Source organism: Antedon bifida, chromosome 7 (genome assembly GCF_963402885.1).
Source record: "Antedon bifida chromosome 7, ecAntBifi1.1, whole genome shotgun sequence".
In the NCBI taxonomy this organism is placed as follows: domain Eukaryota; kingdom Metazoa; phylum Echinodermata; class Crinoidea; order Comatulida; family Antedonidae; genus Antedon; species Antedon bifida.
In genome coordinates this window covers 19,913,147-20,120,891 of record NC_136232.1, presented here as the reverse complement: position 1 = coordinate 20,120,891, position 207,745 = coordinate 19,913,147, and the positions used below count along the sequence as shown (strand labels likewise).

The following is a 207,745-nucleotide window of genomic DNA, read 5'->3' as shown; positions in this document are numbered from 1 at the left end:
ATAAGATACCTAAGGAGCTTACAAAACAGAGAATTAACAGACACAGGCCGATAGTTTAAACAAGAAATATTTCTTACAAAAAACGCTACTCGCTTATTGACGTAACAGTTTTAAAGATATATTGTCCCTTTGAAAAATATTTTTTATTTCAAATTTGTTTTTGAATTTGTCATTTTATTGTCACATAATAGTTATTTTACCTGAAAAAATGTAATTAAAAGCAAAAAATACTTCAATTGTCTGTCAGACAATGGTTTTTGAGTTATAATTAAACGAATAACTTTGATATGAAACAGACTCAATTTAGTTTATTTTATTGCTAAGGTCAAGTCTGGAGGTCACTTCATCAGACCTTTAGATACTTCAAGTGTGAAGTATCATATTACAAACAAAAACTTTCCTGGACTGTTTTGATAATAATTCAATGATTATCTGACAGCAAAATACAGTATTGTCATGGGACTCATAAATACCAGAAATTCAGTTGGTACCTATAAATTATAGTCGAGTTTCAATTTTAACAAAAATGTCAAAGTGTAGTACGTAACTGCTGCTTGATTTCATCTAATAAATGAGTCATCTCCTGTGACGTAGCGGGCTAGAAGAGAAATAGTAAAGAATTTGGAAAGAAAAGTGACACACTCAGGAATAAAAAATGTAATAATAAAATTACTTAAAGAATCTGGGCCAGGGGTTTTGGAGTTACTAAGATTCTTGGAAGCAGAAAGAACATCATTAATGTAAATATCTATAAAGCCATGCAAAGGAGGAGGCACAGAAGACTGAAGGATAGAAAAAGAAGAATCAGACTAACATTGGGTAGCAAACATCAAATTAAAATGGGCAGAAATTACATGAGGGGAAATAATGAGAGTGCCGTTGGTGGAATTAAATATGGAAGACACTTTTTTATTGGACGGGAAAAGGTAGAATCGGATTATTCTATTTCTTTCTAAGGTATAGTTTTCAGTAAACAATTTTAGATTTTCTGGTGGTATATATAGGCCATTGTTGTCTACACATAATATCATACACACAATTACAGTATAAAGAAATGGCAATTCATCCAGTTGATTTTACAACCAGACCATTTTAGTAATTATATTTATTATTAAATATTTTCAGTGATTTATATAATAAATTGCTTGCTTCTTGTACTTATCTAGCATATTACATCCATGTAATAAAAAAATAAATTTAATTTCAAATTACTTAGTATTAATTTATTTGTGATAGTGGTGATAAAAACATTTGCAAATTTGAACAAAAACAATTACTATTAAATATAGGTCTGTAGCTCTTACTTAATAAACCTGGTATAATAATAATTATTATAGTGTGTGTTGTGAATGTAAAGTACAAATAACTCATTAAAACAAAAATAACTTTTTTTTGTAAAGTGACCATCACCTGTCTCTGTTTTCCCATATGTCATCACCCTGTTGTGAGAATGGCCCTACTACCACAAGGACACCACCATGTAAGTGTACTGTAATGCCAAGCATCTCCCGTCTGTATTTACATTATTTTATGATAGTTAAAATGTTTGTTATACATTTTACAACCATGTTAATATTATTAATAATATTTATTAATAATTATTATTAGTTTACATATGGTAGTTTCGAAAAAGCAATATCAAATTGTATTTTTACATGGCTAAACAATAGGAACAGCGACATTATATTTATCCAAATGATCATATTGTAGTAAAATTGATACGAAAGCATGGGGAAAAGAATGGGGGGGAACGCTTTATGGGTCACACGGGACTAATCATAGTTGTGAAGGTTATAATAGGCATTAAAAACCGATTATCAGAACTCAAACATAAACTAATTTATGACGATAATGTAGGTAGAATTGTAGGCGTTAGCATAATTATAAATAAATTAACGTATTACTTATGGAACGTTTACGCTCCTAATAATAATACTGAACGAAACAAATTCTTTGAAAACATAGCGGATATAATTTTAAAACACTCTACCAATGGTAAAATTCTGTTAGGTGGTGATATGAACATTGTGCTTAACAACTCCCTTGACAAAATTGGTGGAAGTAACACCCAACCTACAAGTGTAAACACTTTAAAGTCGTTACTAGAAATGTTCGACCTCTCTGATATATGGAGAGCCAAACATGCAAGTGAAAAAAGATTCACATAGAAACAAAACAACCCTTTAATATATTGTACTCTTGATTACTGGTTTTTATCGTCTGATATGGATACATTGGTTAAGTCAATTAAAATTGCAAGCCCCAAATCCGACCATATGGCAGTACACTTAACTCTACAATTTGAAGATGAAAATCGCGGAAAAGGTTACTGGAAAATTAATAACGAGCTACTTAATGACGATAAATTCTGCATTGGAATTAGCGAATTAATTGATAATTGTATAGAAACCTACCAGAATCAACTTACAGATGCCGAATTTTGGGCTGTATGCAAAAACAAAATCCGGACATTTAGTATTACGTACTCACAATTATACAAAAAATCAGACAAATTTAAATTAAATAAGATAGAGAAAAAATTACAAGAAGCTCAAAACAATTTATTAAAAAATCCAGAAAGTAACTTGTTCAAACTTAAATATAACAGTTTAAAACTCCAATACGAGACGACTTTCGAGAACTATGTACGAGGTATCCAAATCAGATCACGTATACAATGGATTGAAAAAGGTAAAAAATCTTCAAAATTTTTCATCAATCTAGAGAAAACTAACGGTTCAAGAAAAAATATTACATGCTTACGAGACAAAGATAATAATGATATCCTAGCAAAATGTGAAATCCTAAAAGTACAAGTAGAATACTTTTCAAACATTTATAAATCGGATAAGACTAAAGACCCAACATCATTCCTTAAAAACGTAACCTTACCAACATTAACTGAAGTCCAAAAACTAGCATGCGAAGGCCCAATTACAAACATTGAATGCCAAGATATTTTGTAACACTACAAAACAATAAAAGCCCTGGATACGATGTACTCTCGCCCGAGTTCTACAAAAAATTCTGGCCAATAATTGGAAATTTAGTCATAAAAGCTTTTAATGATTCATACAACCGCGGAGAACTAACAACCTTTCAAAACAGAGGAGCTATAACACTTATTCATAAAGGCAAGGAATTACCCCGGTATAGTCTTGATAACTGGCGACCCATAAGTCTCCTTAACGTTGATTACAAACTAATTACCAAATGTTTAGCAGCTAGACTTAAATTGCTTCTCCCTTCTTTGATAAACAATGATCAAAACGGCTTTGTTAAGAGTAGAACCATTCATAACAATTTAAGGATATATTAAGATATACGCAAACGAATAAGCTTCCCGGAATAATGCTATGTGTTGACTTTAAAAAAGCATTCGACTCGATTGAAAAAGATTATCTTATTGATTTACTACCCAAATTCAATTTTGGAAAATCCTTTATCAAATGGTGTTCAGCGATATTAAAAAACTGTTGTAATTGTATTATAAATAATGGACATCTATCGGAATTTTTTGAAGTAGAGCGAGGAGTGCGCCAAGGATGCCCTATTTCAGCATTCCTTTTTGTACTAGCAATTGAACCCCTCGCATGTAAGATTAGACAATCCAATGACATTACCGGAATTAAGCTTCCGATAAATGTGTGTAATAAAAACGAAGTAAAAATATCATCATTTGCTGATGATACAACAATATTTATCGACTCTATTCAATCCCTTGACCAGGCGCTTGATACCCTTGACAATTTTGCTTGCATTTCAGGACTAAAAATCAATGCCCAAAAAAGCGACGCTCTTTGGATAGGCTCACTCGCGTTCTGCTCGGAAGAAACAGAACGAATAAAATGGAAATTACACCCTGATAATTATATTAAAATATTAGGCCTAGTATTCAACCCGAACGTTCCTATCGAAAAAATCAAAATTAACTGGGAAAATAAAATGCAACAATCAGAGCATGGAAAGGTAGACACCTATCGATGATTGGCAGAAATATTATAGCATGGAGAATTATTTCTCCATGATTATAGTAAAAATGTTATTGGCTTCAAAATTAACATACCTAGCTTCTACAGTTATTCTACCGAACGAAATCGTAAAACAATTAAACACAACTTTTTTTTAACTTCATATGGAATAGAGCCGAATGTGTTAAAAGAGGAGTAATTACATCAACATTATACCGCGGCGGACTGAACATATTTCACCTGCCAAAAAAACTGTTAATTGATAACGCAGGTATAAAGAAAGGTATATAAGATTATAAAATAAAGATAAAAACGCAGTTAAGTTGTATTTATTTTCAAGAATTAAAAAGATAAAAATTGTTAAAAAGAGAAAAAAAGTTTGTTAATTGATAATGTATGTACCAAGAATATAAGTATAATTAGATTTTAAAAGAAATGAAATGCATTGATGATGACATGTATAAAAAATAGAAGATAACTATGGTGAATAATGATAATTGGTATAGAAACAAATACAAAAATCATTAGTAATCAAACAGATAACAAAATTGCAATTGCATAAATATATATTACTGTTTTTATATGATGTTTGTTTGAAATAAAAGTGGGATGATCCCACAAAAAGAAAAAAAAATATATCAAATTGAAAAGAATACCAGAAACATGTTTTCAGACACAATATTTTCTTCCACACAACTCAATAAGAACATACAGCCTGGTATATTTATTTATTTGATATTAACATTTGTTTCCACTAATTTGCATTTAGATATTATATAGGCCCCTAAGGGTATATTCAAGAGAAGTAGCAACATTTTTATTCAATGAGTTTTTTGTAATCCTGTCTGGTTTTTTTTTAAAGATTTTATTAACACCATTAAATTATACTGCAGATTAATAAAGATCAAATTAAATATACGCCATAAAGCATCCAAGTATTGTGGGGAATAGTTATATAGAATTACATGGATACGACCTTTTGTTTGAAATCGAGTGAAACCCCCATAGCCGAGTTAAGACCCTGGGATACTTCTGCCCATGTTGCAAGCCGTCTAAAGCTCCAGTAGTCCCACTTTCGGGGTTTTTTCTTCTGTCTTCCAAAGGGACACTGTATTGATTGATGGAAAGTGCCTGTTTCCAGTCACCTTTAGGGTCAAATCTATTATTTTAACTGTTCCCTTGTATATAAAAGTTCTACTGGATGTCCTATTATTAATGAAACTGACGCCGTTTTTACACCAGTAGCCAATCCGATGGGCAGGAATTTGGCTTGGTGGGGATCAACGTCTGAATATTATAGCAGTATAGTTCACTATATATCTTTTGATTATAGATACCTGAAACAACTTTAGTTCGGAGTTGAATGGAATACAAAGATTATAAAGTGTTTTTAAAGTCATAATCAATCATATAAATTATATATTAAAATTATAGATAAACAGGTTGTTTATTAATCCCATTGGGGCTACTAGTGACCTATGGGGGTACTGTACAGTACAGTCACAGGACAATTAACATTCTTGGTTTGGTGACCAGTGATACACTTGCTTGCTTTTAGCACAGTTCAGTTGAAATCAGAATGCCAAAATTAAAATTCTATGTCCTCTACTTCCAGTTCCTTTATTAGATCATGGTATGCTCCATGGGATTTTCGCCGCTGTATCCATGCTTTTACTCACACAATGCGTTTATTTTGCAATCGTTTTTTCTTCTGCTTGCGTTTATTTAGTTCTCTTACCATATACAAAATAATCAAAACTTTCGAAAGTAACACTAAATCAATTTTAATTTAATATCACAATTGAATTCTAAATGATAAATGAACAGTTATTTACAATTTATCAAGCATTTTTTACCACTTTTCATATCAATTAGAGGATTTTTTTTATTTTAAATGTTACCATATGATAAAAAAAAAAAAAAATAAACGTATCCCTCGAATAAACACCTCCCTCAAATGAACTCCGCCTCTCCACCTCCGGAGAGGGCCCTACCGGACATTAAACACTATACTTTAAAATGTTATTAATCATCTAAGACACGTCTCTGAAACAGAGTAGGTTTAGTTTTACGAATATCAAGCATTTCAATAATGGTAACCGACAGAAAACATTCAAGCCATAACGTCCTTCTAAAACCCTTTTTACCCGAGTCATTATCATTCCGAGAACCATCGTCTACACTTCCAAGAAGAGGGGAGGGGGGGGGGGGCGGCGACCTCACCCTCTAGTATTAAGTAATTTGAAATTAAAGATGTATTGTACCCCAAAAACATGAAAAAATAAAGATTAATAAAATTAGAATTTGAATAGAATATTTTGTAGTTTTAATAAAGTTTATCACTTTAAATGAAAAAAAATTAATGTTTTCACTTATAAAATGACAAAATAATTGGTTAAATTCAACCAAAAACCAATTTGACAATTTTTTGCTTTAAATTACAGTTCTTTAGGTAAAAACATTTTTTCCGATCCAACTTTTGGTGACATAAAATGGCATATTAAAAAAAAGAAGAATTATGTTTTCAGGGGGACAATATATCTATAAATTAATCTGGCCAATTAAAAAAAATAAATAAATAAAAAAAGAAATTGTATTTTACCTTGATTTTAAATGCATTTGTGAGAAAATAAATGGAGGATATAAATACCCTTTTTCATAAATAGCTTATTGTTTAAGCAAAATACATTTATTTGTTTATTACATAATGTAATATGCTAAATAAGTACAAGAAGCAATCAAATTATTTAAAAAATCACTGAAAATATTTAATAATAAATAATACTAAATGGTCTGGTTGTAAAATCAACTAGAAATCACCAGAAAATTCTAAAATTTTTTGAAATAAACCCCCTTTAGTGGTAATAGAATAATCTAATTCTAACCATTAAAAAGTCACTAAACATAAATTACCCTTGATATAATGGTACAACCAACCATTAAAAAAAATCTTAGTTTTGTAGATATTAGTTTTCTAGACACCCTTCCATGAGGGCGTATGAAAGAAATAAAACTACTATACATTATCACAGTTTATCAAACTGATGAAAAAACAAGAAAATTATACATTGAAAAAGAAAAAAAGGTATATAAAATGTATATTAATGGATTAATAGATTTAAAGTTAGTAGATAAAATTAAAATAGAAAAGCTAACAATTATAAAACTCACTACAACAAAACAGGCTTAAAGTAAGAAGAAATTAATCTTTTGAAATTGTTTATTTAGGGAAAGAGCTTTTTTGTGTTTACATTTCAATGAACTTTAAAACCCCTAATTACTTGACAAATATGTGAAATTGGCAGGGAATGCCAAAAAATCTATATTGTATTGTAGTTACTAGCAATTTATTTAAAAAGAAGTCTTCTCATTAGTTTGCAAAGTATAGAAAAATTTTCAAATTTCCACAATGTTCACAACATTCATATGGTGCCTCTCCTGTGTGCATTCTCATTCTCATTTTTTTTCTCATTTGAGAATACACACAGGAGAGGCACCATATGAATGCATATTGAAAAGTTTGACGGCACCCATTTCCTTAGCGGAAGCTCGAATATGGTGGAAAATCAGGAACTTTTGAACTAGTGGGTCGAGGCAGACGGATACGAATATTAGGTGAAAGAAAAGTGTATTCCTTATGGAGGGGGTGGTCTGTTTGGGAGAGTATACGTTTTACCAAGGAGAGAACACCTACATCATAGTTGAAATTAAGTACGGATACATCAACTCCAATAACCCGCCTGGCCCTTCTGGTAATTTTATTTAATAGTTCCTTATCTTTTTCATATAAACAAGCCTCCAAGATAATTCTACAAAAAGATACTAAAACACTTTTGTATGAAAGAAGCCAATCACAGTAAGTATTGAAGTTTAAATTTCTTTCTATGGTCACATTCATATGGCGTCTCTCCTGTGTGCACTTTCAAGTGGTTTTTCAAACTCCCACTTTCTTTAAATTTCTTCCCACAATCATATGGTGTCTCTCCTGTGTGTGTTCTCAAATGTTTTTTCAAATCCCCTCTATGGTTAAATTTCTTTCCACAATGTTTACATTCATATGTCGTCTTCTCAAGTGCACTGTTAAATTCCTACTTTCTTTAAATTTCTTTCCACAATGTTCACATTCATATGTGTCTCTCCTGTGTGTGTTCTCAAATGCGTTTTCAAATTCCCAATTCGGTTAAATTTTTTTCCACAATGTTCACATACATATGGTGTCTCTCTTGTGTGTATACGCACATGTTTTTTCAAAGTTCCACCGTCTTTGAATTTCTTTCCACAATGTTCACATTCATACGGTGTTTCTCCTGTGTGTATTCTCAAATGTGTTTTGAAATTCCCACTTGTTTTAAATTTCTTCCCACAATGTTCACATTCATATGGTGCCTCTCCTGTATGTATTCTCAAATGCATGTTCAAATTCCCACTTGTTTTAAATTTCTTCCCACAATGTTCACATTCATATGGTGCCTCTCCTGTGTGTATTCTCAAATGCATGTTCAAATTCCCACTTCGGTTAAATTTCTTCCCACAATGTTCACATTCATATGGTGTCTCTCCTGTATGTATTCTCAAATGCGTTTTCAAACTACAACTTTGTTTAAATTTCTTCCCACAATGTTCACATTCATATGGTGTCTCTCCTGTGTGTACTCTATAATGCATGTTCAAATTCCCATTTTGGTTAAATTTCATCCCACAATGTTCACATTCATATGGTGTCTCTCCTGTGTGTACTCTCAAATGCGTTTTCAAACTACAACTTTGTTTAAATTTCTTCCCACAATGTTCACATTCATATGGTGTCTCTCCTGTGTGTACTCTCAAGTGCTTTTTCAATTGCCCACTCTGTTTAAATTTCTTCCCACAATGTTCACATTCATATGGTGTCTCTCCTGTGTGTACTCTCAAGTGCATTGTTAAATTCCTACTTTCTTTAAATTTCTTCCCACAATGTTCACATTCATATGGTGTCTCTTCTGTGTGTGTTCTCAAATGCGTTTTCAAATTCCAATTTCTTTTAAATTTCTTCCCACAATTTTCACATTCATATGGTGTCTCTCCTGTGTGTACTCTCAAATGCACGTTCAAATTCCCACTTAGGTTAAATTTCATTCCACAATGTTCACATTCATATGGTGTCTCTCCTGTGTGCACTCTCAAATGCGTTTTCAAACTACAACTTTGTTTAAATTTCTTCCCACAATGTTTACATTCATATGGTGTCTCTCCTGTGTGTACTCTCAAGTGCATTGTTAAATGCCCACTTTCTTTAAATTTCTTCCCACAATGTTCACATTCATATGGTGTCTCTCCTGTGTGTACTCTCAAGTGCTTTTTCAAATTCCCACTCTGTTTAAATTTCTTCCCACAATGTTCACATTCATATGGTGTCTCTCCCGTGTGTACTCTCAAGTGCACTGTTAAATTCCTACTTTCTTTAAATTTCTTCTCACAATGTTCACATTCATATGGTGTCTCTCCCGTGTGTACTCTCAAGTGCACTGTTAAATTCCTACTTTCTTTAAATTTCTTCTCACAATGTTCACATTCATATGGTGTCTCTCCTGTGTGTATTCTCAAATGCGTTTTCAAATTCCCACTTTGTTTAAATTTCTTTCCACAATATTCACATTCATATGGTGTCTCTCCTGTGTGTGTTCTCAAATGTTTTTTCAAATCCCCTCTATGGTTAAATTTATTCCCACAATGTTCACATTCATATGGTGTCTCTCCTGTGTGTATTCTCAAATGCGTTTTCAAATTCCCACTTGTTTTAAATTTCTTTCCACAATGTTCACATTCATATGGTGCCTCTCCTGTGTGTACTCTCAAGTGCATTTTCAAACTCCCACTTTGTTTAAATTTCTTTCCACAATATTCACATTCATATGGTGTCTCTCCTGTGTGTGTTCTCAAATGTTTTTTCAAATCCCCTCTATGGTTAAATTTCTTCCCACAATGTTCACATTCATATGGTGTCTCTCCTGTGTGTGTTCTCAAATGTTTTTTCAAATCCCCTCTATGGTTAAATTTCTTTCCACAATATTCACATTCATATGGTGTCTCTTCTGTGTGTGTTCTCAAATGTTTTTTCAAATCCCCTCTATGGTTAAATTTCTTTCCACAATGTTCACATTCATATGGTGTCTCTCCTGTGTGTATTCTCAAATGCGTTTTCAAATGCCAATTTGTTTTAAATTTCTTGCCACAATGTTCACATTCACATGGTGCCTCTTCTGTATGTATTCTCACATTCTTCCCACAATGTTCAGTTTCGTCTTCGTCTATATCTACATCACTCAGTTGTGTTTTAAAATCATCTTCATATAATGGTGTCTCCTGGTAGTGTTCACATTTTAATTTGTCTGTCCGTGTATGTATTCCTAAATGTACCTTCAAATCACTGAACTCAAATTTATCTCCACAATGTTCACATTTCATGATGTTGGTTTTTCGTTTATTCCTACAAATTGTGACAATGTAATAACTAGAATTATAATGTATTTACAGATTTTCATACTGTATTATTATTATTTTGCATAACAAGCACGCACACAATGTAAACAGTTGACAATAAAAATAACAAATCAACCAACAACAAAACAATGAGATATAGTATAACGTGTGGCTGGTTGATCCTCTCGTGTCCGCTATTTGTATTGACGCGTTCCGACTTCAATTGCAACTTGACGAAGTATAAACAACTATAAACACTGAAGTATAAACACTGTTCAGCCTGTTACTTTGCTGGCGAGATGTTTTTGATCTTGTGGCCTCCTCCCCACCTCCTCCTTCCCTTTTTCGCACCTTTCTTGTATTGCGACTCCTAATTTGTTAACCTACTTGGATCGATCCATTAACTTTCTCCTAAATACTACACCTTAGAATAAGTTTTTACAGACGTGTTTCTATGTCGCACATAACATTCTACACAACTTACTATTAATTACTTCTAAGGCCTTCTCGCGAATTTCGCCAAAGAACTTATAACACAAGAATCTTCTGTTAAATAGTTCGATCCCCGAAAACACGGTATCGGAAGTACTGGGTTAAAAGGTCAAAACTGGGCTACGCCATTTCACAGCATGGAGCAGCGCCCTCTCCAAACTAGGAAGTCAAAACAAAGATCTTAGAAAAGTAAAGATGGAACACTCTACGCGAAATGCGTGACAGCGTCAGACGCTTAGACAAGTTTCGAACTTTCACAGCGTGACGATCACTTATTCATTTGAATGGAGGAAGAAATTAAGTCTACATAAATTATTAATAAATAGTTATTAATTATGAAGGATAAAATATAAAAAGTAGAGGCAGATACTGTGCAGCAATTAATTGCAAAAGCAATGCAAAGAGTAATCCAGAACTTAATTTTTTTCAATTTTCCTAAAGATAAAAACAGGTAAAATGTTAGCTAACAAGTTGACTAGCCTATGTATGGCTTACCTAGGCCTATTCTAGGCCTAGATGAGGCTTAAATCAATTCTTTGGGCTTTAAAGTAACTTACTGATTTTAATATTTTATATATACATTTTATGCCTAGGCCTATTGATAACCTCTGCATATGACCTGGCGGTTTATAATTTATTCTGTGCCTACCTAGGCCATAGTAGGGTAGGCTAGGCCTATATTTATATTATATATACTTAAGCCTATATAGGATAGGCCTAATTATTTATGTAGTCTATGCCTTTAACATTATCAATTTGATCAAGTTATTATTAGTAAAAAATAGGCCTATGAGTATCATTCATTGAGTCATTTTATCATTATTATACCCATTATACCGTATATCAATAATTCAGGTGTGCTAGATGGGCCGTAAACACAAAACGTTCAGAAAATTGATTAAAAAAAACAAGTTCCTACATTCACCGCCGCAATTGCCATTTATGTAGCCTTCATTTTGAAAATTCACAAGTTTTGGAGTTTACGGGACGATTGGTGTGGAATGCGGTGCCCACATTATTTAACATTCCGAACCCACCACGCCCTTTGACAATTCTGTTGGAATAATAGTTAAGTACAAATCAACAATGTCATAAATAATTTTTTTATGTATTTTTACAATATTTATTCTGGATGGACACTTTTTGTTGTTGCAGAACGTGTTCGTTCTCATTGCAATCACACATACGCATCATCAATATCTTTTAACTCCTACTTCAGCACATTGTGTAGGTGAAGGATGTACAACAAGTAAGTAGACCTCCTTATATCATCATATCATATATTCATTGTTTTGTAACAAAAGAACTGTTTAATAGTTATGTATAATCAGTGTTTATAATTAAAAAATATACGTCCAATTATTTTTATTTAGGTACATTATCATTGCCATCTACTACTACTACACATGGTTGATGATATCATCGGTAAGGCTAAGTGTATGCCAAAGAGAACTTGATTTTTGTTCCGATCAATTGAAAACATTTAAAAGAAAACCAAAGGGGCGTATGTATACCACATCACACAAACTGTTTGCAATGGCATTGCGCTATCAAGGGGCCAGAGTCTACAAGTTTTGTAGAAAAAAATTCAACCTACCGCATCCAAAATCCCTCAAAAGGTGGCTACGTAATATAAAGATAAGGCCAGGTTTCAATGATGTCACATTTTCATCGTTGGCAATCGACGAAATGCCTATAAAATCAGCCATACATTTCGATAAGAACAACGATCGTATTGAAGGTCTGGAAGACTTCGGCAGCATTGGCATAACGAAAAAGATTGCAACACAGGCCCTCGTTTTTATGTTACGAGGGTTGACTTCAAATTGGAAGCAATCACTCGGCTATTTTTGGCGAATGGGGCAACACCCAGGGATACATTGGCTTGCCTTCTGAAAGAATGCGTTCGTCGTTTATTTGAGGCTGGTTTAACTGTAAAGGCAGTTATAGTTGACCAAGGGTCTAACAATAGACGAATGTACAATATCATGGGTGCATGTGATACTAAGCCTTACTTTTATTATCACCAACACAAGGTGTACGATCCTCCACATTTGATAAAGAGTGTCTCCGCAACAACCTGAAGAACCACGAACTGATTGTGGATGGAAATGTCATAAAATGGGACCACATTGTTTTTTATTTTTATTTAATTTGGATTTATAGCGCTTTTCCAAGTGACCAAAGCGCTGTACAATTGATAATATTATATACTCAACTAATACTTACAAAAACAAATATAGAAAATGGAATGAAAATACAAATATATATATATATATATATAAACTATGAGGGTCTATACAAAGGTTACCGTAATTTCATTAACATTATTTGGGAAAGAGATAGGTTTTTAACATTTTCTTGAAATATTGCACATTTGGGGCTTCACGAATATAAGAATGGTGTTTGTTAACGGTGTAAGTTAACGTTTTCGCCAATGAGGCCTGTGTTTGGCAACGTAACTGCTAAGTAACAGCGTAGCGTCAGGTATAAAGACGTATGCATCGCTGGGAATACTTCCACCAGATGCAATGCGCACAGCAGACTTCATTAGTAAGATGTACAAGCTCTTTGACTCATGCAATGCTCGACATACAAAGAATGCGAACATCTACAAGCGGGATGCTACGAAAGATTTCATGTAACGTTTTGGTAAGAATGTTTCGAATGGATCTCGTCGTGGTCAGTGAATGACGGCTCAACAAAAAAAGTAGCTTGTATCAACGGATGGCTAGTAACACTAAAAACAATGATAGGGTTACATCGTGATTTAGCCTACTAGTATAGATCATGGGTTCAAGTTCATTTTAACGGGAAGGTTAAACCAAGATTTCCTCGAGAATCTGTTTTCAATTGTTAGAGGAAGAGGTGGTTACAGATACAATCCGATGGCGTATGAGTTTCGAGCATCTTTAAAAGAAATGATGTGTAACAAACTAATCATTCCTTTGGGTAATTCAAATTGTATGCCGAATTCCGATCAGCAACTTGTTCATATTGACCAAGCAACACTCCGACTGGTGCCACAGACAACAGCGGGCATACGCAAAACCACCACAGATGTAATTGAACACGATGGCTCCATTAGAGCAGATGATTGTCTAAGTTGTTTAGATGATGAATTAACATAACAGAACTTAACACACTTGTATACGTGGCTGGTTATATGTTGTGAGAAATGTACTATCAAAGCACACCAACTGCAAGCATTGCGAAAGCTCTATGAACGATTGTAATCGGCAACTAGAAAGTCCGAAACAGTTTTTGACGCATTTCAAAGCATACGTGCCTATGACAGAGACGCATTTGGTTGCTTAGTAATGCCAAGTGAAAATGTCATTACCTTAGTATCGGTCTGTGAAAAGATTTTTGTCACAAACAAATACTTACATACATCAAACATATGTAAAAATATTCACCTCCGAGTTTCTGCTACATTAGACAGATTTAACATGAAATTAAATGTATGTAAACCTGACATCGAAACAATGTTTATTGCAACATACATTAACCTTACAATATTCTATTCTGTAAAATGTTTTACACATGTAATTTTGTGATTGTGAATTTCGTGAAGACCTTTTTGAGCATGTTAAACAATGGTAACGATACATAACTTTCTAAGATCTTTGGTCAAAACTATTAATTACTATAGAGGCCTCAGGTCTCTGTATATGAATATTACATATTAATACAAAATATAGTAAAATTCAGTCTTTCGAAAGTAAAAATATGTGATTTCTCTATGATGATCAACTACAAAGTAGTTTTGCATAATTGTGTTTTGGTTATAAAAACCAATGTTGTCAAAAACCAAACTGAAAGTTGGAAAATTTCATAAGATCACATAAGATACCTAAGGAGCTTACAAAACAGAGAATTAACAGACACAGGCCGATAGTTTAAACAAGAAATATTTCTTACAAAAAACGCTACTCACTTATTGACGTAACAGTTTTAAAGATATATTGTCCCTTTGAAAAATAATTTTTATTTCAAATTTGTTTTTGAATTTGTCATTTTATTGTCACATAATAGTTATTTTACCTGAAAAAATGTAATTAAAAGCAAAAAATACTTCAATTGTCTGTCAGACAATGGTTTTTGAGTTATAATTAAACGAATAACTTTGATATGAAACAGACTCAATTTAGTTTATTTTATTGCTAAGGTCAAGTCTGGAGGTCACTTCATCAGACCTTTAGATACTTCAAGTGTGAAGTATCATATTACAAACAAAAACTTTCCTGGACTGTTTTGATAATAATTCAATGATTATCTGACAGCAAAATACAGTATTGTCATGGGACTCATAAATACCAGAAATTCAGTTGGTACCTATAAATTATAGTCGAGTTTCAATTTTAACAAAAATGTCAAAGTGTAGTACGTAACTGCTGCTTGATTTCATCTAATAAATGAGTCATCTCCTGTGACGTAGCGGGCTAGAAGAGAAATAGTAAAGAATTTGGAAAGAAAAGTGACACACTCAGGAATAAAAAATGTAATAATAAAATTACTTAAAGAATCTGGGCCAGGGGTTTTGGAGTTACTAAGATTCTTGGAAGCAGAAAGAACATCATTAATGTAAATATCTATAAAGCCATGAAAAGGAGGAGGCACAGAAGACTGAAGGATAGAAAAAGAAGAATCAGACGAACATTGGGTAGCAAACATCAAATTAAAATGGGCAGAAATTACATGAGGGGAAATAATGAGAGTGCCGTTGGTGGATTTAAATATGGAAGACACTTTTTTATTGGACGGGAAAGGGTAGAATCGGATTATTCTATTATTACCACTAAAGGTGGTTTATTTCTTTCTAAGGTATAGTTTTCAGTAAACAATTTTAGATTTTCTGGTGGTATATAAAGGCCATTGTTGTCTACACATAATATCATACACACAATTACAGTATAAAGAAATGGCAATTCATCCAGTTGATTTTACAATCAGACCATTTTAGTAATTATATTTATTATTAAATATTTTCAGTGATTTATATAATAAATTGCTTGCTTCTTGTACTTATCTAGCATATTACATCCATGTAATAAAAAAATAAATTTAATTTCAAATTACTTAATGTTACTTTATTTGTGATAGTGTTGATAAAACATTTGCAAATTTGAAAAAAAACAAAACAAAAACAATTACTATTAAATATAGGTCTGTAGCTCTTACTTAATAAACCTGGTATAATAATAATTATTATAGTGTGTGTTGTGAATGTAAAGTACAAATAACTCATTAAAACAAAAATAACTTTTTTTTGTAAAGTGACCATCACCTGTCTCTGTTTTCCCATATGTCATCATCCTGAGAATGGCCCTACTACCACAAGGACACCACCATGTAAGTGTACTGTAATGCCAAGCATCTCCTGTCTGTATTTACATTATTTTATGATAGTTAAAATGTTTGTTATACATTTTACAACAATGTTAATATTATTAATAATATTTATTAATAATTATTATTAGTTTACATATGGTAGTTTCGAAAAAGCAATATCAAATTGTATTTTTACATGGCTAAACCATAGGAACAGCGACATTATATTTATCCAAATGATCATATTGTAGTAAAATTGATACGAAAGCATGGGGAAAAGAATGGGGGGAACACTTTATGGGTCACACGGGACTAATCATAGTTGTGGGGTTATAATAGGCATTAAAACCGGTTATCAGAACTCAAACATAATCTAATTTATGAAGATAATGTAGGTAGAATTGTAGGCGTTAGCATAATTATAAATAAATTAACGTATTACTTATGGAACGTTTACGCTCCTAATAATAATACTGAACGAAACAAAATCTTTGAAAACATAGCGGATTTAATTTTAAAACACTCTACCAATGGTAAAATTCTGTTAGGTGGTGATATGAACATTGTGCTTAACAACTCCCTTGACAAAATTGGTGGAAGTAACACCCAACCTACAAGTGTAAACACTTTAAAGTCGTTACTAGAAATGTTCGACCTCTCTGATATATGGAGAGCCAAACATGCAAGTGAAAAAAGATTCACATGGAAACAAAACAACCCTTTAATATATTGTACTCTTGATTACTGGTTTTTATCGTCTGATATGGATACATTGGTTAAGTCAATTAAAATTGCAAGCCCCAAATCCGACCATATGGCAGTACACTTAACTCTACAATTTGAAGATGAAAATCGCGGAAAAGGTTACTGGAAAATTAATAACGAGCTACTTAATGACGATAAATTCTGCATTGGAATTAGCGAATTAATTGATAATTGTATAGAAACCTACCAGAATCAACTTACAGATGCCGAATTTTGGGCTGTATGCAAAAACAAAATCCGGACATTTAGTATTACGTACTCACAATTATACAAAAAATCAGACAAATTTAAATTAAATAAGATAGAGAAAAAATTACAAGAAGCTCAACAATTTATTAAAAAATCCAGAAAGTAACTTGTTCAAACTTAAATATAACAGTTTAAAACTCCAATACGAGACGACTTTCGAGAACTATGTACGAGGTATCCAAATCAGATCACGTATACAATGGATTGAAAAAGGTAAAAAATCTTCAAAATTTTTCCTCAATCTAAAGAAAACTAACGGTTCAAGAAAAAATATTACATGCTTATGAGACAAAGATAATAATGATATCCTAGCAAAATGTGAAATCCTAAAAGCACAAGTAGAATACTTTTCAAACATTTATAAATCGGATAAGACTAAAGACCCAACATCATTCCTTAAAAACGTAACCTTACCAACATTAACTGAAGTCCAAAAACTAGCATGCGAAGGCCCAATTACAAACATTGAATGCCAAGATATTTTGAAAACACTACAAAACATAAAAGCCCTGGATACGATGTACTCTCGCCCGAGTTCTACAAAAAATTCTGGCCAATAATTGGAAATTTAGTCATAAAAGCTTTTAATGATTCATACAACCGCGGAGAACTAACAACCTTTCAAAACAGAGGAGCTATAACACTTATTCATAAAGGCAAGGAATTACCCCGGTATAGTCTTGATAACTGGCGACCCATAAGTCTCCTTAACGTTGATTACAAACTAATTACCAAATGTTTAGCAGCTAGACTTAAATTGCTTCTCCCTTCTTTGATAAACAATGATCAAAACGGCTTTGTTAAGAGTAGAACCATTCATAACAATTTAAGGATATATTAAGATATACGCAAACGAATAAGCTTCCCGGAATAATGCTATGTGTTGACTTTAAAAAAGCATTCGACTCGATTGAAAAAGATTATCTTATTGATTTACTACCCAAATTCAATTTTGGAAAATCCTTTATCAAATGGTGTTCAGCGATATTAAAAAACTGTTGTAATTGTATTATAAATAATGGACATCTATCGGAATTTTTTGAAGTAGAGCGAGGAGTGCGCCAAGGATGCCCTATTTCAGCATTCCTTTTTGTACTAGCAATTGAACCCCTCGCATGTAAGATTAGACAATCCAATGACATTACCGGAATTAAGCTTCCGATAAATGTGTGTAATAAAAACGAAGTAAAAATATCATCATTTGCTGATGATACAACAATATTTATCGACTCTATTCAATCCCTTGACCAGGCGCTTGATACCCATGACAATTTTGCTTGCATTTCAGGACTAAAAATCAATGCCCAAAAAAGCGACGCTCTTTGGATAGGCTCACTCGCGTTCTGCTCGGAAGAAACAGAACGAATAAAATGGAAATTACACCCTGATAATTATATTAAAATATTAGGCCTAGTATTCAACCCGAACGTTCCTATCGAAAAAATCAAAATAAACTGGGAAAATAAAATGCAACAATCAGAGCATGGAAAGGTAGACACCTATCGATGATTGGCAGGAATATTATAGCATGGAGAATTATTTTTCCATGATTATAGTAAAAACGTTATTGGCTTCAAAATTAACATACCTAGCTTCTACAGTTATTCTACCGAACGAAATCGTAAAACAATTAAACACAACTTTTTTTTAACTTCATATGGAATAGAGCCGAATGTGTTAAAAGAGGAGTAATTACATCAAACATTATACCGCGGCGGACTGAACATATTTCACCTGCCAAAAAAACTGTTAATTGATAACGCAGGTATAAAGAAAGGTATATAAGATTATAAAATAAAGATAAAAACGCAGTTAAGTTGTATTTATTTTCAAGAATTAAAATGATAAAAATTGTTAAAAAGAGAAAAAAAGTTTGTTAATTGATAATGTATGTACCAAGAATATAAGTATAATTAGATTTTAAAAGAAATGAAATGCATTGATGATGACATGTATAAAAAATAGAAAATAACTATGATGAATAATGATAATTGGTATAGAAACAAATACAAAAATCATTAGTAATCAAACAGATAACAAAATTGCAATTGCATAAATATATATTACTGTTTTTATATGATGTTTGTTTGAAATAAAAGTGGGATGATCCCACAAAAAGAAAAAAAAATATATCAAATTGAAAAGAATACCAGAAACATGTTTTCAGACACAATATTTTCTTCCACACACACTGGTATATTTATTTATTTTGATATTAACATTTGTTTCCACTAATTTGCATTTAGATATTATAGCCTATAGGCCCCTAAGGGTATATTCAAGAGAAGTAGCAACATTTTTATTCAATGAGTTTTTTGTAATCCTGTCTGGTTTTTTTTTTCAGATTTTATTAACACCATTAAATTATACTGCAGATTAATAAAGATCAAATTAAATATACGCCATAAAGCATCCAAGTATTGTGGGGAATAGTTATATAGAATTACATGGATACGACCTTTTGTTTGAAATCGAGTGAAACCCCCATAGCCGAGTTAAGACCCTGGGATACTTCTGCCCATGTTGCAAGCTCCAGTAGTCCCACTTTCGGGTTTTTTCTTCTGTCTTCCAAAGGGACACTGTATTGATTGATGGAAAGTGCCTGTTTCCAGTCACCTTTAGGGTCAAATCTATTATTTTAACTGCTCCCTTGTGTATAAAAGTTCTACTGGATGTCCTATTATTAATGAAACTGACGCCGTTTTTTACACCAGTAGCAATCAGATGGGCAGGAATTTGGCTTGGTAGGGATCAACATCTGAATATTGTAGCAGAGAGATATATCACTATATTTCTTTTGATTATAGATACCTGAAACAACTTTAGTTCGGAGTTGAATGGAATACAAAGATTATAAAGTGTTATTAAAAGTCATAATCAATCAAATAAATTATATATTAATTATAGATAAACAGGTTGTTTATTAATCCCATTGGGGCTACTAGTGACCTATGGGGGTACTGTACAGTACAGTCACAGGACAATTAACATTCTTGGTTTGGTGACCAGTGATACACTTGCTTTTAGCACAGTTCAGTTGAAATCAGAATGGCAAAATTAAAATTCTATGTCCTCTACTTCCAGTTCCATTATTAGATCATGGTATGCTCCATGGGATTTTTGCCGCTGTATCCATGCTTTTACTCACACACTGCGTTTCTTTTGCAATCGCTTTTTCTTCTGCTTGCGTTTATTTAGTTCTTTTTATACAAAATAATCAAAACTTTCGAAAGTAACACTAAATCCATTTTAATTTAATATCACAATTGAATTCTAAATGATAAATGAACAGTTATTTACAATTTATCAAGCATTTTTTACCACTTTTCATATCAATTAGAGGATTTTATTTGATTATAAATGTTACCATGTGGTAAAAAAAAAAAAAATAAACGTATCCCTCGAATAAACACCTCCCTCAAATGAACTCCGCCTCCCCACCTCCGGAGAGGGCCCTACCGGACATTAAACACTATACTTTAAAATGTTATTAATCATCTAAGACACGTCTCTGAAACAGAGTAGGTTTAGTTTTACGAATATCAAGCATTTCAATAATGGTAACCGACAGAAAACATTCAAGCCATAACGTCCTTCTAAAACCCTTTTTACCCGAGTCATTATCATTCCGAGAACCATCGTCTACACTTCCAAGAAGAGGGGAGGGGGGGGGGGGGGGGGCGGCGACCTCACCCTCTAGTATTAAGTAATTTGAAATTAAAGATGTATTGTCCCCCAAAAACATGAAAAAATAAAGATTAATAAAATTAGAATTTGAATAGAATATTTTGTAGTTTTAATAAAGTTTATCACTTTAAATGAAAAAAAAATTAATGTTTTCACTTATAAAATGACAAAATAATTGGTTAAATTCAACCAAAAACCAATTGGCTGGCAGCCAATTTGACAATTTTTTGCTTTAAATTACAGTTCTTTAGGTAAAAACATTTTTTCCGATCCAACTTTTGGTGACATAAAATGGCATATTAAAAAAAAGAAGAATTATGTTTTCAGGGGGACAATATATCTATAAATTAATCTGGCCAATTAAAAAAAATAAATAAATAAAAAAAGAAATTGTATTTTACCTTGATTTTAAATGCATTTGTGAGAAAATAAATGGAGGATATAAATACCCTTTTTCATAAATAGCTTATTGTTTAAGCAAAATACATTTATTTGTTTATTACATAATGTAATATGCTAAATAAGTACAAGAAGCAATCAAATTATTTAAAAAATCACTGAAAATATTTAATAATAAATAATACTAAATGGTCTGGTTGTAAAATCAACTAGAAATCACCAGAAAATTCTAAAATTTTTAGAAATAAACCCCCTTTAGTGGTAATAGAATAATCTAATTCTAACCATTAAAAAGTCACTAAACATAAATTACCCTTGATATAATGGTACAACCAACCATTAAAAAAAATCTTAGTTTTGTAGATCTTAGTTTTCTAGACACCCTTCCATGAGGGCGTATGAAAGAAATAAAAGTACTATACATTATCACAGTTTATCAAACTGATGAAAAAACAAGAAAATTATACATTGAAAAGGAAAAAAAAGGTATATAAAATGTATATTAATGGATTAATAGATTTAAAGTTAGTTGATAAAATTAAAATAGAAAAGCTAACAATTATAAAACTCACTACAACAAAACAGGCTTAAATTAAGAAGAAATTAATCTTTTGAAATTGTTTATTTGGGGAAAGCTAAACTAACTTTTGTGTTTATCAATTTCGTTCCAAATTTTGGCTCCACGGTAAGAAAAACACATTATGTGTATGATTGCCAATGAACTTTAAAACCCCTAATTACTTGACAAATGTGAAATTGGCAGGGAATGTCTAAAAATCTATATTGTATTGTAGTTACTAGCAATTTATTTGAAAAGAAGTCTTCTCATTAGTTTGCAAAGTATAGAAAAATCTTCAAATTTCCACAATGCCACAACATTCATATGGTGCCTCTCCTGTGTGCATTCTCATTCTTTTCAAAATTCCACTTGTCACAAGTGGGAATTTGAAAACGCATTTGAGAATACACACAGGAGAGGCACCATATGAATGCATATTGAAAAGTTTGACGGCACCCATTTCCTTAGCGGAAGCTCGAATATGGTGGAAAATCAGGAACTTTTGAACTAGTGGGTCGAGGCAGACGGATACGAATATTAGGCGAAAGAAAAGTGGATTCCTTATGGAGGGGGTGGTCTGTTTGGGAGAGTATACGTTTTACCAAGGAGAGAACACCTACATCATAGTTGAAATTAAGTACGGATACATCAACTCCAATAACCCGCCTGGCCCTTCTGGTAATTTTATTTAATAGTTCCTTATCTTTTTCATATAAACAAGCCTCTAAGATAATTCTACAAAAAGACACTTTTGTATCAAAGAAGCCAATCACAGTAAGTATTCAAGTTTAAATTTCTTTCCATGTTCACATTCATATGGCGTCTCTCCTGTGTGTACTCTCAAGTGCTTTTTCGAATGCCCACTTTCTTTAAATTTCTTCCCACAATGTTCACATTCATATGGTGTCTCTCCTGTGTGTACTCTCAAGTGCACTGTTAAATTCCTACTTTCTTAAATTTCTTCCCACAATATTAACATTCATATGGTGTCTCTTGTGTGTGTTCTCAAATGTTTTTTCAAATCTCCTCTATGGTTAAATTTCTTTCCACAATGTTCACATTCATATGGCGTCTCTCCTGTGTGTACTTTTAAGTGGTTTTTCAAACTCCCACTTTCTTTAAATTTCTTCCCACAATGTTCACATTCATATGGTGTCTCTCCTGTGTGTACTCTCAAGTGCTTTTTCAAATTACAACTTTGTTTAAATTTCTTCCCACAATGTTCACATTCATATGGTGTCTCTTCTGTGTGTGTTCTCAAATGCGTTTTCAAATTCCCACTTGTTTTAAATTTCTTTCCACAATGTTCACATTCATATGGTGTCTCTCCTGTGTGTACTCTCAAATGCGTTTTCAAATTCCCACTTGTTTTAAATTTCTTTCCACAATGTTCACATTCATATGGTGTCTCTTCTGTGTGTGTTCTCAAATGCGTTTTCAAATTCCCACTTGTTTTAAATTTCTTTCCACAATGTTCACATTCATATGGTGTCTCTCCTGTGTGCACTCTCAAATGCATTTTCAAACTACAACTTTGTTTAAATTTCTTTCCACAATGTTCACATTCATATGGTGTCTCTCCTGTGTGCACTCTCAAATGCGTTTTCAAACTACAACTTTGTTTATATTTCTTTCCACAATGTTCACATTCATATGGCGTCTCTCCTGTGTGTACTCTCAAGTGCATTGTTAAATGCCTACTTTCTTTAAATTTCTTCCCACAATGTTCACATTCATATGGTGTCTCTCCTGTGTGCACTCTCAAGTGCATTGTTAAATTCCTACTTTCTTTAAATTTCTTCCCACAATGTTCACATTCATATGGTGTCTCTCCTGTGTGTACTCTCAAGAAGTGCTTTTTCAAATTCCCACTCTGTTTAAATTTCTTCCCACAATGTTCACATTCATATGTCATCTCTCCCGTGTGTACTCTCAAGTGCTTTTTCAAATTCCCACTCTGTTTAAATTTCTTCCCACAATGTTCACATTCATATGGTGTCTCTCCCGTGTGTACTCTCAAGAAGTGCTTTTTCAAATTCCCACTCTGTTTAAATTTCTTTCCACAATGTTCACATTCATATGGTGTCTCTTCTGTGTGTGTTCTCAAATGCGTTTTCAAATTCCAATTTGTTTTAAATTTCTTTCCACAATGTTCACATTCATATGGTGTCTCTTCTGTGTGTGTTCTCAAATGCGTTTTCAAATTCTCACTTGTTTTAAATTTCTTTCCACAATGTTCACATTCATATGGTGTCTCTCCCGTGTGTACTCTCAAGTGCTTTTTCAAATCTCCACTCTGTTTAAATTTCTTTCCACAATGTTCACATTCATATGGTGTCTCTTCTGTGTGTGTTCTCAAATGCGTTTTCAAATTCTCACTTGTTTTAAATTTCTTTCCACAATGTTCACATTCATATGGTGTCTCTCCTGTGTGTATTCTCAAGTGCTTTTTCAAATCTCCACTCTGTTTAAATTTCTTTCCACAATGTTCACATTCATATGGTGTCTCTTCTGTGTGTGTTCTCAAATGCGTTTTTAAATTCCCACTTGTTTTAAATTTCTTTCCACAATGTTCACATTCATATGGTGTCTCTCCCGTGTGTACTCTCAAGTGCTTTTTCAAATTCCCACTCTGTTTAAATTTCTTTCCACAATGTTCACATTCATATGGTGTCTCTTCTGTGTGTGTTCTCAAATGCGTTTTCAAATTCCCACTTGTTTTAAATTTCTTTCCACAATGTTCACATTCATATGGTGTCTCTCCCGTGTGTACTCTCAAGTGGTTTTTCAAATCTCCACTCTGTTTAAATTTCTTTCCACAATGTTCACATTCATATGGTGTCTCTCCTGTGTGTGTTCTCAAATGCGTTTTCAAATTCCACTTTGTTTTAAATTTCTTGCCACAATGTTCACATTCATATGGTGTCTCTCCTGTGTGTGTTCTCAAGTGCTTTTTCAAATTCCACTTTGTTTTAAATTTCTTGCCACAATGTTCACATTCACATGGTGCCTCTTCTGTGTTTATTCTCAAATTATTCCCACAATGTTCAGTTTCGTCTTCATCTATATCTACATCACTCAGTTGTGTTTTAAAATCATCTTCATATAATGGTGTCTCCTGGTAGCGTTCACATTTTAACTTGTCTGTCTGTGTATGTATTCCTAAATGTTCCTTCAAATCACTGAACTCAAATTTATCTCCACAATGTTCACATTTATATTTCATGATGTTGGTTTTTCGTTTATTCCTACAAATTGTGACAATCAATGTAATAACTATATAATGTATTTACAGATTTTCATACTGTATTATTATTATTTTGCATAACAAGCACGCACACAATGTAAACAGTTGACAATAAAAATAACAAATCAACCAACAACAAAACAATGAGATATAGTATAACGTGTGGCTGGTTGATCCTCTCGGGTCCGCTATTTGTATTGACGCGTTCCGACTTCAATTGCAACTTGACGAAGTATAAACAACTATAAACACTGAAGTATAAAGACTGTTCAGCCTGTTACTTTGCTGGCGAGATGTTTTTGATCTTGTGGCCTCCTCCCCACCTCCTCCTTCCCTTTTTCGCACCTTTCGTGTATTGCGACTCCAAATTTGTTAACCTACTTGGATCGATCCATTAACTTTCTCCTAAATACTACACCTTAGAATAAGTTTTTACAGACGTGTTTCTATGTCGCACATAACATTCTACACAACTTACTATTAATTACTTCTAAGGCCTTCTCGCGAATTTCGCCAAAGAACTTATAACACAAGAATCTTCTGTTAAAATAGTTCGTACTACTAGTAAGTACTGGGTTAAAAGGTCAAAACTGGGCTACGCCATTTCACAGCATGGAGCAGCGCCCTCTCCAAACTAGGAAGTCAAAACAAATATCTTAGAAAAGTAAAGATGGAACACTCTACGCGAAATGCGTGACAGCGTCAGACGCTTAGACAAGTTTCGAACTTTCACAGCGTGACGATCACTTATTCATTTGAATGGAGGAAGAAATTAAGTCTACATAAATTATTAATAAATAGTTATTAATTATGAAGGATAAAAATATAAAAAGTAGAGGCAGATACTGTGCAGCAATTAATTGCAAAAGCAATGCAAAGAGTAATCCAGAACTTAATTTTTTTCAATTTTCCTAAAGATAAAAACAGGGCTTTAAAGTAACTTACTGATTTTAATATTTTATATATACATTTTATGCCTAGGCCTATTGATAACCCTGCATATGACCTGGCGGTTTATAATTTATTCTGTGCCTACCTAGGCCATAGTAGGGTAGGCTAGGCCTATATTTATATTATATATACTTAAGCCTATATAGGATAGGCCTAATTATTTATGTAGTCTATATGCCTTTAACATTATCAATTTGATCAAGTTATTATTAGTAAAAAATAGGCCTATGAGTATCATTCATTGAGTCATTTTATCATTATTATACCCATTATACCGTATATCAATAATTCAGGTGTGCTAGATGGGCCGTAAACACAAAACGTTTAGAAAATTGATTTAAAAAAACAAGTTCCTACATTCACCGCCGCAATTGCCATTTATGTAGCCTTCATTTTGAAAATTCACAAGTTTTGGAGTTTACGGGACGATTGGTGTGGAATGCGGTGCCCACATTATTTAACATTCCGAACCCACCACGCACTTTGACAATTAGTCGAAAACTACCAACAAAGACCGTCGAAGATGTATTTCAATCTGTTAACTGTTGGAATAATAGTTAAGTACAAATCAACAATGTCATAAATAATTTTTTATGTATTTTTACAATATTTATTCTGGATGGACACTTTTTGTTGTTGCAGAACGTGTTCGTTCTCATTGCTATCACACATACGCATCATCAATATCTTTTAACTCCTACTTCAGCACATTGTGTAGGTGAAGGATGTACAACAAGTAAGTAGACCTCCTTATATCATCATATCATATATTCATTGTTTTGTAACAAAAGAACTGTTTAATAGTTATGTATAATCAGTGTTTATAATTAACAAATATACGTCCAATGTTTCGATAGCGATTATCAATCTTTTTTATTTTTATTTAGGTACATTATCATTGCCATCTACTACTACTACACATGGTTGATGATATCATCGGTAAGGCTAAGTGTATGCCAAAGAGAACTTTAGATTTTTGTTCCGATCAATTGAAAACATTTAAAAGAAAACCAAAGGGGCGTATGTATACCACATCACACAAACTGTTTGCAATGGCATTGCGCTATCAAGGGGCCAGAGTCTACAAGTTTTGTAGAAAAAAATTCAACCTACCGCATCCAAAATCCCTCAAAAGGTGGCTACGTAATATAAAGATAAGGCCAGGTTTCAATGATGTCACATTTTCATCGTTGGCAATCGACGAAATGCCTATAAAATCAGCCATACATTTCGATAAGAACAACGATCGTATTGAAGGTCTGGAAGACTTTGGCAGCATTGGCATAACGAAAAAGGTTGCAACACAGGCCCTCGTTTTTATGTTACGAGGGTTGACTTCAAATTGGAAGCAATCACTCGGCTATTTTTGGCGAATGGGGCAACACCCAGGGATACATTGGCTTGCCTTCTGAAAGAATGCGTTCGTCGTTTATTTGAGGCTGGTTTAACTGTAAAGGCAGTTATAGTTGACCAAGGGTCTAACAATAGACGAATGTACAGAATCATGGGTGCATGTGATACTAAGCCTTACTTTTATTATCACCAACACAAGGTGTACGATCCTCCACATTTGATAAAGAGTGTCTCCGCAACAACCTGTAGAACCACGAACTGATTGTGGATGGAAATGTCATAAAATGGGACCACATTGTTTTTTATTTTTATTTAATTTGGATTTATATAGCGCTTTTCCAAGTGACCAAATCGCTGTACAATTGATAATATTATATACTAAACTAATACTTACAAAAACAAATATAGAAAATGGAATGAAAATACAAATAATATATATATATATATATATATAAACTATTAGGGTCTATACAAAGGTTACCGTAATTTCATTAACATTATTTGGGAGATAGGTTTTTAACATTTTCTTGAAATATTGCACATTTGGGGCTTCACGAATATAAGAATTGTGTTTGTTAACGGTGTAAGTTAACGTTTTCGCCAATGAGGCCTGTGTTTGGCAACGTAACTGCTAAGTAACAGCGTAGCGTCAGGTATAAAGACGTATGCATCGCTGGGAATACTTCCACCAGATGCAATGCGCACAGCAGACTTCATTAGTAAGATGGACAAGCTCTTTGATTCATGCAATGCTCGACATACAAAGAATGCGAACATCTACAAGCGGGATGCTACGAAAGATTTCATGTAACGTTTTGGTAAGAATGTTTCGAATGGATCTCGTCGTGGTCAGTGAATGACGGCTCAACAAAAAAAGTGTCTTGTATCAACGGATGGCTAGTAACACTAAAAACAATGATAGGGTTACATCGTGATTTAGCCTACTAGTATAGATCATGGGTTCAAGTTCATTTTAACGGGAAGGTTAAACCAAGAATTCCTCGAGAATCTGTTTTCAATTGTTAGAGGAAGAGGTGGTTACAGATACAATCCGATGGCGTATGAGTTTCGAGCATCTTTAAAAGAAATAATGTGTAACAAACTAATCATTCCTTTGGGTAATTCAAATTGTATGCCGAATTCCGATCAGCAACTTGTTCATATTGACCAAGCAACACTCCGACTGGTGCCACAGACAACAGCGGGCATACGCAAAACCACCACAGATGTAATTGAACACGATGGCTCCATTAGAGCAGATGATTGTCTAAGTTGTTTAGATGATGAATTAACATAACAGAACTTAACACACTTGTATACGTGGCTGGTTATATGTTGTGAGAAATGTACTATCAAAGCACACCAACTGCAAGCATTGCGAAAGCTCTATGAACGATTGTAATCGGCAACTAGAAAGTCCGAAACAGTTTTTGACGCATTTCAAAGCATACGTGCCTATGACAGAGACGCATTTGGTGGCTTAGTAATGCCAAGTGAAAATGTGATTACCTTCGTGTCGGTCTGTGAAAAGATTTTTGTCACAAACTTTAACAAATACTTACATACATCAAACATATGTAAAAAGATTCACCTCCGAGCTTCTGCTACATTAGACAGATTTAACATGAAATTAAATGTATGTAAACCTGACATCGAAACAATGTTTATTGCAACATACATTTATAACCTTAGAATATTCTACTGTAAAATTTTTCAACAGAGAAATTGTAAGTGATAAGAAAAAAAACCAGAAAATTAATGTTATATATATAATATTTCCCTTAAAGATGTATTGTCCCTTTGTCAAATTCCAAAAAAATAAAAAATAAAAGATTTCGAAAAAAAGTGGGTCATTTTGAAGTAGGCCTATCATAATAGTTATTAACTTTCACCAAAAATTAGTCGAAAAAAAAAATCATTTAACTGAAATACAGACGTTTTTTTGTTCAAAAAATAACTTTGACTTCCAGTCAAAGTTTTCGATCAAAACATATCTCATAATGCAACACGCTTATTTGGCTACTCTGTATGCATACTCATAAAAATTCTTCGCCATCTGTGTGAAAACACCTTCTCAACCGTGAAGAGTTGTAAACAATCCTAATTAGCATCATGCATAATGTATACTCATGGTTTAAAATCTTTGTTTACTTTCGCTCACGACGATTTTCCAGACGAAATGTAATCAAATTAATTTAGCTTTTAATTACGTAAAATTGTTGTTTTTGACTCAAATTTTCGACTTAAAGTGAATAACATTAATATTACTTTGATATGGCCAATTTAAATTTAGAATATTTTGACCTTCATTTTTTTGTGTTTAAAGGGACAATACATCTTTAAATCCTAAGTAAGTATTATGAATACTGATGAGAAGCAGAGCAGGTAGTATTGAGGCATATGAATGCTAGGCTGGTTATTGGGCAAATCAACACAGGAGACTAGGCTAGCTTCTCTACCTAGCCTAGGCCTAGCTAGCCTACCCTACCTAAAGACCGTGGGGCTAAACCTATATTTCTATTACAAAGAAATAAGCAGTCAAAAACAAAAAAAAAACAAACAAATTCACAAATGAGTTAAGGGATTCACTTACCTAAGTGTTTCCCTTTGTTAAGAGAATTCTTAAATTTTAAGGGTAAGTATTTCCCTTAGCCTAAGTGTGATTGGTGAATACGGCCACGATCCCTATGTATTTTCGTGTGCAGATCATGGGGAAAGTGTAAAAATTGTGTTTTATGAATATTTGAATCGAATCATACTGGTTATAAAAACCAATGTTGTCAAATTTTTAAAATTCAGCTTTGACCTCTGACTTCAATTTGAATGTTTGACCCATTGGAAACAAAGTGGTCATATCTTTGTAACGCTTAGATTAAATGAAACAAGGCCAACAGCCATAAGTCGCGTGCTAAAACGCATAGTGATACCAGACCGACCGACCGACCGACCGACATAGTGAACTATAGAGTCGCGTACACGCGACTAAAAATGTTAGTGTCAAAATTATTTGGGAGATGCATATTAATATTCGTTCTAATGGAAAAGTTTGTCAAAAAATGGCCGGAAGTATGATTTTTGGCATATTTGACCTTTGACCTACATATCATATAACTCCGTAACTAACAGTTGGACAAACTTTAAATAGGGCTCAAATTAATCTGAAGGTATATTTTTCTATTCAGTCTAATAAGAACTCTTTCACGAAAATGACCAAAAATCTTCTTATTGACCTTTGACCTGTACTGGTAGTACACATTCCTATATTAATCTCAAAAACTATTGGCCGTAAAAGGTTTTTTTTTAAGTGAAATAAAATAAAAATTTACATTTATATGTTGTATAATAACAACATTTTATAGAAATGTAAAAGAATTCTATTTATGATCACTAACTTTGTAATTTATTAACATCACTAGCATTTGTTATAATATTAAAATGTGTTATATTTGTTGATTTTAAGCACATCACATGAATTTATCAGAATTATGTGTATTTAATATAAAGTTTTTTTATTTGATATAAAGAAAATTTAATTATCTATCAAAAATAAGACCATTTTCAAATTATTATGGCTAAAACCTAATTAGATACAGGCAAAAATGTGTATTTTTACTTGTGTGAACAGCGCCCTCAATCTTCAGTTTTTCCCTCCAAAAATACCACATTTGTATGTGGTTTCATAAACTTAACTGGTTATAACTTTATTTTAAAGATTTTTTACATTAACCTGTAATTTACATACCTACGGTGGCTGATAAATAAAAAAATTTAAAAAAGTTAGTTTTCTAGATCTTAGTTTTCTAGACACCCGTTTTAGAAGAAGCCTCTAAAATTCATTAGAAAAGTTATAAATAAGTACAATATTATGAGGGCGCCCCATCAAATTGATTTTTCAACCAAGCATGGCGTCTGGCGGTAACAGTGAGTTTTATCTTCGATATTACGTTGGTCATAAAGGAAAATTTGGCCACGAATTTCTTGAATTTGAGTTTAGACCAGATGGTAAGAATGTTTGTTACATAAGGAATAAATCTATTGTATATAAAAAGAAAATTATTGCTTTTAAACTTGTGATTAAGGGTGTTTTCCACAGGCTACAGTACCAAGCCGTACAACGCGAGGCGTACATAAAAAGTATCCTATTCACCTAAGCTACCTGATCCCGTACGTGGCTTGCCGAAGTGTTTGTTGGAGGCGTCTCTCTCATCACTAGGCCTAGGCCAAACCTAACATTTCGTATTATTTTTTCCCTCTTTTCATTGGAATTTATAACATTTTTCATGAATTACATTTCTTCCACAACAGGAAAACTTCGATATGCAAATAATTCCAATTACAAAAACGATGTTATGATCAGAAAAGAGGTAAGTTTAGACCTAGCCTACTCTACAATAATAAATATGCCTAGGCCCTAATAGCCTACATTTACATCATAAAAATGTAAATTTGTGTGTTTTTAAGACCAAAATAACTTGGCATACTTGTCTGGATCCTACTTGTCTTTACATACACTGTCACACACCCACCCACACCAGTCTCTAATGGGTTAAGATTGAGATCAGGGATAATACTAATAGTCTAGCCACAATGTGTGTGGGTACATGTTACGGGAATCTCATAACTATGTCATTGTCAGCATTAGTAAGCCAGCTAATAAAGTGTAATGTAACTTGGAAATTGTATTTATTATAGGCATTTGTACACAAAGCCGTAACGCAGGAACTAAAGAGGCTGGTAGAAGACAGTGAGGTGATGCAAGAAGACGATGGACTGTGGCCACCTCCAGACAGAGTTGGAAGGCAAGAGTTAGAAATTGTCATGGGTGATGAACATATCTCATTTACAACAAGCAAAATTGGATCTTTAATTGATGTAAATAATAGCAAGTAAGTAGTGGATATACTTCCTTCAATTGTTTAATAAGTTTTGACCTATTTTCTAATCTTTTTCATTTTGTGAGCCATATTTGTTAAATTGTTTTCATACGCATCAAATAGTAACTCGCCAATTACAGGATGGATAAACTATTTTATAATTTATCGTGCTTATAAACCAAGTCGTGAGTTACAACCCTGGTACTACAGTAGGTCGGGATTGAACCCTGTACCTTAGGCAAGAAGACAAGCTACAGCTCCACTACATATATAACATTTGTATTTTCTGTTTAATTTTAGGGATGCAGAGGGGCTAAGAACATTCTACTATCTGGTACAGGACCTAAAGTGCTTTGTTTTCTCTCTCATTGGTCTACACTTTAAGATCAAGCCTATATAAACTAATTCTAAACTTTTTTGTTTAGTTAATTCCTTTTTTTTTAAACCTTAAAATAATGAGTGCAAGTATCAATGTTGTGAAAACATTCAATGAAGTAAAATAATCTAATATCCGTATATATAAAGCAGTGGAAATGAATTGTCTCAACACAAGATACAGTAGTACAGTACTGTAAAACTAAAGATGGATAATAACAGTGTACAGTGCCATGGTCGCCAGCTCGGTACTATGTAATGACTAAACCTCAATAGTTGAGTTGATTCACAATAGGTGAACATTTTATACAATTTATTCTTGTCATTTCACCATAGTTTTGTCGTACAGTTTTGAATAAAATCTTTGTAAAATGTTACGTTAAGAATTTTTATTTTTCTGTCAAAAGCTGCAATAATCAACATAGTCTTGCAAATTGCACAATCCTAAATAGAAGACTTAGATTATAATTCCTACAAGAGTTCTTAATAACTGTGCATGAACATTAATTTACTGTACGAATAAAGGCCAACTCGGACAGTGTTGAAGATGAGACCTAACAAGTCATCTCAGGATAAAATTAACCATGTCCTCCCGACAACCTAAAGACTATGCCCGACGCTATCTCAAAACTTGTCTTGTCCAGACAAGAATTTTCATTGAGCGGCAAGTGTATTTTATTTGAGGAAGTAATAATATGAATAGAGGTGCTCTTTACCAAAAAGTCTCATAGCGCTTACAATCGAAAAGATTAAAACTGTTTCAACTTACCGAATTACGTATAAAATAAGGTAATGGATTCCAAGGTGCAGCGGCAGAAAATGCCCTGTCAGAAGTGGAATTTGCCAAGTTTGTTTAGGGAACTTGGATGGTAAGTTTATCAGTGGATGATAAATGGATATAAGGCCTTGAATATAGAACGGGGCAGGGTTGTGGAAACAGTAAAATATTGAATACTGTTCTTGCTGTGAATGATATACGGTATATTTTTATGGCAGCATTCATAAAATAGGCGCAACGAATAGATCTGTAAGGGCGTGTGGCGCAGTGTGTTGGACGTTCGACTACTGATCGTGAGATCGAGGTTCGAATCCAACTCTCGCCGCATTGCTTGTATCCTTAGGCAAGATACTTTAATTATGTTTGCCTCTCTCCACCCAGGTGTATAAATGGGAACCCGGTTAGATCAAGACACAACTTTGCGCTGATTACGAACTGCATTATGGGAGTATGTTTCCATACGTGTTTGATTAGGAAAAAATGACTGGGGTAATAATGTTCAGCGCTTAGAGGTTTCACAACATTAGGCGCTATATAAATCCAGATTATTATTATATATACCAAATATTTATCTTGATCTTTTGTGGATATTATACGGTATATTCCAAAATAGTATATACCGTCTATTTTTAGGGAGAATCTGATGCAAAAGAATTGAGGAACTTGAAACAAAAATTGCATCTTAGTGATTATAATACAACAAAAGAAGCGACAACAAATTCTCTTTAAATCTCTTTGTTGACATAAATGCAGTCCCAGCAGGACAAATTCCACATGTTTTATTTCTACTGTTTTTCATTTGAATCTTTGCTTTTATACCTTTTTTTGTACATGACAACATCACTACAGAAAGCTGTAAGACAACATCAAATGTTATTACGCACTTCGCTGGAGCAGGCCAGCTTTTGCTAAGTTGATTTTTAACAGTACTATGCTATTTGAATTCAGTAACATCTTTTAAATCTTTAGTTATGAAATCAAATTGGTGCTAATTTACACCAAGCTTAGTTACCAACAGAAATGAAACGAGAAATTACATTATTAAACTTATAAGCCAGACTTTATAAACACCAAAAAATGTATTTAAAACTAATTAAAGAACAATTTACATACATGAAGAAATAAATATATCGCTAATTTTTAACTGATTAGTTATCTTACATAAAGTTGGTTACATTTCTGTTGGATTGTATTATTTTCATAGATTTTATTTAAGCATGATAATGGCCCACTGACAATAACCCAAGAATTCTGCATCTTAACACGATCCAACACAAAATAAACCACTTTAAAAATTCTTATATATAACATACTAGTCCATATGATTGCAGTACACTCCTTGGCTGTATACAGTCTCCCTCATTAATATACAGTCCCTCATTAATATTCATAAGGGTCATGCAACCTTTGCCCCTTAATTAATATTCATATAATTACGCTTCATGATCAGCTTGAACATGATAATAAATATTGCAACAGAGTATTTGTATAATAATTATTGGCTAGACATTTATTTCTTTGCTTCTAATCTAGTACACTCATTTTTAATAGTACACTAAATTAAATGATTTTTTTAATTAGTGTTTGTATACGACACAGTATAGTCATTATAATATTCAACGGGCCTTGTATATTTAAACATTTTTTTTAAACACCAATGGAAAAAATTGAAACACGGTAAATTCATTGTAAACCTAGTATACTTAACACACAATACACAAGCTTTATCAGTTGCTTACATTTGCTGTTCATACCATTGTTTAATTAAGATGAGCTTTATTTTAACGAACAGACTTGCTCAGCTAAACAAAGGGACTTTGATCCTAACACAGATTCCACAGCCTTACTATTGTATAATCTATTCACAGGGTTTTTTCGCAAAATTATCTCTAGTCTTACATAGAAGTGATGTATGTTTTGTCGATTCTGACGGCAGTCAATCACTGCACTTGGCAAGATCCTTCTCAAAAGCCACCAGAACAACAAAATAAAGTAAAACTTTAAAATCATCACAGGTTGAAGTCCTCCGTGAAGTTATTCTCCTTTGTCACAGAAATACACATCATTAAAATGCATTTTTATTTTACAATACACAATACATCAATGGAATATAACCTTATGGTTAGTTTTTATTGTAAAATAAAAAAAAATACTCATGCAAACAACCATGGAGTCATAATGTGTAATAATATAATATCACACCTTTTCAAGTATTTCGTCGACACATTTACACTGCTTCTTCCGTCTGTACATGTCATCAATATATTTATAAGGAAGAAGTCAAACAAATTCCACATAAAAACACAAAAAAAATGTGCATGGGCAGTCAAGCATGACGACCTCTTGATCATATATGGCTTGGCCATTCATATGATGCTGATGAACAGTTTATTAGATTTATTTGATATGGTATTCAGTAATCCATTGAAAGATGGTGTCTCTTTGATCACTGATGGTCTTTTGGTTGTTGTCAGAGGTTACCCATCGTGACTAGTGGATTACTGCTCATATGACTTCGATCTTTCTCACACAGCATCTGTAAACAATAAAAAATATCAAATATAAACTAGTATGTCAATATTTAAATATATTTTTATTAATATTATGTTAAAGCCAACTAAATAATTTGTAAATTGGTAAAGGGAAATACAGTAGAACTCCTCCTTTGGGACATTGGGGGACACCGCTATTGAGAGGACAACACTATTCAGGGGGGAGGGGGGAACATCCTTATTCAGGGGACATACCTATTCAGGGGACACCACTATTCAGAGGACACCGCTATTCAGAGGACACCGCTATTGTGGGGACACCGCTATTGTGGGGACACCGCTATTCAGAGGACACCGCTATTGTGGGGACACCGCTATTGAGAGGACACCGCTATTCAGAGGACAACACTATTCAGGGGGGAGGGGGGAACATCCTTATTCAGGGGACATACCTATTCAGGGGACACCACTATTCAGAGGACACCGCTATTCAGGGGACACCGCTATTGTGGGGACACCGCTATTGTGGGGACACCGCTATTCAGAGGACACTACTATTTAGAGGACACCATTATTCAGGGCGGAGGGGGGAACATCCTTATTTAGGGCACATACCTATTCAGGAAACACCACTATTCAGGGGACATCCTTATTCAGGAGACATCCCTATTATTCAGGGGACATCCTTATTCAGGGGACACCGCTATTCCGGAGACACCGCTATTCAGGGGACATCCTTATTCAGGGGACATCCCTATTGTTGGGTCTCAAAGATGTTTCCCTTAAAAGGGGTTCTACTGTACTATTTTACACATTTCTATAGTAAAAATAATATTTATTATATTATTATTTAAAATTTATATAATATGTTGTTAGTAGCACACAAACCATTAAACTCTTTCCATCACAAGACAACACATATAATAGGGCGTAAGTTAGAAGGGGAAGGGTGGAGGGTAAATGTTTATGTAAGCATTGATTTACATACACCAAAACCACTACAAGCAAACCATACTCAATACCAACACACCGTGAAGACACATACTACAGTGAAAAAAGTCAGCAATTCAGATGAATTAATAAAACATCATGCAAAAAGAAATATTGTTGCAGTGCAAAGCAAAACAAATTATATTAATGTTATCAAAAGTTGTTTGATAAATCATTTTTAGAATCATGAAATGCATTAATATTGATTAATTATGGTTACAACTTGTAAAATGGATGATCAATTTACAAGATAAAGTTAGTAAATAACTTTAATAAATTTAATTTTAAATGAACAATCGAATTTGTTGTCCAAGATAATAATCCATAACATCAAATTTTTTCCATGATTATCTAACACTATTATGTTCAAACCAATAATTAAAGCAAACAAGTAAATAAATTAAAAGAAAACAAATTTATAAGTGATATACTATCTATGAAAGCTGGACATGCAACCTATAAGAAGTCTTCATTGCATCCTAGAGGACTCAGAATCATGTCATTGTTGTTAAGAATGATAACAAAATATCTACCAAACAAAATAATGTGTTCACTTTCAAATGTTTAAAAATGAATTGTAAATATGCCCCAACATTAAACCTCACATGAAATGAGCTGAATGGATGAAAGTGCTAGTAAGAAAGTTACTTTTTGAGTGGGCCTTTAACCAACGAACTCAAAATTACAAAACATATTAAATACTTAATGACTTGTGTTAAGAATCGAACCAAACCAATGAGTATAATATGCAAAATTCTACCACAGTATTAATCTATGATTAGCTTACTAAAATGATAAATACTAAATCTCAAATATCTCTAATCTGTAAGTGGAAAAATAAACTAATGCAAATAAAATATGCAATACTTTGATGTTATGTACAGCCAAAAGGTTAAAGGTTAAAGGAGTAATACATGCATACCATGCAAAAATTAAGTAGAGTTCTGAGGGCGGGCTTTTTATCACATGATCATTGTTTAGTGTTATGTATGACATGAACATGTTAGTATGTACTGAATGTATGGAATGTTCAATGTGGCATCAGGATTGAAATAACAGGAGTAAGTGGACACAGCTTTGGAGAACAACATCACTTGGCTCGGATGGAATTTAAGAGAAAACTATATGAAAGAAAAAAGAGAAACCTACAAAATGAAGTATAAAAATAAATAAATAAGTAAAAATAAAGAAAATCTATTTAAAAATAAACTAATGACAATGCAAACATAATGAAAATTATATTTAACGACGACAGTTACGTTAATCTATTGATGTTCTTGGTAACATAAAAGTAAAATGTAAATACAAGGTACAAAACTAGAACTACAGGTATCACAAACGAACACTGTTTCTTGATTTCTCTTAATTTGACACTTATTGAGCAGGATTCATTATGATTATTAGAATTAATTATAATTAAACGAACTAAATTTAAAAAATTAAATAAAGGGAATGAATTGGAATGGAATTTTAAAACATTAAAAAAATAAAATTTGGTACATTGAGAAAGTTTAGTTTGACAGTAAAATTTGTCAAATTCGGTTTTTGATTAATAAAAGTGAAAGCGTGATGCACGAAATGGCAAATTCACTCACAAAACTGCAACGTGTTCTAAATGTACAATGCAACGACAGAAGAATGAAACGTCACTAAATAACACTGTGAACAAACTAATACAGACACACAGGGATAGATTAAAAATAAAGAAAAAGAACTGAAAATCTACTATAACCAGTTGATCAAGCAAAAGAAGTAAAATAAAAAAGGGCAGTGTTGAGGCTACATGGAAGTACCTGATGCGTATGGCAATGGCGTTCACAATTCAGTGCTGACTGACACTTCTTCCTCATTGTCGTCAGCCTGTGCTGATCGGCCATTCAAGCCATCATCGTCGACCTCCATGACTGCATCCAAGCCCTTGGCAGGGAAATGATCCTGATCGGCTCCAATGTGTTTGGCAGGATGTTGTTGAAATGTATTTGGTAAATCATTGACATGTGTTAAATCATCATTTTTATGATATTCTACAGGATTAGCAGTGTAGCTGCCCTCAGAAGATGAGGTGGAGTTAGTTGATGGAGATGAAGTTAGTTGCCGCCCACCCATACCATTCTCCCCTCTGTCAACATGCTCTTCTACCTCTTTGACACTATCTACATCATCGTCATCCTCATCACTATAATTCCCATTGTGGTCTTCTCCAGAGGGGAATTGGTTTTTTACAAGGATTTCTGAAGGTGTTTGCCCAAAAACCTTTACATCCTCTGAACCACCATCAACCTTTTCAACACCTTCACGGTCAGACGAACTCTCATCATCGTACGACAACTGTTCTTCTTCATCTGGGGTTTCCTCATCTTCAAACTGGGGCCTAACATCAGCAAGACTACTATCAGTATCCAATAAATCTCCACTACTACTAGGCTCACCACTCTCACATCCCTCACCTTCTACCTCTTCACCTACATCCACTTCAGGAGTCTCTTCTACATCATCAACAACTCTATCACTTTCTTGATCAACAATGTCTTCAGACTGGACACTGATATCAACTATTGGACTACCCCTGGTTGCATTAAGACTTGATACTTCAGGGAAGGAATCAGCAGCTTCTTCCGTCTCTGAAGCACTACTATTAAAATCCAACTTTTCATCATCATCAACTCTAGGGCTACGAGATGCAATGTCAGGACTACTACTCTGAGCACGCTCCTCATCTGCAAGATATCCTAGGCTAGCATCAGCCTGAAAAGTATGACCCTGACCATCTTTTTTAAATTTCATTCTATGCTCATTTTCACTATCAGAACTACTAGATGAATCATCTTTTAGTTTTTCAGAACTTTGGTCAAACAATCTATCACGGTAATCTACATTTCCCTGATCTCCCTCAAAAAAGGCAGATTTCTGAACATTAGGGGATTCAATTTGACTATCATCTGAACTAGAATGTGAATCAACATCATCTTCATCAACACCTTCTGCAATATTAGATTCAACAGGTTTAGTATCATCCTCATTATTATCATCATCATCATATTGTTCAAGAGCATCTACTCTGGGAATAGGTTCTTTAGATTCCTCCTCAGAAATTTCTGCCTCATTAGATTCAAAGTTTTCTATAGCTGCATCATCTAAATTTGAAACTACTTGTTCAGGTTCAACCTGATCTATTGTTTGATCAGAGATTTCACTTTCTAATTTATCTTCATTCTCATCAATGGCAGAAACTTTCTCTTGACCAACTACATCTTCCTCCTTAACCTCTTGTTCCTCCTTCTCTTCTTCAATTTCATCCTCTTCTTCTATTTCATCTCCAACTATCTTCTCTTCTTCATCATCCTCTTCCAGCACTTCTTTCTCCTGAGCAACTTGGTCCTCATATGCAGCAGCTTCCAAGCCACTATCACCCATGCCCTCATCCTCACTATCACCAGTACGTTGTACCTCAACTGGTTCATCTTCTTTACCTACTTCATCATCAGAACTATTTTGATGGACATATTCTACTTCATCTAAGGTAATTTCTGGAATAGTGCCAACATCTTTAGGTGCCTCAACAACCTCTTCATCATCATGATCACTCTGTTCTATTTCATCCTCTGGAATATTTTCACTATGATCACTTATGGGAAGTAATTGGTTACTATCTTCTGGGATTTCCTCGCCTTTGAAAGACCCATCATCAGAATTCTCATCACCTTTTTCTAAAGATTTTTCATCAATGACAACAAACCTTTCAGATGAGTTTGATTGCAATAACTCATTCTCTTCCTCCTCCTCCTCTTCATCATCTTCATCTCCTATATTTTCATGTGCAGTTTCTTTCACTTCATCCTTAATATCTTCATCCTCTTCTGGAGATTCTTCATTGATGTCTTGCAAACCTTGTGGATCATATGTCATTTCAACTCTATCCTCATCATCATTCGGGTTAGACCAAGTATTAAAATCAGAACCTGTTGGGTCAAGATCACATGGGTGTCTGATGTCAGCATCACCAGCTGAAGGGTTTAACTCTACTGGGGAGATATCAATCTCACCAGTTGAGGTGTCAACATCTCCTGCTTGTGCAGCAGTGGAATCATCATCTTCAGTGGCATCACTTTCTTGACGACAAACTGCAAGATTGAAAGCTTTCTTCACATCATATTGATGTAAATCCTGTACTACATCATCATCATCAACACTGCTACCTTCATACTTACCACCTAGGCCATTATCTACATCGGTACCTAAAGGATCAAACTCAACATCACTTTCAGGTTTTGGTGTAGAGAACACAGCACCATCTGCACTATCATTCTCACCAAGCAGATCTACATCCTCCTTATTGGCAGATAACTCACTCTCAACACCAACGGCCTCAAAAACTGGGATCTCGCCATTTTCTGGGGTGTCATCAGCAGCAACAATCTCAGCGAACCTTACCGGTTGTTGAACCTCACCTACTAATGCTTCCTCCTGGTCTTCCCACTCACAACTATCATCCCTAACTTTTGATGTCTCAATGTCTTTATTCTCTACCAACAAAGCATCTTTTTCTTTCTCACCAACTTCCTCTGTCACAGCTTTCTCAAAGAACAGATCATCAGATCCCCGATCACTTTGTACCTCTTCCTCTTCTTTCCCATCTTCTTTCTTATCCCTTCCTTCATCCTCTTGGTCACCCACTGCTTCACTCTCTTTCTGATCATCTTCTTCACTCTCTTTCTGATCATCTTCTTCACTCTCTTTCTCCTCTGTCTCCTCATTCTCTTTCAACTCTTCACTTTCATACTCTTTCACACCTTCAGAAGATTCCTCAAGGTAACCCCCCTCTGGTGCCACTTCTTCCCCTTCCCCAGAAGTGGTGTCATCCTCTACCATCACCCTCTCGTCCATCTCACCTGACAGAGCTTCATGACTGGCTACCGCTGATCCATTCTCAATGTAATTTCTATATTTATCATTGTCATTGTTATATATATTTCCTTCTATTCCATTCTCGTTTTCTGCTTGTGTATCGATATCTTTATCTTCATCTCTATTGTCACGTTCATCCTGAAAGAATGGATGAATGATTGTTAATACTACATCTTATCTTCTTCCAGCTAATCTAAAATTCCACCAAATTTAATTTCATGTAACACTAACAACAACAAAACAAAAAGATAACGAGAAGATATGCAACATGTCCATATAAACACTTACATCATTTTTTGCTACTGGTGTGGTTCTTCTTGCTCTTTTCATAATTTCATCTACACGCTGTAATAACAGAAAATAAACATGTTTTACCAAATGCTTAAAATATTAAGGCCACGGTGCTATAATTAAGCATTGATATCTCGCTGATGGTGCCAAAGACATACGCTTACTACATAAACAACACTAAACAACAAACTAATTTAAAAGAACTCAATAAATGATAGTACCTTCTTCCTTGCATCTCGTGCTTCTTCTTCCTTCTTTAATTTTTCTGTTAATTCTTCTTCCCTTCTTTTCTTTTCTTCTGCCTTGACTCGTTCTTCCTCTTCCTTCTAAAAATATAAAAATTAAATGTCAAAAAAATAAAATTACAGTGACTAAAGAATTCCAACACTAATGAGAAGGTACATTGAAATTATAGATTTGTCATATCCACAACTGCGATAAGCCTGCATTATGGGATTATGTTTCCATTCGTATTTGATTAAAATAATAACCGGGGTAATAATGTGAAGCGCCATATAAGAATGACATATTATTATACATCATATGTATAGTAAGACAAATAGATGATAACAATTTTATTATGTAAAATTGCAGTATATAAACTTACTCTTTTCTCATCTTCTTCTTGCTGTAATTTTTCTTCTTCTTCCCTTTTTTCTTGTTCTTCTATTGCCTTTTGTAACCGTTCTTCCTCTGCCTTTCTGTATTCCTCTGCTAATCTTTGTTGCTCCTCTTCTTCTCTTATTCTTTCCTCTTCCTCTCTCTTTAGTCGTTCTTCCTCATCTTTTCTAAGAGGTTTAAATATTAATGTGTTAATAACTGCAAATTGAATTCAATGAAATACAATATACAGTAAATCCCCTCCTTTGGGACACCCCTATTCAGGGGACACCCCTATTCAGGGGACACCCCTATTCAGGGGACACCCCACGCTATCCTTGTGTTTGGATCCCAAAAAGTGCTGTATCTTAATTAATAATAGACTAATCGACACACACACCTTAGTATTTTAAACACATTTGCCAACAACGATAATAATAAAATGCATGCAAGACTTACTTTTCTTGTTCTATACGTTGTCGTTCTAGTTCTGCCTCCCTTTCAGCTTTCTCTCTCATTTGTCGCCTCTTCTCTGCCAAAGCCTGTTTTGCCCTTTCCTCAGCTGTTAATTCAGGTGGTGGGCTACTTGTTTCAGAAACAGGACCTACAAAATAGTTTTACAACCGTTGTTAAATATTATACAACACACAATAAATACAAGAGGTACCCACTTCTGTTAATAAATAAATACAGTGTCGTGTTAAGCTGTGGGACAGGGATTATACCATTTTTTGCCAATACTTTGGGACATATTTGTCATCTACCTACTTTTTCTATCCTGTTCTACAGGTTGTGGAGCGTCAAATTTAGGAAGTGCCTCCTCTTTTGGTGTTGTTGCTTTTGGAGGCTCTTTGTTTTCTTGAACTTTAGGTGCAGTAGCTGTCGCTTTGGGTGCTGTCGCTGCTTTGGGGGGAGCTGTTGCTGTTTTGGGTGGTGCTGTGGTTTTGGGCGTTGTTGCAGTTTTGGGCGTTGTTGCAGTTTTGGGCGTTGTTGCCGTTTTGGGTGTAGCTGCTGGTTTAGGCGTTGATTTGTTGGCGGCTGGTGTTTTTGTAGTCGACGTCCTCAGGCTTGTTGGGGTTTTAGCGCCCGATGTTCGAGTAGTTGGTGTTTTACTGGATACTGGAGTTTTATTAGTACTTGGAGTTCTAGGGGTTCGTGTTGGAGATGATTTTGCTGGTGTCAATGCCTTTTTAATTGGAGGAGGCTGACTTGATTTGGATACTGTAAAATATAGGAAATAATACACTAATAATACAATAAATACATAACATTAACAGGATCTAGTTGTTTAACAACTGTAATTTCTTTGTTTCAGTGTGAACTAATAGGCCTGGTTTGGCCTGGTTAGCACTAATGACCAATTATCTTTGCTACATTATATTGACCCAACTTAGTACTTGTTTAGCATTACTAGTTGTATCATAAAGTCATTCTCAAACTGTTTTGGAAACACATAGTATACACAGCAAAGCTAACTTTACTAAAGCTCTATCTAAACTATCAAACTAGTGTGATGTGACAAAATATGGTAGTGATGGCATCATCATGTCCATACATTTTGATAGTGTAGATTTAGATGGTTACAGTAACAGCATAGGCAAATGCAATATCTGGAAAGTAAATATAAATACTGATGTGAACTGACCTGGTGTTTTACTATTTTTATCAGCTGGACTCTTGCTGTCTACCGTTGTTGCGTTCTTCTTTAATCTTAGCGATGGTTGTCTTACATGCATACTGGAATTACTAGAACTAGTTGGTGTACCCGCTGAGGGTTTAGGAGAGGGTGCTCGGATACCTTTAGGTGAAGCCGGTCTTTGAGTCTGTAAGGAAAAATTGTATTAATTTATAATGGCACAAGAAAAAAAATTGGTGGATTTTATCCCAAGTAGACTTTGATATAGTTACTTTAAATACAGTATATGGCCATACTGCGTTGAAACACCGGATGGCCTGGTTGTGTTCTGGATGTATACACTGAGAGTGATGGTGTAATGATAATATCAAACTAGCTCAGTTTCCAGTTAAGCTTGAGGACCAGAATGAATACCGTTACCTTTAAGAGTTCTTATATTTACCTTGTTAGCTGTTTCTTCAGGTGGTGAAGCTTTAGCTGCTGACTGTGCCGGAGAAGGCGTCTTTCTTTCTGTACTGCGCCCACGACTACCGCTTGGAGTCCTTCGTATAGGTGTGCCTGGTGATGACTTATTCTGGGAAGTTGCAGCTATAAAATGATACAAGACAGTTGTATATGTTAATTTTGAGAAGTAAATCAAAAAAGTAGCAAGAAAAGAAAAAATAATTTTAGATAATAAGAAGCAAAGAGAAGGAAAATGTAATGAGAAAAACAAAATTTAAATTTCAGAATATTTTAAATATTCATGATTTCACCCGCATGCTGACAAAACAATCCCAATGTATATAAAAAAAATGTAGGTCATTAAAAATATTAGATTTTGAAATCTTCTGTTCAAAATTATCAGGTTATTATCAGAAATAATAGTAAAATTTATGATTTGAAAGCAAATAAAATTCATTCATTATGCAAAGTAATAATGATTTTGCTGTATATATTTTTTCAACCAATTATTATTATTATTAAAAAGTATTTTGAGGCATTCCTAAATTAATATTTAAAAATAGATTTATGTGTACATGAATCTACAATGTAATTGGTTAACTTTTATGTTATGCAGATCATTAAAATTATATTTATGTGATAAACTTTACCCTATTAAAGTTAGGTTTATGTTATAAAATTTAATGTAAAGTATACTGTTCCAAATTGTAAGAAAAAAACACAATAATTTATGTTTATTTATATATATTTAGGTTTCTAAAGAAAATGTATATAAAAAGAAATAACAAACATAGTTTATTTAAATATTATTATTTTTATATAAATACATATGTCTGTCTTTTGTCTTTTAGAATGACAATATACATATAACTATGATGAAATACTACAAGGTAGATAAGAATGACATACTACAAGGCAGAATGACAAAACTGTAAAACTATCAAGAAAAATCTACAAAAACCCATCCAATAAAGAACCATTAAATACAGTAAGTACAAAACACAGCACTGTGATAATAATCTCGTAAACATAGAAAAAAAAACCAAGACAATACAGTCATGTGATCGGGGTATGATGATGGTAATGAGATAGACTCACCACGATATCGCCTCCTAGTGGCATCTAAAATTGATCAAAACAAATAATTAAAGTTAATTTAAAATTAAAAGTTTGAAATAATATTTTAATAATAATAATATTGTATTGAATGTGGATATAGAATGATGTAGGAATAGGATTGATTATATACGAGTTATTGTGTTGTGAAATTTGAATGATAAAAATGTTTTTAATGGGACCTTTATATTCGTACTACTACTACATAGCATCAAAACATATAACATAACAAACACATTTGTACTCTAACAAACTAATTTGCGTTGTGATAGCTATCACAACCAACAGCAAATTCATGAATTTTGGGTATTTGTGGAAGCTATCACAGTGCTACTTGGTTTGTAAGTCAGCATGTTTGTTACGCTGTTGTTTCGTAGTATGTAGCTTAAGTGGAAAGCTGATGATTTCTAAACTATGTTTGTGATGTCAATATTTAAATGATGCAGGCCTGAATTAGATAATTTTAAAAATTAATATGATCAACTGATTGGTTGATAAACTATCTCTAAATCATTTTTCTAAAATTTGAATGAAAAGTAAATTTCACATTGTTAAGGTTGTTGTTAAGCAGGGTATTGTTATGTCGGTGGAATGGAAAGAGGGGGGGGGGGAGGGTTTATGTCAAATTATGTTGACAGTTGCTAAATCTGTAATCTACTATTAATGTTAAAAAACTAATATAACAGTTCTTCACATACACATCAAAGCATGCAAATCAGTTTGACTGTATTGAGTTAGAGAAATAGGAACTGACCACAATTTGAAAGGAAAATGTTACTGAAATTTAATCTGGTATTCAAGAAAAGTAGGGCGCATTATTGTTGTTATATTCTATATTAAATTTAAAGCTTTGTAACTACTTAGACGCAACACAAGAACACAAGCCCTGCACAAGTGAGTTGACCAATGTCCAGTGGCAGCTTGGATGATCCGCGATTGGTCAATTTACTTGCGGCACACTTACATCTTTGCGTTGCGTCCAAGTGTTACCAAAATGTGTTGTCAACATTTTAATAAAAGCAATCTACATAAAATACTTGAAGATAAATTTATAAAAAAAGTAGTTTTTAGAGGGTAATAATTATTTTTAAAATGTATTAATGTAAATATGAAAATAGGTTTCTTTCTTTCAGTGTTTATGTTAAAATACAGTGTTATAAAATCTAATGTTTACAATTAACGGAAACAATACAAAACATACACCCCTCGGCTCGATACAATATAGCCATGCAGAACACTGTAAAGCATTCAACCATATCATAGCAATCTTCGTACAAGCAAAGCATCCCATTGGTTGGCTATTTAGGCCCAAATATCTAAGAATAGAACCTCAAAAATAGGTCGCCAAAACTAATGTGTTATATAAAAAAATTTGGATGGTCTACTATAAATAACAAAGGTACAAAATACAAGGAACACTGTCCATCACCTAAAGAACACCCACTATTATTATCAGGCACAGTACAGATATATTTAATGAAAAAGGTTCCAAATTCGACGAACAAGTTCGGAGAAAATACAAAGGAGTAAAAGAAGAGACAGAATTAAAAATGAGAACCGCCACCAAACAAAGTTGTCATTTGGAAACCTAATAAGAAAAGCCCTCAAGATACATCACTTGTAATCAGAACAGGATGATTAACATGGGACACAATACTATAAACAAAATGTACACTGCTAACTAAACAACTGGAAACTAGCTATTGCGACTTGAGTACCCAAAACCAAATAAGGGAAGAGCCAAAAAGAATTAGAAAGAACAAAACTTGTAATACATACTCATGTATGAGCATTTTTTTGATTCATAGAAACCAAGTTGAATAGTATTTATTTAAATGTAATAATTAAATTGTTTTACAAAAAGAAAGACTAAAACAGAGATGTTAGTATAAATCTAGATAAATTTAGTGTCAATTAAAGAAAAACTGGTGTTTTCACAAAAATCGTTTAAGGTGTAAAGGAAAAAATTTAGCATTTTTTAAAGCACAGTCTAGAATGTGCACTCACTGTCTATGATGGCACACAACAAACATGATTTTTAATAAGTAAAGCAAGGATCATGAGAAGAGATAGTTGTTAAGAGGATCAGAATTACAAGAGACCCAACGGCAAAGTAGAAGACAGAACAGGTTGAGAGATTACAAGAGGAAAGGACACTTCAAATCATAAAATCCATCAAAGTTACATATTCGGCTACGACTGCTTGCCGTGCTGCATGCGTATCTGTGTTTTTGTGGAAATGTCTCGCCGACGTGTTCCTCCTCTAAAATGTCCTCAAAATCTTCCAAGTATTCAACACCCTCGAAAACTGTTAATTACAGGGTGAAATTTTTCAGTCAAAGAAATTATTACAATAAATTGGAGTGTAATAGAATTTCAGTTTTCATTCCAGAATTTACTAAAGATATTTGTTTGTTTACTGAAGAAATTTAAAATAAGAAAATTGAATAAATAAATAGTGGTGACATATAAATATTAAATTACCAATTATAAATGTTTTAGAATTTAAAATAGATTTAGTATAGTAATTTATACTTGACTTCTAAATATCTTTTGTTATTTTTCGTTGAAAAAAGTTTGTAGGGCATTATTTTTAAATCGATTGCAGCAACTAATAATATTTTTGTTTTTAATGTATCACAAAATAAATCTATAAGAACTAAGCTAATTGAGTCATTCAAAAAAATGGACAGCATCAATTAAAAAAGGAGCGATTATTAGTTTCTATAAATCATTTTAAAATGGGAAAATCTGCTTTGCTTTTGATGGTATGATTATGAGCAATACAAAACTGACACAATCACAATCTAAATGTATTTGTTCAAACGTAAAAAAAACAATCAAAGGTTAGGTTGCAACATAAAATGAATCTAAATAAAATAAACAAAGATATAAAAATATATATCAAACATCAATGTAAATACATATTGGTTAAATATGCATGCTATATAATATATATATTTCAAAACAATATTATTAAATGTTATATAGAGAAATAAAACATTAAATTAAGCGGTAGACTTACAGTTAAGCTGATCAAACTATCAATTTTTTATACTAAAGTAATAAGGGTAATGATTTTTATATTATACATACTATTATTATCTAAAATAAAAATATCTAAAAGTATCTAAAATACTAATACCCTACGCTGTTAATGATGATGTTGATATTAATGATGATGTTAAAAATGATTATGAAGATTGCAATGATGATGATGATGATGATGATGATGATGATGATGATGATGATGATAATGATGATTTGATGATGAATGCAATATTGCAAATGATGATGATGATGATGATGATGATGATGATGATGATGATGATGATGATGATGATGATGATGATGATGATGATGATGATGATGATGATAATGATGATGATGTGATGATGATCATAGCAAGAATGATGGTGAAAATTCTATATTAACTTTAAAATTAATTCTACTATAAATCAATATCCTATCAATATTTGACTAGCTTATAAAAACAATTTTTCCAGAAAAAAATACTTCTAAAAATTTGGCAAACCAAATGTGTTGACTGACTACTATAGCAGCTGAAATGCATATTTCAAGTCTAGAGGGAATCCTATATTAATAAGAGCATTAACTAAACTAAATAACTATTTAGGATTTGTAACAAAATACACTAGTTTAAAAACAGTGAACATAAAATCCCAAGACTTAAACTAATCTCATTTTACTAGAAATATGACAGTAATTTTAAAATTGCGCTAGCTATCCTTTGATTCTGCACCGCCACTATTATCACTGACAAACTAACATAAGAGAATTAAAATATATAAAACAATAACAGAAAGATGTAGCAACATAAAAAAAAGATGGATGAGAATGGTACGAAGCAATTGTTTGAAGATGTTTGCAAAATAATATTGAAGATAAAAATTGAAAATAAAAAGATGTACGGAATAGTAAAAAGCAAAAGAAAATAGAAGTGAACTTGAAATGAAAATTTAAAGCGGAACTTAGGATGAACCTTGAACGTGTGGAGGGAGTTCGATTAAGGCTTCTAGGGTACTTCGCACCCAAGTTGTATTTACTAGAAGTAGAGAAAAATCAAGTATAAAAATAATAGTGATATTTTGAACAAAAATAAGATGGAATAGATGAGTTTGGTAAGAATTAACTAAAAACAAATTTGACCTGATAGTGGAAGACTAATACCTACACTCTATCTACTAAAATAACCTATTTCAGCAAAGGAAGAAAAAATAAAATAAAAAAAAGGTCAAACTTATAATGCTAAACATTGGAAACAGACTTAAACAATTATGATTATAAACTTTCTTTACTGCAATAGGTTACTTAAACTCTAAACTGAACAAAAATAAATATTTTTTAAATTAAAAAAAAAATTCTAAAAAATAAAAACTATAAATAAATAATTTAAGTTATCTTTTCACAAGCTTTATAGTGCCAAAAGCAATGCTTGAAAGCTAGCAACTTCAATAAGCAAATACTGTAAATGTAAATATACCTATTCAAGCTAAGTTTTGTGAGGTAACCCTTTGAAGTCATAGGTTAAAATCACCTAGGTAAGATTAAACTATCACAGGTCACATGCTCATGTTGTTTTTAGTTAATAGTGGTATAGCCCAACAAAATGATTTCAAACAAATGGAATAACCACCAACTTTGTTGTCTTGTTTGTATTTTTTAAACTTTTATAAAGATGAAAAAATCAGACAAGGAAAGTTGACCTCAAAGGATTATCAAATCTATTATATTTTACCTAACAATCTTATTTACAAAGTTCTAAAAAGAAGAGTATTATTAAAGCACTACTTTATGAATGTTAGTTTAGTTAACGCTTACATGCAAGATTAGGGGATGACGAGTGATGGCGAGGGGTGTACGTGCTATTGGAATCATCAATGCCTGGTGAAGGGCTCCTTAGTTCCTTTGGTCGTGGTGTGTGTACTTCAAACCAGTCGTTTTCGTTAGGTCCAAGTCGCACAAGCTGCACAGGATTCCATAGTGTTGAAACGGAAGATGATAGTCTTTTGTTGACACTTCCACCGGCTGGTACAACCTCGGGTGTGTCGTTTAATCGTTCCATACTGCGACCTCTAGGTGGCGCACTCACAGGAACCTCTTTTGTCGGGTCCCACGATCGCCTTTTCTCGCGGCTACCTGCACTCTGCGATCGTTCTATTGACCGACGTACTATAGATTCACGATGAACCTACGATAAAAAACAATTATTTTTCATGATTATCAGTGGTTTAATATTTTAAATGAGCTTCAAAATAATTTATATATTTTAAACTATGCAGAACAAAATACAAACAATTGACCAGGTTAGGGATAGTTCAGAATGAGTCACCTACTGCTAGCAATAATAGACAATGCATCAGTTATGATTCACTCTCCCTGTCTGGTTTTATATCTTTTAGTTTAGTGAGTTTAACATGTTTCTAGTATAGTTAATGCAGTTATTAAATAAAGTAGAACTCCTCCTTTGGAAAACCCACCCCTATTAAGAGGACATTTAAATGAACAAGGGGGAAATAAATGTTTTAACACTATAATGCCTTTGTAACAAGTTTTAACCAGGTTTGCATTGTGTTGACAATTTTGTGGAAAATCTCCCAAGATTTCACAAGAAAACACACCGATGAGAGGCTTGTTTTTTTTTTGTTCTGAGATGTTACTACGCGTGCATGTCTTGGCCTGGTATTAAACTGACCAATCATAGTAATCAAATTTCTCCCGAGATTTGTAACGGTTTGCATGCGCTTATGGAAACGTGTAATAAATCGGGAGATCAAACCTGGTTACCACTTATGAAGATGTGAAAAGGGTATAAGGCAATTAAGGGGAGACTTTGTTGTGTCTCAAAGGTGCATCATTGCTATTAATCAGGAAATGTTACTGTAAAGTACCCATCTCACTCTCACAGGTAGTGAAACAGAACAAGAACCATAATGGACAAAATAATTTTTTATACTGTATGTTCCATTAATATTTGACTCATTATTGCGTGCCTATTCAGAAACATTTCAATGATCAAAACCAGCAAGACAATCACTACCAAATACCTTCTTTTCTTCTTCTTGTTTCTTTCTACGTTCTTCAACTGCTTGTCGTTTTTGTTCCTTAGTTTGTTTTTGTTGGTCTATCGCCTGCTTTTGTAGTTGTAATTGTTTGCTTCTATATTTCTGTTGACGATCAGATTTGTCCTTTAATTTAGAGGCATCTATAACTGTAAAATAAATCAACTTATTATAGTACTATTTATACTTTAAAAAGATACAGTTTATAATATAATTGTATTTACAAAAAAAAATTCAAATCATCATTCAACAGACATGGAAACGATTAGAGAACACCATATCTAAGAAAATGAACCTTTTCTTCAAAAGGGGAATTAGATGCATGTACCTTTCAACACTATTATATTCTTTAATAAACTGAGGCTATACAAAAGGACACATCAAACTCCATCATACTGTACATTTTTGTTTTATTTTCCCTCAGGATGTTTTGATAAAAAATGTTGAAACATACATTAATAGATGAAATAGATATGTGTGTAAAGCTGTTCATGTGTGTCATCACAGGCACTCTACTACTATCTAACGCTTTTCCTGTTGAAATATTGATGGTACCCAATTATCACATCCCACCTATCTATTTCTCACCTTTCTGTCCCATCCTACATTTGAATATTATTAGTATTCACTGTGTAACTTCCTGTTTTCTATGTACAGCATGTATAACCACACCTACTTATCAAATGTCTAAACAGTTCCATATTATGACTAAGATTTGAAGAGGTATAAATGGTTTCAATGTAATCCTTATTTAGCTACTGTAGGTAGGTAGTCAAAAAGTTTGCATAAAATTAATGAAATACACAGTTAGAACCTCTCATTGGGGCCATCCCTACTAACTTAAGGGGGAAATTTTACCTGAAACAAACAAGGGAAAATATGTTTTTTAAATAATGCCTCTCATTTGGGAAACCAGTTTCCCTGAAATTAACATTAGAAAGGCTGATACTTTTAAGCTTTAACCCCTATTCAGATGGCACTATAATATAAAGGGGAAATGTTTTAACACTAAGGCAAACCTCTATTAAGGGAACACTACAAAGGGGACAATTTTCTCTGAAACAAACCAGGGAAAATGTTTTAACATTATCATAAAGCCAACACCTATTCAGAGGGAACGCTTGTTAGTTAAAGGTGTCGCTTTAATAGGGTTCTATAATTTTTTGTTTTATTTAAATTCAAATCTATTCCTTACATCAATCAATCAATCCACTTCCACCTGCCCTTATTTTATTTTTAAATTTTTCAACATGACTCATAATATTGTCTATTGAACACGACATAATTTTTTTTTTTTTTTAAATACATGAGAAACTAGAATACAAAGAAATGAATCTCATAACCTAATTCTTAATCTAAAAATACAATTCTGAAATAGTAAATTAATGAAAAATAGAACCATCTAAAAAAATGTCTTTAAAAGTAATTTAATTGCAAACTGTGATTGAGGATATACATTTGACAGAATCAGGGCGTTTCTCTCTTGTAGTAAGTACATACTGCTTTCAATTCTAATGAAAAACAGATCAAGGAATTGCGTTTTTTTTTTTCAATCTGGGCGTTTCTCAATAATAGCCTTTATTCTTTGATTACTATACTGAAATATTGTAATAGTTTTAAGCAATTTTTTTCTACTCTAAATTGATTTCTAGTTTTTACAGCATTATTGTTTCATCAGTAATTTCTTTCTTTTGATTTTATTTTGTAAAAAGATTGAAAGTAATACTAAATACAACTGTCAATGTCATGGAACAAAAAAAAGATTAAAAAAACTGAACATTTGTCGCAATTATCACGGGTCAAATGTGATCATGTGATAAAGCGATTTTCTTAAACTGTTCTCTCAAGACGCACTTCAAACTATTAACACACACAACATTTCCGTCAAAACATATACTTTTTTCAAGATTCGTTGAAAATCTTATCTGACATACAATCCGATTTACTTTTCCCAAGTTAGAGGCAATGTGATTTAAAGATTTAACGACTTAATAGAAAGAAGATTGTTACTAAAGATTTCTAATAATATACTCCGAAATAAAAAAAAAATGAAATAAAAAAAAATTTTGAATAGAGTACATAACTTTAGAATCATGTCAAAAGTATTCTCCCGCAGTTAACTGCAATAAACTATATTTCTTTACTGTAGTAACATACAGTATGATTTTAGTGTGTTTATATGTACTGTAGAAGCTTATGAGGCAGTCAAAATCATCCACAAAAGGTTTTTAATAATATTGCCTAACAGGTTAATTAAAGAGTACACAAAAGTTGTTGGTCCCTTATAAAATTACTTTTTAATATACAGTAGATAGATTTATAATCATTTGGCCAAACAACAATATAACATTTAATTTATCCAATGTGCTTTTTTATATCTATTTAATTGAACATGCTTGTGGACAAATGCATAAGATTTTTGTTTACTGTAAATCTAGGTCGCCGGATTCATCTAAACTGATTTTGATGGAAAGGTCACAGTGTCAAATAGCCAGTTTGTAGGAATTATTAATCAATTTAATAGTGGTATTTGAGGTTTGATGTGAGGCAATACAGAGGGCATGATTCACGACCATTCATGTGTATTCCAGGAATACCAATTTACTATCAATGGAAGTACATCAAAATTTAATTAACAAAATAGAAAAAAAGGTTGATACCACTTTTAAACTAAAGATTATTTTTAGGTACCGACTTTAAAAATTTAAATAAATATAGTTGAATTTCAGTGGTCATTACACAAAACATTAAAATTAATCAAAAATATTGCTGAGGAAAAGCAATTCATGATTTTATCACAATTGTCCTACCAAGCTACTTGTAACAATTTGGAAAAATTTAATAACAATATTTTTAGCAGTGCAAAATAAACTATGTTGTTCACATTATTAAAGCATTAAAAGGCTGCAGATTTATACTTTATAACTATCATTAGTATTATGTCAGTTTTAATAAACAGAAAATTAATGACAACTTGTTATAAATTGACAATTCTCTATTGTAAGGTGATAAATTACCGACATTACCTAGACAAAGCTATGTGTTATAAGTACCAATCTCAGATCTCTTTTAAACAACAAAACAATACAACGAAAAAATGTTAAGATACTTTAATAGTCAAAGTATTAATTTGGCTTCATTAACTTGTCCATTTATCTTTATAATTATTTGGAATTTGACATGTCGATACTAAAATAAGCAGTTGCTAGTTTTAATCATGATGATGATGATGCATTTGTACTAATTTTAGGTGGGGCCAAACATTCTAAAGTGTCTGATAGTCTATACAGTATACTACATTTAGTAACTGGCCAACAAGCCTTTTTTAGCACAGTGCCGTAGCTATGAGAATTAAAGTGGCGAGGTGGTCGGGAAAAAAAGGGAATAATCCCCTGACCAGGCCATGTAGTTGTCTAAGTTTCTGTTAAAAAGAGGTCAGGTTAAAACCTAACCAACCGTATTGGTGGCTATCAAAGGCCCTGTTGTAATTGTTACCTCCTACAATGGTAGCCTCACCAACTAGCCTCTTCAATACAATTTGTCACGTCACTTCAATAGTAGCCTCACCAACAATCCTCATATATTATATATTCATCCTAAAAACATCACAACACCCACCCTAGATCCACATAATTATTACTACAATGATGAATTACAACCCACTCTATACATAAGCTTCCAACATTTTACATCATTATTTTGTCGTCGTGCCTCACATCATTAATTTTACATACATGCTTGCTAATGTAATGTACTACACAAGTATTCACACAGCTCAGATTATTACCATGTAAGCTCTAGTGATCCCTAGCATCATCCGACACAACCTCAAACATCAACGAATGACTGTTCATGCTACCAACGCGAAAGCATCAGTTCAACAACACATTTGGAGTATTTTTCCTGTCATTCTCTGTCTACACTAACAAATTGACAAAAAAGTGTGATGTGCCCAAATATGGTAGTGATATGACATCATCATGTCCATGGGCACATTACATTTTTTTGCCCCATAAAGTTTGATAGTGTATACAGAGCTTAAGCAAAACTGACTACTGAAGCCATCTACTCATTGAGGCTGAAAGATGGCGGGAAGGGGAGGGATGTTTTAGGGAGTTTTATACACAATTTAAAAAAATATTTATGTTGGTTATCAGATAAACCAGAGCATGGTAGTGCATAAGTAGTAGCTGCAACATTATGAGAGTATGTTTGTAGACGCATTTGATCCAAACATGACCGGGATAATAGTATGGCCTTGTGCATTATAAGCACTATAAGAATGACGTATTATTATTACAAGTACCTGGGGTTAAAAATTCAAGTTTCAAGTTTATTGTTTCACAGAATATAATATAAAAAAAATATAAAGATTTGATAAATTAATAAATATGTTCACAATAAACAAAGTAGATTTAATAGGGGTGGAGGATGGGGTGTCTGGATTCCACGTACACCATCCCCCTGGATCCATTGTAAGGGATGGGGTTAGGCAATACTTACCAGGTAGGGATGGGGTGTCTGAATTCCATGTACACCACCCCCTGGATCCATTGTAAGGGATGGGGTTAGGCAATACTTACCAGGTAGGGATGGGGTGTCTGGGTTCCATGTACACTACCACCCCTGGATCCATTGTAAGGGATGGAGTTAGGCAATACTTACCAGGTAGGGATTGGGTGTTTGGATTCCACGGACACCACCCCACTGGATCCATTGTAAGGGATGGGGTTAGGCAATACTTACCAGGTCGTCTATGCTTTGCTTGATTGTCACTATCAGTGGTTTTGTCTTTATCTTCTTCTTTTTTGTCGTCAGTATCTGGAAAAGGAAAACAACGAGCAATGTAAAAAAGTCTTTTTGTACAGTGAACAGGTTCATACAGTGACATGTAAATGACATCATACTGTACTAGGTTGTTGCATAGGTATTTGTAAAAACACAATGATATACTGTACATACACAATGAGTTTAAAAATTAAAAAACACCATCATCAGCTTAATACAAAAAGCAATTTATGATAATTACTATAAAAATTCATTTTTTTAAATAGTATACCAACTTTTTAGAATACAAATATCTCGCGAATATCTAGGCACCGTTAACAACAAATGGCCAGGCTTTTCCAAATATAAGACCAGGCTTCCCAAATATAGGACCAGGCTTCCTAAATATAGGACCAGGCTTCCTAAATATAGGACCAGGCTTCCTAAATATAGGACCAGGCTTCCCAAATATAGGACCAGGCTTCCCAAATATAGGACCAGGCTTCCCAAATATAGGACCAGGCTTCCCAAATATAGGACAAGTCTTCCCAAATATAGGACCAGGCTTCCCAAATATAGGACCAGGCTTCCTAAATATAGGACCAGGCTTCCTAATAGGACCAGCCTTCCCAAATATAGGACCTGTCAGGCTTGTCTGCATATCGCAATATTAAAGAACTACAATGTATATAACCAGTGCCTGGATATTGCTACAGCTGCCTATGATCAGCTTTATTTATATCATGGTTCGTAATAATCAGGAACAGACAAGAAGGCATGTTAATGGATCATTACACAGCCTACGTTAGGTACAAGCTTGCATGATAAGCAATGGATTCTACACATTGTTATAAAGCCAATTTATTTTATAGCACATTTTTGACAAACGAGTAATAAAATTATGCAAGTTAAACAGCAATGAACAGAACACAATTTCTTTAAATTATTTCCGAAGCAAGCAAAAAGGTAATACACAGTTACTATGTTGTCATACACTGAATGCAATACCCTATTTACAATAGGATTTGCCCTTTTACTAATAGTGAAATGACATAGTTTGATCATTTATTTCATCAAGAGTGATTTTACAATAACTATTATTATTATTAAATAATAACAATTATATTATTAATTTGTTTGCGTCACTAAATAAATTCATTCATTTCAATCCTTTAAATTTGAGATTGTCTGAAAACTCATTTAGTACAGTACATACTAAAATAAAAAATAACTAAATATTTTGATATTTTTGAAACAAAGTCAAAGGACAGAGTTCAATTCTTGTGATAACAAATATGACAGCTGTTTAATGGGATATTGAATGACAGAAATTATCATATTCATTAGACCTTGTCTACGCAATAAAGTCAGATGTATTAATGAGTTGTGTATGTCTTTGTATTAATCTGCAGAACATGCGCCGGTAGTGTGGCAGTGTGTCGGACTACTGAGTATGGGTTCAAATCCAACTCTGGTCACATTGCTTGTATCCTTTAGGCAAAATATTCTACTTTACGTTTGCCTCGCTCTACCCAGGTGTACAAATGTACCCGGTTAGATCAAGACACAACCTTGAGCTGATTACTAGCTGCATCATGGGTATATGTTCTATATGTGGCTAATTCCAAAATGACCGGGGTAATAATATGTAGAGTGCTTACAGGTTTCACATTAGGTACTTTATAAATCCAGGATATTATAAATTACTTAAATTTGACTAAAACAAGCCTGTAGCCAGGATATAGGGTGGGTCTTTTTTCCACAAAAAAGGGACAAACATCAACATTACGCAGGCTAGTTCAGCATATTTACCATCACTTCCACTGTTACTAGTCTCTAGTTTGATAAAGGGCACTTGGGCAAAAAGAACCCCTGTAAAAATCCTGGCTAGCTACTAATTGGTAACTGAAAGCTGTTGATGAATTCAATACATTTGGTTGTACTAGTAAAATACATCATTAGATAGACTTCATGTGAAGTGTATTAAATGTATGCGAGATTACCACTTGCAGAGGGACATAGCACTTGTATCAAGGATACATTATGATAATGTCATTATACATAACTATAATATATAGAGCCATAGTGAATGTAGGTTTCGGTAAACTAAGCTATGACTGTAAGCACAGATAATACCTACCCTTGAATATCATAAAAGTATGAGAAAGTATGTTATGGTCTCAGATCTTTCGATTAATTGCCTACAATGGTTATTTTATATTGTAAATAAATTTTAATTTAACAATTGACTTCTGACCTTGAGACATATAGATTATGTAGTATAAAAAAAATGACAATTAAGTATGGATAGTCATAATGTTTTAATGTTTGTATAATAATGCACAAATAAAATAAGTGCCTCAATTGAATTTGTCGGTTATAGTCCCAGTATAGACCTTTGTTCTCTCTAGCCAGTTCAGATGAGTTTTTACAAGAAATGCTTACCAATAAATTTTTTTCCCTGAACCAAGCTTTCGAGTATAGTCCCACCTTAATTTCATGCTCTAGGGGGTGGGATTATATTAGAGGACAGTATATTGCATATATTTTGCTTTACTTCATTATGATATATATTATGGTATACTGTAGATGTAAAAAATGAGAATAACCTTGAGATTATAGATTTTACTCTTACTCCATTTCCCGTTCGTCTTTCACAATCAGTCTGTTGCAGTATATATTAATCTATTACTATTTATTAAGGCGTATACTATGGCTTACAGGATACCCAATGCCCTGCAGGTATTATAATGCAGTGATTATTATAAACATTAGCGTTGCAAAGATGCATATTATAATATCTGTTTGTTACAATTGAACCTCCTGTTAAAATTAATACAAAATATACTTAATATATTCTTTTCAAAAACACACCTACAATCATCATCACGTTGGTATCTAGAAATTGATATTAACACGCATTGTGGAAAATATTGAACAATCAAAAAAAAAAATTAAATCTAATGAATATACAATGTTATTTAAAAAGGGAAAGTGTTAGGATTGGTATATAAAAAAAGGAATTGGTGTGGATAGGAATTTTAATAATATTTAATAGGAATAAAACAAAATTAATCTTTAGTCAACTTTCCCAAAAATAGACACAATATAAGGGCTTTCCAAATTGTGTCTTGGGTTTAACAGTTGCATTGTATTTAAGATTTGATTTGCTTTGGTTAGGGATTTTGCTATAGGAAGATTGGTTTGGGAAAGTTGACCGTATTATCTTTCAATTTAAGAAACCTATTAATTAAAAAAAATGTTATAATCAATTGATAAAATTCAGAATATAGTGCTTTGTAAAGAAATCCTGACCTTAGAGTGAATATTAAAGGATCAAGTGAAGATAAACCTTTAGAATGACTGACCACTTGTAATGGTCAAGCAGTTAATGGTCAGCAGGTTGACCACAGTAGTACCATAGAGGGTGCCAATAATAAGACTGTGATATTGCCCAATAAAACAGTCCGTCTGATTAAAAAATGACAAAGGTTCCCACAGAAAATCTTTCCCACGCAACTCCCAAAGGTTTACAAGAGCTATTTTCATATTCGGAGTTGATCATGATGAAATTAAACAATGTGAACGTGCCAAGTGACTGATAGTGACAGCTAATAAAACCAGACAACAGAAAGACAACAAAGCGAAATAAGTATCACCAAAAAAAAAACACATACTGAACATTATGCACAAAATTCATACTTGTACACTCTGCATGTAATAAATGTTTAAGTTCTTGTTTTGAAATTACTGCAGCAATGGTTGATTACTGTAGTAAAAGTATTGGTGTGGCACCCCTTTTGACGAAAGAAGTTCTACAACCTCTTTTGCCACTCTTCACAAAATTTAAATGTTGCCAAAATCAATAAAATAAAATACCATAGGTTTTTACAGCATTTAATTGATAACAGTTATTTAAACTGAAAGAAAAGACCAAAAAAAATCATTTTTTAAAAAGGGCTGAGTTCAATAAAATTTTTATGGGTACATGCAAAGTATTGTTAAATGTTAAAAGTGACGACAGAGTACAAAATGATCCAACAAAAGGTGCCAGTAAGGCTCACCATTCGCAAAATGAACGTGGCGCGTTTTCAGTCCAGTTACTAAAAATAAAGCAGGTGAAAAGAAAAGTTTTAATGTTCGTTTTTTAAAGAAATGCGTGAAAAAGAAATGATTATTAGTTTAATGATGTATTAATAAGAAATAAATATGTAAAAACACATGCAATTGCGTAAATTGGCAAATGATATTTGGTTATTACAGTGCTTATTTAAATGACATAAAATGTATAATTCCATCACATTACAACAATACATTTATTGGATTGGATAATGAAAGAAAAACATCAATAAAAGCATTTTATTCAAACTTTACAAAGAGAACATAATTTCTCAGATATTAAGTACACAACTTGAGACTATTATTTGCAATATTTGTTTAAAAAAATTGAACGATATACTGTTAAAAAAAACAATATAATTATTTAAACAACATATTGTAAAATACAATACAAATAATAAAACACAGTAAATATTAATATGAAATGAGGTCTGTTTGAAAATAAAAGATCATAAAAAGATGTTGTTTGTTTATTGAATACATTATCAAACTTTGTGACAAAAAATAGGGATACAAACAGTATATGGTAGTGATATACCTAAATACGATAGTTATATGACATCATCATGTCCATATATGGGCACATCACATTTTTTGTCACATAAATTTGACAGTGTACTAGACAGAACTTTACTTCAGCCTGATATTACACTGGACTAAACTGAATTTGGTTAAAACAGGAAGTCTCCAATTAAACTGACCAAGCTAACAACCACTATCTGTTTAGTATAACTTACAACATAAGGTACTAGATGTTTACTATTAAAAGTTAAATCAAGGCAAAACCATAATAAAACTAAACATGTGAATAATCCAAGTGCAAAGTACCCATGACTTACTTCAACTATTCAAGTCAGTGCGAACAAGGCCTTAATCTTCAAATTTAAACTTTAAGTAAAATGAGGTTAATTGACAAAAATAACAGGTATAGAACGTTCTGTTAATTTAAACTTAATTAATAATTACAATTAGTGGCTAGCCAGTTTAATTACAAAACGATGTCATTTGGATTTGGAGAATAATTGTGTAAGACAGCGTTAACATCATTTTAATTAAAGAGGACAGGAAAGTGTCTAATCCATGTTGTAATTAGCTAATAGCCTGCAAGGATGATAAACCAACTAGAGTAGAATGTGTACATCACTGTGTATATTACAAATTTTGTACCTAAGAAGCAGTGAAACAGCATGTTATTAAATAGGCTACAGTAGGTAGTGCCCAAAGGTGCACGTGCAATACATAAGGTGTTTTAATTTTACATAGAAAAGAGTTATTTACATGTCATGTCTAAAGCTACACTATTAAACTGTTTGAAAAAAAAAGTGTGATGTGCCAAAATATGGTAGTGATATGCCCAAATATAGTAGTGATATGACATCATCTGACATCATGTCCATACATGGGCACATTACATGTTTTTCCACATAAAAGTGTAGAGCTTTAGTTTGCTGGCACCTGCATAGTGAAAATTCAGGGGGCATGCTTTTGATCAGACTTCAGAAGACCCACTAATAAGATCAAAGTACTTGCACTGGTATACACAAATTATACAGTGGCAGTATGTACAGTTGAAAGACTACACAGCCCTCTACAAATTCTTCCCAGTATGACAATAGTAAGGAACGATATACCATGCTGTTAAATATGCCATTGTCAGTATATTACCTAAACGATGATCCTAACATGGTTGAAAAACACCATGGAACCTCTACAATATAGGCTAGTAGAAGTCACAATGGCAACATCGCCTTGTATTGACAACCCTGGAGAGACTGCTCATCAGTGTACAGGTACCATGAGAATACTGACTTGCTATGTAATAAAAGGTATGATCAATGACAACATAGCTTTCCAGTAAAACAGGTACCTGATGGAACGTTGGTCTAGAACCTTGACAACTAACTGTAATAACAAAAAAAGACTAAAGAGTGAGTGAGTGGCCGAGCGGTTAAGACAGTGGAACCGTAATCACGTAGCCATAACATCGGCAGGGGTTCGAGGCTCACTCACTCCATGGTTCTGGTGGTAGAACGAGTCTTCTCGGATAAGGACTATAAACCGTAGGTCCAGTGTACACAACTTGCTCGTGTGCACTTTAAAGAACCGAGTACATCTTTCGAGACGAGTAGGGGGTTACCCCGGTGTATTAGTACATCACAGCCACTGATCACCAACTGGGCCCTCTGGGAGATCAGTCTTTGACTGAAGAGGTCACCCAGTATAAAGATAAAACAAACAAACAAACAAACAAATAAATACTAACCTACCTAAAGGTACAGTATCATGACAACACAGCTTTTAATGCGGACAAACGTAAAAAATAATGTTTCAACCTACAATGCTGACAACACTACTGTATGAACCGAAGATGTCACACTAATCAGGCCACTATCAACTATACAGAAAAATCTATGAAGATACCGACTCTCTTGTAAACGTTAATCTACGGATTGTAATTTGATCTTGTGACATAGGTGTCATACCTGGATCACATTTCATAATTTACTGTTTTAGGGAAGTTTTTGATGAGCATCACTGACGGAATTAAGTAGTGAAATGTGAAAGGTTTAAAAGAAAATAGACTTGAACTACTTAAAAAAATCAATAAACTGAATCTGTCTTGAATCAATACTCTAGTTTTTAAGTAAGTATAGAATTCCGAATTCTTGAATTATGAAATATATCAATATAACTTTGATTCAAATTTTAAACAACATAGCATCATTGTAATTGTGCTGGGCTGACATGGGCAAAGATACCACCTTTGGAGTCCTCCACCCAATCTAAAGCTTACAGTATTTCGAAGTCTTCCACACAGCTTAATTTTACCACAGGACCTACCCCCTCTCTCAGTTTTCAAAAAACTGGATCCCCACTGCACTGCACTCAAAACAATGTTGGCTACCTATTCAGTACTGTTTTCTACACAAATCCCTAGACATCTCTACCTATATCCCTGGACATAGTACAAACGTGAAAATAATACTGCATACTGCAAGCTAGTAATGGGTTGAATTTAACACAGTTATTACACTATGACATAGGCTCTATTGGGTATTGCAACATCAACTAAGCATAGCACACATAAATTAAAGTATCTAATGGTTATATTTTCATTGTAAAATATTCTTATAGTGGTATTTAATATTAATGTTCAATTGACTACAGTAGTTGAAACGCCATGCAGGCACCAATAGATGTGATATTTCATCATTATAGGATTTGAATAGACATCCCTATTAAGGGGACACTTACCTTTGAATTCAAATAAGGGGCATCTGTAACACTATGGTAAACCCCTATACAGGGAACATCCCTAAGGGGACATTTTCTCTTGAATTCAAATAAGAGGAATATCTGTAACACTATGTCAACCCCTATACAGGGAACACCCCTATTGATGGAACACATTCCTTTGAAACAAATAAGGGACATATCAGTAACACTAATGGTAAACCCCTATACAGGGAACACTCCTATTAAGGGGACATTTTCCCTTGAAACAAATAAAGGACATATCTGTAAGTGTAACACTATGGTAAACCCGTATATAGGAAACACCCCTTAAAATTATATTTTATTGGGTCCGGAAGGTGTCACCTTAATATTAGCAGTTTCACCTACATACCATAATAATTGATGAAAAGAGAACATACCTCTGATGTCCTACACCGAAAACAAAATGTTTACACATGCTCACGTTGTACGCATTGCTTACACATGTTCAATACATTCAATATGGTGGTACATGTGCTAAGAATCAAACTCCAATGATTAATTATCAACAATAGTTGGTTTAAAAAATACATCAAACAATGCTGTGAGTCACAACCAGTGTGTTCTAAATAATTTAAGCTACCCCTCTAAAACAATATTTGCTCACTTTATAACAGTAGTTGAGTCAGACATGAATTTTGGTTGGTTTGGAAGCCTGTGACTGGTCACGTTCGTGTAACATTAACATTTGGTGATATAAGTATTCGTAGTCTAAAGGTCTGTAGACTGTTGATCATACAGATATGATATGAACGGGAAGCTTAACAACATTATCAACGCTTCTTTGTTCTATTCTAATGCTACCAAATGTAATTAGTACTAGTGTTTAGGTTGTTACTGCAGTAATTCAATTTACTGCAGGATCTAGACCGATTGTTTACTTGTCGAATTTAAAATTCATTAAAAAAAGTGATAGCTTAAAATTACATTTGATACAGCTTAAACAATGTACTAATTCATTTAAAATACTATATATTTTTAAAGATGTATTGTCCCCAAAAACATAAAAAAAATTAAATTTAATAAAGTTAATCACTTCTGTAGAAAAACAACTTAAATGTTTTCACTTATAAAAAGACACAATAAACCGTAACTGTAAATTCAACCAAAAGCACATTTTTTCCATTAAATTACAATTTTTCATGTAAATAATTTTTTTCGACCTAATTTAATTTTATGACATTAAAATGGCATATTCAAAAAAAAAAAATTTACAATAAATTATTTTTTCGGGGGGACAATATATCTTTAATAATACATGGTATTAAAGTTCCATTTACATAATAAAATTCCCTTAACAGTACCTACAATCAACTGATAAAATTCTCATATTTTCTGTCAAAAGTATCACAATACACACTGAAAATAAATGTTATTTATAGATGTACATTATGTATTGCAAAGTCTCCTGAGGCTGAGACAGTCACTTAGTATTGCTGTTGATGAAATACTCTTTCAAACTCACAAAAACAAAACTATGAAATGAAATCTAGCAGCTGAAATCAGTGAATAATGTAGACAATAAATGACATGAAAAGCAGTAGTCACTGTAACATTAATGTATTCATTTATGATGTTCTAATGATTTCAGGAAATAAGACATTACTACAATATTAGAATATTTCATCATGGTTCCAGACATTGTTTAATCATAGTGTGACTCAATGTGCTGTAAATCAAATACAATGCTCACTTATGAAAATGAATTTGTAGGAATTTTAAAAATCATGGCGCTTCCACCAGGATATGTGTTTAAAATTAATATTTTTCTTATAATTTAAAAAAAGTTTTGTTTAAATATTAATGTGTTTTCTTGTAAGTAGAACCCTTATTGGGGATACAGTGTTCTCCCAATATAGAAATTCCAAACAATTAAGCGAAGTTATTGATATTCTTCTTTGGGAGAACAAGGGAGGGATACCTTCAATAAGGATGTCCCCTGAATATGTAGAAAAGGAGGATAATGCTCTGTCTACTACCAAACTAGTTTGACCAAAAAAAAGTTTGATGTGCCTAAATATGGTAGTGATATGCCCAAATATGGTAGTGATATAATGTCACCATGTACATATATGGGCACATCACACTTTTTGTCACATAAAGTTTGATTGTGTAGACAAAGTTTTACTGTATATTAAACAATCGTATTTGTATCTTCAATAGAGGTATCATTTTTAGAGCATTAATATCGATTTTATTCATGTCATAGTATTAGAGCATATTAAATAGCCATGTAGTTGTAATGGCTTTTGGTAGGCTAGGTTACCAACTATCAAAGTCTTCTATTCAACTTTCACCTACTGTACACCCAACCCAGTACTGTTAAAGACCAGGTGCAGGCAAACATTTTCTATTGATTATCCAATAATTATTGATCTATAGTTTCCTCTATGTTTCATAATTTTTGGGATTTTATTTGTGTTAACGAGCTTGTTAAAAATAAGCCAGTATCCATAACTTTAGAATACACCAGTAAACATCCAGGTATCGTATAGTTAAATTATATGGCTACTGGCCTGGTCACATGGGAAATCATGATGAGATGCGTTGGACTATTGATTGACTCCTTGCATACATTGGCTAGTCTAGTGACAGGCTACTTGAGTAATTAATTTATACTCAGCCAAAACTTGTCTTGCTAGACAACCATATTATAATCAGGTATATTGCAAAATGTGGAACCCTGTTTTCTATCTAAGAAATTCTAGAAACATGAAAGTAAAATGTAAAGCAACAAATACCTTTTCGCACTTTTTACAAATTGCAATCCATTAAAGGTAGCTTCTGTATATTAATCTACTGTACTTTCGCATAGGCATGAATGCTAGCAAAATGCCGGTATAGACTGCATTATTACCAGTAATGATTCACATCAACCTATATTGTGACTATTGCGGCTGGAATATAATAACTTTTATAGAAAGGGACTTTAAAGACAACACACCGAGTATATTAAATAGTACTGAACTATTGCTAAGGTGATCTACCTAAAAAAATGAAGTGTCTAACCAGGTGAGGATGGAAAACCATAGAGTGGAACAGACATACAGCATCCTATACCTGTACAAACAACACATCAATGTCAGGAAAGATTTATGTAAACTCTATCATAGTATAGAAATCATCATTTTGAACATGCGTAATCTGCGAGAGTACAGAAAATATCTTTATTCTTTTACATTAAATATTGTATTATAAGTAATTTTACTTTGTAGTGTATTTATTTCATATACTGAGTGACCACTCCGAACATATTGCATGAATAAAATCAAGTAGAAATCTATAATTTGCATAGTAGTAGATTCCACTGTTGATACGACTCCATTAAAACAATGAATTCAGAAAGTAGTTGTGAAATAATCCTGCACTGCGGCCGTGTGTCCTTTAATTCTTGCCCGGAGGCCAACTGCAAGATCTCCAATCCTCATCAATGCCAGCCATAATCATCACCAAGCAATCACAATTATCACACAAAACAAATTACCCGCTGATAGGGAATAATTTTGTAGATAGAAATGTACTGTTTAAAACACTGACGCAAATTGTAGTTTAAACATGTACTGTACAGGCACATACTCAAATACCCACTGCTCCAACAGTGAGAATTTTACACTTGCAGACTACATAACAAACGGAGCATGACTGTTGTGAACACATAGGACTAAAACCAAATATAAGCCCATGATCCTCAATATGCTAGTTTGTACACAGATGTTTCATACATTCTTTTGCTTTGTGGTAAAAGTCCAGTTAAATACAAAATAAGCAGTGATGTACAATATATGCCAAGAATGCACAGATCCATTTAAGTCAGGAGGGTTTTTAGGAGGGCGTTTATTTGAGGACAAATGGTATTGAATTAAATCCAAGTATTAAAAATATCTCCTGCAAATTTAGTAATAGTATGAATATTCTGGTTTAACTGAAAAGTTGAGATGGTTGCAGATGGCTATCATAGGCTATCCCAATCTGATTGTGACTAGTTGTCCAACAGTGAAAGGTTTAGCCAGTCTGAGGAAACCTTGTTACTGTACAGGTCTAGATCTAGATGGGCTAATAACACATAAAGCTAACTAAGTCTAGTAGTACAAAATCATTGTTATGGAAAGGTCTGGAAAGTGTTATTCTTATCAGTCATAACAAACACAAACACAATCGTCCAGTATGTAATTTAGTACTACTATACTGTACCTTAATTTATGCAAACAATTTGAGATTGCTCCTGTATTTCACGGACTCGTTTCATTTTTGGTAAGCTATAAAAACACTATCTACTATTGCAACTTAACATTAACAAATTCCAATCATATTGACTGATTCACGAGTCAACGAGAGGTCTAGCGTTTTAATCGCAAATATCACCAATCAATAACAATGATGAAAATATGAAATGAAATCAATGTGGAATTTCAAAAATTCAAACAAATATTAAACTTACACAGAAAAGGCATAATGCATTAATAATTATATAATATAATATTTACATAATTAATAATTGCTAGAATTAGCACTAGTGCATACAATATTTCAAATGACCTGTTAAAACCAATAATTTGAATAACAGTTGCAATTTAACGTAATAATAAACTTTTATATTCAACTTCTCACTAAGATGTACACATTATTAAAGGATGGGACTAACACTACACGTGGTAAAACATCCCTAAATCGGCCCAGTCCCAATTGCACAGTGGCTGTGTGTGACACATCAAAAGATGTACTAAGTTCAGATGAGCTAGATGTGTACACTGGACCTATGGTTTTTAGTCATTATCCGCGAAGACTTGTTCTACCACCAGAACCATGGAGCGAGTGAGACTCAAACCCTTGCCGATGTTAACCACTCGGCCACTTACTCACCTTAAAACATACAGTTTTTACCAATTATTTTATCAATTTCATTAACAATTCTTTATCACAAATACTCTAATAATGGTGGCAGTGTCTGTGATGAATTACAATTTTATTAATTGGTTTTTCTTGCCATTTCGTATAATTATAATATTATTAAATTTTAAATTATGCTGTTTTCAGGACACTTTTGATTGTATTATTGAAAACTATGGCAAAGAATAAATTAATTATAAATCATCAAGAATATTGATAATGAATTTTCCAAGTAAAACATCAACAGTATTGCCTCGTGGTAACAAATTAAATTTGTATTATTAAAATGCACACGGCATACAATAGTTTTACCTTTATAAATTTGTTAGTGCTACTTTGTCTGTCTATAGTTCTTCCATTCCAAAGTGTCCACAAAGTTCGGAACCCTATCTTTATAGCAAGCATGCAGCTACTTAAAATGTTTATAGACTTTATAGACTATACGTCCAGTATAAAGTAAATGATATCGCTAGAAATAAAGTTGGTTTGTGTTCTTGTGAAATCAAACATCTGCATTTGCTGACAAATATAAATACTAAAATATTTTGGGTTTTTATTATAACAGTATGTTTGTATAAATTAAATCCTTTAAGCATTGATTATTTGTGTTAATTACAAAACTGGTTTGTACTGTAGATTCAAAAGTCTGCCAGTATTTAGTGGTCTAACAGCTATAAGCTCTTACTGGCTAAACCCAGTAGCTCCCAGAGCTTAAGGAACACCAGAGCATGAGCCGCACAACTACCCTACCCAGCGTTGCAGGGCCCTTAGGAGTGCTAAACCAGGGGCTTTTGCTCCCTGCGTTACACCACTTCCGATACTGTAAGTTTTTCATTATGGTATTGTATGTTAAAACAACGTGTTGAAATGCCAGTTATCGTCATTGCATTGCGTAACTACAGTTCAGCTACTAATTATACATTAAGTCTTAACACGCAATGTAGCAGGAGGTAATAAAAATGTAAATCAATAACAATATTGTAAATAAAACAGAATGAATAATAAAATCCTATTGTTTACTTGTATGCAGAGTAACAACAACGATGAATTTATTACAATTTAACTATCTTTCCATTGTAAAATATCTGAAGTGCTATGTATGCATGGGAATTTGTATCGTGAGTGACTTGAACATAAGGCCTGTAGGGCAGGACAATGATTGAACTGTAAAACAAAATACAGTAGCTAACTTTGTAGTAGCTCTTCTTTGGGAGACCTCAAATAAGGGTACACTTTCCCATGAAAAGGTCGTTTTAACAATTTACAGTCAGCCTCTATTTAGATAACACCCCAGGCTATTTAAAGAAGGAGGAGGGAGGTACTCTGTTGAGTCACAAAGGTGTCCCCTTTATAGGGATTCTACTATAATAAAAATCTATGAATCTGTCAGAATGTTGTACACAGTGTATTAATTAAAATTTAGAATAATTAATATAGCGCAATTATTAAATTGTTCTCCACCTGCAGGTGTCGTGTGTTGTAAATTCTTTTGAGTTTGTAATGAAATGTTTATTTGTTATTGAAGTATTGCGCTCCATCATGTCTGCAATATATTGAATAGTTGTATTGCAGCAGCTGCTTTAGTCAGTTACTGTAGTATAGAATCATCACTTACAATACATAAATCTGTCAGAACTCATAAGACAACAGGACTATAAAACTGGGGCGTATGCTCGTAACTACCGACCTGACTTCACGAAATGGTTGGGCCTCAAGCAGGCCAAGTCTAAGAGTGCTTTCCTGGCAGTGAACTAAAGCAGGCCAGGAACAAGAGAGTCATGATTAAAGGCCATTTTTACACAGACGAGCGGTAAATGGTGAAAAAATATAGAATCTATGTTATTCCTTATGACCATTTACACACAACGCGGAGTGGACGGACGGTTTCTGCTCAGGATAGATACAGATTCTACATGGGACATGATACACTGTTTTCTGCTTACTGTTACCGTTACCATTCGTCTGTGTAAACTGGCCTTATGAGATTCAGGGAAGGATAGGGTACAGTACCACAGTGGTTCCACACTCTTTTCAGTCACAAACAAAATCTGAATTCAATTTAAATATAAATTATATAAAAAGTAGATAGTGATACATATGAATGACTTCACAATGAAAAAAAAGAACAAAACATTTGAAATATTCCTGAATCCTGGGCTCAGAGAAATTTGCTAATGTTAGTACAGTATGCAAATGAGAAGCAAGAACAGATCTTACCCAATGGACGTGAATGTTTTACAGTTGTAGTCTTTAAACCTTTACTTGGCATTGTCGCATTACGGTCCAATTCCTACTACTGCTACCTATCTAGCTTCACATTATACCAGACAATAGACTGATTTTCCTCCTCGTGATCACAGGGCTAACATTGATTGATCTATCTGTCGCATAATTCAAAGTCCCCTTATATTATTCCACTACTCTGCAGTTGGTAGACTTTCAATGAAATGTAAACAATATCGGAGTGTAAAGCAAACTCAAGTTCATTTTTAGACTGTACAAGTGTGAATCATATCAAATTAGCATTCAAAATAAAGATAATATTATTTATGTATGAATTGTGAATGTATGAAGGCAGCAAACTAGTATTGTGTTGTACAGAATATGAATATTGGAAAAGACCTATCTTTAGTTTCAGATAAAAATGTGGAGTATAAATTTTAAATTTTGTAAAAATTTTCCTTATAAGGTTGGTTCCTCCTAGAAAAAACAAAGCAATTTGACTATTACAAGTGATTGATCATTCGATTTGTAGTAAATTTACTTATGTCGCATAAAGTTTGCGTTGAATCTCACTGTTTACTTAGCTTTAAATGAAAATGAAATTCGGATTAGGCCCTCCACAGACCCACGGCAGCCAGCCAGGAGTGCAGCGTCTATCAGCACACCGGGAGACAATCCCCTACTCTTTTTGAATAGTGTACTGTACAAAGTTAACAGCTTTACATCCCATCCGAAGGAGAGTAAGGGGCCGTCCAAAAACTAATTTTCCGCGAGTTCCGCGATTTTACCTTCATAGTTCATTGAACCTCATTTCCGCGGAACGTGCGATACAAAAATATTCATTCGGAATGCTCGCGGAACGCAATTGATGAATATTCATATAAACAATCAAAATGTTGCCGCCCACATATCGCGAGTTCCGCGGGGAGCCTAATTAAATGTTTACAATTTACCAGGAACTACGACTAGGCTAAAACGGAAAAACATTACATTCAGAACTAATGAATCAACTAGGTCCTTTTACGACGATAATCTCGTATACAGTAGTATCCCTCCTAGGCCCAGCTAGCCGATATGTCAGCTAGCCCAGTCTAGTTAGTAGTACCCACGTCATACAGTAGTATAATAATAATTATTATTGTTTTGGCGGCCTACACTATAAATGATTTAATCCTACCTTTTGTTAGCGAATTATAAAAAACAACGACACCTAGGCTAGGACACCAACAATAAAATATGCAAAATAAATATATATTCCATGTTAAGATTTAAGATAGGCCTTTTAATAATTATTAAATACATGTGTAAAGAAAATGCCCGACTAGAATTTGGATGGAGGGAAAAAAACATGTGAATCGTGGGAACAGTTTAGAGCAGCTAAAAGAGTATTATATTACGTTTCATGTCATGTGACACAAAATCCAGGTACACGATCTTAATTAGTTACCCCTCCTACCGAGTTGAAAAAAAAACATGTGAGAGGTTGCGGTAAACAGAGAGTATCGTGTTTCATGCCATGTGACCAAAAAAAACTAGGTCTGTATAATTACGGTCTTCTGTCGGCAGTCCTTTTGAGCGACCGACTGAACGTTCTGATACTATATTTAGAATGAATTGTTTACGATCTTTTTTGTCGGGATCGTTTCTGGATCGACTGGACGTTCGCTATATTATTTTTATTAGTTGGCCTAGTTCATTGTGTTGGATCGTGTCTCTACGTTCATTTACAACGTGGGAAATTTATATTCGCCGTTGAGTAGGTATAACACGCACGAAGGAAACGAATACGATTACAAAATATTATATATTTTTATGATCAAAGTTGCTGCGACTGAGAGTGGATTCTGTGTATTGTGTACGATAGTTTATACCATGCATTGTACTTATATACTATATCGTTCTTAAAATAATTGTAACTACTGTAAAAATAAAAGATTATGCTTTAATACCTTCAAACTGTTTTGTTTTTTCTTTTGTCAAGAGTTCACAAAAATATTTTTGGTTTTTTTATTTTTTTTAAAACTTTTTATGGAGGTATATTTTTTGCGCGATGGACGTTTTGGCCCACTTTTTTTTAGGACGAAACGTCAAACTTTTAAAATGCGAAACAGAACAAAATTGACTATGTATGAAATATTATTGCCGATGACAAAATTGAGTTTTGTATTGTTTATATCCAGACGTAATTAAAACATTAAATTTAATTGCCACCGAGCGAAATTGTAGGCCCTAGGCTAACTAATCCGTCCAAGCTGCTACCCCCGCCTCACTCATCGGCCATGATCCGCCGTTTCTCGCTCGACTCATCTATCCAGGAAATTCCCTATTCTATCGCGAGAACCATGATGTTGGTCTCAATAATACTAAACAGTGGGCTGATTTATAGTTTGAAAACAGCTTACGGCATTTCTTAAGTGAATTTTTATTCAACGTATTCATTCTTCTTTGATGAATCCTTTGCCAATTGCTGTGTAAATCAGTATTTAAAGTTGTGATGCGAAAAGTGTGTGTAATTATTCCACAGGTAAACCAGGCTTAAGAAAACCCATCGCCCAACAGGACCTCGTGGTGTGCCGATCTCGAGATCATCGTAAACAAAATTGGTAGAGTCCATTATGTATGGGGTGTTTCCAATTTACGAACCTATAAAAAACGCGCTTCGACCACTGTGTAGGCAAACTATTTATTTCGTTAAATCCCTAAATTGATAATCGCGTATTCTGTAATCACGTGACTGATGATGTAATCTCAGCGACGTACTAAATGCACGTGATTTAATGTGTTGGGGGAAAAAGCTTGCTGTTTACCACATTACATGATTCACGGTGCTATTCGCGTTTTCTTGACGTAAATCGGCGGCGTGTAAATGAAACAATTGTTTTCACCAAATTGCCGTTGTCGACATAGAGCGATCGGCGGCTAGCGTAGCTAAGCTAAAAAGTACGTATTTTTCAAAAATTACACTAGCCCAGCAAACATATTTGCTAGTTTTGAAATTTCAACTAGCAATTATGAAGAATCTACTAGCAAAATGCTAGTTTGCTAGCGTGAATTTCGAGCCCTGCTCTGGAGCTGGGCCGGGCCGCTGAACTTTCCGTTGTATATGGGTAAAAAAAAATAAAAATAAAAAGAGAGGCGGCTGGATAATCAGGAGCGGGCGGTGACGCTTAACAAGTATGTTTTTTTATTTGGCCTAATTGTAAACAATATTGAAATACAATTATTTGTTCTTCCGTAAAAATCAAGCGTACAAACGAGTTAACACTATATTCTCCAGTATCGGCAATACTTCCGCGAGTTCCGCGATATTGCAAGGCTTCCGCGAGTCTCGCGATATTAATTAATATTCATGAGTTCCGCGAGAAAATCAAGCTTGAATGATTTTGCCTCATTACCGCAAGAGACGTTCACTTTCATGGTTGAGTAAGTAATAGGGTATATAATCGCGGAACTCGCGGAAAATTAGTTTTTGGACGGCCCCTAAATCATAAGGATGCAATCAGAATGGTACAGATAGGCTCATACCCATGTCTATAATATGCTACTCCGATTTATCATTACACCATCACTCTCTGGTATATATAGCAACCAGGGCCATTGTTGCTTAATTTCAGTGATCTGACGAGAACTGGTGTTTCAACACAGTATATTTAGTTAGCTGGAAACCAAGGACTAGGCCCTCTAAGACAGCACAGTGCCATGATCAACACACCAGAAAAATATTCCTTACCCTAGTTTTATAGGGTGCACAATATCATGGCCTTTCTACTCTATTTGAGGTACACACAGGACTATTTACCTACAGTAACATTAACTCTCTTGGATCATTAGACACACTCAACACCAATCAAGATGCACCCTTTTCTGCACCCCACCCTCCCTAAAATAAGTTACAAACCACCATCTTTTCACTAAATTCAAAATAGAAAATCTGCAGGTGGCTACAGTAGTACCACAATATCTTTTAATCAAAGCAAATATAGTATGCATTCTCGGACAATGATACCATTTGTATTGTCTACTATACTTTATCAAGAAGGAACTATCTATGAAATATGCTCATCTTGAAGGTAGGTGTAGTCATGAAATATGACAAACAATATTATTATAATAAGTGTGTGTATGTACATTGTTTGTTTGATAAAGCAGTGACTTACCCTCTTGTCAAGAATGTTTACTAATCCTTAAACCAGCTAATCCTAAAGATTAATAATAATAATATCATTGTTTTACTGAAAGACACAATGCTATGAACTTCCCATTATCAAAACTATGATCCAAAATATTTCTACAGCTTCATATTCCAAAAACAGATGATTGTTTAGATGACTCGATGTGATAACCCAACAACGAAAACGAGCAGCGAGTAATTATGCACTATACTGTAATCAATTCTTATCCACTTATACAGCTTCTTGCCTCAGCCTGGCTTGCCAGACTTGTGTGTTACCAATCTCTCCGCTTCTCATGCTGCTCACACAGCTAGTAAGGAATCTCCAATCACATTCCAACAACCCCAAGTCAGACACACTATTTAAAGCTTGACCTTTAGCTAGATAATAAACATAAATGTGAGGTCATAACCTTTAACCTTGTTGTATTGATAAATCTCTTAAACATAATCTGTCAAATTGCTACCCTGCTGGTAAAACAGTAATTGCCGACTTAGATGAGATCAAACCGGATACGATGCATTAATAAAAAATACTGTTTTTCCCTATTTAATGCATAATTATGTAAATGTTATGTTTATTGACAATATAATACGTATCAAATACTCTTAATACGTAGCAATACTATTCTGATTATTTCTCATGTAGTAGAAAATGAAGTAAAAGGTTGAATTACATTATTCCTGTATGTTGAAATAATGTTACTGTAGAATCCATAGTAATCACAGGTTTAAGTTTAAAATTAAATTTCTTTTAAAGTTAAAAGAACAATCAATTAAAGTCCCCTTCCCTACGTTTTTTAGATCTAATTTAAGATCACAAACTATATTAAATGTAAAAATAATACTATATGGTCCTATTGCGATAACTTTTTTCGTCTTTAAATGGTTAAAAATGTGAAAAATAAGTCGATTCTAATAATTATAGCGGAACGCTATAAATCCCAAAATGCATTGCGCGCGGATTGATATTTTTGTTTTTCTTCTGTAATTCACCCACTTTTTGATCGATCGTGAGGCCAAAACAAATGGAAGACTCCTAACTTTTCAACAAAAATACCAGGTTTTCCCCAATTTGTATCAACGGAGTCTGGCAAAAATAGAAAGACAATTAATGCAGCAACTATACAACGTCAGGCTAGGTATATAGCTAGCGTACGATGTTCGTTTGTTCCCGATGTTTACCAGCTAGTCCTACAAAACTAAGCCTAGCTGGGCTAGGCCTAAAGACCGTCCACGAGAGGTCAATCGCCGCGAGCTACTTAGGTAGTGCATTGTTTCTCACTTTTTATCATAATTTACCATAAAACATACATTTAAGACAAGGAATGACCTGGTTTAATGTTTTTAAAGTAATATAAATACAAAATGTCACAAATTGTAGGGAAGGGGTCTTTAAGCATACAATGAACGCCGTTTAAAATATAGAAACCAATATCAATATTGTTATCATCTGAGTTAGGTGTGGCAAATTGATTCTTTAATTAAATGTTGATACTAGTAAAAATTAATCAAATCGATGCCTATAGCATTAAAGGCCAGGTGCGGGCAAAAAATTTCTATTGATCATACATTCCAATAATTATCGATCTATAGTTTCTCCTTTGTTTCATAATTTTTGGGATTTTATTTGTGTTACACGAGTTTGTGGAAAATAAGCACTTTCTTATCAGTGGGGGGATAGTTCAAATTACACAGTAAAATCTCTATTCTTTTGTACACAAATTTTGTAAATAGAGAAGCATTTTAAAAAGCTATGAAAAATAAACGGTGTGGTAAAAAATGTTATCAGATGACTAAATATAGGTAATATAACTTGAATTTTACATTTCTGGTATTTTTATTCAACTTCAGATTTTTATTTTCATGCTATAGCAAAAATTATCCACCGTATATCCACCATCTTTTTTCACCTTCTAGGGAGTCACCAGACATGTTATTACATAGGTTAAACTACCTAACTACTGAAAAAAAGTCTTCCTGGTTTTCATGGCAGAATTTTGCCAAATTTTGTATTTGACCATATTAAGGGAAATTCATGTTTTTTCGTCTCGATTTCTGTACAAATATTTGATTTATGTACAATTAACTAGATATTATATTTAAAATTCATGCCTGTACCTGAGCTTTAAATATTAACATTAGATAACAAAGAGACAAAAACATAATGACCAAGTGCAATGTATTGACATAGTAAAGTGGCTACATGCTATTTCCTTTGTCTGAATTAAAAAATTTAAAATATAGCGTGCTTTCTCGGCCAGTTGTGCTCTTTCTTCAACATCGTGAACAAACAATTCTTATCACAAGATAAACACATTCATGTTTAGTTTCCTCTTGCGAAGCGGTGACAACATTCAACGCCAAAGACCCGAGATTGAGAATAAACAGTCTGGCTGCTCTAATGTCATTAGTTTGTGGGTGGGGGAAATGTTTTTGTGGCCGAAGGAACGTGCTGATTCTAAGCCTTTGGCATTGAAATATAGATATGTGAAATATAGATATGTAATATATAGATATGTAATATATGTAATATATAGATGTAATATACAGATATGTATTATTTAATATATGTAATATAGATATGTAAAGTAATATACAGTAAGTAATAACATTCCTAATAATTTTAATGTACAGTAAGTTTATAATATTCAGAGAAATATTTCCTAGAAATATTTAAAGATTAAATTGTAAAGTTTAGGTGTGGCATTTCAATTTATAAAATGGAACAATAAATGATTGCCATGCCATTTAACTCACCTACAGTACAGTAAATAAAAAATGGCAGGATATGGTGATTATGGAAATCTATCGAGAGTGGGCAGCAGGTTAGGTTTGATGTTTTAATAATAATTTGATTACTGTAAATCAGTAATTATGAATTTTAATTTCAGTCAACACAATAAATGAAATATGATGACATCATCCAATAAAAACATATTAACAATTCACACCTATTATATCCTCGTCATGTGATTATAACAATTAGTTTCAATTTTATAAATGTATTAGATAATGCCAATAGTGAGACACCCACTGTTATTATAATGTGTGTTATTCAATGTTCTATTATAATGTCTCACTTGAGTGATGATTCATGAAAAGGGATTGTACAGTACAATGAGAAGAGGTTCAACCAAAAGATGATAGTTATCCTGCCATTTTACTGTACAATCTATCAAAGCAATTAATTTTGATTACAAATAGTACTAGTAGTACACTAGATCTAAATTTAGCGAATTCATAATTATTCAGTGTTATTCAATATCAAATATTTAATATTCATTCTTCTGAACATGATTTTCATAATAAAGTATTAAATTGAACTTCTCCTTTGGGCACTCCTATTCAGTGGTCACACAACTATTAAGGGGACACTTTAAATGAATGATGGGCAGTATGTTTTAACACTACAGTCAACCCCTATTCAGGGGACACTTTGTTGGGTCCTGAAGGTGTCTCCTAATGGGGGTTCAATTGTAATTTAAACTTGGTTCCCACCACTAGGACATACGTGCAACATGAGCGTGTTGACCAATTACAAGCGAAAATTCCGATAATCCATCGCTTGTGATTGGTTAAATTGCTTACGTCGTTGGGAGGCAAGGCTTAGTCAAGCCTCATCCTACATATCATTTTATATATAGTAGCCACCATATACCAATTAAGTTCTATTTTACATTTGTTAGTATCAATAACCATCCTAAAAGTGCCCAATTAACAAAATCTCTGAATAAAAACTAATCACAGACAACTACACTTTAATTAATCAACATAACGAACAAGTAGTTGAGATCAGCTGACTTGAGAAAGACTTTAATTATCTTACAATTGCATCTAATTAACATACAGTACAATATATCAGAAGAAATTACATATTCTTGATATAATGTATGCTGCCCTCTATAGTTTATCTATTTATAAATAATAAGGGATAATGTCAAATTTATATCTCAGTGTATTTACAGTATTTACACACAGGCACAGAACATTTTAGCTCTAAACCACCGGGTGATATGTGATATAAAAATGTTTTTGATGGTTAAATATTATTTAATGTTATGAATTGAGTATTTTCCTTACAGTATTATTATTATTCTTAACATGTCATTAAATAATGCTAGTTACAGTATTGCAACTACAGTAAGTTAATTTTCTCACAAAACGAATGAATAAATATTCAACGAGCGTGTCTGCCAAGTACATCATACAATAAAATAATATGTTAATTATTGTTAAAGTAGTGTTATTGTACAATAATAATTCCAACCGTTTAAAGACCGGCTCAATCACATGACTATGACCAGGTGACAGATCACATGACCCATGACTTAGCTTCTTTACAGGAACAAATAAACGTTGCTTAATATAATTTGCTGTCTTTAAACAGAGAAATTGCAGCATTCATGTGGTGTCTTAAGTAATCATTTTGTTATTTTTAAATTCCTAAAGCCATTTCCATTCTTAGAAAATTTCTATCAATTTAGAGGCCAATCAGTGTTTAAAAGTCAGCGCAATCCAAAGGCATAGCAATGTACAATGCGGTAAAAAAAAAGAATTTTATTTCATTCTTTAAATTTAGCCATTTTGATAGAGAAAAATGGCAACTAATCCAACAGATCGAGATCGACAGACAAGAGATCTGACAATATTTCATACAGTAAGCCTGTTCAATACAATGTTTTTGTGAGGTTTGTTTCGGGCTACCACAAATGCCATTACGGGCAAGTAACCAGCCCGAAAACGGTGTCCAGATTAAATTCCAAAACAAGCATGAAACGAAAATTCACAGTATTCATCAAATAAATATGCTGGTGTGTTTATCGACATTTTGTAGTATTCCTTTGAACAGCTGGAATACACAAAAAGAATTAATAATGAGATTGTGATACAGGTTGCATCAATAATGATATTGTACCACCAGCAATATTTAAAATGACAAGGCCAATCAATAAATGAAAAAAAATACATAAAATGATGTGGACAAGTCTGTATGTAACCAGGATTTTTACAGGGGGGTATTTTTCCATCAACTGAGGCATGTACAAGTGTAAGCAACTGAAAAATACAAGTTTATGCCTAGCCTAGTAAATGAAAATAATTTGCTATAAGTTAGGCCTATTTACTAGCACTTTTTCTGTTGGTCTCTAGATTGATATGGGCACTTTAGAAAAAGGGGGTTCGAAACCCTCTAGCTACGGGCTTGCTGTATCTCCACAAAGAAAAAACCAAATTAACAATATTTGTCCAGTAGTATCACAGTTATTCAGGCATGCAGTTTCTCATAGTAGTGTGTGCCTTAAGGTTATGGTCTACAGTCTGATACTAGGCGATATGTGAAACACATGTGATGATGTATTATGGAATATTCCTATGACACTGAAATCTAGATAAGTACAGAGAATCTGGTGAAATATAAACACGACAATACTGTATTTTACAATGCTAAATTGGTAGAGGTGGGAAAGGGAAGGGTACTGTAAGTCAACCTATGGATGGACAGACAGGAGACATGTGTATTATGGAATTTTCCTATGATCCTGTAAGAAACAGTCAACTAAAATAGGTAAAAGTGTATTAAAAAAAAGTATAAACTCTCCTTTGGGACATCCCTATTCAGGGATACAGTACCCTTAATAGGGATGCTACTGTATACTGATAAAATAAAAATGTCTTTTATTATTAATGTTAATTGTCACAAAACAGCAACAAACTACAAAAACCAGAGACTGATGTTATTTTCAGAATTCAACAAGAGAAACAACAATCCTATGAATCCCGTATTCTTCCCATTTCCTCAATTCCGGGGTTAAACCAGACTTCCCAAAGGAAGTAATAACCATTATGAAATAGCACCTAGATAGATAATACAAACGGTTTCTTTACAATGCCCTTTATTAATAAATACACATTTTATTAGGTAGGACTATACCATTGAATACGAATGACTACATAGCTGTAGTATTACTGTATGATCTTTTTCACATGGTTACAAACTAATTCATTCAGCCACTTTACAATCTTTTGTTTCTATAGTTGATGGAATAATATGCTACCACAATGCTGGTTGGTTTGTCTCATGATATTGAGAACTTTTGTTGCTCTGTCAGGAGGTACATAATTATTACAGAGGCTATGTTGTGCAAATCAGCTTCATATCCATAGAATACTGATAGTAGTAAACTGCAAGAAACCTTAGAAAAACAGCACAATTTTACATTGATAGTTGCTAATGTTCTTACCTTCTTTGGCAGCACCTTGAGTAGTGTCTGGTACTTTCTCAGCTGTTTCTTTACTTGGTATGTCCACTGGTGTACCATCAACTGGTGTGCCGTCAGCAGGGATGGTATTAGTCTGCTCTGGTTTACTTGGGTCTTCTGGTAAAATTTCGGAATCAGTAGCGCCACCTACTTCTGAATCAGTAGCTCCTGCTTCCGAGTCAGTGACTATGGGCTCCGAATCAGTTATTCCGGCTTCGGAGTCTGTGATTCCGGTGTCGGAATCTGTGGTAGAAAAGGTGTTTTGTAAAGGTACTAGGGAGTCTCCACTTTCGTCTACGATATGGTGTGAAGGCGTGTCTTGGGGTTCGGTGTCACTTGTTGGTTTAGAGGCGTCGTTTAGGCTTGGTGCTTCGGCCTCATTGCCATTATATGCACCTGAAAGAATACAACATTTTTAATATTATTTAATAATGTAACTTTTTGTATCAAAGCACTCCATTGGAGAGCAGGGCTATTGTCGGTTTATCCAGGTAATTTAGGCACGAAATAGACTTTTCACTATTATACAGAAAAACAAATTTAACAATACTTGATCATGATAATAATTATCATCATGGCAATAATCATAATCACAATCAAAATTAGTGAAATCAATGATAATGAATACAATATGGATCTTGTTATTCATCTGGAAACGTTGCTGTTTACTAAACAAATAAAGTAACAGTTGATTAGACTTATCTTTCCAAACTCAATGATGATGAAATGTTCTATCTTATTATAAAAACTTATTCACAAACTCTTATAAAAGGTCTTATCAAGGAAATAAGATATAATCAGCTTCAATCAAAATTGATAAAACTGTATAAACTAATGCATTAAAATAAGACTACATAACTTACAGTTTGAAACTTATTACCTAACTTTGTATGTTATATTTGGTATCTTGTTATGTCTACTATCCAATGATCAAATCACGTTGAAAAAGGTTTGGATTGGGAGATTAATAAAGTGACTTCAGATGCATGGCCCTTTACAACAGGAAGGAAGGTCGTGATATCAGCCTAGAAACTTGGCTGGTTTTAAACAAACCAAAATGGCTGAGCTTTTGTAAACAGACGGCGGACACAAGTTCACGGTAACAAGACAAGTGAAACTTGGCTAGGTTTGACAAGACAAAATTATGGTACTTGTAAACACTGATGATACTGTAGACTGTTTAGTTCATGGTAAAAATAAGACGAAAACATAGAACACTAAAAATGTTCATCCATTTGTACTGAAAAACTTTTCAAATAAAACATTGTAAACTATTCTTTTTTTAAAATAAATAAATGAGTAAAATTGTTAATATTAATTAATATTTATTTAACATTAACCAATAGTTTTCCAAAAAAATGTCTGCAAAGAAATTATAAAAATGAAAGCTCTGTCTACACTATCAAATTAATTTGACAAAAAAAGAGTGATGTGCCCAAATATGGTAGTGATATGCCCAAATATGGTACTGATATGACATCATCATGTCCATATACAGTACTGTAAGGACACATCACATTTTTTGTCACATAAAGTTTGATAGTGTAGATAGAGCTAACAGCAAATCTACTCTCCTGCTGTAATTTTTTTTAATATTTTGGGAAAAAAAGAAATCATTGTGTTGTCAGGAGAAAAATCATTTTTCCAAGACACCAGGAAGTGAATTAGGCCTTAAAAGATTCCAGGACAATCCTTATTTATAGAATTTTTAGATTTTAGAAACTTTACCACTTTACCCACAGAATACACAATGAACACAAAAAATAAAAACATGTCGATATCAACAGGATTAAGTATTTCTACCATTGGTTTCTACTCTAGAATAGATTGTTAACATTAACACAAAACAATCAATTATTTCAATGAATCCAAAAAACTAGGGAAGGACAAATCTTACTTGAGCATAATCCCCTTATTGTGCACAGTATCAGCTTTACTTTGATGTGCCGATACGTATCTTAACATAACATTTTCAGGTTCAGTAAATAAGTATGTCAGTGTCTATGGTCCCGTGACCGCCGAGTGGGTCGTATCGGTGACTGTACAACTGAGTAATCGCATTAAATTACAACATTAATATTTAGGCACGAACTTATGTGATTTTTTTAAAGCATGAAGAACATTTTATTCGTCGTATTCATTTATTATATTTTTAAATGTCCACAAATTACATGTCTTTATAGGCTTGGTTGTCTATGCAACAAAGTAATTGGACTGATGGCAAATTGCACTGTTTGACGAATGTCATTGAGGGAGCTTTTGATTTGTATCGACCTAAAGACCTATGAATTAATGCATTGTCGGTCGTCGTCTGGACCTAAAAAACAAAAAAAAACTGTGTCTCGCAATTAATTTACATGACCCAACTTGTTCTTAAAGGGGGATTCTGGGTTTAAAATTGCTTTTAAATATTGTTTATTTATTAAATAAAAAAGATTATAACAATATAGACATGTCAAAATGAAGAAGTAATAACGAGAATTTAAAAAAATTAAATTTCACATACATTTTAGGGTAAATTCATGGAAAGTCTGTTTTTCAGCAGCTTAGGGAAGCTCATTAATATTCATGAGATATTCACAAAATCACATCAGTGGATTCCAAACTCGCGACGTCCTGTAGGCCTACGTTGTGTTTGTCAACTAATTTACATCGCTCTCCCCGACCACCCGATCATTGTGAAATACATTTTTTGTAGATTTTCTAAGCTAGGCCTAAACTGTAATAATAACAGTAGTAGCATATATTTATTTGACATTTAATGAAATACAAAATTAATACAGATTACGGAGTCATAAATTATACTATTTTTATACCTCGAATAGTACAGATCGTATTTTATTAACGGATTCACGTACTAGGCTAGGCCTAGCCTAAATCATTTTTTTTTCATGGGTGAGAGCCATTCTGACTAGGGATTCCATGCCACGATGGCTACGTTAAAACAATGGGGCCCATCATGGGCCTAGCTAGCCTACTACTAAACGATTGGCCCATAAATAACAAAACTCAGTGGATTCCAAACCCATCCTATCAACCAAACTCCTAAACAATCTAAACCTAAATTGTTCTACAAAATCGTCTGTAAATATTGAGGCAAAACAAGGTCCGATCGCCGTCCGAACGTATGGTGTCCCGATCGTCTAAGTAGGCCTAAAATAGGCCTAGTTTACTCTCCAAAAAAGCGGATACTGCATCAAGCAAGTAGACCAGGTAGTAGGAAGGAGACCTAGCCGATCCGGCCCAGTTAAAAATTGAGCTAGCTAGTGTAGTAGACCCTATGCGAAGCGAATTGATACTACCAGGCCTTTTACTATTAGGCTACACTTGTTAAAATTAGCAATACTTATGTTTACAAATATTCCAACTCTCTCATTCGAGCTATACTATCTATACCATTCCGGTAGGTCGAGTCGACCTTCTATCAAATACTGTACATCGTTCATGTTGTAATTATAGACGGGTATACTCGACCCGACCAGTTTGGTATTGTATAAATACTGTATCTGCTTATCACGTGACTATGCCAGGCATGGGATGAGAGAGCACGTGTGTATCGTCGTGTCTCGCTCCTCAACAGGAATGTATACGTTACGCTTCATTGATTTTGAAGGCTTTCCCTAAGTCAGTGCGAAAATCGGCAAACGTAAAGTGCAAACATATCTAATTTTTCACTGTTTTGATGAATTTTCATAGAAAATTGACTTTATAAATGGGAAGACCGACTAAAATTACATCAGATAAGTATAATTTTACAAAAGTAATTGATATGGTTAATGATAACGAGTCGTCGGAAGAATGATCATTTCACGAATTTCCTATTCTGTAACACAGTGTCATATCGCCGTAGCTGCACTTGTAATCTGGCCTCATTTCACAGCCTTTGTTCTGCTTCACTGGGCGCTTATATAAATTGAAACTTTTACCGTTCAAGAGACAAACAAATATATTTTACATTTTTTACTATTCATTTTAAACCCGGAACCCCCCTTTAAGTTGGAGGTCTTAGCAAATGTCCCTATGAAAGAACCCAGAAATTTCTTGACAATTGAATTTTTGGGAGAGTTTCCAGATTTCAGTATTAAGTTCGGTTATGAAATATTTGATTTATTTTCGTCTAGTTACTTATTTTTTCATTCATATGATTCAAATAAAAATTCTTTTGTAAAGAATTAAGGATGTGTAAGATATTAATAACAAAAATAGGACGTTGCTATTACAATTAAATAGTTATAATTAGAATTTAATATTCCTTTGCTATTAATGTACAAGCATTCTACATTGATTGCTAGGATGACCTTTGCCCTTTCAGCAACATTACGAGTAGTCATGTTCATCAAGTCACAATGAACATTCAACAAAAACATTTGTTAAAATTAGATCATCACGAAATCATCAATACACAAATGGACAATATCGTGGCACAAAAGCGTAGAATATTTGCATCTACTCGTAATCAGGCATAATAATTGAAGCACGAAACTGGAGTGCTGTATGAATGCACAAAGAGAAAAAGCTCAGAAATCAGCTAATCAACCGATAAAACTTTCAATACCTCTCAAATTAAAATATTGTTAAGTCTGTAAGGCGGTAGTGTCGGTTATGAAAGCCTAATTTGTTTGTTTACTATAATATTAGAAACACGCCTTTATAAATTCACACTTGTACATGCTGTGAATACATTAAAAGCTGTCAGTGTCATTATTTTGTCAGGACCATCACAGTCAAAATGGCAACCTCATATATTACTACTGTACACCATTACTTTTGTACTTTACGTAACTGTAGCACTGTACTCTACTAGAAAACACTTAATGCAAACTCCTCACACAATTATATTTATTAATTTATGTTCTGTATATATTGTATATTGTATTGTGTGAAACAATAAACTTGAATTAAACATTTATAATATAGTTTAATATTAATCTAATTTATTTATCATTATAAACATTGATAATCAAATAAAATCAACAAAAAACATTAATCGAGATGATATAATGATAATTACAAGACAGATGATGATAAAGAGCGCAATTATGATAAACTTATGACGATAAAGATGATGACAATGAAAAAGAAGATTAGGTTGGAATTATATTGATTTTTCTAATTTTGTATGCCATTCATGCAAAATATTGTAAATAAATTTTTTTTTAAATAAAGTCAAAATTGTAGCACAAAAACGACAAATCCATACAATAACATTTTTTTAAATAATAAATCACAAAAAAGGAAAAAAAAAGAACTTTGAATCAACTCGGAATTCTGGTCAAGGCAATACTGGTAATCCTCCTTAACCATATCGCAGTTAAAAATCAGCCAAATTAATCAGTCTAGCTTTTGTTTTCAAAGAAAGCCTTAGGACAAAAACCACCCACTATTTTGTCTTTCTAACTCAGTTCATATTTTAAGTGGACAAAAAATAATTGTCAACTGAGAAAAGTTAAGCAAAGAAACCATCATTTCGTCTAACTATACTATATTAGATTTTGAAAATATAATTTATATTTTTGAATTATATTTTAACTTTCATGTTATTTAATTCTTTGTGATTTGTTCTACAACATTTGATGTAAGCCTAGTTGTAAAATAAATATGATTTTAAAAAATAAATAAAATTGAAACTAATTCTCCAATAACTCTATTCAAAATCATTTGATTGCAAAGCCAAATTTTGTTGCATAACTTTATAATACAATATGATAAAGAATTTGCGCTGACCTGTCTATGACCTACGTTAAAAAATTAGTGTCAATTCTGACACTTTGTCACTTATTAGCTCCACCCATCAAATGCCACCTTCCACTTGTTACAGTTATACTGTACATTGAGTTTACTGTAGTAGAATAATATTTTACTTCTTGACTTTTATTAGGTTATAAAGTACAGTATATAAGACAGGGAGGGGGAAAAAGGGGGAAGGGGTTGAGGGTGAGTCCGAGGGGGAAGGGGTTGAGGGTGAGTCCGAGGGGTTGGGGGTGTAACACCAAGTGAGGAGAACTGTAAAAGTTCTATTTAGGTATAAATTAAATGCTAATTTTGTAAGCATTATTAATATATTGAATATTCTCATAACAAAAATGTGTACAAAATATTAAAACCTACCTGCCCATAAATAATCAAACTTCTTAAACATGGATGGTTTGTTAAGTACAGCCTCGTTAAAAAAAACAACATGTACAGGCTTCAAGCTCGGACAAATATGTGAACGACAAGTGATCTGGACGGGTCAATACGAAGCCAGAACAATCATCAAGGTTACAAACGCTCAACAGTGTGCGAATATCAATAATTGTAGCAGAAACATTTGAATTAATATTGAACTTTGCGACAGATTTGAATGGCAGAAGTCAGGAATTGGACTGTTCTATTTATTGTGGTGATGTGAATTTTATATTAGACTGTTCTTAGTCATCTAGTATTTTCCAATTACCATATTTTATATGGATAGGTTTGTACGCTATACTATACTGTACTACATGTATATTTACAAAATTATTTAAACATAGAACTAAAAATTGTTCATTTTATGATACAGAATTCTATAATATAACATCTTATCATTTCAACTATTTGTCTTTCTATATTTTTCCAGAATACAGTACTAGTAGTACTAAATATGAGAGTACAAACAGAAAACTGTAATTTAACTAATCATTGAAAAATAGCTCCTTATTTGCAGTAGTATTTTGGCCACTGTCCATTAAACACACCAGGGGTGGATCCAGGGGGAAAACACTAGGGTTGCACATTCCTCTTTTCACAGCTAAAATGAAATCATGGACTATTTTAAACTATTTTATTATAGCGCTCTCTCCTAAACATTCTGATTTCGGGAAGAATTTGATTGTTGTTTTGGCACCACCGAGTAGGATGTGGTTGGTGGAAACCTACACAGGAAGACGTGGCCGATTTCTGTGCAGGTTTCTCGTTTCCTGTTTATGCCATTGAGGAGAACTGAATGAAGAAATAGTGAATAGTATTGCCAAGTCAAGCGGTAAATCAAGTCATCGTTGAACTGACTTCATTTGAATCTAATTATTATCTGTACAGTAGTCATAATTAGGTGCCACCTAATTCTACTAGTGTACAGTACCAGGGAAGAGTGAAATTATATCATACACATGTAGATATGGCTTTGGCGACAGGTCATGAAAGCCTGGACTAGCAGTGTGTTGCACTTACAGGCTATCACTGATGTCCAGCACAGTTAAAATAGCCAACACTCCTATTATGTAGACACTTTAAAAACAAAGTGCAAAACATGATTTACAACCATTCAACGCCTATTCAAGGAACACACATATTTAGGGGATACACCATTTAGGGGACAACCTTATTCAAGGGACATGTCTATTCAAGGGATATGCCTATTCAAGGGACACCCTATTCAAGGGACACACCTATTCAAGGGACATGCCTATTCAAGGGACACATCTATTTAAGGGGCATGCCTATTCAAGGGACATGCCTATTCAAGAGACATGCCTATTCAAGAGACATACCTATTCAAGGGACTCCCTATTTAAGGGACATCCCTATTTAAAGAACATTTTGTTGGTTTTACCTCAATATTGTTTAGTATTAAGTAGTACACATACCTTTAATTTATAACAATGTATCCGTGATACAGTAAATCCTATAATTTATGTTTAAAGAAGTTTTTAGAAATCTTTTAAATACTGTAGCGAGTGAAGTTCAGCAGATCTGCGGTATGGTAAATCCAGAAATAAATTACCGCAAATGTTGTTGAGGATTTCCTTTTATATATATCTGGTTTGGATTTGGGTCAAGATTGGCTTTTTTGATGAACAATAAAGTGAAAAGAGACAATAATGATGGTATTTAAACAACAGTAGCAAACAAACAAATATTGTGCATTTAGTTGGATAAGGACAAGGTTGTGGACTACGTAATAACGTAACTAAACAAGTTATAAAAGAATCTGTGGTGGTAGATATCACGAAGCATGAAGGAGGATTTTCTACAATAGCAAGGTATCAAGGTTAATTTTATACAATAGAAAGGTATCAATGAAAGACAAGTTTAAATACACATGCTCTTGGACATGTTAAGATCGTATTAAGTAAAACCCAGAGGATACTTTACAGTGAATGTGCAAACAAAAGTAACTAATAATAATAATAATATATTTGAAAGGCAAACACCATACATTTTTAATATATTATCAGGCATGAATGCTTGTTGACATTTAGTACAATAGTAAACAGTAAACAAAATAATATTTTTTTTAGATCACAACTTATATAAAATAAAATTTATCCATTGTTGAATGAAAGTTGTTTACCAATTGACTAAAGAAAAAGGTTAATATTTTATAGTGGAGATGCATGGTGGTAGTTATGAAATTAGAAAAAATTAAATTCTATTTTGAATTAAAAGGATATCCTTATAGCAAAATATACACTGTTATAAACATATTGTACTGTAGGTACTTCACTTCACTGCAGTATGACGAAATTTGCTGTCCACTTCAAAAACAAGGTCACATAATATTACACTGTACAATACACAGTATGCAAAGAAATTTGAATAATAATATTCTCAATGACATGACATCATGCTGGGCTCAACATTTTGACGTCATACAATGTCTTTCTGGCAATGGAAATGTTGTAAATTTATGTGATACTAAAAATTTAAATAAATTCACAACTAGTATAGAATCTAATACTGTACGTTAAGCAAGTCCCATATCATTGCAATAAACAGAAATATAAATATTAATTCATTTTTTGTATAAGACTAATTTATTAAGACATTTCTTTACTAAATTTTAGCCGATTATCGGTAACTTTTGTACAGAAATTAATCACAAATGATGCGAGTCACATGCATCACCACATGCTGCCTATATCATAGGCCATAAGCCTAATCTAACACAGTAACCATGGCCATGTATTAACATACTGTGAAATTAATACAGGTACCATGTGTGATACATATGTGACATTGTATTATAGTATTTGCCTATGGATTACTGCGCACATAATAATTTAATATACATAATGTGGAGATTCAGTAGAAAGAATTTGGTAAAAAATATTTGGGAAGTTTTTTTAATGCTATAATATATCACTGGCTTTAAAAGGGAAGCACGAACAATTTGTCTAAGCAATACAAAGTTTGTTTTGTTGTCAGTAGATAAAGTATTCAATTAAAAAATAGCAATTGTAAGAAACCATTGAATACTTTTACAATGGCATAAAGTGCTAATAGACAACAATAAATCACATCCATAAAATGTAGTAGTTTTAAATGGGAGTTATTGACAGGCCCGCAAGGAATCTGTACAACTGGTTTGCATGCAATGGTACATAAATGAAAGCAATACACTTACTGTAATGTCAGTCACATAGTCAAGAAAATCAACCATATTTTAGCTTCTAAAACAATTCAAATTATCTACTGTACACTATGTTTAAAAAAAATCCAACTACTTATGGTAAAAAGGCATGATGGAATTACCCTTAAAAAACGAGCAGTTATTCAGACATTTTTTATCTTTTAAATTGATTCACTTAACAATATGACAGGAAACGCCTTCAAAACGAGCAGTTGTACTTGGCGAAAAAACTAACATTAAGAATTGGTTTTTTTAAACAATATGTTAGAAACTCCTTCAAAATGAACAGTTACTATACTAGTAATAAATACCGTTTTAATTGATTCACTTAAATTATCCAAGGTATATAATAAATATATTCCAATTGGTTTTGTGCAACGATTTGATGGAAACATCCTCAAAACAAAATGATTACTCAGAAAAAACTAACCATTTTACCTTTTAATTGCAAGAACTCAATTTACGGCGAGTTCAGTAACAAATAACTTGCGTGCAGTCGTATGATGAAATAGATTGCACTCGTGTCTGTTACTTGGCAAGCTTAGCATAGATAAACTAAACTACCTTTTATTGCGGGATGATCCTTAAGCTAGCAATAACAAAGACAATCCCACACGTTATTAGCATCAAATAAAGACCCCTTATACCAAGATTATCATCCAACCAACCAAAATGTGATACCATACAAACACGAGATAAACAACAATTGTGCTTTGTCGTTACAATATTTTATGTGGTTTCAATTTAAGAGGCGTGTCAAATTTGCATAAATTTACTGTTAATAATAATAATAGATAATTTTTTTTAACGGAAAACATAAGGGCATTTACAATTTGCATTGTGTACTTGATGCTACTGTGTAGTGTTGTGATAAGGTTGTAAAACAGGATTTGAAGGTAAAACATTTCATTATTATTTACCAATAATAATTAATAACTGTATTATTACATATAATCAAAGGCAAATTACTGAAAATAATGACAATGCTGTGGGTATCAGTGGCTGGATTTCAATAGAGATACAAAATAAAATAAGCAAAAAGCTAAATCAAAATGATAAAGTAACGGCCAGAAGCAGCAGAGCTTCCGGGCAACACTAGCCCTTCATATTAAAATACTTTATTATACTAATAAAAAATAAGGCATCTCATAATATACAGTACCATTGTCATTTGTATTCTATGATCACCTTTCTTTCTATTAGATTTTAAATGGATTCGAACCTAAACCTGTGGTATAATAAGCGCTAACCTACTCTACCACTACTTGTAGATATTGTATGTGAACTAGATTAAAACAACAATAATATGATTCTTTTATGACAGGTGTTATAATTGGCCAAGTGTTTATAAAAGGCTAATAGTGACTCGATACAAATTCCTTTTCACGTGAGCAAGCAAACTATATAGCATGGATTTTACGTTAACTCCACTCGATCTTCTGCACATGTTCACACAGGACAGCGTACGGTGACAACGTAGTATTTGTCGCTAAGTGAACCTGCAAATTTAAATGCCAATCAGATACATAACGAATGAGGCATATCAGAGAAGATAAACAGGTACAGTTTATTACAAAAGACCGCAAAAAGTATTACTAACTCATCCATAACTGAAAATATAGTTATCAGTTGTTATGGTCCAGAATTTCAAACAATTTGTTTATGTATTGTTGAATGTTACACTGAAAAAATCTAAAAAAGTCTAAATTGTCCTTAAAAAAATGTACAGTACATTAATGATAATAGTGAAAGGATGCTGTTGTGGTGTGTATTTATTTACTGTATATGGTGAAATCAAATATCTGTAAAATACACACCGAAGTGTTACTATTTTACAATATTTTATCAATCTGCTTGTAGTTTGTACTCTATTGTACATGGCCATGAAATTAAGGACTAAACATTGGTTGTTGGTTGGTTGAAATCTATCATTGTATCATGCAATACAGTACAACCTTTCTTTTTGGGACATCCCTCTTTTGGACATCACTCTTCAGGAGACCTCCAATTAAGAGATGACTTTCAAGTGAAAGGAAATAGGGGTAATGTTTTTAACATTACAGTCAACTCCTATTTAGGGGACACCCATAATCAAAAACTTTAATCCGGAAGTTGTCCCTTAATAGAGGTTTTACTGGAGTTTAGGGTGTGGATTTGAAAGCATTTCTATAGTTAATACCTTGTTGCACTGAACAGAATATTTAGCATTGATTATAACACATTTATTTACAGTACATAGTAGCTCTATGCAATTCACAGTAATATCTATGGAATTTAACACTTTCAAATGCAAATATAACTTCATCCATCATTGGTAGCAATGCCTACATCTTCTTCTCTGCAAATTTTTAGCGGTCAAAATATGTGCATCTGTGATATGTTGAGGTTATCATGCAATGCATTTTACAAAATATTGATCAGCATACCTGGAGTGTTGATAAGTAGGCATCAATGCAATGTAATCAATCTTATGGATGAAATGACAGGTATTAATAGTAGACATATTACTAGTATTTAACATCCAAACAGTGTTTCATTTTTGTTCTCCAGTTTAATAGTATTTCATGTTGGGCCGGCCAAATGATGTGTCTTTTGGTCCAGCCAAATGCTTTCCCCATTTTGGGCCAGTCCAGTGAGATGTCAATTTTTCAGCTCCAGCTCTATGGTGACTCATTCTGTTTCAGCTAAGCACTATAATGACTCATTTTGGTCCAGCCCAATCATTTTTCATTTTGTCCTAGCCTAATGAATGGTATATCATTGTGGTCCAGCTAAATGGTGTCCACCTGGTTGACAATCAACATCACACATGCCCAATACAAAATCTGGAGGTGGGTTTCCCGAATACCCAAGGTTCAACATGTGATATTTTACTACATGAAACTAATTAATCAGATTCAGAGAGGGCTTAATTAGATTAAATTTAATTTTGAGTCATTTTTATATTTTGTATTCTAGAGCACCATAAAAACAGAGAAGCAATTCCACGATTTGTTAGACAATATTGCATATTTCCCAGAGCTTGTAATAGGCAAGTAGACCATGCCATTAATATGCATCAAATACAACATATCATTAAAGCATTATAATTATTTTAACAGATCTGCCAATAGAGGGCACTCTTTCTCTGTCTGCAATGATGCTGGAATAATATTATGCATCCTCATAAATTTATTTTTAAAGAGTACAGTATTCCTAATGCTAATTTTCAGCAATATATTTATTGATAGGCTTTCATTACGAGCTGTTAACACGCAAATTTCAAGGTCATAATATTTTATTAAAATTCACAAGGTCGTTTAAACATTACCAAAATAAAACCAATTCTTATTTATTGATTTTTCTGTCTTACATCATGACCTCACATGTCAACTGTTGTAGCTTTTCCAATAGAGACACCATCATTATTAAAATGTTGCACTCGTATATTTCCACTGCCTGAAATGTTAATCATCTTATAGCACGAATTTAGAAATCTAATGAAAGTAGCGGTTCTATAATATATTATTAGTCGAGTAATATAGGACACCCGTGAAAAATCAATGATTTGCAGAAACTTTGATATCTCCAGTAATATTTCACAATAAGTCTCCGATATCAAAACATGAATGTAACACACCGTGATAGCATATTGGAAATCCCAACTCAATATGCCGAAAAGCGTATCTGATGTCTGTTAATTAATAATTAATACTATATTTGTGTACTAGTGAACACAATCATAACTTTATGACCTAAAAAATACTAGAGTTAGAGTAATATAATTTTGTCAAAACTTATTATTTTTCATATGATTGATTTCAAAACACTACTTCAACTTCAATCAGTTTTAATTTTTTTTATTATTTTTCAACGCATATTATATTCGTTTATTATTGTAAAAATGTCATCAGCGAATACAGTACAATATATTTATAATATTTAGTTTGCCGGCAGTAATTTAAATGTTAACATTTTACCTTAGGATTCACATGCTGTATCATCCAGGCACTTAGAATATAAAAATATGTTGACCTAATAATAATATTTAGCTGCTTACGCCAACATCTGTCTGGAAATGCGTGACCTACATAATTATATTTAGTCTATATTTGCAATGATCAAATCAATTGTATTGTGGTAACATAGTGGAAGATGTTCATAATGAGCAGACACAGGTATTGTAAATTGGATATGTTTAAGCAAAGTAACCTGCCGACATCGTTATCATTAAATGGCTAAATTGAAAAATGCATCACTTATCGTATCGTACACTATTACTACTGTAATATCCTCGGTCAGACTTGTATCGCATTGTGATGTAGTCACTAGTGATTGGAGATATCAAGAAATTTTACTGCTAATTGCAAATGTTAGGTTAACAGACACTGCGCCGTGGAGAATATGCATATAGTACAGTACTGTTGGTATTTGTCGCAGCCAGACATAAGATCAAAGGACTGTTACGAGTTCCTATCTTGGCAAGGCGAACTCAGTGTCCTGTTGTTATATTTCCTTGGTCTAGGGCTGCACGCCCCACAATAACCTAACCCTTTTAAAATAAAATTATTAACTTTCTCATCTATTTTTGACAGACTATTAATATGGTTTCACATGGGTTTTAACTGCAATATTTAATAATAGAAAAATAAATATTCACCGAACAGGACTAGTAATTAATAAATGTATGTCAATAAGGAAAAACGAATACCAAAATTAACATTCCAATTTGGCTAAAAAGGTAATCTAATTTTTATGGCATTGTACTGTATGATGATACAAGGAAATCCGTAACAATTTAATTTGAATGCTAAAGTGAAAGATGTAACCAGTGGTATTACTTTTTCAGATTTAAGTGAACTATAAAGTGTAAACAATTTATTATCAGGAAAATCATAAAAAAATTGTGTCATTAGAATGTAAAAAGTAGAATAAGGACGTCATAGCATTAATTATAGAATTTACTTTGAGGACTAAACAATGATATGCTATCAGGAAATCATAACAAAAATAATATTTGTATAAATGTTAAAGTAGAATAAGGTCATGGTATTAATTATAGTATAGAAGGCTTATTAATAACGACCCCCTATGTGTCAAAAAGCCATGAGCGACAACAAGCCCTGGATTACATACATCAAAACATGGATTTGTTTCCTAGGAAGCCATAATTCTTCCAAAAAACATCACAAACAATTGCCTAAAAATGGGCGTCTTTTCCCCCTCAGTAGCTCTCATGTGGGTTCTAGGAAGGTACTTAGCATTGGTAGCTTTTTCTGATTATTCATTGAAACAAATTTGTTTGCAACATTAAGGAGATTTAGCAAGTTACTTTTTATTAAATTAAAACTGGATTCTCATTCGGTGATCATTCGTGGTTTGTTGCAGAATAACGTCATTGTTATTCACAGACAGTTCCTAATTTTCACGGTAATTTAGAACCTAATAAATTCAGGCCGTGATTACATTTCGACAAAATGTTGTTCCACGGAAAACAATTTAAAAGAAAAGCAAGAAAATACCATTCTTTTTTTTTACCATTTGTTTTTGTTTATCTTTTCCCAAGGAACATGCCCAACTGTCAGACATACTAAAATGAATTTGTCAGGTAAAGTAGCAAAATACTAACAGATTTTCTGTGCTGATTTGTGGTAAACAATCAACAAGCGTTTTACCACATAGCAGGTAGTCTATGGATTGGGCTGACCTTTTGTCAGGGAAGTCAAGTGTATTGAATGGACTACACATGAAACAAATAAAAGCCCCATACTTCCTGTAGAATGAAATACATGACTCATCGTAAACTTTTTAAAATCCACTTTTTGCCTTCCCAGGGTGCCTTTTATTTTATGCCTCATTAGATATGATCATCATTTTGCAAAATACCGGAAGATTTAATTACCTGCCGGAACAAATTAACTTTCTTTAAATAGTTTTTGGCTAATTAGTGGGACACGCATGTTAGACTGCTGTCCAACAATTCTTCAACAATGTGTTATTGTATTCCAATTCCTTAGAAATGTTGTTACTGTATTACTAACTGTTACCAATTGTTTAGTTATTAATAGTTTTAACCGGATATTCTTCCCAATACAAACTTATGAACATTTTCCATAAATCTCATTCCCACATTTGCACCAACACTGTTAAACACTACATACTGTATCTAAATTACAGTAGTTAGTATCCATAGTCAAATTGTAGTTAACTTTCTAGTAATTAGAGAGTTTGGACAAACTCATATACGCATACGTATCCGTGACACAACACGATACGGATACGTTTGAATTTATAGCTTTTTTCACTTGGGTAAAATCAAAATAACACCGTTGCCGTTAGGGGCTAAATGTACAGAGGAGGCTTTGTAGACTAGATTTATCGGAGCATCTAGCCTAGGCATAGCCAACATTTGTTACTTCTTTGTCGTTTTCTTGAAACATTTTATACAAAATTTTCTTGAATAATTTATGTTTTGCTGGTAAAATGTTATCTGTGCCACGTTTAACAACTTCAAATTTTCAATGAATAAATCTTAAACGTGTGAAATGCAATCCACACATCGAAACACATCGAAAATCGGCATCACGTAAGATACACAAATTTTATCCATACGTATACAGAGGGTACCCAAACTGCCTAAAGCTCTGTTTACACTTACTTTATGTGAAAAAAAAATGTGATGTGCCCATATATGGCCATGATGATGTCATATCACTACCATATTTAAGCATATCACTACTGTATTTGGGCACATCACTTTTTTTTTCAAACTAGTTTGATAGTGTAGACAGAGCTTTATTATGATTGGCTAACAACGTTGCAGTACTATCAAATGTTTTAATCTTCTAGACTTGCTACAGTATATACAAAATATTAATGCTTTTGTTGTACTGTATAATATTTCAAACAGAACAACTGTAAATTCGTCTTTAAAATTGAAATGGCATAATACAATGCCTGATGTTTGATTGGTTTAATTTGTTATTGCTGCGATTTATCATACCTTAGCTCACGTTCAGTTCCTCTGTGAGCAAAGTTTAGAGCTGATTTCCGATGGCACGCTAGCTAAAATTGTGACAGGAACTCAAACTAATTTACCACTTTGTTTTGCCTTTGTTTTGAATAAAAACGGATGCAATATTCTTTCGGGTAGACTTCACTCAGAATTTCAACTTTCAAGAACCAAGAAATCAAAGCAAATTGTGAAATACTATGTGTACCTTATTCAATTTTTACAATTGAATACCGAGGTACACTAGTAAGTACTATATGTAACCAAAGCTTAAAACTATTACTTTCACCTAGCTAACGAATAGCCAAAGTCAAAATAGATTTTGAGACATTATGTATTGTGTGTTATAAATAAAGGGAATCCAGCTTTAATACAAGAGAGTTAAAAAAAAACCCAAATTATGATATCTAACACTAACAGCAAGAAAATAGCTAATTATAGGATGGATCATGCTAGTAAAGTCTCATTTGATGCTTAGGAAATAGAAAGTGTCATGAATTAAAACTTTACTGTAGCTGTACAGTAGGTCAGGATTAAACACTGGACCTTTGAAAGGCAAGCATACTACAGCTCCACTAGTAGATGTTGTTGATGATAAAGCCTAAATTTACGATGAAACAATTTAATTCAGTTCATTGTAAAGTAGCTCAAATTATTCATGACTGCTCGATGCATCTCTACATCTCCCCCTCACCCTCCCCCCCCCCCCCCCAACAACAATCCTAGAAACACTGTGGATGCATAACCACATCTTTCACCTCCCTCCCACACAACAATTCTGGAAACACCATTTTTTTACTCGAGTTGTACAGTAGCTCTCTTCTTGGAGAGAATAGTCCAATGTTAGTTTATCCAGGCAATCTAGGCACGAAATAGACACTGAAAATCATGTAAAAAATTAATCAGGTATAAACTTAAAACTGGACTAATCCAATTACTGATGCCACAGTTGCTATTGTGCATTCCTTTCTTTCAGTTAAATTTGCAAATCAATTGAATCTATTGATAGTGATGTAATCCTTACTAATGACATGTCATTTGCTTTCATCTCTTTGTCTGCTCAGTCTTCCATGTTCACATGTCATGAAAATGTTGGTGTGAAATCCATGCAACAGAAACTTAATTATTATCTAAACTGCTATCTATTTCACATTAATGAATAATATAAATTGATGTTAAATGTATAATTAATAGCATAAGAAAAATATGAAAATGATCTACTATAGTACAGTAACAGTCGCTAATGTTTTTAAGCTAAAATACACAAACCAACAGTGGTGTTGGTAGTCTATCGTGCCTAGCTTACCTGGATAAACAAACATTAGCCTCTCTCTCCGAAGAGAGGAATATATTACGAAGAATAATATACATTAAAATATCTCACCCCCATCGGATAATGGTATGCAGGGCATCATTTATAAGGAGCGCCTGCGCGACCGCGCTCCTCCGCGCTCCTCAACAGGCTTCGAGGAGAGCAATTTATCGCGCTCCTTAATTTTCAAAATAGAGCCTAGCTTTTGACAGTGTTGATTTTTCTGTCAAGAAGCCTAAAAACACGTGGATTTTTAAAAGTTAAAACCAATCTAGGCCTAGGCTAATAATATATAAGCTAAGTTATAAAGCTACAAGCCTAATGGCAGTCCCTCGTTTTTAAGGATCGCGAGCGCGATCGCAATCAACAACCTTCGAAAAGGAGAGCAATTCATCGCGCTCCATCTCACAGTGCGAGGTACCAACAAAGGGGATTCCCCTGCCTGCGCGCATTCAAGGGCGAGTTTACTTCATCGCCTCATAGTGCAACCAGTACACCTCCTTTACAGGAAGATCATGTCCCAACCAATAATTTTTCCCTTTATGTTTTTATGGAACGAGTTAATAAAATATATTTAATTTTAAAAGGAAACATTAATATAGGAGGCCTAAATATAATGTTTATTATTTAAAAAAGCTTAGCTGCTGGTTGCTTTAATTATGTCATTTTGAAGATGGATTATTTCTTCGAAAGTTCTAACCAATTTTGGTCACTCAAATCCTCCTCAAAACACGTGCTGATGTGTGACGTCAGCATCTTCTAGAAGCTCTCTCAGCCCTCCCCTATTGTGCGTGCGCCCATGTGTGACACATGTAAACACGATCAAATATCTTTCTTAATTATTTTAAAATGACACTTTGTAACTTATTATCAATATTTTAATGGCTGTTGCATGTTAGAATTGTATAATTTATGAATTGCAGGTAAATACTTTTCAGGTTTTCTGTCTGATTTCTAGGCCAACAAGCTAGGCTAGAAAAGCTAGGCTAAAGGCATATAGTTGGCCAGGACAGGATTCTCCAGGCTCCTGAAACCCAATCTACCCAGGCAGGCCATAAAAAAAAAATTGGCTTGAGTTTTTTGTACTGTAGAATAATACGATCCCCACGGAAAATATTGTGTGTAAAGGTGGGTGTGGGGAATTTTGTTGTGCCCGGCGGGGGGGGGGGGGGGGGGGGTTATCCCCTGTCGGGCAAAAAAATGTGTACAAAAAATTAATAAGGGCCAGCCATTTTTAATAAGGGCGACCATCCTTCAACTTCAACATAAATATTTGAGGAGAGCGATTTGTTGCTCTCCTGGGTTTAGCATACGTGATGCCCTGGGTATAGTCCGTACCAGACAAACCCACCTAACATCGTCTTCATCTCTTTAATGTATTCCTCTCTTTGGTGAGATGGGCTGATGTTTATCCAGGTAAGCTAGACATGAAATAGACTGTACCATTTCAAACTCTTTCCAGTTTGCAATAGCTATTCTTATTTTTAGGCTATAAAATAAGTTGCTGCATTTCCATGCTTACTGTACACGGACAAAATAATATAGATACCAACTACTTGTACTGTACTATCATACTCAGAATCATAATTTCGATACGTTTTTGTCACAGTAATTGATATTTAATTGAAAATTTACAGAAAAAGTTTCAGAAAAAAAGTGTGATGTGCCCAAATATGGTAGTGGTATGACATCATCATGTCCATCATAAGGATGCATGTTGTACAGTATTTCTATGAACTTTGACCTTTAGTATGTATACACAAATTCCCATATGGCTGAATAATTACAGTATACAGTGCAACTAATCAGCAAAGCAAAACCAAAATAAAAATCTACTTATCAAATCAATAGCTGGGGGAATAATTTATCATAATATTATTTTCTTGAATATATTAACTGTTTATTCTGTATACAAATAACTCAATGCATTTAACTACTGAACTTCATCGTAATATAAAATCTCTTTAAATCTTGCAGTTTAGTTCACACCGTGTATTACAGTAGTAAACAATAATACTAACCCCTCCTATGGGACACACCCTATTTATAGGACACACCTACTTTATATTATTAAGGGGACACATTTTTAACACTACGGCCAACCCCTATTTAAGGGAGATTATTATTACTGTTAGGTCCCTAAGCGTCCCTTTCTTTTTAAAATATTCCTTTGCTTGAGGACCATCGTACCCGATTGTGCAAGGAATATTTCCAAAAACTGAAAACCCCAAGTCGTATCCTCCACAACCTACTCCCACCACCTCGCCTTGTTCAATACCAATAGAGATCAGTCACTGATTTACAAAGTGCAATACCAATAGATCAAAGAACTTTATTATCAACACCGGTATCTTTAATTGGTAGTTGCCTTTTCCTTGCATGGTCGTGTACCCGGCTTTGTTTTTTGCTGTTTGTGACTTTTTCTATGGTACTTTTTTATATTTATATATTTTTTGCTTTTTAAAATAATTGTAAATATCCAATCTTATACTTTTTCATTGCAATAAAGATGAATAATATGAGTGGGTGCAGAGTTGAAATTTTAAAAACAGTTTCAGTTTGGTTCAGAACAAAATTGTTTGTAGTGTATAAACTGCACTGGTCAGTGTCAATCATAATTATTATTAATGATGAAATTACAATTACATAATAGTACCATCAATATTTATTATACCTACAAAGGAATTTGTAACTAAACGGATTAAAATCATTGGATTACATCAACCTATTCAATACAGACACAGTATGACTAAAATATTAATTGTTATGCAAAGCAATATATCGTTATTCCCAACATATCATTATCATCCATAGCTGTAGGAGAAAGTGTGCAAAAAGTTCCTAGCATAGTTAGTAATGTACAGCCATATTAATAGAGGCCATTACGAACATATTATTAGCGTACAACTAGCCTCACTGGACTAACAAATCCACTGCTGTAATTACATACATGATACACATATGTGCACAGAATATACTTGGCCTCCATAAATAGCCAAAACGACTTCCTTTTCAAAGACTATACTACAGGCTACAGTTAAAACTACTTATCAATGATAATATAATACTGAATTTTAACATTATTTCAGAGACTAGTAGCTCTCAACAAGGCTTTAACTCTTAGCTACTGCAGACTGTCATTATGTCAGTTTTGAAGTGCTGTAGTTTGTGACAGCATTTTAAAATGAATTTTCAATATATGTGACCTTTTTATAAATTATAAATTTACATGTACTGCGACACAAATCCTTTGGCTAAGAGTTACATCAGTACTCGAAAGATAGTGTATATTTTTATGAGCTATTATTTTTTTAATATTAAATGTTCTGTACTGTAATTTTGAATTTTAGAAAATAGTACAAAAATCATTAAGGCTGATTTTTATGCGATATAATAATTAATACAGTATATTTTTAAAAAAGCACAAAACAGTTCTAAACCACCCAGTGATATCACTGAAAATTTAAAAACGATAAAGATGAGGAAATCTGTGAGAATGAGAAAAAGCCGCCCCCAACCGAGATTCAAACCCAGAACCTTCTGGATATTATCATCTTTTTACAGTTAGTTCATTATCATTCATTAGTTGTTCATTGAAACACTAACCAGGTATGATGCCTGGCTAAAATAAAAAGTTGAAAATGAAACTCAACGAATAAAATGAAATTGGACGAAATTCTTACAGCGTCAACAACAAATTATAATTGGCCACACCTAATGCAAGTGCACAAAATATATTAGCATGAGTTCTTAGGTGATATGATGAAATGCGATCACACACCTCAGTAATGTACGTTGTATCGCCCACCTGAAATCACAAAGCCTCATACTGTACTGCATGTACAGTACTTGATCATGATTTATTTGCGGATACTACTACTGTACATTCCAGGTCTTTGGTATATACACCCATCAAGTCACTTTAATTCACACTACTAATACTTGGCCTATTTGTTGATGAAAAATTAACAAAATTTCCAAGTAGGAAATGAATTCAACTTGACCCCTAAACCTATTTAGCATAATGACCTTGAGGGCCTAAGTTCCTACACACGCCATTGATCTATGCACTTGTATTATCATCTCAGATAGTCACAGACAATGTTAGTTCATTTTATTGGTTCCTAATTCAATGGACACTATTGATTGCAGAAATCATTATAATGCAAATACAATTTTATTTAGATAGCTCCACCCTTATTCTGTCAAGTGTCATACAGTAATTACAATGTTATCTTATCATTAGACCTCAAAAGATTTGTTTCCCATTAAAATTTCATCAAAATAATAAAAAAAAAGGTTGGTTTAAACACTTTTCTTAACACCTTCTCATTCAAATATCCCCTTCTCCCTACATCCTTAAACCTCTGTCTACACTATCAAACTAGTTGATCAACAAAAATGTGATGGGCTCAAATATGGTAGTGATATGGCCAAATATGATAGTGATATGACATCATGAGGTCCATATATGAGCATGCACATCACATTTTGTGTTACATAAAGTTTGATAGTTGTAGAAAGAACTTAACACTCTGCTCACCTTATCCCAAATTAAAGTAATTTTATGTAATACTCCAGTGTATAGACAAACACGTCATTTAATGTTTATTGGCGCTGTACATTTACAGTAGATAGTGCTAAAAGGGGTTGTCATCTGAGAATCTGTCAGTGTCAGATGAAGGTCAGGAGACAATTGAACAGAAGATGATGTTGGTCTATTCAAACATTGAGGGAAAAAAAGGTGTAAGCATCCAACTGTTATTAGTATTACACAGATTAAAACATTGTTTTCATGTATTCAGAAGGCAGGGTTGACTGAGGTATTATATGAGGATGTTGTTGACATAATTTTAGTATAATGTTCAATAATAATAGTACCTTATCTTTTGTTTGCTGATCAGCTTTGTGTAAGTAAGTACTTACTGACATTAGGGTATGTTGACTTTACTGTCTGTCAACAAAATGTCTACATTTTTACTCTTTTGACTTCTTGTTTAAAAATTTCAGATGAATTTTCAAGCCTATAGCATGCAATCAACATCTGACATGGTATATTGATTGAAGAAAATCATACAAAAACATGCATGGCGGTTTTACGGTTAAAATTTAAGTATAGGGATTTAGTTAATATGATTCAAAGCTATTGTGGTGAAAATTAACAAAAAGATCACAATGCAAAAAGGTCAGTAAAAGTGTTCAGTTTGATTTCATCAACTATAGCGGGATTTTCAACATTGGGTTACTTAAATTTAGACATTGAACACTGAAATTGAAGGGGCCCCTGCAAAAATATGTCATGGATGGGGTGGGGGTGATTGGGGGAGTTAGGCCTGGGCCTTATAGCTGGATCGGTCATTAAAAAAAAGGAAAATATTGATTTTCCTTTTTTGAGTGAATTGATTTAGGCCTAGCCTAGAATATATGTTGTAAATTTGATTGATTTATTTTTATAATGAAGACTTACTTAGAAGGCTACTAGCCTAGCATGCTACATAAGTAGTCTTATCTTAGGCCCTAGCTATGCCTATGTTGAAGATAAATATAAATGTAGTAAGTAACCAAATGCACCTAGGTTAGCTAGCAAAGTTCTATCGTCTGTCAATTTGGATACATACAGGTTGGTCAATCAAAGATTGTGTATTCCGTATCGGCTAGAATCGCTGTTTTAAAGACAAAATTACATAATCAATCACTCGAGTTCACATTAATAAACATATAAACAAACATCACACAATATTTACCTTCATTTTGGCTCTCAATTTCCATAGTACTACCAGTAGTTTCCGCCATGTTGTTCAATATATTTTCATGAGCGCCAGCTAGCTAACAGTTACCAAGTCAAGTATTACTCCCCAGGCAAGTAAAATGTGTGGTGAGCCTAGCATGTGAAAACCCAATCACGGAAAAATGTGAAAGCCGGTTACTATAGAGGGCGACATTATAGTTTTATTGCGTGTCATAAAAAATTGCATCGGCCGGGAATTGAACCCGGGTCCCCCGCGTGGCAGGCGAGAATTCTACCACTGAACCACCGATGCTACATGTTATATATTTACTTTACTTGCTTATTTATTTTATTATAATAACCTCCATTAAAGACATTTGTCCCCTTAAAATTGTGAATAGGCCTATGCCATTTTAATGTCACGTAATAGTTTGACCAAGAACTGAAAAAATATAATGTAAAGCCAAAATACTTAAATTGTCTGTCAGACAATAGTTTAATTTTTTTTTTTTTACAGAAGTAAATAACTTTATTAAAATGGCCTATTTAAAGTTTGATTTTATTAATCTTTATTTTTCATGTTTTTGGGGGAACAATACATCTTTAATTACTAAAGAACTATTATTTTATTTTAATGGAAATCAATTTAACATGACAATTGGATCATTAATTAAACGTGTAACATTTGTATAATAATATATATATAAAAGTTATAAAAAGAGGATAATTGAAAATGTACGAATAATAAAAAGGCTGTATAAAAATTGCATCGGCCAGGAAGTGAACTAATAAATAATAATTTTAATTGTTATATTGTTTAGGTTATAATTTGTATTGCAATTGTGACAAACGAATTGCCCTGGAGAAATAATAATGAAAAAAAAAATTGCATCGGCCGGGAATTGAACCCGGGTCCCCCGCGTGGCAGGCGAGAATTCTACCACTGAACCACCGATGCCTTCGAGATATGTTTAAAAGTTTGTTAACATAGTTCAAATATAAGTAAATAATAATTGATTAATAATTTTAATTGTTTTATGTTTAGAGGTTGTACTTTTATGTTTCGTTAAAACAAACGCTTTGAATATAATATTATTGAAATTGTGTATGTAATTTATTGTGACAGGATTAGGCCAAAACAAATCAAAGCCCCGGAGAAATAAAAAACTGCATCGGCCGGGAATTGAACCCGGGTCCCCCGCGTGGCAGGCGAGAATTCTACCACTGAACCACCGATGCCTCACATTCTCAATATTTCTGTTGTTGAACTTTGAACGATAACGTTATCGCTCCTTACGCTACTACTGTTATATACAAGTTCATGATGACGTAATCATTTTCTTTTATTCACGGAAAGTAAAAATCAACTTCTTGAACAAAATTGGGAATTGAAAGAAAAATGTGCAAACAATATATGTATTAATAAATAGATACTTTTTAATTCTTTATACAACTCGACAAGACGTTTTACATCGAATGTGCAATAGATGGATTGTTAGACAGAGTTGACGTCACAATGTTGACGTTGGACAGGTGATCCTCTGAATGAGGCTTTAATATACGAACGTACCCAGCCGGAAAGAGACCAATTTTACTGCCGATACGACCATACGCCCAGCCATCGTCATTGGTAGGACCGATCTGGGAAAAGACTTCACCTGAAAAATGACAGATAAATGTATGAGGTAAATGAACTTACATCACACATTAGTCATTATTAAACCTATTATTTCGAATTCATTACAAGAAAGAAAATCACATAGATTCAGGACAACCCAATTCATTCTTGCATAAAGATATTTTCATTATAATATCTCTATGGTCCTTGCAAAGAACTAGTTTCCATTGGGGTCCTTAAAAACGGGTGCTCCTATACGAAGAACCATGACTATGTATGGGATAGAGTTTCTAAAGTGATTTTTATATAAGGTGGTTTGAGACTGAGAGGTTATCGTGACTGAGAACGAAAAAACAAATTATAAAGGTACGCATTGTTCCATTTTACGATATAAAGTATTGGCAAAAACCAATATCTATTGTCTGTAATTAAAAGAAAAAGATCTCACACCATAGAGCAAATAATCTGTTCACAAGTGTGGTCATGTACCAACCTCTTTGAAGAGCCAGTTCATCATGTTGGCCAGGTTCAAATTTCCATAATGCTTGGACATTGTGTTCTGTTTGGTCTGAAGGCAGCGATATTATATGAAAGCTTCTATACGACTTGGTCTTTTTTGCAACGTCATCATTTATTTTATTCAAACTATTTTTTCCAGGTACATCACTGCCTGTTTCTCGACTGACAGTACGACGGGTCTGATTATGGGCTTCAGAACTATGGACTACGCATGACCGACTGTTTGGTAACCAACTACGTTGATCATGAGAGTGATTAGTGTGAACAGAATTTATTTTACTTCCAGAGGTATCAGTGCTCCAGTGGGAGCTGTTGTGTTGCTCGAAGACGTGTGATGTCACAGGAGATGGTACATCCTGGTGGTCGACTGGTGGTTTTGAGGCGTCAGTGTTGTTACTCTGCGATGATTGGGTTGACGTGACGCTGGACTGAGTAGCTTTCTGGTGTGCCAGTGAAAGAAGTCGTTGCTGGACTGCTGATATTGCTAAGTTTTGAGAAACTCGCTTTCTGTCAGACTTGATTAAGTTTTTGGTTACATAGTCTAATAAAAAAATAAATGACTGATAAATAATTACGGTACGTATGTAGTAGGCCTACAAGCTGGTGTACCACCCGGAGAAGAAACCAGAGACGGAGAATGTGTGTATCCAAGACTCAATATATAAATATCCATGGCGTTCTACAAACACCATTACCAAGGAAGAGTCTTTACTGATACTAGGCCTATTATGTTTTCCTTCTTGCAAGAAGGGCGTGTGGTGAAGTGTGTTGGACTGCTGATCGTGATATCGTGACTTCGAATCCGAAACTTTCGTCGCACAGCTTCTATCCGTAGGCAAGACACTTTACTTACGTCTCTCCACCCAGGTGTAAATGGGAACCCGGTTAGGTTAAAACAAAACTTTTCGCTGATTACTTGCTGCATTATGGGGAGTATGTTTCCATACGCAACGCAAATGAGTTGATCAATCATGCGACAGGGATGATCCATCGCAGTGTGATTCGTCAACTAGTTTGACAAAAAAAAGTGGGAAGTGCCCAAATATGGTAGTGATATGCCAAAATATGGTAGTGATATGACGTCATTATGTCAATTATGTGAACATCACATTTTTTTTGTAACATAAAATTGTGGACAGAGCTTTACGTTGCGTTAAATGTTAAAATGTATACAGTGGGAACAAAGCATTACCTTTCCATGATTTATCTACATCATCCTGTTCTTCAAAATCTGACTGAAAGATATTGTACCACCTGCGAAAACAGAGGAGTTTTCGATGCGAAATCATGAATACCGTAAATCTTCTAATTGTAACCCTGGGTTAGTATTCTTTGATTGTTTTTTAGGGTGGGTTACTATTAGAAGGGGGTTACTATTAGAGTAGTGGTTACTATTACTAATCTTAAATTAGGCACCACCTGAAAATAGTAACCCACCCACAACTTTTCCGGTCAGCAACTCATAGCAAAATAATAAAACAGTACGAATAAACAAATTTGGTTGAACTCTAACTTTATTTTTATAAACTCAAAAACACTCAATCCTCTCCCACTCCCGAGATCAACATCTCCTTATTTTCAAAATACGGCTGCATCATAAGTTGTTGTGACTCTGGGTTCTATTAGAGTAGTGAGTTACTATTAGAAGATTTACGGTTGTACGGCACTTCGTTTTAATTCGAAAATAAATAATGAAAATTTAAAATGTTGTTATCGTATGAATAACAAATACGTAAGTGTGACTAAAAACATAAAAAATATAAATATATCTCGCAAAACAATTACACGAAGTAATTAAGAAAATTTGCATCGGCCGGGAATTGAACCCGGGTCCCCCGCGTGGCAGGCGAGAATTCTACCACTGAACCACCGATGCCCTCGAAAGAAACACGAAACATTACAATTATATTGTAATAAAAATAATTAAAATAGAAACATTGGCATAAATAGTAACAGATATCATAAGTAATATCTAATTAATAATTTTATTTGTTATATGTTTAGGTTATAATTTGTAAAACTATAATTTAAATTGTGTATTGCAATTTATTGCGACAAGATTAAGGTCAAGGGAAACTTAATTGCTCTGGAGAATTAATAAAGAAAAAAATTGCATCGGCCGGGAATTGAACCCGGGTCCCCCGCGTGGCAGGCGAGAATTCTACCACTGAACCACCGATGCCTTCGAGAGACTTACGAAAAAGTAAAACTATATACTAATAAACAAGTGTGAAAAAGACCGTTTAACAGATACCATAAGTAAATAATAATTGATCAATAAATGTAATTGTATGTTTAGGTAAAACAAATGCTCAAGAATATAATATTTAAATTGTGCATGTAATTTATTGTGACAGGATTAGGCCAAAACAAATCCTAATCGCCTTGGAGAAATAATAAAGAAATAAAAAAATTGCATCGGCCGGGAATTGAACCCGGGTCCCCCGCGTGGCAGGCGAGAATTCTACCACTGAACCACCGATGCCTTCGAGAAAGTAAAGAAACATTACAATATAATTACCAATAAAAATCAAATATTCTGATAGACCTTTTTTATAACATATAACAGAAACAAATCTAATATCTCTTAATACATTAATTAATAAAGTATATTAATAATTTTGTGGGCCTATACTATATTGTGTGTTTTTAAAGCGATAAACAAGGTTTCAAAATATTTAAACTAGGCCTAAAAAAAGTTGATATGCAATTCGTCATTTGTCCTTAAAAAGTTTGAGATGCCACGTCGCAAAGTGACATAGTTTCCGCCAGGATTTAGCAAAACTTAAGTGCCCTGGACAACTGCTGAGAAATTTGAACAACACACAGACGGGATTTAATTGTCTACAAGGACGTGGAATGTTCCATTATCTGAACTTTTAAATATTGTTTTTATATTGTATAGTACTGATTGTTAAACAAGAATAATTTATAATAAATCATTTCTTAAATTATTAATTAGAATTTGTAAGAAATATGTCTTGTTTATTACATAATTATACACATTTATACATAAGGTGCGCGTTCCGCTGATAAAAACGTTAGGCAATTTTGTTTAGTTATAAAGGAACAAAAAGAACACAAGAAAAATTGTATTTATAGTATATTGTAATAACTTACTGATCTTCTTCCTTTCCGTCGTTTTTCAATAACATATTGATTTTATCAGAATCAAGGTGGTTGATATCAATATCCTAAAAAACACGAATGTAACTTATTCTGTTCAAACTAGCATAAAATTGCATCGGCCGGGAATTGAACCCGGGTCCCCCGCGTGGCAGGCGAGAATTCTACCACTGAACCACCGATGCTTCTGGTTGGTTTAACAATTTATACTGGTAAGAAAGTATTCCGGTTTGCCTGAGCTGTCTAATTTACCTCAAACACTGGCCAGTAAGGTGTCATTGCCCCTCCATGGGTGTCGCTCCACGTTTGAACGTCGTCAGCAGCATTTGCCAATCCAACTGTACTCTTTATTATCTGATAAACATCTTCATATCTAAAAATAACAACGATGGCTTGTTATAAGTCGATTCACCGGTACATGAACAAGTAGGCCTACCCAGCTTTCTACGTATGCATTACGTCAGTAATCACGCATAACGAAGAGTACGGTACCGCGCAGTATCGAAGACGTAACGCAAATTCCCGCAAGTGGCCCTCCAACGCGTTTTTTGTTTTCCGCTGCGCACTGCTCAGAAGGAAGCCCTCGTAAGCTCCGGGGCCCCTGGTTAGCCAGTGAGCGCGCATAGCTGTTACGCCACTGTAGACACGTGCTAAACGTAAGTTGAATGTTTTATATCTGATACTTACTCAGGTAATGCGGATATATCAAGTGCGTTGACAAACTTAATCATCTCCCCCTTTAAGGTTCCAAGCCTTTCCTTTTCAAGCAACTGACATTTTTCAAATTGCGCCAACATTTTCTGAAGAAAAAAAAAACATTTCAAGAGAGGTTTTATAATGATTAATATGATAGGCCTACATAATTTTAAGCAGAAAATTCGAAAATGTTAGCTCGGATCACTTCCAACAAATACGAATGCATCTGTTTACTGCGCTGTGATTGTGTACCCGATGAAACTAGATTCTCTCAATGCCAAATTCGTGTGAATTGCGAGTATTATTCGTGTTATTGTATGAAAAATGTTGCAGTTCATCACTTCGACTTCGGTAGTAAAAAGACCGAGTTCGAATCTTACATTTACGGTTTCTTTCTTTAAAAAAAAATGCATTTACTTCTTTAAGCTTGGTTCCCACTAGCGACGCAACGCAACCGAGGCAACGTAAGTGTTGTTCCCACTAGAACGCAACGCAGCGACGTATTGACGCAAAGTGATGTATTGCGTAATCACAAGTGGGAACCGTCGACGCAACAGTGCTGCAAAAAGTTTGATTTCACGCAGCGCAGGCGGGGGCAAACACAGTTGCGTAGATTGCGTTACGTTGCGTCTCTAGTGGGAACCACGCTTAAGAAAATGCCCTTCCAATAATTGTGTTTGCCCCACCTCCTGCGTGAAATCAAACCTGCGATGTTTGCAGCACTCTATTGCATCATCGGTTCCCACTTGTGATACGCAACACAGCACTTTGCGTCGATACGTCGCCGCGTTGCGTTCTAGTGGGAACCACGCTTTTGCTTAACGCGTACCACTTATTGCGTGCTTCTCATGCCACGTGACTCTTGTCATTATTCTATTTTTACCTTATAGTATTTTTCCTTGATGTTGCTGTTACACATCAATATGCCTTTAAGGTAGAATTCCTTTGCAGAGTCTCGATGTTTTGCAAGTTGTTCTGCTCGTTTGTATAATTTATTTTTCGTTTCCGTTCCAATCCCTTCTTTTTTACTTTCTTCTTCGGCGAACTTATTGGCTTTATGCGCTGAAATTATAGCCATGTGATACGCCTACAAAATTAGATACAATTGCGTTATTAAAAACGTTTATTTTATTTCAATTATAACGCCAGTGGCGTGGTGACAATTACTACATGTCTTATAGACTGATAAAACAGTAAAATGGTTGCATTTTCAAATAGAAAATTGCACCAAGAAAAAATATACAAATAGGCCTACATAATTCAGAAGTGTATTACACTTAATTTAAAGATGCATTGTCCCTTGAAACACAAAAAATAAAGGTCAAAATATTCTAAATTTAAATTGGCCATATCAAAGTAATATTAAAGTTATTCACTTTAGGCTAAGTCGAAAATTCGAGCCAAAAACAACAAGTTTACGTAACAGGTAAATTAATTTAATTACATTTCTTCTGGAAAATCGCCGCGAGCGAAAGTAAACAAAGATTTCAAACCACGAGTATGCATTATGCATGATGCTAATTAGGATTGTTTACAACTCTTCACGGTTGAGAAGGTGTTTTCACACAGATCACGAGGAAGTTTTATGATTATTCATACAGAGTAGCCAAACAAGCGGGTTGCATTATGAGATATGTTTTGATCGAAAACTTATATCGAAAAGTTATTTTTTGAACAAAAAAACGTCTGTATTTCAGTTAAATGATTTTTTTTTGACTAGTTTTTGGTAAAAGTTAATAACTATTATGATACTTCAAAATGACAAACTTTTTTTCGAAATAATTTTTTTTGGGAATTAGTCAAAGGGACAATACATCTTTAATATTGTCTGTTACGCTGCGGCGTTTGGATTATCATACATGTCCCAAACGGCGCCCCGTATTATTATTAATTTATTAATATTAATAAAAATAACAAATGAAAAAATTACTTTTTTAGCTTTTCTGATTTTCGATAACAATCTCATATAGCCACTTTGTGCATCTGAGAATTCTTCTTCGAACTTTCTTATTTCTTGGACTCCACTAAATATTGTTTTATGACAATGTGACTTTTTCCATCTAAACAAAAAATAACGTTAGCACAAACATGCATACATCAATCCATTTTTATTTATTGTATACCCTTCATGTCAACTGAAATAGGATAAACATAATTCGTTTTTTAATTTGAATTCCCTCTTCGATTTGATAGAATTCTACTATACATATGGAGAGAATTCTCGTAGAACTCAAAACAGCAGTTCAATGATAAAAATTGTTCTGTTGAATCAAGGCAATCTAACAACAGGATGCTGAGTTCCGGAGATCCAAATGTCTATCTGTGGCTGCGACACGATCAGTTCCACGCTCCCATAACATACACCACGCGCCGCGCAGTGTAATGTACAGTTATTAGTATTTTGTCTCAGCCAGACATAAGATCAAAGGACCGTTACACGTTCCTATCTTGGCAAGGCGAGCTAAGTGTCCTGTTGTTAGATTGCCTTGGTTGAATACAGCGTATTTTATTTTATTATTCTTCGCACCTGTCGTCCACACATGCCACGCTTATGCTGATACCTACTTTTGCATGAAAGAAAAGGGTCCTTCGTCTTCAAGAAGCCTTTTCTGACATTGCTCATGTAAATCGGCTATGTGTCCAGCTTCTTGTATACAGGAACATAGTGCTTCTAACGTCGAACCATACTCGTAACCTTAAACAACAAATGAATATGTTCAATATAATGGTAAATAGTGATCATGAAAATAATGAGATTAAAGATCTAAAGTATATTGCGCTTTAGACCGCTCGGCCTGACTGCATACCTTTTAAAAATGAAACACATTACCCTGGTAAGGTCTATTTGTTCCAAAATAAATAGCTCTATTAATAATTTCATAACACAAAATGTTGATTTCATGTGGGTGCCTATTATTAAAAGGATATTTAGATTGTTTAAAATCAAAATGTTATCAGATGACTAAATATAGGTAATATAACTTGAATTTAACGTTTCTTGTATTTTTATTCAACTTTAGAGCTTTATTTTCATGCTATAGCAAAAATTATCCACCGTATATCCACCATATTTTTTCACCTTTTAGGGAGACACCAGACATGTTATTACATTAGGTAACTACCTATAGCTACTGAAAAAAGGTGTTCCTGGTTTTTATAGAACAATTTTGCCAAATTTTGTATTTGACCATTGTAAGGGAAACTTATGTTTTTTCGTCATGATTTATGTTACAAATATTTGATTTATGTACAATTAACCAGTCTATATTATATTTAAAATTCATGCCTGTACACGATCTTTAAAAGCATATTTAGATGCTTTTAAATAAAAATAACGGGATACCGTATAATTAAAAAAAATATTAGTGTCAGAAGTGGGATTCGAACCCACGCCTACAAGAGTAGACTGCGACCTGAACGCAGCGCCTTAGACCGCTCGGCCATCCTGACTATATGCCTCTGTATTTTTTTGTAAAACTCATTACCCTGGTAAAAAATAAATAGCTTTAATAATTTCAATAAACGAAATGTTGGTTTTAATCACATGGGTGCCTATTATTAAAAGGATATTTAGATTTTTAAAGGCCAGGTGCGGGCAAAAAATTTATAATGATCATACATTCCAATAATTATCGATCTATAGTTTCCCCTATGTTTCATAATTTTTGGGATTTTATTTGTGTTACACGAGCTTGTTGAAAATAAGCACTTTATTATCAGTGGGGGATAGTTCAAATTACACAGTAAATCTTTATTCTTTTGTACACAAATTTTGTAAATAGAGAGGCATTTTAAAAAGCTATGAAAACTAAACGGTGTGGAGTGTGGTAAAAAATGTTATCAGATGACTAAATATAGGTAATATAACTTGAATTTTACATTTCTGGTATTTTTATTCAACTTCAGATATTTATTTTCATGCTATAGCGAAAATTATCCACCGTATATCCACCATCTTTTTTCACCTTCTAGGTAGTCACCAGACATGTTATTACATTAGGTTAACTACCTAACTACTGAAAAAAAGTCTTCCTGGTTTTTATGGCAGAATATTGCCAAATTTTGTATTTGACCATATTAAGGGAAATTCATGTTTTTTCGTCTTGATTTCTATTACAAATATTTGATTTATTTACAATTAACCAGATATTATATTTAAAATTCATGCCTGTACCTGAGCTTTAAAATCAAAATAACGTAATAGACCTACTGTATAATAAAAAGAAATATTGTCAGAAGTGGGATTCGAACCCACGCCTACAAGAGTAGACTGCGACCTGAACGCAGCGCCTTAGACCGCTCGGCCATCCTGACTACATGCCTCTGTATTTTTTTTGTAAAACTCATTACCCTGGTAAAAAATAAATAGCTTTAATAATTTCAATAAACGAAATGTTGGTTTTAATCACATGGGTGCTCATTATTAAAAGGATATTTAGATGTTTTTAAATCAAAATAACGTAATACTGTATTACGTTATTTTTTAGAAAAAAATATTGTAAGAAGTGGAATTCAGCGCCTTAGACCGCTCGGCCATCCTGACCCATGTCCACGTATTAGTGGGAAACAGTGAAACACATTGAAGTTCATGAATGTTTTTATTTGAGAAATAAATCTTTTTATTAATTGTAAAACATCAAAAGTCGGTTTAAATCACGTGGGTGCCTATAATAAACAGTATTTAGATGTTTTCTAAACGTAATACGTAATATAAAATGAAAAGAAAATAATTGATGTCAGAAGTGGGATTCGAACCCACGCCTACAAGAGTAGACTGCGACCTGAACGCAGCGCCTTAGACCACTCGGCCATCCTGACTACACGCCCATTATTTTTGAACGACACATTACGATCAAGACCTATAATATTCATGAACTTACTCTGTTATATTGAATCAATGTCGATTTGAATCAGAATAGGTGGTTTCTAAGCAAAATAACATAATATAAAATGATACGAAAAGATAAGTGTCAGAAGTGGGATTCGAACCCACGCCTACAAGAGTAGGCCATTCTGACTTGACAACATGCCCTCTGTTTTTTTACCCTGGTAAGGCCTTTTTTCCCCAAAATAAATAGCTTTGTTTATTCATAAGACGAAGTTAAAAGGATATTGAGATGTTTTTAAATCAAAATAATAACGTAATACTGTATAATAAAACATTATTGTCAGAAGTGGGATTCGAACCCACGCCTACAAGAGTAGACTGCGACCTGAACGCAGCGCCTTAGACCGCTCGGCCATCCTGACTGCATGTTCCCTTTCTTCGAAGAAACCATACAATATCTCTATGGGGAAACACATTGACGTGGTAAGGCCTATCCATGCATCTTTTTTTAGAAATAATTATTGTTATTAATTGGAAAATATTAAAAGTTGGTTTAAATCACTGAATACCTATAATAGACATTGTTTAGATGTTTTCAAAGCGTGATACGTAATTTAAAATGATACAAAAAAAATAGTGTCAGAAGTGGGATTCGAACCCACGCCTACAAGAGTAGACTGCGACCTGAACGCAGCGCCTTAGACCGCTCGGCCATCCTGACTAATATGAATATTTTGTGGAAAATAACTTTCTATAGGACCTAGATATAATCACACCATTTTACAGTAGTCGTCAACCTGTTTGCGTACCTTTTTTCAATACATTACTTGTCCATTTTTCTTCCCATCGTCTCAGTTTCTTTGCGTATTGCACTTCTAACTCCGCCCTCTCTTGTATCATTGACATAAAATCATCACATGACCTACACAATGGAACAGTATTTACATAATCAATCATCAATAACATTACAATTTTTTTACAAAATTTTTTTTATTTTCTATACTACTTCAAATAATAATAATCAACTTAACTTACTTAAAACCGTTTTCCATCCGTTCTATGATAATTCGATACTGATCAATATCCCAGAAACTGTGTTCGTACTTTTTAGACATCTTTCTTGAGCCTATTTTATTACGAAGTTCTTTTGCTAAAAATGTATGGATTTAAGATGGGGGGACTACATAAACTTTGTTGTCATAACATTGGATATCACCTAGTAATTAACGCGTGTGCGCAGCACGCAGTCTGCGTACATGCGCGGATGGGAGGGGAATGTCCCCACAGCAGCCAGAGACTAGAGAAGAATGCGGGATGGGAGGGGGTGTTTTAGTAGGGTGTTTTTTAGGTATTCAGAATGGTAAACAAAATTAAGTGAAAACTGAAAAATAAGTGTAACTCAAGAAAAGATAAATGATGTCCTTCTTACACTTAATCACATGTGATGTCATATACAGTAGTCAATAATAGATATGAAATTTTATTTTGGCGACTCATTTTTTAGATAGAGCTGCTATAATGTTTGTCCTTAGCGCCCTCTATAGTATAATGAATAATGTTTATTGTTGCCAAGCAGTACCACACTTCGTACGGCGGAAGGTTTCTGCTGATGAAAAGAAGAAATTAATTTTTAAATATTTGGTATGTAGGGTTATGAATTAAACAATTTTTATTCAAATAATACATTTTTCATTATCTATTATGACATATGCTAGCTTTAAACAAGGTTATCTTAAACAATTATCAATAAAGGCTAGGTTAGGGTTAGGGTTAGGGTCACGCAGGTCATCATCCTAAATTCCTAGGCTAGGCTAGTAGGCCTAGGGCCTATGTATAATTGTATGTGTTTGTAAGGCTTACCCAACCACACAAAATAGGGCTAGGCCTATGTAGGCCTATCTAAGCTAGGATAGCCTTGGTTAGCATATAATCTAGGCTAGTGGTGGCCCTAACAATTTGAGTCTGACTGAGATACAAAGAATAAATAAGGATGAAAACAATATAGGCCTATTGTAATTCAAATATCTCTAGTAGGCTATGCCTAATAATAATAATACATTTATATAGCGCCATTTCAATAAAACTGTTCAAAGCGCTTTACAATACATAGCATCGTAAAAATCAGAATATTAACATATAGGCCTAGGCCTATAGGCCTATTTAAATAATTTTTTATGCTAGCCTATATTATTATTGTTTTTGTAATTTTTTCTAGTTTGTTTAACAGAAATCATAAAATAGGCCAAACCAAGACAAGAGGGATCGAAGGAGAACACGATGCCATCCATTGTAGAAATTGAGAATAAGGATCAACAAGAAGAGATCACGATGAAGGAAAAAGGTATCAAAGAGGTTCCTGCTGTAATACCAGTAACAGAAAATAAAACAGATGAAGAGGAAAGGAAACAAATGGAAGAAGAAAAACAAAAAGATAAAAATAAATATCCCAGGTAGGTAGGCTAGCTTACTGTCACAGGACTAAGGTGAACTACAGTAGGTATAAAAATAATATATAGGTATTTAAATACAACAATTTATCAATAGTTTTGGTTAACTTTGAGATATTTTTTTGTGTAGAATCACAGAGAAGGCCTTAAAAGACCATTGCAAGGCCAATGGTCTTTACAGAACGCCAGAGCTTAATGATGTGCTGTATCTCCATTATAAAGGTCTGTTAAATTAATTCAATATTGTTATGATTCTGATTCGTTCTGAGCAAGTAATTGTGTATTAAATAACGGAACAATTATGCAAATGTCAATTGTATGACCCACTATTCGACCCCCAGAAGAGGTGCATCGTTGGTGCATCATTTAAAACTAATTATTGACACAGTACGCCAAAAAATCACTTTACCACCCACCATATCATGTACAACAATATGGGTGAATCAATATGGGTGCGTCATGGTCACTTAAAGGTAAGGCACTTTTTTTACAAATGACGCACCTTCCCAGGAGTCATATAGTAGGTCATACAATTGACAAGTGCATTATTGAGTTAGGGAAAGGATTTTGTTCTGTTTCCCAATTTTGGAGTAGAAACAACCAGTCAAAATGAATATTGAGTGAGTGGCCAAGCGGTTAAGACAGTGGAACCGTAGTACCTTTCCATATTAACATCGGCAAGGGTTCAAGCCTCACTCGCTCCATGGTTCTGGCGGTAGAACGAGTCTTCTCGGATGAGGACTATAAACCGTAGGTCCAGTGTACACATCTGGCTCATGTGCACTTTAAAGAACCTATTACACCTTTCGAGACGAGTAGGGGGTTACCCCGGTTTACTAGTATTCACACATCCACTGTCACACTCATCAAGAGTGATTGATTGTCAGCATACGCTGTTTAGGGTCACCCTCTATAAATAAGGTGAAATAAAATAAATATATATAAATGAGATCCCGAATATGATCTTGCCAGCTAAAAGTTGCAGATTTACATCCGATGAAATGCCGATATTAAAATGAGTTCAGATTAAAATGGTGGATTGATTGAAGATCATGTAACGTTCCTAACCTAAAGAAGTATGAAATGAAGTAATAACAATGGTTACATTTCTCTTGTAGGTTACACAAAGCTTGAAGGTCTTGAGAAATATACTGGCTTGAAGGCAGTTTACCTCGAGTGTAATGGGTTTAAGACAATTGAGAACCTGGGTAACCAGAAGGAGCTGCGATGTCTGTTCTTGCAGCAGAACCTGATTGACAAGCTGGAGAACTTGGAAGATCTTCAGGTGTTGGACACTCTCAATGTCAGCAATAACCTCATCACAAAGATCGAAAATCTTGGTAATGTTATGTATCATTTTTACTTAGGGTACCCGAGTCTAGGACTCGTTTTTTTGGAGACATGACCTGCCCATGTCCGCTTTTTTCTTTTCGCAGTTTTAAGTATGTCTTGAATATCAGTTTGCTCCCTGACCAATTTATTGTTTTCCTATCTTTGTAGGTGATGTTCAGCATACTCCTTTCACTCTATGATTGGTTAAATTACTTATGTTCTTGTTATGTCTGCAGTTTATCAACCATTAAAAGTTTTCTTATTTTATTTTTTTAGGTTGTCTTCCTGTTCTCAACACCCTCAACATTGCTCATAATAAACTTGTAAAAGCCGAAGATATTGAACATTTAAAAGAATGCAAAAACCTTAGTGTTCTGGACATGTCACATAATCGACTCGATGATCCAGCTATTTTTGATGTACTTGGAAGTATGGAAAGCCTGGTAAATATATGTTTTTGTACTATAAATAATTATATGTGCTATCGTGTTAAAATAAAATTCAAGGTACCTCGTAAATTCCCTGGGGTAAAAAAAACGACATTTTAATGATACGTTTTAACTGATAACAGTACATTATTTAACATTACTGTACATAGCGTTAGATTTAATCTGTGAAAGTATTATTTTGATAACTATTTTGCCCATTCTTTTCCAGCGAGTTCTAAATCTGATGGGAAATCCAATTATCAAACACACAAAGAATTACAGAAAGACACTGATATTAAAAGTGGTTTGTACATATTTTTGTCAAATATAAATTTGTTTATTTTGTGAATTCTTTTTCATCTCTTGTCTATCCAAATATTCTTTTAAATCTATGATATTGAAAGACTTTTTTACCATTTTATTTAACATGTTGTGAAGGATAGGTCTTCCTCTTATCATACCATTATTTTGTCCATGGTTCAGTAGTGTTAATATGTCAAATATTTACAAAAGTATACAATTATAGTGTACAACACTTTCTACTTACAGAAAACATTAACATATTTAGATGACCGACCAGTGTTCCCCAAAGACAGGGCCTGCACAGAAGCTTGGTAAGTTTATATAGCATGTGAATCAGGTGTGTTTGCTATCTTTAACCATGCATAAAAAATAATATACTAAAAAGATGTATAGAGACTGCAACCGTAATAATACCTAGCCATAACATGAGCAAGGGTTCGAGGTTCACTCGCTCCATGATTCTGGTGGTAGAAAAAGTCTTCTCGGATAAGGAATATAAACCGTAGGTCCAGTGTACACATCTAGCTCATGTGCACTTTAAAGAACCTAGTACATCTTTGGAGACGAGTAGGGGGTTACCCGGTGTACTAGTACACAAACAGTCACTGTCACTCACATCCACTGATCATAACTGGGCCCACAATAAAGAACATAGTACACTAATTCTGGGGATCACCCAGTATAAAGGAAAAATCAATGTCAATTTGAAATTGTATTAAAGGGGGGTTCCGGGTTTAAAATGAATAGCAAAAAATGTAAAATATATTTGTTTGTCTCTTGAACGGTAAAAGTTTCAATTTATATAAGCGCCCAGTGAAGCAGAACGAAGGCTGTGAAATGAGGCCAGATTACAAGTGCAGCTACGGCAAAATCACACTGTGGTTACAGAATAGAAAATTCGTGAAATGGTCAATCTTCCGACGACTCGTTATCATTAACCATATCAATTACTTTTGTAAAATTATACTTATCTGATGTAATTTTAGTCGGTCTTCCCATTTATAAAGTCAATTTTTTATGAAAATCCATCAAAACAGTGAAAAATTAGATATGTTTGCACTTTACGTTTGCCGATTTTCGCACTGACTTAGGGAAAGCTTTCAAAATCAATGAAGCGTAACGTATACATTCCTGAGCGAGGAGAGCGAGACGACGATACACGTGCTCACTCTCTGCCCATGCCTGGCATCGTCACGTGATAAGCAGATACAATATACAATACCAAACTGGTCGGGTCGAGTATACCCCGTCTATAAATCACAACATGAACGATGTACAGTATTTGATTGAAGGTCGACTCGACCTACCGGAATGGTATAGATAATATAGCTCGAATGAGAGAGTTGGAATATTTGTAAACATAAGTATTGCTAATTTTAAAAAGTGTAGCCTATAGTAAAAGGCCTGGTAGTATCAATTCGCATAGGGTCTACTACACTAGCTAGCTCAATTTTTAACTGGGCCGGATCGGCTAGGTCTCCTTCCTACTACCTGGTCTACTTGCTTGATGCAGTATCCGCTTTTTTGGAGAGTAAACTAGGCCTATTTTAGGCCTACTTATTAGACGATCGGGACACCATACGTGCGGAAGGCGATCGGACCTCGTTTTGCCTCAATATTTACAGCCGATTTTGTAGAACGTTTTAGGGTTAGATTGTTTAGGAGTTTGGTTGATAGGATGGGTGTGGAATCCACTGAGTTTTGTTATTTATGGGCCAATCGTTTAGTAGTAGGCTAGCTAGGCCCATGATGGCCCCAATGTTTTAACGTAGCCATCGTGGCATGGAATCCCTAGTCAGAAATGGCTCTCACCCATGAATAAAATGATTTAGGCTAGGCCTAGCCTAGTACGTGAAGCCGATATACGATCTGTACTATTCGAGGTATAAAAATAGTATAATTTATGACTCCGTAAATCTGTACTACTAGTAAATTTTGTATTTCATTAAATGTCAAATAAATATATGCTACTACTGTTATTATTACACTTTAGGCCTAGCTTAGAAAATCTACAAAAAATGTATTTCACAATGATCGGGTGGTCGTCGTTTGACAGGGGACTAGAGATGCAAGTTGACAAACACAACGTACAAGCTTGACGTCGCGAGTTTGGAATCCACTGATGACGTGATTTTGTGAATATCTCATGAATATTAATGAGCTTCCCTAAGCTGCTGAAAAACAGACTTTCCATGAATTTACCCTAAAATGTATATAAAATTTAATTTTTTTAATTTCTCGTTATTACTTCTTCATTCTGACATGTCTATATTGTTATAATATTTTTTATTTAATAAATAAACGATATTTAAAAGCAATTTTAAACCCAGAATCCCCCTTTAAGTGTTAAGTGTATTTGCTACCTGGTGCATTGAACAATTAAAATATTATTTGTTTAGGGCAATAGGTGGTCGTGAGGCTGAGAAAGCTGAAAGAGAAAGATGGGCTGCAAAAGAACAGGCTAAAATCCAAGCTAGCATTGATGGTATGATGATAATGATTATCTTAATTGTTTACTGTAATATATAATGTTAAACTTTATTGATAAAATTTATTATTTTGTATAATATTTTTTAATTTTCTTTTGTATTTAAGCTTTAACTGAAATTAGAAGACGAGCAGATTTGCTGAGAAAAGAACGGGAGGAGATTGCTGAGGTATGTATGTCATTGAATTATTTAGTGGTGATCCAATTCATAGAATTATATAAGTTATTTTTTAGACGTTAAGGTAGTAGTGCACTGGTTACCATTTATGACCATTAAGGAAAAAGGGAAATGACCATTAAGGAAAAAGGGAAATGACCATTAAGGAAAAAGGGAAATGACCATTAAGGAAAAGAGGGAAAATGACCATTAAGGAAGAGGAGAAATGACCATTAAGGAAGAGGAGAAATGATCATTAGGGAAGAGAAGAAATGACCGTTAGAAAAGAGGAGAAATGACCGTTAGGAAAGTTAGCATATAAAAGAGGAAAAATTATGACCATTAGGGAAGAGGAGAAATGCTCAACAGTCAATTATGAATATCTGCATAACATTAAGTTACAACTAATGTGTTTTGTTTACCAGGCAAATGGTGATACAGGACCTAAACCAGTGGTTGCGCAAGAGAAGTTCTACCCACCAGATGAAGATGTCCAATTAACATTTGATGTCAATTCCAAAGGTAGGTAATCTTTCTTAGTGACTTCTTTGACTGTGGTGCTCAGCCTCCTGAACTCTTCTTATAAGGTGCAACCATAATAATAGACATTTTGTTTGTTTGCACAAGTTAATGAGCTTGTCGCTGAGAGCCTAATTTATATATAAATTGCATTTTAAAAGTTGGCGAACAGCATATATGTTATTGTAAAGCACTTATTAGCTGTATTCAATTAAATTTTTGTTGTCATTTCTGCTTTAAAAAATTCCTTCTATGAAAAAATCTTGATGATTTTATTCAGAATGTCTTGAAGATGGTGCATCAAAGGAACCAGTTTTCATAACAGAGATGGACGATGATGTTGAAACCATCGAACTCCAAGATGAAAAGATTAACATTGATGTAAGCTATCATACGGCTATGTTTCAAATATGGAAATACCATCACTTTGTAATAAATACAGTATTACCAAGTGTGATGAAGCAAGGCAACACATAGATTGCCTTGTGTAAGACTATATAATAACTTGCAAAGTGCTTGTCAATGAGCACAACACTGTATCCACATCTTTCTCCAACCAGAATTAAAGTATTTGGATCTAAAAATCAAACCTGAAAAAGGTTGTTTGTAGTGTTTATACATATATTTCCCCTGTTACTGTTTTACAGTAAATTTTTCCCTTGAAATTTTGAATGATATTATTTTTTTAATTACAGGACCTTCCAGATTTAGAAGAAGTGGAAATAGACATTCAAGATACAGCACCTAAAGTAAGTTTTGCACTAAAACTGCTTTTGCTGTATAATGGACACTTTATTCTTTGATTTATTTCAAAGATATAATCTACAATTTTGGTTATTCCAGGAATGTTTCCAACCTGTTATTCAAATATTAAATGAAGATGAAGAGTTACCAACACTGAAAAAACCCATCATAGAGGAGATCCATGCCAGTGAACCCATCACAGAACAGATCACTGCCAGTGAACCTACACCAGAAAATGCTGCAGAACCTCTGTTCACAAAGAGAGAACCAGTCCATGATTCATCTCTGGTTGATCTTGATGATGGCAGTACAGCATTAGACAGTCTCATTATTAATCCTCATGAACCACAGCCAATGAGAAGAATGTTGATTGAGGAAATTAGTTGTGATGACGGTAGTAAAGTTGTAGATGAAGGAGTCACAGAGCCAACAGGGAAGTTAATAGTGGAGGAATTAGTTGATGATATGTCACAGAGCAATCCAGCAAACAAAGGTAATATTGCCAGTTAATGTATAATACAAAACAACAACTTGTAACCAGGTTTTCATCGTCTGAAGACTCCAAAAGATTACACAAGGCACACAAATCTCTGGAGAAAAACACACCGATGAGTGGCCGGTTTTTGTTCCGAGATGTCTTGAGTTGCGCGTACATGTATTGCCCTGGTGTTAAACTGACCAACCATTGTACTCAAATAGCGTGCAACTACACTTTCCTTCCGATTGAAGATTTCTCATGGTTCGCATATGTCTAATATAAATCGGTAGATCAAACCTAGTTACAACTTGTTACAATTTATGCAGATGTGAAAAGTGTATAACACACCACTATATATATAATCTACACTAGGCTTTAGTATTAGCAACTACAGTCTTCCCGTTAAAAAAAAAGAGCAAAAAAAAGTTTTTCTTTTCTTTAATTTCAGATGAAGCCAAGATTTGGGAATTAGCATCCAATGCTGGATCAACGTTAGATGAAGTATGAACGTTAAAAACTGTCACTAACATAAATATAATCTAGCCACGGACTCGCCAAATATAATTCATACAGAAAAACAGAAGCTTATATTGATACAAGAGGAATAAGTGGTGCCATGATTCCAAAAATATACAGCTAGCCAAGTACTTAATTATTTTAAATTAATTAAACATTTGAAATGGAATGATGAAGGAAAGAGTAATAAAACAACTTATGGTCAATAGTTGGTTCCTATCAGATAAAGTTGAAAAAAGGGTAAAAATGCAAATACCTAGCCTACCTTATTTTAAATATAAAGTCTGTACTGAATATACATTGGTTTGTAGTTATCGATTTATAGAGGTTTTATTAAATGTATTTAAATATTGTTATAATTTAACTATTAATTTTGTTGGTGGTCTGAATGTCGTGGGTTCCAGTTTAGGGGAAACTGCCTAAACAGAGACGAATATTTCCGGAAATTATACATTGAATAAATAACAGTTTCATACATTATTGAAAAAAAAACCATTTATTTATACTGTAGCACCAGCTTTCACCCGTTCATTAATTATTCATTAATCAATATCAGTTATAATCAACAGAAACTGATTTTTCTTCAGAACGTTGTTTTGGTATTTGAGTAGAAATATTGTTTTGTTATCACCTTATTTGCATAAATCCTAAGTCTTGAGGTAATTTACACACTACTTCAATTTTAATCTATTTCTCCTCACAAAATTTAACGTTTTTAATACAATTCATTGATACTTAACATTAATGTTATTAATTTACACATATAAAATTTATCTACAATTTTTATTAAGGTATGATATAGCTTGGAATGTTCAAAATGTAATTTATTCATGATATACACTACCTAAAGTATAAAACGTGGAAGGAATGATTATTAATGATTAAAGAATAAGTATTGTTTAAAAATCAACAAATCAAAGCAAAGAACCAGTTACATACGGCATTCAATACTAATTTAACAGTTGAAAATGGCTATTGATAAGACTATGATATAAGACGATTAAAAATGTCACTGTCCGACCATAAACCATGGCAAATTATTGAATCTGAGGTGTTTATTTTAACTGAAGATATTCACTAACCATACTCTTAAGGGTCTTTCACACCTGTTCCAGTCTGGTGCCGCCTAATCAAATCGAACATCAATGTTTCGTTTTCACGCAATTGACATATCGATTGCCGCATAGCATAGCGTCGTGGAAACTAAATCTTGATGTTCGACCAGAACAGGCGTAAAAGACCATTTAAACATGGTAAAACCCCGGGGTACCATATTATTCCTCAAGAACCATTCAATTCTAATCCTCTATTAATACAATCTTTTACATTATACAGGTAATGTTGATGCTGGTGGGGTATTAGCATTATAACCTCCTCCTTCAATCATACTCATTTCCATGTCACATCTCTCCAATGCCACCTTACAATCGTCTTGTATTGACCCACTGTTGGTCATGCCATTAACTCCCGAGTCAATGGGCTGATTATGACCTGAGATTGAGTTAAGGCTTGGCATATTATTACATTCACTAACTGGAGTTCCCAAGCAACGCTCACTTTCTGGAAGTAATAGACTTTCTTGTGATATATCCATTTCATTCTCTGGACAGCAGCTCATATCAACTGCACTCTCTTTACCTAAAAAGCAACCGTCATCGTTTTCTGTTAAACTATTCACTGGAAAGCTAAATTCTTCATTGTTTTCATTACATTTTGCCACTTCTGAAAAGTAGTCATTTCTCATGGTACTTGTAAGGTACTTCTGTACAGCATTCAAATGGCAACCAACATCATTGTCTGACAAACTATTGACTGGAAAGCTAAATTCTTCTCTCTTCTCTTTCGACACTTCTGAAAAATAGTCTTTTCTCATAGTACTTGTTAGGTAATCCTCAGCTGCATTGGTGTCACTGTCAAAAGTATCTGGTGACGCGTCGAAGTCCAACATGCTAGCATCGACCTGCGACAGTTTCCGTTGGTTCTCATTTCCTGTTGTTCCGGAAGAAGCCATCTGCAAGTCTTGTTGCTGTTTATCACTAACTTCCCTTTTCTCTGTATTACTGTCCAATACAGGTTCTATTGGTAGTAACATTTCTGGCATTAATACTTCTTTTGATAATTTGCTGACTGGTGTCTGCATGTTGACTTCTTTAAGATATTTGTTGGTAGTACAACCAGCATGTCTATCCAACACTGTCATCAGGTTTAGCTTAGCTACGGCACCTCTTGGAAGATTGCCAGAGTTTGGCACTTTAAGATTTGATTTTTTTGGCATTGATCCAAATTTATTTTCCTTACCTGAAAAAAAAATCCCAAAAAGAACACAGATAACCAATTAATACCAGTAGTCTTTTGTTGATAAGTAAACCATAATAGCTATATTTTAGTGAGTACAGAGAGTCAGTGAACTATAGCAGTGGACTAAGAACGACCACCTGTTTTCTTAACTTGGAAGTGGACTATTTTATATGGTGTAATAAAATTCAAATAATAACTGTTTGTTTACCTTTACAACTACTGCCTAATGTTGATGCATTGCCTGAGAAGCAAGGAATCGGTGAGATTCCAGGAGGTGGTAGATAGAACTTAGTCTTTCCACATGGTGTGTTTTCTATTGGATGCATCCACACTGTATATAATAATGTAATAATATGTTAATATTACACTAAATATAATATAACAGCTGAATAAATTTGAATAAGAAAACTGTATCTTCTTGAGACATGTAGCTAGCAAATACTAATCATCTTGTCCATATATGGGTACTGTACATCACATATTTTTTTCATGTAAAGTTTGATAGAGTAGACAGGGCTTTAGTATTTTCCAGCGCTTTAATAGTGAAAATGGATGGTACAAGACCTTTAACCAGTACTAAATGTTGATATACAATAAAGCGATGTGGAAGTTTTTAAATGAATCATGGGTGGAAGCAATTTAGAGTACACTTCTGCTGAGCACATCTACACTTTTTTATAAGAAGTTTGACAATTCTAGGCATGATGCTTTGATACTGCAATGTTGTTCCATAATCTTTTGGATACAAGGTTGTCTTTTTGTTTATATAAATGTAGGGCTGATTATGGATAGCACTGATCTGCAGTCTGTAATATTTTGGCAATACAAAGGGCCTATTAAAAAAAATATAGATATTTTCGTTTATGGCCATTTGTTACAGTTCTTCACAACCTAACCTACCTCTGTTATTATCTGAAAGATTCTCAAGCAAGTCCATTTTAATTGGTGAAACTAGAGGAGAGTCAATATCTGACGATACTAACGAATGGTATTTTTTCCCAATTGGTGTAGAAGATGGAGTTGATTTTGGACTGGATGAAAATTGACTCTACAGCAGAAAAAAATAGAATGTTGTTCACTTCGCTTGGTTCACAAAAGGCTAGATATAAGCTTAGATATAAAATAATAGTTGTGGTGTTTTACACTAAGACAATATATAACATAAATATTTATGACAAGAATGACATTTTGAACAAATTTATTTCTTTCAACATCCTTAAATTCATAATAAATGATTTTTTTAAATCAAAATCTAAATACCATTTCATTGTAAATAATACTCATATAACGTTATAGAAGTCCAGGGCTGGAAGAGAATGTTTGTAAATTGACAGACTGTAGCGTAAAAATTTAACCAGCAGTCAACAATACCACGCACAATATAGCGGCAGTCTGCAGTTTTTTTTGTAGATATGTTTCTGAGCATATGCAGAATAAATTTCTGACTGACTAGTTGCTTGTGGTGCATCATGAGATGGTATGAAAGGCCACCACACACTGTGTTCTTGGGGACCGTTTATTTGTCCGTAATTATTGCGATTTGCCGGGGGTTTCTGATAATTTAAAGTCAATTTTGAAATAACAGTGGTTTGCTTCTTTTTGCAAATTTCTTATCTTATTTCTTATGTTAATTGATGTAATGTAACCCCAGAAGTTAAGGTCACGCTATAGAGGGCGTTCATAGAGAGAACCTCGTGGGTTGAAGAGGTGAGATACATCATGGCGATGTAAGGTGTATAATAACCCAATAAAGGAGTACGTTTAAAGAGCTGGATGTCAAGATTGTTTATTGACTACTGTTATACTACCACTAATTCATTTAGTATGAATTATATGTGCACAATAACATTGCATTGTTTAATTTAGTTTCCACAATTCTAATTATTATCTGTGTCACAGATTTTTCATTACACGAGTTATGAATTACATTTAAAATAAAGTGCATGTCTTTTAAATTTGCAAATGCACTGTGAAAGTTTTCATCCATAAGGAATATTTTTGCTTGTATATACAATATGAAAACTACAGGGTTTATAACAAATGGTCTACCTAAATTGTTTAGAAGTTCAGATATATCCTCATCAATACCATCAAATTCTATTTGTAGTACAAATACTTTTCTCAGTCTGCAACACATATCTTTGTCTCTTTTTATTTCATCAAGTACTGGTTGAAACTTTGCCAGCATCTCTTTCAGTTTTTCCTGTTTACCCATTAAGTAGTAATATTTAATCACATTAATTTGGGTACCTACACATTTGTGGTCAGTCCAACCATCAGGGTACACAAGGTTTGATCCTAATGTATAATAGGCTAATGGCTTTTGCATGTAATTATCTGAGAGATGATAAGAGGGATATGCTTTCTGTATTAATGTCAATAATGCTGTATAGCTATCACCTAATGTACAACATAAATGATGTATAAAAATGATTCTGTAGCATTTTGGTACTAGCTCCTTAATACATGCTAAGATTGAAAAAAGTACATCGTCTTGTTTGAAGTTAAGTGAATGAAATCCAGACATATATATACATTTTCCTAATAAACAAATATCATCCATGGTTACACGAAATATAGGAAAATTGAATGTAGTTAAAAAATAATTGAATTGTTGCTCAAAATAAAAATCACCAGTTTGCAGCAATTCATTAATAGCAGATGGATTCCTTAGTAGGTTAGACTTCAGTCTTGTGCCATTAAAACTATTTGGCAGGTTCAGCATTTTGAAAGAAACATCCATAAAGGATTCATTTGAATCAAAAAATGCAAGAACACTTGACATTATTCTACTCCAAAGACCTCTTTTAAATTCTTTTAATAAATCGATCACATATTCGCAAAACAGAGTTCTTTTCAGCTAGAGAAAATGATAATCTCCATTCAATTTCTTTTGACGCACTACTTGGATGTCCAACACCCACGACCAGAATATTAAGATCAGAAATCTTTCTTAATAACTCACTTGATGGCCAGTTATTTAGTCTTTTTCTTGTGAAAAAATCTTCAGAAAACAATAGCCATGACTGGCATTTTAAACAACATGTCACATCTTGCGTATAGTTATCATTATAGGATACTTCCATTGAAGGTCCATGTCTTCTAGGTGTAGTAGAGGCATTAACTGGAGTGAATCTGCCAGCCTTTATAAACTCATTGGTCACTATATACCCCTCATCATCAACAGTACCTGTTAAGGGCGCATGTAATGGACTGTTTACTTTAAGCTTTAAATAAACTGGTTCATTTGGATTCTGCTCAGCTATTACATTACCACCTTCATGATGCATCGTTTCTGGTTCAAACTGCCACAGCACAACTGGAGTATTGATAAAAGTTAACATGATATCTTGATCTCCACAAAATGTTGCCGGCATTGCTTCAAATCTACTCCCTACATGATACTGTTGATGTGGCAGCCATGATAACTGTCTGAAAGCAACATCCAATATTTTCTGTTCTATTCTATTGTAAGCAACGTCAAGAAATCGAGAAGCCATTGTCCGGTTAAGAAGCTCATCTGCAATTTTATCTACATTGTCTTGGATATATTTATCAACACATTTCAGGTTTAATAGATATTCTATTATCCAAGGTCCAATAAATAGTACATATACACCTGTAGTTGTTTCCAATAATGTTTTGCATAGGTAGAATATAAGTATATCAACAGTAATCTTAAACAGTGCATAAGCATACTTGTTTTGAAGAATTCTACAAACAGTAGAAACTGCTTCAATTATAGTAAACATATTTACAAAGGCAATACAAAGGGAAGATAAATGTTAATATGAATTTTTCACAATCTAAATTTATTTGGCACAACTTCCAAAATGCTCGTTTGTTCTATAGACAGGTATAATATGGATGGAACTGTGGATTTTACAATACAGCTTTATAATTTCCTGTTAACCTCATTGCTAACTCTTTTGAAATCAATGATGCATGGAATTCATTATATGAAAACAGTAGCACACTGGTATCCTAGTACACTAGTGTTGTTTGGCAATAAAAAGTCCAGTCCAACCCTAAGAGTATTTAAGATATTTAAATAAATGTGTTTTTTCCAGAAGTCTGTTTATTAAAATACAGACTTCTAGAGAAAAAAATATGTTTTTTATAATTTTATATTATTTGATTGTATTTTATGTATCAAACAGACTTTTACTTTTAATAATCTATTAAAGAGAAAAATATTAACACACATTTTTCACATCTTTTGTTTAATTCTCAAAAATTAGAAAAAAAATACAGTATTTGTCATTTGTCTATAAATTGAAAAGTAATTAAACACTGATTTTAATTTGAATAATAATCTACGTTTTAATAATTGAGCTATCACCAATTAAAATTATCACCCCATTTCTATTAAAAGTAAAATATTCATTATAGGATTTAAGCAGAATATAACAAGACTGAAAATGGAGATTAGATAAAGTAAATGAATAATATTTTTATTAACTATTACCACATTGATATTCCCTATTAAAATCATTGATGCTTCAGCTTGAAATACTGAAAACATCTCCACCCTTAGTTTTTTACTTAATTATATGTAATCACGATACATATAATTTGTTTAATACACTGAAATGGTATCAAAACAATGTGGTATCTTTGGAAATAACAGACACTAAAACCTCTAAAATGGGCTAAGTTGCTCACCATTGTTGGTTACACGTCATCAAACAATTTAAACTGTTTTGACCTGTAACAAATGATGATATTCATTTAATTATTTTGATGTACATTATGTAACATTTTTTCATCAAATGGTTTCTAACTGTCTAGTTAGATGCTCACATAATTGAGAAAACCCGTGACGGTCTGTGCATAACTGCATTCTGTTAAACTAGCAATTTAAAACTTGCTAGTTTAACGGAATGCAGTTATGCGACAAAAATTGGTCTGATCAGACTCTTGATCCTGTGATCAGGAGTCCAATGCCTAACACACTGCACCACACCTTATTAGATTAGGTTTGAGACAATATTATGGCTTTGTATAATTTAATTTACTCTCTACAATTTCAATCAATGACTGCATCACTTCTTGTTCAAGCATTACAAAACATCTATTGCAACAAAATTTCATGTCATCTACATTTGCAAATCTCCTTTCAATGTCTTCATTCTCAAGCAAAATTTTTGCTTTTATATAACATATAAAAAATATTGGGTTTATCCAAAATGCGTTATGTAAATTGAGAAGTTCAGATATATCCTCATCAATAGACCAACCAGTAGTAGCATCAATAGACCAACCAATAGCATCAGAGAATGGTTTTGCAACCCATATTTTTCTCAACCTACATAACATATGCTTGTCTCTTTTTATTTCATCATGTACAGGTTCAAAATTTGCTAGCATCTCTTTTACTTGTTCATGTTTACCCATTAAATAATAATATTTAATCTTATTAATTTGTTCACCTATGCATCTGTGGTCAGTCCAACCATCAGGGTACACAAGGTTTGATCCTAATATATAATAAGCTAATGGCTTATGGAGGTAATCATCAATATTATTAGAGGCATTATGCTTTAATGCTGCTAACAATACTGTATATTCATCTCCAACCGTACAATACAACTGATGTTTAAAAATACTGCTGTAGCCTTTTGGCACTAACTCGTCAATACACGATGAGATTGAAAATAATATCTCATCTAGTTTCTGTTTTGTTAATGAAAGAAATTGATTCTGATTCTCTAAATTTGAAAATTCTAACATTGGAAGACATAATGTAGTTAAAAATCTATCTACATTAATCCTAATATAACAATTAGTATTCGCCACCATTTTGTTAATATCCTCACGTGCAAATTGGTTGTGTAGCAATTTATATTCAAGTCTTTTAAACTCACTTAAGGTCTGTATTTGGAAAGTATACATAGCAGGATCATTTTTAACAGCAATACTTGACATTACTTTATTCCAAATATCTTCTTTAACATTCTTTAAAAAAAATATCACATCTTCACAACATTCCTTTGATAAATGTCCAATTAAATTTTGTTGCGGAATGAAATAATGAGGAAGGCGTTTTTGTTGGTAGCAATCTATCAGCCAATCAAGCGTCTTCCTGATCAAGTCCATAGTGCTATGACCTTTAGAAGGAACTGTCTCACACATCCAGAAGCAAGCTGTCTTAATAAAGTAAGAACAAAATGGTTTTGGTGGATCAGATTCACTATACAAGTCAAGATGCCTTTTTCTTATTGCTCTAAAGGCATATAAGCACATTGCATATGGTTTACTGAGTTCAAAACAGAGTTCTTTTTCTGCTACAGAAAATGATAATCTCCATTCAATTTCCTTTGATGAACTACTTGGGTGTCCAACACCAACAACAAAAATATTAAGTTCAGAAATCTTTGTTAATACCCCACTTGATGGCCAGTTTTTTAGCCTTTTTCTTGTGAAAAATTCTTGAGAAAACAAGGGCCATGACTGGCATTTCAAACAGAATATATAATCTTGAGGTTTGGAATTACTACACAATACTTTCATTGAAGGACCATGTCTTCGAAAAGAAGAAGAAGATTCGAATCCAATAAGTTTGGTAGCCTCTATGAAATCATTATTCACTAAATATCCATCCATAACAGAATTTATTAATAACCCATGCAAAGGTCTGTTGCTGCTTACTTTAAGCTTTAAATAAACTGGTTCATTTGGATTCTGCTCAGCTATTACATACCCACCTTCATGACACATCCTTTCTGGTTCAAACTGCCACAGTACAACTGGATACCGAGGATAATTAACCATACAATCTACATCTGCACAAACATCTTTAGGCATCGATTCAAATGAACTTCCTACAAAATATACATGATACAGTATCCAAGGTAATTGTTGATAAACAGCATCACATTGTTTCTGTTGAATTTTATTCAAAGCAATTTCAAGGTGTTGAGTTGACATTACGCATTCAAGTAACTTATCTGCAACTCCATCTACACGTTTTCTAATTGATTTAATATCCTCGGCTCTCATAAATATAAATTCAATTGCCAAAAGTCCAATCCATACTATAGCTTCCAATGAGTTACATCGATAACAGAGGATATAAACAGCAATGTTAAACCTCAATGGTTGAATATGATAATCAATTCTACTATAATTTAAGAAACAGTCTATTAAAAAAAGTTCAATACATAGTAAAGACTCCAAAAACGGTTGATAGATGAAAACTAAAAGTGCAATCATACACTGTGATTGGTAAAAATGCGGCTCTATGTTTAAGAGAAATAATATTAACAAGATGATCCTTTCAACTAATATAGTTTCCAATGGGTCACGTCGGTAAAAGTTAAATATAAAAACAGCAATCGAAATGCTTATTGGGCCAATATGAAAATCATTTTTCCATTTATGTATGAAAAATTGTAATGTCCAAGCACCAACCCATAGTACATACACACCTACAGTTGTATCTAATAACATACAAAGCCAGAAGCAAAATGTATGAATTACAGCAATTTTAAACACTTGATACGGATCCTCATGTTGAATAATTCTTGCAATAACAGACAAACTGAAGAACATCAATAATTCCAATAACTCCATAATCAAAAAGACAAACTGAATACCAATTATCATTAGAAAATTGAAGTTTTTGTGATAATTATGACTGGTTTTACCACTCTCTAAATCCTTGTTTGTACTACTGTACAGCAATTACCATAGCAACATCGGTTATTGGATTTTCCATTGCAGCTATATATACATACATATTGCTTCTTTGATGACGTCTTTAAAATCATTGATGAAGCAAGGCATTCTTTGTTATGGAAACACCACTTAGTGTCAGTGGCGTATCCAGTGGGGGGACGGGGGGCCCGGGCCCCCCCCCTGATTTGGCGTCCGTCGGCACATCATCGCGTCCGTCGGCAAACAAAGGTGCCGGGGAAAAATAAAGTTAAGCAAATAAGAATAAACTATTATTCTGACAATAATTGTACTGTAAACATAATTCTTTTGAGTGTTTGTTTATTTACATATCATATTATTCCCTTCAGATCAACTATTTTTTATTTTCATTACATCTAACCAAACACGTACAAAATTAGGTTAAAATATTTTCTCATCTTGCACGTCGTACGGCCGTACGCGCTAGATTGTTTACTCTCAAAAAGTCTTTGAACGGTCCGGTGACCTTATCCTATTCAACCTTGTTTTTGCAGTTGACCTGGGATTTGTATGTTTTCCTACGCTAAGATTATATAGTTCCACATGCCATGTGCTTTTTTCTCTAAGATATATTTATTATAAGTGCCAAAAACCCGTTTTTTTCTCGATATGAGGCCTTTATTATTCAAATTTTTTAAAGAAAAAGCACACATACCATAAAAAATATCCATGTATTTAATTTTTGGAACATAATATTTCGTGAGGCTCAACTAGAAAACCACCATTGTGTGATATGATGTCATCGTTAGCCAATCAAAGCTAAGCTTTCCCGTGATTATCGGCATTGGTCACGGTTGAATGATTTTGGATTCTGGCTGATTTGATTTGATTGGTGGATGCGAATCACCCGCAGCGGAATGTTTTCTCTCGCGCGTGTACAGTAGTACCATGAACTCACATGGTCTCTCGTTATACACAAAGTTAGAGCAATGAATTTGTCCGAATTCCGTTAAGTAAACAACTTTTTATATTTTATAAGCATTTAATAACATGTTTTATTGATATTTCCAATGGGTGATATATAAAATAAATTATTAAAAATGTAATCATATGTAATTATTTAAACCAAAAATGGCGTAGTTAATAGAATTGTCGACTGAGGCCGGCCACAAATGGTTTTACTTCTTTCGTGGCTAAAAACGATCTTTTTCGGCGATGTTTTAGACCCTATATTTCGAAAAATACAAGTCAGATTTTCGTAATTCTTTTTTTATTGTAATATTAATACAACATACTAACAGATAATGTTTAATTTGGTTTTAATTTTGCATCGTTATCCCTATAAGACAACATATGACTATGCAATCCTAGAACATATATTGATCAGGTGTATATCGGGGTGTAGGCCCTGTCACGCCAAATGAGGTACCGCTGCCAAATGAGGTACCGCACTTAATTTGGCGTCTAAGGCGCCAAATTAGGTACTATTGCAAAATGAAGTTCTATTGTCATTTTTTAAAATACAGTTTATATAAAACAATCATATTTAAGCCAGTATTAAACTACAATATGTATTATGTGTTGTTACGCCTGTTATTAGATCACCATTACATTAAATTAAATATAAAGCAGAAAATAGTTATCCTTTTTTGATTTTCGTCGAATAGATCGAAGCGGAAGTGCTTCGGTCATGGTCCGCAAGTTATATGATACGCCTTGTGTGCCAAAATCTTTTTACTGCTTTTTAGTTGTGCTGCAGTGCAGATTGTCTGTGATCAAGCAGAATCTGAGGATTTACCTGTGCTTGGGGGTCTGTCATTTCGACGAAGCCAATTTAATATTTTCATTTTTTTTAATATCTGTAGAATGCGTCGTCATTTATTCTGAAGCTAATACTGTAGGCCTATATACCGTAATCAGGCGGTATTAAGGCTAGTTCACGTACAGTAGAATTCACGTAGAATTATGTGGTGTTGTTGCTTGATTGTAAATTGCCCAGATTCTTCATTAGAAAAGAACTGATATTAAGGTTAATTCTGGAACTGATATTAAGGAGTTTTTAGAACAGATATTAAGATGTCCTCTATAAACGGAGTCCTCACAAACTCATATAAGAGGTCCTCTTGTGAAATCAGGTTCCCGTCGAATTTATTTCAGCTAAATAGCTAAATTATCATGGATTTCGTACCCACCATTCCATCGATAGCTTTTTTTCTCTCTTTTGTGGCGCAAACATATTATTTAACACATTTGTTAATTCCCAATGTCGTTACAATTCATCAGTAACATTTTTACATTTATCAATTCCGTATTACCTCCTATTTCATTAATGTTCATATTTTTCTATACACTTGACAATGATCATCATTATCATCTATATCTCGTTTTAACATATTTTACACATAAAGAATTTGTGAGATTTTCATTTGTTTGTTTTCATTTTACAACCCGGATTATACAATGTAATTTATATACAAGATGAAACGAAATCAGATCAGTACCACCTGTAACTCGTATCACAGAATTCCTTTTCTGATAATCGTAGCAAATTAGAAATTATATTAGCATAATAGTATTTCTTAAATCTACCCATTTTTCTATACTTGTTTCTTTATTGTTATATGTTTCACCGTGATTCAATGTTATATAGCATATTGCTTTTAAATGAATTCCATAAAAATTTACCCACTGGCTTATTTAATGCTGATTTATTCTATAAATAGTGAAGGCTGCAAATGTGTAAATATCGGCCTAATCTACTATTCCATCGATATAGCTAATTAAATTACTGTATGTCAATAAATAATATATTAACTTGATTACAGTAGCATCCCACTCTCATCACCCCACAAAGTATAACAGTGCATGCATGTTCCACATTATGTACGACGTATAATTGATGGAACGAACAACCGAGATGAAAATAACGCATGCAATCTCCATTGCAAAATTAGGTTCCATTTAAGTATAAATTCTAATATTCCCGACCTCAAAATAATTAGTGTTATAACTAACTGTATTTAGCTTCCTAGAATTTCGTCCACCCCTCCAAACGTGTTTCCAACATCGTATCAAACAAGGTGACCGACTTCATTGCAAAATTAGGTTCCATTGCATTATTGCGAATTTAAGGTTGTTCCCCCGACTTCGAAGTAATACTTGGTTAGAATTCCCATCCAAACTTTTTTCTCACATTGTAATATGATCTGAACAAACGACTTTATTTGCGAATTCACGTTGTGTTCCCAACCTTAAAATAACTCATGTATTTAGCTTGCTTAGAATTTCGCTCACCACATTCCCGTCCAAACATTTTCTCACATCGATATGAACAAATGAGATGACGACTTCATTGCAAAATTAGGTTCAATTATTTGCGAATTCACGTGCTTTTTTCCAACCTCAAAATAAGTATCATGTATTTAGCTTGCTTAGAATTTCGCTCACCCCATATCTCATCCAAAGTTTTTTCCCATCATATGAACAAGATGACACGACTTCATTGCACAATTATGATCCATTATTGCGAATTTATGTTCAAATGTTCCCGATATCAAGGTAAAAAGTACCAGCTGAATAAAATATCTAACATATTGCAAAATTAGTCTCTATTATTGGGAATGTTTCCGACATCAAAGATTGTTAAACTTGATGAAAATGCCATTAGGATTGGTTAATTAATTAGTTAATTACCATTATTTATTTATTGTGATATGCATGTTCAACTGTTACCTTCTATTACGGTACGTGACATGAAAAGATTGATAACAAAAGAGAACAACGCAATATCTCAAAATTTGGTTTCATTATCTATTTATGTTCTAAATGTTTCCGACCTTATGAGTTATTGTTTTGATGAAACAATTTGATGAATTTCCCCTCGAAGTAGGCCTACCTGTAGCCTGCCATCCCTTATTTATTTATTATAGGTCACACACACACGTGTAACAAATGAGATGATGAAATTATAACAAATATCTAACTAACAATTTGCGACTTAGGTTCGCCATTATTCCGAATTTATGTTTTAATGTTTCAGACATCAAAGTAAATATAGTGTTATACTGTAGGTATAATAAGTGAAATAAATGTGATCATGTAACTCATATTCTTAAAGAACATATAAATAAAAAACATAAATAACATTATACATTTTAAAAAAACGGAATTGATTAAAAATGAAACTAAAAGGTTAGGAAACTGTATAGTTAAGCAATGTTAAACAAAAAAATATATACAATATAATCAATAGAATAACGGGATACATTCATATTCAACGAATAATCATTTTAATTTGACATAAACATAGAAATTCATAAAAACGAACAAAATAGTAACGGGAATAATGTACCGACGAAAGGAACGTCAAATCAAAATATTACTAGGAAATAATGCAGAAATGGCGTCCCATAACTCAAACAATCAACGTTTTAGCGCTAAAGGCAAATTGTCCCAGACCATGTCCGCATAACATGCAGACGTGACTTCAGACACTTCCCTTTGGCGCTAAAACGAGTAGTCTTCTTTTCCAGCTGCTTAGAAAGGGGTCGGTAGGCTTCCCATCATGCATGTCGAGTTTTCTATATTTTTCGATGGCAGTACCTTTCGTTTTTTACACTAAAATCGTAAATTTTCGTCGTATGTTTCAGTTATAATGGTTTAATTTCATACAATGAATAAAGATTATTAGGTTAGAAATACTCAGGTTATTAATTTTCAGTTTGTGTTTATTTGGAAATAAATAATATCAATATTTAATAACACGATTAGCTCGCCAGAAACGTGCTGCCAAATTAAGTGACCTAGCCTTGTGCGATACAGACCACGCGCACCTCATTTGGCAATGTCACTTCATTTGGCGTTACAGGCCCTATGTACAGGTAATGACACTAATTTTGTCGGCAAATTGGCAATTCCGGGCCCCCCCAACTTCAAAATCCTGGATACGCCACTGCTTAGTGTTTTAAATAAAGTCAGAAAGAAAGTCATATTATATTTTAAAACACATTTAAAAAATGTACTATTTTTCTGTGTCGTTTATTTGCTTCATAAAAATCTGTATTGTGGTATTAATATAACAAGCAACATGAAAATGTTTCATTTAATCTACACTATAATTTAATTTTTAAGGACATGGCTATTGTATGTTGTAACCACAAATGCATGCTATAGAATGTGTTTCTAACAAGTCATACAGTACATCACTCATCAATCAGAACTTTGTACGATAGTATGTTACCGACTAATGCGTGATTGAAAACACTGCTCTATGCCAAAATCTGACACATTTGATTCAAGATTGAAGCAGGCAATTAATAAAAAAAATTTACTTTAGAACAGTACAGTAGTGACAAATAATGAATATTTTGAGTTGAATGGGCAGAATAATTTCATCTATTGGACAGTCAGGTTAACAATACATTTCCATTCCATATCTATCTATCTATCTATCTACAAATTGAAAATTATTGAGAATGTGATATTAAATTATATGAAAATAGTACTATTTGTAATGGTTTTAAACATGGAAATATAGTTGGTAAAAATTACATAAAGTAGCATACAGTAACATGTAGAAACATTTTTTTTTAAATGAAACATGACAAATTTAAGAAAATACTTTGGAAACTTAGCTGCACAAATGTGACAAGCACATGTGCGACTAATAATAAAAAAAGAGGTTCTCCATGTTCTGCAAACTATTTATTTCGCATCCTAAAATCCGGTTCAGCTGGATCAACGTAACAAAATAGTCTACCGCCTCAGCCCCACCATGGTGAGGCTGAGATAAGAAAATTTTTAAGAATATGGACCTGTAGGTTTGGAATGTAAACTTGCACGCTGATGATACACCGAAATTCAGCACAGTTCAGTGTTTCGCACGTCAACGAAATTTTAGCCACACATCAATTGTGTTTGGTAAGTTTACAATCATTTTCGGCAAGATTAGGCCTAACTCATAACCATAGGCTAACATCAAACATCATTCATCATCTCGACATTTCATTCTTTTTTGTAAGCTGCACTGCTCAATCCAACCTTGTGGACCTTCAAAAATGTTAAGTGGCCCAAATTTGGGCTGCAGCTTAGTTTGCAGAATCTCGCCATCGTTCTACACAGCAATGATGATGATCATATATATTTTGTACGAATATTTAACATTTTCTGTCAATGAATCTGATGTCAATTTCAAATAAATATTTTTTTTAAATATTTAATCAACAATCTATATTAATGTAAAAATTTATTTTGTATTTGTTATAAGCTATACAGTAAAAGAAACTGAAAAATTCTAAAATCTTACCTTAGCTGAAGCAGGTGTGTTTGGTGTATCTCGACCGGGAGCTGTAGCTCTCTGTTTAATTGAATTGATTGGCGAAAGCGATAACAATTTTTCAGGAAACACGCCACTTTCACATTGGCTGGACTGGATATAGTTCATACTAGGACTAGATTCAGAAGTTGTTGAACCCGCTGGTAAAAACAATTTACGACGGAGGGATGACGTTGATAAAATCTCATTCATGCTGCCTTGTTGGTAACTGTAGAAGGATGCTGAGAACAATATTAAACAATATGGTTATACTGCATGATAAAGCATATAACCTAATAAAAAAAAAGCAAACATGTTATTTTAGCCTCTTCCTCTAGCGGCAATAAAGACTCATCAACTTAATGTAGATATGAACACTTTAATATATAAACAAATATAATATCAACCGACACTAGGTCTATAGTATAACACGAACCAACTAACACTAAGTGAAAACAATGTCTCTCGATATGGCGCAAGGTGGCGCACTCTAGCAACAATAATACATGAGGACCTGTGAGTGTGATGGCGTAGTATCTGCCTCAGATGTATTGGCCCATGCCTTTCCTCTAGTCAAGGTGAGATCAATGATCAATGTTAGGACCAATCAAGGTGCTTTAAACAGTCCTGGCTTAGTTTCATCCGTTATTCAGATGAATGTAAAACTAATTGACATTGTCATTCACAAGAGACGTGGGGCATAAACAAAACACCAAACATTTCTGGTTTTCTAAAATGCCTGATGAAAGAATTTTGAACCTTTCAGACAACTAAAATGCATATTTAGTCTGAATAACTAATAATGGTAGGTATGGTTGAGAATTTATTGGCAATTTGGTTGTTATGCTATCCGACCATCTTCAGGAGAAATATCAGTTTAATTAGCATTGGAGGTATACCAAAATGGAAAAAAAAACGATGTAGTCAAATAATTAATTACCATTCATTTCGTAATTTTTAATATTAAGTTTAATTTATTGTTTTAATATAATAAATTTAAATGCACTCTCTTTTACAAATATGTGCTGCTGATCTAAAAGCAAAATAAAATTTCAGGGCATTATAGGTTTTGCTAAATATACATCCAAAAATAGAGGGTGCTACTATTAACAAAACCTTAGGCATCAGCTTAGGAAAACAATGGACATTTTTTAAATACGCTATGTATGTTTGTTATATACGTAAAGGTGGCAAATGAATTGCCAAAAAAGTTGACTAATTCCAAAAAAATTTTTTTTATTTCGAAAAAAAGTGGGTCCTTTAAAAGTATCATAACAGTTATTAACTTTTCACCAAAAATTAGTCAAAAAAAAAATCATTTAACTGAAATACAGAAATTTTTTCAATCAAATCATATCTCATAATGCAACGCGCTTGTTTGGCTACACTGTATGCATAATCATAAAACTTTCTCGCGATCTGTGTGAAAACACCTTCTCAATCGCGACGAGTTGTAAACAATCCTAATTAGCCAGACGAAATGTAATCAAATTAATTTACCTGTTAATTACGTAAACTTGTTGTTTTTGGCTCAAATTTTCAACTTAAAGTGAATAACTTTAATATTACTTTGATGTGGCCAATTTAAATTTAGAATATTTTGACCTTCATTTTTTTGTGTTTCAAGGGACAATACATCTTTAATCAACCAAAATGGGCCTAGTAGTAGGTTATGGTAAATTTATGGACTATCGCATTTTGTTTTTTTTTTCATATCCTAAACGACTAGGAGAAATTGCACCAGCGGGAGACTGGATCACTTGTAATATGGAGACTTGTGAGGTTTGTTAGACCTACAGTATCTACCAATTTTTAGACAATTTGGTCTTACTTGTGCAAAGGCGCACTGGTTTTATACTCCAGTGTGAAATATATATTCAGTGTCAGTAAAACAATAACTTGTAAATTGTTAATATTTACTTACAAAGCAACGCATGTAGATCAAAATCCAACGGCAGTGTTAAGCAAGTTTGAGAAGATGCTATTGACAAAATTTTTTAAAAAAAGCATTAAAAATACAATTATATAACATTGTTAAATTTAATTCAGAACTGTAATTAAGTTGTAAAATGTGTTAGATCTAGAATAAATTGTTACATGTTAAACATTCAAAACAGTAATGCAACTAAAAAAGGGTGTGAAAAAGTCTACACTATCAAACTAGTTTGACAAAAAAGTCACAATTTAACAGACATTGTATAAGTACAATCTAGGGTAATGTCTTTAAATATTTTGAGTTGTATACTTACAGTTTGTACTTGGTGGATGTGGTGAAAACGTAACATGTTTTACAAAAAAGGTGTGATGTACCCAAATATGGTAATGATATGCCCACGTATGGTAGGGATATTTAAATATTTTGAGTTGTATACTTACAGTTTGTACTTGGTGGATGTGGTGAAAAAAGGTGTGATGTACCCAAATATGGTAATGATATGCCCACGTATGGTAGGGATATGACATCATCATGTCCATACTTGGGCATATCACATTTTTTTTTGTCACATAAAGTTTGATAGTGTAGACAGAGCTTAATGTATGGTCAAAAAGTTTAGTTGCATTAGAATTATTAGTAAACAGTAAACAGGAAAAATGAATTAATAACACTAAATTGTGATAAACATACCATCAACCATATTTGGTTTGTTATTGGTAAAGGATGTGTCACATGACGAAGCTCCAGAGTTGTCAGCTGATTTAACATCATAATCTAAAAATAAAATCAATGCAGACTATTGTAATGTATAACAGTATGTTAGCTTATTTAACAATGGAGGTATCTATTTTATACCTCTTCACAATTTAACAGACATTGTATAAGTACAATCTAGGGTAATGTCTTTAAATATTTTGAGTTGTATACTTACAGTTTGTACTTGGTGGATGTGGTGAAAACGTAACATGTTTTACAAGTTTGCCAGAAGACCAAGGCGAAGGAGCTACTTGTTTCTGACTGAAAAACTAAGACAATACACTTTATTGTTAAACATAGAACAGTATTATGTTTTTAAGGTGGAAGCCCTCTGTTTTGTTTTTAAAATCATATTGTTCCTCTCAATTTCAAAAAATATATACTTATGTACAGTATGTGATTGTCCGATTCAAAAATTAAATGGATTCCTTGTAAAGGACCTAAATTATTCATGCTAGTTTCCTGTAGATCCTAAAGTGAATTTAGCCAATACAGTTGGCGTAAATCCTTTGCTTTGCTTTTGTCTATTGGATATACAGTAGTTATGCTTGGGCAAGAGTCACTAAAGAAAAAGACCTTTATACAATAAGAAAGCAGGGCGTGGTACCACTCAATCAAGTTATAAAGCATGATGGTGTAATATACCTGGTCAATAGCCTGCTGAAGACGTTGCTCAGTGTCTTGATCTAGGTGTGTGTCCTGCTGTGGGGTTTCATCTATGTCAGCTGGTTTCAAAATAGCCAGTTGATCGATTGACCACCGAAACTTGGGTGATTTCTTTAATAGAAAATTCAGGTTATTTATATATATATATATTTTAAGAAATTTCACCATGATTTTAGAATTACAATCCATAAACAAATCAGCAATTTAAAATTATTTATTAATAATTTTATTGTACTGTTAGCTTAATTATATTGTATATCTCTTTTCATTTTCATTTGGTGAGCCACTTGATTGACAGTGATTTACTTTGCTTTTTGGTTAACCAGTCATTTGGATTTTGAACTCTTCTTTTCTTTATTGTTATGTTTTGTATGAAATTATTTTGTTAATTAAAATCAAACATCAGACATTTCAAACCTCTCAATCTCATTAATTAATTTATGTGTGACTAAGGCTGCAGCAAAAACAAAAATTATCGGTTAATGTTTTAACCCATCAGGTAATTAATTTTAAAATAATCATAATCATTACCAAACAACCAAGTGCCCAATCAAAAAACAACAATTTGTCCTTCAGGTCAAAGGTTAAAGATGTATTGTCCCTTGAAACACAAAAAAATGAAGGTCAAAGTATTCTAAATTTAAATTGGCAATATCAAAGTAATATTAAAGTTATTCACTTTAAGTCGAAAATTCCAGCCAAAAGCAACAAGTTTACGTAATTAACAGGTAAATTAGTTTGATTACATTTCATCTGGAAAATCGTCGCCAACAAAAGTAAACAAAGATTTCAAACCACAAGTACGCATTATGCATATGCTAATTAGGATTGTTTACAACTCGTCACGGTTGAGAAGGTATTTTCACACAGATCGTGAGGAAGTTTTATGATTATGCATACAGAGTAGCCAAACAAGCGCGTTTCATTATGGGATATGTTTTGATCGAAAACTTTGACTGGAAGTCAAAGTTATTTTTTTAACAAAAAAACGTCTGTATTTCAGTTAAATGATTTTTTTTTTCGAAAAATTCTTGGTGATAGTTAATAACTATTAAGATACTTCAAAATGACCCACCTTTTTTCGAAATCTGTTATTTTTTATTTTTTTGGAATTAGTCAAAGGGACAATACATCTTTAAAAATCAACGCATTTATCTGATAAATATCCGATTGAATCAGATAATTATCGGATAATTTGTCTCGATCGGAATCGGTTAAACCCTGTTTTCACAGGCAGTTTATTGGTTAATTATTATGGGTTAATTATCAGTTAATCTTTGGCTGCGGAAACACAGACTTTATACAGTAGGAAAATCAGTTTGAATTTTACTTTTAGTAAGTTTTTAAACTTTCGATTAAATTGTTTTCTCAAACATTCTTTCTTATTCAATTTGAAGTTCATTACCTTTGTAGATGACGGTGTTTTTATTTTAAAAATAGATGGACTAAACTTGGACAAGTGAAGGCTATCAGTGCTCTCAGCTTCAAAAGGGTTGATTGACACATCTGTACAAGATACACTATTTTCATCCATGGTTCTTAAGTGGTCATTTCTTAACTCTGTTCTGTTGTAAAAAGAAAAGTGTTTATTCAACTGGCTGATAGTGGGACAAAGTTATTCATAAAGGTTTTTCGACAAGAGAGTTGAACCTGGTTTATTCAATCATCGCATTATACAAGTTACAGGCAAAAATGAGTTAGGTACTGTAGGCCTACTACTACAGTACTTCGCTATCTAGGATAGGACGTTGGTAGTTCGACTAATAAAAGTCAAAAATAACAGCTGAGTTGAATAACATTAGGCCTACTGTATTTAATACAGTACTTGTTTAAAATTATATAGGTAAGGCTGACTAAATATTACTAGTAGGCCTAGCTAGGCCCTATACTACTAGCCTAGGCCCGGGTATATAATCTGGTATATTATATGGCAGGTAGACTAGGCCTAGACGATATCTATATGGTGGTGGCAGCTACAGTTCTAGGCCTATCATACTCATCATAGGACACTCTGAAGTACAGCTAGACCTTATACCTAGCCTAGCTAGGCCTACTACTAAACGACCTTCATTAGACCATGGTGGTACATCCAGACTACTAATAATATATCCCTATCTATCAAGTCTAGGCGGGCTAGCAACAATACAATAATCTCCTCAGAATTGCGGCATCAAAAACCCAATTGCCGAACAATACAGACTTGGAAATTCGATCCTGCAAGAGACTCACACCCACACCTATTTAGGTGTTGACATTGCTCACAATCTGAAATGGAACACACACATTAATAATTAGCACAGCCAATAAAACTCTTGGGTTTTGTTCGCCGAAACCTAAGTTTCTGTAATAAGCAACTGCATACACTGCACTTGTAAGGCCAACCTTGGAATATTGTTCTGGGCTTTGGGACCCATTCACCACTGAACTCACACAAAAAATTGGTAAAATTCAACGGCGAGCAGCCAGAATGGTCCATAACAACTATTATTGGCAACAGAGCGTAACAGAACTAATGAAAGACCTGAATTGGGAACCACTTTCCTTAAGGCAAAAAACATCATGTCTTGTTACTTTACATAAAGCCATGGGGGGCAATCTGGCTCTGCCACTCCATTCCATCTGGTGCCGGCTCAAAGGCAAACCCGTCAATCTTTAACCAGCTAATCATTTATCCAACACCAAACACGCACTGATACTTACAAGTTCTCATATGTGACGAGAACAACTAGGGACTGGAACGAAGTACCAAATATACAGAACATTAAAGAAAGTGAATCTTTCAAGGAAGCATTAATTAATAAAGGAACATAATAAAAAAAACATATCACCTGAAATCAGAGACTAAATATCAAAGACCCCGCATGCGCACAAACCCCTGCTTGTTTTGATCCTTAAGGATCGTTAAGCAGTACCCAAAAGAAGAAGAATAATGATTGAATGATAGGCCTCTAGGCCTAGCTACTGCTAGGCCTACTAGCTAGGCCTGGCCGTAGGCCCTAGCCTAGCTAGGCCTAGCTAGGGCCTAGATAGATATCGATAGCTACTATGTGAGTTTAGGCCTAGCCTAGGCCTACTTGCTGTCCTAAAAACATTTTATATACTTACCTACATACATATACGCAATACAAATAAAATAGGTTTAATTAGGGACAAGGTTTGTGGCGGTAAACTTTGTTTACCTCATCTCAATTGTAACCACATTTAAAAATGTCGCCAAAAATACAGCAGTAGGCCAAAACTGATTGACGAACCAATCAGAAGACGATATTAGGTTGACATTAGCAAAATGTATTTTGATTATTTATTATTAATTTAACATTTAGCATAAATGATTAGGCTATGTACTAACAAAATATTATGGTTTAAAAATTAAATTTTTTAGTATTTTGAGTATTAAAAAAAGATTAAAAATATTTATAATATCAAGAATATTATTATGTTGATGAAATTTACTAAAGACGTCTATATTTACACCGAAATATGGCGGATAAAAAAGACGTAAATTTTGATTCATCACGTCAGGCAATGGATTGTAAGTGTGTAAAATTGTAAATTCAAAATAAAAAGTAACATTTTATTAAGTCTATTGTAACAAAATATTCGGTTAGTGTGATTAATTGATTCACGGCACTACTATAGGCCCTGGCTAGGCCTAGACAGCTAGCCTACTACTAGAGAGGATCGGTCGCTGTTTTGTCCGGCTTGAGGTTGCCTCAAGAATGGTATGCTAGGCATAGACTAGGCCGAGAGAAAGGAAGTTGAAATAAAGGATGGGTAAGAAAGTGTGATAGAATGGGAGGTATCTGTGAATTGATGAACATTACGTTTATTCTTTTAGGTTTACAGGAGATGTCTAACCTACTTAACACTGGTCTAGATGCAGAAACACTGTCAATTTGTGTTAGGCTTTGTGAACAGGGAGTAAACCCAGAAGCATTGGCTGCTGTTATAACAGAATTAAGGAGAGAAGTTAACAGTATTCGAGTAAGCATATGAGTTAAATCTACATACCAGTATAATTGTTTTAATATATATTGATTTTATAGTGTGTATTTAATATTTTTACAACAAAAAATAAATCTGAGGAAAATGGTCTATAATCATCATTATGTCATCATTATGTTCGTTCTTCTTATCATCAATTATCATTATCAATTTCATCTTCTTCATGAATATTGTCCTCATGTATGTCATCATCATCATCATCATTCATCCTCATCATATTATCTTTCACCTCCTTATTATGTTAATCGTCATCGTTAATATCAGACTATTAAGCTTACTCTTCTTATCCAAAAATACCATTTGTCAATGCCTGTCCTGATATGTTGATTTTTGTAACTGTTTTTACTTACTTACCTTTTTTAGGCTGAAGATTCAAATTGATGAACTGCCAAGTCTTGTTTACATACCTCTATTAGCCTTCATGTCATGGATACCTGAGAGAGTGTAATTATACTGTAGGCCTACATGTACAGTTTATACATAATATGATACGTTAATAAGATAAAATAAATTTTTATCTTTGAAAGATTGTACATATAAAATGCTTGTGTTACAAAAAATCAGATTTTTTTTATGATAATGTTTAGACTTTTTATATTAATGTAAAAAAATGTTTACAAAAATTATGTTAATTTGTTTTTACTGAAAGCCTTATTTGTACAGTATTTATCAGTAAAAGTACTTTAAAGATACATACACAGTTTCATTTTGTTTTCTTTTTGAGAAATTAAGACAAGTTTTGAAATCCGCACAACAAACATAATTTATAGCCCTATATATACCTGTACAGTATATGCATATATTAAAAAATGTAACAGACAGTTTAAAACAAAATACAATATATCAATCTTTTGGGGACACCACTATTATTAAGAACTAGAGAATTTCCTGTGATGAGGTTTTTTTCTGTAATATACTCAATCCCTATTCTGTGGACATCCTTATTATTAATGGGACATTTTGGTGAGTCCTAATATACTATAGGGTAAACCTTCTATGCTATGAACATACCCTTAAATAATAAAATAGATTACATCATTTGACGTCACTGCAGTTCCCTAAAAATAGTAAACGATCTGTATTTCATCTTTCTCGTATGCATAATCATATCTATATACATTATAAATATTAATACAGTAAGCATTCATTGAAATATCACGTACTTGATATAGGAAACATTAAATGAATATCCGCCTACGAAACGATGCTTCATTAGCTTCTCGCAAAATACCAGCACAGATGTAATTCACGTGGTAGTGAAATAAAATTAAAAGGATATTAAAACATTGAAAGATGCGTAGTGTGATGTAAAGAATCGATTGGAAAGGAGAAGGAAACACTTCCCATCAATAAGTTGATTATAGCCCTACGTCAGGCCTGGCTTTAAATTTAGGTTAAAATAGATCGAGGTGTCTAGAAAACTAGATTATGAAAACAAACTTATGAATTCCTTATAAGACAGGAGCGGATTCAAAGGAACCAGCCGCCCGAACCTCTCTAAATTTCACAAATTTTAATGCAAAAGTTCTGCACTTCATTTCACCACTGTTAAGTCGTGTAAGATACCCTCGTTTTCCACACACCTAAATCGACCCAAATGCATGAAAGTTGAACTTTGGGTCCTGGAGGCGATAAGAAAGTTTTAAGGATAGAATATACCAACCCTTTTGTTTTGATTAATGATTCTTTGTCAAAATCACTTAAACCATTTCCATCTTTGTTTATTGTAGAAGCTACGTATAATCAATACCAATTTCGTTTCGAGACATTAAGTTCTAGAATTAAGACTCCATAATATCTAAAACTGAACTCGTGCAATGAGGTTCTTCAATGTATTGCAGCTGCATATGATTATTTATTCATGGCAAAATTCTTTATGATTTTCTCAACGATTACAAATGAATCGTTTTTACTCATGGGGCAGCAAACATACCAACACGTGCAGCTAGGCTACTTCTCGATCGACCGCCGGTGATCCCAGAGTAATCGATTGATTAAGGCGTTTAGGAGCTAAATCAGCCGGAAAATGAATCAATTACACAAAATATAAAACCACTTAACATTTTATTAACCGACGTGTTAAATGATAATAGTCGATTTTTATGGTACACTAATTAATCAAGGGAAAACGTATCGGCCTTTGAATGTAAGGAGAAAAACTACTTTAAAAACAAATTTTTATAAATCGTCTAGGTTCTTGAATATATCTACCATGTCTTTTAAGAAAAGGACAGCTTTATGGATGGGGGACAGACAGACAAATTATATTTGCCAACAATTGGACCGAAATACATGTGAATAATAAAGAAATGTATTGGCCGGGATGATGGATGCGAGTTAGAATGGATGGACATTTAGAAACACACGAGTAGACAGACAAAAATTGAATCAACGAAATTAAAGAAGGAGGAGGAATGGGTAGATGATCCAATGCATGGGAATGGGTGACGAAATGAATTAATATAAATAGATACATATCTCTGGATTATTTACAGTGACTGTCAGAGAGGTGGGATTGCCTTATAAAATAGGCGGCGCGCGTGTGTGTAAAAGTATAGATGGGTATACGTGGATGAATAAATGAATGAACAACCAAAGAGACATTCTCTAACACAAACTTGCATTTTAAATTGCATGCATCGTTTAAAATTGCAATTTCCCTAATACCTCGTAGTAATTTGTAGATTGTTAGCTACATGTCGAAAATGCGTACACTTGACAGATATATAACGTTGTAATCTATCCAGATTATCCGTTTACGCATGCTCAACAAATAATTAAAAAAAAAACTTACGAGTGACCTAATATGAGCATATGAAGATGTATGAGTAGTCATTGAAATTGCTCCAGCGCGCGTCTTACTTTTCTGTCGGCAAGATAAAAGTAAGACCATATAGGCTCTGGATGTTACACGACGGTAAACACCTAATCGACACTTTTATGCGTCGTTAAAAGGCAATATAGTAATTCGAATTTCTGCATGCGCTATCTATTAATGACGTCATTCAATTTATCGATCTTTCGAGCTGTGCATCTTGTGTTGATCAATCACTTCGGAACATGAGAGAGGCGCGCGTAAGTGATTGAATATCGATTGTGTGATGCAGCAGACTTTTGAGTACAAACAGTGAACAGGTTTTTGTATAAATCTAACCATCTGTCATCAGCTCATCTAAACCTATTGTCTTCGTGGCTTTCATATGCAAAACGGATTTATTATACTCTATGCTCGACATAAACTGACTAATTATTTCAATACAGATTGTTATGGAGCACCGACACCACTGGAATTAAATACTGAAAGGTGAGCATAAACATACAGGTAAACTATATTCACATTTTCATGCAAGATTTGTATAACTAATTATTATATTCACCAGTTGTTTTAAACAAAATTATGTATGTTTGATTTAGCAAAAAACGAGCCAATTAATGCATATATATATTGGGATGTTGTATGTTGATTAAATTGATATATCGTCAAAAAACGTTTGACACGCGAGTCAGACGTTGATAAAACATACACGACTTTTGTACGTGCGCGTCCTGCGGTGTTTTGCATTATTTTCCCTTATATGACTCGATAACGATATAAAACAACATAAATACATACATTAATATACCTGTTTTAATGATATCATACCGTATTAGATAATAACATTTTTACGTTTACATTTATATATTCATATAAATATGTATATTGCCTAATGTAGACGTACACGATTACAACTCACTCGTGTTGACAGTGCGAGACTTAACCGTATTTGATTTGAGTATCTTGGGGGATACTTAACCGATATTGGAAAGTGTCTTGGGGTTATTCAGCTGATAGTATGTACACGTAATATGAGAATCTGATCATCATCATAATATCTTTTAATACGAAATGAAGTAATGATGAAAAGATAACGATTTTAAAGTAATAATAATATACAGTAGATTGGTATACTAAATTATGAAGTCTTAATTATCGTCATTAAGTCTCTGTCTGGTTATTGACCAATCACCAATCACCTTTCAAATAACCCTTTGCTATCCATCTTAAATTACACATCTCTCTTCTTTGCATGCCATTTTCCAACAAATTGGGTCGAATATTTTTAAATATTTTACAAAACTAAATTATTAAATTAGCCTACCGCGTGAGTTTGTTTGATTAATAATAATAATTAGGAACTTGCAACAATATTAATTAGGAACTTGCAACAATATTTTAATTTGCCTCTAAATTAAAATTGTTTGGAGGATCTGGGAATTAATTCATTGCTTGTTTTAGTACAGTACAAGTGTCTCTAGGCAGTTTATTATATTATCTTTATTGTAAGCATGTTATTAATATTCATAGAGTGTCGGTACATTTGATATTGCAATATCAATAATGCAATATAGCAGTATAGGTTCTTATATCAGTACAGTAAGTGAGATAGGCCTACAGCATGTTGTGAAAGTACGTCTGAACCAGCATTTATTGTTTGTATTTTCACATTGGTGAAACCTCTATAGTAGTATCTAGTAGGCCTAATCTCCTATACTCACTTATAATAAAAGTATAAGTAATAATTATAACCGGGATAGAAACGTTATAAGAAGAATCAAAACAAAAACAAAAATTATACAAATTTTATGTGACAAAAACATATTGTTGTTAGATTCTTTTGAATTTTTACTTTGTACGTTGTTTGCAGAATTTTTCAGCCGTTGGCTGCCTTCTGTTTGTACTATTTATGTGTTTTTATGAATAAATACCTACATAATATAAATGTGATGTGCCCATATAATAGACATGATGATGTCAAATCACTACCATATTTGGGCATATCACTACCATATTTGTCAAACTAGTTTGATAGTGTAGACAGAGCTTAAGAATACATTTTCCTTGTTTGTGAAAGATTAATTGAAGTTTTTCAGCCTGGGCTTCTAACATGTAAACATTCTAGATGAACATTACAATCTTAAATCAAACCAACCATAACTTAATTTTCTGGCGAGATTGCAATCTATGGCATTTTTGTTCAGTTAATGACTTGTGAGCCTTTAGGTGTTATCAGACAAAATCGCAATATCACTAGTTTATACTAGAATAATATCATTCGATGCCATGTCCTTATCGGGCCTTTTGTAGTCTCTCGACTATATATATTATATGCCAACCATTGTTAATGTTATGATATAATATTTTTGGTCAATAAATGTTTCTTGAATTGAATTGAATACATGGTACTATAAATTCTCCTATTATATAATGTATCATCATCTAGAAGTCGTTAGACATTAGGCGTCTCAAGCTCTGTCTACACTCTGTCTCAAATTAGTTTGACAAAAACAAGTTTGATGTGCCCAAATTTGGTAGTGCACATCACATGTTTTTGTCACATAAAGTTTGATGGTGTAGACAGGGCTTTACTTGTGTTCGCCACTCTGTACGTTTTTGAGCAAGGATGTGTATATAGGTCCGCATGTAAAAGTTCTGTTTCTTGTTTATGTTTGCCATCCATGTTGTTTTCGGTCTTCATCTTGGTCTTTCGCGCGTTGATCCACTCTGAGTGCGATCTTATTTTTTGGTGTGTTTTCATTTAATCGGAGCATGACCATACCATATCAGCCTTCTTTTCTTTACATTCTTACTCTAATCAATCTTTCCTGTTCTTTTGTACAAATTAGGCTTAATCTTCATTTATATTTTCTCCGTCCACCTATTATTCTCTTGAGGAATTTTCTTTGAAAGACATCGATTTCATGCGGTAGTGATACTGTCATTGTCCACAGTTCACTACTATACAGATTATATATTTATATACATTACTTATATAATGTTACGTTTATTGTTATTTTGGGAGTAGGCCTATAAAATGTATAGTATGTATTATATAAAACTATTATTGGAAGTCTTAACATGAGTACATTTATACCAATCTGAATACCGGAGCCAGTCTGTCTCAAATATATCTATGTTTACTGTTCTAAATAGTGCCTTACCACAATTAATATTCTTACTAATACTATAGTGTCAACAAGATTATTCACTGTTTAAATGTACATTACTGCAGTAAATACACCTGTTTCGTTACACAAATAGACAAATACTGACGTATATCATCTCTCGTTTCCTTTAGTTTAATGATAGTAATTTATTTATTTATATTTAATGTCCAATAAATGAGAAAGATTACCCTATAAACAGTATAAACGATTGGTTCCCAGAGACGTAACGCAATTACGTATAGACGCAGACGTAGTTGACCAATGACAAGCGCCAGTTCGAATAATCCGTCGCTCGTAATTGGTCAAATCATTTACGTCGTACGTCCTTGCGATGCGTCTCTAGCGCAGGAACAACCAAGCATTGACAAGTCCTGGGAATTAAGAATATATAAAAATATGCAAATTATTATTTGTTTATTATGTTATTATTAACAGATGGTATAACGCCAACCAGAGTCCCCTCCCCCCGCCCCCATCCGACATTCATACACAATGTGTGTTATTAACACTATCATTTCCTATTTAAAAAATCGTCAAATAATGTGTAAACAAAAAAAATAATATGATATTGTCAAATGCTATATTGATTTTTCACTGTGTCAATTTACCAAACAACCATATAATCTAAATCAAAATTAAATTTTGAATATGCATCATTTTATAACTCCCTTGAGTCATATTAATTTCATAAAACTCAATATGATATTTTTTTGGTATATTAGAAACAATTTTCGTTTTCTCGACATCCTAGACCATACTCCTTTACTGCATGTCCACACTAAGAATGTAAACACACTGAGTAAGGAGTACAGTATATTAGACTAAACATCACATTCACAGCCGTGACTTAATACGGATATTCTACACGAACCTGGTTATAGACTACATTATACAATTGCACTCCAAATAATGTAAAAACACGTAGACCAATTACCAAACTCATGAGAATAATTTGTTCAGCAATCATGAAGTTGTAAGTCTAAAAGGACATCTCGTTTACAGATTCTCTATATTGCTTACAAATCACGTACATACAATTCTATATCGGCTTTCATGTTTTTATTACCTATAGCTTATCACAAATTATGTTTATTGTTTGAATAATGTTTATTACCAATCTGTCTATTTGTACGAATGAAGCTTGATAGAAAATAACACGGCAATATTTAATTTAAGATTTCATTTTCCTGTTTACAGATTGTCTATATTCTTACAAATCACGTCTACTGAATTTAATTTGTCTCATATTTATCTATTTTTACGAATATAAGAAACCTAATGTATAAATATACTTCATCATAATCATTTTTATATCGTTAATGAACACCCGATTCTGTGTACAGAGACCTACTGTATCTCAATAATGGCATTATGTTACAGTATATTCAGCCAATTTCTGTAATACAGTGTAACATTATCATATATGGCGCCTGTATTATTGTTAAGGTTAGATTAGGCGTATGACATTATGATACAGGCGAATCATGTGATACATATGACACTGTATCACAGAATTTGCCTGTGATACTGTTATACAGTAACGAGGATCGGATTTATGATATTGAAGTAGGCTTATAAAGATTACTCATAATTATCATGCCAATGTTCTTGATCATTATCAGTATCTAAATCATATATGGTTATCACCACAAAACACCAATAACCAATTCACGTTGTATTGATGTTAATACTATAATAAAGCGATGATGAAAAGAAAAGAAGATTAAGGATAATTATATGAAAATGGTTATTGCTCGTAACAAAAGCTATAATAGGCAATTCACAAAGACTCATGCAATAATACAATGTCCATATACAGGCTACCAGGGTACAATTTACAATGACAAATATTGGAAAATGCTTATGAATAACGCTCATATTTAATGATCTTTACAGGTGACTACGTTTTAGACACATTTTGTGAAGGCATACCATGGCTCCACATATCCGTGCTGTTGAGGAAGGCTATGTAAAACTAGATAGGAATAAAAACGCAGCGAAGTCACTAAGGAATAAGAAGATGAAGTTTAAATGTCGAAGATGTTTCTGCAGCCCGTATACTATGGCCACTGCCATCATTGTCTGTTGGGTTATCTGGTTCGTGTTGTGGATATACGCAATAAGTGACGTAGAGAAGCACGGGGAACTGGTGACGTTGCCGATGGAAGTGGCCAATCGTCGAGGTGCTTTCTGTCTTGATGGATCTCCGCCTGGTTACTATATAAGAAAAGGTATTAAGCCTACTCATTATTACGTTAGGGAGCTTTTAATTTGCATGACCTATTGTGCCGTTGGACACGCCCGGACATAGAATCCACCAGAACTGTGCTGAGGTGGTGGTAGAACAAGTCTTCTAGAGGATAAAGACTATAAACCGTAGGTCCAGTGTACACATCTAGCTCATGTGCACTTTAAAGAACCTAGTATATCTTTCGAGACGAGTAGGGGGTTTTCCCCGGTGTAGGCATACATACACAGCCACTGTCACACACATACAATTGTCATAACTCATCATGAGGGCCGCTTGATTGTCAGCATACACTGTTCAGGGTCACCCTCTATAAATAGGGTTGAATAAAATAACGTATTCGTTCCTAATGTCAGGTCGTCGTAAATTGAAACCTCCCAAATTTTTCATTAATTCATCTTTTTCATCTTAATTCATCAGTTATTGCCAATTCTAACCATTTTGGCGAAATTTATACCTCTCACGGTGTTCTCACAGGGTCTCATCTGATTACAATTGTCAATTTGTATATGATCTTGAGATATAACACCCATCACTTTCTAACTGAACTTGTACAATCAAAGAATTCCATAAGATAGCAAATGTACTCTTTCTATATTGATGGATAGTACTCTTAATGAAGTCACGTTCGTTTTAATTAGCTGACTTCTAATTGACCATGATTTATAAGTGCTTGCGTCCGTCCACTCTTCTCTTTGACAACTGATGTCTCTATTTGCATCATTATAATTAGATAGCTATTCTGCTGGACACGATGATTTAACCATTAAAATGTTTTTTTTTGATGTTTTTAAAAATGTCTTATTAAAAGCAGTCCTAACATGTTAAAATAATGAATTGTGGGACACAGAGAGTGTAGAAAATATAATTAGTACATATTTTTAAACGGCCAACAAATAAACATGGTCTAATAATATTAAAGGAGCACTCCTGTAAGAGAAACTCAAACGTCCATGTGAACACCATGATAAATGTACTTGCACGGGTAGACTTACACCTCTACCTACCTTTGGACCTAGATCAGAACATTTATTTATTGTCCAAAAGGAAATTCACGTTGACATACAATTGCTGAAAATTAGTTGAAGGTTAGTAATACAGAAAAAGACAAAAATATTTGAAAAATACAACAGAGCTACAATATTACTCTGATAAACAATGAAATTAACTTATTAACTGATTAAAAAGCCTGATATTGAATGTGGAACAAAAGATAGAAGCGTTTTGTTTTATACTTCGAACAGTCCTCAATCGCCTTCAAGATCATAACCATTGATAAATACTATGGAGTGGATGGGTCTTGACTTTCATTATGCTACTATTATCCCTATTTAAAATCGTAGACAATTGTACCTTGTACCTATACGTTAAATATGCTATCATCTAATAATTTCAGCTGGAGAAGAAGACGAAAAATCGTGGGTGATCATTTTAGAAGGTGGAGATTGGTGTTGGAATGTTACAGATTGCTATGAACGAAGTCTCACTACATTAGGCTCCACTACCTACGGTCCTGATAAAGTGGACTTTAACGGTATACTGTCGAATGATAGACTTGTAAATCCAGATTTTTACAACTGGAATGCTGTATTGATTAAATATTGTGATGGTGGTTCATTTTCTGGTAAGTGCAGTCTAATTATTATTTGGGCATTTAAGCAATTTGCTAATCATCTGTCAAGCATTTGCCAAGTATGCCTACATACTTACTATCATGGTTTTCTAAAGCTCTGTCTACACTATCAAACTTTATGTGACAAAAAAATGTGATGTGGCCATATATGGATATGATGATGTCATATCACTATCATATTTAAACATATTACTACCATATTTGGGCACATCACACTTTTTTTTTGATAGCGTAGACAGAGCTTAAGTCGTCAACTACATAAAAATAGCTCTCTGCATTTGTATTTCGCTCAGTTCCTGCGCGTTTGATTTATGATATTCTTATTTATGAATATAACAGTACGTGTCATCATATCCTATCACTAATCTTTGTCACTTATGCTTTACCTTCACTAACACAATATGTATTTTTTCCTTAGGCAATCTATCATTTCCAGTAAATTACAAAAATAAGAACTTGTACTTACGAGGAATAAGGATACTAGATACAGTAATGAAGCACCTGAAGGACACCGAAGGTCTTGACTCGGCAACAAGGGTGATATTCGGCGGCGCATCAAGTAATTCATTTTATAATTAATACCTGTATCAGTGTTCTCCCACTAATAATAATAGTTATAGTACGTCGATCTTGTATGGCGCTTAATGCACAAAGCCTCTTAGCGCTTCACATTATTACCCTAGTCACTTGTTTGGATCAAATAGGGAGTTGTATCAAACCCGCATGGAAACATACTACCATGACGTTGCAGTTGTGTTTTGATCTATACCAGGAATGAATTCCGGCAATTTAAGTACCGAATTATTGATAGGCCTACTATATAAAGCTCTGTCTACACTATCAAACTGTAACATATGTGACAAAAAAATGTGATTTAGGCATATAATGTCATAGCACTACCATATTTTGACATATCACTAGGATATTTGGGCATATCACACTTTTTTGTCAAACTAGTTTGATAGTGTAGACAGAGCTTAACCAGGTAATATTGTACTTTGTCCATACAATTGACAAAACATAACCTTTGCCTGCTCTGTCTATGTTTTAATGGCTAGGCCAAACCAAGGCAATCATGGCATAACCTACCACTAGATAAGTTTTTACCTGAATTAATTTAATTAAGAATATTAAATCAACAACAATATAAAGAAAAATGCATTGTCGTCGTATGTTGTAATATTCCATCCTTCCACTGTGTCTGCTTTTATAGAATGTTGAATCGGTTAATTCAATTTCGAAATAAATAATAATCTTGGAGAATAGGCCTAACGAAATTATAATTATTCCATACTGAATTGAATTTTCTTATTAATTAATGTATTATTATGCATGTCATTTCTTATTCAAAATGTAATTATTTTAAAATAAGAATTTATATATTATCATTGTATTATCATATTTATATTAGGTGGCGGCTTAGCAGTATTTGCCCATTCGGATCACGTTCGGAACATGTTCGATCCGAGTGTTAAGTTCCATGCTCTTGCAGACGGTGGATTCCTACCAATGATACGCAACACATCAAACTATCAGAACTTTATGGTATCTTTACAAAGAGTTTACAATTTACACCAAGTTTTAACAGGTAATAATTAGGCCAAGCTTAAAGATGTATTGTTTAAAAAAATAGTTCTTTAAAAATGTTTTGTTGAATATGCAATTTTAATGTCACATAGGCCTAATAGTTATCCACTTTGACCAAAAAATTGTATCGAAAAAAATTATTTACCTGAAAAAAATAGTCAAATTGGCTGCCAGCCATTAATTTTGTTCATTTTATAAGTGTAAACATGATTTATTTTCGTTCTTCTTCTACGGAAGTGATTAACTTTATTAAATACAAAATAACCTATTCAAAGTCTGATTTAATTAATCATGTTTTTGGGGGACAATACATCTTTAAGGGAAACAACTTTTCGATTTGTACGTCGGCTATTTGGAATTACCAATATAGACTCGGCTAGCACGTCAGGCAATACGTCATAGACATATTTATGTTCCTGAATTCGCTCGTTTCATCAGCATTTTCAACAAGATTACCTTACCAAGTAATGCATCATAGTTAAGGCTTACAGAAGTTACGTGCACGACCTCTCGTTAATCCGATGCTGTTGTTTTATCCAATCAAACATAATATAAATATTCATTTTTTTAAACATCTTAATTAGCAACATCTTTTGAAAGTGCGTCAATAATACTAAAAGAAATATTTTGACTTTGCCATAATTCAAGTAATTAGGCTACGCAATCAATCAATCGTTCGATTCATAGGCCTATAATATCAGAAAATGTGAGTTTTGAATAGTGATTTAAAGGTGCTCAATAATGATGTTTGTTCAAAATGTAGGTGGTTTCAGAGCCTAGGTCCAGCTATACTGAAAGTCCGATCTTCCCAACTATATTTGCAATTTAAACAAAAGAAAATAGAATAGTCAATTAAGTGGCGAATTAGGTCTTTTTAAAAATGTCATAATATACGCATCCAACAAAGAAACACGCCAATTACAGGATGGCAACTGTTACTATTATGTTTATAAACTAGTCTTATTTGAGCCTAAAGGAGTAGAGTAGAATTAGTCCGACTGATGAGTTACAACCCTGGGCCTTGGGATTGGAAGCCTAGCATAACCACAAAGTTACTATTATTATGACAACATTATAAAACCTTTATGTTTTCACAGGATCACTTAACAAGGCATGTCTTGCGTCAAAGGTTCAAAGTGAAGCACAATGGCAATGCTTCTTCCCAGAGTTCGTCTACCCTCACATAAAATCAAAGATATTCATCCTGGATTCGATGCATAACTCCTGGTCCCTGTGGTACATTCTCAACACAAGATGTCATCCGTCCAAATGCAAGGCAGAACAGTCAAATATCAATCGATATCAAAGCGAATTTATTAACCTCATTTCACCAGTACAGGCGTCAAAGAAAGACGGCATGTATGTGACGTCTTGCTTTGTGGAAGATCAGTCTCAATGTGACCATAAATGGAATCAAGCAGTGTTTAATGATCAGTCTCCTCAAGAGGCGTTCCACGATTGGTATTTTGCGGCTAATGTTAACCCTCATGCTAGGCAAATAGACTGCCAAGACAAATATGATTGTAATGCACAATGTGACTGGAGCAATTACGCCTATGACAAAATTACACGGGAATATAAAAAGAAGGATTTCTTTGTTGTTTAGTATCATTTTCCGTGTGTCTCTCTATTCATATGACGACCGTCCTATTTTGTTGAAGAAAATATCGCTGTATCTTTTTGTGTTTGCCCTAAGTACAAGCAAGGCAATCTAACAACAGGATGCTGAGCTCCGGAGATCAAAGGGTTTATCTGTGGCTGCGACATAATCAGTTCACGCCCCTTAACAGACACCGCGCACCGTGGAGAATATGTACATAGTACAGTAGTACTGTTAGGCATTTGTCGTAGCCAGACATAAGATCAAAGGACTGTTATGAGTTCCTATCTTGGCCAGGCGAGCTCAGTGTCCTGTTGTTAGATTGCCTTGGTATACACAGGGAAGAGTAAGCATGGGAAAAAAACATTTCTCCATGCATAGTATAAGAGATACAGTCTCAACTTTTATCAGACTGTAGTATCATCTCTGGGCGAGTTTCTCTCTTTTCGGATAGGCTTAACTTATAGACTTGTTTTTGATAATAGCTAGCTTACTTAAGATCAGAAATAGGCCTTAGATGTTATTAGTACGATAGGCCTATCTCATGTGGATTGTAGATATTTTAAATATAGAATTAGATGATAAAACCAAAGAAAGGCAGAAGTGGTAATTGTAATATTGAAATAATATTTAGCATTTTTTTTTTAAATTTTCAATACATTTTTATGATCAATATTTTTCTCTTTTTACATTTCAATTTATTAACATTTTATTTGATTTGAGTCGTAGCTTACCGTAATATGCACTCTACTAAGAAATCCAAAAACAAATATTGATAAATACCGAACATTATCTTATTACGAGTCAGGTTTATGGAGAATCAGGTAATTATTATGCCAAACCATGCGTATCTGAAGGCAATTAACATTGAATTAGCTCACGCTCTTGAGCTCAACGTGAAATTGATTAAATCATAACATTACGTATCGCTGCAGGCACTATAACATTTAGCTTAACTTTAAATCCTTTATTAGATTATCCAGTATTCGATTATTTAATAATGAAGTTTGTATATAGAGTGAGTTAAAGCAACAATGCTGTCAAAAGTCTTTTCATAGGCTTGTTCTGGCGTAGTAAATTGATGATGATGGTTATGTTTATCCTTAAACTCTGTCTACATTATCAAACTAGTTTGACAAAAAAAGAATGTGATCTACCCAAATATGGTAGTGATATGACGTCATTACATCACATCATGAGTGTAGACAGAGCTAGAGCTAAAGCTTGGTTCTTACTTGGAAGCAAAACGTGAGTTGACCAATCGCAAGCGACAATTGTTATGATCCATCGAGTCATGATTGGTCAAATTACTTAAAAGCTTGGTTCCTATTTGGACGTAGCGCAACGACATTGATCCTAAAGCTTGGTTCCCACTAGAACGTAACGCAAGGACGTAAACGCAACGCAAGCGTTTTAACCAATGACAAGCGAAGTTATAGACAGTTAGCAATCACAAGCGAATAAGCCATCGCTTGTGATTGGTCAATTCACTTGCGTTGCGTTACGTCCTTGCGTTGCGTCGCTAGTGAGAACCACGCTTTACGGTGGGCTTACGTCATTGCATTGAGTCCAAGTGAGAACCAAACTTTACGGTGGGCTTACGTCATTGCATTGAGTCCAAGTGAGAACCAAACTTTACGGTGGGCTTACGTCATTGCATTGAGTCCAAGTGGGAACCAAACTTAAGCTCGTTAATATATTTTTAATAAATTATTCTCAGTTTTTATTACCAGCTTTAGAAAGGTAAACAAAATAATTACAGTACATAATATTATACATATGTAAAGCACGGTTCCCTGATTTAAAGTAAATATTATGACAATTGTGCAAATGAAATCTATACTTGCTATGTAGGCCTAGTTTAAATTGAACACATTTATATGATAAATTCGCAAGCCAAGTTTCTCTATTTATTCTTTTGAATTACTGTTGTTTTTATATATTTAAATTTTACATTCCTTGAATTAACAATGTATGCAAGCATCATTTCGAATTTTTATTCTGAATTGATATTTATTTTTATTTTAAGTTCCCATTTTATGAAACAGTGTTCCTTCATATTTTACATTCCGTTATTTAATTAAAATGTTCAATTTTAAAATCATGTTTTTCAAACCTCAATTTGTTTGAGTAAGTTAGAAATTTGTTTAAAAAAGACAGAAACAATATGTCAGTTCACTTTCCAGAAGCAATAGCTTTCCCTATTTATTCGTACTTTATCACTTTTTACAACCATAGAGTAACACATAACCTCACTAAATACAGTGGCCGTTAAGCCCTCACTGTACACAATTGACTACAACGCTTCTCACTACAATCAAGGCAATCTAACACGACGCTGAGCTCCGGAGATCAAAGGGTTATCTGTGGCTGCGACACGATCATTTCCACGCGCGCTGCGGAGAAAACTGTTATATTTGTCACAGCCAGACATAAGATCGATCGAGTTCCTATCTTGGGAAGGCGCGTTCAGTGTCCTGTTGTTAGATTGCCTTGCTACAGTCAAACAATGGTCATTCCCACCTGCTCCAAAACATAACACCACAGATCAAATTATACGTACAAAATATGTCTAAATCATATAAAAATACAAATAAAAAAGGTATTACAAAACTACAGGCGTTGTCCAGCAATGCAATGTATGCTGTAGCTAAAAATATACACAAACCCATTCTAAGTACTACTGTACTAAAAACTAACAAAACAAACAACATATCATGGCTTAGAGCAAACAAAATGCATATTTAAACTAAAAATGTATTTACAAGCAGTCGTCTGCAATAATGACTAAAACACACAATAATATAACAGAAGCAACAATAAATCATAACAATAATGAATATTATAACAACACACACATTAATAATTATAAAAATAGTTAACACTACCTTATATGGAAACCGTTCCAATTCTTGTAATTTAAGTCTAATAACATGAATTATTATACCATTAATAATTTTTTTTTATTTTTGCATTGTTGAGCACGTATGAAATTACTTTTATGGTTTTATATTAACTAAATCACATTTTAGTTTCAAAATCAAACATATAACCACATCTTATACATAACATAAAATAGGTTTATAACCTAAATGAAAACATAATTACAATTATTTTGTATTTCTTAAACGTAAATCAAGGTAAGAATGGTGTTCTTAAATAAATGAGGCCTAACCAATCACTCTTTACAGTTATACAAACTAGTAATGTCTTATAAAATAATTAAAATATTTCTTTAATTCTTTGTCCCCTTGAACAATTATTAACGTATTTTTATTGTTAAATATGCCATTTAAATGTCACATAATAGTTATCTACTTTGAACAAAAATTGGATCAAAAAAAATTGTATTTAACTGAAAAAACTGTAAATTAAAGCAAAAAAATAGTCAAATTGGCTGCCAGACACAGGGTTTTTGGTTAAATTTGACCATTTATTTTGTCATTTTCGATGAGAAAACATAATTTTGTTACGTTTTTTTACAGAACTTTATGAAAACTACAAAATAACCTATTCAAAGTCTGATTTAATTAATCTTAATTTTTTTTAAATGTTTTTTGGGGACAATACATTTTTAACAGCATGCTTCTAGCATGTGAAAATATGAGAGTTTCAAAATTCTTTATGAATGAAATTATGCAGCAATGTGTTAATAGTCATACAAAATATTTTGTAAAAAAACACCATAAAATTGTAAAAAAAAACATATTATGCAAATGTATATAATTTTTTTCAAAATATGGAATTATATAATAGTATCCGACATGTTTTTTCTTCTTTTTTTTTTACAAATTACAATTGTACTCAATACTGTACCTATAATGTGTCCAGTATACCATAGATACATTCTGTTATGAGTGTCATTCCAACTGATTTCTTTTAAACATTCAATCTTTTACAGTATCTATTCTTTACATTTTTTTAACAGATAAAGTAATTTTGTTCTACACACAAAATCAATGTAATTTCTTGTAATTGAGGTAGCCAAAGTAATTTCACAATATTAAACTGAGACTCACATGCAACAGAGCACACAAGCATTATCATTGCTGACATGTGATCAAGGCAATCTAACAACAGGACACTTGCCAAACAAGAATTTTTAACAGTCCTTTGATCTGGCATGCGACAAATAGCAACAATACTGTACAATGTACATGCTCTCTGTGGTGCGCAGTGTCCGTTAAGGGGCGTGGAACTGATTGTGTCGCAGCTACAGAAAACCCTTTTATCTCCGGAACTCAGCATCCTGTTGTTAGATTGCCTTGGTTTGATAAATTCTTAAAAACCATTTTCCATCTTTCAAAAGGGGAACCCTCCAGATCCACCTAAGATGCTCGCAACAACCATAAACAAATAATTTAATACTTTGAAATATCATCAAATGTAGCAGTTTTGATTCATGACGCCCTCCCACGTTGGTTTGCAGTAGCACCGTACTTTGGTTCTAACATCATATCTAAAAGAAAAAAAAACAATTTAGAATATGTGAAGGTATCAAAACTATAAAATAAATAATGTAAAAGTTTTCTTTTATTTTAATTTTATATCATTTCAAAACATACACATAACAAGATAACAGAAAAAAAAGTGATTTGAAAAAAAAAACATATCGCATAAATTATATTGCAAAATGATGATTGTTGATAAAATAAAATTGCAAAATTGAAATAATGTAAAAGTTAGATTACAGTACCAATCGTAACAGAATTCATTTCTCAAATAATCATTTTATCCTATAATAAAAAAAAAAAACACTGTATACTATAATGTGCTGTCCTTAAAAATGTTGTGCCCTAAAGGGTTTTAACACAATAAGATAGATCGCCCTTACCCCATCATTGGCAGTGTATCTGGTCCAGCTTGGCTATACTGATATGGGTCAGGGGCAAAGTCTGATTCCATCTGTATCCTGGCTTGTTCTAATTCATCTTGCATTGTAAGCTGACTATCAGATGGTGCTGCCCAATAATCATTACTCTCTACCTCTTGCTCCTGCAAAAAAATAGGATAAATAATTAGCCTTTTCAATCAACTAAAAGTAGAGTAATACTATATTTTAGTTGAATAGTTTTCATAAATTGTAAAGAAATTGTTTTATTTTATTTTATGTTGGAAATTGATAGACAGTTTAATACAGTAGTACTATTGATTTCTTCACGACAGAATAGAGGGCGCTATACTGATTTTTTAAGTCACCATAACAAAAATTGTACAACAAAATAATAGTACAGTACATGACAAAAAGAGCCCAGGAAAAGAGTAACAGCCTGGCCCCTGGAGAGATTGCAATACTGTATTAAATATGGTACAGTAGTAGTTTAAAGCTCCAAGAAGATTAACAATAACAATAATAGTAAAAATGAAATTCAAATACATACTGCGATAACAATAATCAAGGTAATCTAACAACAGGACACTGAGCTCGCCTTGCCAAGATAGGAACTTGTAACAGTCCTTTGATCTTATGTCTGGCTGCAACAAATACCAACAATACTGTACTATGTACATATTCTGCACGTCGTGCAGTGTCTGTCAAGGAGAGTGGAACTGATCATGTCACAGCCACAGATAAACCCTTTGATCTCCAGAGCTCAGCATCCTGTTGTTAGATTGCCTTGCAGTAACTAGTAACTAAAGTTGAAGTGAATAAAATAAACAAAACATGAACATTTTAGCTAACAAGGAAGTCGTACTTGTATAAATTTTAGTTGTTCTTCTAACTTTTCTGTACGTTTGATGAGAAGTTCTCTTTGTCGTCCAAATTCCTGAGATTCTAATTCTTTTTGTGGACACATTTCAAATTGTTGAAAACTTGGTTGTTGATGTTCTATTGAAGTTGCTTCCATATCTACTGTATTATCCATCATTTCTAGGTTATTTGTGAATGACGTGTCTGTATTTACTTCTTGTTGATTTTGGTTTGGTAAAAAGCACCTTCTTTTAGCAAATGGAAATACCTGCAATTTTAAAACATAATTTATAATTTATGAATACAGTACTAATAATGTACATAGAAATGAATTATATATCAAATAAAAATCCAAAGGCAAATTACTAACAAAATGACAATTCTGTGGATATCAGTGGCTGGATCTCAATTGGAGATACAAATAAAATACGCAAAAAGCTATCAGAACGATAAAGTAAATACACATATATATATATGGTAACCCTGGCTTTCAACTGGACAAAATAATTCCAGTCAATATTATAAAATATTATTAGAGTAGAATTTATTCAATAAATGTACTACTGTTTAATTGAATTAGAATTACATTTGCTTTGGGGTGAATTGGGTATATTATTATAGCTATACATTGTCGTTTGAAATACCAACTTATTATGACATCACCAAATCCTACCAATGGTTCTTGTTGTACTACAGCTGTCATTTCATCTTCGTTTTCTGTGTTTTTCCTCTTTGTACCATATACTTGGAAACATGGTTGTGATGGTAACATCCATCCTCCTAAATCTGATATTGGCATTATGAATTGATATTTTGCCTACAAAAAAAAATTAAAACTGTTTATGAACTTACTGTCTGTAGTATTAAAGTAGGAAATTATACCACCTAATTTATTCCGATTGTTTGTTCGACACTACCCAGGCTAGAATAATTCATAAAATCCTAGCTAGCCAGCAGTATGGCATATATTAATTATTATACAATATTCTATTACATTAAACAGTAGTAGTACTGTTGTTGCTCTGCTGTGTGTTACAACCAAATTACTAACTAAACTCTTTTTTTTTCAGTTTAAATTAGAAAAACTTAAACTTATTTATTATATTATAATTATTAGTTTTATGTAGGCCCACAAAATCTGAGAGACTGAGTAGGAGGTTATATATATATATATATATATATATATATAATAATGCTGATGCGTAGGCTAGCCTAACTATACACAACTGTACAGGATATCACCACAAACACTCGCCGCCCAGCACAAGACAAAAACAATACGAACAAAGGGGAAACACGAGGCCTAGGCTAGTTTAGGCCTAAAAGCCCCGATAAAGGAAATGAATTGACAAAATAACACATTGCTACCTATTTATCAGTTATTACTTTAAAATATAGCTCATATTTTCATAAAACAGTTATTGGTAAATTATAATCTATAATCATACAAACCTATATTATCTAAAAAAACATAAATAACCGACAAATTACAGTATCCTTCGCGACAGATTTGTTCATAAACGAGCGGTTTAAAATCTGTAATTGGGAAAACCGGGAATCAATCAACCAATAGGAGCAAAACGAAAGGTCAGTATAATAGGTTATCATTTCATGCTTCATAGAACACGAGAAACTACTGTAGAATCATTTGCATGGCACCTTTTTATTTCGGAATTATTCTATAATGCTCATAACATCCATAGAAAATAAATAACACCCAAAACGAAATAACTCGGAAACTATTAGGCGCCTACCCAGTAAGGTGGTGGAACATTGTCAGTTAAATCATAATAAACAAAACATATGGCCTAACAATAATTAATATTATGTCGATAATATTTTAATAATGTATCCCTACAATACAAAGAAATATTTAATCAATGTACAACTTACAACATGGTCTTTTTATTTTATCCGTTTTGATACCATGTATCATTGGCAAATATAGAGATTTGGTGAAGACAAACATGAATAGGCCTCTATGAATTTTATTTCTTTCCTTGATTTACTTGCATATAAAAGTCCAAAGTTGCGTCAAACAGCTGCCTGTCAAGATTTTGATTTTATCTACAGTATTCATATACTCTGCCTATGCAGCTCTTTGATTTTTTAAATTTTCAATAAATTAACTTACTTCCCAAAACCAATACTCTATGACAAGCGGTTACAAAGTTATAGACTAATTAAAATGGCAGCCATTTTGGACGCCATCTTGGATTTCTCGGAGAGCACAAGGAGGATTTTTCGGGACTTTTAGTATGATGTTCTAATCATAGTTCTGGACCTTTCCTGAAAAAATTAGCTTGTTACCAGAAATGTCCGGGTCTGCCTATACTTATGAACTAATGCTCTTGGACTAGTAGAGAAAAGCTCCTTGTCAAATGATTCCGGAAGTATATATCCATATAACATTTGGATTAATCATAATTGTTTGCTATATATCCATATAACATTTGGATGTTAGTGCATTTTCTGGGGTAGCAGATCTATATAAACCAGGGTGGGCTGGTTCTGTATACTTATAATATTTTGTTTTGCCCTTTCCGTGATGACAGATGGTGGGACTGGTACTTTGGAGCCTCTTAATTTATAATTTTTGTTTCATATTTCAAATTATAAGCGCTTATACTCCTTTTTAGGCCCTACAAAACAAGATTATATAGAATAGAATAGTTTATCCATGGGGGTATTATAACTCCATATGTTTTATCCATCTTGGTGAGTTACTCGCTGTTGGATGCGTATATAGAAAAAGGATGATCACCAGGCTACATATGGTAGGTAGGGGAAATAATTATGATCAATGTTATCGCCTATATAAGGCCTATATAATAGAGGCCCGGATCGGAAGTATATTATTCTAATGGTAAAAGATATATTGTCCCCCTAAAAAAATAATTTTTAAAAATTGTTTTGTTGAATATACCATTTTTATGTCACATAATATTTATTTACTTTGACCAAAAACTGGATCGAAGGAAAATATAAAAAAATACAAAATTGTCTATCAAATCATTATTTTTATTGATTTTTTCTTCTACAGAGAAGTAAATAACTTGATTAAAACTGCACAATGGCCTATTCAAAATCTGATAATTAAAATTCTTAAAACATTATTATATATATATATATTATAATATAAGTTCATATCTAATTGTTCTTTTGATCTATCAAAAGAATTACCACTTATTTCCGATGGAACAAAGGTCTGCTTTTTATTCGTAATAATAAAGTAATACCGGAAGTATACATATATCTTCAATCAATTCAACTATTATTACATGACCCACGTTTGTCTTTTATAATTTCCTCCCGCGCCTGCAAAGATTGATTATACAACTCCCTGGGAGATTGATACGTGGCTAGAATAGACCAATCAAAACGCTTGAGTACACTTCGCTGTCAACTCTCCAATATCTGACCAATAAAAACCTTTGTTATATAAACAGTTGGTTTCTGTTTGCCCAGAACAAGCATTGTAGAACCTTGCAGCTGATTTGCTATCAGTTTACACGTGGCTCAGCTTATCTCTTGCGATTAGTCAATTATTTTTCCACGCTGGCACATTGACACGAAGTATACACACGTATACAGAAATTGGTAAGTACGATGTTTATCTTCCTATATAAAATTAGACTGTAAAAATAAGTAGGCAAGAAGATATATACTGGAAGTTGTTCTGTAACAATCCTAACAACTATTCCAATAGTGTAAAGACTTCCTCAAATTCGTTGACAGATACAGTTTCTGCAGGCTCGCCTCACTCAGTCACAGAGAGCAAAATAATTGACATCTCAATCATTATCAAGTTGGTTCGATCGATTTGTCCTCCCTACAACAATCAAGAAAGATGAAGAGGATCATTCACCTCAGCCTAGCCTGCCTTCTAGTTGGGATGGTTGCAGCCAAGCCTGCAGACAATCATGGTAAAGAACGTGTTAAAGACCCTAAATTAAGTCCTGAAGATCATTTTGGTGGTGATGGTCACAATAATGATTATGATCACGATGCATTTTTAGGAGAAGAAGAGGCAAGAACATTTGAAGACCTCAGCCCAGAAGAAAGCAAAGCCAGACTTGGGTATGTTTGCTACTACTAATATTAATAATAACTAGTATTAATATTACTAATAATAATTGATATTATACTGTAGCATGTCACATCTTATATAGCATTATTTATCACATTAACCAACCAAATGTAGTATTATTATTTGTTTGTACTTAATGAATGATGGTTATGGATGAGTGCCCATCATCACAGTTCAGTTGAATTGAAAGCATTTATGCCATTATATAATCAAACATGTTGATTGAACTCTTTAACTTCATAAAGATATATTTGTTTATTGTTTACGGGTATTTAAACAAGTTCTACATTCATATTCATCATTAATCATTTAATTTCATTTGTTCATAATTTCTACTTGGGAATGACGTTAAATAATTTTTACACCAAGAAATTAATAATCTTGTATTATACTTTCTCCACATTTAAATATTGTTGCATGGATATAAAATCTATAAAAAAAAAATAATAGATTTAAAATAGCATTCATGAATAAATAAAAAAACAATATAAGTATGTAAATGAATTGTAATTAACTAATTTACATAATTAAACAGAAAAGTTATTCTGCATGGAAAACATATGCTACCTGATTCTGCATAATTATTCATATAATGCATGTTGTTAAACCATAAACAAAAGCTGAAATATACAACTGAACTATATAATAATAATGTAGCTTAAAATGCATGGCTCCGAACATGGGCTGAACAATCAACAGAAAATGTTATATAAATATATTATTTTTTATAATAATTCAAAAGGCAAATTGCTGAAAAAATGTCAATACTATGGGTATCAGTGGCTGTATCTCAATGGAGGAGATATAAAAATGTCAATACTGTGGCTATCTGTGGCTGGATCTATGGAGATACAACTAAAATAAGCAAAAAGCAAAATCAAGTTGATAAAATAAAAGAGCCAGAAAAAAAATTACAGAGCACTAAAGCTCTGTCTACACTACTGTATCAAACTTTCTGTGACAAAAAATATGATGTAACCATATAATATGGACATGATGTCACTACGATATTTGGGCACATCACACTTTTTTTGTCAAACTAGTTTGATACTGTAGACAGAACTTAACTCTTTCACAGTGCAAGCTATTTTTTAATTAAATGGTATAAAATAATTTAAATTGCATCATTCATTTTGCATAAACAAAATAAAATGGTTTGCTTTGAGGAAAGTACAGTAATAATAAACCTGTACACCCACCTATTGTATCAACCAATCAAACTATTGTTGCTATGGTTACACAGTGATCTAATTTCCCGTGTTGCAGGTCACTTTTAATGCCTTAAAGATTTTGCCACGTTGGCTGCTGAGGAAACAGTAGAAGGTAGTTTAATTTCTGCACAAGCAGAAGGTACTGGTAATACAATTGTGTATAATAAAGAAAAGATAATAATATTATAGTAAATAATCTTAAATAAATGAGTTAAAATAAAATTATAATATTGCACATTATAGACCATGGAGGTATAAAATTAGAAAATAAAGGTAATTATTTTATAGTCTCCATGCTACAGACTGTTTAATGATGGAAAGACAATCTCTCATCAGTTGTCTGCTAAATAAAGCTTAATATAAAACCAGAGGTGGATCCAAGGAAGCCCCTAATTGTCGCAAATTGTAATGCAAAAGATAGGACATCAAATTAAGCTCAGGCCATTTCACCATTTTTAGGCCCCCTTCAAAATCCTGGATCCGGCGCTGAAAACAGAAAGAGAATTTTTATTTAGTTAATTTATGCAAGCATACACATGTAGTTTAATAATCATATATTTTTTAATGAAATTAGAAGAATTCAAAACAAATTTCAACTGATACTATCATTCTAATCTGGAAAACTACTGCAGTAAGGCAGTTGAGTAAAGTAGCTTAATATGACACAAAAAGAGATTATTTATGTGATCTATGCAAGCATCCACTTAATAATTAGGTGATCATTTAGAATAAAATGATCACCTATTGTTATTGTATAAAATCTTTATTATTATTTTTTTTTTTTTTCTTTTTATTGTTTCTGTACACTATTTTGTGTAACAATTATCTCAAAAAGTTTAATGTCAATGATTACAAAAATTTCAGAATATCTTTCAAATAATATAACTTAATCCTAATAAGCTTTCCAGCGTGATCACTCATCCGTGACGACATTTATACGCCATTTTGCGAAATCACATTATCAATCATATCTCCATAATTCATTATCAGATCACATATTAATGAAATTCACTACACGTAAACTTCAGATCAAGGGTAAAAATATTAGCAAATAAAAACGCACCCGCACGTAGGTTCATGCGCGTGATATCGCGCGTTAAAAATTTGAAACGCTCAAAATTAAGTTTTGATCAATTTAGAGCATGAATTAGGCCATTTGCGTGTTTCAAAAAATTACTGTGCAAAAATGCGTTTTTGCGCGCGCGATACTTAAAAAGCGTAAAAAACATGAATTTTTTTTACAAATCTCATTCTACTCACCATCCTTAGTACATTCACCAAATTTGAGTCAGTTCCGACTTAAAATAACGCTATACGAGCACGTTAAAAATGACAAAATGCGCACATTAATTTTACAAAAGTTCTGAAAATGGTGAAAAATAGGTCTTTTTTAAAATGAAAATAATTCTTCAGAATGCAAGATGACCCCCGATTTTTTTAACTTATTCTGGAAGCCATTGAGTTGTAGATATGAATTCATGTACACATTTTACGTACAAAATGTTTTGACGTCATCAAATGGCCACTTGAATTTAAAAATTAGGATTTGTTATCTTTTTGTGTAGATTATCACATTCAACAGAGCGCATCTTGGTTATGTATGCTCGAATTTCGCACAACTTTCAGTATGTGCTTGCTTAATTAATTATAAATCTTTATCATGAGTTGACACTATCTTCATTTTAATGACGTCATCACGCGTAAAAACTTGAATTACGTAGGCCGTGTAATTTCACCTTCGCAGTAAATTTGAATATCTTACAGCTCTTCAGAATTGAAGGTTACCTTGATGATTATAATTTATTATGAAAGCTGATGAAATGTAGATATTAATTCATATAAAAATTAAGCCTATCGGATGTTGTGACGTTAACATATGGCCAGTTGAAGTGAAAAAGTAGTTTTTTCATATTTTTCGTCAAAGTTATACACAATTCAAAGAGCGCGCACAGCGCTTCTACGTGCCAAATTTTTTTCCAAATCTTATATTTTTTTGCTCAATTAATTATCTTTCGAAATTGTCATCTTAAAGTTTAGTTTGATAACGTCATCATGCCAAAAAATTAGAACATGTGTGTCCCGTAATTTCACCTATGCTACACTGTATATAGATATACAGTATATACTGTACATATTGTATATGGCATATAGGCACAACTCAGCACTATAAGCATATAATAGGATGGCATACATCAACATTTTCCGATCGTATGTTAACGTACGTGCATGTTTAAAAAAAATTAATTTCAGTAAAATGATAAAAATGATCACCTATAATTCGTCAAAGTGACGAATTAAATTCTAGTTTTAATATATTTTTTATGAAATATGAATTCAAAACAAATTTGAACTGATACTGAAAATATAATCTCATGTGAAAAACTACTATACTACAGTAAAATAGTTGAATTAAATTTTACATTATTTGAAAAAGCAGTATAGCCATGTACTGTAAACTCAATAAAACACGGTATATGGTGTTTGTTTTTAAAAATAAATAATTTGTTTTTCAAAAAGAATTTTCAATTTATTTTATAAGAATTATTACATACAAAATACTATATAATAAATATTAAAGGTAAAACCAGATTGATATAAAATATTTTTCATTTATATTTATTTTTGTATATTTTTTATGTATTATAATCATAAAGTTGCTAATTTTATCAGTAAACGTCGTTTTCACTTCAGTAAAATTGTTGAAAAAATTGATAATGATGGTGATGGCAAGTTGGATGTCCAAGAATTGAAAATATGGATTGAAAAGCAACAGGTACAATATTCAAATTATAATTAAACTGGAATTTTATCATGGGTGTGTTGAATCCTAGTGTGAACCAAACTTTAGATCAGTTTGTTAGGTCCTTTTCATATTATATTCAATCAATGAATAAACATGTGATTATTTTTATCTAACCTTATTTATAGAGGGTGACCATAATCAGCATATGCTGACAATCAAGGGGCCCTCATGATGAGTTATGAAAGGTGTCTGTCTGTGACAGTGGCTGTGTGTATACTAGTACACCGGGGTAACCCCCTACTCCTCTCGAAAAATGTAGTAGGTTCTTTAAAGTGCACATGAGCTAGATGTGTACACTGGACCTACGGTTTATAGTCCTTACCTGAGAAGACTCATTCTACCACCAGGACCATGGAGCGAGTGAGGCTCGAACCTCTGTTGATGTTATGGATAGATATTACAGTTCCACTGTCTTAACCGCTTAGCCACTCGCTACGGTATTAATTATTATTCAATTATCATTTATTTCAGAAATCATATGTATTTAAAGATGTTGACGCACAATGGGCAGGCCACAATGTAGATGGGGATGATATAATTACATTTGATGAATATAACAAAACATCATACAGTGGCTTACCTGGTAAGAACAATTATTTTTAAAGCTTAAATTGTTTAAATGTGTTTATTACTATTATTAAGCCTTTTACCTGGTAAACTCCCAAGTTTTCCACTGTTTAGGTAAAGTTGTGTTACTGGATGATTACATGTTCTACAGTAAAGTCATGTGATCCTCAAATGGACAGCCTCTGCCAACTTAAGATATACTGTTTCAATTCTGTGTTTTGTTTTTTTAAGAATTGATATAAATAGATTAATTAAATTAACAGAGGAAATACTTCAGGTACACCTTTTCCTATATAGAAAATTTAATGGTTAATGGTTTTAAATTTATATAGGGCAAAATACAAATAGTCTCTATGCGCTGTTTAGCACAAGTGTGAAAATGAAAATGTTGATGTATCATAATAAACATGTATACTGTATAGTATTGACGAGAAGGTTGTTTTACTTTTAACAGAGGAAGAACTATTAAAACTTGATGAAGCCGAGCAGATTGACTTCAGAGAAATGATCAAAAGAGACAAAAGGAGATGGGTTGGCGCTGATACCAGTAGGGACGGAAGCTTAGACAAAGAAGAGTTTTCTGCATTCCTTCATCCTGAGGAGTTTGATCACATGCGAGATGTTGTCATTGATGAGACAATGGATGATATTGATAAAGACAAAGATGGATATGTCTCACTTGAAGAATATATTGGTAAGACTTTCTTCCCTTTAAAATGTTCTGCTACAGATTATTTTCAGCTACCAGTTACTAATGGTCACCAATGTCTACACTATCAAAACAATCTGATGTGCCCATATATGGATATGATGATGTCATATCATTACCATATTTGGGCACATTACACTTTTTTTGTCAAACTAGTTTGATAGTGTAGACAGAGCTTAACACCGCATTTCACCTTTTTATTTTGTGGTGTAAAAACACATTAATATATTCTATGACCAACAGGCGATATGTTTGTGTCTCAAAACGGAGAAGATGAACCAGATTGGGTAAAGACAGAACGTGAACAATTTGGCGAGTACCGTGACAAGAACAATGATGGAATCATGGACAGGGCCGAAGTTGGTGACTGGATTATGCCCAGAGACTACGACCATGCCGAAGCAGAAGCAAGGCATTTAGTACATGAGTCAGACAAAGATAATGTAAGTCTTGTTGCACCAATATTTATCAATTCATCACCAGTGTAAACAAGCACGAATGTGCGATACTCGGGGTACAGCAAAAGAAGCTGTAATGACGTCATAAGACGGGATGTAACGTCACATACACATCAATAACCTCGCTACCAAATACATGTCCTTGTAGTATATTCATGCCAAATCCCAGCTCAATATTACAACGAATAAGGGAGGAGTAGTACTTTATAAATCGCACTTTTTACTCAATAGTGTCCAGATGGAAGAAGAGGAGAAGATGAGTAAGTCATAGACTCAGGTACCCCAAGTAAAAACTCTTCTCACCACCAGTACAGTTGGTACGGTTTCGAACGGACCACTTTTTTACTTCAAGGCCATTCACAACCCTGTGGCCCACACAGGTGCTTGTTCCCTCTTGTTGCGACCACTGCACCAATTTAATTCTCGTGGCTACGACATTGCTTATTGTTGTCTTGTGTTTTTCTTTTTTGATTATATTATGCACACTTCATAGGCAGACACCACACCACTCCCCTCACTAAATTTAGATAATTTCAATACAAAAGACAGGACATATCACTTTTAACAATTATTAGGCCTTATTTCAAAATCCTGGATCGGCTACTGTACTTTATGATTCTAAGACCAAAGGCTTAACAGTCCATCTGAAGGGTGTCAAATTAAAGACAGGCGACCATACTAGCCAGTTGACACAGGTTTGGTTCCTTCGCAAATGCTTTCAAGGTCGTAGTGAGAGGTTAAAAACAGACGAGGCAAAGATGGTCTAAATATAATTATAAAATATGACAATCTGTGCTGTTGAATTGGGGATGGGAGGTGAAAATTGAGCGCCTCGTCTGCCTCGTGCTGGCTATGGCTCTGGCTTTAGTAGTGGTTTTGCACCATATATGTTGGAACTACTGTACAACCCCATACATTTTCTACTGCATACTAAGAATAAACACAATAGTCTTCTCTCTCATTATTGGAACATAATCAGTGCATTTATTGGTTCACTTTTGTTTATTTCCAGGATAAGAAACTTACCAAACAAGAAATTATGGATCAGTATGATCTTTTTGTCGGCAGCCAAGTCACAGATTTTGGAGAAGCTCTTATCAAGCACGATGAGTTTTAAATTATGTCAAACACTGAATCTATTATTTTTTGTGGTGCTATTATTTTACAACTGTTGATAATTAGTTTAATTATACGTTATGATGTGTTTTAGTCAAATAAGTTAGCTTTTTCTGTGTAGAGATAAACAAACAAAAATTTAGTAACATCCCAGTAAAATGATTGTATTTGTGGGAGAATTATCAGGTTTTTGTTTATTTATTTATCCCACTTTATTCACAAAATATTGATTATTTTGTATCGGTAATTTTTTTATTCTAAAACCAATTGTTTTGTGATTTTTTTCTAGAGTTAGTCAGTTGTTTAGCTTAAATAAATTGTATTTTTGTACATTTGATATTTATATGATTTTATGATGAAACCAAGCTATTACAGTGCATGTATAAAGCTTAATACATTATTTTTGTTACAGTTGCCAAATTATGCAGTTTTTAATTTTTTTATGTTTAGTTCTTATTTAGTAAATAGTATCATAGATTACATAGATGATTGCATGAAATTTATTTTTTGAGTGTAGAGTAGGAGAAAAAATGCAAATTATTAACAAAACAATACATGTTCGAATATATCGTGGATAACATTTTCTAAAACAAATTTGTCTAAGAAATTGATGTCTGACGGACATTTTTTTTATGTTTTATTCAACCAAATACCAAAGGATAGATGGCTTGTTTGGCCAGGAGGTTAGTTAGTACTAAAATTATAGATGTGGACAAGCAAAGACCAAACATTAATTTCAAGTAAAAATACCAGTGCCCATGTGGTCTATAATTGAAGGCTGGTGTTTATACAGTACTTTATACAGGAATTTGAGTCTCATGCCAAAAATGGTTGTTTTTTGAGGGATACCTTATAACATTTTTACCATGCTAGCAACAGTTTAGTTTTATTGCTTATTTTATGAAACAAACATACAAACATGCAATATATTGTACTATATAGGATAAGTATCTGGGGCGGGTTGGGAAATTGCGTTTAGTAATGATGTTATGCAAGTGAATCATTTTGTTGTGATTTTAATTTTATAAGTTCTAGCGACTGATGCTAGGTTTTTTATTTATCAAATAAATTTGCTTAGCACAAAACAATATTTCTATATATTTCTTCATTTTAATGTTTATCCTTGATCATCACTTACTTGAAAAATGGTAAATTTAAACACTTAACTTTAATGCCATGGATACTCGTTTGTTAGTGTTACCAAAACTTAACAGTATTGTGTTGGACTACTGATTATGCGTTGCTTGTATCCTTTACTTACATTTGCCTATTTATGTCCAGGTGTACAAATGGATACCTGGTAAGTTCAACACACTGCACCGATTACTAGCACAAAATTCTGAGAGTGTTTTCATACATGTTTGATCCAAACAAATGACCGGGGTAATAATGTGAAGCGCTTAGACGCTTTGTTAAGCGCTATATAAGAATGATATTAGTTAGCGGAATTGGACTTTAATTTTACCGATTACTGGTAAAACTGACAATTTATTTAACGTGTTACTCATAGCCCTTCTGTTGGTACTATTTTTGATATTCGTCGCTGCAGAACAGAATCTTCTTTTCAATCATATATCCCACGTGTTACCAGAATTTTGAACAACTTATCCGGTTGAATTCGTAACTTAGATATCTCTGTTAGTTTTTTTAAAACCAAATTATTATTATCTCAATACTTATTTTTAAAATAATTTTGATGTTGAAAATGTTTTTAGTTGGTCACTTTCTTGTAAATGCTTTAATTGTAGAACGTAATTAGTTTGTTTATTTCTGTGCACTGTTCTGGGTTGACCAACTAGCATAAGTGTTTACCACCTGTTTGGTCTTTCCTTGCCTTTTATTTTTTGTTTTGTCTTTTTCTTTGTATTGTATATGGCAGAAATTGAGTTAGTTCTACTGGATAGAGAAAAAACTAAAATACGGTACTACATATTAAATCTTTGGGTGTTGATACTTTATTTATAATCTTCTCATGATTACAGTAAAATAAATTGATCATATCATCACCAAAGTATACAAATTATTTACAATATGGCAAATTAATATACATAAATTAAATTAATAGTATAGACTTAAATATGCTTCACGTATGGCGAATTTTCGTTTATCTTTATACGACATTAAACGACTCTTTGTTGTAGTTCCTTTACAGTGCTCTGGCAGTAATATCGAGTCATCTGGTTGAATTTTGAGATGTTGAGGTCCGCCAAATGTCCCGTGATAAGCTACTTTTCTGTTTTTTGGAACATCATGTTCGTACGTTCCAGCTCTGAAAAAACAAATAAATTTATAATGTAAACCTTAGCACTTAATGATTAGGACTGAAGTTCTCTTACACTCACAGTTTAAACAGTGGTTTCTAGGCTGAGCCTTTTTAAACACCTTATCATGTCAATGCTTATCCAATCGTATTTTGAACGTCGATAGGGTTACATTTCTTGCCCCCTAATGTCAAGGACATTTATTGTTTCTTTTATGTATAGCATCAAAAGAGTATTTTAAGCTCTGTCTACACTATGAAAAAAAAATGTGATTTGCCTATATATGGACATGATGTAATATCACTACCATATTTGGGCATATAATCACTACCATATTTGGGCACATCACCCTATTTTGTCAAGGACGTTTATTGTTTCTTTTATGTATAGCATCAAAACAGTATTTTAAGCCCTGTTTACACTATGACAAGAAAATCTAATTTGCCTTGATGATGTGATATCACTACCATATTTGGGCATATAATCACTATCATATTTGGGCACATCACCCTTTTTTTTTTATCAAACTGGTTTGATAGAGTAGACAGAGTTTTAAACAAGTATAGCAGTAAGTACAGTATATATATCTTACCCAGGTGTTAACTCTGGGTCTATTTGCTTGCGAAAAAATCTGTCACCACCAACATGGAATGATTTGAAAGCTGGTTTGAACGTCCTTGGCAAGGTGGTCGACTTCTGATAAGTTGTTGGACAAGGTGTGACAGTCTAAAACATTTAAAATCATTTTTTTTTAAATATAACACATTAAAAACAACTTTAAAAGAAACACAGATAAATAAAATATAAAACATTAGTATTTTTTTTCTTTAGGTGGCATATAGTGTAAGCAATAATCCTATGTTTTAATATAAACCCATCCACTTATTTAGACTAGTAAAGACATAAGTCAATTGCAATTCGAATAATAATCCCACCCACTATTTTGTTGCCAATTTCATAAACTCCTGATAGTGATATACATATTAATACTATTAATATTTTATTATACAAATAGTAAATTATTTACATGTTTAATTAATTTCTTACCTGAAATTCTTTGTTAAACCTTGGATTTGTTCTTGCACCCATTGAATACCCTTGTTTACTTGTTACTTGTTTATCAATTTCATACAGGAACGTAGTTTTCTGTGGAGAATAAAATAACATGTTACCAATTTTCAGTATTTTTTTTTCTACAATGTATTTATTTATATGTGTCCATCATCTTGAATCTTCCCTAAATTTAATTAAGAATAATGTAAAAATGTATTTATCAACATAAATATAATTTATATTATAATACAGTATTTTTATTTATCTCCAAAAATATAAATAAATGCATTTATAAAAAATGAATAAAATTACAAGAGGAGGGTAGAAAAACTGAGGAACAAGATGATACATCTAATATAATGTATTCAATTATATGCGCATAATATGTTAAAAAACGCATGACTGTTATTACCTCTGCATTGTCATAAGTCCCTGGCGCCCGATGTGGTGCTTCTTCTAACCCTAATTCAGCCCCCATACGGTTCGGTGGTAAATTTCCAGGGAACAGTGGTCTTTGTTGAGTAGTTCCAAATGATACATTGCTTTTCTTTTCTCTTCCAAGAAGAGCTGTTGATTAAAAGAAAAATACATTTTTATTATATGACAAATATTAGATAGTTTGTGTTCATTGTAAAATATTTTAAGATAAAAATAATTATATACAATAAAAAATTTTTTTTCAAAACATCCCAGTAGGAATATTAAGTGGACTACTAAAACTATACAATAATTTAGTGTTGTAGGCATATCTATGCCGACAGGCTACTAGGCCTAGTAGTACTAGATTCGAGAAGACCTAGGCCTAGACTAGCTTATTCTTGTAGTTGTACTTAATTAATTGAAACAACAAAACCAGCCTCATACACAATTACGTTATATAACTTACCCTCGAGAGATGGAAGAGTTGTTGAAGCCATACCGTTAAAAATGTAGGCCTCCTAAAAGATTATTGCGATTCTTTTGCTAGTTCTTTACTCTTTATTATAACTTCTCATTGTGTAAGGACTTTAAGTCGATGCTTATTATTGATGTCCATTGCCATAGCGACGGCTTACGCTCTTATATAGCTCTCTCATTATACATAAAAATAAAATTAGATATAAACAAATTATCAAGCTATTTATTTAGGTTTAAATCAAAATACTAAATTATTATTTATCTATATACACAAATATTTATTTTTGAAATAAATATATTAGAGTTTAGTGGTTGTTAGGAATATTTTGTTGAGAAAGGGTCTAGCCTTTTAAACCAGACAATGATATAGGAAATGCATGTGGACTGGAATTGAAAGACTAGATGAAGAAAAAAAAACATGTCAGCGCTCATCATGAAAGTTGTGTGACGAAAATCGATCAGGAAGGAAGGCTTAGTGATTGAAATATCCTAGGTTTCATTTATTATTCAAAACATAATTATAGACTGTCAATGTTACTTTTCTATGCGTTAAGTATTTCATCAGATAAAGGGCGATACAACCCTGTTAAATAATACTACTTTCAGGCCAGCCTTGCTAGGCTAGGCTACTCGTTGTTGGAGTGAGTGTCGCTTTCAAGTTCCTCTCCCACTTATTCCCCCTGCTCGACTCAACTTGCTCCGTCTTCCTCTGGCCTAAAAGGTAGGCCTAGGTAGAAATACGATCAAAGAGGTTTGTGCCTTATATTAATTAGCTTGAACTTAAGTTAATTTTACTTTTATTTAGTTAATTTTTAGTATTATGTTTAATATTTATTGCACATTTTTTTGTTTTGCAAATATGTTTTAGTTTAGTATATACTAGTAATAGGCTAGGCCTAGGCCTAGTTAGTAAATACAGATAGCCTAGACTAAAGCCTAATAATTGTCCTGAAAAAATATTTTTTTTTTATTTTAAAACTTTTTTTGTTGAATATGGCATTTTAATGTCACATAGGCCTAATCGTTGACAAAAAAAATTAATTACCTGAAAAACTGTAATTTAAAGCAAAAAGATAGTCAAATTTACTGGAATAATAGGTATTTTTTTGGTTGAATTTAACCATTTATTTTGTCTTTATTAAAGTGAAAACATTAATTTGTTATTTTTCTACAGAAGGTGGCAATACATCTTTAGATAAATAATTAGGCCCTAGGCCTACATATTATTAATATTTGGATTTCTGTTACATAATAGGATGACATCATCTGAAGATGTACTGTTGATTGTGAGTCAAGTGAAACACAAGAAAACTGACGGAAGTCTTTATTTAATGGCAGAACGATTAGCATGGCAAGGCCAACATGCTGATCATTTTGCTATCAGCTACCTCTACGCAGATATACGACGTAAGTCTCAAAATTTTCCAAAACGTTGCTGAGGAGTGCCGATAAGTGAATATGGGGCTTCCCTTTTATGCCTAGGCCTATTGCATTTCATGTTATTAATATTATATTGTGTTCAACGATTGTACAAGAAAATTATTGCGCAATTTCAAATTGCACGTTAAAGAACTTGGTACACTATTCGAAACGAGTAGTCTCCCAGTGTGTTGATCTGGTAGGCTCTGCACTGCTGGCTGCCGTGGGTCCATGGAGGGTTTAACCCAAATTTCCTCAGTCTCCATTTAACCTTGAGGACGAATAAATACATTTAACATAATGTATTAAAGGATAAAACAATTTTTGGTTCAGATTTAACCATAATACGACAACCCTAAACTTTAACCCCATAACTCTTTCCATGTGTGCCCTTTGTTTCAATAGTTCTATTCTAAAATGTCTGATTTTTAAATTTGTATATGAAAAATATACTTTGATGCTTTTTTGTTTCACAGAGCAAAAGATAAGCCCAGAAGGCAAGCCCAAGATTCAGTTACAGATAGTACTGCATGATGACAAGGCAGCCACGTTTCTGTTCAACAACCGAGAAGGTCAGAGTGCACAGCTACAAGATCGAAATTCAGTCAAAGAGTTACTTCAACAAATTCTACCAAGGTTCAAGAATAAAACAAATAAAGAATTAGAAGAGAAAAACAGGTTGGTAGAACAATTTTAATTAGCAAGTACGATTTACAGGTCTTAAGATCTGTCTACACTATAAAACTACTTTGACAAAAGTATGATGTGCCCAAATATGACAGTGATATGTCCAAATATGGCAGTGATATGTCCAAATATGGTAGTGAAATCAACATCATCATGTCCATATATTGGCACATCACATTTTTTGTCTCATCAAGTTTGATTTATGAAATTTAAAAAATTCTTTTCAGAAATTTAAGAAAAAAGGTATATTTTATTTATTCTCTTTTTGTTGTTATTTGTGCACATTATTTAAGGTAAACAAAACATTGTCATTGTAATATGATTGCAATAAAATTACTTAATTAAAAAAAATAAATCACTTATTTTATAGAATGCTAAAAGAAGATCCTAAACTATATAATCTATACAAAGATTTAGTAGTAAGTGGCGTGATAACTGCTGAAGAGTTTTGGTCATCAAGAAAAGAAGTAGGTTCATTTACATTGATATGGAGCTTTCTATTTAAAGTGACCTATGATCTACGGCATAAATTATGCATTACATAATTTGTCCAAGTTGTTGTCCAGCTCTGTTCAATCAATAGTCATGTCGACCATACACCCAAAAAAAGTTTAAAAGCGCATATCTGTTATAACAGATCTTATCTTTTCGGATAAGGACTTTAAACCGTAGGTCCAGTGTACAACTTTCGAGGCAAGTAGGGGGTTACTAGTACGCACACAGCCACTGATCATAACTGGGCCCTCAGAGGCTACCCAGTATAAAGAAATACTAATAATAAAATACTAATAATAAAATAAATAAGGTATTATATATAAGAACAGTTGAAATTGGTTTTTTCTTGTAGCAAGTTGAAGGAATGAAAAATAACCAACAAGTTGGTGTATCAGCAGCGTTCTTAGCTGACATCAAACCACAGGCAGATGGATGCAATGGGGTGAAATATAATCTGACAGTTGATGACATTCAGGCTATATTCAAAACATACCCAGCTGGTGAGATTCCATAGAATTAGTTATAAAAAATGGGTACAGTAGAACCCCTCTTTTGGGACACCCAGTGGATACTTTCATTTAAGATGAACAAGGGGAAATATATGTTTTAACACTATGACAAACACCTCTAACACGCCCCTATATGTGTCAACACTATACCTGTTCTAACACTACAGAAAATGCCTCTATTCAGGAGACACCCCTATATGTGTCAATACTACACCTGTTCTAACACTACGGCAAATGCCTCTATTCAGGGGACACCCCTATATGTGTCAAAACTACTCCTGTTCTAACACTACAGCAATGCCTCTATTCAGGGGACACCCCTATATGTGTCAACTCTACACATGTTCTATAACACTATGTCAAATTACTCTATTCAGGGGACACACCTATATGTGTCCACACTACACATGTTCTAACACCATGTCAAATGACTCTATTCAGGGGACACCCCTATATGTGTCCACACTACACATGTTCTAACACTACAGCAAATGCGTCTATTCAGGGGACACCCCTATATGTGTCCACACTACACATGTTCTAACACTACAGCAAATGCGTCTATTCAGGGGACACCCCTATATGTGTCAACACTACTCCTGTTCTAACACTACAGCAAATGCCTCTATTTAGGGGACACCCCTATATGTGTCCACACTACACATGTTCTAACACTACAGCAAATGCGTCTATTCAGGGGACACCCCTATATGTGTCCACACTACACATGTTCTAACACTACAGCAAATGCGTCTATTCAGGGGACACCCCTATATGTGTCAACTCTACACATGTTCTAACACTACAGCAAATGCGTCTATTCAGGGGACACCCCTATATGTGTCCACACTACACATGTTCTAACACTATGTTAAATGCGTCTATTCAGGGGACACCCCTATATGTGTCAACTCTACACATGTTCTAACACTACAGCAAATGCGTCTATTCAGGGGACACCCCTATATGTGTCAACTCTACACATGTTCTAACACTACAGCAAATGCGTCTATTCAGGGGACACCCCTATATGTGTCAACTCTACACATGTTCTAACACTACAGCAAATGCGTCTATTCAGGGGACACCCCTATATGTGTCCACACTACACATGTTCTAACACTACAGCAAATGCGTCTATTCAGGGGACACCCCTATATGTGTCCACACTACACATGTTCTAACACTACAGCAAATGCGTCTATTCAGGGGACACCCCTATATGTGTCAACACTACTCCTGTTCTAACACTACAGCAAATGCCTCTATTCAGGGGACACCCCTATATGTGTCCACACTACACATGTTCTAACACTACAGCAAATGCGTCTATTCAGGGGACACCCCTATATGTGTCCACACTACACATGTTCTAACACTACATCAAATGCGTCTATTCAGGGGACACCCCTATATGTGTCAACTCTACACATGTTCTAACACTACAGCAAATGCGTCTATTCAGGGGACACCCCTATATGTGTCCACACTACACATGTTCTAACACTATGTTAAATGCGTCTATTCAGGGGACACCCCTATATGTGTCAACTCTACACATGTTCTAACACTACAGCAAATGCGTCTATTCAGGGGACACCCCTATATGTGTCAACTCTACACATGTTCTAACACTACAGCAAATGCGTCTATTCAGGGGACACCCCTATATGTGTCAACTCTACACATGTTCTAACACTACAGCAAATGCGTCTATTCAGGGGACACCCCTATATGTGTCCACACTACACATGTTCTAACACTAAAGCAAATGTGTCTATTCAGGGGACACCCCTATATGTGTCCACACTACACATGTTCTAACACTACGGCAATGCCTCTATTCAGGGGACACCCCTATATGTGTCCACACTACACATGTTCTAACACTACGGCAAATGTGTCTATTCAGGGGACACCCCTATATGTGTCAACACTACTCCTGTTCTAACACTACGGCAATGCCTCTATTCAGGGGACACCCCTATATGTGTCCACACTACACATGTTCTAACACTACAGCAAATGCGTCTATTCAGGGGACACCCCTATATGTGTCAACACTACTCCTGTTCTAACACTACAGCAAATGCCTCTATTCAGGGGACACCCCTATATGTGTCCACACTACACCTGTTCTAACACTACAGCAAATGCCTCTATTCAGGGGACACCCCTATATGTGTCCACACTACACATGTTCTAACACTACAGCAAATGCGTCTATTCAGGGAACACCCCTATATGTGTCCACACTACACATGTTCTAACACTACGGCAATGCGTCTATTCAGGGGACACCCCTATATGTGTCCACACTACTCCTGTTCTAACACTACAGCAAATGCCTCTATTCAGGGGACACCCCTATATGTGTCAACACTACACATGTTCTAACACTACAGCAAATGCCTCTATTCAGGGGACACCCCTATATGTGTCAACACTACAGCCACTTTGTTGGATCCCAAAGTTGTCCCATAAATAATGGTCCTACTTTATTAAATATCGTTGTATTTTAATATAAATCAAATGATATTACTAGTTTTTTTCTTGTAGATAATTTTGTGATTTTTTTTTTGATAGTCAAAAAGACACACATGGAGAAGGTGCCAGGTGAGATCAGTGAAGTTGAGTTCTGGAAGCGGTTCTTTCAATCACATTATTTCCACCGCGATCGGATTAACACAGGAAGCAAAGATTTGTTTGCTGAGTGTGCTAAGAGTGATGAAAGAGGTTTGTTTTATTTATTTTATTTCAACTCTATTTATAGAGGGTAACCCTTCCAGCTGGACAAATTAATGCCAGCCCTCTTATATAAATAACATTTGCTTTGTGACAATCAAATTACAGGCTAGCTAGCAACTACCACCTGGGTTCTTCTAAAAAAGGATTTAAAGAAAAATTAAAACACAATTTTTAACACATTTTTTTTAGAGATGCAACATGACATAGAGCATCAGATAAATGACCCGTTATTGAATATTGATAGAATGGAAGATATAACACACGTACCTGTAAGTGAAAAATTTTATTATTTTAATTTTTTTTTTTCATATTTTATTTTATGTCTTTTATGTGGCCAAGGATTACCAATAGTAAATTAATCAGATAAGTGGTAATCTCTCTGATACAGGGGTTATTTTGTGAATTCCGTTCACCGGAGTAACCCTCTACACATTTCGAATGATGAATTGAGTTCTTTTAAGTGTATACAAGTAAACTGTAAACTTGACCTACTTTTAAAGTCCTTATCCAAGAAGACTTGTTCCACCACCAGAATTAGAAGCGAGTCGGTCTCGAACCCATGCCGATATTGATGACTTCTTTGTACGGTAAGCGGCCCACCTGCCTTAACAGCCATATGACTCTCTCAAGTCAATTCAGTGATCACAATACTTTATTATTGTTCCAGGGCTATGGAAGTTCAGTTGATAAGCAACCCTCAACAAGCACATCTGTAGATGCCGCCCTCATCAAAAGGTTCAACCACCACAGCACTAGGGTACTAAGCGTCACAGAGTAAGCTACCTATCTCTATTTTGCTAATGTTTTATTTCTATATAGTAGAAAAGAACAGAATTCTTTTCAAAACTCGATTTTTTGGCTCAGAATTTTCTGGCATTTGTGTAGCAGCTATTTGAGCTCCTGTCACACTTCATTGCTTGTCAGATCCGAAAGGTCATGGTTTGTCTACAAAAAGTTGGCCTAAGACAACCTAGGCCAAGTTTACAGCTTTTGCTATCTGAGGGTGAAATCAATTATTGCAGGCTACGATTGTACACTGTATAGTCCATGGGAGGCCTTTTGTTGTCCAATGAGAAGCGTTCTAATATAGATGTTTGTTGTGCTATAGATCTATTCTCAGCACTCATTTGCACTTTGCTATTTCTAGTTTTACTGTTAAGCGCATTACTGCTTTGCATAATGTGCTATATAAGCCTAGATTATTATTATTCTATTAATACTATAATAATTTTGTAAAATGTATTAACCATTTTTACTGCAGTTTTTTTGGGGTATTTCATTAGGATCCTTTGATTTTAGGCACTCTGATGACCTGAAGATACATTTATGTAATTTTTGTCTATGGTATATTTATATATATGTTTTTCTATTCTGTTTTTTTTTTGTTCCTACAGATCTGAAACGTCCATTTTAGCAAAACAAACCAACAAAGAAAAATCAAAAGACAATAGCAATGAACCAAATCATTCCAAAAATAATTCCACTACAGATCAGTCGGCTGTTAAACGCATCCGATTAAAAGCTTCCACAACCTACGAGGACTTATCTACGCAAGAATCAGCGCGCCCTGTATCATTACGTCTTGAAAGGACGGAGAGGTATTATCATGGACCTATGCCACTTACTAATGTTAGTTATGAGACTACGGACGATGTTGTTCAAGCAACTTCTGCTATGCAAGCTGAAATGGCGGTGCCTCTCAGGTCTAATTTAATTGGAGTAAGTATAGTTTTGAATTCAGATCAAGTGTGCATACAGGATCTGAGGAAAAGGCTGATTTTTTTTTCTTTGTTAAACTTTGTTTATTGACATTAAAACAGCCGAGGCTAACGTGCATGCGGGCCTCATAACTTAAAAAACAAAAATGATAAGATTAACAAGAAAGAAATATAAACAGACCAATAATGAAAAAATATATATATAATATAAACATAACACTTGCACTGATGAAGGGCTAGTGTTGCCCAAAAGCTCTGCTAACTTTTCTGGCTGTTTACTTTATCGTTTTGATTTAGCCTTTCGCTTTTTTTTTTTTTGTATCTCCATTGAGATCCAGCCACTGATACCCACAGCATTGTCATTTTTTCAGTAATTTGCCTTTGGATTAATATAAACATCATGTATATGGAAGATTGAAGGGGAACATTTTGAAAAACTTGGGGACAGCCATAACATATTTTCTTACAAACCCTTACATTTTTCAAAGGAGGGGCTGGAGCCAGCTGGGCACCACCTCTTAATCCACCCATTGTATTTCTATTATTTTATTGTTTTGAACAAAATTACAGTGGTAGATCCAGGTTTTTGAAATAGGAGGAGGGAGCCCCAGGGCTTAAAAATGGTGAAATGTAGGGCTGAGATTAATTTGATGTCATATCTTTTGCATTACAATTTGCGGGGTGTCCTGGGCCAGCTGGGCCACATGCATCCGCCCCTGAATTAAACGAATTTGGGACATTTGTAACCCGCGAAAAAAGGGCTGATTTTGGGACAGGGTGGGACAGGGGTGTTGGTGGGGACATTGGGTGGGAGAACATAGGACCAACGAAATAGTTTCACCATTTTAATGTATTGTGCGCATAAATGACATTGAGATGTGCTTCCTCACTTGATTCATCGGGACAGTTTTGGCAGATTCTAGGAGTTGATCGTCAGCACAAAAACTGTACGCAAATCAAAAGCTCTCTACTATGTCTAGTTTTGAGATAGTAGACAGCATAGCTTATAATGTAGTATCATTTCACCCAGGGCAATAGACAAATATGAGTATACATTAGAATATCAATGATATTATTTATAGCTATATAACTGATACCCCTCAATTCTTCATCCTTTCCTATCGGCTCTCTACTTTCATCCAATATAGACATTAATGATATTCAATTTTATTTATTGCATTCCACGTTGAATAGCTTAAAGCACTTAACATTTTCTCTGCCCCTGTCATCCAACCTTACGTAATGTGTGGCTATTACAGTCAGTTGGGAGTATCTACACTTGATGCATAATACTCTAATGAATAGTTTATCTTCATTGTGATGTGTTCATCCAACATTTATAGGTTCCACTAGGGTACAATTTCTGTCACTATATTAAGATAAAAATTTAAATGCTTGTACTGGAAATTATTATAGTTTTAAATTGTCCTGAGATCTGTTACACACAATTCTTACATAAAGGTCTTACAAATATTATCTTAAGCTGACATTTTTTTCCAATGATAAAAAAATAAAGAAAAGGCAACAAAAATATGAAATGTGGACGAAAAGTGATTGTACATTAATATGTTTTTGCACATTTTGGTTGTGATGCTTCACTTGTCCTCAATCCCATTATAGCCTCATTATGATCTGCAAAGGGATCATTGCATTATTAACATTTATTGCTAATGAAATCAGAAATTAATTTAAACAGATATTTTAAACCATTTAATTTGTAAAATCTGCTTAAGATTCCACCTGACTGGGAAAAAGAATGTAGAAAAACAAATTGATTAAACTTTAATTTAATTTTTTTTATATACTGTATATATAAGTTCTTTGAAATTATTTTGGTTTTATGTTTAAAATTATATTTTTATATTAAATTATATTTATTCTTCTCTCATGAGGTATTTAATTTTGGAAAACCAAATGTTGTATTTTCAACATAAAAATAAATAAATTACAATAAATTTACGCTGTACAAATTTGTAAAAGTAAAATTACTTGATTTACGATATATTCTGTTGTTGTTATTTTTACTTGCAGGTTGTTCCAAGCAATTTGTCAAGTTCAGTTATGAGTGAGCTGACCCCAGGAGGCCTGTTAATGGCATCCAGCGCACAGAAACCATTGCATTGTATGTTACTACTATTGAAAAAATTGTTTTACTTATTTTTGCCCGATGACCTCGTTTTATTCTATGGTTTGTTTCTATTAAAAAAACTCAAATAACCGACTTATTCTAACAGTACCCTTGATTAAGATTTATGTGAGGGCGTGTGGCACAGTGTGTTGGACGCTGGATTACTGATTGTGAGATTTTGGTTCGAATCCAACTATCGCCGCATTGCTTGTATCCTTAGGCAAGGCACTTTACTTACATTTGCCTTTCTTCACCCAGGTGTATAAATGGGTACCAGTTAGGCAAGGCACAACTTTGCGCTGATTACTAGCTGCATTATGAGAGTACATGTTTAATCCAAAGAATGACCGGGGTAATAATGTGCTATGTAAAGAGCTTTTGTGTATAATTATTCCTGGAAAGGGCTCTATAGAAATGTGATATTATTATTATATCTATTAACAAAAATTAATTTTTAGCTCTCTACACTCAAGACATCCAACGAGAGATGAAACGTCTGTACACCAGCCTCTCGGAGCTTCTGCGACACTTCTGGGCTTGTTTCCCGGTTACCAATAAAATGCTAGAAGACCGGCTATGCCGCATGAAAGCCAATTTGGAACAATTCAAAGAGAAGAAATTAAATCCGTTTAAAATAGATTTGGCAAGACAACATATTGGTGGAAACGTAAGTGATTTCCGATGCCATGCGGCATTTTGTTTTGTTCCTGTGGTTTTAGTAATCCCAAAGGGAATCATCTACTTTGTGTGTTTGGTTGATCGTTCTATTTTATTGCTATCCAAATTTTTGTATAAATGTAACACCTCAGTTATTGCTGTGGCTCTTTTGTAATAATGTGATTTCACCAATTACTGAAACATATTCAGGAATTCTTTCTATTTATATCTTTTTAATATATTTATTTAAATAATGATACATAGGAAAAGTATAAAAGCCAATAGTGTACATGAAGGAGACACCCTTAGGACACAAAACATTTCCCCTTAATAGAGGTGTCTCCTGAATAGAGATTGGTAGTAGTGTACACATATTTCCCCTCGTTCATGTTTATTGGACAGTTTCTCCTGAACTTGAGGGGAGGGTCAATGGAGGGGAGGGTCAATGGAGGGGAGGGTCAATGGAGGGGAGGGTCAATGGAGGGGTCATATTGTATATGGAAATATGTAATGTAAAAATGTAATTTATTAAGCTGTCTACACTATCAAACTTTATTTGACAAAAAAAATGTGATGTGCCCATATATGGACATGATGATGTCATATCACTACCATATTTGGGCACATCACATTTTTTGTCACATAAAGTTTGATAGTGTAGACAGAGCTGTAGACAGTATTATAAGAAAATTAAATGAAACATAAATGTAAACTTTTAGTACTGTAGGCTTATTAAACTCAAAATAAGTTTTGAAAAATAGTAACTAAAAAAAATTTAAATTATGATTTTTAATATTTAATTTCTAATAAAAGTATTTTGTGTTTCTTTATAGCTTACTCTACATTTAGATGCTTTATTGGAAAGGGCTTTTAGCAAGTTTAATTTGTGGCAAGCTAAGAAAATGTCTGGTGGATTGAGAAGGTGACCCCCTGCTCCTAAAAATGTCAGGAAAATTCACAGGCAACTCAAATGCAATAATGTACCATAGATAGGTGTTAAAGAAATACAGGAAAGTTATAAAGTAATAAAAACTGTTTCTCTGCTTAGCTAGAACTAGGTTTGTGTTCCACAGAGGACTGTAATGGGTTTATATTCGTAAGCAAATGAAAAGGTCAGAAAATGTCATTATTTGAGGAAATAGGTAATCTTTTAATTATATATGTTTGTACTGGGATGCATTTGTCAACATGTCATGTTCTTAAAGAGCATACTTATATATTTAGTTTTTTTTTGTTAAATCAAAATTACAACGGATTTCTGTATACTACATAGCTAAAACTAATACAGATGATCATATATGTACTAGCTGTGTCTATCACGAAATATTATTTCTCACAGCCTTGATTTTCTTGGATATCTTCTGATCACAGTGTATTGCCATAAGCAGGGTTGAAGTTGATTTGCATCGTACGGTACTTGTGAAATAAAGTATTCTATTTCTCATTTTTTAGTTTTTAAATACAATCACTAATGTCTTGTACTGTATTTTTTTATCTTCATACGAACCTATTAAGCGGAAAACCGCGTAGCTTTTCCCACCTAGAGTCTGAATCTATCGTGAGCGGAAACCGCCCGTCGTCCGCTCCGCGTTATGTGTTAATGGTCATAAGGAATAACATTGATTCTATATTGTTATTACCGTTACCGCTCGTCTGTGTAAAGGCCAATTTACACAGACGAGCGGTAACAGTAAGCGGAAAACCGTGTAGCTTGTCCCACCTAGAGTCTGAATCTATCGTGAGCGGAAACCACCTGTCCGCTCCGCGCTGAATGTAAATGGTCATAAGGAATAACATAGATTCTATATTTGTTATTACCGTTACTGTGTAAATTGGCCTTTAGCTCTCTACCCTGATTTGAAAGACATCCATGATATATATAAGAACCTTAATTACGCCTTATGTGTCTACAATAACTCCATAATAAGAATATCAACCAAGATAAATATAAATAAAACAAGCAAACGGCCAACTGTTAGCAATATGACACGTTTCAGTGGAACTAATCGCAAAAGCGCATAGTTTCCGTTAATGGAAACAAGAGTGTTGAATTCTGTACAGGTATAGTTTCCGATAATGGAAGTAAAAGTTACACCGAGTGTTGAATTCTGTACAGGAATAGTATTCCAAAGTGTAGGCGGAACGGCAGGCAGGTGAACGTTATACAATCAGTTGATTACGTTGACGTCACATCGATGTTGACGAAACTGACGCTCTTTATAAAGTGATAAAATACACAATTATGATGATGTAAGTGTGACAATGTCGTTATATACATGTAGTATTTACATTATAGTGTTAATTCATTCTGTTACGTAGTTAATTGAGATTATTACCGCCCTAATCAAGTAATTTGATCACTGGGCACTTCACATTTATGAATAGTTTATTTTTTAATTATATTCTCTTATATTATTTGTTCTTATCTTATTTTTAAAATATTCCTTTGAGAGCGTATTGTTGCGAATTGCTGTCTAAGGCTTGGTTCCCACTAGCGACGCAACGTAACGCAATCTACGCAACGTAAGCAAATGCCCTTCTAATAATTGTGTTTGCCCCCGCTTGCGTTAAATCAAACCTGCGATGTTTGCAGCACTCTATTGTGTGTATATATACTCCCATTTGTGATTACGCAATTCATCACTTTGCGTCGATACGTCGCTGCGTTGCGTTCCAGTGGGAACCACGCTTTAATAGCTGGCAATCCGTTCAAAGGACACGAATAGCACATAATGTAGGCCTATACAAACTCTTAAGTGTGGTTCCCACTAGAACGCAACGCAGCGACGTATTGACGCAAAGTGATGTATTGCGTAATCACAAGTGGGAACCGACGACGCAACAGTTCTGCAAAAATCGCAGGTTTGATTTCACGCAGGCGGGGGCAAACACAGTTATTGGAAGGGCATTTGCGTTACGTTGCGTCGCTAGTGGGAACCAAGCTTAAGGAGGGTCTTGCGATTTGGTGACAAATAAAAAGGATGCCATCAGATTTAAACCAGAAATTTGAAGCTTTTGTGAAATTCCGCAATGGTTCACTCCATCAAATCGCAAAATACTAATAATTTAGGCCTAAGCATCGATTTTAATTTCTGTTTTGAAAATATATATATATTTTTCTGAATTATGTTTGTGCAAAGCTTTTCATATTTTTTCATTCTAACAATTTTATTGACGGTATTCATTTACTGATGTCATACATATATTTACAACTGTCCTGCTCTCCGGAGTATCTCATCTGACGTTTACCTTTTTATTAAATGACGAAAATGTTTTTTTTTTCAAAAATTTATCAGTGACTATAATTTGGTAGTATTGAAACTATTGACCAATCAGAGACGTTGTATTTCTGGCCAATCACAGGAAAGCATACATATACTTAAATGTAAAAGTAACTCCAACACATGGAAAAAAATGAATAAAATCTGCTTTTTGTAAAGGCGTGGGAGGGTGTTGTTGCAACATTGCTGGTCATTCTGTATCACAACAACTACTTAGCGGCACATTTTAAAATTTGGAAAAAGATTTCCAAAAACAACGTGCTTTATCCCATTATAGAATAAAAATAAAATCTTTAAAATGTTTTTTTTTTCATGTTGGACCGCAATTGCACCAAATATAATAGTATACACACATTAGTAGTAATTTCAACATTAAATGATCTCGGGAACCTGAACCGATACTCGAAGCGACCCGAGTCGATACTCGAGGTGTCTGAATCGACACTCGGGTCGACCTAAACCGATACTCGAAGCGACCAGAAGGGATACTTAGCGGGCTGAACCGATACTCGAAGTAACTTTGAGACAAATACTCGGGTGACCTGAATCGATACTCGGGTGACCTGAATCGACACTCGGGTCGACCTAAACCGATACTCGGGGCGACATGAACCGATACTCGTAGCGACCCGAGTCGATACTCGAGGTGTCTGAATCGACACTCGGGTCGACCAAAACCGATACTCGAAGCGACCAGAAGGGATAATCAGCGGGCTGAACCGATACTCGTAGTAACTTTGAGACAAATACTCGGGTGACCTGAATAGATACTCGGGTGACCTGAATAAATACTCGGGTGACCTAACCCGATACTCGAAGCGACCAGAAGGGATACTCAGCGGGCTGAACCGATACTCGTAGTAACTTTGAGACAAATACTCGGGTGACCTGAATAGATACTCGGGTGACCTGAATAGATACTCGGGTGACCTGATTCGAGACTCGGGTCGACCTAAACCGATACTCGGAGCGACCAGAAGCGATACTCAGAGCGACGTGAACCGATACTCAGAGCGCCCTGAACCGACACCCAAGGCGACCCTGAACATATACTCGTAGTGACTTTGAGTCGATACTCGAGGTGTCCTGAATCGACACCCGGGACGACCTGAACCCGGTACTTGGTTTGACTCTTTTTCAGCGTTAATCTTGTGAAGTTTTCTCTTTTTCCATCAATATTGCATATTAGTTGCATTAGTTGCAAAGTAGTTAAAACAACTTATTATAAAACTACACAGTGCTGTTGAACGCATGTTCTATATGTTTATGTGATAATAAAATGAATATATTTTTTATGAATAATATTTCTGTTGATCTTTACTTAAAGGTCATTTTAAATTTATTTACCATAATTATATTTTATTTGTAAGACAGTTGTTATTCATTTGTGATACTAAACGATCCAATAAAATCATTTTTTTCGTAACGTTTGGACTCGTTTTCTGTATAGCAAAAGTAAATGTAATCTAATCTTCCTTATTGAGGAATATTTCTTTGTAAAACATGCAATTGCATCTCGTTATATTCTTCCATGATGGAATTGTTTACGTGTATGTAAAAAATGTGATGTTTTCGAAAGTCTTTGGTGTATAAAATATATATATATAAATACAAAGGCAAATTACTGAAAAAATGACAATGCTGTGGGTATCAGTGGCTGGATCTCAATGGAGATACAAAAAAAGCGAAAAGCTAAATCAAAACGATAAGTAAAACAGCCAGAAAAGTTAGCAGAGCTTTCGGGCAACACTAGCCCTTCATCAGTGCAAGTGAAGGAATTTGGATAACGTCACAGATATATATATATATCTATATATTTATCTATCTATCTATCTATCTATCTATCTATCTATCTTTCGGTTATCTTTTTGTAAATAATTTATAAATGTATCTGGAAACAGGTGAGTCATGCTCATTAGATTCTTGAAAATGATCATATTACAGTAGATCGAAACATGAATTATTAATAATGTCTTTCTTTCATTAAATTTATTATATACATACCGTAAATCTTCTAATTGTAACCCTGGGTTATTGTTCTGTGATTGTTTTTAAGGGTGGGTTACTATTAGAAGGGGGTTACTATTAGAGTAGTGGGTTACTATTACTAATCTTAAATTAGGCACCAGAAAATAGTAACCCACCCCCAACTTTTCCGGTCAGCAGCTCATAGCAAAAAAACAGTCAATCCTCCCCAACTAGCTCCCGAGATTAACATGCATTATATTATCTCCTTATTTTCAAAATACGGCGCATCATAAACGACCAGTCTTCATAATGTTATTTTGTCAAATAGTTACCCCTCATGGGTTACTATTAGAGTAGTGGGTTGTTATTATAGATTGACTTATAAGGTGGGTTACTATTAGAGTGTGGGTTACTATTAGAAGATTTACGGTAGGCCCGAATACAACAATATAAATAATATGTCTGTTTCTGTCTCTTAATTTTAACTATTGCGTCAAATTCAATGATTTTATAAAATGCGCCATTTATACAATCATCATATTTGTTATTAATACGTTTGATCCATCATCAATAATTACTATTATCTTTAGAACAATGATCACACAGTACAATCCACCTTTGTTCAGGAAATAAATATGTCCACAACTTCTCGTATTATAGATTTATAAGTTAAGACACCTTACTTGATTGAACCATTTTTTTTACAATGCTTTGTCTTCTGACGTAAGTCGGCAAATTGCAAAGTGTTGCTATTTACTTTCGCACGAAATTGTCTGCGTCATACTCAATTTTTGATAACTTAAACACAAAGCACTCAATCTGAACTGCTTATATGTAAAAGCATCGAAATGGTGATTTTTGTGGTCAGATTATTTCATTGTTTTTCGTCAATATTTTCTTACTAAACTATAATTAAACTTAAAACGAATTGAATTTATTTTAAACAATTGATCCAATTTGAATCAAATTCAAACTATTCGATCTAATAATAAAATGAACCGATATTCCAATTAATATACCAAAATAAAACATCCTACAGATTTAATATATTGGCTCTATCTAAATTTACAAATCTCAATCGCGCATAATAATATTATACTTCTACATCTTTCGCGCTGATGTTAACCACTTAAATGCAGTCCAGTTTGCCAACGAAGTGTGAAATTCTCTTCCCTGAGGTGACAGGGAAGACTTAAAACGAATTTAGACTAAGCCTTTTTCCCAGGGAGGGAGTAATTTCCGAATTGATATGGTACTGTACACACTTTCAGTAGCTTTCCATGCTGAACAAATACCCACCTAAATTTAGCAACTTCGCTAAAAATAAATTAAAGGATGTAAGTATTAACAAAAGAAAAAATCTCACAATACAGTACTTTTCACTCACTTCAGTGAGGCAGTAGGGTGTAACAGACGTCAACATTATTATTTACTGTATCTCCACATAAAATGAGTTTTCCAATACTGTATCATAGCAACATATATACCCACAGCATTGTCATTTTTTCAGTAATTTGCCTTTGGATTTATATATATATATAGATAAACACATTAGGCAAAGAACATTATTTCTAAAGCGCCCGGTGATATACTGAAATTTAATTAATTAATTTGAAACGATAAAGATGAGGAAATCTGTGAGAATGAGAAAAAGTCGCCCCAACCGAAACAGTACTGTCTGCAGATTGGATATATATATATATGTATTATAATGGCGCCTGGTGGTAAGGTTAATGGTAGATTATAGGCTTATGAATATCATGGACTAAAGACTATTTTTAGTCCATGGACAATACGAATTATGTGCACGGTATGATAATGGACAACTCAAAGATACAGGACCAATAATTGGCTACACCTTGTCCCGGTTAATCATCATCATTAAAACAAAAACATCAAATACATTGCACCATGAGTGACAATGAGTCAACGGCTCTTTAAAGAAATTGAAAACATTAAAGTCGTTTAGCGTATAGCTGCAACGTTGCCGTAAATTAGTTTCTAACGACTGGTGACAATAGTGTAATTGAAATTTAAAAAAATACAAAATGAAAATGTAATCATCTTTCTTCGGATTAACCAGATGAGTTTCCAGTCACCTGGTGACCAATCAATACACGATAAAAGGAAGCTGTTATAACGACAATAATTAGCATTGATGCCCACGTTTATCGCGCAAGTTATCAAAAATGTATTATGAACGGCTGCGATCGAGCATAGAAATCGCAATATTCTGTTACAGGGAGAAAATATATCTATCTTATATAAACTGTCTCCCAAACTTTCGATATCAAATGAAGTTTTTGAGAACGGAAAAAACACCCAAAAAATAAAATAGCAATGAAGAAAATTATTTCCTACAATAATGTTAGTAGCGCACCGCTAGTATTTTTTACCAATCACGACGCCTAGATCGTTCGAACTGTCGCTTGTGGTTGGTCAACTCACTACTTCGTTTCGTTGCGTCCAAGTTTAAACAGACAAAATACCTGTAATGAAAACAACCTATGGAAAGCGTAATTAAATTAATCATAACTTTGCGTAGATATGCGCAAATGATCATAATGAATTCGTCTCCGCCGCGCCGCCACTAGTGCAACCTAACAACGCTGACGCAACGTAAATGCGATGACCAATCACAAGCTTTAGTCGGATTGTCCATCGCGTCGTGATTGGTCAAATTACTTGCGGTGTGTTGACGTCCTTGCGTTGCGTCTACTACTACTACTACTACTAGAACGTGCGTGTTTTTTTTATGTCACACAGCGCTGATTATTTGTAGACATGCGCAAATGTTCGTAATGTTTTCGCCGTGCGTTGACTATCGAAAAGTCTCCGCCGCCGCGTCACTTGTGTGATGACCTAACAAGATCTTCACAAACACGCAGGTGTGAAATGATCGAATCCTCCTCTTTCCTCCTCCGATCAATCTGTTGGCAGCTGCTTATTTAGACGTATAATATTAATATCATTAATATATCCATGTTTCAGGAAATATCTTAGATTTATAGCTTAATACTGTAAATGCGTATTATTATTATACCGTGGAGCTAATTCAGTGCAATTTAATATAATGAATGCAATTTACCGTTATAAAAGTAAAAATAATTTTTCATATCAACAGTGAGTTTACTGGATCATGGTATTTTCATAATAGTATAATAGTATAATCTGGAAGAAAATGAGAGTCCTTAATTATGATGAAAATTCAGACCGATGATAATTACCTATGCGATTTGTATAGCTACGGTAGCTATTTAAGTTGTGTTCATACGTACAATAGACATTGGACGGACTTAAGCTGATCAGAATCATATCAGAGTTACTTCGTTTATCTCTTTTATACTTCCGTGTCGTTAATTTAGATATAACTCCGCATCTGTATGAACGTAGACGCAGCATTATGTTAAACCAAAAGAAAAAGAACGTTGGACTACGACAATTATACGTATGCGTCAACTTCACGTCACGTCGTAATTGAAATTAATGGCGACGATGCGTCGGCAAATCAACAACTTACAGTACTAAAACATTTAATCATCAAATCAAAGGTTGTGAAACATGTGTAAAAAATGTTTGAATGTTGTATAATTCTCTTCAAGACATAATAAGGAAAGATAATAACAAAATGACATTAACTGTTTTATTTATCTGTCTGCGCTGCCAATTGATTTTGATAAATTAACTTGTAAGCTAACTTCTTTAGAAAGCAAAGTAACTCGCGGCTCACTAATACAGACCTCACGTAAACGCTACGCCATCGACGTATTATATACTTGTATCTTGTCACCTGTATAAATGATGGCCTTTCTAAAATAGACATGAATATAGAATTGGGATTGTTCGTCGCTTCCTAGCCCCTTGGCGGTGTTGCTGAACGACTAGGCTCTCAAAGAGAGGAACAAACAGGAACTGTACTTATAGATATGGGTCAACGAGGGAACAATTCAACACTTTAAATTGCTTATAATATGACAGGTACTTTAAAGACTAGTAGTTTATATTATTGCTTAATACAAGCCAGGTGCTGGCTTAACGTACACGTACGTCGTACGTCGCATGCGTGGGCACTTGTGTGCTAATCGTCTTTTAAAATGTATAATATCTCAACACAAAAGTTTCTTGCCTCGAGAGAATGTTTGTTTTTCAGTTAAGGACATACATGGATGCTTTCCCCAAAACTTGCCCATTCTGATCTTTATTTTTGAAGATTAACATAGCGTATTTTTTTCATTGTTATATTCTTTGTGACGTTTGTTGATGAGAATGGCTTTAATAGAAGACTGAATTCTTCGCCAGATTTCTAATAATCAGTTTAATGTCAAATATAGCAAACAACTGATCAATCAACTTATTAATCGATTTGTATTGTTGACCAACCAACTGATTGGTAGATAATTAATCAATCAATCAATCGATTGAATGATTGATTACTAGGGATCTAATTTTCGTGTAGAGACTCGCGAGTGAACGTTGTAAATCAGGTATAGTTATAATTTCGTTTACTAGTTTGTCGGTCGCGAATGGACGCTACATCGAATGATGGGTCGGTTGGTTGATAACAACAATAATCTTTAAAACAAGTCTTAGCAGTTCTAACTTTCTTAGTTAGTGTCAAACTTACTTTAAGTCACAACAAAATTGATTTTTTGACACACTATTGTATATAATCATATTGGTCAATTTCACAGAATTATTAAGACAAACGTAATCAGTTTACGTATTCAAACATTAAAACGGTTGATACCACAATTATCGAAGAATAGCTTGCAGCCAGCCTGCATGATTTCCTCTATTAAAGATATCACACCACCGCCGCAGAGAGCACCGCTGCTCATCGTATTGATGATGATAATGATGATTTCTACTGCGCATGTGCACCTGTGGCAATAAAAGCAATTCTCATTTGCTAGCTGCAGTCACTGGTGGAATCTTTTAACCAAACTGAACATCTTTTATTTGGATTCAACTTTTTCATATTTCTATACATTCATTATTAGGTAAGTGATATTGTTTTAATGCCGCTTCAAAATGTTGTAATTTACGCGCGCGTACAAAAATGCATAATTATCGATTTTAGTCAAGCGGGTTGATGCCTCTTCATTGCGTCACTGATTTTAGTACATTATTTATAATTGTAAAGCGTTTACTGTGCAATTAAATAATTGTAACATGGTTGAAATGAAAATAATGAAATACAAATGAAATTAGGATTATATCCAAAAATACCGGTGTTGTCGTTTAAGTAAATTTGCGATTATATGATTTTGCATTTTATTTAATTTGTTGATTAAATTCTTTCAATAAGTATTGATGAATCTTCTTTTATCACAATTACGAAGTTGGTACTCTTTTTGGTAGAAATACTAACATTTTAACAATGTGATACACAGGTATAAAGAAATATCGTAATCAAAGCAACCTTTTAATATTTTATTGTCTTATTCTTTCTACAATTTAGTTGTTTTTGTAATTCGAATTATTCTTTCGAATATTCTATTTCATATTAAAAACGTAATGCAGTTAAGAAATGTTATGTATAAACCATCACACAGCGATTGTAATAAACTTTTATAATTTCTATTGTAAACTGTGAAATATTTCTCTTATTTAAAAAAATGTTAGCTTTATGATTTTTCTAATGTTGAATATATTGAATTTATATATATATATTTTCATCAGGCAAAACATTCAATAACAATGCATAAAGTAGGCCGTTTTTTCTATAACTCAGATTTATAAACCATTTTAAAGAATGTTTGGCCTGGGGATATAAATTTTGTGGAATGATGTTCATCTAAATATCAACTTGGTACTATAATATGTCTAGCGATAACAAACTTTCTCGTCTTGTCTGCTCGCTTACAACTTCTCCACATGGGTTACTGTTAGTTTGAGTTTTGTCAAATCTAATAAGAATAGCATCTATGTATCATACTTGAAAGCTGGTTGATGTTTTACCGTTCTCTACAATTTGTGTGACGCTGTTAAGATTCCCAAGTGACAATCCTCACACTTTATACTTCGGTATATACACGTCGTAAATTCAAAAGAAACTAACTTGATTTATATGCATCAATTTTTGCATGGAAAAATACAATGTATGACTTTTCTCGGTCTTCTCTTACGAAATAATTGTTATCGTTTGTCCGTTTGTCATTTATATTTTGTTTTTTGACTAAATTAATTTTTAAAAAGCACTTAGCAATAATCGCATGAACAGATAACAATTGTAACTCTGGCAAATGTTCTGATATCAATATTATGCGCTTTGCTTCTTTCCCTTTTCAGGGAATTTATTCAATTCATGTATATGGGCCATTGGCACTAATACAACAAATAATATACCATAACTTAAAATAATTATTTCTTCTCTCAAAAGCAAAGTAAACATACTTTCCTAACTTATAAGTAAAGTTTGTGTTTGAAAGTAATAAACATAGCTATAGTTAATAGAAATATAAACATGTATAAATCTTGGAATAAATTTGTTTCTTAAATCATTTTAAAATGTACAAAATAAAATGAAATTCATCCTCAAATTATTCTTTCTACACACATGTTCTCTTATATCTTTCTATACCTTCCCATCTTCCTTTTTCAATTTTAAGCTCTAATAACGTAACTTAGTTCATAATCTTCTTTGTTTAATATTAATGATATTGATCAAATGATAACTTAAACTTATTTCTTTCTTTATAAAGAGAAAGAACCTTAAATTATGATGTAAACTAAATTTTGAATGCATTTGTTTTTCAATATCACATAAGCGTAACTTAGATTCTTTCAAAAAATAAACTTGTTTACAGCTATAACTAAAACCAGTAGAAAAAAAGTAACTTCTTGACCTGTTGTGCCCAACAATTCTGATTAATTAATTAATTTCAAAAGCTATGTCTACACTATCAAACTATTTTGACAAAAAACAGTATGATGTGCCCAGATATGGTAGTGATATGATATCATCATGTCCATGGTCACATCACATTTGTTTGTCACATAAATGTGATAATGTAGACAGAGACACTTAAAAATAAATCTATCATGATCTAAAATAATTATATGTAACCAATATCTTATAAATGTAACCAAACAATCCAAATTGAACGCATTGGAATTGAAATGGTGAAATCATCGTATAACTATAATAATTGCAAACCAAATAGGATAATGGAGTTAATAAAATAAAAGAAACAACTCGACGAATTTGATTTATCTTCTTGATAAATTTAATGATGAATTAAGCTATGTGTATCAAAGTTAAATTGTCAATAATTTGCTTATAGCGGGCAGCAGTATGGTGATTGAAAACAAGAATTTGTAGGATTATCACAATAGAATAACATCTTCTGATTTTTTGCATTAAAATACTTTCATTCAAAGATAATGTTTTATGTTTTCGTCCACAGAACTTCAAATTTGTCAATGCACACATATTATTTCCTAGTAAAAATCGTTTAATCTATATGAATTATTTATAAGCCTATCGTTAAGATCAATTTACACAGACGGGCGGTAACGGTAATACAAATATAGAATCTATGTTATTCCTTATGACCATTTACACAAAACGCGGAAAGGATGGATGGTTTCCGCTCAGGATAGATGCAGATCCTACGTGGGACAAGCTCTGCGGTTTTCCGCTTACCGTTATCGTTCGTCTGTGTAAATTGGCAGTTACTAGTGTTTAGGTAACATTAAAGAACAGAGGACTACCTATATTATTGTTATTAATATGTCTATTAAAGCTCTGTTTACATTATCAAACGTGTGTGACAAAAAAATTAGATGTGCCCCTATGACGTCAACTATCACTACCATATTTGAGCACGCCACACTTTGTTTTTGGTAAAACTAGTTTGATAGTGTAGACAGAGCTTAATGACCGTTAAATAAGTTTCACACAATAAAACATAGTGTATAGATTTGCGGATTCACATTATCTAGTGTAGACTATGCTATTCAAAATATTTTTATAGATTCTTTGAAATGAAAAAAAACTTAATAGGAATTTATCTTTATCAATTTATCTAGAATTGTTCATTCGTCAACAGAACATAATTAGTTAAGTGATGAGTTCGATCACTCGTTCTTGTAAGAGTCTCAGGTGGCCAAAGAAATGGTAATTTAGCAATATTAAAACATGCGTCATCTGAAAATAATTGTGATCAGATTCGATTAGCAAAATATTGAACGTGTTTATTATTAGTACATGTTTCAACAATTGTTAGGTTCATTTTCATTTTTGATGATTCTGGGAGAAATCAGTTGATGATCAACCACCTGCTTCTATATTTAATACGTAATAGACTTGTCTAACTGACTTGCGATAGTCAGTTGAGATGTACCTAGTGACAGCTATATTGACATTAAACTTGTCAAATTATTGACCTTCTGGTTTAGCGCGGGCATCTAATATAATTGTGCATCGCATTCTAATAACATTTTATTTTAATTTGATAACTTCCAAATGTTTTCCAACGTTTGGCATAATTGTAAACACATATCAATGTAACACATAAACACATATCAATTTTGATACTGAAGAATAGCAAATTGCTGGATCTGTGTATGTGAAGAGCTCAAGTCTCTGAATTAAGATCTGAAATACAACTATCAGACACTAGATTATCGTACAGTATCATGTCTACTGACAATAAATATCCTGCTGTATCGTTTCTGCTTACAGAAACCTTCCAACCACACGGTTTAGGAGATCTGTTTATGTATCATTGCATTGTCTCGATAACCCTGTTACTTTACTTGAAGCTTCCCCACTGTTTTCTGTTGTTAGACATGACATCGTACTAGAATAGGGTGCATCAAATCACTGTCCCGTTTTATCTTGCAGATTTTTAAAAAAATACATCATGCAGTTAGTTATTCTATGCTTGGCATTATTATGGCCCTGTACAGTACTCACAGATGAAACACCAACAGCACTGAGGAACCAAGGTAATGTAATTGATTTGGAAAATTGTGTTACATAAACAATAACTACATTGTATAAAATCTGTAAACTCAAGACTTTTGTAAGTGCATTAGATTACTTTGTGTAAAAGTTTGCAGAAACTTTTCTTCTTAATACAATGATAATAAGGTATTGTTCGCTATAGTTTGATAACTTTTGCATAGAAGATATTAGCCTACCTTTATTTTACACTTCCCAAATTAAACCATTTTATCTATGAATGTATATCACATATTAATCGATAATAATGAGTGGAGACATTCAATGATATAATTAAGAGGTCATCCTG

General features: G+C 33.4%; 14 protein-coding genes and 5 non-coding genes across 32 annotated transcripts in view; 7 read left to right on the top strand and 12 right to left on the bottom strand.

Annotated features, from left to right (window-relative positions):
* Positions 1–7,471: 7,471 nt before the first annotated feature.
* On the bottom strand, positions 7,472–10,415 carry LOC144848985 (uncharacterized). Its single transcript, XM_078705937.1, has one exon. The coding sequence runs from the start codon at positions 10,413–10,415 to the stop codon at positions 8,052–8,054; it is 2,364 nt and encodes a 787-aa protein (XP_078562063.1). The 3' UTR covers positions 7,472–8,051.
* An 11,399-nt stretch (positions 10,416–21,814) lies between these two features.
* Positions 21,815–25,667, bottom strand: LOC144848566 (uncharacterized). Its single transcript, XM_078705370.1, has 2 exons — positions 25,641–25,667; positions 21,815–25,163 (listed from the first exon to the last, which is right to left on the bottom strand). The coding sequence occupies exon 2, from the start codon at positions 25,139–25,141 to the stop codon at positions 22,895–22,897; it is 2,247 nt and encodes a 748-aa protein (XP_078561496.1). The 5' UTR covers positions 25,142–25,163; positions 25,641–25,667; the 3' UTR covers positions 21,815–22,894.
* Positions 25,668–31,360: 5,693 nt separating this feature from the next.
* Positions 31,361–33,092, top strand: LOC144847472 (protein mago nashi homolog). Its single transcript, XM_078703855.1, has 4 exons — positions 31,361–31,468; positions 31,772–31,830; positions 32,159–32,352; positions 32,641–33,092. Exons 1-4 carry the CDS (start codon positions 31,369–31,371, stop codon positions 32,738–32,740), a joined length of 453 nt encoding a protein of 150 aa, XP_078559981.1. The 5' UTR covers positions 31,361–31,368; the 3' UTR covers positions 32,741–33,092.
* A 1,120-nt stretch (positions 33,093–34,212) lies between these two features.
* Positions 34,213–105,304, bottom strand: LOC144848468 (uncharacterized). Of its 9 annotated transcripts, none has more exons than XM_078705220.1 (17): positions 105,171–105,304; positions 81,736–82,149; positions 56,797–56,871; positions 52,036–52,199; positions 50,810–51,179; positions 49,971–50,033; positions 45,950–45,973; positions 44,850–44,995; positions 44,417–44,594; positions 43,540–43,992; positions 43,231–43,375; positions 42,779–42,959; positions 42,393–42,497; positions 42,169–42,225; positions 41,865–42,018; positions 40,712–41,096; positions 34,213–36,029 (listed from the first exon to the last, which is right to left on the bottom strand). In XM_078705220.1, exons 1-17 carry the CDS (start codon positions 105,217–105,219, stop codon positions 35,999–36,001), a joined length of 2,994 nt encoding a protein of 997 aa, XP_078561346.1. In that variant the 5' UTR covers positions 105,220–105,304; the 3' UTR covers positions 34,213–35,998. The 9 variants fall into 9 exon arrangements, with proteins under 9 accessions (XP_078561346.1, XP_078561342.1, XP_078561343.1 ...); XM_078705216.1 differs by lacking the exon at positions 49,971–50,033 and adding an exon at positions 48,153–48,275; XM_078705217.1 differs by lacking the exons at positions 49,971–50,033; positions 105,171–105,304 and adding exons at positions 48,153–48,275; positions 87,862–87,962.
* A 1,302-nt stretch (positions 105,305–106,606) lies between these two features.
* LOC144848984 (protein kinase C and casein kinase substrate in neurons protein 1-like) lies at positions 106,607–117,056 on the bottom strand. Its single transcript, XM_078705936.1, has 11 exons — positions 116,977–117,056; positions 116,751–116,863; positions 113,679–113,808; positions 113,044–113,173; positions 111,997–112,200; positions 111,105–111,217; positions 110,670–110,790; positions 110,412–110,485; positions 108,484–108,545; positions 107,266–107,832; positions 106,607–106,812 (listed from the first exon to the last, which is right to left on the bottom strand). The coding sequence occupies exons 1-11, from the start codon at positions 117,054–117,056 to the stop codon at positions 106,622–106,624; spliced, it is 1,785 nt and encodes a 594-aa protein (XP_078562062.1). The 3' UTR covers positions 106,607–106,621.
* On the bottom strand, positions 114,480–114,563 carry Trnal-cag (transfer RNA leucine (anticodon CAG)). The gene has a single exon. It is a non-coding gene; the product is annotated as a tRNA-Leu (tRNA).
* On the bottom strand, positions 115,344–115,427 carry Trnal-cag (transfer RNA leucine (anticodon CAG)). Its single transcript has one exon. It is a non-coding gene; the product is annotated as a tRNA-Leu (tRNA).
* Positions 115,848–115,931, bottom strand: Trnal-cag (transfer RNA leucine (anticodon CAG)). Its single transcript has one exon. It is a non-coding gene; the product is annotated as a tRNA-Leu (tRNA).
* Trnal-cag (transfer RNA leucine (anticodon CAG)) lies at positions 116,280–116,363 on the bottom strand. Its single transcript has one exon. It is a non-coding gene; the product is annotated as a tRNA-Leu (tRNA).
* Positions 116,579–116,662, bottom strand: Trnal-cag (transfer RNA leucine (anticodon CAG)). Its single transcript has one exon. It is a non-coding gene; the product is annotated as a tRNA-Leu (tRNA).
* A 442-nt stretch (positions 117,057–117,498) lies between the features above and the next one.
* Positions 117,499–125,717, top strand: LOC144848486 (dynein axonemal assembly factor 1-like). 2 transcript variants are annotated; one of them, XM_078705252.1, is made up of 14 exons: positions 117,499–117,582; positions 118,157–118,391; positions 118,519–118,610; positions 119,507–119,728; positions 119,997–120,163; positions 120,378–120,452; positions 120,698–120,762; positions 122,851–122,936; positions 123,047–123,108; positions 123,522–123,618; positions 123,896–123,996; positions 124,311–124,364; positions 124,459–124,852; positions 125,286–125,717. In XM_078705252.1, exons 2-14 carry the CDS (start codon positions 118,219–118,221, stop codon positions 125,342–125,344), a joined length of 1,647 nt encoding a protein of 548 aa, XP_078561378.1. In that variant the 5' UTR covers positions 117,499–117,582; positions 118,157–118,218; the 3' UTR covers positions 125,345–125,717. The 2 variants fall into 2 exon arrangements, with proteins under 2 accessions (XP_078561378.1, XP_078561379.1); XM_078705253.1 differs by having other exon boundaries at positions 117,511–117,582; positions 118,169–118,391.
* A 111-nt stretch (positions 125,718–125,828) lies between these two features.
* On the bottom strand, positions 125,829–148,191 carry LOC144848480 (uncharacterized). Of its 2 annotated transcripts, none has more exons than XM_078705241.1 (10): positions 148,066–148,191; positions 146,366–146,525; positions 144,940–145,071; positions 144,470–144,563; positions 144,229–144,312; positions 143,527–143,583; positions 141,594–141,844; positions 128,552–128,699; positions 127,860–127,982; positions 125,829–127,651 (listed from the first exon to the last, which is right to left on the bottom strand). In XM_078705241.1, the coding sequence occupies exons 2-10, from the start codon at positions 146,492–146,494 to the stop codon at positions 126,681–126,683; spliced, it is 1,989 nt and encodes a 662-aa protein (XP_078561367.1). In that variant the 5' UTR covers positions 146,495–146,525; positions 148,066–148,191; the 3' UTR covers positions 125,829–126,680. The 2 variants fall into 2 exon arrangements, with proteins under 2 accessions (XP_078561367.1, XP_078561366.1); XM_078705240.1 differs by having other exon boundaries at positions 148,140–148,159.
* A 193-nt stretch (positions 148,192–148,384) lies between these two features.
* Positions 148,385–149,658, top strand: LOC144848565 (mitotic-spindle organizing protein 1-like). Its single transcript, XM_078705369.1, has 3 exons — positions 148,385–148,492; positions 148,799–148,944; positions 149,329–149,658. Exons 1-3 carry the CDS (start codon positions 148,441–148,443, stop codon positions 149,344–149,346), a joined length of 216 nt encoding a protein of 71 aa, XP_078561495.1. The 5' UTR covers positions 148,385–148,440; the 3' UTR covers positions 149,347–149,658.
* Positions 149,659–156,874: 7,216 nt separating this feature from the next.
* Positions 156,875–163,775, top strand: LOC144848507 (uncharacterized). The gene is made up of 5 exons (XM_078705288.1): positions 156,875–157,181; positions 158,595–158,822; positions 159,250–159,390; positions 160,243–160,419; positions 161,516–163,775. Exons 1-5 carry the CDS (start codon positions 156,884–156,886, stop codon positions 162,022–162,024), a joined length of 1,353 nt encoding a protein of 450 aa, XP_078561414.1. The 5' UTR covers positions 156,875–156,883; the 3' UTR covers positions 162,025–163,775.
* A 426-nt stretch (positions 163,776–164,201) lies between these two features.
* On the bottom strand, positions 164,202–169,291 carry LOC144848549 (uncharacterized). Its single transcript, XM_078705357.1, has 5 exons — positions 169,163–169,291; positions 168,384–168,527; positions 167,715–167,978; positions 166,853–167,013; positions 164,202–166,477 (listed from the first exon to the last, which is right to left on the bottom strand). The coding sequence occupies exons 2-5, from the start codon at positions 168,507–168,509 to the stop codon at positions 166,399–166,401; spliced, it is 630 nt and encodes a 209-aa protein (XP_078561483.1). The 5' UTR covers positions 168,510–168,527; positions 169,163–169,291; the 3' UTR covers positions 164,202–166,398.
* Positions 169,292–171,272: 1,981 nt separating this feature from the next.
* Positions 171,273–179,766, top strand: LOC144847758 (calumenin-like). 2 transcript variants are annotated; one of them, XM_078704270.1, is made up of 8 exons: positions 171,273–171,310; positions 171,449–171,636; positions 171,730–171,790; positions 175,703–175,784; positions 176,286–176,397; positions 176,836–177,075; positions 177,334–177,533; positions 178,561–179,766. In XM_078704270.1, the coding sequence occupies exons 2-8, from the start codon at positions 171,561–171,563 to the stop codon at positions 178,663–178,665; spliced, it is 876 nt and encodes a 291-aa protein (XP_078560396.1). In that variant the 5' UTR covers positions 171,273–171,310; positions 171,449–171,560; the 3' UTR covers positions 178,666–179,766. The 2 variants fall into 2 exon arrangements, with proteins under 2 accessions (XP_078560396.1, XP_078560395.1); XM_078704269.1 differs by having other exon boundaries at positions 171,449–171,790.
* Positions 179,767–180,596: 830 nt separating this feature from the next.
* LOC144848162 (ciliary microtubule-associated protein 3-like) lies at positions 180,597–183,000 on the bottom strand. The gene is made up of 5 exons (XM_078704859.1): positions 182,865–183,000; positions 182,391–182,545; positions 181,973–182,071; positions 181,518–181,651; positions 180,597–180,933 (listed from the first exon to the last, which is right to left on the bottom strand). The coding sequence occupies exons 1-5, from the start codon at positions 182,893–182,895 to the stop codon at positions 180,723–180,725; spliced, it is 630 nt and encodes a 209-aa protein (XP_078560985.1). The 5' UTR covers positions 182,896–183,000; the 3' UTR covers positions 180,597–180,722.
* A 290-nt stretch (positions 183,001–183,290) lies between these two features.
* LOC144848485 (general transcription factor IIH subunit 1-like) lies at positions 183,291–194,680 on the top strand. 3 transcript variants are annotated; one of them, XM_078705250.1, is made up of 12 exons: positions 183,291–183,596; positions 184,131–184,282; positions 184,771–184,972; positions 185,352–185,448; positions 185,829–185,976; positions 188,572–188,721; positions 188,923–189,002; positions 189,401–189,507; positions 190,128–190,452; positions 192,483–192,573; positions 193,038–193,246; positions 194,070–194,680. In XM_078705250.1, exons 2-12 carry the CDS (start codon positions 184,132–184,134, stop codon positions 194,160–194,162), a joined length of 1,653 nt encoding a protein of 550 aa, XP_078561376.1. In that variant the 5' UTR covers positions 183,291–183,596; position 184,131; the 3' UTR covers positions 194,163–194,680. The 3 variants fall into 3 exon arrangements, with proteins under 3 accessions (XP_078561376.1, XP_078561375.1, XP_078561377.1); XM_078705249.1 differs by having other exon boundaries at positions 183,291–183,626; XM_078705251.1 differs by having other exon boundaries at positions 183,307–183,368.
* An 8,710-nt stretch (positions 194,681–203,390) lies between these two features.
* Positions 203,391–207,745, top strand: part of LOC144848131 (uncharacterized) — a 5,165-nt gene continuing 810 nt past the window's right edge. Inside the window, exons 1-2 of the mRNA XM_078704824.1 lie at positions 203,391–203,485; positions 207,337–207,440. Coding sequence (XP_078560950.1) covers positions 207,356–207,440 — 85 coding nt within the window. The 5' untranslated portion in view covers positions 203,391–203,485; positions 207,337–207,355. The remainder of the gene's footprint in view (positions 203,486–207,336; positions 207,441–207,745) is intronic.

Coding starts and splice junctions, on each gene's coding strand:
- LOC144848985 (XM_078705937.1), bottom strand. CDS start 10,415: ATGAAATGTGAACATTGTGGAGATAAATTTGAGTTCAGTGATTTGAAG.
- LOC144848566 (XM_078705370.1), bottom strand. CDS start 25,141: ATGAAATATAAATGTGAACATTGTGGAGATAAATTTGAGTTCAGTGAT.
- LOC144847472 (XM_078703855.1), top strand. CDS start 31,369: ATGGCGTCTGGCGGTAACAGTGAGTTTTATCTTCGATATTACGTTGGT. Junction 31,469..31,771: donor ATTTGAGTTTAGACCAGATG/GTAAGAATGTTT, acceptor CTTCCACAACAG/GAAAACTTCGATATGCAAAT. Junction 32,353..32,640: donor ATTGATGTAAATAATAGCAA/GTAAGTAGTGGA, acceptor GTTTAATTTTAG/GGATGCAGAGGGGCTAAGAA.
- LOC144848468 (XM_078705216.1), bottom strand. CDS start 105,219: ATGGCGGAAACTACTGGTAGTACTATGGAAATTGAGAGCCAAAATGAA. Junction 43,993..44,416: donor TAAAAATAGTAAAACACCAG/GTCAGTTCACAT, acceptor TATATTTTACAG/TATCCAAATCAAGTCAGCCT. Junction 36,030..40,711: donor CAATCAAACTCATCTGAAAG/GTTTGTTGTCAT, acceptor TATTGTTTACAG/ATGCTGTGTGAGAAAGATCG.
- LOC144848984 (XM_078705936.1), bottom strand. CDS start 117,056: ATGTCTAAAAAGTACGAACACAGTTTCTGGGATATTGATCAGTATCGA. Junction 108,546..110,411: donor GACGGAAAGGAAGAAGATCA/GTAAGTTATTAC, acceptor CTGTTTTCGCAG/GTGGTACAATATCTTTCAGT. Junction 107,833..108,483: donor TGTAGATAAATCATGGAAAG/GTAATGCTTTGT, acceptor TTTTTTTATTAG/ACTATGTAACCAAAAACTTA.
- LOC144848486 (XM_078705252.1), top strand. CDS start 118,219: ATGCCATCCATTGTAGAAATTGAGAATAAGGATCAACAAGAAGAGATC. Junction 118,611..119,506: donor GCTGTATCTCCATTATAAAG/GTCTGTTAAATT, acceptor TTTCTCTTGTAG/GTTACACAAAGCTTGAAGGT. Junction 120,763..122,850: donor AGGGCCTGCACAGAAGCTTG/GTAAGTTTATAT, acceptor TTATTTGTTTAG/GGCAATAGGTGGTCGTGAGG.
- LOC144848480 (XM_078705240.1), bottom strand. Junction 145,072..146,365: donor AAACACCGTCATCTACAAAG/GTAATGAACTTC, acceptor TTTCTATTAAAG/AAATCACCCAAGTTTCGGTG. Junction 127,983..128,551: donor TCTTTCAGATAATAACAGAG/GTAGGTTAGGTT, acceptor TATTATATACAG/TGTGGATGCATCCAATAGAA.
- LOC144848565 (XM_078705369.1), top strand. CDS start 148,441: ATGGCGGATAAAAAAGACGTAAATTTTGATTCATCACGTCAGGCAATG. Junction 148,493..148,798: donor ATCACGTCAGGCAATGGATT/GTAAGTGTGTAA, acceptor TTATTCTTTTAG/GTTTACAGGAGATGTCTAAC.
- LOC144848507 (XM_078705288.1), top strand. CDS start 156,884: ATGGCTCCACATATCCGTGCTGTTGAGGAAGGCTATGTAAAACTAGAT. Junction 157,182..158,594: donor TGGTTACTATATAAGAAAAG/GTATTAAGCCTA, acceptor TAATAATTTCAG/CTGGAGAAGAAGACGAAAAA. Junction 159,391..160,242: donor GATATTCGGCGGCGCATCAA/GTAATTCATTTT, acceptor TATTTATATTAG/GTGGCGGCTTAGCAGTATTT.
- LOC144848549 (XM_078705357.1), bottom strand. CDS start 168,509: ATGCCAATATCAGATTTAGGAGGATGGATGTTACCATCACAACCATGT. Junction 167,979..168,383: donor TAGTACAACAAGAACCATTG/GTAGGATTTGGT, acceptor TTAAAATTGCAG/GTATTTCCATTTGCTAAAAG. Junction 166,478..166,852: donor GATACACTGCCAATGATGGG/GTAAGGGCGATC, acceptor TTTTTCTTTTAG/ATATGATGTTAGAACCAAAG.
- LOC144847758 (XM_078704269.1), top strand. CDS start 171,561: ATGAAGAGGATCATTCACCTCAGCCTAGCCTGCCTTCTAGTTGGGATG. Junction 171,791..175,702: donor GAAAGCAAAGCCAGACTTGG/GTATGTTTGCTA, acceptor TTTTCACTTCAG/TAAAATTGTTGAAAAAATTG. Junction 175,785..176,285: donor TATGGATTGAAAAGCAACAG/GTACAATATTCA, acceptor CATTTATTTCAG/AAATCATATGTATTTAAAGA.
- LOC144848162 (XM_078704859.1), bottom strand. CDS start 182,895: ATGGCTTCAACAACTCTTCCATCTCTCGAGG. Junction 181,652..181,972: donor GGTTTAACAAAGAATTTCAG/GTAAGAAATTAA, acceptor TAAATGTTTTAG/ACTGTCACACCTTGTCCAAC. Junction 180,934..181,517: donor GACCCAGAGTTAACACCTGG/GTAAGATATATA, acceptor TTGTTTTTTCAG/AGCTGGAACGTACGAACATG.
- LOC144848485 (XM_078705250.1), top strand. CDS start 184,132: ATGACATCATCTGAAGATGTACTGTTGATTGTGAGTCAAGTGAAACAC. Junction 188,722..188,922: donor TGCTAAGAGTGATGAAAGAG/GTTTGTTTTATT, acceptor CATTTTTTTTAG/AGATGCAACATGACATAGAG. Junction 189,508..190,127: donor AGGGTACTAAGCGTCACAGA/GTAAGCTACCTA, acceptor TTGTTCCTACAG/ATCTGAAACGTCCATTTTAG.